This window comes from Tachyglossus aculeatus, chromosome 8 (genome assembly GCF_015852505.1).
Source record: "Tachyglossus aculeatus isolate mTacAcu1 chromosome 8, mTacAcu1.pri, whole genome shotgun sequence".
Lineage (NCBI taxonomy): Eukaryota > Metazoa > Chordata > Mammalia > Monotremata > Tachyglossidae > Tachyglossus > Tachyglossus aculeatus.
The window spans coordinates 2,352,175-2,595,967 of NC_052073.1; the positions used below are offsets into that span (position 1 = coordinate 2,352,175).

A 243,793-nucleotide genomic window follows, 5' to 3' on the forward strand; every position below is an offset into this window, starting at 1 on the left:
CCCCATCTTCCAGATGAGGGAACTGAGGCCCGGAGGAGTGAAGTGACTTGTCCTGCTGTGGGGCGTCGGGGCGGGCGGGCGGGCGGGCAGAGGTTAAGGGGATGGGGTGTGAGTGTGTGTGTGAGAGAGAGAGAGAGAGAGAGAGAGAGAGAGAGAGAGAGAGAGAGTGTGTGTGTGTGTGTGTGTGTGTGTGTGTGTGTGTGAGCCCCCCGGGAGCGGGGGGAGCGTTGGGGGCGGGGACTCCGCCCCCCCACCCCCACCCCCCGGCCCGGGCTTTAAAGGAGATCCGCATCCCGCTCCCCATCCATCCCCATCCCGCTCCCCATCCCCATCCCCATCCCGCTCCCCATCCATCCCGCTCCCGCTCCCCATCCATCCCGCTCCCGGTCCCGGTGGGTCCCGGTGGGTCCCGGTCCCGGTCCCGGTGGGTCGGGGGCTGATGGCCCCCCGAGGTCCGGTGGGGCCCCGCCCGAGCCGCCCGCCGCCCGCGGTCCTCGGCGTGGCGGCCGGCGCCGCCCTCCTCCTCCTGGCCGCCCTCCGGGCCGAGGCGGCGCCCGCCGCCCCGGGGCCCCCCCCCACGCCACCGAGGAGCCCCCCACATCACCCTACAGACCCGAGGAAACCTCTGGGCCACAGGTAGCCCCCCGGGGACCCCCCACCCCCGCCCCCCCCGCCTCGCTCCCCTGCCCCTGCCCGGGCTCCCCCTCACCCTCCCTCTGCTCCCCCAACCCCAGCTGGGCTCCCCCTGCCCTTGGCTGGGCTCCCCCGACCCTGCCTGTGCTCCCCCCGCCCCTCCCTATGCTCCCCCTGCCCTTGGCTGTGCTCCCCCAACCCCAGCTCTGCTCCCCCTGGCCTTGGCTGTGCTCCCCCTGCCCCTCCCTGTGCTCCCCCGACCCCAGCCGGGCTCCCCCTGAACCTCCCTGGGCTCCCCTAACCCCAGCCGGGCTCCCCCTGACCCCGCCCGTGCTCCCCCGACCCCGCCTGTGTGCCCCCTGCCCCTCGCCGGACTCCCCCTGACCCTCCCTGTGCTCCCCGCCCCCAGCTGTGCTCCCCCTGACTCCCCTCCCTGTGCTCCCCCTACCCCCGTCTGAGCTCCCCCGGACCTCCTCTGCGCTCCCCTGGCCCCAGTTCCGTCCCCTCCGACCCTGCCTGCTCTCCCCTGCCTCTGTCTGTGCTCCCCCGGACCCTGGCCGTGCTCCCCCAACCCTTCCTGTGCTCCCCGGACTCTGCCTGTGCTCCCCCTGCCTCCAGCTCTGTTCCTCCGACCCTGCCTGTCTCCCCCTGCCCCTCTCTGGGCTCCCCCTGCCCCTCCCTGGGCTCCCCCGATCCCAGCTGGGCGTCCCCTGACCCTGCCTGTGCTCCTCCGACCCCGCCTGTGCTCCTCCTGACCCCGCCTGTGCTCCCTCGACCCCAGCTGGGCTCCCCCTGACTCTCCCTATGCTCCCCCCATGCTCCCCCTGCCCCAGTCTGTGCTCCCCCTGCCCTTCTCTGTGCTCCCCCGACCCTGCCTGGGCTCCCCCTGCCCCTCCTTCTCTGTGCTCCCCCGACCCTGCCTGGGCTCCCCCTGCCCCTCCCTCTCTGTGCTCCCCCGACCCTGCCTGTGCTCCCCCTGCCCCTCCCTGGGCTCCCCCGGACCCTCGCTGTGCTCCCCCAACCCCTCCTGTGCTCCTTCTGACCCTGCCAGTGCTCCCCCGACCCTGCCTGTGCTCCTCCTGACGCTGTCTGTGCTCCCCCTGCCCCTCCCTGTGCTCCCCCAACCCCAGCTGGGCTCCCCCTGCCCCTCCCTGTGCTCCCCTGGACCCTTACTGTGCTCCCCCGACCCCACCTGTGCTCCTCCTGACCCTACCTCTGCTCCCCCGACCCCAGCTGTGCTCCCCCTGCCCCTCTCTGTGTTCCCCCAACCCCAGCTGGGCTCCCCCTGAACCTCCCTGTGTTCCCCCTGAACCTCCCTGGGCTCCCCCTGCCCCTCTCTGTGCTCCCCCGGACCCTCGCTGTGCTCCCCCGACCCCGCCTGTGCTCCCCCTGCCCCTCCCTGTGCTCCCCCGACCCCAGCTGGGCTCCCCCTGACCCTGCCCGTGTTCCCCGAGCTAGATTTCTCCCCCTCGTCCCCCTCTCCATCCCCCCACCCGCCTTACCTCCTTCCCTTCCCCACAGCACCTGTATAGATGTATATATGTTTGTACGGATTTATTACTCTATTTATTTTACTTGTACATATTCTATTTATTTCATTTTGTTAATATGTTTTGTTTTGTTGTCCGTCTCCCCCTTCTAGACTGTGAGCCCGCTGTTGGGTAGGGACCAGCTCTAGATGTTGCCAACTTGGACTTCCCAAGCGCTTAGTCCGGTGCTCTGCACACCGTAAGCGCTCGATAAAGCGGGGGAGCAGCGTGGCTCAGTGGAAAAGAGCCCGGGCTTTGGAGTCGGAGGTCGTGGGTTCAAATCCCGGCTCCGCCAATTATCAGCTGTGTGACCTTGGGCAAGTCACTTCACTTCTCTGGGCCCCAGTTCCCTCATCTGTAAAATGGGGATGAAGACTGTGAGCCCCTGGTGGGACAACCTGATCATCTTGTAACCTCCCCAGCGCTTAGAACAGTGCTTTGCACATAGTAAGCGCTTAATAAATGCCATTATTATTATTATTAGAAATACGATTGAATGAATTTAAGCCATGCTCCCCGCGACCCCAGCTGTGCTTCTCCCGACAGATCTCAGCAATGCTCTTCCTGCCCCCGCCCAGGGTCCCCGCTCCAAACCTCAGCCATGCTCCTCCTGACTCTGGTGGCATTCCCTCCGATCCTGGCAATGCCCTCCATGCCCACCCCACAATATGGTAGTCCCCTGGCCCCCTGATCCCAGGCTCACGGAGCCTGGGGCCTGGCCAGGGGGCAGGGGGTAGGACCCATCTTGCCCTGCTCCTCTCTCTCCAGAATAATGGTGACCCTTCTTTTAAAAAAGAAAATCAATCAATCAATCAATCGTATTTATTGAGCGCTTACTGTGTGCAGAGCACTGTACTAAGCGCTTGGGAAGTACAAGTTGGCAACATATAGAGACGGTCCCTACCCACCAGTGGGCTCAATTACTTGCAAAGCGCTGACTTTGTGCCAAGCCCTGTTCAGATTGGACACAGTGCCTGTCTCACTGTGTCCCTTTTAGACTCCTGTCTCCCTTTTAGACTGTGAGCCCACTGTTGGGTAGGGACTGTCTCCATATGTTGCCAACTTGTACTTCCCAAGCGCTTAGTACAGTGCTCTGCACACAGTAAGTGCTCAATAAATATGATTGATTGATTGATTGATTGTCTCACACGGGACTCACACTCTAAGGAGGAGGGAGTAGGATTTAACCCCCATTTCACAGATGAGGTACGGAGAAGTAAAGTGACTTGCCCAAGGTTGTACAGCGGGCTCTTCCCACTGGTCCACGCTGCTCCCTAATCCTTTTTTTTTAATGGCATTTATTCAGCGCTTACTACGTGCCAAGCACTGTTCTAAGCGCTGGGGAGGTTACAAGGTGATCAGGTTGTCCCACGGGGGGCTCACAGCCTTAATCCCCATTTTACAGATGAGGGAACTGAGGCCCAGAGAAGTGATTTGCCCAAAGTCACACAGCTGACAATTGGCGGAGCCGGGATTTGAGCATTTATTAAGCGCTTACTCTGTGCCAAGCACTGTTCTAAGCGCTGGGGAGGTTACAAAGTGATCAGGTTGTCCCACGGGGGGCTCACAGTCAATCCCCATTTTACAAATGAGGAGCTGAGGCCCAGAGAAATGACTTGCCCAAAGTCACACAGCTGACAATTGGCGGAGCCGGAATTTGAACCCATAATAATAATGATGGCATTCATTCATTCATAGTATTTATTGAGCGCTTACTGTGCGCAGAGCACTGTACTAAGCGCTTGGGAAGTCCAAGTTGGCTACACATAGAGACGGTCCCTACCCAACAATGGGATTAAGCGCTTACTCTGTGCCAAGCACTGTTCTAAGCGCTGGGGAGGTTACAAAGTGATGAGGTTGTCCCACGGGGGGCTCACGGTCTTCATCCCCATTTTACAGATGAGGGAACTGAGGCCCAGAGAAGTCACAATTTGAAGCCGTGACCTCCGACTCCAAAGCCCGGGCTCTTTCCACGGAGCCACGCCGCTTCTCCTCCTCCCCGCCGCCCGGCTCCTCACCTCCTCTGCTTCTCTTCCAGGCCACTTCATGGGAAAGAAGAGCTTGGCGTCTCCGGGCCTCGTTGTCCCGGGCCCGGCCGCCGCCTCCGAGCCGGCCTCCGCGCCCTCGATGCCCGCTCCCCGGCTCCTGGCCGCCTTGGGGGAGGCGAGGGGGCAGCCGGGCCGCGATTCGGGTAAGAGCCGGCTGCCGGGGAGAGGTCAGAGCCCGGGCCGAGGGGTGAGGACCCCAGCCCCGGGGCGGGCCTGTGCCGTCCTCGAGGCCCAAGCAAAGCGGCTGCTCTTCGCCCGCTTGGTCCAGCCCCCGGCCTGGGGTCGGGGAGCACGTGGAGGGCCCTGACCCCTCAGCCCGCAGCTTGGCCGGAGGTTCGTCCGGCCCCCCGTCTGCCCACCGTGACCCCTGACCCCAGAAACCGGCCCTTCCTGATGGCGACGCTTCCCCCGGCAGGACCCCCGGCCCCGGGCCCCGCGGCGGCGGGCGAGGACGCCGGGCAGACACATCTAGGGGGCCGCCGGGACCGGCCTGCCCTCGGGGAGGCCGAACGGCGGGCAGAGCAGGCCCGGGGCCCGAGGCCGGCCGCGGACGGGAGGGGAGAGCGGACCGGTGCTGTGGCTCTACCCGTCTTTCGATGATCCGTCCCCCGTCACCGTGCGGGCACCGCTGGCACGCCAGTGACCCGCTGCCAGAGAAAGCCCCTGCCCCCCACGCTCTCCCCGGCCTGTACAGTGCCCCGTTTTCCTGCCTCTGAGAATAAACCTTCCTGTTTGCACAAATTTGTCTCTCCTTCCGTGGGGCGGGGTGGGGAGGCGGGAGACGGGACGGGTCATCCCGATTTGGGGGGGGCACAGGGGTGGATGAAGGTCAGGGCGAACGGGTCACAGACGCCAACTTGGGGGGCGTTCCAGCCCCGTTCAGGTCTGGGTGGAGACGGTGACGATGATAATAATAATTTTGGTATTTGTTAAGCGCTTCCTATGTGCCAAGCACTGTTCTAAGCGGCGTGGAGACTGGGGGGTGAGTGAGGCCGGGCCTCCAGCTCAGAGGTGGTGATGATGATAATAATAATTTTGGTATTTGTTAAGCGCTTACTATGTGCCAAGCACTGTTCTAAGCGGGGTGGAGACCTGAGGTGAGTGAGGCTGGGCCTCCAGCTCAGACGGTGGTGACGATGATAATAATAATTTTGGTATTTGTTAAGCGCTTACTATGTGCCAAGCACTGTTCTAAGCAGGGTGGTGAGTGAGGCTGGGCCTCCAGCTCAGACGGTGGTGATGATGATGATAATAATTTAGGTATTTGTTAAGCGCTTACTATGTGCCAAGCACTGTTCTAAGTGGGGTGGAGACCGGGGGTGAGTGAGGCTGGGCCTCCAGCTCAGACGGTGGTGATGATGATGATAATAATTTAGGTATTTGTTAAGCGCTTACTATGTGCCAAGCACTGTTCTAAGCAGGGTGGTGAGTGAGGCTGGGCCTCCAGCTCAGACGGTGGTGATGATGATGATAATAATTTAGGTATTTGTTAAGCGCTTACTATGTGCCAAGCACTGTTCTAAGCGGGGTGGAGACTGGGGGTGAGTGAGGCCGGGTCCCCAGCTCAGACGTGGTGACGATGATAATAATAATTTTGGTATTTGTTAAGCGCTTACTATGTGCCAAGCACTGTTCTAAGCGGGGTGGAGACCGGGGGTGAGTGAGGCCGGGCCTCCAGCTCAGACAGTGGCGACGATGATAATAATAATGTTGGTATTTGTTAAGCGCTTACTATGTGCCAAGCACTGTTCTAAGCAGGGTGGTGAGTGAGGCTGGGCCTCCAGCTCAGATGGTGGTGACGATGATAATAATAATTTTGGTATTTGTTAAGCGCTTACTATGTGCCAAGCACTGTTCTAAGCAAGGTGGAGACCGGGGGTGAGTGAGGCTGGGGCTCCAGCTCAGACGGTGGCGATGATGATAATAATTTAGGTATTTGTTAAGCGCTTACTATGTGCCAAGCACTGTTCTAAGTGGGGTGGAGACTGGGGGTGAGTGAGGCCGGGTCCCCAGCTCAGACGTGGTGACGATGATAATAATAATTTAGGTATTTGTTAAGCGCTTACTATGTGCCAAGCACTGTTCTAAGCGGGGTGGAGACCGGAGGTGAGTGAGGCCCGGCTTCCAGCTCAGAGGTGGTGATGATGATAATAATAATTTTGGTATTTGTTAAGCGCTTACTATGTGCCAAGCACTGTTCTAAGCGGGGTGGAGACCTGAGGTGAGTGAGGCCGGGCCTCCAGCTCAGACGGTGGTGACGATGATAATAATAATTTAGGTATTTGTTAAGCGCTTACTATGTGCCAAGCACTGTTCTAAGCAGGGTGGTGAGTGAGGCTGGGCCTCCAGCTCAGACGGTGGTGATGATGATGATAATAATTTAGGTATTTGTTAAGCGCTTGCTATGTGCCAAGCACTGTTCTAAGCGCGGTGGAGACCGGGGGTGAGTGAGGCTGGGCCTCCAGCTCAGACGGTGGTGACGATGATAATAATAATGTTGGTATTTAAGACTGTGAGCCCACTGTTGGGTAGGGACTGTCTCTAGATGTTGCCAATTTGTACTTCCCAAGCGCTTAGTCCAGTGCTCTGCACATAGTAAGCGCTCAATAAATACGACTGATTGATTGATTGATTAAGCACTTACTATGTGCCAAGCACTGTTCTAAGCGGGGTGGAGACCGGGGGTGAGTGAGGCCGGGTCCCCAGCTCAGACGTGGTGATGATGATAATAATAATTTTGGTATTTGTTAAGCGCTTACTATGTGCCAAGCACTGTTCTAAGCGGGGTGGAGACCTGAGGTGAGTGAGGCCGGGCCTCCAGTTCAGACGGTGGTGACGATGATAATAATAATTTTGGTATTTGTTAAGCGCTTACTATGTGCCAAGCACTGTTTTAAGCAGGGTGGTGAGTGAGGCTGGGCCTCCAGCTCAGACGGTGGTGATGATGATGATAATAATTTAGGTATTTGTTAAGCGCTTGCTATGTGCCAAGCACTGTTCTAAGCGCGGTGGAGACCGGGGGTGAGTGAGGCTGGGGCTCCAGCTCAGACGGTGGTGATGATGATGATAATAATTTAGGTATTTGTTAAGCGCTTACTATGTGCCAAGCACTGTTCTAAGCAGGGTGGAGACCCGGGGGTGAGTGAGGCTGGGCCTCCAGCTCAGACGGTGGTGACGATGATAATAATAATGTTGGTATTTGAGACTGTGAGCCCACTGTTGGGTAGGGACTGTCTCTAGATGTTGCCAATTTGTACTTCCCAAGCGCTTAGTCCAGTGCTCTGCACATAGTAAGCGCTCAATAAATACGACTGATTGATTGATTGATTAAGCACTTACTATGTGCCAAGCACTGTTCTAAGCGGGGTGGAGACCGGGGGTGAGTGAGGCCGGGCCTCCAGCTCAGACGGTGGTGACGATGATGATAATAATTTTGGTATTTGTGAAGCGCTTACTATGTGCCAAGCACTGTTCTAAGCCCCTCCCCCACAGAAAACAAGCCCCGCCCCCAGAAAACAAGCCCCTCCCTCCAGAAAACAAGCCCCTCCCCCACAGAAAAACAGCCCCCCCGCAGAGAACAAGCCCCACCCCCACAGAAAAACAAGACCCTTTCCCGGAAAACAAGCCCCCCCACCCCGAGAACAAGCCCCGCCCTCACAGAAAACAAGCCCCGCCCTCACAGAAAAACAGGCCCCCCCCACTGAGGACAAGCCCCTCCCCCGAGAACAAGCCCCTCCCCCACTGAGGACAAGCCCCTCCCCCGAGAACGAACCCCGCCCTCACAGAAAACAAGCCCCGCCCCAAGAAAACAAGCCCCTCCCCCACAGAAAACAAGCCCCTCCTCCAGAAAACAAGCCCCTCCCTCCAGAAAACAAGCCCCTCCCCCGCAGAAAAACAGCCCCCTCAGAGAACAAGCCCCGCCCCCACAGAAGAAAACAAGCCCTCCCTCCAGAAAACAAGCCCCTCCCCCGAGAACAAGCCCCGCCCTCACAGAAAACAAGCCCCTTCCTCAGAAAACAAGCCCCTCCCCCACAGAACAACAAGCCCCCCCGAGAACAAGCCCCTCCCCCACTGAGGACAAGCCCCTCCCCCGAGAACGAGCCCCACCCTCACAGAAAACAAGCCCCGCCCCAAGAAAACAAGCCCCTCCCCCACAGAAAAACAAGCCTCCCCAGAGAACAAGCCCCTCCCCCACAGAAAACAAGCCCCGCCCCCAGAAAACAAGCCCCGCCCCGAGAACAAAGCCCCGCTCCTCCAGAAAACAAGCCCCTCCCTCCAGAAAACAAGTCCCTCCCCGACAGAAAAACAGCCCCCCCTGCAGAGAACAAGCCCCGCCCCCACAGGAAAACAAGACCTTCCCCAGAGAACAAGCCCCGCCCTCACAGAAAACAAGCCCCGCCCCCACAGAAGAACAAGCCCCCCAGAAAACAAGCCACGCCCCCACAGAGGACAAGCCCCTCCCCCGAGAACGAGCCCCGCCCTCACAGAAAACAAGCCCCTTCCTCAGAAAACAAGCCCCTCCCCCACAGAAAAACAAGCCTCCCAGAGAACAAGCCCCTCCCCCACAGAAAACAAGCCCCGCCCCCCAGAAAACAAGCCCCGCCCCCGAGAACAAAGCCCCGCTCCTCCAGAAAACAAGCCCCTCCCTCCAGAAAACAAGCCCCGCCCCCACAGAAAAACATCCCCCCCGTAGAGAACAAGCCCCGCCCCCACAGAAAAACAAGACCTTCCCCGGAAAACAAGCCCCCCCCCCGAGAACAAGCCCCGCCCTCACAGAAAACAAGCCCCGCCCCCACAGAAAAACAAGCCCCAGAAAACAAGCCACGCCCCCACAGAGGACAAGCCCCTCCCCCGAGAACGAGCCCCGCCCTCACAGAAAACAAGCCCCTTCCTCAGAAAACAAGCCCCGCCCCCACAGAAAAACAAGCCTCCCCAGAGAACAAGCCCCTCCCCCACAGAAAACAAGCCCCTCCCCCAGAAAACAAGCCCCGCCCTGAGAACAAAGCCCCGCTCCTCCAGAAAACAAGCCCCTCCCTCCAGAAAACAAGCCCCGCCCCCACAGAAAAACATCCCCCCCGTAGAGAACAAGCCCCGCCCCCACAGAAAAACAAGACCTTCCCCGGAAAACAAGCCCCCCCCCGAGAACAAGCCCCGCCCTCACAGAAAACAAGCCCCGCCCCCACAGAAAAACAAGCCCCAGAAAACAAGCCACGCCCCCACAGAGGACAAGCCCCTCCCCCGAGAACGAGCCCCGCCCTCACAGAAAACAAGCCCCTTCCTCAGAAAACAAGCCCCGCCCCCACAGAAAAACAAGCCTCCCCAGAGAACAAGCCCCTCCCTCAGAAAAACAAGCCCCTTCCCCAGAAAACAAGCCCCGCCCTGAGAACAAAGCCCCGCTCCTCCAGAAAACAAGCCCCTCCCTCCAGAAAACAAGCCCCGCCCCCACAGAAAAACAGCCCCCCCCCGCAGAGAACAAGCCCCGCCCCCACAGGAAAACAAGACCCTTCCCCGGAAAACAAGCCCCCCCTCCGAGAACAAGCCCCGCCCTCACAGAAAACAAGCCCCGCCCCCACAGAAAAACAAGCCCCCCAGAAAACAAGCCACGCCCCCACAGAGGACAAGCCCCTCCCCCGAGAACGAGCCCCGCCCTCACAGAAAACAAGCCCCTTCCTCAGAAAACAAGCCCCGCCCCCACAGAAAAACAAGCCTCCCCAGAGAACAAGCCCCTCCCCCACAGAAAACAAGCCCCTCCCCCAGAAAACAAGCCCCGCCCTGAGAACAAAGCCCCGCTCCTCCAGAAAACAAGCCCCTCCCTCCAGAAAACAAGCCCCGCCCCCACAGAAAAACAGCCCCCCCCGCAGAGAACAAGCCCCGCCCCCACAGGAAAACAAGACCCTTCCCCGGAAAACAAGCCCCCCCTCCGAGAACAAGCCCCGCCCTCACAGAAAACAAGCCCCGCCCCCACAGAAAAACAAGCCCCCCAGAAAACAAGCCACGCCCCCACAGAGGACAAGCCCCTCCCCCGAGAACGAGCCCTGCCCTCACAGAAAACAAGCCCCTTCCTCAGAAAACAAGCCCCTCCCCCACAGAAGAACAAGCCTCCCCAGAGAACAAGCCCCTCCCCCACAGAAAACAAGCCCCCCCCGAAAACAGGCCCGCCCCACAGAAAACAAGCCCCGCCCCCCAAAAACAAGCCCCGCCCCCACAGAAAACAGGCCCCGCCCCACAGAAAACAAGCCCTTCCCCCAAAAAACAAGCCTCGCCCTCACAGAAAAACAAGCCCCAGAGAACAAAGCCTCGCCCCCAGAAAACAAGCCCCTCCCCCACAGAAAACAAGCCCCCAGAAAGCAAGCCCCACCCTCAGAAAAACAAGCCCCTTCCCCAGAAAACAAGCCCCTCCCCCGAGAACAAGCCCCGCCCGCACAGAAAAGAAGCCCCGCCCCCACAGAAAAACAGGCCCCCTGCAGAGAACAAACCCCTCCCCCACAGAAAAACAAGCCCTTCCCCAGAAAGCAAGCCCCTCCCCCGAGAACAAGCCCCGCCCCACAGAAAACAAGCCCCTCCCTCCAGAACACAGGCCCCTCCTCCGAGAACAAGCCCCGCCCCCACAGAAAACAAGCCCCTCCCCCGAGAACAAGCCCCGCCCTCACAGAAAACAAGCCCCTTCCTCAGAAAACAAGCCCCTCCCCCACAGAACAACAAGCCCCCCCCCGAGAACAAGCCCCTCCCCCACTGAGGACAAGCCCCTCCCCCGAGAACGAGCCCCACCCTCACAGAAAACAAGCCCCGCCCCAAGAAAACAAGCCCCTCCCCCACAGAAAACAAGCCCCTCCCCCAGAAAACAAGCCCCTCCCTCCAGAAAACAAGCCCCTCCCCCACAGAAAGACAGCCCCCCCCGCAGAGAACAAGCCCCGCCCCCACAGAAAAACAAGCCCCCCCGGAAAACAAGCCCCTCCCCCGAGAACAAGCCCCTCCCCCGAGAACAAGCCCCTCCCCCCAGAAAACAAGCCCCTCCTCCACAGAAAACAAGCCCCGCCTCCACAGAGAACAAGCCCCTCCCCCACAGAAAACAGGCCCGCCCCACAGAAAACAAGCCCCTCCCCAAAAAACAAGCCCCGCCCCCACAGAAAAACAAGCCCAGAGCAAAGCCCCGCCCCCAGAGATCAAGTCCCGCCCCCACAGAAAACAAGCCCCGCCCCCAGAAAACAAGCCCCTCCCTCCAGAAAGCAAGCCCCTCCCCCACAGAAAACAAGCCCCGCCCCCGAGAACAAAGCCTCGCCCCTCCAGAAAACAAGCCCCTCCCTCCGGAAAACAAGCCCCTCCCCCAAAGAAAACAAGCCCCGCCCCTCCAGAAAACAAGCCCCGCCCCCACAGAAAAACAAGCCCCTCCCCGGAAAACAAGCCCCTCCCCCGAGAACAAGCCCCATCCTCACAGGAAACAAGCCCCTCCCCCCAGAAAACAAGCCCCTCCCACACAGAAAAACAAGCCCCCAGAGAAAACAAGCCCCTCCCCCCACGGAAGACAAGCCCCTCCTCCAGAGAACAAGCCCCGCCCCTAGAGAACAAGCCCCTTCCCCAGAAAACAAGCCCCTCCCCACAGAAAAAGCCCCCAGAGAACAAGCCACGCCCCCAGAGAACAAGCCACGCCCCCAGAGAACAAGCCACGCCCCATAAAACAAGCCCCTCCCCAGAGAACAAGCCCCTCCCCCAGAGAGCAAGCCCTGCCTCCTCAGAAAGCAAGCCCCTCCCCCACAGAAAAACAGGCCCCCCCTCACAGAGAACAAGCCTCGTCCCCACAGAAAAACAAGCCCCTTCCCCAGAAAACAAGCCCCTCCCCCGAGAACAAGCCCCGCCCGCACAGAAAAGAAGCCCCTCCCCCACAGAAAAACAGGCCCCCTGCAGAGAACAAAGCCCTCCCCCACAGAAAAACAAGCCCTTCCCCAGAAAACAAGCCCCTCCCCCGAGAACAAGCCCCGCCCCACAGAAAACAAGCCCCTCCCCCGAGAGCAAGCCCCGCCCCCACAGAAAACAAGCCCCTCCTCCAGGAAACAAGCCCCTCCCCCGAGAACAAGCCCCGCCCCCACAGAAAACAAGCCCCTCCCCTAGAGAACAAGCCCCTTCCCCAGAAAACAAGCCCCTCCCCCGAGAACAAGCCCCGCCTTCACAGAAAACAAGCCCCGCCCCCACAGAAGAACAAGCCCCCCCCCCGAGAACAAGCCCCTCACCATAGAAAAAGCCCCTCCCCCACAGAAAAAAAAGCCCCTCCCCCAGAGAACAAGCCCCGTCCCTAGAGAACAAGCCCCTTCCTTCCCCCAAAAGCAAGCCCCGCCCCAGAAAACAAGCCCCTCCCCCACAGAAAACAAGCCCCCCCCACAAACAAGCCCCTTCCTCAGAGAACAAGCCCCGCCCCCAGAAACACAAGCCCCGCCCACAGACATGCAAGCCCCGCCCCCGGAAACAAGCCCCGCCCCCAACAAGCGGACTCCGGGGGAGGGGGCCGAGCGGAGGCTTCGGTGCGCAGGCGCGGTTCCTCCCAGCCCGCCCGCAGGGCCTCCCTCTCGCGCCCCCTCCCGGCGAAGGGAGGGGAAGGCCTGCTGGGAACGGAAGTGACGTAGCGGAAGTCCGCTCTCCGGGCGGAAGCGGCGGGCGCCATGGAGATGGAGGAGGAGGCGGCGGCGGAGGACTGGCTGGTGGAGTCGCTGAGGCTGTGAGTCCTCAGCCTCTGCCCAAAGACAATTCATAATCAAAACCACCTCGTTTTGTGTTTTTAATGGTATTTACTAAGCGCTTACTACGTGCCAAGCACTGTTCTAAGCGCTTTGGGGGATACAAGGTGACCAGGTGGTCCCACGTGGGTCTCACAGTCTTCATCCCCATTTTACAGATGAGGGAACTGAGGCACAGAGAAGTCAAGTGACTTGCCCAAAGACATAATAGTAATGGCATTTGTTAAGCGCTTAGTATGTGCCAAGCACTGTTCTAAGCGCCGGGGAGGTTACAGGGTGATGAGGTTGTCCCACGTGGGGCTCACAGTCTTCATCCCCATTCTACAGATGAGGGCACTGAGGCACAGAGAAGTCAAGTGACTTGCCCAAAGATAGAATAATAATGACTTTTATTAAGCGCTTACAATGTTCCAAGCACTGTTCTGAGCGCTGATCAGGTTGTCCCGCGGGGGGCTCACAGTCTTCACCCCCATTTTACAGATGAGGGAACTGAGGCACAGAGAAGTCAAGTAGCTTCCCCAAAGATGTAATTATAATGGCATTTATTAAGCGCTTACTATGTGCCAAGCACTGTTCTAAGCGCTAGGGAGGTTACAAGGTGATCCGGTTGTCCCACGGGGGGCTCACAGCCTTCATCCCCATTCTACAGATGAGGGAACTGAGGCACAGAGAAGTCAAGTGACTTGCCCAAAGATAGAATAATAATGGTATTTTTTAAGCGATTATTACGTGCGAAGCACTGTTCTAAGCGCTGGGGAGGTTACCTGGTGATCAGTTTGGCCCATGGGGGGCTCACAGTCTTCATCCCCATTTTACAGATGAGGTTACTGAGGCACAGAGAAGTCAAGTAACTTGCCCAAAGATGTAATAATAACGGCATTTATTAAGCGCTTACTATGTGCCAAGCACTGTTCTAAGCGCTGGGGAGGTTACAAGATGATCTGGTTGTCAATCAGTCGTATTTATTGAGCGCTTACTGTGTGCAGAGCACTGGACTAAGCGCTTGGGAAGGACAAGTTGGCAACATCTAGAGACGGTCCCTACCCAACAGTGGGCTCACAGTCTAGAAGGGGGGCCTCCCAGTCTTCCCCCCCATTTTCCAGATGCGGGAACTGAGGCCCAGAGAAGTCGTGACTTGCCCACGGTCACACAGCAGATAAGTGGCGGAGTCGGGATTAGAAAGCTAGATGCTCATCTAGCTTTGTTTGTTCTGACGACTTGACACCCGTCCACATATTTTGCTCATTCATTCATTCAATCGTATTTATTGAGCGCTTACTGTGTGCAGAGCACTGTACTAAGCGCTTGGGAAGTCCAAGTTGGCAACATATTGAGACGGTCCCTACCCAACAGTGGGCTCACAGTCTAGAAGGGGGAGGCAGAGAACAAAACCAAACATACGAACAAAATAAAATAAATAGAATAGATATGTACAAGTAAAATAAATAAATAAATAGAGTAATAAATACGTACAAACATATATACAGGTGGTGTGGGGAGGGGAAGGAGGAAAGGCGAGGGGGATGGGGAGGGGGCTCGACTGTGAGGCCGGGGGACGGGAGCTTTGGGCTCTTGGGAAAACAGAGGAGCGGTGTGGCCTAGTGGATAGAGCACGCGCCTGGGATATAGAAGGACCCGACTTCTAATTCCCGCTTTGCCACTTCCCTGTTTGTACCTATTTATTACTCTATTTATTTTATTTGTACCTATTTATTCTATTTATTTTATTTTGTTAATATGTTTTGTTGCCTGTCTCCCCCCTTCTAGACTGTGAGCCCGCTGTTGGGTAGGGACCGTCTCTATAAGTTGCCAACTTGTCCTTCAATCAATCAATCAATCAATCAATCGTATTTATTGAGCGCTTACTGTGTGCAGAGCACTGGACTAAGCGCTTGGGAAGTCCAAGTCGGCAACATATAGAGACAGTCCCTACCCAACAGTGGGCTCACAGTCTAAAAGGGGGAGGCAGAGAACAAAACCAAACATACTAACAAAGTAAAATAAGGAGAATAGATATGTATAAGCAAAATAAATAAATAGAGTAATAAATATGTACATACACATATACAGGTGCTGTGGGGAAGGGAAGGAGGTAAGATGAGGGGGGTGGAGAGGGGGACAGTGCTCTGCACACAGTAAGTGCTCAATAAATACGATTGAATGAATGAATGAATGAATTCCCCCGCAGGTACAAGGATCTCCACGCCTTCGAGCTGCAAGGCCCCACGCGAGTTATCGAGTGGACGGGAGACAAGAGTAATTCTCCGCCCTCGGCCCAAATCAGGCCTCCGACCACCCGCGGGAACGGGATCCGCGGCCCGGCCCCCGACCCGGGCACCTCTTTTCACCAACGCTCCCCGAGGGTGGGAATAAAATGGGAGTCCCCGGGGCCGCCCGCAGTGGGAGCGACCTGGGGCCCAGCCCGGATGCTACTTCCTCTTTCCAGGTGTCTGTGTCGCGGGGTGCGAGCACCAGGAAAAGAATGAAATTCTCCAGCTCCTTCTCCCGCCGAAACTCTGTGCTCAGGAGAAGCAGGTACAGGGAGAAGAGGCCCCAGGGGGGCTTGGGGGGAATCCCGGCTTCGAACCCTACAGAAGGAAGGGTCTGTGAGGGGGAGAATTGGGCCGGATCGGTGTCAGGGTGACCCGGGCCAAGGGGCCTGAACGATGAATGAGCTCGTTCATTCATTCGGTCGCATTTATTGAGCACTTGCTGTGTACAAGGCCTTCTCAGACTGCTCCATTGCCACCAACCTCTTCACTGGGCCTCGTTCTCGCCCGTCCCGCCATCGACCCCCGGCCCACGTCCTCGCCCCGGCCCGGAATGCCCCCAATCCCTCTGCCCATCCGCCAAGCTCGCTCTCTTCCTCCCTTCAAAGCCCTACTGAGAGCTCACCTCCTCCAGGAGGCCTTCCCACACTGAGCCCCCTTTTCCCTCTCCTCCTCCTCATCCCCCCCGCCCTACCTCCTTCGCCTCCCCACAGCACTTGTATATATTTATACAGATTTATTACTCTATTTTCCTCTCTTCCTGCCCTCCCTGGGGGTTTGGGCTGGTTCCTTTTGGGGAGCCCCCGGGGAGGTGGTGGAGGACATGGTAAGCGCTTAACAAATGCCGTCATTATCGTTATTACTTGAAGACAGGCACAGCTGAGCACCTTTTGATTTCCTTTAGAGCTTGTGCCCAGACCGAGACTTCAGGGTGGAGCGTGGAGGTTTCTCGGGCCGGCCCGTGTATAACCTGAAACGTGTACCGGACACCAGGTACGCCGGGCCGGGCACCTCTTGAGCTTTTTCGGTTAGAGAGCCGGGTACCCTTCACAGGTGACGGTCCCCGGTATCTGGGGTGTCCCAGGGAAGGGGGGGACGAGACCAGGGAAAAGAGGTGAGTGAGGGAGTCATGGGGGGAGAGTTGGGGTGTTGGATGGCCTTTGCTGGGTCGCTGGGGAAGGTCAGGGAGGGCGAGGGGAGAGTTAGGGGTGTTAGATGGTCCGTGTGGGTCACTGGGGGAGAGTCGGGGGTGTTGGATGGTCCTTGTGGGTCACTGGGGGAGAGTCAGGGGCGTTGGGTGGTCCGGCCCTAATCGTGAGGGCGGCCGTCCAGGAGGATGACCAGCACACGGGCCCGCCAGGTATCCTGGGGGCCCTGTCGGAGTGGGATGGGCCGAGGGGCCGCCCCAGGGTGGCCTCGCTCAGGGTCTTCCCGCCCTCCCCCGGCCCAGGTTGCTGGTTACGAGCGGCCCCCCAGGTGATGCCCTGCACGTGTGGGAAATGGCGGAGGACAGTGGTGAGTTTGTCCGCATCTTGGTCCCCCGTCCCGAGCAGCCCTGGGAGGGTGGGGACACTGGGGGCCGGAAGGCAGGGGCTGTCCGGGCCGCCCAGCCCCCGCGGCTGCCGCCCTCCCCGGGGGGCTGCTCAGGGAGGACGGGTGGTCCGGCGGCCTCTGTGTCCGTCGTGGCCTTGGAGCTGCCTGGAAGCTGGGTGGGTGGGGTGGGCGCGGCTCCTGCGGGCCTCCTTCCTTGAAGGACTCCCCCCCCGCCTCACGGGATCCCGCTCCCCTCCCCCAAGACATCATCCGAGCCGTGGGCGCCATCGGCACCGGGGCGGGCGCCGAGGGCCCGTGGCCCAGGATTGCAGCCACGGTCGGCCGGCCCCCCGGGGTGGTCCACGGGGCCAGACTCGGCGACGTGCGGATCACCGAGGTGGAGTCGCGGGCGGTCGTCTTCAGGGCAGGTACTGGCGTGGCGCGGCTCACGGACCCCCTCCGCTCCTCCCCGCCTCCCGCCCCCATTGATCCCACTTCTGCGGGACCGCGGTGAGCCCCCACCTCCCTCACCTGCGGCTTTCCAGGGCTGAGCGGCGACGACGAAGTGAGCAGTCTCCAGGTCCTGGACGCGGACACCTTCCTCCTCTGCTGTGCGTCGGGGAAGCTCGGCCTGCTGGACATCCGCCAGGCCCCGGGGACCCCGGTGACCCTGGGCCCCATCCCCGGGCCCGCCGGGGAGCGATGGTGTGCCGGAGCCCGGGACCGGGCCGGGGCGGACCCCGCCGTGGCCAGCCTCTCTTCGGGAGGGCAGCTGCGGCTCACCGACCTGCGGAACCCGCGGCGGCCCACGTGGCGGGCCCGCTGCCCGCCGACCACCGGGCCCAGCGCGGACGGGGAGCTGCTGCGGGTGACCTGGGCTCCGGCCCTGGACGGCTGCCTGGCCGTTTCAGGTAGGGTCAAGCCGGGCGCCGGGGCGTCCCCACCCTCCCCTCACGGGCGGCCTGGAACCTCCAGCTGCCAACGTATCAATCAATCAATCGTATGTATTGAGCGCTTACTGTGTGCAGAGCACCGGACTAAGCGCTTGGGAAGTCCAAGATGGCAACATATGGAGACGGTCCCTACCCAACAGCGGGCTCACAGTCTAGAAGGGGGAGACAGAGAACAAAACCAAACATACTAACAAGATAAAATAAGTAGAATAGATTTGTACAAGTGAAATAAATATAGTAAGTCCGTACAAACATATATACATATATACAGGTGCTGTGGGAAGGGAAAGGAGGTAAGGCGGGGGGGATGGAGAGGGGGACCAGGGGGCTCAGTCTGGGAAGGCCTCCTGGAGGAGGTGAGAACGTAGTCCTTTCCAGGCTCAGCGTGCCCCTCACCCCTCAGTCTGGTCTTGGCCTCCCCCCTGGGGCCGGGGCCAGTTTGAGGCCAAGATGACCCCTGCTGCCTCCCAGCAGGCATTCATTCATTCAATCGCATTTATTGAGCGCTTACTGTGTGCAGAGCACTGTACTGAGCGCTTCGGAAGTCCCAAGTTGGCAACATAGAGAGACGGTCCCTACCCAACAGCGGGCTCACAGTCTAGAAGACGGTCCCTACCCAACAGCGGGCTCACAGTCTAGAAGGGGGAGACAGACAACAAGACAAAACATATTAACAAAATAAAATAAATAGAATCAATCTGTACAAGTAAAATAGAGTAATAAATAAATAAATAGTGTACACTGTGTACGTGAGAAGCAGCGTGGCTTAGTAGAAAGAGCACAGGCTTGGGAGTCAGAGGTCATGGGTCCTAATCCCAACTCTTCATTCATTCAATTGCATTTATTGAGCGCTTACTGTGTGCAGAGCACTGTACTAAGCGCTTGGGAAGTCCAAGTTGGCAACACCTAGAGACGGTCCCTACCCAACAACGGGTTCACAGTCTAGAAGGGGGAGACAGACAACAAAATAAAGCATGTAGACAGGTGACAAAACAAAACATGTAGGCTGTGCCACTTGTCCGCTGTGTGACTTTGGGCAAGTCACTTCACTTCTCTGGGCCTCAGTTCCCTCGTCTGGAAAATGGGGATGAAGACTATGAGCCCCACGTGGGACAACCTGATCACCTTGTATCTACCCTAGCGCTTAGAACAGTGCTTGGCACCAAGTAAGCGCTTAACAAATACCAGCATTATTATTATCATTACCAGGCACTGTTCCAAGTGCGGGGGTAAATACGAGGTAATCAGAATGGATACAATCCCGGTCATTCATTGTTGTATTTATTGAGCGCTTTAGAGCACTGTACTAAGCGCTAAGTGGTCTGGCTTGGGGCTCACAGTGTTAATCCCCGTTTTACAGATGAGGTAACTGAGGCCCAGAGAAGTGAAGTGGCTTTCCCGAGCACCCAGCGGGGAAGTGACGGAGCGGGGATTAGAAGCCAGGTCCTTCTAACTCCCAGGCGCGTGCGCTATCCACTAGGCCACACCGCTCCTCTGTTTTCCCAAGAGCCCAAAGCTCCCATCCCCCGGCCTGATTGTCCACAACTCCGATTTCCAGGCTCGGTCCCCATAATAATAATAATAATGATAGCATTTATTAAGCGCTTACTATGTGCAAAGCACCGTTCTAAGCGCTGGGGAGGTTACAAGGGGATCAGGTTGTCCCACAGGGGGGCTCATAGTCTTTATCCCCATTTTATTACATATTTATTTATTACTCTATTTTACTTGTACATATCTATTTATTTTATTTTGTTAGTACGTTTGGTTTCGTTCTCTGTCTCCCCCTTCTAGACTGTGAGCCCGCTGCTGGGTAGGGACTGTCTCTAGATGTTGCCAACTTGTACTTCCCAAGTGCTTAGTCCAGTGCTCTGCACACAGTAAGCACTCAATAAATACGATTGATTGATTTTAAAGTTGAGGGAACCGAGGCCCAGAGAAGCGAAGTGACTGGCCCAGAGTCACCCAGCTGACAAGCGGCGGAGCCGGGATTCGAACCCGTGACCTCTGACTCCAAAGCCCGGGCCCCTTCCGCCGAGCCACGCTGCTTCTCTGGTTCCGACGCCCGGAGCCTCGCTCCCAACGGCCTGTCCTCCTCTCCAGGGCTCGACGGCGCCGTGAGAGTCTACGACAGCACAAGCGCCCCGGGGGACGGAGCGGAGCCGCTCTTTGTCCACAAGGGTCACCTCTTCACGGGCCCCGGGGAGACCCCTCCGCCGGTCACCGCCCACGCCTGGCACCCCTGGCGCCCAAGGACGCTGCTGTCGGCCGCCACCGACGGCTCCCTGCACGTGTGGGACTGGGCGGACCCTGGGGCTGCCCGCTGACGTCGGCGGGAGGGAGGGCGGAAGGAGCCGGGCCTCCTTCCCGACAGGGCGGGCGTCGTCCTTCCTCCAGCCCGCGAGTCCCATCCCCGTCCCCTGCCTCCGTCCCGGGACCTGAAATGCAGCCGAAGGTCGGGGTCCCCGCTCCGAATCCCCGTTTTTGGGGAGCGGGTGGGTCGGGCCCCAGGGGCAGCCTCCGCCCTGGCAGCGATGGCGACTGAGCACCCTCGAGGAGCCCGTCGTGGAGGCTGCCTGCCTCGGGCAGCAACCGCGGCACAGTCTCCCAGCACCGCCAGTCCTCGGCTTGGAGAGCGAGGTTGGTCAAGGGGTGTCGCTGGACGAGGGATCCCCCCACGGGACAACACGATCACCTTGTAATTAAAAAAAAAAAAAAAATCCCGACCCCGCCACGGCTGCTGTGTGACCTCGGGCAAATCACTTCACTTCTCTGGGCCTCAGTTACCTCATCTGGAAAACGGGGATTAAGACTGTGAGCCCCGCGTGGGACAACTTGATCACCCTGTATCCCCCCCAGCGCTTAGAACAGTGCTCTGTACATAGTAAGCGCTTAACAAATGCCATTATTATTATTGTAACCTCCCCAGCGCTTAGAAGTGCTCTGTACATAGTAAGCACTTAACAAATGCCATCATTATTATTATTGTAACCTCCCCAGCGCTTAGAACAGTGCTCTGCACATAGTAAGCGCTTAACAAATGCCGTCATTATTATTATTGCAACCTCCCCAGCGCTTAGAACAGTGCTCTGCACTTAGTAAGCGTTTAATAAATGCCATCATTATTATTATTACTGTAACCTCCCCAGCGCTTAGAACAGTACTTTGCACTTAGTAAGCGTTTAATAAATGCCATCGTTATTATTATTGTAACCTCCCCAGCGCTTAGAACAGTGCTCTGCACATAGTAAGCGCTTAACAAATGCCATCATTATTATTATTATCGTAACCTCCCCAGCACTTAGAACAGTACTTTGCACTTAGTAAGCATTTAATAAATGCCATCATTATTATTATTATTGTAACCTCCCCAGCGCTTAGAACAGTGCTCTGCACATAGTAAGCGCTTAATAAATGCCATCATTATTATTATCTAACTCATGTGGCAGAAGAGCAGCTTAAAAGTTGCAGAAGGGGGGGGGGGTCACATCCGATGACTGAGCTCTCTGGTCGGAGTTGCCCTCAGGTGGTCCATTCATTCATTCATTCAATCGTATTTATTGAGCGCTTACTGCGTGCAGAGCACTGTACTAAGCGCTTGGGAAGTACAAGTTGGCAAAATTTAGAGACGGTCCCTACCCAACAGCAGGGTACAGTCATGCCACTGTTGGATTCACCGGTCTCATCACTACACCTGTCACCTGAGTATTTTTATTCTTTTGAGCGTGTCTATTTGCACTTATCCCGCCTCCCACCGGGACCGCGAGCTTCTGAAGGCCACGGATCGAGCCTTGTTTTGTTCCCCTTTATGAACCATCGGGTTTCAGTCAATCAGTGATATTTATTGAGCACACACTGCGTACAGGGCACTGTACCAAGCACTTGGGAGAGTACAACAGAAAAGTCAGAAACGCCTCCTGCCCTCAAAGGACTTGCAGTCCAGCGTAATAGGAAGCGGCGTCATACAGGGCGGTCCTTCAAGTTTGAGGACACTTCAAGGGAGATTTCAGCCACGGACGTAGGGGTTTCCGAAAAGAAAACCTCCTTCTAATGCCGCTCATTTTGTCGTTGCGTTTGTTCGACGGCTGGCGTTTTCAGGGTGGCCCAGTGACGAGGGCAAGGAACCAGCTGGGAATCAGGAGACCTGCTTCTCATCACAGTTGTGCTCGGAGACCTCAAGCGAGTCACTTGAAACTCTCTGGGCCTCAGTTTCCTCAACTGTAAAACGGAGCTGAGATCCCTGCTCTCCGACGACGAGTCTGCGGCCGGTCCCTGCCTCGCTCCCCTCCCTTTCTGTCTTGTTTTTACACGAATCCCCTCCTTCCGTCTTGCATTGACGGGAGGGTTTAATCAACGTCATCCTTCTTCAAATGCCGTGGGGCCGTTTCCGACCCGTAGCGACTCTGTGGACACACCCTCCGCAGAACGTCCCATCTCCCGTTCTAAAGCACACTTTGGGTGTGTGTCCGTAGAGTTTAATCGCTGTCATCATCGATCGTATTTATTGAGCGCTTACTATGTGCAGAGCTGTCGTTACCTTTGCAAAAATCCTGCCTCTGTTGAACGAGCAGCGGGTTAATTTTCCAAGATCCTTAGAGGTTCTACCCTCTGCCAGTTACCAGCGGGGTAAAGCGTATAAATCCACCGATAGGCAATATCTACGTGGGCTAGTTCTAATGACCCCCCCAAAGTCAGGCTCTGGCCCGGAGGAAGAGCGGTGCTTATCTCACACGGGATGTTCAGGAGTTTGGGATCGATTAATGTGCAGTTTGCGCCCGCCCCGACCCCCATCCCGGTTTCCATCGCCGTTTCGCAGCCGGGTTTCAGGCTTTATCCCCTTCGGAGGGCGGGGGGCCGTGAGGGTGTCGGAGACCCGAGTCCGGCCGGGGCCGAGCCGGCCGCCACGTGAGACCCTTTAATACAAGAGCGGGGCGGGACGGGCGGGCGCCGTCCCCCGATGACACGTGCGCCTCCCCGCCCGGCGGACTCGGGCCGTGCCCCCCGAACCCGTCCCGGGGCAGGCCGGGGGTCCTCGGCCCGCGTGGGTCGTTCTCGGAGACGAGGTTCGAGAGAGCGTCGCTGGGGGAAGAGGGAGAAGGTCTAAATGTGGGGAGGGAGGGACCGGGCCCGGCCGCGGGACCCCCGTCCCAGCCCCCGAGGATGGAGAGGCCGGGCCGCGGCGAGCGGGCGAATGCTTCCGGCGCGGAGCCCGGGCCGGCCGGTGCCACGGGCGAGGGGGAGGAGGAGGGAGGAAGGGCTCCGGTCCCCGGGGCGTCTCTCCCCGTCCCGCGGGGGCCCCCCCCTGCGCCCCCTCAGCCGAGCTCGGCCCGTGGGTGGGTCCGGCGGTGGCTGACGAAGTCGGAGCTGTCGCTGAAGGCCTCGGCGCGGTCGGGGCCGCGGTAGGGCCGCTCGCCGGCGTGGACGCGCCGGTGGACGACGAGGACGGAGTTCCAGCTGAAGCCCTCGCCGCAGTCGGGGCAGCGGTAGGGCTTGTCCCCGCGGTGGGCCCGCCGGTGCACGAGCAGGACGGAGCGGCGGCTGAAGCTCTCGCCGCAGAGCGGGCAGCGGTGGGGCTTCTCGGCGGCCAGCCGGGCGCGCCGGCCCAAGGCCCGGCCGCAGTCGGGGCAGCGGCGGGGCCGGTCGGCGGCGGGGCCGCGCTGGTGCTCCGGCGGGTCGGCGCTCCGGCCGAAGGTCCGGCCGCAGGTGGGGCAGGCGTGGGGCCGGCGGCCCGGGTGGGCGGCCTGGTGGGCCAGCGGGCCGGAGCTCCGCGAGAAGCCCTCGCCGCACTGGGCGCGCTTGTAGGGCTTCTCGGCCAGGTGCGTGCGGCGGTGGGTGGCCAGGTTGGAGCTGCGGCCGAAGGCCTTGCCGCACTGGGCGCAGCGGTAGGGCCGCTCGCCCGTGTGCGTGCGCCGGTGGCCGACCAGGGCCGAGCTCTGGCTGAAGCGCCGGCCGCAGTCGGGGCAGCGGTAGGGCTTCTCGCCCGTGTGGACCCGCTGGTGGCGGATGAGGTTGGAGTTGTAGCTGAAGCTGTCGCCGCAGGTGGGGCAGGCGTAGGGCTTGGCGCCCGTGTGGGCGCCCTGGTGCGTGTTGAGGCTGGAGCGGTTGCCGAAGCGCTTGCCGCAGGCGGCGCAGGCGAAGGGCTTCTCGCCCGTGTGCGTGCGCCGGTGGGCCACCAGGTTGGGGCCGCGGCTGAAGCTCTTGCCGCAGTCCGGGCAGCGGTAGGGCTTCTCGCCCGTGTGGACGCGCCGGTGGCTGGCCAGGTTGGCGCTGCGGCTGAAGGTGCGGCCGCAGTCGCCGCAGGCGTACGGCCTCTCGCCCGTGTGCGTCGTCTGGTGCCGGCTGAAGTTGGAGCCGTCGCTGAAGCTCTTGCCGCAGTCGGGGCACTCGTAGCGCTTCTCGCCCGTGTGGGTCCGCTCGTGGGTGGCCAGGTGGGACTTGCGGCTGAAGCCCTTGCCGCACCGCGGGCACTCGTACGGCTTCTCGCCCACGTAGGTGCCCCGGGGCCCGATGAACCGGCCCGGCTCCCGGGAGGGGCCCGCCGCCCCGGCTCCGGCCGCCTCCGCGCCTGAGTGGGGGCGGACGGGGGAAGCGGCGCGGTTCAGTGGAAGGAGCCCGGGCTTGGGGGGTCGGAGGTCATCGGCTCAAACCCCGGCTCCGCCGCTCGTCAGCCGGGTGACTCGGGGCCGGTCACTTCACTTTCTCAGTCTCTTTTGCAGGCTCCTCCTCCCCCTCCCATCCTCTTACTGTGGGGGTTCCCCAAGGTTCGGTGCTTGGTCCCCTTCTGTTCTCAATCTACACTCACTCCCTTGGTGACCTCATTCGCTCCCACGGCTTCAACTATCACCTCTACGCTGATGACACCCAGATCTCCCTCTCTGCCCCTGCTCTCTCCCCATCCCTCCAGGCTCGCATCTCCTCCTGCCTTCAGGACATCTCCATCTGGATGTCCGCCCGCCACCTAAAGCTCAACATGTCGAAGACTGAGCTCCTTGTCTTCCCTCCCAAACCTTGTCCTCTCCCTGACTTTCCCATCTCTGTTGACGGCACTACCACCCTTCCCGTCTCGCAAGCCCGCAACCTTGGTGTCATCCTCGACTCCGCTCTCTCGTTCACCCCTCACATCCAAGCCGTCACCAAAACCTGCCGGTCTCAGCTCCGCAACATCGCCAAGATCCGCCCTTTCCTCTCCATCCAAACCGCTACCCTGCTCATTCAAGCTCTCATCCTATCCCGTCTGGACTACTGCACTAGCCTTCTCTCTGATCTCCCATCCTCGTGTCTCTCTCCACTTCAATCCATACTTCATGCTGCTGCCCGGATTATCTTTGTCCAGAAACACTCTGGACATATTACTCCCCTCCTCAAAAACCTCCAATGGCTACCGATCAGTCTGCGCATCAGGCAGAAACTCCTCACCCTGGGCTTCCAGGCTGTCCATCCATCCCCTCGCCCCCTCCTACCTCCCCTCCCTTCTCTCCTTCTACTGCCCAGCCCGCACCCTCCGCTCCTCCACCACTAATCTCCTCACCGTACCTCGCTCTCGCCTGTCCCGCCATCGACCCCCGGCCCACGTCCTCCCCTGGGCCCGGAATGCCCTCCCTCTGCCCATCCGCCAAGCTAGCTCTCTTCCTCCCTTCAAGGCCCTGCTGAGAGCTCACCTCCTCCAGGAGGCCTTCCCAGACTGAGCCCCTTCTTTCCTCTCCCCCTCGTCCCCCTCTCCATCCTCCCGTCTTACCTCCTTCCCTTCCCCACAGCACCTGTATATATGTATATATGGTTGTACATATTTATTACTCTATTTATTTATTTATTTATTTATTTATTTTGCCTGTACATTTCTACCCTACTTATTTTATTTTGTTGGTATGTTTGGTTCTGTTCTCTGTCTCCCCCTTTTAGACTGTGAGCCCACTGTTGGGTAGGGACTGTCTCTATGTGATGCCAATTTGTACTTCCCAAGCGCTTAGTACAGTGCTCTGCACATAGTAAGCGCTCAATAAATACGATCGATTGATTGATTGATTGATTCTCTGGGCCTCGGTTCCCTCATCTGGAAAACGGGGCTAATGATAATACCGACGGCATTTACGAAGCGCTCACGACGCGCAGAGCGCCGTTCTAAGCGCCGGGGAGGTGACAGGGTGATCGGTTGTCCCACGGGGGGCTCACGGTCTTCATCCCCGTTTTCCAGACGAGGGAACTGAGGCCCAGAGACGTGAAGTGACTTGCCCGAAGTCACCCAGCTGACAGTTGGCGGAGCCGGGATTTGAACCCGTGACCTCTGACTCCAAAGCCCCGGCTCTTTCCCCTGAGCCACGCTGCTTCGCTAAGACTGAAGACTGTGAGCCCCACATGGGACAACCTGATCACCTTGTAAACTCCCCAGCGCTTAGAACGGTGCTTTGCACATAGTAAGCGCTTAATAAATGCCATCGTTATTATTATTATTATTATTATTATTATTATTATTATTATTATTATTATTATTATTAGTGACGCCCCGCGAGGGACCCCCAGAGAGAGGGGAATGGCCGGGGAGAAGATACAAGCAGATCGGGTTAGACACAGTCCCTGCCCCACATAGGGTTCACAGTCTTAGCCCCCATTTTACAGGTGAGGTAACTGAGGTGCTTAGTACAGTGCTCTGCACACAGTAAGCGCTCAATAAATACGATTGATGATGAGGCACAGAGAAATAATAATAATAATAATAATAATAATAATAATAATAATAATGATGATGATGCTATTTGAGCGCTTACTATGTGCAAAGCACCGTTCTAAGCACTGGGGAGGTTGCAAGGTGATCAGGTTGTCCCACGGGGGGCTCACAGTCTCCATCCCCATTTTACAGATGAGGTGACTGAGGCCTAGAGAAGTGAAGTGACTTGCCCAAAGTCACCCAGCTGACAGTTGGTGGAGGCGGGATTTGAACCCGTGACCTCTGACTCCAAAGCCCGGGCTCTTTCCCCTGAGCCACGCTGCTTCGCTAAGACTGAAGACTGCGAGCCCCACGTGGGACAACCCGATCACCTTGTAAACTCCCCAGCGCTGAGAACGGTGCTTTGCACATAGTAAGCGCTTAATAAATGCCATCGTTATTATTATTATTGTTAGTGACGCCCCGCGAGGGACCCCCGGAGAGAGGAGAACGGCCGGGGAGAAGATACAAGCAGATCGGGTTAGACACAGTCCCTGTCCCACACAGCGTTCACAGTCTTAACCCCCATTTTACAGATGAGGTAACTGACGCACAGAGAAATAATAATAATTAATAATAATAATAATGATGATGGTATTTGTTGAGCGCTTACTATGTGCAAAGAACTGTTCTAAGCGCTGGGGAGGTTGCAAGGTGATCAGGTTGTCCCATGGGGGGCTCACAGTCTTCATCCCAATTTTACAGATGAGGGAACTGAGGTACCGAGAAATAATAATAATAATAAAGATGATGATGGTATTTGTTGAGCGTTTACTATGTGCAAAGCACTGCTCTAAGTGCTGGGGAGGTTGCAAGGTGATCAGGTTGTCCCACGGGGGGCTCACAGTCTCCATCCCCATTTTACAGATGAGGGAACTGAGGCACAGAGAAATAATAACAATAATAATAATAATAATAATAATAATGATGATGGTATTTCTTGAGCGCTTACTATATGCAAAGCACCGTTCTAAGCGCTGGGGAGGTTGCAGGGTGATCAGGTTGTCCCACGGGGGGCTCACAGTCTCCATCCCCATTTTACAGATGAGGTGACTGAGGCCTAGAGAAGTGAAGTGACTTGCCCAAAGTCACCCAGCTGACAGTTGGCGGAGCCGGGATTTGAACCCATGACCTCTGGCTCCAAAGCCCGGGCTCTTGAAATAGAGATGCAGCATGGCTCAGTGGAAAGAGCCCGGGAACAGCCGCGGATGCGAGCACCGTCCGAGCCGGGCACGAAGCCCTGGGCCCACCGGGAGCCGGGCGGGCAGGCTCGGACCGTCCCGGGGCCCGGCGGCCTCCCTTGGGCCGTCGTTAGTAATAATAATAATAATAATAATGATAGCATTTATTAAGCGCTTACTATGTGCAAAGCACTGTTCTAAGCGCCGGGGAGGTTACAAGGTGATCAGGTTGTCCCACGGGGGGCTCACAGTCTTAATATTATTATTATTATTATTATCCCCATTTTCCAGATGAGGGAACAGAGGCGCAGAGAAGTGACTCGCCCAAAGTCACCCAGCTGACAATTGGCGGAGCCGGGATTTGAACTCCTAACTTCCGACTCCAAAGCCCGGGCTCTTCTAATGATAGCATTTATTAAGCGCTTACTACGTGCAAAGCACTCTTCTAAGCGCCGGGGAGGTTACAAGGTGATCAGGTTGTCCCACGGAGGGCTCACAGTCTCCATCCCCATTTTCCAGATGAGGGAACTGAGGCCCAGAGAAGTGACTTGCCCAGTCACCCAGCTGACAATTGGCGGAGCCGCGATTTGAACTCCTAACCTCTGACTCCAAAGCCCGGGCTCTTCTAATGATAGCATTTATTAAGCGCTTACTGTGTGCAAAGCACTCTTCTAAGCGCCGGGGAGGTTACAAGGTGATCAGGTTGTCCCACGGGGGGCTCACAGTCTCCATCCCCATTTTCCAGATGAGGGCACTGAGGCCCAGAGAAGTGACTTGCCCAAAGTCACCCAGCTGACAATTGGCGGAGCCGGGATTTGAACTCCTAACCTCTGACTCCAAAGCCCGGGCTCTTATAATGATAGCATTTATTAAGCGCTTACTGTGTGCAAAGCACAATAATAATGGCATTTATTCTGTCGTTCTCGGCATGCACTGCCGTGATGAGTTATTCCCCGCCCCAGGGGAGCAAAATAGCATAACGAGAATAATAATTACGGTATCCGTTAGGCACTCACTACGTGCCGGGCTGGGGTAGATACGAACTAATCGGGTTGGACACGGTCCCTGTCCCTCATGGGACTTGCAGTCTTAATCTCCATTTTACAGATGAGGAAACGGAGGCCCGGGGAACTGAAGTGACTCGCCCAAGGTCACCTGGCAGACGAGTGGCAGGTATTTCAGCAGGAGGTCGTGGGTTCTGGCTCAGTGGAGAAGAGCCCGGGCTTTGGAGTCAGAGGTCATGGGTTCGAGTCCCGGCTCCTCCACACGTCTGCTGTGTGACCTTGGGCAAGTCACTTCGCTTCTCTGGGCCTCAGTTCCCTCATCTGTAAAATGGGGATTAAGACTGTGAGCCCCACGTGGGACAACCTGATCAGCCTGTATCCTCCCCAGCGCTTAGAACTGTGCTTTGCACATAGTAAGCGCTTAACAAATGCCTATTATTATTATTATTATTATTAACCCCAGCTCCGCCACTCGTCTGCCGGGTGACCTTGGGCGAGTCACTTGGGTTCCCCGGGCCTCCGATGGAGATTAAGACTGTGAGTCTTAGACTGTGAGCCCACTGTTGGGTAGGGACTGTCTCTAGATGTTGCCAACTTGTACTTCCCAAGCGCTTAGTACAGTGCTCTGCACACAGTAAGCGCTCAATAAATACGATTGATTGATTGAGTCCCAAGTGGGGCGTGGACGGAATAAAGCTCTTGGTAAAGAATGGCTACCTATTGGCCCCGCCAAATGTTAATTTACCAGTAAGGATCCATTCTAACGGGCCAAGAACTGCAGTCAGCAATAAAGAAAACATCGCTCTGTTTGTGGAAGCTGCTTTTGTGAAGATCTAATGCATTTCCGGACAACGTAAATATTAAAAACCTGTCCTGAGCTCCAAAAAGTAAATAGAGAAAACGTTACAACCCGGGGTTCCTTCTTTCTCACCCTACGCTATCAGGAGGCCTTGCCAAAACACTAACAAAATAAGGAAAATTCATTGTGGAATGAGTTTACAGGTCAAGTTGAAAATGAATCGTTGTCAGTAGAGATTACCCTACTACATACTAATACTTCCCCGACAGATGGGTCTGGGGGAGAAAAAGAGAAAAGAGAACTCCACAAAACACAAGAAACCCAAAGTGTGTTATTAACGATGCTGGAGCCCCTAGAGCCACTGTTGCCCAAATGTAAACCAAGATGTATATATGTTTGTACATATTTATTACTCTATTTCTTTTACTTGTACATATCTATTCTATTTATTTTATTTTGTTAGTATGTTTGGTTTTGTTCTCTGTCTCCCCCTTTTAGACTGTGCCCACTGTTGGGTAGGGACTGTCTCTATATGTTGCCAACTTGGACTTCCCAAGCGCTTAGTACAGTGCTCTGCACACAGTAAGCGCTCAATAAATACAATTGATTGATTGAGTCCCATGTGGGGCGTGGACGGAATAAAGCTCTTGGTAAAGAATGGCTCCCTACTGGCCCCTCCAAATGTTAATTTACCAGTAAATATCCATTCTAACGGGCCAAGAACTGCAGTCAGCAATAAAGAAAACATTGCTCTGTTTATGGAAGCTGCTTTTGTGAAGATCTAATGCGTTTCCGGACAACGTGAATATTAAAAACCTGTCCTGAGCTCCAAAAAGTAGATAAAATGTTACAACCAGGGGTTCCTTCTTACTCACCCTAGGCTATCATCGATCGTATTTATCAATCGTATTTATTGAGCGCTTACTATGTGCAGAGCACTGGACTAAGTGCTTGGGAAGTACAAATTGGCAACATACAGAGACAGTCCCTACCCAACAGTGGGCTCACAGGCTAAAAGGGGGAGACGGAGAACAAAACCAAACATACTAACAAAATAAAACATCTAGAGACAGTCCCTACCCAACGGTGGGCTCACAGGCTAAAAGGGGAAGACGGAGAACAAAACCAAACATACTAACAAAATAAAATAGATATGTACAAGTAAAATAAATAGAGTAATAAATATGTACAAACATATATACAGGTGCTGTGGAGAAGGGAGGGAGGTAAGATGGGGGGATGGAAAGGGGGACGAGGGGGAGAGGAAGGAAGGGGCTCAGTCTGGGAAGGCCTCCTGGAGGAGGTCGAACTCGGTCGAACCTTCATGAGGGCAGGAGGCGATCCTTACCTAGCGCGTCCCGGCCGCCGCCGCCGCAATTCCCGGCCGGGGCGTCCCCGTGGGCGTCTTCCCGCGTGGGGTCCGGGCGCCCCCGCTCCTCCCACGAGAGGCAATCGCCGCCGTCCCTAAGTGCCGCCGGCCCCTGAAACGGCCCAAGACCACCCCTCAGCGCTGCGGGCCTCGGGGGCGGCCGGAACAACGGGGAGACGGAGGGACCCCCCGTCATGGGAGAAGGGGCGAGGAACGCCACGCAAGGGCGTTCGGGAATCCCGGAGAAAACCACAGCTCACCGGAGACCGGGCCACGGGGCACGGTGTCGCCGCCGCCGCCGCCGCTCGGTCTTCACTTTCCTCTCGGGCGGGCCGGGCCGGGCGCCGGGCGACTGACAGGGCTGCGGGGGGAGAAATTGCAACGATAGTAACGATGGTGGCATCTGTTAAGCGCTCACTATGTGCAAAGCACCGTTCTAAGCGCTGGGGAGGTTACACGGTGAACAGGTTGTCCCACGGGGGGGCTCACGGTCTTCATCCCCAGTTTCCAGATGAGGTAACTGAGGCCCAGAGAAGTGAAGTGACTCGCCCCAAGTCACCCAGCTGACAGTTGGTGGAGCCGGGATTCGAACCCAGGACCTCTGACTCCAAAGCCCGGGCTCTTTCCACTGAGCCACGCTGCTTCTCGATAATCGATATCATTATCAATAATCAGTACTTATTATTGATTACTTATTATTATTATTGATTATCGCTGCTTAGAGAAGCAGCGTGGCTCAGTGGAAAGAGCCTGGGCTTTGGAGTCAGAGGTCATGGGTTCAAATTCCGGCTCCACCAATTGTCAGCTTTGTGACTTGGGGCAAGTCACTTCACTTCTCTGTGCCTCAGTTCCCTCATCTGTAAAATGGGGCTGAAGACTGTGAGCCCCCCGGGGGATAACCTGATCACCTTGTAACCTCCCCAGTGCTTAGAACAGTGCTTTGCACATAGTAAGCGCTTAATAAATGCCATTGTTATTATTATTATTACTGTGGTATTTGTTAAGCACTTCCTATGTACCAAGCGCCACTCTAAGTCGTGGGGTAGATTCACTCATTCATTCAATCGTATTTATTGAGCGCTTACTGTGTGCAGAGCATTGGACTAAGCGCTTGGGTAGACGTACGGTAGTCTGGCTGGGGACAGTCCCTGTCTCACACAGGGCTCCCGGTCTTAATCCCCGTTTTACAGATGAGGTAACTGAGGCCGAGACGTGACTCATCCACGGTCACGCGGCAGACACGGAATTGGCGGCGGAATTAGAACCTGCGTCCTCCCAGGCCCGGGGTCTTTCTGCCAGAACCCTCGAGGGGCCGCTCCCCCACCGGCCCCGTCACCGAGCGGAGGCCAAGAGTCCCCCATCGCCAAGCCAGGACCGATCCGGCTCTCGCCCGGGCCACGTTCAGATTTCCCGGCAGCCCAAAGCCGCTCCCAATATTTGGCTTCCCGAAGCTTGAGATCCCCAAGCTGGAGATTCCCAAAGCTTGAGATCCCCAAGCCGGAGATTCCCAAAGCTTGAGATCCCCAAGCTGGAGATTCCCAAAGCTTGAGATCCCCAAGCCGGAGATTCCCAAAGCTTGAGATCCCCAGCTGACCCTCTGAGGAGGTGCAGGGAATCTGGGAAAGTGAGGAGCGATGGCTGGAATCCCGGGAGAGATGCCCGGGTGAGGACGGGCATCTGTATACACGTATATATTACCTGTATATATGTATACCTGTATATATGTTTGTACATATTTATTACTCTATTTATTTATTTATTTTGCCTGTACATATCTATTCTATTTATTTTATTTTGTTAATATGTTTGGTTTTGTTCTCTGTCTCTCCCTTCTAGACTGTGAGCCCGCTGTTGGGTAGGGACCATCTCTAGATGTTGCCAACTTGGACTTCCCAAGCGCTTAGTCCAGCACAGTAAGCGCTCAATAAATACGACTGATGAAATACGATTGATGACGACGGGGAATCTGCCTTCGGAAACATCTTCTCCGTGTTGTGCTGGAGATAGCCCACGTGATTTTAGAGGCTAAGCGTCACGGTCAACAGTCAGACCACCCCCTGCTCTCTGCCGGGTCTCCAGGGTGGCTGTTCCTGGGATTTAGTAGGATCCCGATGGAGAGGGAACCCTGGAACCCTCTCCTACGAAACCCGAGGGAGGAGGAGAACGGTGAAACTCCCGGGCTATAAATAAAAACAGTTCGATCGCCGATCTCGTTATATTGCCGATCGCGGGGTCGTCGAGGGTAAAGAGGGCAGACCCGGGTGAAACCCGGCAGTCCTCTGCCCCCAGTCATCATCATCATCATCGATCGTATTTATTGAGCGCTTACTATGTGCAGAGCACTGTACTAAGCTCTTGGGAAGTCCAAGTTGGCAACATATAGAGACAGTCCCTACCCAACAGTGGGCTCACAGTCTAAAAGGGGGAGACGGAGAACAAAACCAAACATACAAACAAAATAAAATAAATAGAATAGATATGTACAAGTCAAATAAATAAATAAATAAATAAATAAGTCCAGCGGCCACGGACCCCCAGAGGGGCATGGAAAAGGGGCAGGGCTCCGGCTGCTCTCCCGGGACCTGGGTGCCCCTGCTGCCCCTTGGGTCCCCTCCCGGTTTGCAAATAATAATAATCATGGCATTTGTTAAGCACTTACTATGTGCGAAGCACTGTTCTACGCGCTGGGGGGATACAAGGTGATCAGGCTGTCCCACGAAGGGCTCACGGTCTTAATCCCCATTTTCCAGATGAGGGAACTGAGGCCCAGAGAAGTGACTGGCCCAAAGTCACACACGGCTGACAACTGGAAGAGCTGGGATTTGAACCCATGACCTCTGACTCCAAAGCCCGGGCTCTTTCCACTGAGCCACGCTGCTTCTCGTGGCCGCCCCCTCAGTCTGCCTCGCTTTCCTCACGTGGGACAACCTGGTCACCTTGGAAATTCCCCAGCGCTTAGAACAGTGCTCTGCACATAGTAAGCGCTTAATAAATGCCATCATTATTATTATTATTTCAAAGTCAGTCTCCAAAAATCACCACCTCTCGGAGGCCTTCCCTGATTAGGCCCCATCACGCCCGCTCCACTGTCTTTCTGATCGTGCTATCCCATGAGCCATTCCAGCATTCGTGGATTTATCCATGTGTCTGTCTTTATTCTATTAGCGCTTAGAACAGTGCTTTGCACATAGTAAGCGCTTAATAAATGCCATCATTATTATTATTATTATTATTATTTCAAAGTCAGTCTCCAAAAACCACCACCTCTCGGAGGCCTTCCCTGATTAGGCCCCATCATGCCCGCTCCACTGTCTTTCTGATCGTGCTATCCCATCAGCAATTCCAGCGTTCGCGGATTTATCCATGTGTCTGTCTTTATTCTATTAGCGCTTAGTACAGTGCTCTGCACACAGTAAGCGCTCAATACGATTGAATGAGTGAATCAGTTCTTCACTGCTGTTACGTCTACCAATTTCGAGTCTCGTAACTCTGCTGTTTTTCAATTTACGCCCTTCGTCCCCCGCTAGACAGAAAGCTCCCTGAAGGCACGGATCACGTCCCTTCCTTCTTCCGTGCGCTCCCGGGTACCCGGAACAGCGTGGAGAAGCAGCGTGGCTCCGTGGAAAGAGCCCGGGCTTTGGAGTCAGAGATCGTGGGTTCAAATCCCGGCTCCGCCAACTGTCAGCTGTGTGACTTTGGGCAAGTCATGCCACTGCTCTGCGCCTCAGTGAAATGGGGATTAAAACTGAGACGACTTGATCACCTTGTAATCTCCCCCAGTGCTTAGAACGGTGCCTGGCACATAGTAAGCGCTTAACTAATGCCATCATCATCATCATCAACAGGGTCTTCCCACAAGAAGAAAATTCAGCAGGCACCAGTGGTACCCGTGGACTCGACACCGTGGGGCAGACTCTGCGGGCAATCTCGTCCCGCCGGCGGGTGCCTTCTCTCTGATCTCCCATCCTCGTGTCTCTCTCCACTTCAATCCACACTTCATGCTGCTGCCCGGATTATCTTTGTCCAGAAACGCTCTGGGCATATCACTCCCCTCCTCAAAAATCTCCAGTGGCTACCGATCAATCTGCGCATCAGGCAGAAACTCCTCACCCTGGGCTTCAAGGCTGTCCATCCCCTCGCCCCCTCCTACCTCACCTCCCTTCTGTCCTTCTCCAGCCCAGCCCGCACCCTCCGCTCCTCCACCGCTGATCTCCTCACCGTACCTCGCTCTCGCCTGTCCCGCCATCGACCCCCGGCCCACGTCCTCCCCCGGGCCTGGAATGCCCCCAATCCCTCTGCCCCTCCGCCAAGCTCGCTCTCTTCCTCCCTTCAAGGCCCTGCTGAGAGCTCACCTCCTCCAGGAGGCCTTCCCAGACTGAGCTCCTTCCTTCCTCTCCCCCTCGTCCCCCTCTCCATCCCCCCCATCTTACCTCCTTCCCTTCCCCACAGCACCTGTATAGATGTTTGTACATATTTTTTACTCTATTTTATTTGTACATATCTATTCTATTTATTTTATCTTGTTAGTATGTTTGGTTTTGTTCTCTGTCTCCCCTTTTAGACCGTGAGCCCACTGTTGGATGGGGACTGTCTCTATATGTTGCCAATTTGTACTTCCCAAGCGCTTAGTACAGTGCTCTGCACACAGTAAGCGCTCAATAAATACGATCGATGATGATGATGATGACGGGGCTGGAGATGGAGCCAACCCGGAGCCGCGGCCATCCCTCTCCTAAGGGATCTCGGCCCTCACCGCTCTCCCGGAGGGCCTGGGTCAAATCCTCCACCAGAGCGACGGCCTCCTGGCTGCTCTCCGGGCGATGTTCCTGCAGCCAGGCCTGAATCTCCCCGGGAAGGGCCGTCAGGATCTGCTCCTTGGAGCTCCCCTCGGAGCTCAGCCAGAGGCGGCACAGCTCCCGGAGGCGGCCGAGGGATTCGCGGGGCCTGACGCTCCGTCTGGGGGGATCCCCGCGCTCGTCCGCTTCCTGCTCCCAGGAGTTCTCCTCGAGGGTCCCGGCTGAGACCTCCTCCACCTCCTCTTCGTCCACCTCTTCGTCCACCTCCTCTTCCACCTCCTCATCCACCTCCTCCTGCGGGGCCAGAGGGCTCAGGGCCGCAGCCCCTCCCAGGGCCTCGGCGGCCATCGTCCGGCTCGGTGGGGTCTTCGCTGCGCGTCTCACTTTGGTCTTTCCTCGCCACTCCGGCCGGACAACCGGTCCGGGCTTGCTGAAGGGAGAAACACGAGACAGTCAGGGTCAGCGATGCTGAAGGGAGAAACACAAGACAGGGTCAGCGATGTCTCCGGGTACGGTGATGGAGCGCCGTGGGGTGCTGCTGGTCTGTCCCTGAGCCCCTGCTGGGATCACGTATGGGTGTATATTCATTCAATCGTATTTATTGAGCGCTTACTGTGTGCAGAGCACTGTACTAAGCGCTTGGGAAGTACAAGTTGGCAACATCTAGATATGGTCCCCTACCCAACAGCGGGCTCACAGTCTAGAAGGGGGAGACAGACAACAAAACATATTAACAAGATAAAATAAACAGAGAAGTAAATTCAGTCATTCATTCAATCGTATTTATTGAGCGCTTCCTGTGTGCAGAGCACTGGACTAAGCGCTTGGGAAGTCCAAGTTGGCAACATCTAGAGACGGTCCCCTACCCAACAGCGGGCTCACAGTCTAGAAGGGGGAGACAGGCAACAAGCACTTAAACACACACACAAAAATCCAACATGTATCTACCCCAGTGCTTAATACACATAGTAACCTCTCCAGCACCAAAAAAACCCTCAATTGTTATGTACCCCAATGCTTAATACAGTGCCTGGCACATAGTAAGCACTTAAACACGCATAAAAAAAATCCAATTTGTATCTACCCCAGTGCTTAATACACACTGAACACCAAAAAAAATGCAACTTGTATTTCCTCCAGTGCTTAATAGGGTGCCTGGCACATAGTAAGCGCTTAAACACACATAAAAAAAATCCAATTTGTATCTACCCCAGTGGTTAATACACATTGAACACCAAAAAAAATGCAACTTGCATTTCCTCCAGTGCTTAATAGTGTGCTTGGCATATAGTAAGCGCTTAAACACACACACAAAAATCGCAACTTGTATCTACCCCAGTGCTTCATACACATAGCAACCTCTTCAACACCAAAAAACCCCTCAACTTTTATGCACCCCAATACTTAACACGGTGCCTGGCACATAGTAAGCACTTAAACACACATAAAAAAAATCCAATTTGTATCTACCCCAGTGCTTAATACACATTGAACACCAAGAAAAAATGCAACTTGTATTTCCTCCAGTGCTTAATAGGGTGCCTGGCATGTAGTAAGCGCTTAAAAACACATTAAAAAATCCAATTTGTATCTACCCCAGTGCTTAATACACACTGAACACCAAAACAAATACAACTTGTATTTCCTCCCGTGCTTAATAGGGTGCCTGGCAAATAGTAAGCGCTTAAACACACACACACACACGAAAAAAAATCACAACTTGTATCTACCCCAGTGCTTCATACACATAGCAACCTCTTCAACACCAAAAAACCCCCAAGGGATGCATCAGATCCCACCTGCCCAGGGACTCCCCCTCATCCCGCCCCCCCGAAAAGAGGCTTGTTCGGCTGGGCCCGACCCACTGGAGAGTGAGCCGAAGGTGAGAAACTGCAGCGATGAAGTGAAATCCCAAGGATTATCCTCCTTGAAATCTGAAACGGGTGCACCCGCTGGCTGGGAACTGGAGCCGGAGAGGGCGGAGGGGAAACCAGCAGCCCCTTCACGGGCTCAACCCCTTTAAGGTGGGGGGGAGAGGGGGTGCTCACTGCCTGCTTTGGGGGAAGGGCCGGCTCCCCTTGGGCTGCAGCTCCTCGACCCCTCGGTCCCTGAGTGGGTCTTGGAGGGAGGAGGCTGGGGAGGAGGCTGGAAAGGAGAGAGAAGGCTGGAAAGGAGGGATAAGGCTGGGCAGGAGGCTGGCTCAAAGGGGAGAGGAGGCTGAAAAGGATGGAGAAGGCTGGGAAGGAGGCTGGAAAGGAGGGAGAAGGCTGGGCAGGGGGCTGGAAAGGAGGGAGAAGGCTGGGTAGGGGGTTGGAAAGGGAAGAGAAGGCTGGGCAGGGGCTGGAAAGGGGGGAGAAGGCTGGGCAGGGGGCTGGAAAGGAGGGAGAAGGCTGGGTAGGGGGTTGGAAAGGGAAGAGAAGGCTGGGCAGGGGCTGGAAAGGGGGGAGAAGGCTGGGCAGGGGGCTGGAAAGGAGGGAGAGAAGGCTGGGCAGGGGGCTGGAAAGGAGGGAGAGAAGGCTGGGCAGGGGGCTGGAAAGGAGGGAGAGAAGGCTGGGCAGGAGGCTGGAAAGAAGGGAGAGAAGGCTGGGCAGGAGGATGGAAAGGAGGGAGAGAAGGCTGGGCAGGGGGCTGGAAAGGAGGGAGAGAAGGCTGGGCAGGGGGCTGGAAAGGAGGGAGAGAAGGCCGGGCAGGAGGCTGGAAAGGAGGGAGAGAAGGCTGGGCGGGGGCTGGAAAGGGGAGAGAAGGCTGGGCAGGAGGATGGAAAGGAGAGGAGAGAAGACTGGGCAGGAGGATGGAAAGGAGAGGAGAGAAGACTGGGCGGGAGGATGGAAAGGAGGGAGAAGGCCGGGCAGGAGGATGGAAAGGAGGGAGAAGATGGGGGAAAAGGCGGAAGAGAGAAAGCTGGGCAGGAGGATGGAAAGGAGGGAAAAGACTGGGCAGGAGGCTGAAAAGGAGGGAGAAGGCTGGGCAGGAGGATGGAAAAGAGGGAGAAGGTTGGGCAGGAGGATGGAAAGGAGAGGAGAGGAGAGAAGACTGGGCAGGAGGCTGAAAAGGAAGGAGAAGGCTGGGCAGAAGGATGGAAAAGAGGGAGAAGGTTGGGCAGGAGGATGGAAAGGAGAGGAGAGGAGAGCAGACTGGGCAGGAGGCTGAAAAGGAAGGAGAAGGCTGGGCAGAAGGATGGAAAAGAGGGAGAAGGTTGGGCAGGAGGATGGAAAGGAGAGGAGAGAAGACTGGGCAGGAGGCTGGAAAGGAGGGAGGAGGCTGAAAACAGAAGCCTGGGGAGGAGGCTGGAAAGAAGGGAGAAGGTTGGAAAGGAGAAAGAAGGCGGGGCAGGAGGCTGGAAAGGGGACGAGGGGAAGGGGGAGGCTGGGCCGCAGTGCAGCAGACAGACCCCCCCACTCCACCCCACCCCCCCCAGCCATCCTCCCCAGCTCACCGGGCCGGGGGCCGACGGGGACCGACGGGGACCGACGGGGACCGAGCGGGCCGCTCGGAGCCCGAGAACAATGGGCCGGAAGCGCCCGCCCCGCGCCGCACGCGATTGGCGCGCCGGGACCGCCCCCCCGCGGGCTCTGCGCTCCCATTGGCTGCCGCCGGTGACGGGCGGGGCGGGCGGCCAACCCGGCTCGGGATCGGCGCGGGGGACGCTGGGACTTGGAGTCCCGCCCGGGCGCCCCGCCGAGGCCGCAGGCGGGCCTGCTCGGCGCGGAGGAGGAGGCCGGGAGGCGCCTCGGGGGCTGGGGGTGGGGGGGCCCATCCGTTTCCAAAGCTTGGGGCCCGTCGAGGTGTATATATGTTTGTACATATTTGTTCCTCTATTTATTTATTTATTTTACTTGTACATATCTATTCTATTTATTTTATTTGGCTAGTGTGTTTGGTTTTGTTCTCTTTCTCCCCCTTTTAGACTGTGAGCCCACTGTTGGGTAGGGACTGTCTCGAGATGTTGCCAACTTGGACTTCCCAAGCGCTTAGTACAGTGCTGTGCACACAGTAAGCGCTCAATAAATGCGATTGATTGATGATTGATTGATTGACACACCCCCCCCCCCCAACCAAACCCCGGAGACCTCAAACCGGCCGGAAGTTGCCCCTCAATCGCCTCAGCCCCCCTCCATCACCCCCTCAACCCTTCCTTTTCCTCTCCCCCCCTCAACCCGCCTCAGGCCCCGAAAATGGAGCCTGGGCCTGAGGCCTGCTCCCTGCTGCCCTGGCATTCATTCATTCAATCATATTTATTGAGCACTTACTGTGTGCAGAGCACTGGACTAAGCACTTGGGAAGTACATTCATTCATTCAGTCGTATTTACTGAGCGCTTACTGTGTGCAGAGCACTGGACTATGCTCTTGGGAAGTACATTCATTCAGTCGTATTTACTGAGCGCTTACTGTGTGCAGAGCACTGGACTATGCTCTTGGGAAGTACATTCATTCAGTCGTATTTACTGAGCGCTTACTGTGTGCAGAGCACTGGATTAAGCACTTGGGAAGTCCTAGTTGGCAACATCTAGAGACAGTCCCTACCCAACAGTGCGCTCACAGTCTAGAAGGGGGTGACATGTCCACATTCATTCATTCAATCGTATTTATTGAGCACTTACTGTGTGCAGAGCACTGGACTAAGCACTTGGGAAGTACATTCATTCATTCAGTCGTATTTACTGAGTGCTTACTGTGTGCAGAGCACTGGACTAAGCACTTGGGAAACACAAGTTGGCAACATATAGAGACGGTCCCAACCCAACAGTGGGCTCACAGTCTAGAAGGGGGAGGCGTGCCCACATTCATTCATTCAATCGTATTTATTGAGCGCTTCCTGTGTGCAGAGCACTGTACTAAGCGCCTGGGAAGTACAAGTTGGTGACATATAGAGACAGTCCCTACCCAACAGTGGGCTCACAGTCTAGAAGGGGTGACTGACAACAAAACCGAACATGTGGACAGGTGTCAAGTCATCAGAATAAATAGAATAATAATAATAATAATAATGTTGGTGTTTGTTAAGTGCTTACTATGTGCCAAGCACTGTTTTAAGCACTGGGGTAAATACAAGGTCATCATGGTCTCCCACGTGGGGCTCACAGTCTTAGTCCCCCATTTTACAGATGGGGTGACTGAGGCCCAGAGAAGTTAAGTAACTTGCCCAAAGTCACACAGCTGACAATTGGCAGAGCCGGGTTTTGAACCCACGACCTCTGACTCCAAAGCCCAGGCTCTTTCCACTGAGCCACGCTGCTTCTCAAAAGTAAAGCCAGACGCACATCGTTAACAAAATAAACGGAATAGTAAATATGGACGAGTAAAATAAACAGAGTGATAAATCTGTACAAACGTATATACAGGTGCTGTGGGGAGGGGAAGGAGGTGAGGGAAAAGGGGGCTGAGCGTGGGAAGGCCTCCTGGAGGAGGTGAGCTCTCAGTAGGGCTATGATGGGAGGAAGAGAGCCAGCTTGGCAGATGGGCAGAGGGAGGGCATTTCGGGCCGGGGGGAGGACGTGGGCCGGGGGTCGATGGCGGGACGGGTGAGAACGAGGCCCAGTGAGGAGGTGAACGGCGGCAGAGGAGCGGAGGGTGCGGGCTGGGCTGGAGAAGTACACACCAAACACAACCTGCCAGCTACATAACATTTGTCCCCCTCTCCATCCCCCCCATCTTACCTCCTTCCCTTCCCCACAGCACCTGTATATATGTATTTATGTTTGTACATATTTATTACTCTATTTATTTATTTATTTTACTTGTACATATCTATTCTATTTTATTTTGTTAGTATGTTTGGTTTTGTTCTCCCTCTCCCCCTTTTAGACTGTGAGCCCACTGTTGGGTAGGGACTGTCTCTCTATGTTGCCAGCTTGGACTTCCCAAGCGCTTAGTCCAGTGCTCTGCACACAGTAAGCGCTCAATAAATATGATTGGTGATGATGATGATAAATGCCATCGCTATTATTATTATTCTAAGTGCTGGGGGGATACAAGGTGATTTATTCTATTTATTTTATTTTGTGAATATGTTTGGTTTTGTTCTCTGTCTCCCCCTTCTAGACTGTGAGCCCACTGTTGGGTAAGGACTGTCTCTATATGTTGCCAACTTGTACTTCCCAAGCACTTAGTCCAGTGCTCTGCACACAGTAAGCGCTCAATAAATACGATTGAATGAATGAATGAATGAATGATTCAGGTTGTCCCACATGGGGCTCACAGTCTTCATCCCCATTTGACAGATCAATCAATCAATCGTATTTACTGAGCACTTACTGTGTGCAGGCCCCCACACCTCCACTCCAGCGGCTCCCAGTTCCCCTAACTTTTCATTCATTCATTCAATCGTATTTATTGAGCGCTTACTGTGTGCAGAGCACTGGACTAAGCGCTTGGGAAGTACAAGTTGGCAACATATAGAGACGGTCCCTACCCAACAGTGGGCTCACAGTCTAGAAGACAGATGACAGATGAGGTCACTGAGCCACAGAGAAGTGAAGTGACTTCCCCAAGGTCACACAGGAGGCAAGTGGAGGAGCTAGGATAGGCACCGGATCTGGGATCAGCAGGGCGGTCGTCTCTCGAACCCTGATCCCCGAGTTTGGGGTCCTGAGCCACTTCCTGGGATGGAGGGCATCCAGCCTCTAGAGCCCCATTCTCTGGAGAGGCTCTCTGCCCTTCTGACCCCTTCGCCTCTGACACGTGGATGCTGATGGGGGGGATGGAGGAGACCTCCTTCCTTCCTCCCTGCCTTCTCCCGGGACCTCCCAGCAGATCCTGAGTGTCCAGGGGGTCTCCATGGTTACCGCTGAAGCTCCTGTCGCCACGGCAACCCTATCAACAGGCCCTCCGAGACCCGGGCCCGGGTCAGAGGAGATGGAGTGGGGTCAGGTGAGGCCGGCGGGGAAAGGGGAGGTCGAGGGCAGGCCGCAGAGGACCGGTGGGCGTGGGGGAGTCATCTGAAGGTTGATGTGGCTTCTCTCTCCCACGGGACGACAGAGTTTGGGTGCGAGTTTTGCCGTGGGGGTCGCCGTTGCCGTCGTCTTCTATTTCCACGAGGTAAGGGAGGCGCGGAGACCCGCGTTTGGGTGCCCTGATGGCGGGTTCCCGGCCCACCACCGGGGTCAGGGCAGCCAGGGACGTGGGGCGATTAACGGGGAGGCCTGGGGTGGTGATCGTGGGGATTGGGGAGGCGGTTATGGATGTGGGGCAGGGGAGGGAGAAGGAAACTCCCCCGGAAACCTTAGGGTGGGTAGATGGGGTCGTCGGAGGCTCCTTCCCTGGAGTCCGCCCTGACCTCGGTCTCTTCTTCCCCGCCCAGGATTTGAGCGTCATCCTCGCTGTTGTGTTAATGGTGGCGGCTTATTTCTTCCTCCCGAGGTGGGTGTGGGAGCTGAGGAGAGGCCGAAGCCCAGCTCGGAAGGGGCCCGTTTTAGCATTTGGTTTCCTCATGGGCTCCTCTCTCGGTGGGGGCAGGGGCACCGGTTGGGGCTGCTGTCAACCGGCCAGGAGCCCCACTTTGGGATGGCTGGAGCCCCAGCGGGGCGTCCTGGCTATCCCCAGGACCCCAGCCCTCACGGACCCCTCCTCCCGGGCCCACCCGGCTTCCCTGGGTGCGGAAGGGGATGACTTCCCGGGCTGGGGCCTGGACCGCAACCTGGGATGAGCCCTCCCCGCCCCCAGTTTTCCTCCTCCCTCTGCCCTGAGCTTCTTCCCTCTCCCAGGTTACGGGATGACGAGTGACCGGAGCTGGCGGCCCAGCGAAGACATCGGCCCCCGACCCTCCGCCCCCCTGGACCCGGCCTCCCCGTGATTTCGCTCAATACAGGTGGTCCGGAATGGGAGGGAAGCTCGCGGCGCTCCAGTGTCTGTCTTCCTCTGCTCCTACTTTGCAAGAGTCCCCGGGCTGAGGCAGCACGTCTCTCAGAGGGGCCTCTGAAAGGGCCTTTATGCAAGCCGGTTCCTGGTCACTGGTCTGGTCCTCCCAGGGGCTTGGGTTTAGAGCGGACGGGCATCCGGTTTTAAATTAAGTAGTTCAGTTTTCAGCCGGCCCGTCCCCTATCTCGTCCTGGGTGTGTTGGCCGGTGGGGGCTGGTCAAAGGAGTGTCCGGTACCCTTGAGCACCAAGCCACAGCGCCCCGGCCCAGGCCAGCGGCCCCCGCCCCGAAATTCATTCATTCAATCATATCCATCGAGCGCTTACTGTGTGCGGAGCACTGTACTGAGCGCTTGGAAAGTTTATAGAGAAGCGGCGTGGCTCAGTGGAAAGAGCCCGGACTTGGGAGGCAGAGGTCATGGGTTCGAATTCCGCCTCTGCTGTTTGTTAGCTGTGCGACCATGGGCAAGTCACCTAACTTCTCTGTGCCTCAGTTTCCTCATCTGCAAAATGGGGATTAAGATTGTGAGTCCCACGTGGGACAACCTGATCACCTTGGATCCCCCCAGCGCTTAGAACAGTGCTTTGCACATAGTAAGCGCTTAACAAATACCAACATTATTATTATTATAAAGTACATCCTCTGCTCCAAAGCACATCCTTTTCCTCCTCTGAAGTGCTTCAAAAATCTCTCCTCCTTCCCGAGGCCAGTCCGGATTAAGGGTCTCTTAGCACCTTTGGAAACACAGTGGTTGGTGTTTCTGCAGTTTGGGTTCATTCATTCATTCATTCGATCGTATTTATTGAGCGCTTACTGCGTGCAGAGCACTGTACTAAGCGCTGGGGTTCTCGTGTGCCTCTTTGAAGGCTTAAAGTGAGACGAGGTGGGCGAGGGGGCTTCTCTCGTTTGCATGACCCTGATTCCCCCATTTGCTTCTGTTTCTAGGGGAGGGAATGTCTCCCCTTTCTTCTGTTACCAGGGCCGGACCGACTCTTCCGTGGGCTCGGGGCTCCTGGATTTGGTAGGGTCCTCGTACACCAGTGTTTTTCCCAACAAAGCGACATCATCATAATTGCGACATTACCCTCAACGTTTCTCTGATTTGACCCGTAAATTCGATCTGTCGTGGAATCCTTCCCGTTCTACCTTCACAGCGTCGCTAGAATCCTTCCTCTCCATTCAAACTGCTGCCACCCTGATCCGAGCACGTCACGCGTGAGCGGACAGATCCCGGGCCTTGGAAGGTCGTGGGTTCTAATCCCGGCTCCCCCATTTGCCTGCAGTGTGACCTTGGGCGAGCCATTTCACTTCACCGTGCCTCAGTTACCTCAGCTGTAAAAAGGGGATTGAGACTGAGCCGCACGTGGGACAGGGACTGCTGTCCAACCCAGTTTGCTCGTATCCACCCCAGCGCTTAGTACAGTGCCTGGCCCACAGAAAGCACTTAAGAAATACCACAATTATTATTTCCCATCCTCACTGCTGCATGAGCCTCCTCAGTGACCTCCCTGCCTCCCGTCTCTCTCCTCTCCGGTCCTTGCGTCACTCTGCCTCCCGGCTCATTTGTCCGGAGAAACATTCAGTCTTCATTCATATCTTCTCCACCCCTCAAGAGCCTCCCGTTGGCTCCCCATCCACCGCCTCATCAAACAGAAATTCCTGACCAAAGGCTTTAAGGCACGCAATCTCTAACACCGATTTCTTTTGTGCCTCAGTCTCATCTATTTTGCCCCCGACCCCTTGTGCGCATTCTCCCTTGGGCCCGGAATTTCCTCCTGCTTCACATCTGACAGTCCACTACTCTCTCCCCACCTTCAAAACCCTCCTAAAATCACATCTCCTCCAAGAATCGCTCTCGGGGAAGAGCTCAGAGCTCCCAAGGGAGACTGATTCATTCATTCATTCATTCAATCGTATTTATTGAGCGCTTACTGTGTGCAGAGCACTGGACTAAGCGCTTGGGAAGTCCAAGTTGGCAACGTATAGAGACGGTCCCTACCCAACAGGGGGCTCACAGTCGAAAAGGGGGACAACGAAACAAAGCATATTAACAAGATAAAATAAATAGAATAAATAGGTACAAGTAAAATAAATAGAGTAATAGTAAAATGAATAGAGTAATAAATAGAGTAATAAACTGATGCCTGGTCCGGGGTCATGTGGGGTTCAGGCCTGGGCCATGGGCCCCGGTCATCATCATCATCAATCGTATTTATTGAGCGCTTACTATGTGCAGAGCACTGGACTAAGCGCTTGGGAAGTACAAATTGGCAACATATAGAGACAGTCCCTACCCAACAGTGGGCTCACAGTCTAAAAGACACCGGGCCCTGCAAGCTCACACGTCTTCCAAATGGCAGACGGAGACGTCGTAGACGTCGCTGCTCCCGGGGGTCCTTTCCAGCGTGACTGGGATCCGGAAGGGCCAGTCTCTGTTCCGGATCAGATCTGCACACAGTAAGCGCTCAATAAATACGAATGAATGAATGAATGAATCCCCCCCGCCCTACCTCCTTCCCCTCCCCACAGCACCTGTATATATGTTTGTACGTACTTATTACTCTATTCATTTTTATTATTATTCTATTATTCATTTATCCAGCGTGGCTCAGTGGAAAAGAGCATGAGCTTTGGAGTCATGGGTTCAAATCCCGGCTCCACCGATTGTCAGCTGTGTGACTTTGGGCAACTCCCTTAACTTCTCTGGGCCTCAGTTCCCTCATCTGTAAAATGGGGATGAAGACTGTGAGCCCCACGTGGGACAACCTGATTACCTTGTTTCTACCCCAGCGCTTAGAACGGTGCTTTGCACATAGTAAGCGCTTAATAAATACCAACATTATTATTATTATTATTATTTATCCAGCGTGGCTCAGTGGAAAAGAGCATGAGCTTTGGAGTCAGAGGTCATGGGTTCAAATCCCGGCTCCACCGATTGTCAGCTGTGGGACTTTGGGCAAGTCACTTCACTTCTCTGGGCCTCAGTTGCCTCATCTGTAAAATGGGGATGAAGACTGTGAGCCCCACATGGGACAACCTGATTACCTTGTTTCTACCCCAGCGCTTAGAACGGTGCTTTGCACATAGTAAGCGCTTAATAAATACCAACATTATTATTATTATTATTATTTATCCAGCGTGGCTCAGTGGAAAAGAGCATGAGCTTTGGAGTGAGAGGTCATGGGTTCAAATCCCGGCTCCACCGATTGTCAGCTGTGGGACTTTGGGCAAGTCACTTCACTTCTCTGGGCCTCAGTTGCCTCATCTGTAAAATGGGGATGAAGACTTTCTCCCCCTTCTAGACTGTGAGCCCGCTGTTGGGTAGGGACTGTCTCTATGTGTTGCCCACTTGGACTTCCCAAGCGCTTAGTACAGTGCTCTGCACATAGTAAGTGCTCAATAAATATGATTGATTGATTTTATTTGTACATATTTACCATTCTATTTCAATCAATCGTATTTATCGAGTGCTAGGCGTGGCTAGGAGGGGCAGGGGCAGGGGAGTGACCAGAGTGGGCGTGGCTAGGAGGGGCGCAGAAGGGGGAGAGAACTGAGAGGGCGTGGCTAGGGGGCGTGGTCAGGGGCTGGTGGGCGTGGCTAGGAGGGGCACGGGCAGGGGAGGGACCAGAGTGGGCGTGGTTAGGAGGGGCGCAGAAGGGGAGAGGCAAGAGTGGGCGTGGCTAGGGGGCGTGGCCAGGACTGGTGGGCGTGGCTAGGAGGGGCACAGGCAGGGGGTGACCGGAGTGGGCGTGGCTAGAAGGGGCACGTGCAGGGGGAGTGACCAGAGTGGGCGTGGCTAAGATGGGGTTAGGGGCGGGACCGATGATCCTGGGGGCGTGGCCACAGGCGCGATCCGATGCGGATGGGCGTGTCCAGGAGGGGCGGGTCCTTACGGGGCGGGCCCAGACTCATGGGGGCGTGGCCCCAGCCAGGGCGTGTCCTCATTGGGCGGGGCCGGGAGCCCGTGGGCGGGGCTTAAGGGGGCGGGGTCAGGGGCGCTGCACGACACGCGTGGCCCCACGCGGGGGGGGGGGGCGCCCTCAGGGAGCTTGATTTTAGGGGCGTGGCCTTATAAGGCACGTCCGGGGGCGTGGCCAAAGGGCGGGATCCGGCGCGCGGGGCGCCACCGGATGAGGCGCCATCTTAGGGGATCCGGCGCGCGGACAATAATCCGAATGATGGCATGTAGTAAGCGCTTGCTATGTGCAAAGCACTGTTCTAAGCGCTGGGGAGGTTACAAGGTGATCAGGTTGTCCCACTGGGGGGCTCACAGTCTCAATCCCCATTTTGCAGATGAGGGAACTGAGGCCCAGAGAAGTGAAGTGACTTGCCCAAAGTCACACAGCTGACAAAAGCGTTTACTATGTGCCAAGCTACAGATGAGGGAACTGAGGCCCAGAGAATAATAATAATGATGATGATGATGATGATGGCATTTATTAAGCACTTACTATGTGCCAAGCACATTGGAGGCCTTCCCAGACTGAGCCCCTTCCTTCCTCTCCCCCTCGTCCCCCTCTCCATCCCCCCCGTCTTACCTCCTTCCCTTCCCCACAGCACCAGTGTATATGTTTGTACATATTTATTACTCTATTTATCTTGTACATATCTATTCTATTTATTTTATTTTGTTAGTACGTTTGGTTTTGTTCTGTCTCCCCCTTTTAGACTGTGAGCCCACTGTTGGGTAGGGACTGACTCTAGATGTTGCCAATTTGTACTTCCCAAGCGCTTAGTACAGTGCTCTGCACATAGTAAGCGCTCAATAAATACGATTGATGATGATGAAGCACTGTTCTATAAGCACTGTGGAGGTTACAAGGTGATCAGGTGGTCCCACAGGGGGGCTCACAGTCTTCATCCCCATTTTACAGATGAGGGAACTGAGGCCCAGAGAATAATAATAGTAATATTCATTCATTCAATCAATCCTATTTATTGAGCGCTTACTGTTTGCAGAGCACTGTACTAAGCGTTTGGGAAGTCCAAGTTGGCAACGTATAGAGACGGGCCCTACCCAACAGTGGGCTCACAGTCTAGAAGGGGGATGGATGCTATCACATCTATCAATGAGCAATGTCCCTTGTCCACAGTTAAAGACTGCTCACTGTTGCCCAATTCTTAAGTAAGGCACCCTTCGAGTTTATAATAATGATGGCATTTATTAAGCGCTTACTATGTGTCAAGCACTGTTCTAAACACTGGGGAGGTTACAAGGTGATCAGGTGGTCCCACGGGGGGCTCACAGTCTTAATCCCCATTTTACAGATGAAGGAACTGAGGCCCAGGGAATAATAATAATGATGGTGGCATTTATTAAGCGCTTACAATGTGTCAAGCACTGTTCTAAGCGTTGGGGAGGTTACAAGGTGATCAGGTTGTCCCACGGCGGGGCTCGCAGTCTTAATCCCCATTTTACAGATGAGGGAACTGAGGCCCAGAGAATAATAATAATAATAATAATGGAATTTATTAAGCACTTACACTGTGTCAAGCACTGTTCTAAGCGCTGGGGAGGTTACAAGGTGATCAGGTTGTCCCACGGGGGGCTCGCAGTCTTAATCCCCATTTTACAGGTGAGGGAACTGAGGCCCAATCAATCAATCAATCAATCGTATTTATTGAGCGCTTACTATGTGCAGAGCACTGTACTAAGCGCTTGGGAAGTACAAATTGGCATCACATAGAGACAGTCCCTACCCAACAGTGGGCTCACAGTCTAAAAGGCCCAGAGAATAATAATAATAATAATAATGATGATGGCATTTATTAAGTGCTTACTATGTGTCAAGCACTGTCCTAAGTGCTGGGGAGGTTACAAGGTGATCAGGTTGTCCCACGGGGGGGCTCGCAGTCTTGATCCCCATTTTACAGATGAGGGAACTGAGGCTCAGAGAATAATAATAATAATAATGATGATGATGGCATTTATTAAGCACTTACTATGTGCAAAGCACTGTTCTACGCGCTGGGGAGGTTACAAGATGATCAGGTTGTCCCACGGTGGGGGGGGGGGGGGCGCTCGCAGTCTTAATCCCCATTTTACAGATGAGGGAACTGAGGCCCAGAGAACAATAATAATAAGGATGATGGCATTTATTAATTGCTTACTATGTGCCAAGCACTGTTCTAAGCGCTGGGGAGGTTACAAGATGATCAGGTTGTCCCACGGGGGGAGGGAGGGGCTCGCAATCTTAATCCCCATTTTACAGGTGAGGGAACTGAGGCCCAGAGAAGTGAAGTGGCTGGCCCAAAGTCACACAGCTGACAACTGGCGGAGGCGGGATTCGAACCCAGGACCTCTGACTCCAAAGCCCGGGCTCTTTCCACTGAGCCACGCTGCTTCTCCTGGCCGATGGTCTTGGGGGCGGGGCCACAGACGGGACGTGGCCTGGAGCCCGGGGGTGTGTCTTCATTCATTCATTCATTCATATTTATTGAGCGCTTACTGTGTGCAGAGCACTGTACTAAGCGCTTGGGAAGTCCAAATTGGCAACATCTAGAGACGGCCCCTACCCAACAGCGGGCTCCCAATCTAGAAGGGGGGAGACAGACAACAAAACAAAACATAGTAACAAAATAAAATAAATAGACTAAATAGGTACAAGTGAAATAGAATAATCAATACGTACAGACATATACACAGGTGCTGTGGGGAGGGGAAGGAGGTAAGGCCGGGGGCCGATGGTCTTGGGGGCGTGGCCACAGACACCATTCATTCATTCATCCATTCGTTCAATCGTATTTATTGAGCACTTACTGTGTGCAGAGCACTGGACTAAGTGCTTGGGAAGTCCAAGTTGGCAACATCTAGAGACAGCCACTACCCAACAGCGGGCTCCCAGTCTAGAAGGGGGGAGACAGACAACAAAACAAAACAGAGAAACCAAATAAAATAGATGGAATAAATATGTACAGGTAAAATAAATAGAGTAATAAATACTTACAAACATATATACATATATACAGGTGCTGTTACTCTAATTATTTTATTTTGTTAATGTGTATTGTTTTGTTCTCTGGCTCACCGTCTAGAAGGGGGAGACAGAGAACACCACCAAACAGATTAACAAAATACAATAAATAGAATAGATATGTACAAGTAAAATAAATAAATAAATAGAGTAAGAAATACAAACATCTATACATATATACAGGTGCGGTTACTCTATTTATTGTATTTTGTTAATGTGTCTTGTTTTGTTCTCTGTCTCCCCCTTCTAGATTGTGAGCCCGCTGCTGGGTGGGGACCGTCTCTATATGTTGCCAACTTGGACTTCCCAAGCGCTTAGTCCAGTGCTCTGCACATAGTAAGCTCTCAATAAGAACGATTGAATGAATGAATGAATGAGGTGGGACTGTCTCTATATGTTGCCAGCTTGATACTTCCCAAGCGCTTAGTAATAATAATAATAATAGTATTTGTTAAGCGCTTACTATGTGCCAAGCACTGTTCTAAGCGCTGGGGGGATACAAGGTGATCAGGTTGTTCCACTTGGGGCTCACAGTCTTAATCCCCATTTTACAGATGAGGGAACTGAGGCCCAGAGAAGTGAAGTGACTTGCCCAAAATTACACAGCTGACAATTGGCAGAGCGGGTATTTGAACCCATGACCTCCGACTTCAAAGCCCGGGCTCTTTCCACTGAGCCACGCTGCTTCTCTATGCCAGGCACTCTACTAACACCATTAAAAAAACAACCACCAGTACAGTGCTCTGCACACAGTAAGCGCTCAATAAATACGATTGATTGATTGATTGGGTAGGGACCGTCTCTATATGTTGCCAACTTGTACTTCCCAAGCGCTTAGTAGAGTGTTCTGCACATAGTAAGCGCTCAATAAGTGCGATTGAATGAATGAGGTAAGGCGGGGGGCCGATGGTCTTGGGGGCGTGGCCAAGGGCACGATTCATTCATTCATTCGTTCAATCGTCTTTATTGAGCGCTTACTGTGTGCAGAGCACTGGACTAAACGCTTGGGAAGTACAAGGCGGCAACATATTCATTCATTCATTCAATCGTATTTATTGAGCGCTTACTGTGTGCAGAGCACTGGACTAAGCGCTTGGGAAGTCCAAGTTGGCAACATATAGAGACGGTCCCTCCCCAACAGCGGGCTCACAGGCTAGAAGATTCGACGCGCATGGGCGTGTCCAGGAGGGGTGTGACCCGGCGCCCGGGGGGGCATCTAGCTTGCTGTGCATCTAGCTTTATTTCTATTTATTCTGACGACTTGACACCAGTCCGCATGTTTGGTTTTGTTGTCTGCCTCCCCCTTCTAGACTGTGAGCCCGCTGTTGGGTAGGGACCGTCTCTCTATGTTGCCAACTTGGACTTCCCAAGCGCTTAGTACAGTGCTCTGCACACAGTAGGCGCTCAATAAATACGATTAAATGAAAGAATGGGGCGTGTCCGGGTGCGTGTCGTCAGTGGGCGGGGCTTCAGGGGGCGTCGCCGAAGGGGGCGTACCCTGATTGGGCGGGACAGTGGGCGGGGCTTCGGGGAGCGTGGCCGAGGAGGGCCGCCAGGCGGCGCGCGGGGGCCTGGACTCATTTGGCGGGCCCGTGGGCGGGGCTTTTGGGGGCGTGGCCCGGGGGGCGCATCCTCATTGGGCGAGTCCGAGGGCGTGGCTTTGGGTGGCGTGGCCAAGGAGGGGCGAGAGGCGACGCGTGGGGCGTGCCCTCTTTGGGCGGGGCCGTGGGCGGGGCTTCAGGGGCGTGGCCCGAGCGACACGTCCCCATTGGGCGGGCAGTGGGCGGGGCTTCAGGGGGCGTGACCGAGGGGAGTGTCCTTATTGGGAGGGGCCGTGCCCTCAGTGGGCGGGTCCAGGGCAGGGCCTCAGGGGGCGTGGTCCGAGGGGCGTGTCCTCATCGGGCGGGGCTAGAGGCGGTGTGCGGGGGCGTGCCCTCATCGGGCGAGTCCGTGGGCGGGGCGTAGGGGGGCGGGGCCGAGGAGCGGCGCGAAGCAATAGGCGGGGAAGTGGCCCGAGGGGTGTGCCCTCATTGGGCGGGGCCGTGGTCCGAGGGGGCGTGCCCTCATTGGGTGGGTCCAGGGCGGAGCTTCAGGGGGCGTGGCCCGGGAACGACGCCCTCATTGGGCGGGGCGCCGAGGGGCGTGGCCGAGGAGGGGCGTGTCCTCGTTGGGCGGGTCCGTGGGAGGGGCTTCACGGGGCGTGGCCGAGGAGGGGCGCGAGGCGATACTCAGGGGCGAGACCCCATCGGGCGGGCCAGTGGGCGGGACTTCAGGGGGCGTGGCCCGAGGGGGCGTGCACTCACTGGGCGGGACCGTGTGCGGGGCTTCAAGGCGGTGTGGCCGAGGAGGGGCAAGAGGGCGTGTCCTCAATGGGCGGGGCGGCGTGCGGGGGCGTGACCTCATCGCGCGGGCCAGTGGGCGGGGCTTTAGGGGGCGTCACCCGAGGGGCGTGCCCTCATTGAGCGAGTCCGAGGGCGTGGCTTTCGGGGGCGTGACCGTGATGGGGCGAGAGGGGACGCGCGCGGGGGCGTGTCCTCTTTGGGCGGGTTTGTGGGCGGGGCTTTAGGGGCGGGGCCGAAGAGGGGCGCGAGGCGATACTTGGGGGCGGGCCCGAGGGGCGTGTCCTCATTGGGCGGGCCTTTAGTGGACGTGGCCCGAGCGACGCACCCTCCTTGGGCGGGGCGGGGCTTCAGGGGGCGGGGCCGAGGAGGGGCGCGAGGCGTTGCGCGGGGGCGGGCCCTCATTGGGCGGGTCCGGGGCGGGGCTTTGGGGGGCGTGGCCCGAGGGCTGTGTCCCCATTGGACTGTGAGCCCACTGTCGGGTAGGGACCGTCTCTCTATGTTGCCAATTTGTACTTCCCAAGCGCTTAGTCCAGTGCTCTGCACACAGTAAGCGCTCAATAAATGCGATTGACGGTGATGATGATGGGCGGGGCTCCGAGGGGCGTGGCCGCGGAGGGGCTTGTCCTCATGGGGCGGGCCCGTGGGAGGGACTGAAGGGGGCGGGGCCGAGGGGGGGCGTGTCCTCGTCGGGCGGGTCAGTGGGAGGGGCTGTAGGGGGCGGGGCCGAGGCGGGGCGCGAGGCGGCACGCGGGGGCGTGGCCGAGGAGGGGGCGTGTCGCGATTGGGCGGGGCTTCGGGGGCGTGGCCGAGGCGGGGCGCGGGGGCGTGTTCTCATTGGGCGGGGATCCCCGCCCCGCCCCGCCCGGCCCCGCCCCGAGCAGTCCGCGCCGCCGCCGCCGCCGCCGCCGCCACCGCCCTCGCCCTCGGCGCGCCCGCTCACACGGTCTTCTTCGCCTCTTCCTCCTCCTCCTCCTCCCCCTCCTCCTCCTCTTCGGCCGCCGCCATGTCCGCGCTGGAAGAAAGCGACGGCCCGGGCGTGGTCCGGCCCCACTACGGCTGTGAGTCCGGGAGGGCGGGAGGGAGGGGAGGGGCAGGGGGACCGGGGGGGGAGGGGGTCGTCTCCCCTGAAAGCCCTCGGGGCGCGCGGGTGTCTGTGTGTGTGTGTGTGTGTGGGTGTGTGGGTGTGTGTGACTGTGTTCGTCTGTGTAACTGCGTGCGTGTGTGTGTGTGTGTGTGACTGTGTGTGTTTGTGTGAGACTGTGTGCGTGACTGTGTGTCTGTGTGTGTGTGTGACCGTGTGCCTGTGGGTCTGAGACTGTGTGTGCCTGTGTGAGGCTGTGTGTGTGCGCGTCTGTGTGTGACGCGTCTGTGTGTGACTCTGTGTGTGCGTGACTGTGTGTGACTGTGTGTGTGTGGCTGTGCGTCTGTGAGGCCGTGCGTGTGTGTGACTGTGTGTGTGAGGCTGTGTGCGTGTGTGACTGTGCGGCTTTGTGGGTGTGGCTGTGAGGCTGTGTGTGGCTGTGCTTCTGTGTGTGTGACTGTGCGTCGGCGTGTGATTGTGTGTCACACTGTGTGTGTGTGTGTGACTGTGTGTGTGTGTGTGTGACTGTGTAACTGCGTGTGTGTCTGTGTAACTGCGTGAGTGTGTGGCTTGTGTGTGTGTGTGTGTGTCTGTGTATCCCCCGTCCTCCCCTCCCCGCCCCCGTGAGCCGCCCCAGTCTCCCCATCCTGAGCGCCTGCTATTCATCCATTCATCCATTCATCCATCCATCCATCCATCCATTCATTCATTCATCCATTCATTCATCCATCCATCCATCCATTCATTCATCCATTCACTCAGTGGTCTTTCCCGAGCGGTTCCCTTGCCCGGGCAGGACAAGCCCCGAGCCGACGACGGGCTCCCGGGCTCCAAGGGGGAGGTCACCGGGGCCCGGAGAAGTGGGGCCACTTGCCCAGAGTCACACAGCTGACAAGTGGCAGAGGCGGGATTCGAACCCAGGACCTCCGACTCCCCAGGCCGGGAAGTTTCCCCGTTGCTGCTGCTGCTGCTGCTTCTTCTCATCAATCAATCAATCAATCGTATTTATCGAGCGCTTACTGTGTGCAGAGCACTGTACTAAGCGCTTGGGAAGTACAAGTTGGCAACATGTGGAGACGGTCCCTACCCAACAGTGGGCTTACAATCTAGAAGTAAGCGCTTAACCGATACCATCCTTATTATTGTTATTCTCTGTGCCTCAGTTACCTCACTTGTAAAATGGGGATGAAGACTGCAAGCCCCACGTGGGACAACCTCATTACTTTGTACCCCCCCCAGCACTGAGAACAGTGCTTTGCACGTAGTAAGCGCTTAACGGATACCATTATTATTATTCTCTGTGCCTCGGCTTCCTCATCTGTAAAATGGGGATAAAGACTATGAGCCCCACGTGGGACAACCTGACTACCTTGTATCCCCCCCCAGTGCTTAGAACAGTGCTTCGCACGTAGTAAGCGCTTAACGGAGACCATTATTATTCTTCTCTGTGCCTCGGTTTCCTCATCTGTAAAATGGGGATGAAGACTGGGAGCCCCACGTGGGACAACCTCATTACCTTGCATCCCCCTACTTCTTAGAACAGTGCTTGGCACCTAGTAAGTGCTTAACAAATGCCATTATTATTATTATTATTATTATTAATAAGCCCAGGCTTGGGAGTCAGAAGTCATTGGTTCAAATCCCTGCTCCTCCAATTGTCAGCTGGGTGGCCTTGGGCAAGCCACTTAACTTCTCTGGGCCTCAGTTGCCTTATCTGTAAAATGGGGATTAATACTGTGAGCCAATCGTGGGACAGCCTGATCACCTTGTTAACTTCCCCAGCGCTTAGAACGGTGCTTTGCACATAGTAAGCGCTTAATAAATACCATCGTTATTATTATTATTATTATTATTACTGCTATTATCCCGGCTCCGCCACTTGCCCGCTTCTTGTGACCTTGGGCCAGTCACTCCTCCGGGCCTCAGGGTGGAAAATGGGGTTGAAGCCCGTGAGCCCCACCCCGGGACAGGAACCCCGTCCGACCCGGTTTCCCTGTGTCCGCCCCATCGCTCAGGACAGTGCCCGGCACCTAGTAAGCGCTCAACAAACGCCACACTTAAATACCACCGACGAGGAGGGAGTCTAATCCCGGCCACGCCGCTGGTCTGCCGTGTGACCTTGGACAAGTCGCTTCATGTCTCAGTGACCTCATCCGTGAAATGGGGATGGGACTGTGAGCCCCACGTGGGACGGGGACTGCGTCCAACCTCATTTGCTTATATCCACCCCAGCGCTTAGCACAGTGCCTGGCATGTAGTAAGTGCTTAAGAAATACCGCCGTTAATGTCATTATTAGTGGGACAGGGACTGCGTTCAATCCCATTTGCTTGTATCCACCCCAGCGCTTAGCACAGTGCCTGGCACCTAGTAAGTGCTTAAGAAATACTGCAATTATTTTTGTTATTATTAGTGGGACGGAGTCTACGTCCAACCTTATTTGCTTGCATCCACCCCAGCGCTTAGTACAGTGCCTGGCACATAGTAAACACTTTTAAGAAATACCGCATTTATTCTTGGTATTATTAGTGGGACGGGCAGGGACTGCGTCCAACCTCATTTGCTTGCATCCACCCCAGCGCTTAGTACAGTGCCTGGCATGTAGTAAGCGCTTACGAAGTACCACAGTTATTATTAGTGACGGGGACTGCGTTCAACCCCATTGGCTTGCATCCACCCCAGCGCTTAGTACAGTGCCTGGCACGTAGTAAGCGCTTACGAAATACCACAGTTACTATTAGTGACGGGGACTGCATTCAACCCCATTTGCTTGTATCCACCCCAGCGCTTAGTACAGTGCCTGGCACCTAATAAGCGTTTACGAAATACCACAGTTACTATTAGTGATGGGGACTGCGTTCAACCCCATTTGCTTGTATCCACCCCAGCGCTTAGTACAGTGCCTGGCACCTAGTAAGCGCTTACGAAATACCACAGTTACTATTAGTGATGGGGACTGCGTTCAACCCCATTTGCTTGCATCCACCCAAGCGCTTAGTACAGTGCCTAGCACATAGTAAGCACTTTGAAGAAATACCGCAGTTATTCTCGGTATTATTAGTGGGACGGGCAGGGACTGCGTCCAACCTTATTTGCTGGCATCCACCCCAGCGCTTAGTACAGTGCCTGGCACGTAGTAAGCTCTTACAAAATACCACAGTTATTATTAGTGACGGGGACTGCGTTCAACCCCATTTGCTTGTATCCACCCCAGCGCTTAGTACAGTGCCTGGCACGTAGTAAGCTCTTACAAAATACCACAGTTATTATTAGTGACAGGGACTGCGTTCAACCTCATTTTCTTGTATCCACCCCAGCGCTTAGTACAGTGCCTGGCCCCATAGTAAGCACTTTGAAGAAATACCGCAGTTATTCTCGGTATTATCAGTGGGACGGGCAGGGACTGCGTCCAACCTTATTTGCTGGCATCCACCCCAGCGCTTAGTACGGTGCCTGGCACGTAGTAAGCGCCTACGAAATGCCGCAGTTATTATTAGCGAGGAGACGAACCTTGACGTTCAGTCCGGTTTCCTCCCCTGGCCCGCTAGACCAGGTGCGGAAGGGGGCCTGCCCCCTCACTAGGAAAAAGACCCCCAAATTCCCCTTCCCCGGCCCAGCCCCAATCAGGCCACCGACCCCGGGAGAGCGTCCTCTCTCCCCGGCGCCTACTACAGTCCCCTAGGCCGTCAACTGGTGATGGGAACGCAGCCCCCAACTCCGCCGTGTCGCGCCTCCTGAGCGCCCAGTACAGTGCTGCGCCCACGGTAAGCGCTCAGGCGACGCGCCGGGTGGACGGCTCTGCCCGCGGGAAGCGCTTAATACAGAGCACTGATTGATCGAGGCCCAGGGGCGGGCAGTTGAGATGGTGGGCTGCCCCTTGGGCGTGCCCCACTTCCCCCGTGGAGGCTGACGGCGGCGTGTGGTTTTCAATTTCTATACTGGACACACAGTTTCCAAACCCTAGATACATTTCTGATAATCATAATAATGGTATTTGTTAAGCGCTTACTATGTGCAAAGCACTGTTCTAAGCGCTGGGGAGGTTACAAGGTGATCAGGTTGTCCAACGGGGGGCTCACAGTCTTAATTCCCATTTTACAGATGAGGTAACTGAGGCGCAGAGAAGTGAAGTGACTTGCCCAAAGTCACACAGCTGACAGTTGGCGGAGTCGGGATTTGAACCCATGACCTCTGACTCCAAAGCCCGGGCTCTTTCCACTGAGCCACATGTTTGGCTCAGTTCTAGACCGTGAGCCCGTTGTCAGGCAGGGACCGTCTCTGTGTGTTGCCGACTTGCACTTCCCAAGCGCTTAGTACAGTGCTCTGCACACGGGCAGCGCTCAATAAATACGCTTGAATGAATGAATTTCTAGACCGTGAGCCCGCTGTCGGGCAGGGACCGTCTCTGTGTGGTGCCGACTTGCACTTCCCAAGCGCTTAGTACAGTGCTCTGCACACGGGCAGCGTTCAATAAATACGCTTGAATGAATGAATTTCTAGACCGTGAGCCCGCTGTCGGGCAGGGACCGTCCCTGTGTGGTGCCGACTTGCACTTCCCAAGCGCTTAGTACAGTGCTCTGCACACGGGCAGCGCTCAATAAATACGCTTGAATGAATGAATTTCTAGACCGTGAGCCCGCTGTCGGGCAGGGACCGTCTCTGTGTGGTGCCGACTTGCACTTCCCAAGCGCTTAGTACAGTGCTCTGCACACGGGCAGCGCTCAATAAATACGCTTGAATGAATGAATTTCTAGACCGTGAGCCCGCTGTCGGGCAGGGACCGTCCCTGTGTGGTGCCGACTTGCACTTCCCAAGCGCTTAGTACAGTGCCCTGCACACAGGCAGTGCTCAATAAATACGCTTGAATGAATGAATTTCTAGACTGTGAGCCCGTTGTCAGGCAGGGACCGTCTCTGTGCGTTGCCGACTTGCACTTCCCAAGCGCTTAGTACAGTGCTCTGCACACAGGCAGCGCTCAATAAATACGCTTGAATGAATGAATTTCTAGGCCGTGAGCCCGTTGTCGGGCAGGGACCGTCCCTGTGTGGTGCCGACTTGCACTTCCCAAGCGCTTAGTACAGTGCTGTGCACACAGGCAGCGCTCAATAAATACGCTTGAATGAATGAATTTCTAGACTGTGAGCCCGTTGTTGGGTAGGGGCCGTCTCTGTATGCTGCCAACTTGTACTCCCCAAGCGCTTAGTACAGTGCTTCGCACACAGGAAGCGCTCAGTAAGTACGCTCGATTGAATGAATTTGGGCTAAATGTGTCCCTCCTCTGCGGCAGGAGTCAAGACCTCCTTATGTTACGGTATTTCGGGCAAGTCACTTAACTTCTCTGTGCCTCAGTCACCTCATCTGTAAAGTGGGGTTGACTGTGAGCCCCACGTGAGACAACCTGATCACCTTGCAACCTCCCCAGCGCTTAGAACAGCGCTTTGCACATAGTAAGCGCTTAATAAATGCCGTCATTATTATTATTATTATTTCCGAAAGAAAAAGGCTTACGTTTCCAGCGCCCCAAGTCCGCCCTTGGCTGTGGTCCTTGTGCTTGGATTTGCTCCCACTATTCAGTCGATCGTATTTATTGATCGCCTACTGTGTGCCAAGCGCTGTACTGAGCGGCTCTGCCCCGTTTGCTGGGTGACCTTGGGCGAGTCACTTCTCTGAGCCTCAGTTCCCTCATCTGTAAAATGGGGATTAAGATTGTGAGCCCCAAGTGGGACAACCTGATCACCTTGTATCCTCCCAGCGCTTAGAACAGTGCTTGGCACATAGTAAGCGCTTAACAGGTGCCATTATTATTATTATTATTATTATTATTACAGGGCAACAACAGACACATAATAATAATAACTATGGCGTTTGTTAAGCGCTTACTATGTGCCAAGCACTGTTCTGAGCTCTAGGGTCGATGCTTCCGAAGCGCTTAGTCCAGTGCGCTGCACATGGTAAGCGCTCCATAAATGCAATTGAATGAATGAATAATTTATAGTAGTGTCTGTCCCCTCTATAGACGGTCAGCTTGTTGTGAGCAGGGATTGTGGCTACCAACTCTGTTCTGCTGTTGTCTGCGAGGCGCTTAGTACAGTGCTCTGCACACGGCACTTAATAAAGACTACTAATTGGTCACCCTGGCCGATCGCCAGGCTCCCCTGCCGCCCGGGACCGGGGACGAGGGCGGCTCATCTCGGAGACACGCCGCGTCCTGTTGTCGGTCATTCGTGTTTATTGAGCGCTTACTGTGTGCCGAGCACTGTACTAAGCGCTTGGGAGAGGATGCTAAGCGGATGCATTCCCTGCCCACAACGAGCTGACAGTCTAGAGAACTGGTGAGGGCATTTATCCCTATTTATCTCCTAGACTGCGAGCCCACTGTTGGGTAGGGACCGTCTCTATATGTCGCCAACTTGGACTCCCCAAGCGCTTAGTACAGTGCCCTGCACACGGTAAGCGCTCAATAAATCCAATTGATTGATTGATTATCCCTTCCTGCCAGCGAAGGACTGTAATCCTCCCCATCCCCGCCCGTGAGCGCGTCGCGGGCGGAGGACGAGTGTGTGCCTGTTCCTTGTTATATTGTACTCTCCCAAGCGCTTAGCACAGTGCTCTGCGCACGGTAAGCGCTCAGTAAATGCGATGGGGTGGCTGAGTCGGTGCCTCCTGTCGTTTTTGCAGCCGTCTTGGATAATGAGAGGCTCACGGCGGAGGAGATGGACGAGCGAAGACGACAGAACGTGGCCTACGAGTACTTGTGTCACCTGGAAGAGGCCAAGAGGTAAGAGGCGGACGGCGGCGAGGGCGTGGGTGCGAAACGGGCCACGTTCCCGGCGGGGATGGGGGAGACGGCGAAGCTAAAGGACGGTGGGGGAAAGGTTTGAATTTAGTAAGCAAACTCCTCCGCTTCTGTCTTCCTCCGACTGGAGCGTTTCCCACCGTCCCGCGGAAGGAGTCGGTCGTCTTTTCGGGCAATCAATCGTCTTTATTGAGCGCCTACCGTGTGCAGAGCACTGTACTGAGCGCTTGGGAACCTCTGGCTCCCCAGTCTGTGTTCTTTCCACTTAGCCCCGCTGTTTCTCTTATGTACAGATACGTGCATAAGAGCTGTGGGGCTGGGTGGGGGAAGAAAAAAGGGAAGTCGGGGCAATCCAGAAGGGAGTGGGAAAAGAGGAAAGGGGGCTTAGTCTGGGAAGGCCTCTTGGAGCAGGTGTGCTTTCAATAAGGCTTTGAAGTGGGGAAAAGTAATTGTCTGTTGGATTTGAGGAGGTGTGGGAATTCCAGGCCAGAGGCGGGATGTGGGCTAGGGGTCATTGGCGAGATAGGCAAGAGAGAGGCACAGTAAGAAAATTAATATTAGAGGAGTGAAGTACCACAGATTGATTGATCAATAGGGACCTCTCCCCCTCATCCCCCTCTCTATCCCCCCCTTCTTACCTCCTGCCCTTCCCCACAGCACCTGTATATATGTATATATGGTTGTACATATTTATTACTCTATTTATTTTACTTGTACAAATCTATTCTATTTATTTTATTTTGTTAGTACGTTTGGTTTTGTCCTCTGTCTCCCCCTTTAAGACTGTGAGCCCACTGTTGGGTAGGGACTGTCCCTATATGTTGCCAATTTGGACTTCCCAAGCGCTTAGTCCAGTGCTCTGCACATAGTAAGCGCTCAATAAATATGATTGATTGATTCTCTGTCTCCCCCTTTTAGACTGTGAGCCCACTGTTGGGTAGGGACTGTGTCTATATGTTGCCAATTTGTACTTCCCAAGCGCTTAGTCCGGTGCTCTGCACATAGTAAGCGCTCAATAAATGCGATTGATGGTGATGATGGGAAGTCCAGGTTGGCATCATCTGGAGACGGTCCCTACCCAACAGCGGGCTCACAGTGTAGAAGGGGGAGACGGAGAAGAAAATGAAACATATTCACGAACATATTAACCGAGGCTCGTAGCGTTTGGCGCCGGAGCGCCGAGGGACGTCGGCCCCCCCGGGCTTCCAGCTCTCCCGTCGGACGACATGTTGAAATGGGCACGTCGTCGAAATGGATGCGCGGAAGGTGGGAGGGGTCGAAGGTGTGGTTTCGTTCAAATAAAGCGGGGTGGAAGGTCGGGATTTCGGGGGGGAGCGTCGTTCGGGGAAGAGCGATGCCGCAGCTGCGGAGGCGGCTCAGTTTCCTTCCCTTTTCAGAGGCCGCCTTAGCTGGCCCGCTCGCTCTGCCGCTTCCAGGGATCCTCGCCCTCTGGCCCCTTTCCCGTTCTGGGCAAAATGCCCGGGAAGGGCCAAGTTAGAATCGACTGTGTAATCCATCAGTCGGTGGTATTTACTGAGCGCTTATTACCGGGGGCGGTGCGTCAGACTGAGCGTTCATTCATGGGCAGCGTGGGTCAGTGGAAAGAGCCCGGGCTTTGGAGTCAGAGGTCATGGGTTCGAATCTTGCCTCCGCCGCATGTCTGCTGTGTGACCTGGGGCAAGTCACTTCTCTGCGCCTCAGTTACCTCATCTGTAAAAGGGGGATTAAAACTGTGAGCCCCATGTGGGACAGCCTCATCGCCTTGTATCTCCCCAGCGCTTAGAACAGTGCTTTGCACCTAGTAAGCGCTTAACAAATGCCATCATTATTATTATTATTATTCTCTGGGCCTCAGTTACCGCATCTGTCAAATGGGGATGAAGACTGTGAGCCCCCCGTGGGACAGCCTGATCGCCTTGTAACCTCCCCAGTGCTTACAGCAGTGCTTTGCGCATAGTAAGCGCTTAATAAATGCCGTTATTATTTTTAGGGGAAGCAGCGTGGCTCAGTGGAAAGCGCGCGGGCTTTGGAGTCGGATGTCATGGGTTCAAATCCCGACTCCGCCAGTTGTCAGCTGTGTGACTCTGGGCAAGTCACTTCACTTCTCTGGGCCTCAGTTACCTCATCTGTCAAATGGGGATGAAGACTGTGAGCCCCCCGTGGGACAACCTGATCGCCTTGTAACCTCCCCAGCGCTTAGAACAGTGCTTTGCACATAGTAAGCGCTTAATAAATGCCGTTATTATTATTCGGAGAAGCAGCGTGGCTCAGTGGAAAGAGCGCAGACTGGAAGCCCCATGTGGGACGGGGACCGTATCCTACCTGATTACCTCGTACCTACCCAGAGCTTAGAACGGTGTTTGGCACGTAGTAAGCGCTTAACAAATGCCACAATTATTAATATTATTAATAAATGCCATTGACTTGTTCCTTCCAGTTTGAAGTTGCTGTTCCCAGCCAGGTGACTCAACAGGAGAGCTTAGTTTCCGAACCCTTTTCCATGAGGTTCTCCAGTAGCTCCCACCTGATCGCTGTGTCCCCTCCCCAGCGCTTAGAGCAGTGCTTTGCACGTAGTAAGCACTTAATAAATATCATCACCAATCAGTGCGTCTTCCAAGGTGCTCACAGCCCATTTTGTGGAATGCCTGGGCCTTTCCATGATGGAAAATGCAGCTTTTATTTTCTCATGCGACCAAAAAGACTTTCTTTCCTCTCTCTTTCTCTCTCCTTTGATCCCTCCCACTTACTGGAGTGTTCACAGTTGGGAGCGAGAGTTTTAACTTAAGTAAGCGGGTGGGGAGAGGGCAGCGGGTAAAAGTTGCAAAAGAAAAATTGTCCCTGCTCGGCTTCTCTCAATGGACTAGGCTTACCGCTTTAGTAGCCGTAGCAGTTGTGGTATTTTGTGAGCGCCCTTGGGGTGCGGTGCACTCTCCTGAGAGCTTGGGAGGTGTCACCGAAGCCTGAGATATGAGGATGATGCTATCTATTAGGTGCTTCCAGTGGTCCAAACACTATGCAAAGTCCAGGGATGAAGGCAAGACGATCAGATCGGGTACAATTAAAGAGCAAGCGCTTAGGACAGTGCTCTGCACACAGGAAGCGCTCAATAAATACGATTGAGTGAATTCTATTTATTTATGTTAATGCCTGTGTACTCGTTTTGATGTGTACATATCTGTAATTCTGTTTGTTTATATCGATGCTATCGATGCCTGTGTATGTGTTTTGATGTCTGTCTCCCCCCTTCTAGACCGTGAGCCCGTTGTGGGCAGGGTTGCCTCTCTCTGTTTCCGAATTGTACTTGCCAAGCGCTTAGTACAGTGCTCTGCACACAGTAAGCGCTCAATAAATATGATTGAGTGAGTGAGCAAGGGAGAGGCACACGATACCTCTCCTACTCGGGGCTCACAGTTAAAGAGGGAAGACGAGCAGGTAGTTTTTTCTTCCCCCCACTTGGCAGATGAGGAAACCGAGGCCAGAGCAATTGACTGACTGGCCCAGGCCAACCAGCAGTCCCGTGGCAGACTAGACCTTCCTGACTCCCACTTCCTCACTCTTTCCCACAGGGACCTTCCACTCTAAGTAATAATAATAATAATAATAATAATGAGGCATTTGATAAGCACTTACTATGTGCAAAGCACTGTTCAGAGCGCTGGGGTGGATACAAGGCGATCCCGCGTGGGGCTCACATTTGACAGAGTGGGTAACTGAGGCCCAGAGAAGTGAAGTGACTTGCCCAAAGTCACACAGCCGACAAGCGACGGAGCCGGGATTAGAACCCATGACCTCCGACTCCCAAGCCCGGGCTCTTTCCACTGAGCCACGCCGCTTCTCCAAGTGTATTGTCGTGCCTACCAAGATGGAAGCTCTTTAGGTTGGATTATCCATTCCCCTTGTTTCTTAAAACAACTGAACGCCCTTGAATTATGGCCCGGTTGAAGATAAGCACCATGCCGAAAATACTGAGTATCTGAGCTCCTTTTAGCGGAGTTTCCCCCATTAATAATCATGGAGCTGTGTGACCTTGGGCAAGTCACTTAGCTTCTCTGGGCCTCAGTTCCCTCATCTGTAAAATGGGGATTAAGACTGTGAGCCCCCGTGGGACAACCTGATCACCTTGTAACCTCTCCAGCGCTTAGAACGGTGCTTTGCACATAGTAAGCACTTAATAAATGCCAATATTATTATTATTCGTTAATCAATCAATCGTATTTATTGAGCGCTTACCGTGTGCAGAGCACTGTACTAAGCGCTTGGGAATTACAAGTTGGCAATGTATAGAGACGGTCCCTACCCAACAGTGGGCTCACAGTCTAGAAGTTAAGCGCTTAGTCTACGCTAAGCACCTCACTAAGCGCTGGGAAAATGCAAGTTAATCAGGTCCCACATGGGGCTCGCAATATAGGAGGGAAACCAGGCATTGAATCCCCGTTTTGCCAATGAGAAACTTGACGCCCCGATAAGGTAAGTGACTCGGCCGAGGGCACACGGCAGGCCAGTGACTGGCTGTTAGACTGTGAGCCCACTGTTGGGTAGGGACTGTCTCTCTATGTTGCCATCTTGTACTTCCCAAGCGCTTAGTACAGTGCTCTGCACACAGTAAGCGCTCAATAAATACGATTGATTGACAGAGCCAGGTTGAGAACCCAGGTCCTCTAACGCCCAGGCCCGTCCTCTTTCCACTAAGGTCAGGCTGCTGCTTAGGGGGAGATGCGCCCGACTGTAGGGCGATTGATTGATTAGGGCGGGCGAGTTGTCGATATGTACGGAAGGATCGGGGTGGAGGGGTTGGGGGGCCACTAGTCACCCTTAGTACCTTGGGCACGTTGAGATTCTCCAAGGTTGCCAAGTGGGTGACCTCTTGAACGCATAGTAAGCGCTCAATAAATAGGATTGATGATGACCTGAGTCAGAGAGCGCCCAGGCACGGCGGCCTCTCCCTCTCCCCTTTAAGAATAATAGTAATAATGACTGTGGTATTTCTTATTTCTTAAGCATTTACCCTGTGCCAAGCACAGGGTAAATGCAAGATGACTACATATCAATCAATCAATCGTGTTTATTGAGCGCTTACTGTGTGCAGAGCACTGGACTAAGCGCTTGGGAAGTCCAAGTTGGCAACATATAGAGGCAGTCATCATCATCAATCGTATTTATTGAGCGCTTACCGTGTGCAGAGCACTGGACTAAGCACTTGGGAAGTCCAAGTTGGCAACATAGAGAGACGGTCCCTACCCAACAGTGGGCTCACAGTCTACAAGGGGGAGACGGAGAACAAAACCAAACATACTGACAAAATAAAATAAATAGAATAGGTATGTACAAGTAAAATAAATAAATAGAGTAATAAATATGTACAAACATATATACAGGTGCTGTGGGGAAGGGAAGGAGGTAAGATGGGGGGGATGGAGGGGGGACGAGGGGGAGAGGAAGGAAGGGGCTCAGTCTGGGAAGACTACATATCTGTAAATATGGGAAAGGAGTCCGAGAGGAAGAACAGACACTGAATCCCCATTTTAGAGATGAGGAAACTGGGGCACGGGGGAGTTAAGTAACTTGCCCAAGGTTCATTCATTCATTTCATTCAATTGTATTTCCTCTCTTTTCCCCTCCCACCCTCCCTCGGTGGGGTCGGATGCTGGGGGGCAGGAACCAGGAGGCCCAGCCGGAGGAAGTGGGAAGGTCTGACTGCTGCCAGTCAATCAATCAATCAGTTGTATTTATTGAGCGCTTACTGTGTGCAGAGCACTGGACTAAGCGCTTGGGAAGTCCAAGTTGGCAACGTATAGAGGCGGTCCCTACCGAACAGCGGGCTCACAGTCTAGAAGGGGGAGACCGACAACAAAACAAAACATATTAACAAGATAAAATAAATAGAATAAATATGTACAAATAAAATAAAGAGTAATAAATAGGTACAAACATATATACATTCATTCATTTCATTCAATTGTATTTATTGAGCGCTTACTGTGTGCAGAGCACTGGACTAAGAGCTTGGGAAGTCCAAGTTGGCAACCTATAGAGACGGTCCCTACCCAACAGCGGGCTCGCAGTCTAGCAGGGGGAGACAGAGAACAAAACAAAACATATTAACAAAATAAAATAAATAGAATAAATATGTACAAATAAAATAAAGAGTAATAAATAGGTGCAAACATATATACATTCATTCATTTCATTCAGTTGTATTTATTGAGCGCTTACTGTGTGCAGAGCACTGGACTAAGCGCTTGGGAAGTCCAAGTTGGCAATATCTAGAGACGGTCCCTACCCAACAGCGGGCTCACAGTCTAGAAGGGGGAGACAGAGAACAAAACAAAACATATCAACAAAATAAAATAAATAGAATAAATATGTACAAGTAAAATAAATAAAGAGTAATAAATAGGTACAAACATATATACATTCATTCATTTCATTCAATTGTATTTATTGAGCGCTTACTGTGTGCAGAGCACTGGACTAAGCGCTTGGGAAGTCCAAGTTGGCAACATATAGAGACGGTCCCTACAGTGGGCTCACAGTCTAGAAGGGGGAGACAGAGAACAAAACAAAATATATCAACAAAATAAATAGAATAAACATGTACAAATAAAATACAAATAAAATAAGAACACATATATACAGGTGCTGTGGGGAGGGGAAGGAGGTAAGGCGGGGGGATGGGGAGGGGGAGGAGGGGGAGAGGAAGGAAGGCAAGGAGAAGCAGCGTGGCTCAGTGGAAAGAGCACAGGCTTTAGAGTCAGAGATCACAGGTTCGAATCCCGGCTCCGCCACGTGTCTGCTGTGTGACCTTGGGTAAGTCACTTAACTTCTCTGAGCCTCAGTTACCTCATCTGTAAAATGTGGATTAAGACTGTGAGCCCCACGTGGGACAACCTCATTACCTTGTTTCCCCTCCTCAGTGCTTAGAACAGTGCTTTGCACATAGTAAGTGCTTAACAAATGCCATTATTATTATTATTATTATTATTATTATTATTATTATTATTATTATTATTATTATGAAGTGGCGGAGCCAGGATTAGATACCCAGCTCCCCCAACTCCCAGGCCCAGGCTGTTTCCACTGGGCCGCGCCACTCGCCTGTGCTCTCGGCCTCTCATCCGGTCCTTCGGCTCTCACCAGGGGAGGAAACCTTCCTTTTCCAGGGATAATTATGGATTAGGAGTGAGCTCATTTTCCCCATAACGGTCCGAGGCAGCGGCTTTCTGTCTCGCATCAGGTTTTTTTTGGAACTCCTTTCAGGGTTTCCCGCTAGGAGTAATTCTCAGAGTTGCATTTTGTTTCAGATGGAACAAATGCACCTTCTCCGTTGAAAGCAGGCTGTAAAATACCAAACTCAAGTCGCTCGAATCGTGATCCATTTCACTACCCTCCTTCGTTGTTTAATGCGGGGCGTTCATCCTCTTTCTCCCCCGAAGGATGAAATTACGAAGGCTGTTCTTACTCCCTAGATCTCTTGATTTTTGTCCTTTTGCTTCTCGTGTATTTGGCCCTCAGTTGTAACCATGACGATACGATGCCTTGGTGTCTTTCTTTTTTCAGTTACCCAATTTCCTTTTTCACCATCAGACCCATAAGCAGTTCGCTCCTTGAGGCGTCACATGCTCGGTGAAGGCCAGGGCTGCAGCAGTGGGCCTTGGTCGAACCTCTCCTGAGCAGAGAGAAACCTTCCTTTCCCTACGGTTTGGGAGACAATAATAATTGTTATTATGGTGTTTAAGTGCTTACTGTGTGCCGGGCACCGTACTAATCTGTATATATGTTTGTACATATTTGTTACTCTATTTATTTATTTATTTTACCTGTACATATCTATCCTATTTATTTTATTTTGTTAGTATGTTTGGTTTTGTTCTCCGTCTCCCCCTTTTAGACCGTGAGCCCACTGTTGGGTAGGGACCGTCTCTATATGTTGCCAACTTGGACTTCCCAAGCGCTTAGTCCAGTGCTCTGCACACAGTAAGCGCTCAATAAATACGATTGATGATGATGGGGTGGAAATGAGCAAAATAGGGTTGGCCACGGTCTCTGTCCCACGTGGGCCTTTCAGTCTCACACTCCGTTTTGCAGATGAGGTAACTGAGGCACAGAGAAGTGAAGCGCCTTATCTGCGGTCACACAGCAGACAAGCGGTGGAGCCGAGGGTAGAAACCAGGTTCTTTTGACGCCCGGGCCCAGGCTGTAGCCACTACTTCGGTGTTTTGTGGCTGCTTGACCCTCCTCCCCAGTGGACTGAACTCTCTGAGCGCTGAGGCGTCTCTACCAAAATGGACCCCGAGCACCGATATCCGCCGACGCCCCTAAAAAGGCGAGTCCTCCCTCTCTGCCGTGGACAGCACGCCGGTGGGGAGAGGAGACTGTGAGCCCACTGTTGGGTAGGGACCGTCTCTCTATGTACTTCCCAAGTGCTTAGTACAGCGCCCTGCACACAGTAAGCGCTCAATAAATCAATAAATACGATCGATCGAGAGGAGGGACGTTATCCCGCCTTGGCCCGCACGCGAGGAGGAGTCCGTAGAAACGGTTGGCCGTGGCACCTGCGCGGGCACCGTCGGGAAGGAAATCGGCACGTTGCGGCAGCCTTCCGGGGCCGGCCCCCTCCCCAGAGCCAAATCCGAAGCTTCGAGGGACGGACACGGGGGCTTCCTGACTCCGGTGCCCGAGGTCCCGGCTCCGGGGAGCCGCAGGCCCGCTTCCTGGAGGAAGAGGCCCAGATCCTCAGCCCGTGTGGCCCGCCCCACCAGTTTCTCGGGGTGGCGGGTGGTGTGGACGATCGGGCCGGGCGGGAAGGGGATTAGTGGGACCCGGATGTGTCCCTTGCCCCTGGGCAGGGTGCCGGGGACTCCTGCTCGTTCAGACACCCCGTAGGGGCGTCTTGGAGGGCCACAGCTGCCCCTCCCGGGGTCCCCCGGCTTGGGGCTCCGAAATGGAGCCCCTGCCCCCGGAAGGGCTCTGCGCAAGAGTGGCGGTGAGCGCGGAGGAAAGCAAAATCAGGAAGTGAGTCATGGTGGTTTCTCTGTGTTTTCCCCAACTCCCGTTGCCTAGAGAACCTCTCCGGGGCAAGCTGTTGTGGAGGAGGAGAAGGCGGAAAGCAGACGAGGAGGGAGAAGCGAAGGGGGATGCTTGACCTGATTAGGTTCCCTCACTTACAGTTTCCCTTTGATACAAGGCCTTGGGAGGGGCTGCCCAGCTCCCCGGGGTTCGGTGACACCGAGATTCGGAAACATTCAACCTCCCTCCCTGGAGCTTGGCGAGCGGTTGCTTTTGAAGAAAGAAAGATGTGATTCCTTTGGGTCCCGGGGCTTTGAGGATCAACGAAATGCCTTCCCGCAGCTTGGGAAATGACTGAACCGGCCTAACGTTAGGACGCTTATCGACGTTGCGATTGCGTGTGCGCGTAAAATAGAATTCTAAAATTGCCGAAGTGCAATGAAAAATGAAAAAATCCGTCTGCCTCCAGAGTTCGTTTTTGCCCCCTGCCCTGAAGGTCAGCGATTGTAGATGCGGTGAATGAATTTAGGGCCGGGTTAAACTTCAGCCGCATGGGCTCATTTGCCACAGCGATGGAGTCAGTCGATCGGTGGGATTTATCGAGGGCTTATTGTGTAACGAAGCGCCCGGGAGAGTGCAATTTAGGATGATTTAGGGCCAGGTCAAGATCAGGGCGAGTGGAGTAGCCGTAATTCCGGGATCTCCAAGCCACAAGGATCCTTTTTTCTGTCCACCCATGGGGGCCCTGCCTGTGGTTTTGCTGTTGCTGTTTTGCTGTTTTGCAATTTTGCTGTTGCCCCGAGGTGGATGGAAGAAGCAGAGTGGCCTAGTGGATAGGAATCCAGTGTTTGAATCCCTGCTCTGCCACTTGTCAGCTGTGTGACCTTGGGCAAGCCACTTAACTTCTCTGAGCCTCAGTTCCCTCATCTGTAAAATGGGAATTAAGACTGTGAGCCCCAAGTGGGACAACCTGATTACCTTGTATCCCCCAAGTTCTTAGTGCTTTGCACATAGTAAGCGCTTAACAAAGGTCATCATCATCATTATTATTAAGGACCTAGGTTCTAATCCGCGCTCCAGCACTTATCTGCTCTATGACCTTGGGCAAGTCACTTCACTTCTCTGTGCCTCAGTTCCCTCATGTGTAAAATGGGGATTAAAACTGTGAGTCCCCCCTGGGGCAACCTGATCACCTTGTAACCTCCCCAGTGCTTAGAACAGTGGTTTGCACATAGTAAGCGCTTAATAAATGCTATCATTATTATTATTACCATGGGGATTAAGACTGTGAGCCCCACAAGGGACAACCTGATTACCTTGTATCCCCCAAGTGCTTAGAACAGTGCTTTGCACATAGTAAGCGCTTAACAAAGGTCATCAGTGCCTCAGTTCCCTCATCTGTAAAATGGGGATTAAGCCTGTGAGCCCCACATGGGACAACCTCATCTCCTTGTGTTCCCCCCAGTGCTTAGAACAGTGCTTTGCACATAGTAAGCGCTCAACAAATACCAACATTATTATTATTATTAAGGACCTAGGTTCTAATCCTCGCTGCACCACTTATCTGCTCTATGACCTTGGGCAAGTCACTTCACTTCTCTGTGCCTCAGTTCCCTCATGTGTAAAATGGGGATTAAAACTGCGAGTCCCCCCCTGAGGCAACTTGATCACCTTGTAACCTCCCCAGTGCTTAGAACGGTGCTTTGCACATAGTAAGCACTTAATAATAATAATAATAATGGCATTTGTTAAGCGCTTACTATGTGCAAAGCACTGTTCTAAGCGCTGGGATGGTAATAATAATAAATATTAATAATAATAAAACAGCTTAATAAATGCTACCATTATTATTATTATTATTATTATTACCATGGGGATTAAGACTGAGCCTTCGGTGGGACAGGGCCTGCGTCCAACCCGATTATCTTGTATCTACCGTAGCTCTTAGAACAGTGCCTGGCATATAGTAAGTGCTCAACAAATACCATTATTATTATGACTAAGGCCGTTGAAAGGAGGAGCTACCCCTTGTGAGCGTGTCAGAGGGGGTGGCTTTCTGGTTTCCTGTCTGAAGGAGCTCTTGAACAAGAGAGAAGCAGCGTGGCTCAGTGGAAAGAGCCCGGGCTTTGGAGTCAGAGTTCATGGGTTCAAATCCCGGCTCTGCCAATTGTCAGCTGGGCGACTTTAGGCAAGTCACTCCACTTCTCTGTGCCTCAGTTACCTCATATGGAAAACGGGGATTAATCAATCAATCGTATTTATTGAGCGCTTACTATGTGCAGAGCACTGTACTAAGCGCTTGGGAAGTACAAACTGGCAACACATAGAGACAGTCCCTACCCAACAGTGGGCTCACAGTCTAAAAGGGGGAGACAGAGAACAGAACCAAACATACCAACAAAATAAAATAAGTAGGATAGAAATGTACAAGCAAAATAAATAAATAAATAAATAAATAGAGTAATAAATATGTAATAAATATGATTAAGACTGTGAGCCCCCCGTGGGACAACCTGATCACCTTGTAACCTCCCCAGAGCTTAGAACGGAGCTTGGCACAGAGTAGGTGTTTAATAAGTGCCATCGTTATTATTAAGAGAGGACCAAGTTTTCCACGCGGGGCTCTTCATCCGGACGTTTGGAAGCAGCGACCCAGTCTGGGAAGAGTGGGATCCCGAGCCAGCCGTCCACCTCCTGTGGGTCCGGTGGGCGCCTCTCTTGCAACGGGCCCTCGAGTGGGTCGGAGGGGTTTCTGGTGGCTCTCGGCAGCGGCCCCCCGCTCGTTTTCCTCGTTTCCGTCCCTGTCGGCCCCCGTTTAGGCCTTAGCAGAGCGATTCTCCCCCACTTCCCCCAGCTTCTTGCTCCATCGAACCGATGACCTCAGCCAGATGGGAGGGTCACATCGGTTTGGAAACCGTCTGGGATCATGTGGTGGTTGGAGCTCAATCCCTCTGAGCCATGGGTGGAGTGGGGAGGCCGAGTTGGTCAGGGGCGGGAGGGTGGAGGAGGAGAAAAAGAGCCCACTCTTTCCCCCCTTCTCGCCCGAATACCTTCCCGTTGACTCACTGGAAAGAGTTATGGAAAGCAGAGGGAGGCTTGGAGAGGCGCAGCTGCTCGAGGGGTTTGGGCGTCTAGCCAAGCGTCTGGTTGCTCCGGGACACCGGGTTCTGTTTGAAGAACCGTGGGACCGGGCCGGGCATGGAAAGAAGTGGGCTTTGTGGGGTTGGTTGAGCCTCCTGGCCTGGAATCAATCAATCAATCAATCGTATTTATTGAGCGCTTACTGTGTGCAGAGCACTGGACTAAGCACTTGGGAAGTACAAGTTGGCAACATATACAGTCCCTACCCAGTCAATCAATCAATCGTATTTATTGAGCACTTACTGTGTGCAGAGCACTGGACTAAGCACTTGGGAAGTACAAGTTGGCAACATATACAGTCCCTACCCAGTCAATCAATCGTATTTATTGAGCGCTTACTGTGTGCAGAGCACTGGACTAAGCACTTGGGAAGTACAAGTTGGCAACATATACAGTCCCTACCCAGTCAATCAATCAATCGTATTTATTGAGCGCTTACTGTGTGCAGAGCACCGGACTAAGCGCTTGGGAAGTCCAAGTTGGCAACATATAGAGACAGTCCCTACCCAATCAATCAATCAATCGTATTTATTGAGCACTTACTGTGTGCAGAGCACCGGACTAAGCGCTTGGGAAGTACAAGTTGGCAACATATAGAGACAGTCCCTACCCAATCAATCAATCAATCGTATTTATTGAGCGCTTACTGTGTGCAGAGCACCAGACTAAGTGCTTGGGAAGTACAAGTTGGCAACATATAGAGACAGTCCCTACCCAGTCAATCAATCAATCGTATTTATTGAGCGCTTACTGTGTGCAGAGCACTGGACTAAGCGCTTGGGAAGTCCAAGTTGGCAACATATAGAGACAGTCCCTACCCAACAGTGGGCTCACAGTCTAAAAGGGGGAGACGGAGAACAAAACCAAACATACTAACAAAATGAAATAAATGGAATAGATATGTACAAGTAAAATAAATAAATAAATAGAGTAATAAATATGTACAAACGTATATACAGGATGGCGGGAAAGGATTGAGACTGTCAGCTCCTTGTGGGCAGGGAATGTGACTGCTTATTGTTGGACTGTACTCTTCCTGGCGCTTAGTACAGTGCTCTGCACACCGTTGACACTCAATAAATACAAATACGACTGATTGAGGGAAGGCAGAATCAATCAATCAATCAATCGTATTTATTGAGCGCTTACTGTGTGCAGAGCACTGTACTAAGCGCTTGGGAAGTACAAGTTGGCAACATATAGAGGGGATATATAGAGCAGAGACCTGGAAGGGGGTCTCTGCTCATTCATTCGTTCATTCAGTCGTATTTATTGAGCGCTTACTGTGTGCAGAGCACTGGACTTGGCGCTTGGGAAGTACACGCATTGGTAACGTATAGAGACGGTCCCGTTGGTGAGAAGGACGGGGTGCCCAGCGACTGAAAGCACCCTTCTGGACGAGCCACGGTTAATAACTATAATTATGGTATTTGTTCTAGACTGTGAGCCCACTGTTGGGTAGGGACCGTCTCTATATGTTGCCAACTTGGACTTCCCAAGCGCTTAGGACAGTGCTCTGCACACAGTAAGCGCTCAATAAATACGATTGATTGATTGATTTGTTAAGCACTTACTATATGCCAGGTATTGTTCTTCGCAGTGGCAAACAGACAAAGCGGGTTGGACACGGTCCCTGTCCCATTCATTCATTCATTCATTCATTCATTCAATCGTATTTATTGAGCGCTTACTGTGTGCAGAGCACTGGACTAAGCGCTTGGGAAGTCCAAGTTGGCAACAGATAGAGACGGTCTCTACCCACCAGCGGGCTCATGGCCTAGAAGGGCGAGACAGACAACAAAACAAAACATATTAACCAAATAAAATAAGTAGAATAAATATGTACAAATAAAATAAATAGAGTGATAAGTCCATACAAACATATATACGTATATACAGGTGTTGTGGGGAGGGGAAGGAGGTAAGGCGGGGTGGGGTTCAGTCTCATTCCCCGTTTTATAGATGAGGTAATCATTCAATCAATCGTATTTATTGAGCGCTTACTGTGTGCAGAGCACTGGACTAAGCGCTTGGGAAGTACAAGTTGGCAACATATAGAGATGGTCTCTACCCACCAGTGGGCTCACAGTCTAGAAGGGGAAGACAGACAACAAAACAAAACATATTAACAAAATAAAATAAATAGAATAAATATGTACAAATAAAATAAGATAGAGTAATAAGTCCGTACAAACATATATACATATATACAGGTGTTGTGGGGAGGTGAAGGAGGTAAGGTGGGGTGGGGTTCAGTCTCATTCCCCATTTTATAGATGAGGTAATCAATCAATCGTATTTATTGAGCGCTTACTGTGTGCAGAGCACTGGACTAAGCGCTTGGGAAGTCCAAGTTGTCAACCTATAGAGACGGTCCCTACCCAACAGTGGGCTCACAGTCTAGAAGGGGGAGACAGAGAACAAAACAAACCATATTAACAAAATAAAAAAAAAAAATAACTGAAGCCCAGAGAACTGAAGTGACTTGCCTCAAGTCACACAGCAGCCAAGTGGTAGAGCCAGGATTAGAACCCTTGACCTTCTGATTTCCAGGCCCAGGATCTTTCCCCTGCATCATGCTGCTTCCCGTGGGCCGGAGAGGACCCCCGTCCTTCCAGGGAAGGGTCTGCCCCCGGCCTCCTCTATCCTGTCACATAATGATAATAATAATGATAGCATTTATTAAGTGCTTACTATGTGCAAAGCACTGTTCTAAGCGCCGGAGAGGTTACAAGGTGATCAGGTTGTCCCACAGGGGGCTCACAGTCTTCATCCCCATTTTCCAGATGAGGGAACTGAGGCCCGGAGAAGTGAAGCGACTTGCCCCAAGTCACACAGCTGACATTCATTCATTCAATCGTATTTATTGAGCGCTTACCGTGTGCAGAGCACTGTACTAAGCGCTTGGTAAGTACAAATCGGCAACATATAGAGACAGTCCCTACCCAACAGTGGGTTCAGAGTCTAGAAGGGGGAGACAGACAACAAAACAAAACATATTAACAAAATAAAATAAATAGAATAAACATGTACAAATAAAATGAGTAAATAAAGAGTAATATAAGATAAATAAACAAATAAATAGAGTAATACACATGGTAAGAGCCCGCTGCGGGACAAGGCCTGCGTCCAACCCGATCTCCTTGGGAGCTACCCCAGCATTCATTCATTCATTCAACTGTATTTATTGAGCGCTGACTGTGTGCAGAGCACTGTACTAAGCGCTTGGGAAGTCCAAGTTGGCAACATATAGAGATGGTATCTACCCAACAGTGGGCTCACAGTCTAAAAGGGGGAGACAGAGAACAAAACTATACTAACAAAATAAAATAAATAGAATAGATATGTACAAGAAAAATAAATAAATAAATAGAGTAATAAATATGTACAAACATATACAGGTGCTGTGGGGAAGGGAAGGAGGTAAGACGGGGGGGATGGAGAGGGGGATGAGGGGGAGAGGAAGGAAGGGGCTCAGTCTGGGAAGGCCTCCTGGAGGAGGTGAGCTCTCAGTAGGGCCTTGAAGGGAGGAAGAGACAGTTGGCGGAGCCGGGATTTGAACCCATGACCTCTGACTCCAAAGCCCGGGCTCTTTCCACTGAGCCACACTGCTTCCCCATGCTCTCCGGATCCGGAAAGTCAGTTTTCAGAAGCCTCCGGGGAATCTAAACTACCATCTCCTGCTATCTGAAGTGAGCAGGGACAGGTCAGTCAACAGTGCTCAGCGCATAATAAGCGCTTAACGAATACCATAAAAAAAAATCGTATTTATTGAGTGTTTACTGTGTGCAGAGCACTGTACGAAACACTTGGGCGAATACAGTATCATAATAAACAGACATTCCCTGCCCACAACAATCATACAGGTTAGAGGTCAGTCAGTCGTATTTACTGAGTGCTTACTATGAGGGCGGCACTGTACTAAGCTCTTTGGAAGAGTACAATATAACAATAGACAGACACATTCCCTTCCCGTAATGAGCTTAGAGTTTACAAATCAGTCGTATTGTGTGCAGAGCACCGTCCTAAGAAGCAGCGGGGCTCAGTGGAAAGAGCCCGGGCTTTGGAGTAGGAGGTCATGGGTTCAAATCCTGGCTCTGCTAGTTGTCAGCTGTGTGACTTTGGGCAAGTCACTTCACTTCTCTGGGCCTCAGTCACCTCATCTGTAAAATGGGGATTAAGACTTTGAGCCCCCCGGTGGGACAACCTGATCACCTTGTAACCGCCCCAGTGCTTAGAAAAGTGCTTTGCACATAGTAAGCGCTTAACAAATACCATCATCATTATTATTCATTATTATTGTTGGGAGAGTACAATATAACAGAGATAGTCCCTGCCCATAAGGAGCTTACAGTGCAGAGGGCCAGCTGTCAGCTGTGTGACTTTGGGCAAGTCACTTAACTTCTCTGTGCCTCAGTTACCTCATCTGTAAAATGGGGATTAAAACTGTGAGCCCCCGCTGGGACAACCTGATCACCTTGTAACCTCCCCAGCGCTTAGAACAGTGCTTTGCACATAGTAAGTGCTTAACAAATACCATCATTATTATTATTATTATTGTTGGGAGAGTATAATATAACAGAGATAGTCCCTGCCCATAAGGAGCTTACAGTGCAGAGGGCCAGCTGTCAGCTGTGTGACTTTGGGCAAGTCACTTAACTTCTCTGTGCCTCAGTTACCTCATCTGTAAAATGGGGATTAAAACTGTGAGCCCCCGCTGGGACAACCTGATCACCTTGTAACCTCCCCAGCGCTTAGAACAGTGCTTTGCACATAGTAAGCGCTTAACAAATACCATCATTATTATTATTATTATTGTTGGGAGAGTATAATATAACAGAGATAGTCCCTGCCCATAAGGAGCTTACAGTGCAGAGGGCCAGCTGTCAGCTGTGTGACTTTGGGCAAGTCACTTAACTTCTCTGTGCCTCAGTTACCTCATCTGTAAAATGGGGATTAAAACTGTGAGCCCCCGCTGGGACAACCTGATCACCTTGTAACCTCCCCAGCGCTTAGAACAGTGCTTTGCACATAGTAAGTGCTTAACAAGTGCCATCATTATTATTATTATTATTGTTGGGAGAGTACAATATAACAGAGATAGTCCCTGCCCATAAAGAGCTTACAGTGCAGAGGGCCAGCTGTCAGCTGTGTGACTTTGGGCAAGTCACTTAACTTCTCTGTGCCTCAGTTACCTCATCTGTAAAATGGGGATTAAAACTGTGATCACCTTGTAACCTCCCCAGTGCTTAGAAAAGTGCTTTGCACGTAGTAAGCGCTTAACAAATACCATCATTATTATTATTATTATTGTTGGGAGAGTACAATATAACAGAGATAGTCCCTGCCCATAAGGAGCTTACAGTGCAGAGGGCCAACTTTGGGCAAGTCTCTTAACTTCTCTATGCCTCAGTTACCTCATCTGTAAAATGGGGATTAAAACTGTGAGCCCCCGCTGGGACAACCTGATCACCTTGTAAGCTCCCCAGTGCTTAGAAAAGTGCTTTGCACATAGTAAGCGCTTAACAAATACCATCATTATTAGTATTATTATTGTTGGGAGAGTACAATATAACAGAGATAGTCCCTGCCCATTAGGAGCTTACAGTGCAGAGGGCCAACTGTCAGCTCTGCATACAGTAAGCGCTCAAAAAATACAGCTGATTGACTGATTGATTGGTTGATACTAGTAGCATTAGTGCCAATTTGTACTTCCCAAGCGCTTAGTACAGTGCTCTGCACATAGTAAGTGCTCAATAAATTTGATTGATTGATTGATTAGTGGTAATGGCATTCACAGAGCACCTTCTGGGTGCAGGGAACCTTACTAAGTGCTTGGACAAATACAGAATGAAGAAGCAGAATGGCCCAGGGGCAAGGACGTAAATTCTAATCCCGGCTCCACTACTTACCTGCCTTGGGCAAGTCACGCAGTTTCTCTGTGCCTCAGTTACCTCGTTTGTAAAATGGGGATTAAGACTGTGAGCCCCATGTGGGACAGGGACTGTGTCCACCCTCACTGGCCTGCATCTACCCCAGTGCTTAGAACAGTGCTTGGCACATAGTAAGGGCTTAATAGTAAGCACTTAACAAATGCTAGAATAATAATAATAATAATAATAATGGCATTTATTAAGCGCTTACTATGTGCCAAGCACTGTTCTAAGCGCTGTGGCTTAGAAGCCACTAGAAGCTACTAGAAGCAGCGTGGTTCAGTGGAAAGAGCGCGGGCTTTGGAGTCAGAGGCCATGGGTTCAAATCCCAGCCCTGCCAGTTGTCAGCTGTGTGACTTTGGGCAAGTCACTTCTCTTCTCTGGGCCTCTCAGTTCCCTCATCTGGAAAATGGGGATTAAGACTGTGAGCCCCCCGTGGGGCAAGCTGATCACCTTGTAACCTCCCCAGCGCTTAGAACAGTGCTGTGCACATAGTAAGTGTTTAGTAAATGCCATCATTGTTATTATTAATCAATCAATCAATTGTATTTATTGAGCGCTTACTGTGTGCAGAGCACTGTACTAAGCGCTTGGGAAGTACAAGTTGGCAACATATAGAGACAGTCCCTACCCAACAGTGGGCGCACAGTCTAAAAGATTATTATTACTATTAATATTACATTATTAATATTAATCACACTACATTAATTATATAAATTATAATATAATCAATATAATTAATTATATTATAATATTAATTGTTATTAATGTTATGATTATTGTTTCCTGCTCACTGGGAGCTTACACTCTTACAGGGGAGACAGGCAAAAATATTTACAACCAGAGTGACCATGGCGAAGGACTGAATTCCCAACTGAATAATTCCTCAGTACAAACAAATACCTCAATTTATGAGTATTATTATTAGTATTATTACAAATGGTCAGAGTGACCATGGCGAATGACTGAATTCCCAACTGAATAGTTCCTCAGTACAAACAAATACCTCAATTTATTAGTATTATTATTAGTATTATTACAAATGGTCAGAGTGACCATGGCGAATGACTGAATTCCCAACTGAATAGTTCCTCAGTACAAATACCTCAATTATTAGTATTATTATTAGTATTATTGCAAATGGTCAGAGTGACCATGGCGAATGACTGAATTCCCAACTGAATAATTCCTCAGTACAAACAAATACCTCAATTTTATTAGTATTATTATTAGTATTATTACAAATGGTCAGAGTGACCATGGCGAATGACTGAATTCCCAACTGAATAATTCCTCAGTACAAACAAATACCTCAATTTATTAGTATTATTATTAGTATAATTACAAATGGTCAGAGTGACCATGGCGAATGACTGAATTCCCAATTGAATAGTTCCTCAGTACAAATACCTCAATTTCTGAGTATTATTCTTAGTATTATTACAAATGGTCAGAGTGACCATGGCGAATGACTGAATTCCCAACTGAATAATTCCTCAGTACAAACAAATACCTCAATTTATGAGTATTATTATTAGTATTATTACAAATGGTCAGAGTGACCATGGCGAATGACTGAATTCCCAACTGAATAATTCCTCAGTACAAATACCTCAATTTATGAGTATTATTCGTAGTATTACTACAAATGGTCAGAGTGACCATGGCGAATGACTGAATTCCCAATTGAATAATTCCTCAGTACAAACAAATACCTCAATTTATGAGTATTATTCTTAGTATTATTACAAATGGTCAGAGTGACCATGGCGAATGACTGAATTCCCAATTGAATAGTTCCTCAGTACAAACAAATACCTCAATTATTAGTATTATTATTAGTATTATTGCAAATGGTCAGAGTGACCGTGGCGAATGACTGAATTCCCAACTGAATAATTCCTCAGTACAAATACCTCAATTTATGAGTATTGTTATTAGTATTATTACAAATGGTCAGAGTGACCATGGCGAATGACTGAATTCCCAACTGAATAATTCCTCAGTACAAACAAATACCTCAATTTATGAGTATTATTATTAGTAGTATTATTACAAATGGTCAGAATCTGTGTACTGCACTGCTAGGCTGACTCAGTCCATGGTGTTTATTGGGAGCATGCTGCAGAGCACTGTACTAAGCACCTAGAAAAGATTGCTGAAACAGAATTGATAGGCACATCCCGGCCAACGACGAGCTTGCCGGAAACCGTATGGTCATCGATCATTTCTCCTGGGGACCTGCTGGCTAGAATTCCCAGTTCACACCAGTTTGTGGGATAGACCGAGTGGAAAGGGCACGGGCTTGGGTTCAGGTCCCGCCTCCGCACTTGTCAGCTGCGTGACCTTGGGCGAGTCACTTATCTAGAAGTCTAGAAGGGGGAGACAGGCAACAAAACCAAACGTATTGACAAAATAAAATAAATAGAATAACTATGTACAAATAAAATAAACAAATAGATCGAATGAATGAATGAGAGAAGCAGTGTGGCTCAGTGGGAAGAGCCCGGGCTTTGGAGTCGGAGGTCATGGGTTCCAATCCCGGCTCCGTCAATTGTCAGCTGCGTAACCTTGGGCAAGTCACTTATCTAGAAGTCTAGAAGGGGGATACAGGCAACAAAACCAAACGTATTGACAAAATAAAATAAATAGAATAACTATGTACAGATAAAATAAACAAATAGATCGAATAAATGAATGAGAGAAGCAGCGTGGCTCAGTGGAAAGAGCCCGGGCTTTGGAGTCAGAGGTCATGGGTTCAAATCCCGGCTCCGTCAGTTGTCAGCTGCGTGACCTTGGGCGAGTCACTTATCTAGAAGTCTTGAAGGGGGAGACAGGCAACAAAACAAAATGTATTGACAAAATAGACAACCAAACATATCAACAAAACAAAATAAATAGCATAACTATGTACAAATAAAATAAATAAATAGATCGAATGAATGAATAAGAGGGAGAAGTCAAGGTTAACACCAAGGTTATGGGCTTGTGAGACAGGAAGGATGTTAGTGCCTTCTGCAGTGAAAAAATACGATTCTAATCTAGTTTTCTAGACTGTGAGCCCACTGTTGGGTAGGGACTGTCTCTATATGTTGCCAATTTGTACTTCCCAAGCGCTTAGTACAGTGCTCTGCACACAGTAAGCGCTCAATAAATACGATTGATTGATTGATTGATTGTTGGGCAGGGACCGTCTCTATATCAATCAATCAATCATATTTATTGAGCGCTTACTGTGTGCAGAGCACCGTACTAAGCGCTTGGGAAGTCCAAGTTGGCAACATATAGAGACAGTCCCTACCCAACAGTGGGCTGTTGCCAACTTGTTCTTCCCAAGCGCTTAGTCCGGTGCTCTGCACACAGTAAGCGCTCAATAAATACGATTGAGTGAATACCATAATCAGTTAGTAGGAAGAGGAGTAAGTGCCTTGAGAAGCTTACAATCCGACAGGGGAGGTGGACGCCAAAATTATTTCTATTTAAGGAGGAAGGAGAGTGGCTACTTAGGGGAGTGAGTGCTTAAGGAATAGTTGCACTTTAAGCATAATTCCAGCCCGGGACTTCCTGAACAGTCACTCATTGCTTAAGAAAGGGGTAGCATGAGTGTCTTAGTAATGATGGTATTTACCAAAGTCGGGGGAGAGGGGAAGAGAGAAAGAGAGACACGAATACGTGCTCTCTGTCGGGATTCATTCATTCATTCAATCGTATTTATTGAGCCCTTACTGTGTGCAGAGCACTGGACTAAGCGCTTGGAAAGTCCAAGTTGGCAACATATAGGGACGGTCCCTACCCAACAGTGGGCTCACAGTCTAGAAGGGGGAGACAGAGAACAAAACCAAACATATTAACAAAATAAAATAAATAGAATAAATATGTACAAATAAAATAGAGTAATAACTCCGTAGAAACATATATACAGGGATAAGAAAGCTCCTTTTTGCTGCGGCAAGAGAGTCGGAGGAGGAGTGGAGAAGCCAAGGCCCCTACTAGTCTGAGTTTGTCTGGTCTTGCTTGACTTCAAAAGAACCCTCCAAAATGCCGAGTGCCTTAGTAATAATGATGATGGCATTTGTTAAGCACTTACTATGGGCCAAGCACCGTTCTAAGCGCTGGGGAAGGTGATCAGGTTGTCCCACGTGGGGCTCACAGTCTTAATTCCCATTTTACAGATGAGGTAAGTGCCCTGTGGCCTTCGCTGTTTTGTTTTGTTTTTTTTTTTTTTAATGCTTTTGTTAAGCTCTTACTACGGGCCTGGCACTGTTCTAAGCGCTGGGACAGATTTAAACCCTTGTGGCCGTCACTTTTTTTTTTCCTCCCTAAAAAGTGCTTACCATGTGCCTGTTAACTGCACTAAGAGCTGCAGTGGGGCCCAGCTAATCAAGTTGGAGACGATCCCTGATCACGTGGATCTTTTGTTAAAAGATGAGTGCACGATGTACATAGCGTAGTAACATTAACTTTTTATGGTAAAAATACCCAGAAGGTAGTTTATTTAGAATTTCAGCTCTGGGAGTTGATGGTAGGGTTCAAACCCTCTTTCTGAGGCCTTAGGAGGAAGTCTCATCCTCATGTTTGGCTTACAAGACCAAAATTTACTTCATCCCCAATTTACTGAGGCCCAGAGAAGTGAAGTGAGTTACCCACGGTCACACAGCAGTCAAGTGTGGGGACTAGGATTACCGTGTAGGTCCTCCGACTCCCAAGCTGGGGTTCTTTCCGCAAGGCCTCCCTGCCTCTCCCCCTCCCCATCCTCCCCGCCTTACCTCCTTCCCCTCCCCACAGCACATGTATATATGTTTGTACGTATTTATTACTCTATTATTTTATTGGTACATATTTATTCTGTTTATTCTATTTTGTTAATATTCATTCAGTCGTATTTACTGAGCGCTTACTGTGTGCAGAGCACTGTACTAAGCGCTTGGGAAGTTAATATGTTTTGTTCCTCCTTCCTTCCTTCTTCAGCGCTTAGAACAGTGCTTTGCACATAGTAAGCGCTTAACAAATGCCAATTAGTATTACTACTTCCCCTCCTTCCTCTCCCCGTCGTCTCCCTCTCCATCCCCCCTGTCTTATCTCCTTCCCTTCCCCACAGCACCTGTATAGATGTATATATGTTTGTACATATTTATTACTCTATTTATTTTACTTGTACATATCTATTCTATTTATTTTATTTTATTAGTATGTTTGGTTTTGTTCTCTGTCTCCCCATTCTAGACTGTGAGCCCACTGTTGGGTAGGGACTGTCTCTCTATGTTGCCAACTTGGACTTCCCAGGCGCTTAGTCCAGTGCTCTGCACACAGGAAGCGCTCAATAAATATGATTGATTGTTTTGTTGTCCGTCTCCCCCTTCTAGACTGTGAGCCCGCTGTTGGGTAGGGCCCGCTTCTATATGTTGCCAACTTGGACTTCCCAAGGCGCTTAGTCCAGTGCTCTGCACACGGTAAGCACTCAATAAATACGATTGATTGATTGATTGATTGACTGTGCGCTCTACTTGCCTTCTGGTGTCCGAGTTCACATTTTTCAGTCCAGATTACGCCCGTCTCCCGCGGTGGGGCCATTTCAGCCTTTCTGCTCTGGTTGAGCACTTGAACCCTCCCCGTCACGTATTTATATACATCTTTTTCAACCCTGTTGCTCCTCTTTCTCTGGCCTGTCTCCCCCGCTACCCTGCCAGCTTCTGGAGCACAGACTTCACGTCGACTACCTCTGCTGAGCACAGTAAGCGCTCGGTTGGTACCGTCGATGGATTGTTTGTGATGAAACAGTCCGCGCTTTGATGCCAAATGATAGGAGGAGGGGGTGGCAGGAGTTTCACTCAGTCACCTTGCCCGCTCCTACCTCCCTTCTCCTATTTCTACTCAGCACGCACACTTCAGTCCTCTAATGCTAATCAATCAATCAATCAATCGTATTTATTGAGCGCTTACTGTGTGCAGAGCACGGCCCAGAGAAGTGACTTGCCCGAGGTAACACAGCAGGCAAGTGGTGGAGCCGGGAATTAGAATCCAGGTCCTTCCGAATCCTAGGCCCGGGCTCTAACCCCCAGGCCGTGCTGCTTCTCAGTCGGTAGCATCTTTTCCTCCCAAAGCTGTTTGAGGCCGACGTCGAAACCCCATCCGGTGTCCCCGGCACCAGGAAATGGTTTGTGTGTCGAGCTCACTGACGTGTCAGTGGTGGCAGAGCCGTTCATTCATTCATTCAGTCATATTTATTGAGCGCTTACTGTGTGCGGAGCACTGGACTAAGCACTTGAGAAGTACAAGCTGGAAACATATAGAGACGGTCCCTACCCAACAACGAGCTCACGGTCTAGAGGGGGAGACAGACATTAATACAAATAGATAAAACAATCAATTACAGATATATACAGATAGATCCATATGTGCTGTGGGGAGTCATTCATTCAGTCGTATTTATTGAGCACTTACTGTGTGCGGAGCACTGGACTAAGCACTTGGGAAGTACAAGCTGGAAACATATAGAGACGGTCCCTACCCAACAACGAGCTCACGGTCTAGAGGGGGAGGCAGACATTAATACAAATAGATAAAACGATCAATTACAGATATCTACAGATAGATACATATGTGCTGTGGGGAGTTATTCATTCAGTCGTATTTATTGAGCACTTACTGTGTGCGGAGCACTGGACTAAGCGCTTGGGAAGTACAAGTTGGCAACATATAGAGACGGTCCCTACCCAACAACGAGCTCACGGTCTAGAGGGGGAGACAGACATTAATACAAATAGATAAAACAATCAATTACAAATAGCTACAGATAGATACATATATGCTGTGGGGAGTCATTCATTCAATCGTAATTATTGAGCGCTTACTGTGTGCGGAGCACTGGACTAAGCGCTTGGGAAGTACAAGTTGGCAACATCTAGAGATGGTCCCTACCCAACAACGAGCTCACGGTCTAGAGGGGGAGACAGACATTAATACAAATAGATAAAACAATCAATTACAGATAGCTACAGATAGATACATATATGCTGTGGGGAGTCATTCATTCAATCGTATTTACTGAGCGCTTACTGTGTGCGGAGCACTGGACTAAGCGCTTGGGAAGGACAATTTGGCAACGCATGGATACGGCCCCTACCCAACAAGGGGCTCACATTCTTCATCCCCATTTGACAGATGAGGTCACTGAGTCATAGAGAAGTTAGCCCACTGTTGGGTAGGGAGCGTCTCTATATGTTGCCAACTTGTCCTTCCCAAGTGCTTAGTACAGTGCTCTGCACACAGTAAGTGCTCAATAAATACAATTAAGTGTCTTGCCCAAGGTCACACAGCTGACAAATGGTGGTTTTAAGCATAGTGGTTAGAAGCAGCGTGGCTCAGCGGCAAGAGCCCGGGCTTGGGACTCAGAGGTCATGGGTTCTAATCCCGGCTCCGCCACAGGTCTGCTGTGTGACCTTGGGCAAGTCACTTCACTTCTCTGGGCCTCAGTGACCTCATCTGGAAAATGGGGAGGAAGACTGTGAGCCCCACGTGGGACTATCTGATCACCTTGTATTCCCCCCCCAGCGCTTAGAGCAGTGCTTCACACATAGTAAGTGCTTAGCAAATGCTATTATTATTATTATTATTATTATTATTATTATTATTATTATTATTTGAGGTTTCCCCATTGCGTGGGAAATTTGAGCTGCTGTTGGGCTCAGCCCTCCCCGAGAAGCTCCTGCCCTCCCGCTTCCCCGCCCCCGCTGCCACACTTGTCTGCTGTGGGACCCTGGGCAAGTCACTTCACTTCCCTGGGCCTCAGTGACCTCATCTGGAAAATGGGGATGAAGACTGTGAGCCCCACGTGGGACTATCTGATCACCTTGTATTCCCCCACAGCGCTTAGAACAGGGCTTCACACATAGTAAGTGCTTAGCAAATGCCATTATTATTATTATTATTTGAGGTTTCCCCGTTGCGTGGGAAATTTGAGCTACTGTTGGGCTCAGCCCTTCCTGAGAAGCTCCTGCCCTCCTGCACCGCCCCCGCCGCCGCACTTGTCTGCTGTGGGACCCTGGCCAAGTCACTTCACTTCTCTGGGCCTCAGTGACCTCATCTGTAAAATGGGGAGGAAGACTGTGAAAGCGAGAGCAGTGCACCGTGCAGAGAAGCAGCGTGGCGTAGCACAGGCCTGGGGGTCACAAGGTCCTGGGTTCTAATCCCGGCTCCACCGCTTGTCTGCTGTGTGGCCCTGGGCTAGTCACTTCCTTTCTCTGGGCCTCAGTTACCTCACCTGGAAAATGGGGATTGAGATTGTGACTCCTCCTGGAGGAGAGAGCTGCTGACCACCCCCAAGCTTCATTCATTCAATCGTATTTATTGAGCGCTTACTGTGTGTGCGGAGCACTGTACTAAGCGCTTGGAAAGTACAAGTGGGCAACATATAGAGACGGGCCCTACCCAACAGCGGGCTCACAGTCTAGAAGGGGGAAATAAAACAAAACAAGTAGACAGGTGATGATGATGATGATGGCATTTGTTAAGCGCTTACTATGTGCCAAGCACTGTTCTAAGCACTGGGGAGGTTACAAGGTGATCAGGTTGTCCCACAGGGGGCTCACATTAATCCCCATTTTCCAGATGAGGTAACTGAGGCACAGAGAAGTTAGGTGACTTGCCCAAGGTCACATAGCTGACAATTGGTGGAGTGGGATTTGAACCCATGACCACTGACTCCAAAGCCCGGGCTCTTTCCACTGAGCCATGCTGCTTCTCTAGTGTCAATACTGTCAGAATAAATAGACTTATAGCTATATTCATTCATGCATTCAATCGTATTTATTGAGCGCTTACTTTGTGCAGAGCACTGTACTAAGCGCTTGGGAAGTCCAAGTTGGCACCATATAGAGACGGTCCCTACCCAACAGTGGGCTCACAGTCTAGAAGGACTCACAGTCTAGCTGTATACACATCATTAATAAAATAAATAGAATAGTAAATATGTACAGTCTTTTAGACTTTGAGCCCACTGTTGGGTAGGGACCATCTCTAGATGTTGCCAACTTGGACTTCCCAAGCACTTAGTACAGTGCTCTGTACACAGTAAGCGCTCAATAAATACGTTTGATTGATTGATTGATGTACAAGCAAAATAAGTAGAGCAATAAATCTGCAGAAACAAGCTTCCTTCCACTACAGTCAGTCAGGAGACCCAGGTTCCAGTTCTGGCTCCACCACGGGGCTGCTGTGTGGCCTTGGGCCACTCAGGTAACCTCTCTGGCCTCAGTCTCCTCATCTGTAAACTGGGAATAAAATAACGTCCATCTCTCTCCCTTTCTCCCTCTCCCTTTAATAATAACAATGGAATTTATTAAGCGCTTACTAGGTGCGAAGCACTGTTCTAAGCGCTGAGGAGGTTACAAGGTGATCAGATTGTCCCACGGGGGGCTCACAGTTTTCATCCCCATTTTCCAGATGAGGGAACCGAGGCCCAGAGAAGTGAAGTGACTGGCCCAAGGTCACTCAGCTGACAAGTGGAGGAGCCGGGATTCGAACCCATGGCCTCGGACTCCAGAGCCCAGGCTCTTTCCACTGAGCCACGCTGCTTCCCTTTCTCCCTCCCTTTCTCCCTCTCCCTTTCTCCCACTCCCTTTCCCTCTCTCCCCACCCCTTGGATCACGATCCCTAGGAGGAATGGGTACAGCTCTCCCTTGCAGGACGTCCCCGGCAGGATTTCGGTGGTCTTGGATCGCTCCGAGCCGGTCAATCTTTGGCATTCCCGCCCGGAAAAGTCAAGGGCCGGGACCGGGGGCAGGTGGTTCCCGTTTCCTCCCCAGGCACACTCCTGACGGGATTTGGAGCCAGCCCTCGGCACTTTAAAAAATAAAAATAAAAATTGTTAGGCGCTTCCTATGTGCCAGGCACTGTATTAAGCACTGGGCTAGGTCATCATCAATCGTATTTATTGAGCGCTTACTGTGTGCAGAGCACTGTACTAAGCGCTTGGGAAGTACAAATTGGCAACATATAGAGACAGTCCCTACCCAACAGTGGGCTCACAGTCTAAAAGGCCACGTATAAGGTGATCGACCATGTTGGACACCGTCAGTGTCCCACGAGGGACTCGTCGTCTTAATCCCCATTTTACAGTTGAGGTAACTGAGGCCCAGAGAAGTGACCTGCCCGAGGTCACGCAGCAGCAGCAAAGTTGCGGAGCCGGGATTAGAACCCAGGTCCTTCGGACTCCCAAGCCCACGCTCTATCCGTTAGGCCGCGCTTTCATTCATTCAGTCGTATTTATTGAGCGCTTACTGTGTGCAGAGCACTGTACTAAGCGCTTGGAAGTCGGCAACAGAGACGGTCCCTACCCACCAACGGGCTCACGGTCTAGAAAGGGGAGACAGACAACAAAACAAAACGTGGAGACGGGCGTCAAAATCGTCGGAACAAATAGAAATAAAGCTAGATGTACATCGTTAACAAAATAAATAGTAAATCCGTACCAGAGAAGCAGCGTGGCTCAGTGGAAAGAGTCCGGGATTTGGAGTCAGAGGTCATGGGTTCAAATCCCGGCTCCGCCGATGGTCAGCTGGGTGACTTTGGGCAATAATAATAATAATGATGATGATGGCATTTGTTAAGCGCTTACTATGTGCAAAGCACTGTTCTAAGCGCTGGGGAGCCCACTGTTGGGTAGGGACCGTCTCTATATGTTGCCAACTTGGACTTCCCAAGCGCTTAGTACAGTGCTCTGCACACAATAAGCGCTCAATAAATATGATTGATTGATTGGGGAGGTTACAAGGTGATCAGGCTGTCCCACGGGGGACTCACAGTCTTAGTCCCCATTTGACAGATGAGGTAACTGAGGCCCAGAGAAGTTAAGTGACTTGCCCAAAGTCACACAGCTAAGTGGCAGAGGCGGGATTTGAACCCATGACCTGTGACTCCGAAGCCCGGGCTCTTTCCACTGAGCCACGCTGCTTCCCTGAGCAAGTCACTTACCTTCTCTGGGCCTCAGTTACCTCATCTGTAAAATGGGGATTAAGCCTGTGAGCCCCACGTGGGACAACATGATCACCCTGTATCCCCTCCAGCGCTTAGAACAGTGCTTCGCACATAGTAAGCTCTTAATGAATGTCATTATTATTATTATTATTATTATTAAGTAAAATAGAGTGATACATCTATACAAATATATATATATATATATATATATATATATATATATATATATATATACACGGCTCCTTGATTAACCTCCCCAGCGCTTAGAACAGTGCTTTGCACATAGTAAGTGCTTAACAAATGCCATCATTATTATTATTACCTGTAAAATGGGGATTAAGCCTGTGAGCCCCACGTGGGACAACCTGATCACCCTGTATCTCCTCTGGCGCTTAGAACAGTGCTTAGCACATAGCTCTTAATGAATGCCATCATTATTATTATTATTATTAAGTAAAATAGAGTGATACATCTGTACAAATACATAGTAAAATAGAGTAATACATCTGTACAAATATATATATATATATATATATATGTGTATATATATACACGGCTCCTTGATTAACCTCCCCAGCGCTTAGAACAGTGCTTTGCACATAGTAAGCGCTTAACAAATGCCATTATTATTATTATTATTACCTGTAAAATGGGGATTAAGCCTGTGAGCTCCACGTGGGACAACCTGATCACTGTGTATCAGTGCTTCGCATGTAGTAAGCTCTTAATGAATGCCATCATTATTATTATTATTATTAAGTAAAATAGAGTGATACATCTGTACAAATATATATATATATATATATATACATATATATACACGGCTCCTTGATTAACCTCCCCAGCGCTTAGAACAGTGCTTTGCACATAGTAAGCACTTAACAAATGCCATTATTATTATTATTACCTGTAAAATGGGGAATAAGCCTGTGAGCCCCACGTGGGACAACCTGATCACTGTGTATCAGTGCTTCGCATGTAATAAGCTCTTAATGAATGCCATCATTATTATTATTATTATTAAGTAAAATAGAGTGATACATCTGTACAAATATATGTACATCCACGGCTCCTTGATTAACCTCCCTAGCGCTTAGAACAGTGCTTTGCCCATAGTAAGCACTGAATAAATGCCATGGTTATTATTATTTATTGGGTCCTCGGGGGCGTCCTGCCCATTTTCCAGTGTGCCCTTTAATGGCCTCTCCCCCGCTAAGGGGACGGACGCGCCAACTGGTCTTACTGGTTCGAGGCCGAAGTTGGCGATTGACCTTGGAGGAAGCCGGAGGGGGAGGCTCAGATAGCAGCCAAGGAAGTAAAAAGACCGAAACGGAAGAACTAGAGGAGTAATTAAGGGGGCGAAGGGACACAGTGCTCCTAACCTGACTGCCGGTGCGTGCTTACGCACGCCTGTGTGGCCTTTTGTGGGTTGTGTAGCCGTGGGGTGGGTGCGTGTGGAAGAAGGGGCCCCCGTGTGCCGTTCACATCGTCCTTCCGCTCCCCCTGGCCCCGTCTTCCAAGCAAATTCCTGGGAAAATGCCGTGTGCGAAACTCGCCTCCGTTTGGATCTGCCCAGTTAATAATAATGACAATGATTAATAATAATAATAATAATGATGGCATTTGTTAAGCGCTTACTATGTGCAAAGCTCTCCCTCCTGAGAGCTCACCTCCTCCAGGAGGCCTTCCCAGACTCTCCTTCCTCTTCCCCTCATCCCCCTCTCCATCCCCCCCATCTTACCTCCTTCCCTTCCCCACAGCACCTGTATATATGGATATATGTTTGTACATATTTATTACTCTATTTATTTATTTTACTTGTACATATCTATCCTATTTATTTTGTTAGTATGTTTAGTTTTGTTCTCTGTCTCCCCCTTTTAGACTGTGAGCCCACTGTTGGGTAGGGACTGTCTCTATATGTTGCCAAGTTGTACTTCCCAAGCGCTTAGTACAGTGCTCTGCACATAGTAAGCACTCAATAAATACGATTGATGATGATGATGATGATGCAAAGCACTGTTCTAAGCGCTGGGGGGATACAAAGTTGTCCCACGTGGGGCTCACAGTCTTCATCCCCGTTTCACAGATGAGGGAACTGAGGCTCAGAGAAGTGAAGTGAGCCCGCTGTTGGGTAGGGACCGTCTCTCTGTGTTGCCAACTTGGACTTCCCAAGCGCTTAGTACAGTGCTCTGCACACAGCGCTCAACAAATACGATTAATCAATCAATCAATCGTATTTATTGAGCGCTTACTGTGCGCAGAGCACTGGACTAAGCGCCTGGGAAGTACAATTGATTGATTGATTGAAGTAACTTGCCCAAAGTCACACAGCTGACAGTTGGCAGAGCCAGGATTTGAACCCATGACCTCTGACTCCAAAGCCCGGGCTCTTTCCACTGAGCCATGCTGCTTCTCGACTTATAATAATAATAATAATAATAATAATAATAATAATAATAATAATGGCATTTGTTAAGCACTTACTATGTGCAAAGAAGCACTGTTCTAAGTGCTGATTGTGGTATTTGTTAAGCGCTTTTCCCGGGCCACGCACCGTATTAGACTGTGAGCCAGCTGTTGGGTAGGGACCGTCTCTACATGTTGCCGACTTGTACTTCCCAAGCGCTTAGTACAGTGCTCTGCACACAGTAAGCGCTCAATAAATGCGATTGATTGATTGGAGTAGATATGATATAAGCAGGTTGGACATAGTTCCGCCACTTGTCTCCTGTGGGACCCTGGGCAAGTCGCTTCACTTCTCTGGGCCTCAGTGACCTCATCTGTAAAATGGGGAGTAAGACTGTGAACACCATAATAATAATAGTAATAATGTTGGCGTTTGTTAAGCGCTTACTATGTGCAAAGCACTGTTCTAAGCTCTGGGGGGGGGTACAAAGTGATCAGGTTGTCCCACGTCGGGTTCACAGTCTTAATCCCCATTTTACAGATGAGGTAACTGAGGTTCGGAGAAGTTAAGTAACTTGCCCAAGGTCACACAGCAGACATGTGGCAGAGCCGGGATTCGAACCCATGACCTCTGACTCCAAAGCCCGGGCTCTTTCCACTGAGCCACGCCGCTTCTCCGTGGAACACCATGTGGGACGGGGACTGTGTCCAACTTGATTAGATTGAGAAGCAGCCTGGCTCAGTGGAAAAGAGCCGGGGCTTTGGAGTCAGAGGTCATGGGTTCAAATCCCGGCTCCGCCGATTGTCAGCTGTGTGACTTTGGGCAAGTCACCTAACTTCTCTGGGCCTCAGTTGCCTCATCTGTCAAATGGGGACTAAGACTGTGAGCCCCCCGTGGGACAGCCGGATCACCTTGTAACCTCCCCAGTCAATCAATCAATCGTATTTATTGAGCGCTTACTGTGTGCAGAGCATTGTACTAAGCGCTTGGGAAGTACAAGTTGGCAACGTATAGAGACGGTCCCTACCCAACAGTGGGCTCCCCAGCGCTTAGAACAGTGCTTTGCACATAGTAAGCGCTTAATAAATGCCATTGTTATTATTATTAGCCTTGCATCTACCCCAGGGCTCGGTGCAGTGTCCAGCGCAAAGTAAGCGCTTAGCAAATACCGTTTTTTTTTATTTTAAAGTGGGAGGCAGCTGTTGGCTGTGGGTTCTGGCTTCATCCCCAGGGCTTCCGCTCTGTAAATCATCATCATCATCATCAATTGTATTTATTGAGCGCTTACTGTGTGCAGAGCACTGTACTAAGCGCTTGGGAAGTACAAGCTGGCAACATATAGAGACAGTCCCTACCCAACAGTGGGCTCACAGTCTAAAAGGGGGAGACAGAGAACAAAACCAAACATACTAACAAAATAAAATAAGTAGAATAGATATGTACAAGTAAAATAAATAAATAGAGTAATAAATATGTACAAACATCTATACATATATACAGGTGCTGTGGGGAAGGGAAGGAGGTAAGATGGGGGGATGAAGAGGGGGGCGAGGGGGAGAGGAAGGAAGGGGCGCAGTCTGGGAAGGCCTCCTGGAGGAGGTGAGCTCGGGGGTGGTCGCATAAATCCCACTTCACTTCACCAGAGGAGGAGGAGGAGCCACAGCCCAGGAGGCCCAAACAGCATATGGATGGAGGGAAGAGGAAGCCTTTTAACAAATCAATCGATCAATCAATCGTATTTATTGAGCGCTTACTGTGTGCAGAGCACTGGACTAAGCCCTTGGGAAGTCCAAGTCGGCAACATAGAGAGACGGTCCCTACCCAACAGTGGGCTCACAGTCTAGAACAAAGCAGCGTGGCTCAGTGGAAAGAGCCAGGGCTTTGGAGTCAGAGGTCATGGGTTCAAATCCCCGCCGCTCCACCAAGTGACTTTGGGCAAGTCACTTCACTTCTCTGTGCCTCAGTTACCTCAACTGGAAAATGGGGATTAAGACTGTGAGCCCCCCGGGGGACAACCTGATCACCTTGTAACCTCCCCAGCGCTTAGAACAGTGCTTTGCACAGAGTAAGCGCTTAATAAATGCTATTATTATTATTATTATTATTATTATTATTATTATTATTATTATTATTATTATTAAAGGCTCAGACGGTGCTGTAAGCCAGTTGAAAACCGAGTCTCTTGCTGAGCACAGACTTGTCTGGAGCACTGCCATCCGTAAGGGAGTGGCTCTTTTGGAACGAAAACTTTGTAGGGAAAGAGAGAGGAGGAGGCAGAAGAGAAAACAGCACCAAGCACTACAAACATAAATGCAACGACACAACAAGCGCTTAGTACAGTGCTCTGCACACAGTAAGCGCTCAATAAATACGATTGAATGAATGAGTGAGGGACCTTTTTATTTTATGGTGATCGTTAAGCCCGTACTAGGTTGCGGGAACTGTTCTAAGCTCTGGGGTAGATACAGGGTAATAATAATAATAATAATGTTGGCATTTGTTAAGCGCTTACTCTGTGCAAAGCACTGTTCTAAGCGCTTGGGGGGGATACAAAGTGATCAGGTTGTCCCACGTGGGGCTCACAGTCTTAATCCCCATTTTACAGATGAGGTAACTGAGGCTCAGAGAAGTTAAGTGACTTGCCCAAGGTCACACAGCAGACATGTGGCGGAGCCGGGATTCGAACCCATGAACCCTGACTCCAAAGCCCGGGCTCTTTCCACTGAGCCACGCTGCTTCTCATAATCAAGTTGTCCCACGTGGAGCTCCCAGTCTTAATCCCCATTTTACAGATGAGGCAGCTGAGGCCCGGAGAAGTCAAGTGACTGGCCCAAGGTCACACAGAGAAGTGGTGGAGCCCGGGTTAGAACTCAGCTCGTCCTAAATCCCGGGCCTGTAGTCTCAGCGTGGCCCAGTGGAAGGAGCCTGGGCTTTGGAGTCAGAGGTCATGGGTTCGAATCCCGCCTCGTCAGCTGTGGGACTTTGGGCAAGTCACTTCACTTCTCTGGGCCTCAGTCCCCTCGTCTGGAAAATGGGGATGAAGGCCGTAAGCCCCCGCGTGGGACAACCCGATCACCCTGTAACCTCCCCAGCGCTTAGAGCCGTGCTTTCCACATAGTAAGCACTTACTAAATACCATTATTATAATTATTATAATATATTATAACATAATATATTTGCACATAGTATTATAATTATTATAATACAATATATTATAATATAATATATTTGCGCATAGTAAGCACTTACTAAATACCATTATTATAATTATTATAATATAATCTATTATAATATAATATATCTGCACATAGTAAGCACTTACTAAATACCATTATTATAATTATTATAATATATTATAGCATAATATATTTGCACATAGTATTATAATTATTATAATACAATATATTATAATATAATATATTTGCGCATAGTAAGCACTTACTAAATACCATTATTATAATTATTATAATATAATCTATTATAATATAATATATCTGCACATAGTAAGCACTTACTAACTACCATTATTATAATTATTATAATATATTATAGCATAATATATTTGCACATAGTATTATAATTATTATAATACAATATATTATAATATAATATATTTGCACATAGTAAGCACTTACTAAATACCATTATTATAATTATTATAATATAATCTATTATAATATAATATATTTGCACATAGTAAGCACTTACTAAATACCATTGTTATAATTATTATAATATATTATAACATAATATATTTGCACATAGTATTATAATTATTATAATACAATATATTATAATATAATATATTTGCACATAGTAAGCACTTACTAAATACCATTATTATAATTATTATAATATATTATAACATAACATATTTGCACATAGTATTATAATTATTATAATACAATATATTATAATATAATATATTTGCACATAGTAAGCACTTACTAAATACCATTATTATAATTATCATAATATAATCTATTATAATATAATATATTTGCACATAGTAAGCACTTACTAAATACCATTATTATAATTATTATAATATATTATAACATAATATATTTGCACATAGTATTAGAATTATTATAATACAAGATATTATAATATAATATATTTGCACATAGTAAGCACTTACTAAATACCATTATTATAATATAATCTATTATAATATAATATATTTGCACATAGTAAGCACTTACTAAATACCATTATTATAATTATTATAATATATCATAACATAATATATTTGCACATAGTATTATAATTATTGTAATACAATATATTATAATACAATATATTTGCACATAGTAAGCACTTACTAAATACCATTATTATAATTATTATAATATAATCTATTATAATATAATATATTTGCACATAGTAAGCACTCAATAATACCATAATAATAATAATAATAATAACAATATATTATTATTATTATTATTATTATTATTATTATTATTATTATTATTATCCAGTAGGCCATGCTGTTTCCCCTGGGTGCCCAACACATAGATTCAGCAGTGACGCGCGCTCTCGTAGGTGAACTTCACCGTCGATGGGGGGTCTTCTTCGAATACGAAGGCCGACCAGATATATTTGTGATTTCCCCGCCAGCCCTGAAACCTGGGGATATTTGGGGTCCAACCCCGAAAATGCTAGCGGCTCTCTCCCCCGGGCTTGTGTCCATTACACCGGGCTCGCGGTATTCTGGCCCAAGTGTGGGAAAATGGGAAAACAGACACTTTCATTTTGACCTTCTGGGGCAACGGACTGTGTCGGCGGACTGGACGCGTGCCAGAGAAATCTCTCCCCAGCTCTCTCGGTCGTATTTATTTGAGCTCTTACTGTGCGCAGAGCTCTGTACTGAGCTCTTGGGAGAGCACAATACAACAACAAACAGTTCCGAAGTGGCGGATTTGGAGGAAAGCCTCCTTCCTTTGAGGCCGAGGGTGAGGCCCAGCGTGTTAGAAGGGAAACTGGAACCATCTTTCTTCTGGAAAAGCCAGAGGAGAGGGTTTGTGACTGTGAGCCCACTGTTGGGTAGGGACCGTCTCTCTATGTTGCCAACTTGGACTTCCCAAGCGCTTAGGACAGCGCTCCGCACACAGTAAGCGCTCAGTAAATACGATTGATTGATTGATTTGTGCCTCGGTGGTACTGTGACAATCCCGGAGGCCTCCTCCGGAAGGGCGCTTCCTTCCACGACGCAGTGGCGGATGCCTTCTGGATCAATCAATCGTATTTATTGAGCGCATACTATGTGCAGAGCACTGTACTAAGCGCTTGGGAAGTACAAATTGGCAACACATAGAGACAGTCCCCACCCAACAGTGGGCTCACAGTCTAAAAGGGGGAGACAGAGAACAGAACCAAACATACCAACAAAATAAAATAAATAGGATAGAAATGTACAAGTAAAATAAATAAATAAATAAATAGAGTAATAAATATGTACAACCATATATACATATATACAGGTGCTGTGGGGAAGGGATGAGCAAGACCCGCTCAAGTCAAGCCGTGCCCTGATGGGAAAAGCTTCCCGGCTTGCTCTATTACTCTATTTATTTATTTGTTTTACTTCATTCATTCCTTCAGTCGTCTTTATTGAGCGCTTACTGTGTGCGGAGCACTGTACTAAGCGCTTGGGAAGTCCAAGTTGGCAACATAGAGAGGCGGTCCCTACCCAACAACGAGCTCACGGTCTACTTGTACCTATCTATTCTATTTATTTTATTTTGTTAACAGGTTTGGTTTTGTTCTCTGTCTCCGCCTTCTAGACTGTGAGCCCGCTGTTGGGTAGGGACCGTCTCTAGACGTTGCCAAGTTGGACTTCCCAAGCGCTTAGTACAGTGCTCTGCACACAGTCAGCGCTCAGTAAATACGATTGATTGATTGATTGATTGCTGGAACCGTAACGCGTTGTTCTGGAGCCGAGGATCGCGTCCCCGGAAGGACCAAGATGGGTTTCTGGGAGGCGGAGGGGGGCCGGTGGTTTTTGATTTTTGGATTGGGGAGGGATCCCGGCTCCGCCACACGTCTGCTGTGTGACCTTGGGCAAGTCACTTAACTTCTCTGAGCCTCAGTTCCCTCATCTGTAAAATGGGGATTAAGACTGTGAGCCCCACGTGGGACAACTTGATCACCTTGTATCCCCCCCAGCGCTTAGAACAGTGCTCTGCACATAGTAAGCGCTTAACAAATGGCATCATTATTATTATTATTATGCTCTATTTGGCTTAGGCCAGCCGCTCTCCCTCCCCATTGTGGTGGGAAGCCAAGGCCGGGCTCGCCTTCACGGCCGATGGATTGTCTCTTTCCAGGGGAATTGGGCAGGGGCCGGAGGCCAGTCGGCCAGGGAGCGCGGAGGGCCTTTGTGGTCGGGCCCCGGTGCCGTTTCCCGCGGGAAACGGCCACCGGAGCTACTACTTGATCCCTCTTCCTGCGAGGAGATGATTTGGCAGCGGCGGCCCGTTAAAGAGGATGTCGCGCCCAGAGAAGGCTTCCCGAGCGAGAGCCTGATCGGAATGACCGGGGCCTGGAAATCCCAGATCGGGCCCCGTTGTCCTGGCAAGTGTGAAAAATGCTCAGATGTCACGCTACCCGGTCATCTAGAGCCACTAAATTCATGGAGTCATCATCATCATCATCAATCGTATTTATTGAGCGCTTACTGTGTGCAGAGCACTGGACTAAGCGCTTGGGAAGTACAAGTTGGTAACATATAGAGACAGTCCCTACGCAGCAGTGGGCTCACAGTCTAAAAGGGGAAGACAGAGAACAAAACCAAACATACTAACAAAATAAAATAAATAGAATAGATATGTACAAGTAAAATAAATAAATAAATGATGGTATGCCCTCCCTTGTCATAATACAGCACTTGGCCCATAGTGAGCACTTAACAATATTATTATTATTATTATTATTTACTCTCCCACTTTTTGAAGACTTACTGAAGGCCCATCTCCTCCAAGAGGCCTTCCCTGACTTAGCCCTCCTTTCCTCTTTTCCCATTCCCTTCAGCGTCGCCCTGACTTGCTCCCTTTATTCACCACCCCCGCACCCAGCCCCATAATCAATCAATCGTATTTATTGAGCGCTTACTGTGTGCAGAGCACTGTACTAAGCGCTTGGGAAGTACAAGTTGGCAACATATAGAGACGGTCCCTACCCAACAGTGGGCTCACAGTCTAAAAGTCCTCCTGTGAGCCTCTAAAAGGCTCACAGTCCTCCCCCTCGTCCCCCTCTCCATCCCCCCGTCTTACCTCCTTCCCTTCCCCACAGCACCTGTATATATGTATATATGTTTGTACATATTTATCACCCTATTTATTTATTTATTTATTTATTTATTTATTACCCTATCTATCTATCTATCTATCTATCTATTTATTTATTTATTTATTTATTTTACTTGTACATATCTATTCTATTTATTTTATTTTGTTAGTATGTTTGGTTTTGTTCTCTGTCTCCCCTTTAAGACTGTGAGCCCACTGTTGGGTAGGGACCGTCTCTATATGTTGCCAACTTGTACTTCCCAAGCGCTTAGGACAGTGCTCTGCACACAGTAAGCGCTCAATAAATACGACTGATTGATTGATTGTTGGGTAGGGACTGTCTCTATATGTTGCCAACTTGTACTTCCCAAGCGCTTAGGACAGTGCCCTGCACACAGTAAGCGCTCAATAAATACGATTGATTGATTGATTGATTAAAAGGGGGAGACAGAGAACAAAACCAAACATGCTAACAAAATGAAATAAATAGAATAGATATGTAAAGTAAAATAAATAAATAAATAGAGTAATAAATATGTACAAACATATATATATAGGTAAGACCCCCCGCTGCCTCTCTGAGGGCAGGCCCAAACTTCCTGCTGCCTTTGCACTTTCCCTTTTTGTTTTTTTTCTGTAAATACTTCCCCAATCGCATCCGTCCGGTTGTCATTTGGCAACGATTCAGGAAGTGGGGAATGGCCTATAGAATATCCTCTGGGTGAGGGGGGTCGGACACTGACCGCTGCGATGGCTTTCTGCTTCCTCCCCTACAGCTGGGGGTGGCACTTTGGGGTCTTCTCGGGAGAAGGAAGGCCCCCGTTTTGGGGGGTCGCTTCGCGTGGCTCAGTGGAAAGAGCCCGGGCTTGGGAGCCAGAGGTCATGGGTTCTAATCCCGGCCCCGCCACTTGTCAGCTGTGTGACTTTGGACGAGTCACTTAGCTTCTCTGGGCCTCAGTTACCTCTTCTGCAAAATATCATCATCAATCGTATTTATTGAGCGCTTACTGTGTGCAGAGCACTGGACTAAGTGCTTAATATGTTGGCAAAATATGTTGCCAACTTGTACTTCCCAAGCGCTTAGTCCGGTGCTCTGCACACAGTAAGCGCTCCATAAATACGATTGAATGAATGAATGAATAAAACGGGGACTAAAACTGTGAGCCCCACGTGGGACCACCTGATCACCTTGTATCCCCCGGAGCGCTTAGAACAGTGCTTCGCACATAGTAAGCGCTTAACAAATGCCATTATTATTATTATTATCTGACCCTGTTAAAAACCCCAAACTACCAAAATCCCCAGGCTAGGCGTCGAGAGGAATCTGGGGCTAAAGATTCAAGCTTGGGGCCGCTGGAGGAATTTTTTAAAAAAATTTTATGATATTTGTTAAGCACTTACTATGTGCCAGACATCTTGCTTAGCGCTGGAGTAGATACACGCTCATTCGTTCATTCATTCAATTGTATAATAAAATGCCATTTATTAAGCGCTTACTATGTGCAAAGCACTGTTCTATGCGCTGGGGAGGTTACAAGGTGATCAGGTTGTCCCACGGGGGGCTCACAGTCTTCATCCCCATTTTCCAGACGAGGGAACTGAGGCCCAGAGAAGTGAAGTGACTTGCCCAAAGTCACACAGCTGACAGTTGGCGGAGCTGGGATTTGAACCCTTGACCTATGACTCCAAAGCGCGGGCTCTTTCCACTGAGCCACGCTGAGCGCTTGCTGTGTGCAAAGCACTGTCTTAATAATAATAATAATATTAATGATGGTATTTGTTAAGCGCTGTTCTAAGCGCTGGGCAGGTTACAAGGTGATCAGGTTGTCCCACTGGGGGCTCACAGTCTTAATTCCCATTTCACAGATGAGGTAACTGAGGCCCAGAGAAGTGAAGTGACTTGCCCAAAGTCACACAGCTGACAATTGGCGGAGCGGGGCTTGGAACCCATGACCTCTGACTCCAAAGCCCGGGCTCTTTCCACTGAGCCGCGCTGTGACCTCATCTGGAAAATGGGGATTAAGACTGCGAGCCCCCTGAGGGACAACCTGATCACCTTGTAACCTCCTCAGTGCTTAGAACAGTGCTTGGCACATAGTAAGCGCTTAACAAATACCACTATCTTTTAGACTGTGAGCCCACTGTTGGGTAGGGACTGTCTCTAATATGTTGCCAAGTTGTCCTTCCCAAGTGCTTAGTACAGTGCTCTGCACACAGTAAGCGCTCAATAAATACGATTGATTGATTGATTGATTGACTTGCCCAAAGTCACACAGCTGGCAAGTGGCGGAGCCGGGATTTGAACCCATGACCTCTGACTCCAAAGCCCGGGCTCTCTCCACTGATCCACGCTGTGGCTTGCCCAAAATCACACAGCTGGCAAGTGGCGGAGTCGGGATTTGAACCCATGACCTCTGACTCCAAAGCCCGGGCTCTTCCCGCTGAGCCGCGCTGCTTCGCTGCTCCCACAAATGTCAGGGGGAACCGAAACTCAATTTCTGAACTGGTTATTGAGGGACGATGGTATTTTATTTGTTCAAGCGCTGCTGTTTGTTGTTCCAGAAGAAGTGGACGGGAATGGGATCTTAATCAGCAGAGGGGTTCTTACTCAACTCCTTTGTCGTGGCGTTCAGGACAGGCCGGCCTTCCGGACCGTAAGCTCCTCGTGGGCAGGGAACCCGTCTACCGACTCTTTTGGATCGCACTCTGTAGCACAGAGTTCTGCCCTCAGTAAAGGCTCAATCAATACGGTTGATTAATAGTTGATGATGATGGCATTTATTAAGCGCTTACTATGTGCAAAGCACCGTTCTAAGCGCCGGGGGGATACAAGGTGTTCAGGTTGTCCCACGGGGGGCTCACAATCTTAATCCCCATTTTCCAGATGAGGGAACTGAGGCCCAGAGAAGTGAAATGACTTGCCCAAAGTCACCCAGCTGACAATTGGCGGAGCCGGGATTTGAACCCGTGACCTCTGACTCCAAAGCCCGGGCTCTTTCCACTGAGCCATGCTGCTTCCCTGTGTATATATAGTTGTATATATCAAAAGTGTCCACCAATTATAATAATAATGGCATTTATTAAGCGCTTACTATGTGCAAAGCACTGTTCTAAGCGCTGGGGAGGTTACAAGGTGATCAGGTGTGTACCACGGTGGGGGCTCACAGTCTTCACCCCCATTTTACAGATGAGGCAACTGAGGCCTTGGAGAAGTGAAGTGACTTGCCCAAAGTCAAACAGCTGACAATTGGCGGAATCTGGATACGAACCCATGACCTCGGACTCCAAAGCCCGGGCTCTTTCCACTGAGCCACGCTGCTTCTCATGTTGTAATAATAATGGTATTTGTTAAGCGCTTACTATATGCAAGGCACTGTTCTAAGCGCTGGGGGGGGATACAAGGTGATCAGGTTGTCATTCATTCATTGAATCGTATTTATTGAGCGGTTGTCCCATGTGGAGCTCACAGTCTTAATCCCCATTTTCCAGATGAGGGAACTGAGGCCCAGAGAAGTGAAGTGACTTGCCCAGAGTCACACAGCTGACAATTGGCGGTGCCGGGATTTGAACCCATGACCTCTGACTCCAAATCCCAGGCTCTTTCCACTGAGCCGCACTGCTTCTCTTGCTTCTCTGAGCTTATCCGCTGCTTATGTTGTAGTGTACTCTCCCAAATGCTTAGTACAGTGCTCTGCACCCAGTAGAAGCGCTTAGTACAGTGCTCTGCGCACAGTAAGCGCTCAATAAATACGATTGATGATTGATGATGAGTACTATCGTTGATTGATTTTGATTGATTTATCCAACACCTGATTAATTACTGGTAAAGAATCCCCAGACGATAATTAGCCAGGGGATCCCTGTCGAAGAATCAAGAGGAGAGAAGGGGGCTGGAAATGGCAGCCCTCTGCTCCCACTTGCCCACTTTTTTAGAGAAGCAGCATGGCTCAGTGGAAAGAGCCCGGGCTTTGGAGTCAGAGGTCATGGGTTCAAATCCCGGCTCCGCCAACAGTCAGCTGGGTGACTTTGGGCCAGCCACTTCACTTCTCTGGGCCTCAGTTACCTCATCTGTAAAATGGGGATTAAGACTGTGAGCCCCCCGTGGGACAAGCTGATCACCTTGTAACCTCCCCAGCGCTTAGAACAGGGCTTTGCACATAGTAAGTGCTTAATAAATGCCATTAAAAAAAAAGTCACAACTTCTCTCGGCCTCAGTTAACTCATCTGTCAAATGGGGATTAAGACTGTGATCCCCCCGTGGCACAACCTGATCACCTTGTAACCTCCCCAGCGCTTAGAACAGTGCTTCGCACATAGTAAGCGCTTAACAAAATACCATCATTATAATGTACTCTACCGAGCGTCACGGCTCCGCCACTTGTCAGCTGTGAGACTTTGGGCAAGTCACTTAACTTCTCTGTGCCTCAGTTCCCTCATCTGGAAAATGGGGATTAAGACTGTGAGCCCTCTGTGAGACAACCTGATCACCTTGTAACCTCCCCAGCTCTTAGAACAGGGCTTTGCACATAAATGCTTAATAGCATTGCAATAGGGCTTTGCACAGCGCTTAATAAATGCCTTTAAAAAAAAAGTCACTTAACTTCTCTGGGCCTCAGTCACCTCATCTGTAAAATGGGGATTAAGACTGTGAGCCCTCTGAGGGACAACCTGATCACCTTGTATCCCCCCCAGCGCTTAGAACAGTGCCTTGCACATAGTAAGCGCTTAACAAATGCCATTATTATTATTATTTATTTATTTATTTTACTTGTACATATTTATTCTATTTATTTTATTTTGTGAATATATTTGGTTTTGTTGTCTGCCTCCCCCTTCTAGACTGTGAGCCCGCTGTTGGGTAGGGACCGTCTCTGTGTTGCCGACTTGTACTTCCCAAGTGTTTAGTCCAGTGCTCTGCACACAGTAAGCGCTCAATAAATACGATTGAATGAATGAATGAATGAATGGGGGGGGGGGGGCGCTTGTAGATGTGTGTGAGGAGCCCAAAGAAGGTTGTCATGCAGTCGCTTGCTAGGGCTGAACGAGTGACTCGTTCCCTTCCCTTCCCCACAGCACCTGTATATATGTATATATGTTTGTACATATTTATTACTCTATTTACTTATTTATTTATTTATCTTGCTTGTACATATCTATTCTATTTATTTTACTTTGTTAGTGTGTTTGGTTTTGTTCTCTGTCTCCCCCTTCTAGACTGTGAGCCCGCTGTTGGGTAGGGACCGTCTCTAGATGTTGCCAACTTGGACTTTCCAAGCGCTTAGTCCAGTGCTCTGCACACAGTAAGCGCTCAATAAATGCGATTGAATGAATGAATGAATGAATGGGGGGGGGGGGCGCTTGTAGATGTGTGTGAGGAGCCCAAAGAAGGTTGTCATGCAGTCGCTTGCTAGGGCTGAACGAGTGACTCGTTCCCTTCCCTTCCCCACAGCACCTGTATATATGTATATATGTTTGTACATATTTATTACTCTATTTATTTATTTATCTTGTACATATCCATTCTATTTATTTTATTTTGTTAGCATGTTTGGTTTTGTTCTCTGTCTCCCCCTTCTAGACTGTGAGCCCGCTGTTGGGTAGGGACCGTCTCTGTATGTTGCCAACTTGGACTTCCCAAGCGCTTAGTCCAGTGCTCTGCACACAGTAAGCGCTCAATCAATACGATTGATTGATTGATTGATTGACTCAGCCCACAGAGGCAGGCCCGGGGCTCGGCCCAGCTCCACCAGAGCCTCACCTGGGGATGGAGTAGACCAGCGCCGTTTTGTAACCTCCTTACCCGCTGCTTGGCAAATGAGCGGCGATTCTTGGCCCACTTCCTCCCTGTTCTTTCTTCTCTTCCCTCCCTCCCCACATCCGCCAAGCTGGCTCTCTTCCTCCCTTCAAGGCCCTACTGAGAGCTCACCTCCTCCAGGAGGCCTTCCCACACTCAGCCCCCTTTTTCCTCTCCCCCTCTCCATCCCCCCTCCCCACCTCCTTCCCTTCCCCACCGCACCTGTATATATGTTTGTACGGATTTATTACTCTATTTATTTTACTTGTACGTATCTATTCTATTTATTTTATTTGGTTAATATGTTTTGTTCTCTGTCTCCCCCTTCTATCAGTCAATCAATCAATCGTGTTTATTGAGCGCTTACTCTGTGCAGAGCACTGGACTAAGCACTTGGGAAGTACAAGTCGGTAACACATAGAGACGGTCCCTACCCAACAGTGGGCTCACAGTCTAGAAGGGGGAGACAGAGAACAAAACCAAACACACTAACAAAATAAAATAGAATAGATATGTACAAGTAAAATAAATAGAGTAATAAATATGTACAAACATATATACATATACATAGGTGCTGTGGGGAAGGGAAGGAGGTAAGATGGGGGGATGGAGAGGGGGACGAGGGGGAGAGGAAGGAAGGGGCTCAGTCTGGGAAGGCCTCCTGGAGGAGGTGAGCTCTCAGTAGGGCCTTGAAGGGAGCCCACTGTGACTAGACTGACTAGACTGTGAGCCCCACTGTTGGGTAGGGACCGTCTCTATGTGTTGCCAACTTGGACTTCCCAAGCACTTAATCCAGTGCTCTGCACACAGTAAGCGCTCGATAAATACGATTGATTGATTCTCATCAACCATTGATATTTATTGAGCACTTACTGTGTGCAGAGCACTGCCCTAAGCGCTTGGAGGAGTACCTCTTAATAATAATAATAATAATGATAGCATTTATTAAGCACTTACTATGTGCAAAGCACTGTTCTAAGCGCTGGGGAGGTTAACAAGGTGATCAGGTTGTCCCACGGCGGGGGGGGGGGGGGGGGGGGGCTCACAGTCTTCATTTCCATTTTACAGATGAGGTAACCGAGGCCCAGAGAAGTGAAGTGACTTGCCCAAAGTCACACAGCTGACAAGTGGTGGAGCCGGGATGTGAACCCATGACCTCTGACTCCAAAGCCCGGGCTCTTTCCACTGAGCCACGCTGCTTCTAATAAGCAGCACACTTGTCTGCTGTGTAACCGTGGGCAAGTCACTTGACTTCTCTGTGCCTCAGTTACCTCATCTGTAAAAGGGGGATTGAGAGTGTGAGCCCCACGTGGGACGGAGACTGCGACCAAGCCAATTTGCTTACATCTCCCCCAGCGCTTAGTACAGTGCCTGGCACATAGTAAGTGCGTAACAAATACCATAATAATTAGTATTGTTACAGTACAGCAGAGTTGGCAGGTTCCCTGCCCTCAGTGAGCTTACAATCTCGAGAGGGAGACAGATATTAATAGAAATAATTTCTAGATAAGTACCTAAGTACTGAGGGACTGAGAGTGGGGCAGAAGGGCTTAATGGAAAGAGGCTGGTAATTAAAAGGACCTGGGCTCTAATCCTGGCTCTGCCACTTGTCTGCTCTGTGACCTTGGTTAAGTCACTTTTCTTCTCTGTGCCTCAGTGACCAGATCTGCAAAATGGGAATTAAAAAACTCTGAGCCCGATGTGGACAGGGGACTGGGTCCAACCCGATTAGCTTGTATCTGCCCCAGGGCTTAGAACGCATAATAAGCGCTTAACCATTAAAAAAATATATATAATACCAAATGTCCAAAGGTCACAGATCCAAGGGCTGCCCTCATTTTATTTCCTTCTTTGCTAAAACCGCCTGGGGGCCAAGCAAAGAGGGTTCCAGAGCTTGGAAGCGTGGAGGACACAGCGTGGGCTAGTAATAATAACAATAATAATAATAATGGAATTTATTAAACACTTAATATGTGCAAAGCACTGTTCTAAGCGCTGGGGATGTTACAAGGTGATCAGTTTGTCCCACGGGGGGCTCACAGTCTTCATCCCCATTGTACAGATGAGGTAACTGAGGCCCAGAGCAGTGAAGTGACTTGCCCAAAGTCACACAGCTGACAATTGGCGGAGCCGGGGTTTGAACCCGTGACCTCTGACTCCAAAGCCCGGGCTCTTCCCACTGAGCCACGCTGCTTCTCAGCAAGTAATAATAATAAGAAGAATGATGGTATTTGTTAAGCGCTTACTATGTGCAAAGCACTGTTCTAAACGCTGGGGAGATTACAAGGTGATCAGGTTGTCCCACGGGGGGTTCACAGTTTTAATCCCCATTTTCCAGATGAGGTAACTGAGGCACAGAGAAGTGAAGTGACTTGCCCAAAGTCACACAGCTGACAATTGGCGGAACTGGGATTTAGACCCGTGACCTCAGACTCCAAAGCCCGGGCTCTTTCCACTGAGCCACGCTGCTTCTCAGCAAGTAATAATAATAATAATGATGGTATTTGTTAAGCGCTTCCTATGTGCAAAGCACTGTTCTAAGTGCTGGGGAGATGACAAGGTGATCAGGTTGTCCCACGGGGGGCTCACAGTTTTAATCCCCATTTTACAGATGAGGTAACTGAGGCACAGAGAAGTGAAATGACTTGCCCAAAGTCACACAGCTGACAGTTGGCGGAGCCGGAATTTGAACCCATGACCTCTGACTCCAAAGCCCGGGCTCTTTCCACTGAGCCACGCTGCTTCTCAGCAAGTACAGCAAGCGAGGTCTATGTTGGCAGCCCCAGGCCCCAAGCCGGGCTCTGCCATCCTCCTCTGGGGCGACATCCGGGTGTGGGCAGAGAAAGTATCTGTTAATTGTTATATTCGACTCTCCCAACCTCTTAGTACAGTGCTTTGCATACAGTAAGTGCTCAATAAATAGCATTGGCTGAATGAGGAATTCTCTCCTCTCCTCTCCTCGGTTTCCTTATCTGGAAAATGGGAGATAAGGCAGACTGCGAACCCAATGTGGGCCGGGAATTGGGGTCCGATATGATAGCCGGGTATCTACTCAATCAATCAATCAATCAATCGTATTTATTGAGCACTTACTGTGTGCAGAGCACTGGACTAAGCGCTTGGGAAGTCCAAGTTGGCAACATATAGAGACGGTCCCTACCCAACAGTGGGAAAGGCGCGTCGCGGGGCTGCAGACTGGGAGCCCAGCCTGGAGGAAGGCCAGAAGGGCCCCGGGATCTGGTCCCCAAAACCGGGCTAGGATTTTGTTACCAGGTTGGATTTGGGATTTTGTTAACAGGCTTCCCGGTTTGGAAATGTTGCCAGCTTGTACTTCCCAAGCGCTTAGTACATCATCATCACCCTCAATCGTATTTATTGAGCGCTTACTGTGTGCAGAGCACTGTACTACGCGCTTGGGAAGTACAAGTAGGCAACATCTAGAGACGGTCCCTACCCAACAGTGGGCTCACAGTCTAAAAGGGGGAGACAGAGAACAAAACCAAACATACTAACAAAATAAAATAAATAGAATAGATATGTACAAGTAAAATAAATAAATAAATAGAGTAACAAATTCATTCATTCATTCAATTGCATTTATTGAGCGCTTACTGTGTGCCGAGCACTGTAATAAGCGCTTGGGAAGTGCAAGTCGGCAACATATAGAGACGGTCCCTAACCAACAACGGGCATTTACTGAGTGCTTACTTTATGCGGAGCACTATACTAAGCGCTGGGCCAAATACAACAAATAGAATTGGCAACACAATCCCTGCCCACAAAGAGTTTAGAGTCGACCAGCTACTAATGAAGTCACTTAACTTCTCTGTACAAATATGTACAGCACTTTGCACACAGTAAGCGCTTAATAAATACGATTGATTGATTGAAATCCTTCGGGGAGGGGGGAGGAAAAGCCACCGCAGAGTGCACGTGGGAAATCGCAGTACCCGTCCGAGGCAAGGAAGCATTAAGTACCCAGAAAATCTCTTAATTGTACAGACCTGTCCGTAAATGCCAAGGAAACCTACAGAACAGTGTGTGTTTGTGCGTGTCTCTGTGTGGGGCGGGGTGGAGGAACAGGGCGGACAGACAACTAAGGTAATGGAGGAGGGAGATCAATCAATCGTATTTATTGAGCGCTTACTGTGTGCAGAGCACTGGACTAGGCGCTTGATGGGTTGAAGGGAGATGGGTTTAGGAGGTCAATCAATCAATCAATCGTATTTATTGAGCGCTTACTGTGTGCAGAGCACTGTACTAAGCACTTGGGAAGTACAAATTGGCAACACATAGAGACAGTCCCTACCCAACAGTGGGCTCACAGTCTAAAAGGGGGAGACAGAGAACAGAACCAAACATACCAACAAAATAAAATAAATAGGATAGAAATGTACTAGTAGAAGGTCAGTGGCCACAGAGACAGCAAGAAGAATTTAGAACCGAGTTTCCTCTCTCTCGGATATTATTAAAATCTTCCATGAAAAACAGCTTGTACCAACAAAGTTACATAAGAAGCAAAGTGTTCCCGTGGTTTTTTTTCCTTCTTTTCCAGTTGGCCCTGGCCCTTTTCACGGTTCCTACCTCATTCTCCATGCCTTTGTTTCCTCTATCTATAATTTATTTTTAATGTCCTTCTCCCCCTCTAAGTTTCAAGCTCCTTGTGGGCAGGGATCGGGTCTGTCGACGCTATCGTCCGGTCCCCGCCCAAGCGTAGCAGGGTGACCCCCCCCAAGAGTAAGCGCTCAATAAATATCCTTGATGGATGGTGCCTCTGGGCAGCCTCCCAAAGCCGGCCCGGCCCTCCCATAAAACGTTCCTCCCCGTGGCCGTCTTTAACAGGAATTCCCGGTGCTTAGCCGGAAAATGGACGAATGTTCTTCCCCTCCGTTAATGTAAAACCCTCAATCAGTCAGTCAGTCATTTTTATTGAGCACTTACTGTGTGCAGGGTACTAAGTAATCTATCAATCGTATTTATTGAGTGCTTACTGTGTGCAGAGCACTATACTAAGCGCTTGGGAAGTACAAGGTGGAAACATATAGAGACGGTCCCTACCCAACAACGAGCTCACGGTCTAGAGGGGGAGACAGACATTAATACAAATAGATAAAAGAATCAATTACAGATAGCTACAGATAGATCCATATGTGCTGCGGGGAGTCATTCATTCAATCGTATTTATTGAGCACTTACTGTGTGCGGAGCACTGGACTAAGCGCTTGGGAAGTACAAGTTGACAACATATAGAGGTCATGGGTTCAAATCCCAGCTCCGCCACTTGTCAGTTGTGTGTCTTTGGGCAGGTCACTTCACTTCTCTGGGCCTCAGTTCCCTCGTCTGTAAGATGGGGATGAAGACTGTGAGCCCCCCGTGGGACAACCTGATCGCCTTGTATCCCCCCCAGCGCTTAGAACAGTGCTTGGCACATTGCAAACGCTTAATAAATGCCATCATTATTACTGAGATTCCCCCATATATGAGGGTGATGCTGACTTGTACTTCCCAAGCACTTAGTCCAGTGCTCTGCACACAGTAAGCGCTCAATAAATACGATTGAATGAATATAGAGACGGTCCCTACCCAACAACGAGCTCACGGTCTAGAGGGGGAGACAGACATAATGCAAATAGATAAAACAATCAATTACAGATATCGACAGATAGATCCATATGTGCTGTGGGGAGTCATTCATTCAGTTGTATTTATTGAGCGCTTACTGTGTGCGGAGCACCGTACTAAGCGCTTGGGAAGTACAAATTGGAAACATATAGAGACGGTCCCTACCCAACAACGGGCTCACGGTCTAAAGGGGGAGACAGACATTAATGCAAATAGATAAAACCATCAATTACAGATATTGACAGATAGATACATATGTGCTATGGGGAGTCATTCATTCGGTCGTATTTATTGAGCGCTTACTGTGTGCGAAGCACTGGACTAAGCGCTTGGGAAGTACAAATTGGAAACATCTAGAGACGGTCCCTACCCAACAACAAGCTCACGGTCTAGAGGGGGGGACAGACATTAATAGAAATAAGTAAAACAAGGTGAACGGGACTAGAGGCCACGTCCTCCGATGGTGGTCCCACGCTCTTTCTACTAAAGCGCGTGTTGAGTGGGGCCCTGCTCGTTCTCTGGTTTTCAGAGAGCCGGCACTTGGGGAGGACTCCCGGGAGGAACTGATTCCCTGCGGTCTGGGGTGGCCGGTTCCAGCCCGGCCCGGTCACCCCGGGGCCCCGGAGCCGCCGGGATCGGGTGCGGTGGGTGGAACCGGCCCGGCCGGTTTTTCATCCCACATCCCAGTGCGGATTCCGTGCCCTCTCCTTGCTCACGGGGCCCGCGCGGGCCTCTGCCACACCTCTAGACCGTGAGCTCGTTGTTGGGTAGGGACCGTCTCTAGATGTTGCCAAATTGTCCTTCCCAAGCGCTTAGTCCAATGCTCCGCACACAGTAAGCGCTCAATAAATGCGACCGAATGAATGACTCCCCGCAGCACATATGGATCTATCTGTAGATATCTGTAATTGCTGGTTTTATCTATTTGTATTAATGTCTGTCTCCCCCTCTAGACCGTGAGCTCACTGTTGGGTAGGGACCGTCTCTAGATGTTGCCAATTTTCCAAGCACTTAGTCCAGTGCTCCGCCCACAGTAAGCGCTCAATAAATACGACCAAATGAATGACTCCCCACAGCACATATGGATCTATCTGTAGATATCTGTAATTTAGTGTTTCATCTATTTGTATTAATGCCCCCTCTAGACCGTGAGCTCATTGTTGGGTAGGGACCGTCTCTATATGTTGCCAACTTGGACTTCCCAAGCGCTTAGTCCAGTGCTCTGCACACAGCAAGCGCTCAATAAATACGACCGAATGAATGACTCCCCACAGCACATATGTATCTATCTGTAGATATCTGTAATTTAGTGTTTTATCTATTTGTATTAATGTCTGTCTCCCCCTCTAGACCGGGAGCTCCCTGTTGGGTAGGGACCGTCTCTATATGTTCCCAATTTCCCAAGCGCTTAGTCCAGTGCTCCGCACACAGCAAGCGCTCAATAAATACGACCGAATGAATGACTCCCCACAGCACATATGTATCTATCTGTAGATATCTGTAATTTAGTGTTTTATCTATTTGTATTAATGTCTGTCTCCCCCTCTAGACCGGGAGCTCGCTGTTGGGTAGGGACCGTCTCTAGATGTTTCCAATTTCCCAAGCGCTTAGTCCAGTGCTCCACACACAGTAAGCGCTCAATAAATATGACCGAATGAATGACTCCCCACAGCACATATGTATCTATCTGTAGATATCTGTAATTTAGTGCTTTATCTATTTGTATTAATGTCTGTCTCCCCCTCTAGACCATGAGCTCGCTGTTGGGTAGGGACCGTCTCTAGATGTTGCCAGTTTGTCCTTCCCAAGCGCTTAGTCCAGTGCTGTGCACACAGTAAGCGCTCAGTAAATATGATTGAATGAATGATGGGGAGGCTGAAAGGGGGTGGGGGACTGAGGGGGTGAGTCCAGTGCCCTTCACACAGTAAACGCTCAATAAATGCAATTGTATATATGGCTATACAATCCTGTATATATGTTTGTACATATTTATTACTCTATTTATTTGTTTTACTTGTACATATTCTGTTTCTTTTATTTGGTTTATATGTTTTGTTGTCTGCCTCCCCCTTCTAGACTGTGAGCCCTCTGTTGGGGAGGGACTGTCTCTATATGTTGCCAATTTGTCCTTCCCAAGCGCTTAGTACAGTGCTCTGCACACAGTAAGCGCTCAGTAAATATGATTGAATGAATGATTGGGAGGCTGAAAGGGGGTGGGGGACTGAGGGGGTGAGTCCAGTGCTCTGCACACAGTAAGTGCTCAATAAATGCGATTGCATATATGGCTATACAATCCTGTGTATATGTTTGTACATATTTATTATCATCAATCGTATTTATTGAGCGCTTACTGTGTGCAGAGCACTGTACTAAGCGCTTGGGAAGTACAAGTTGGCAACATATAGAGACAGTCCCTACCCAATAGTGGGCTCACAGTCTAAATATTTGTTACTCTATTTGTTTTACTTGTACATATTCTGTTTCTTTTATTTGGTTTATATGTTTTGTTTTGTTGCCTGTCTCCCCCTTCTAGACTGTGAGCCCGCTGTTGGGTAGGGACCGGCTCTATATGTTGCCAACTTGGACTTCCCAAGCGCTTAGTCCAGTGCTCTGCACACAGTAAGCGCTCAATAAATGTGATTGTATATATGGCTATACAATCCTGTATATATGTTTGTACGTATTTATTACTCTATTTGTTTTACTTGTACATATTCTGTTTCTTTTATTTGGTTTATATGTTTTGTTGTCTGCCTCCCCCTTCTATCATCATCATCAATCGTATTTATTGAGTGCTTACTGTGTGCAGAGCACTGTCCTAAGCGCTTGGGAAGTCCAAGTTGGCAACATATAGAGACAGTCCCTGCCCAACAGCGGGCTCACAGTCTAAAAGGGGGAGACAGAGAACAAAACTTCTAGCCTGTGAGCCCGCTGTTGGGTAGGGACCGGCTCTATATGTTGCCAACTTGGACTTCCCAAGCGCTTAGTCCAGTGCTCTGCACACGGTAAGCGCTCAATAAATGCGATTGTATGTATGGCTATACAATCCTGTATATATGTTTGTGCATATTTATTACTCTGTTTTACTTGTACATATTCTGTTTCTTTTATTTGGTTTATATAATAATAATAATAATAAGGACATTTATTAAGCGCTTACTATGTGCAGAACACTGTTCTAAGCGCTGGGGAATTTACAAGGTGATCAGGTTGTCCCACATGGGGCTCACAGTCTTCATCCCTATTTTACAGATGAGGGAACTGAGGCCCAGAGAAGTTAAGTGACTTGCCCAAAGTCACACAGTTGACAAGTGGTGGAGCCGGGATTTGAGCCCATGACCTCTGACTCCAAAGCCCGTGCTTTTTCCACTGAGCCACGCTGCTTCTCTGTAATAGTGGTATTTGTTAAGCGCTTACTATGTGCAGAGCACTGTTCTAAGCGCTGGATACAAGGTGATGAAGTTGCCCCACATGGGGCTCACAGTCTTAATCCCCATTTAGCAGATGAGGTAATGGAGGCTCAGAGAAGTTAAGTGAGCTGCCCAAAGTCACACAACAGATATGTGGCAGAGACAGGATTCGAACCCATGCCCTCTGACTCCAAAGCCCTTGCTCTTCTCCACTGAGCCACGCTGCTCCTCATATGTTTTATATGTGTATCCTTATATGTTTTGTTGCCTGCCTCCCCCTTCTAGACTGTGAGCCCGCTGTTGGGTAGGGACCGGCTCTAGATGTTGCCAACTTGGGCTTCCCAAGCGCTTAGTCCAGTGCTCCGCACACAGTAAGCGCTTAATAAATAGGATTGAATGAATGAATGAATGAAAGAATGAATGAATGAGAGTCACCCGTGGGTTCTTGAGAAAACCGTGGTGGGGGAAAGGAGGCCGGCGGCCGGTGGGAGGGCTGAACAGTGGCTTCCTGCGCAAGGGCCTTGGGGTTTCCCGTCCAAGACGGAGCGGATGCTCCCCGCTTCCGGGGAAGACGGGAAATGCCTCCCGTGGCCCTGGGCTGCTCCCTCGTCCACCCCCGTCCTCTCTCACGGCATCAGGACGGATTAGAAGAAAGCGTGGCCTCCGCCTGATTTCCCCGTGAGCCCCTCACGCCCACCCACCGTCCGGACGGGAGCAACATAGGCGGCCGGGAGCAGCCCGGTGACCCGCCTGGCACGGCGGATGGACGTGGATAGAGAAGCAGCGTGACTCAGTGGAAAGAGTCCGGGCTCCGGAGGTCATGGGTTCAAATCCCGGCTCCGCCACTTAGCTGGGTGACTTTGGGCAAGTCACTTAACTTCTCTGGGCCTCAGTTACCTCATCTGGAAAATGGGGATGAAGACTGTGAGCCCCCCGTGGGACAACCTGATCACCTTGTAACCTCCCCAGCGCTTAGAACAGTGCTTTGCACATAGTAAGCGCTTAATAAATGCCATCATTATTATTATTATTATTAAGTGGGGGGTTACAGCCGTGAGGCCCGTACGGGACGGGGACTGTGTCCAACCTGAGTAGCTTCTATCTAGAGAAGCAGTGTGGCTCAGTGGAAAGAGCCCGGACTTTGGAGTCAGAGGTCTTGGGTTCGAATCCTGGTCCGCCACTTGTCAGCTGCGTGACTTTGGGCCAGTCACTTCACTTCTGGGCCTCAGTTCCCTCATCTGGAAGATGGGGATTAAGTCTGTGAGCCCCACGTGGGACAACTTGATTACCTTGTATCTACCCCAGCGCTTAGAACAGTGCTTTGCACATAGTAAGCGCTTAATAAATGCCATCATCATTATTATTATTATTATTATTATTATCTACCCCAGCGTTTAATGTGGTGGCTGGCAAATAGTGAGCGCTTCCAATGGTTGGCCCGTCCACCTCCGCATCAAGCAGAAACTCCTCACCCTAGCTTTTAAAGCGCTCTCCGTCTGCAACCTTTCATCTGTAAAATGGGGATCATCTTCTATCAATCAATCAATCAATCAATCGTATTTATTGAGTGCTTGCTGTGTGCAGAGCACTGTACTGAGCGCTTGGGAAGTCCAAGTTGGTAACATGTAGAGACGGTCCCTACCCAACAGTGGGCTCGCAGTCTAAAAGAGGACAAAACATATTAACAGAATAAAATAAATAGAATAAATATGTACGAGTAAAATAAATAAATAGAGTAATAATAAATAAATAGAGCAATATTTGGCTAATGGCTATCTAGTTGGCCCGGGCGGGCTTCGGGGCGGGCAGTGCGTCCCGGGGCCGGGAAGTGGGCTGAGCGCGCTGAGGGGCTGAGGAGGGGGCAGTCCCGAAAGACGTCCTGTCCTCAACCTCCCAACTGCTGCTACATTAATAATAATAATAATAATAATAATAATAATAATAATAATGTTGGTATTTGTTAACCGCTTACTATGTGCCGGGCACTGTTCTAAGTGCTGGGGGAGATACAGGGTAATCAGGCTGTCCCACGTGGGGCTCACAGTCTTCATCCCCCTTAATTCTGATCAATCAATCAATCGTATTTATTGAGCGCTTACTGTGTGCAGAGCACTGTACTAAGCGCTTGGGAATTCCAAGTTGGCAACATATAGAGACCGTCCCTACCCAACAGTGGGCTCACAGTCTAAAAGGGGGGAAAAAGGGACCGTCTCTATATGTTGCCAACTTGGACTTCCCAAGCGCTTAGTACAGTGCTCTGCACACAGTAAGCGCTCAATAAATACGATTGAATGAATGAATGTTATATTGTACTCTCCCAAGCGCTTAGTACAGTGCTCCGTACACGGTAAGTGCTCAATATATAACACCGATTGATCGGGTGACTGTGAGTTGACTGATGGTAGGGCATGGGAGGGGAGCGGCTCGCAACCCCAGTGGAATTAAGAGTAGGGAAATTCGGAGTCTGCTGAGGGAGCAGGGAATGACTGACCGTCTGGTGAGTGTGAGCCCACTGTTGGGTAGGGGCTGTCTCTATATGTTGCCAACTTGTACTTCCCAAGCGCTTAGTACAGTGCTCTGCACACAGTAAGCACTCAATAAATACGATTGATGATGATCTGGTGGTTATGAAAACGGGCTGCTTCCCCACCTCTCTTGTCCCTGAGTTTGGAAGGCCGGGATTAGGGGTCAGAGCTCAGATGGGGTGGGGCAGAAGGGAGCAGAGGGGGGAGAGAAGCGGCGTGGCTCAGTGGGAAGAGCCCGGGCTTGGGAGTCGGAGGTCATGGGTTCAAATGCCGGCTCCGCCAATTGTCAGCTGGGTGACTTCACTTCTCTGGGCCTCAGTGGCCTCATCTGTAAAATGGGGATTAAGACTGCGAGCCCCCCCCGTGGGACAACTTGATCACCGTGTATCCTCCCCAGCGCTTAGAACAGCCCATAGTAAGCGCTTAACAAATGCCATCGTTATTATTATGGGGGACCTATCCACAGCCCCATTGAGATAAAGTTGGAAAGGGATTGGGTTTGCTGATCAATCAATCAATCAATCAATTGGATTTATTGAGCGCTTACTGTGTGCAGAGCACTGTACTAAGCGCTTGGGAAATACAAGTTGGCTACATATAGAGACAGTCATCATCATCATCATCAATCGTATTTATTGAGCGCTTACTGTGTGCAGAGCATTGTACTAAGCGCTTGGGAAGTCCAAGTTGGCAACATATAGAGACGGTCCCTACCCAACAGCGGGCTCACAGTCTAAAAGGGGGAGACAGAGAACAAAACCAAACATACTAACAAAATAAAATAAATAGACTAGATATGTACGAGTAAAATAAATAAATAGAGTAATAAATATGTACAAACATCATCATCATCATCATCATCAATCATATTTATTGAGTGCTTACTGTGTACAGAGCACTGTACTAAGTGCTTGGGAAGTACAAGTTGGCAACATATAGAGACAGTCCCTACCCAACAGTGGGCTCACAGTCTAAAAGGGGGAGACAGAGAACAAAACCAAACATACTAACAAAATAAAATAAATAGAATAGATATGTACAAGTAAAATAAATAGAGTAATAAATATGTACAAACATCTATACATATATACAGGTGCTGTGGGGAAGGGAAGGAGGCAAGATGAGGGGATGGAGAGGGGGACGAGGGGGAGAGGAAGGAAGGGGCTGAGTGTGGGAAGGCCTCCTGGAGGAGGTGAGCTCTCAGTAGGGCCTTGAAGGGAGGAAGAGAGCGAGCTTGGCGGATGGGCAGAGGGAGCAGGGCATTCCAGGCCCGGGGGAGGACGATGGCTTCCTTGGAGTGGAGGCCTCTGGTTTCTGCCAGGCTGCGGCAGGCAGCGGGGGTCTTGAGCATCATCCTCCTTGGCAGGAGAGGAATCCAGCCCCCCTCCACCCCACCGCAGAAGGGGAGGCGCGGGCGACGGGGGAAAGGGTTTCCAGCCAGGATCTTGGGAAGGCACGCGACGGCCCCAGCCGGGACCTCCCGTGCCTCTCCCGCGCTCACGGTCCATGTCCGTGTGTTTGCGTGCAGGTGGATGGAGGCCTGTCTTAATGAAGAACTCCCTCCCACCACCGAACTGGAGGAGGGGCTGAGGAATGGGGTCTACCTGGCCAAGCTGGGAAACTTCTTCTCTCCCAAAGTGGTCTCCCTGAAGAAGATCTATGATCGGGAGCAGACCAGATACAAGGTGAGTCTCCTCTCCCCCTGTTTGCCCGGTGCCTCCATTTAAAAAAAAAAAAAAAAAATTGTTATTTTATGGTATTTGTTCAGTGCTTACTATGTGCCAGTCACTAGCTCTGGGATAGATAATAGTAGCTACTCATTATTACTCTATTTATTTATTTATTTATTTTACTTGTCCGTATCTATTCTATTTATTTTATTGTGTTAGTATGTTTGGTTTTGTTCTCTGTCTCCCCCTTTTAGACTGTGAGCCCACTGTTGGGTAGGGACTGTCTCTAGATGTTGCCAATTGGTACTTCCCAAGCGCTTAGTCCAGTGCTCTGCACATAGTAAGCGCTCAATAAATGCGATTGATGATGATGATGATGATGATGCTGAAGACAAAGCACCGTACTGAATGCTTGGGAGAGTTCAACTCTGTTGTGCACGGTAAGCGCTCAATAATCACCATTGGTTAGTCGGTTGATTCTGATCCTCAGGGAGTTCACACTCTAGTGCAGGGGACCGACGACCCTTCGTCCTCTTCACCGGACCACGTTTCCCTTCCCTCCTGCCCCTTTCCCCCGGCATTCGGAGAATGCCGCCGTAGACTGGCCGAGGAGATTGAAGAGTGGATGGTGGGAAAGGGGGAATGACCCTTCCTTCCTCTCCCCCTCGTCCCCCTCTCCATCCCCCCCATCTTACCTCCTTCCCTTCCCCACAGCACCTGTATAGATGTATATATGTTTGTACATATTTATTACTCTATTTATTTATTTATTTTATGTGTACATATCTATTCTATTTATTTTATTTTGTTAGTATGTTCGGTTTTGTCTCCCCCTTTTAGACTGTGAGCCCACTGTTGGGTAGGGACTTTTTCTATATGTTGCCAATTTGTACTTCCCAAGCGCTTAGTACAGTGCTCTACACATAGTAAGCACTCAATAAATATGATTGATGATGATGATGATGACCGGTCAGTGATGAAGCTTGCCCAGGTGGAGGAGGCCAGGACGTCTGTGAAGCGCAGAGCCTTTCTTCCTGGATGTGCCCCGGGAATATGTTTCTTATACTGTGATATTGTGCTCTCCCAAACGCTTAGTACAGTGCTCTGCAAGCACTGAATATATGTATATTATATGTATAGTATATATATACCTGTATATATGTTTGTACATATTTATTACTCTATTTATTTTACTTGTACATATCTATTCTGTTTATTTTACTTTGTTAGTATGTGTGGTTTTGTTCTCCATCTCCCCCTTTTAGACTGTGAGCCCATTGTTGGGTAGGGACTGTCTCTAGATGTTGCCAATTTGTACTTCCCAAGCGCTTAGTCCAGTGCTCTGCACACAGTAAGCGCTCAATCAATACGATTGATGATGATGATGATGAATAAATACGACTGACTGGCTGACTGACTCAAAAGACCCAAAATGGCAGCCTTCCCTTCGGAGAGGTGAGCATTGTCTTCCCTGCCCTTATTCTCAGTGACTTGCCCCAGATCACAATGGAAAGAGCCTCGTCATCGTCATCAATCGTATTTATTGAGCGCTTACTATGTTCAGAGCACTGTGCTAAGCGCTTGGGAAGTACAAATTGGCAACATATAGAGACAGTCCCTACCCAACAGTGGGCTCACAGTCTAAAAGGGGGAGACAGAGAACTAAACCGAACATACTAACAAAATAAAATAAATAGAATAGATATGTACAAGTAAAATAAATAAATAGAGTAATAAATATGTACAAAGATATATACATATATACAGGTGCTGTGGGGAAGGGAAGGAGGTAAGATGTGGGGGATGGAGAGGGGGACGAGGGGGAAGAGCCTGTTTTATATATATGTATATGTATATATATGTATATGCATATATATATATATATATATATATATATATATAATGTACATTTCTCTAAGAGAAATCAAGTGACTTGCCCAAGGTCACACAGCAGAAAAGTAGAGGAAAGGGATTTGAACCCAGGTTTTCTGATTCCCAGGCTTCTGGGCTTGGGAGTCAGAGGTCGTGGGTTCTAATCCCGGCTCCACCACTTAGCAGCTGGGTGACTTGGGGCCAGTCACTTCACTTCTCTGGGCCTCAGTTTCCTCCTCTGTAAAATGGGGATTGAGACTGTGAGCTCCACAGGGGACAACCTGATTGCCTTGTATCCACCCCAGTGCTTGGAACAGGCTTGACACATAGTAGGCACTTAAGAAATGTTATTATTGCTATGATTATTATGCCTGATTGTCTTCTAGACTGTGAGCCCGCTGTTGGGTAGGGACTGTCTCTATGTGTTGCTGACTTGTACTTCCCAAGCGCTTAGTACAGTGCTCTGCACACAGTAAGCGCTCAATAAATACAATTGATTGATTGATGTGCCTCTGTCCCCAGGCCGCCCTTTTGTGCTCAGGGCTGGTGTCCCAGGGATGCGTAGACTCCTCCGACACACCTCCTCCCCTCTTGGGATTGGGCCTTTGGAAAAGAGACTGCTGCTTGAGGGGAGCCATCCTGGTTGGGGCTCAATTTTGTTGTGTTCCCCGTTGCAGGCTACTGGACTTCACTTCCGGCACACGGATAACGTCATCCAGTGGCTGAACGCCATGGCCGAAATCGGACTGCCCAAGGTAACCGCGGGGCCCCTGTCCGCACGCCCGCCCCTGGGGATCCCGGGACGTGGTGGCGGGGGTCCCCCACCCCTGGCCTGCCGCCCTGGCTGATAGCCCCGGATCACCCTCAGCCTTGGGAATGTTTTCCGAAGCAACGGCCTGGTGGTCACCGCGCCCCTGGCCTGGTCGCAGACCCCCTTCCGGCCTTGTCACTGGTCACTATTCCCTCCAGCAGCGGGGGGGATAAGGAGCTGGCTTCCCTGATCCCCCTCCCCGGCGATCCCAGCCAAAGGTGCCCATGCCTCGGTCCCTTTGTCCCCTCCACTCCGTCCTGGGCTAAAATTTGCTCCAAGAGGTTTCCCCAGACCGTGGGGAATTCCCTGGCTTCCGGCTGAAATTGGAATCCGATGTTCCCGACAGCATTAAGGTGGGGAGAAGGGAAAGGCGTTTCTCTGAACACGTCTCCTCCTGACGTAGTCGCTCCCCAGGCGTCATCTGAAGATGCTGGGTGAATGGGTAAACAGGTGGTGGATTAAAGTCCAGCCTTTGAGGGGTAGGCAACAATATGAACCTGGAGATGCCACCTGTGCCCAGGAATGTTTGGCTGGGCACGGGGAGCCTGCTGCTGCTTGTTCCAGCTGCCAGAGGGGCAGTGGGAAAGGGAAAAGGAAGGCCCTGGGCAGTGACAGGAGAGGTGAAGAAACTAGCTACAAAAGAGTGACTCCCGCCAAGCAATGCGCTCCAACAGGGGAACCAGTTTGCTTGGGAAGAACTGTCTACTGGTGATACCCACCCTCATTCATTCATTCATTCATTCAATCGTATTTATTGAGCGCTTACTGTGTGCAGAGCACTGGACTAAGTGCTTGGGAAGTCCAAGTTGGCAGCATATAGAGACGGTCCCTACCCAACAGCGGGCTCACGGTCTAGAAGGGGGAGACAGATAACAAAACAGCTTAACAAGATAAAATAAATAGAATAGTAAATATGTGCAAGGATGCCCTCTGAGCATAAATCGAGCAAAATCCAACAAAATAAAATAAATAGAATAGTAAATATATACAGAGATGCCCCCTGAGCATAAATTGAGCAAAATCCAACAGCCTCTCGGAAGGTATTTTTAATCATTTCAAATCAGGTACTTAATGACCCCAAGGAAAAAAAGCCAAAGGAGGAACAGGACATTAAGCTCCTGCTCAGTGGAAAGAGCCCGGGCTTTGGAGCCAGAGGTCATGGGTTCCAATCCTGGCTCCGTCACCTGTCAGCTGTGTGACTTTGGGCAAGTCACTTCTCTGGGCCTCAGTGACCTCATCTGGAAAATGAGGATGAAGACTGTGAGCCCCACGTGGGACAACCTGATGACCAGCACTTAGAACAGTGCTTTCATTCATTCATTCATTCATATTTATTGAGCGCTTACTGTGTGCAGAGCACTGTACTAAGCACTTGGGAAGTCCAAGTTGGCAACATCTAGAGACGGTCCCTACCCAACAGCGGGCTCACGGTCTAGAAGGGGGAGCCAGACAACAAAATAAAACAGCTTAACAAAATAAAATAAACAGAATAGTAAATATGTACAAAGATGCCCTCATAGTTAGAACCCCCTGCCCTGACTCGCCCCACCAGCCCGAGCCATCCAACACCCTGACTCTTCCCCCCTCCATCCCTGACTCTCCGTCAGTGACCCAACTCAAACCATCCAACCCCCCTGATTCTCCCCTCTCCATTCCTGATTTTCCCTCAGTGACCCTGCCCTTCCGTAATAATAATAATAATAATAATGGTATTTGTTAAGCGCTTACTATGTGCAAAGCACTGTTCTAAGCACTGGGGAGGTTACAAGGTGATCAGGTTGTCCCATGTGGGGGGGGGCCTCACAGTTTTAATCCCCATTTTCCAGATGAGGTAACTGAGGCCCAGAGAAGTGAAGTGACCTGCCCAAAGTCACACAGCTGACAGTTGGCAGAGCTGGGATTTGAACCCATGACCTCTGACTCCAAAGCCCGGGCTCTTTCCACTGAGCCACACTGCTTCCATCATCTCTGACTCTCCTTTTGGCCTGTTAAGTCCATCATGGGGGAGGGAGATGGCCCTCCCAAGGAACTGAAGATTGTATTGACGGTGCCTTCTTTCTTTCTTTCTTTCTTTCTTTCTTTCTTTCTTTCTTTCTTTCTTTCTTTCTTTCTTTCTTTCTTTCTTTCTTTCTTCCTTCCTTCCTTCCTTCCTTCCTTCCTTCCTTCCTTCCTTCCTTCCTTCCTTCCTTCCTTCCTTCCTTCCTTCCTTCCTTCCTTCCTTCCTTCCTTCCTTCCTTCCTTCCTTCCTTCCTTCCTTCCTTCCTTCCTTCCTTCCTTCCTTCCTTCCTTCCCTCCCTCCCTCCCTCCCTCCCTCCTTCCCTCCCTCCTTCCCTCCCTCCTTCCCTCCCTCCTTCCCTCCTTCCTTCCCTCCTTCCTTTCTTTCTTTTTTCCTTTCTTTCTTTCTTTCTCTCTTTCTTTCTCTCTTTCTTTCTTTCTCTCTTTCTTTCTTTCTCTCTTTCTTTCTTTCTTTCTCTCTTTCTTTCTCTCTTCCTTCCTTCCTTCCTTCCTTCCTTCCTTCCTTCCTTCCTTCCTTCCTTCCTTCCTTCCCTCCTTCCCTCCTTCCCTCCCTCCTTCCCTCCCTCCTTCCCTCCCTCCTTCCCTCCTTCCTTCCCTCCTTCCCTCCCTCCTTCCCTCCCTCCTTCCCTCCTTCCTTCCCTCCTTCCTTCCTTCCTTCCTTTCTTTCTTTTTTCCTTTCTTTCTTTCTCTCTTTCTTTCTTTCTTTCTTTCCTTCTTTCTTTCCTTCTTTCTTTCTTTCTTTCTTTCTTTCTTTCTTTCTTTCTTTCTTCATTTATTTATTTATTTATTCGCTTATTTATTTATTTATTTATTTTTCCTGTGCATATCTATTCTATTTATTTTATTTTGTTAGTATGTTTGGTTTTGTTCTCCGTCTCCCCCTTTTAGACTGTGAGCCCACTGTTGGGTAGGGACCGTCTCTAGATGTTGCCAACTTGGACTTCCCAAGCGCTTAGTCCAGTGCTCTGCACACAGTGAGCGCTCGATAAATACGACTGATGATGATGATGACGGTGGTGTGATAGGAGGGAAGCCCCAGGACGGTCAGAAAGCAGGTTTTTTAGAAGGAGTCCCCTTTTCACACCGAGCCCCGTTCTTCTGTGGAGTTGAGCACTTCTAGCCCTTCCTCCCGGGCCAGAGAGCGAAGGAGCGACCAGGTCATCTTCAGGTCTTCCCACCCTGCACACTAATGCAGAGTCAGCAAGTGGAGGCAAGGTTAGAGCGCGGGGCGGGTGTCCAATTTGGCTAATTAGCCATGCTAGTTAGCTCATTAATCCCTGGCACTGTTGCTAAGCCCTTAATCAATCAATCAATCAATCGTATTTATTGTTATTTGTTGCTAAACCCTAACTCTGCGCCAAACACTGTACTTACGCGCCGAGGTCGATACAGGATAATCGGATAGGACACTGTTCCTGTCCCACCTGGGGCTCACGGTGTCAAGTAAGAGGGAGAATAGGTACTGAATCCCCATTTTACAGATGAGGAAGCTGAGGCCTGGGGAAGTGAGGTAATAATAATAGTAATGGCATTCGTTAATCATCATCATCAGCAGCAGCAATCGTATTTATTGAGCGCTTACTATGTGCAGAGCACTTTACCACGCGCTTGGGAAGTACAAATTGGCAACATATAGAGACAGTCATCATCATCGATCGTATTTATTGAGCGCTTACTATGTGCAGAGCACTGTACTAAGCACTTGGGAAGTACAAATTGGCAACATATAGAGACAGTCATCATCATCAATCGTATTTGAGCGCTTACTATGTGCAGAGCACTGTACTAAGCGCTTGGGAAGTACAAATTGGCAACATATAGAGACAGTCCCTACCCAACAGTGGGCTCACAGTCTAAAAGGGGGAGACAGAGAACAAAACCAAACATACTAACGAAATAAAATAAATAAGAGATGTACAAGTAAAATAAATAGAGTAATAAATATGTACATACATCTATACAGGTGCTGTGGGGAAGGGAAGGAGGTAAGACGGGGGGATGGAGAGGGGGACGAGGCCGGAGTGGAGTGGCCCCGGGGAGGGGGCGGGTTCTGACTGCGCCGATTCCTGGGCCCGGGGCCATCTGGTTTTGGATCATCGCTGGGACGGGTTGTCCGTGCCCCTTCCCCTCGTTCTGCTCCGAAACCGATCGTCTTCTTTCTGCGCAGATTTTCTACCCAGAAACCACCGACATCTACGACCGGAAGAACATGCCCCGTTGCATCTACTGCATCCACGCCCTCAGGTAACCGTGGAGGATTTATCTATCTGTATTAATGTCTGTCTCCCCCTCTAGACGGTGAGCTCGTTGTTGGGTAGAGACCGTCTCTATGTGTTTCCAACTTGTACTTCCCAAGCGCTTAGTACAGTGCTCCGCACACAGTAAGCGCTCAATAAATGCGACTGAATGAGTGAATGAATAATAATAATAATGGCATTTATTAAGCGCTTACTATGTGCAAAGCACCGTTCTAAGCGCTGGGGAGGTTACAAGGTGATGAGGTTGTCCCACGGGAGGCTCACAGTCTTCATCCCCATTTGACAGATGAGGTAACTGAGGCCCAGAGAAGTTAAGTCACTTGGCCAAAGTCACACAGCGGACAATTGGCGGAGCCGGGATTTGAACCCATGACCTCTGACTCCAAAGCCTGGGCTCTTTCCACTGAGCCACGCTGCTTCTCAATGAATGAATGAATGAATGAATGGAGGAAGTCCCCGCTCTGGGAAGGCTTCTGCCGGAAGCCAAGCAACCTTGTGGTTATTTTTGTTTTGTTTTTTATAATATTTGTTAGGCGCTTACTATGTGCCGGGCACTGTATTTAGCACTGGAGTAGACTGTGAGCCCACTGTTGGGTAGGGACCGTCTCTATATGTTGCCAACTTGTACTTCCCAAGCTCTTAGTACAGTGCTCCGCACACAGTAAGCGCTCAGTAAATACGACTGAATGAATGAATGAATGAATGGAGGAACTCCCCGCTCTGGGAAGGCTTCTGCCGGAAGCCAAGCAACCCTGTGGTTATTTTTGTTTTGTTTTTTATAATATTTGTTAGGCGCTTACTATGTGCCGGGCACTGTATTTAGCACTGGAGTAGACTGTGAGCCCACTGTTGGGTAGGGACCGTCTCTATATGTTGCCAACTTGTACTTCCCAAGCGCTTAGTACAGTGCTCCGCACACAGTAAGCGCTCAATAAATACGACTGAATGAATGAATGAATGAATGGAGGAACTCCCCGCTCTGGGAAGGCTTCTGCCGGAAGCCAAGCAACCTTGTGGTTTTTTTTGTTTTGTTTTTTATAATATTTGTTAGACGCTTACTATGTGCCAGGCACTGTATTAAGCACTGGAGCAGACTGTGAGCCCACTGTTGGGTAGGGACCGTCCCTATATGTTGCCAACTTGTACTTCCCAAGCGCTTGGTACAGTGCTCCGCACACAGTGAGCGCTCAATAAATACGATTGAATGAATGAATAAGCTAATCGGGTTGGACGCAGTCCATGTCCCGCATGGGGCTCACGGTTTTAATCCCCATTTTACAGATGAGGTTACTGAGGCACAGAGAAGTGGAGTGGCTCGCCCAAATTCACACGGCAGGCGAGTGGCAGAGCCGGAATTAGAACTCAGAGCCATCCGATTCCTAGGCCTGTGCTCAGTCTGCTAGGCCATGCTGCTGTTGTGCGGACTCATTTATTCAGTCAGTCGTATTAATTGAGTGTTTACTGTGTGCCGAGCAATCAATCAATCGTATTTATTGAGCGCGTACTGTGTGCAGAGCACTGTACTAAGCGCTTGGGAAGTCCAAGTTGGCAACATATAGAGACAGTCCATACCCAACAGTGGGCTCACAGTCTAGAAGGGGGAGACAGACAACAAAACAAAACATCATCATCAATCGTATTTATTGAGCGCTTACTATGTGCAGAGCACTGTACTAAGCGCTTGGGAAGTACAAATTGGCAACACATAGAGACAGTCCCTACCCAACAGTGGGCTCACAGTCTAAAAGGGGGAGACAGAGAACAAAACCAAACATACCAACAAAATAAAATAAATAGGATAGATATGTACAAGTAAAATAAATAAATAAATAGAGTAATAAATATGTACAACCATATATACATATATACAGGTGCTGTGGGGAAGGGAAGAAGGTAAGATGGGGGGATGGAGGGGGGACGAGGGGGAGAGGAAGGAAGGGGCTCAGTCTGGAAAGGCCTCCTAACAAAACATATTAACAAAATAGAATAGAATACTGTACTAAGCGCTTGGGAAAGGACAATGCACCAATAAACAGACACACTGCCTGCCCACAGCGAGCTCACAGTCTAGTGGCTCGGGGAGATGGGCACAGATTACCCTCAGCTCGTTCGGTGCCGGGCTTCCACTGATACGGGGGGAATCCATCTGTCAGTGAACAGTGGCTTTTGAATACCTTCTGTGTGTCGAGTGATGTACTAAACACCTGGGAGAATACGATACAATCGATTTGGTAGCCACGATCCCCGCCCTCAAGGAGCTTATGTTCTAAAAAAAGAAAAAAAAGATGGCATTTATTAAGCGCTTACTACGTGCAAAGCACTGTTCTAAGCGCTTCTCAATCAGTCGTATTTATTGAGCGCTTACTGTGTGCAGAGCACTGTACTAAGCGCTTGGGAAGTACAAGTACAGAGTACAACAGAGTTCAGAGTGCGACTCTGATGTGGTTCTATTATTTTTACCAAATCCGTTCTTTATAAAAAGATCCCAGGGTGCACCTGGGGAAGACTGAATTAGCGCCTTCTTAAGGGATGTGATGGGGATCAATCAATCAATCAATCGTATTTATTGAGCGCTTACTGTGTGCAGAGCACTGTACTAAGCGCTTGGGAAGTACAAGTACAGAGTACAGCAGAGTACAGAGTACGACTCTGATGTGGTTCTATTATTTTTACCAAATCTGTTCTTTATAAAATGATTCCAGGGTGCACCTGGGGAAGACTGAATTAGCGCCTTCTTAAGGGATGTGATGGGGATCAATCAATCAATCGATCGTATTTATTGAGCGCTTACTGTGTGCAGAGCACTGTACTAAGCGCTTGGGAAGTACAAGTACAGAGTACAGCAGAGTACAGAGTACGACTCTGATGTGGTTCTATTATTTTTACCAAATCTGTTCTTTATAAAATGATTCCAGGGTGCACCTGGGGACGACTGAATTAGCGCCTTCTTAAGGGATGTGATGGGGATCAATCAATCAATCAATCGTATTTATTGAGTGCTTATGGTGTGCAGAGCACTGTACTAAGCGCTTGGGAAGGACAAGTTGGCAACATATAGAGACAGTCCCTACCCAACAGGATGTTCGGTCATTCGGTGGGTATTTATCGGGCTCTTACTGGGTACAAGAGCGCTATTCTGAGCGCTTGGGAGAATCCAACGTAACAGAGTCGGTAGACCCGTAGGGATGTTCGGCTTGTTTCCCGGGTCTTCCTGCCCGTTCGTTCCCGGCCCCCCTGAATCTGGCCTTTGTTATCGACAATTAGGGTGCAATATAGGTTAACACGGTGTAAATCGGCCGCAGGGTTCTTGTACCCAGGGTGGAGACGCAGAGAGGAAAAATGACTCGGAGACAGGACTTCAGATAGAGCAGGAAAGAAGGAAAGTGGCCGTTCACCTCCCGGGAGAGGTACGAGTGACAAGCAGCCCCGATCCCAATATCACTGTGTCTTTTATTGAGTTACAGCAACATGGGAATGGGGCATTTGGAAATTTCAGGAATTTCAGGAATTGGGACTGGCAGGATGTTGCAAATTATCTTTGTTCTCCGTTCCCACCCTTGCATAGATAGGTCATCATCATCAATCGTATTTATTGAGCGCTTACTATGTGCAGAGCACTGGACTAAGCGCTTGGGAAGGACAAATTGGCAACATATAGAGACAGTCGCTACCCAACAGTGGGCTCACAGTCTAAAAGGGGGAGACAGAGAACAAAACCAAACATACTAACAAAATAAAATAAATAGGATAGATAGGTACAAGTAAAATAAATAAATAAATAAATAGGGTAATAAATATGTACAAACATATATACATATATACAGGTGCTGTGGGGAAGGGAAGGAGGTAAGATGGGGGGGATGGAGAGGGGGACGAGGGGGAGAGGAAGGAAGGGGCTCAGTGTGGGAAGGCCTCCTGGAGGAGGTGAGCTCTCAGCAGGGCCTTGAAGGGAGGAAGAGAGCGAGCTTGGTGGATGGGCAGAGGGAGGGCATTCCAGGCCCGGGGGATGACGTGGGCCGCGGGTCGATGGCGGGACAGGCGAGAACGAGGTACGGTGAGGAGATTAGCGGCGGAGGTATAGGTAATAGGGATGTAAATTCTTGGGCCCTATGGCCTTGCATAGATAGCTAATAGGGATGAAATTCTCTTCGGATGGGGGTTACTTGTTGATGGCCTTGAAGGCATCTTTTACAGACTTGTTCTCTCAGCCTGCAGAAGTAGAGGGTTACTGTCAGCATACACAAAATGGAGTCAGTCATGTCAAGTCCGCTGCGGACCACACCTTGGAGCCCTGACCCTTGTTGCCCTTTTGATCTTCCAGCCTGTACCTGTTCAAGCTGGGCCTGGCGCCTCAGATCCAAGACCTGTATGGCAAGGTGGACTTCACAGGTGAGTCGCTCCCTTTTCCTTCTCCAGCGGTTTGGCGGGGAGGGGGGGCGGCCCACGTGGGAGAGGGGGGCTCCGGGGGCCCGGCAGTCGGCCCGGCGCCTGGGTACGTCCTTGGGGTCCGAAAGAAATTATGGCCGCCGTCCCGCAGGAAATGAATTATGATCTGCCAGGTCTTCCTGTTCCTGGTTTGCCTGGGTTTCTTGGGAATACGCCCTTATAAGGGAAGACTCTGGAAGGTCCTCGTGGCTAATGGAAGCTGGCAGCAGGAAGAGGTGTAGGGATGGGTGGGCGGGACTGGGAAGAAGGAGACTCAGCCAGGGTTGAATGTGGGTGGGGCTGATGTCTCCCCCTTTTAGACTGTGAGCCCACTGTTGGGTAGGGACTGTCTCTAGATGTTGCCAGCTTGGACTTCCCAAGCGCTCAGTACAGTGCTCTGCACACAGTAAGCGCTCAATCAATACGAGTGATTGATTGATTGATGTCCCGGTGGCAGAATGGTGCCATTCGGGAGCCCTGAGAATAGCCTCAACCTATCTGTAGGACTGCTGGAGGGGATTCCTGCCCCTCTGACCCCTTCACTCTTTCATTCCTTCATTCATTGTCGTCTTTATTGAGCGCTTACTGTGTGCAGAGCACTGTACTAAGCGCTTGGGAACATAACATAACACACTCTTTCCCTCCTCCCTCTCCTTTCCTCCCTTCTGTCTCCCTTTTCCCTCTCCATTCATTCATTCAATCGTATTTATTGAGCGCTTACTGTGTGCAGAGCACTGTACTAAGCGCTTGGGAACATAACATAACACACTCTTGCCCTCCTCCCTCTCCTTTCCTCCCTTCTGTCCCCCTTTTCCCTCATTCATTCAATCGTATTTATTGAGCGCTTACTGTGTGCAGAGCACTGTACTAAGCGCTTGGGAACATAACATAACACACTCTTGCCCTCCTCCCTCTCCTTTCCTCCCTTCTGACCCCCTTTTCCCTCTCCATTCATTCATTCAATCGTATTTATTGAGCGCTTACTGTGTGCAGAGCACCGTACTAAGCACTTGGGAACATAACATAACACACTCTTGCCCTCCTCCCTCTCCTTTCCTCCCTTCTGTCCCCCTTTTCCCTCTCCATTCATTCATTCAATTGTATTTATTGAGCGCTTACTGTGTGCAGAGCACTGTACTAAGCGCTTGGGAACATAACATAACACACTCTTGCCCTCCTCCCTCTCCTTTCCTCCCTTCTGTCCCCCTTTTCCCTGTCCATTCATTTATTCAATTGTATTTATTGAGCGCTTACTGTGTGCAGAGCACTGGACTAAGCGCTTGGGAACATAACATAACACACTCTTTCCCTCCTCCCTCTCCTTTCCTCCCTTCTGTCCCCCTTTTCCCTCTCCATTCATTCATTCAATTGTATTTATTGAGAGCTTACTGTGTGCAGAGCACTGTACTAAGCACTTGGGAACATAACATAACACACTCTTGCCCTCCTCCCTCTCCTTTCCTCCCTTCTGTCCCCCTTTTCCCTCTCCATTCATTCATTCAATCGTATTTATTGAGCGCTTACTGTGTGCAGAGCACTGTACTAAGCACTTGGGAACATAACATAACACACTCTTGCCCTCCTCCCTCTCCTTTCCTCCCTTCTGTCCCCCTTTTCCCTCTCCATTCATTCATTCAATCGTATTTATTGAGAGCTTACTGTGTGCAGAGCACTGGACTAAGTGCTTGGAAACATAACACACTCTTGCCCTCCTCCCTCTCCTTTCCTCCCTTCTGTCCCCCTTTTCCCTCTCCATTCACTCATTCAATTGTATTTATTGAGCGCTTACTGTGTGCAGAGCACTGGACTAAGCGCTTGGGAACATAACATAACACACTCTTTCCCTCCTCCCTCTCCTTTCCTCCCTTCTGTCCCCCTTTGGGAACATAACACACTCTTTCCCTCCTCCCTCTCCTTTCCTCCCTTCTGTCCCCCTTTTCCCTCTCCATTCATTCATTCAATCGTATTTATTGAGAGCTTACTGTGTGCAGAGCACTGTACTAAGCGCTTGGGAACATAACATAACACACTCTTGCCCTCCTCCCTCTCCTTTCCTCCCTTCTGTCCCCTTTTTCCCTCTCCATTCATTCATTCAATCGTATTTATTGAGCGCTTACTGTGTGCAGAGCACTGGACTAAGTGCTTGGAAACATAACACACTCTTGCCCTCCTCCCTCTCCTTTCCTCCCTTCTGTCCCCCTTTTCCCTCTCCATTCATTCATTCAATCGTATTTATTGAGAGCTTACTGTGTGCAGAGCACTGGACTAAGTGCTTGGGAACATAACATAACACACTCTTGCCCTCCTCCCTCTCCTTTCCTCCCTTCTGTCCCCCTTTTCCCTCTCCATTCATTCATTCAATTGTATTTATTGAGCGCTTACTGTGTGCAGAGCACTGGACTAAGCGCTTGGGAACATAACATAACACACTCTTGCCCTCCTCCCTCTCCTTTCCTCCCTTCTGTCCCCCTTTTCCCTCTCCATTCGTTCATTCATTCAATCGTATTTATTGAGCGCTTACTGTGTGCTTACTAAGCGCTTGGGAAGTACAAGTTGGCAACATCCAGAGACGGTCCCTACCCAACAGTGGGCTCATTCCACCCCTTTCCCCTGCCCCACTGCCCTGCGGGGATGGAGGGTGGAAGGGGTGGACTCTCTGAGAGAGAGAGAGAGGGAGAGGTCAGAGGCCTGGCCCAGTTAAGGAGAACCGCGGGCTTGGGGGACGGCGGGGAGACCTTCCTTTCCCCCAACTCCATCTGTCCGCCTGGCTTTGATGGTGGCAGTCACAAGTGGCCTTTTCCCAATCTCTGTCCCTTCTGTCGGCTCTCACGGCCGGTACGGGGGGCCGTGGGAGGAGGCGGCGGCGGCGGGGCTTGTCCTTGAAGGCCCAGGCACCGTCACCCTTCCGTTACAGACTCCGCTTACTGAGCCCGCCCTGCTCATCGGACAGACATCCCTATAATGCGGCTTCTGTGGGTAGAGAGTCGCGTTTCCTTAAACGGTCCATTTCTGATCGGCTTACGCCGTCCAAATCCAACACCGATGTCAGGAAAAACCCAACTGAGGCCGACTTAATTGAAATGGGTGAAAACTGCCCCGAAAACAAAAAAGCGTTTCCGGAGAGACCCGTGGTCTGGAGAGAGTCACAGACTCACATTTTGTGCTTGGCCTGCCTTCCTCCTTTCTTATTGTCCCATTGCAAAAAGAAGAAAGCTCCCGTTCATTCATTCATTCAGTCGTATTTGTTGAGTGCTTCTGTGTGCAGAGCACTGGACTAAGCGCTTGGGAAGTCCAGGTTGGCAACGGATCATCATCATCAGTCGTATTTATTGAGCGCTTACTGTGTGCAGAGCACTGGACTAAGCGCTTGGGAAGTCCAAGGTGGCAACATATAGAGACGGTACCAACCCAACAGTGGGCTCACAGTCTAGACGGGGGAGACAGAGGTCAGCAAATGCTTGGGACTACTGCCATTAAAGAAGAAGTCACAGAGAAGTGGGTAAAAAAGGGTCCCAGCAAATATATGTCTCTGTCCCAATGTATTTGACACGCCGACAATCAATTATTGGTATCTACTGAGCGCTCACTAGGTGCAGAGCACTGTACTAGGCGCTTGGGAGAGGACGATACGATAGAGTTGGTAGGCATCATCCCTGCCCTCAAGAAGCTGACTGAATCATCAGTCAGCCCCATCAATCAATCAATCAATCAATCATATTTCTTGAGCGCTTACTATGTGCAGAGCACTGGACTAAGCGCTTGGGAAGTACAAATTGGCAACACATAGAGACAGTCCCTACCCAACAGTGGGCTCACAGTCTAAAAGGGGGAGACAGAGAACAGAACCAAACATACCAACAGAATAAAATAAATAGGATAGAAATGTACAAGTAAAATAAATAAATAAATAAATAAATAGAGTAATAAATATGTACAACCATATATACATATATACAGGTGCTGTGGGGAAGGGAAGGAGGTAAGATGGGGGGATGGAGAGGGGGACGAGGGGGAGAGGAAGGAAGGGGCTCAGTCTGCCCCATCAGAAGCCTGATGTGGGTGACTGGGGCGTCCATGTTCTGGCATCATTCAGTCCTTCGGCTCAGATAGACCCCACTCGTGCCCCGGGTGGACTCTCCCTCCGTCAACCATGGCCCTCAAATTCCCGTTTTCCCCGAGGCCAGGCAGGCCGTGGAAAAAGGCTATAAGTTGTTGGAAGACTGACTGGCTCCCGTGAGGTGGGAGGGACCGGGGCTCTGGGGCTGCTTCTTCCAGAGTCGGCCCAGGCGGGTCCTGACTGGCTCTCGCGTCCTCCCTTGCAGAGGAAGAAATCAGCAACATGAGGAGCGAGTTGGAGAAGTACGGGATCCAGATGCCAGCCTTCAGCAAGATCGGGGGCATCCTGGCCAACGAGCTCTCGGTGGACGAAGCCGCATGTGAGGATGGAGGGGCTCGCGCCCCCGCGTTCAGTCGGTTCATTTTGAGGACCTGGGGCCGCCGGGGACTGAGCCATCGGGCCCTGTCCGGCAGTGGTGGGGGAGGAAGGGAAGGAAGGAGGAAGGGGAGAGAGAGTCCCGGGGCCCTGGGCCTTGTCTATTGCTTCTTTTATCGTGGAGTCCCTGGGCAGGGTCCCTCGCCACCGTGGGGGAGAGAAAGAGAAATGTTCTCCCTGGCCATCATGGGAGATGGGCGATTCTTTCCCGTGGAGGAAGGTGCGGAGGTGGGCCGCGGTCCCCTGAGGGAAATTTAGACCCCAAGATGGGCCTACATTCTGTGGGCCCCAGGCTGGGAGAAATCAGGGGGAGATTTCTAGCTGGATCCGAGTAACCGGAAATGGTGGTGGTCGGAAAAGGATTCTGGCACCGGGCAGTCGTGGACTACGTTGGTCCCCTCCTCCCCAGTCTGTCTGTTTCCTCCCCCTGCCAACCACCAGTTCTGTCCCTGAAATTCTCCCACTGAATCAATCAATCAATCGTATTTGAGCGCCTACTGTGTGCAGAGCACTGTACTAAGCGCTTGGGAAGTACAAGTTGGCAACATATAGAGACAGTCCCTACCCAACAGTGGGCTCACAGTCTAAACGTAGACTACGTTGGTCTAGAAGGGGCTCCCCTCCTCCCCAGTCTGTCCGTTTCCTCCCCCCGCCAACCACCAGTTCTGTCCCTGAAATTCTCCCACTGAATCAATCAGTCAATCGTATTTACTGAGCGCTTACTGTGTGCAGAGCACTGTACTAAGCGCTTGGGAAGTACAAGTTGGCAACAACTGAATCAGCCGGTGTAAGCCTCCATTCCCGCCTCACTCCCCTTCGTTCTTCATCCGGGGTGGCCGGGGGTGTCTCCCCGTTTCCATTGAGCCCTCGGACCTCCTTGGGGAGATTCCCCGAGGAGGCCGGCTCCCGCCCTGGGGCTCCACCTCCCCGGAAGCGGGAACCATGGCTTCCTCCTCTGGAGCGACTCCGGCCCCATGCCCTTCCATCCCATCTCTAAACGCCACATCCCGTGCCGGCCTTTCCCAGTGCACGCGGCCGTGATCGCCATCAACGAAGCCATCGACCGCAGAGTTCCCGCGGACACCTTCGCGGCCCTGAGAAACCCCAATGCCATGCTGGTCAACCTTGAAGAGCCCCTGGCCTCCACGTACCAGGACACGCTGTACCAGGCCAAACACAACAAGATGACGAATGCGAAGAACAGAGTAAGGAGCGGACGGCCTTCCTGCAGGCCTCCTCCCATTTGGGCGCCGGGGGTCCGGACCCCCTTGGCTCCTGTGGCTCTTCCCGCCCGGTGAGAGTGGATTCAGGGTGGATCTGCCCTAGGCCCCTCAAGAAGGGAGCTGGCAGAGGAGGGGCCCCGTGAAATCCTTTGACACCCGGGCACGTGTCAGACATTCAACCCCAAGGCGGTGGCCGCCTCGAGCCCTCCGGTTCCCGGCGAGCCGTGACCCTGCCTTGGTTTCCCCAGTCGGCAAGCCGTGCCCCTGCCTTGTTTTCCCCAGACGGAGAACCCCGAGAGGGAGAGGGACGTGTACGAAGAGCTGCTGACGCAGGCTGAGATCCAGGGCAACGTCAACAAAGTGAACGGTGAGCCCATCCCCTCCCTGGGCCGGACGAGCAACGGGCTTGTAGGGCCAGAGTGGAGGAGGCTCCTTTGGTTTTTGTTTAATTTAGGTTTTTTTTAGGTGTGCTTTTTTAAGTGGTATTTATTAGTAATAACGATGGCATTTATTAAGCGCTTAATAATGATAATAATGGCATTTACTAAGCGCTTACTGTGTGCAAAGCACTGTTCTAAGCGCCGGGGAGGTTACAAGGTGATCAGGTTGCGTCACAAGGGGCTCACAGTCTTCATCCTCATTTGACAGATGAGGGAACTGAGGCACAGAGAATCAATCAATCGTATTTATTGAGCGCTTACTGTGTGCAGAGTGTGCTCAGGGTCTGGGGTGTGGGGTCTTTTGTTAGTATGTTTGGTTTTGTCCTCCGTCTCCCCCTTTTAGACTGTGAGCCCACTGTTGGGTAGGGACTGTCTCTCTATGTTGCCAGCTTGGACTTCCCAAGCGCTTAGTACAATGCTCTGCACAAAGTAAGCGCTCAATAAATACGATTGATTGATTGATTGATTGATTAAAATGGGGATGAAGACTGTGAGCCCCACGTGGGACAATTTGATCACCTTGTACTCCCCCCCCCCCCACAGCGCTTAGAACAGTGCTCTGCATATAGTAAGCGCTTAATAAATGCCATCATTATTATTTTTATCAGAGGATGCGAGACTGTAAGAATAGACTAGATTAGAGCAGACAAGTAGTTCGAGCCCAGGTCCTCCGACTCCCAGGCTATTTATCATCATCATCAATCGTATTTATTGAGCGCTTACTGTGTGCAGAGCACTGGACTAAGCGCTTGGGAAGTACAAATTGGCAACATATAGAGACAGTCCCTACCCAACAGTGGGCTCACAGTCTGAAAGGGGGTTTAGACATTAGTGGTTAATGTCTATAGTGGGGAGGGATGTGAGCTCTTAGTGCTAAAAAAAAAAAAAGCGCGGATGGGGGAGCATCTGGGCGGTCAGACTGTGAGCCCCAGTGCTTAGTACATTGCCTGATACATAGTAGATGCTGAACAGCGTGGCTCAGTGGAAAGAGCCGGGGTTGGGAGTCAGAGGTCATGGGTTCTAATCCCGGCTCCGCCACGTGTCTGCCGTGTGACCTTGGGCGAGTCACTTCACTTCTCTGAGCCTCAGTGACCACATCTGTAAAATGGGGATTAAGACTGTGAGCCCCACGTGGGACAACCTGATCACTTTGTACCCTCCCAGCGCTTAGAACAGTGCTTTGCACATCGTAAGTGCTTAAGAAATGCCAACATTATTATTATTATTCTCTGAGCCTTAGTTACCACATCTGTAAAATGGGGATTAAGACTGTGAGCCCCACGTGGGGCCACCTGATTGCCCAGCGCTTAGAACAGTGCTTCGCACATAGTAAGTGCTTAACAAATGCCATCATTATTAACAGTACCATAATAATAACAGTGAGAAGCAGCGTGGCTCAGTGGAAAGAGCCCGGGCTTTGGAGTCAGAGGTCATGGGTTCAAATCCCGGCTCTGCCAGTTATCAGCTGTGTGACTTTGGGCAAGTCACTTAACTTCTCTGGGCCTCAGTTCCCTCATCTGTAAAATGGGAATTAAGACTGTGAGCCCCCTGTGGGACAACCTGATCACCTTGTTACCTCCCCAGCGCTTAGGACAGCGCTTTGCACATAGTAAGCGCTTAAAAATGCCATTATTGTTATTATTATTATTATTATTATTATTATTAGAAATTGTTTGGGGAAGACTTGAAAAGGTGGAGGGGGAGTTGCAACCCGTCTTAAGCGCTTACCGGATAGCCTTGCTGGTTTGATTGGTTACAAAGGGGGAGGACATGAGCCAGAAGTCGGGGGCAGGAGAGCTGTGGAGACGAGGCCTCCTCCTAATAATAATAATAATGATGGCATTTATTAAGCGCTTACTATGTGCAGAGCACTGTTCTAAGCGCTGGGGAGGTTACAAGGTGATCAGGTTGTCCCACGGGAGGGGGCTCACAGTTTTCATCCCCATTTTCCAGAAAAGGTCACTGAGGCCCAGAGAAGTGAAGTCACCCAGCTGACAGTTGGCGGAGCTGGGATTTGAACTCCTGATCTCGAACTCCAAAGCCTGGGCGCTTTTTTTTTTTTATTTGATGGTATTTGTTAAGCGCTTACTATGCGCAAAGCACTGTTCTAAGCGCCGGGGGGATACAAGGCGATCAGGTTGTCCCACGTGGGGCTCACAGTCTTCATCCCATTTTCCAGATGAGGTAACTGAGGCACAGAGAAGTTAAGTGACTTGCCCAAAGTCACACAGCTGACAGTTGGTGGAGCTTTCCCCCGATCCACGCTGCTTCCCTGTTCCCGTTGCTTCTCCTGTCCTCACTCACCCTCCTTCCCACAGCGCATTCCTCCCTATCCAAGATCAACCTGGCCCTGGAACGGGGAGACCCGCTGGCCCTGTTTGAGGCCCTGCAGTCGCCGGCCCTGGGCCTGCGAGGGCTCCTGAGGGAAAACCGCGACTGGTACTTCAAGCAGCTCCTGAGCCAGAAGCAGCAGAAGAAGCAGGTGAATCGATCAATCCGTGGTATTTATTGAGCGCTTACTGTGTGCAGAGCACTGGACTAAGCTCTTGGGATAGGGCATATGACATATGGCAATAGGTGAAGTCTGGACGCGGGTTGCCCGTGTCCCCCCGACATGAGGAGGGTGGGAGAAGCGCTCTGGTTCGGGTTTGGGCACCACCGAATCCGCTTCCGGGACCCTCGCGCCGCTGCGGGCAGAGGGATCCGGGGAAGATCCGGGCTGCTGTCGTTCCTTCGGAAACTTTTGCTGCTTCGTTCTGGAATCGGCACCTCAAAACCACACCCTTTCAGTTCCCTGGTCAATCAGTCGTATTGATTGAGCGCTTACTGTGTGCAGAGCACTGGACTAAGCGCTTGGGAAGTACAAGTTGGCAACGTATGGCAACAGGTGAAGACTGGACGCGGGTTGCCCGTGTCCCCCCAACACGAGGAGGGTGGGAGAAGCGCTCTGTGTCGGGTTTGGGGGGCGGTGGGCACCACCCAATCCGCTTCCGGGACCCTCGCGCCGCTGTGGGCAGAGTGGTCCGGGGAAGATCCGGGCTGCTGTTGTTCCTTCGGAAACTTTTGCTGCTTCGTTCTGGAATCGGCGCCTCAAAACCACACCCTTTCAGTTCCCTGGTCAATAAGTCGTATTGATTGAGCGCTTACTGTGTGCAGGGCACTGGACTAAGCGCTTGGGAAGTACAAGTTGGCAACATATGGCAACAGGTGAAGACTGGACGCGGGTTGCCCGTGTCCCTCCGACACGAGGAGGGTGGGAGAAGCTCTCTGTGTCAGGTTTGGGGGGCGGTGGGCACCACCCAATCCGCTTCCGGGACCCTCGCGCCGCTGTGGGCAGAGGGATCCGGGGAAGATCCGGGCTGCTGTTGTTCCTTCGGAAACTTTTGCTGCTTCGTTCTGGAATCGGCACCTCAAAACTACACCCTTTCAGTTCCCTGGTCAATCAGTCAATCAATCAGTCATATTTATTGAGCGCTTACTGTGTGCAGAGCACTGTACTAAGCGCTTGAGAAGTACAAGTTGGCAACGTATAGAGATGTTCCCTACCCAACAGTGGGCTGGTCATCGGAGAGATGCCTGATGACCTTAAATAAGCTTTAGGAGAACACCCGGAAATGCTAAGAGATGTCCCTCCACCGGCGGTCCGTGGCCCTGAGCGGAACTTTATGCAGTTGATACGAGCATAATAATAATAATAATAATGATGATGATTATTATTATAATGATAGCATTTCTTAAGCGCTTACTCTGTGCAAAGCACTGTTCTCATCAATCAATCGTATTTATTGAGCGCTTACTGTGTGCAGAGCACTGTACTAAGCGCTTGGGAAGTACAAGTTGGCAACATATGGAGACGGTCCCTACCCAACAGTGGGCTCGCAGTCTAGAAACAGTGGCACTGTTCTAAGCGCTGGGGAGGCTATAAGGTGATCAGGTTGTCCCCCGGGGGGCTCACAGTCTTAATCCCCATTTTCCAGATGAGGGAACTGAGGCCCAGAGAAGTGAAGTGACTTGCTCCAAGTTACACAGCGGACAATTGGCAGCTCCGGGATTTGAACCCATGACCTCTGACTCCAAAGCCCGGGCTCTTTCCACTGAGCCACGGTCTCACATCCAGCCTGGCCAAGGCCCTGTAAATCCCCGTCTAATGCTGGCCAGAAGGCAGAGCCCCCGCACCTCAGGGGCTCAACGAATTGCCCAGTCAAGGAGGCCTTTTCGAAAATATTTATTTTCTGTATAGTAGTCTCTAGGTCGTCATCCTCGCTTCAGTCCAACCAGGCCCCCTGCCCATTTCATTCGTTCATTCAGTCGTATCTCTCCCCCTTTAAGACTGTGAACACGTTGTCGGGTAGGGACCGTCTCTAGATGTTACCAACTTGGACTTCCCAAGCGCTTAGTCCAGTGCTCTGCACACAGTAAGCGCTCAATAAATACGATTGATGATGATTTATTGAGCGCTTACTGTGTGCAGAGCACTGTGCTAGACGCTTGGAAAGTACAATGCAGCAATAAAGAGAGACAGTCCTTGCCCATAAAGGGCTTACAGTCTGGTGGGGGTCGAGGACAGGCATCAGTAGTCCTGGCGTTCATCACACACCCGCCGTGGGGCACGCTAAGTGCTTGGGAAAATCAAACCAACCCGAGTCACGTCCTCTACTCACAAGGAGCTTCTAGACTCTACCTTCTAGACTCTAGCTTCTACCTCCTTTTAGACTGTGAGCCCACTGTTGGGTAGGGACCGTCTCTATACGTTGCCAACTTGGACTTCCCAAGCGCTTAGTCCAGTGCTCTGCACACAGTAAGCGCTCAATAAATACGATTGATTGATTGATTGATTCTACTCTAGTGGCAGCACGGCAACAGCTGGGGCCGCGGGGGTCCCGGCGGCCGGTCCCCGGGTCCCCGAGTTTCCTGCCGCGGGTGAGGGCCGGGGTGACCACGAGGGTGTTTTGCTTTGTCCAGGCCGGCCTGACGGGACCGCTGCAGAAAGAGGAGCTGCAGGCCGGAGTGGACGCGGCCAACGGCGACGCGCAGCAATACCAGCGAAGTAAGAAGCCAGGACAAATCGGGGTGACCGGAAGGAGGTCTGGGAACTGGGGAAGGCCCAGGAGGGGAGATTCATTCATTCAGTCACTCAATCGTATTTATTGAGCTCTTTCTGTGCGCAGAGCACTGGACTAAGCGCTGGGGAAGTTGGCAACATAGAGAGACGGTCCCTACCCAACAGCGGGCTCACAGTCTAGAAGGGGGAGACAGACAACGCAACAAAACATATTCACAAAATAAAATAAATAGAATAAATATGTACAAGTAAAATGAATAAATAAATAGAGTAATTAATATGTACAAACAGATACACAGGTGCTGTGGGAGGTCGGGTGGAAGAGTAATAATAATAATAGTCATTCATTCAATCGTATTTGTTGAGCGCTTACTGTGAGGAGAGCACTGGACTAAGCGCTTGGGAAGCACAAGTTGGCAACATATAGAGACGGTCCCTGCCCAACAACGAGCTCACGGTCTAGAGGGGGAGACAGACATTAATACAAATAGATAAAACACTAAATTACAGATATCTACAGATAGATCCATATGTGCTGTGGGGAGTCATTCATTCAGTCGTATTTATTGAGCGCTTACTGTGTGCGGAGCACTGCACTAAGCGCTTGGGAAGCACAAGTTGGCAACATCTAGAGACGGTCCCTGCCCAACAACGAGCTCACGGTCTTGAGGGGGAGACAGACATTAATACAAACAGATAAGACAATCAATTACAGATATCTACAGATAGATCCACATGTGCTGTGGGGAGTCATTCATTCAGTTGTATTTATTGAGCGCTTACTGTGTGCGGAGCACTGGACTAAGCGCTTGGGAAGCACAAGTTGGCAACATCTAGAGACGGTCCCTACCCAACAACGAGCTCACGGTCTAGAGGGGGAGACCGACATTAATACAAATAGATAAAACAATCAATTGCAGATACCTACAGATAGATCCATATGTGCTGTGGGGAGTCATTCATTCAGTCGTATTTATTGAGCGCTTACTGTGTGCGGAGCACTGCACTAAGCGCTTGGGAAGCACAAGTTGGCTATTGAGCGCTTACTGTGTGTGGAGCACTGGACTAAGCGCTTGGGAAGCACAAGCTGGCAACACATAGAGACGGGCCCGGCGCCTTAGGTGTCTGTTGTGGGTGCGAGGGTCCATCCTCCAAGAGACCAAACCCCTTCACGTCCCCAGGGCTGGCTGCGGTCACCAGGATCAACGCCGCCATCTGCCAGGGCGTGGCCCAGGACACGGTGGCGGAGCTGATGAACCCCGAGGCCCAGCTGCCGCAGGTGTATCTGTTTGCCGCCGACCTCTACCAGAAGGAGCTGGTCACCCTGCAGCAGCAGAGCCCAGAGGTGAGGAAGCCCGCTCCCCGTCCCGCCTCGGGGTCCGGGGGCCCCCGGGGCCAGTCCGGCCGTCCAAAGCAGGGGCTCTGGAGGAGGAGCGGAGGCAGTTGGGGCGGGCGGTCGCCCCTCCCTCTGCGGGCTGAGGGATAATAACGGTAGCATTTACTAAGCTGTGTGCAAAGCACTGGGGAGGTTACAGGGTGCTCAGGTTGTCCCACGGGGGGCTCACAGTCCTCATCCCCATTTTCCGGATGAGGCCACTGAGGCCCAGAGAAGTGAAGCGACTTGCCCAAGAGCCCGTGGCTCTTTCCACTGAGCCGCGCTGCTCCTCTGGGATAGTTGCCAACTTAGATCGCTCCTCCAGCCCCTTCCGCCACCCTCCCGGCCTTCCTCAGGCTGGGCCGCTTCCCCTCTCCCAAATTCCCAAGCTGCAGCGAGAGCTGGGCCTGAAAGGAGACGTGAGATTCCCGCCACCCGCCCTTTCCTCCGCCCCCGTCGTCTCCCCCTGTGCCCGGGCGGGCCGGGTGGCGGGCGCCCCTCGCTCCTCACTGCCCGCCCGTCCCCTGTGTGCGCAGCACAACCTCAACCACCCCGAGCTCTCCGTGGCCGTGGAGATGCTGTCGTCGGTGGCCCTCATCAACCGGGCCCTGGAGTCTGGAGACGGGAACACCGTCTGGAAGCAGCTGAGCAGCCCGGTCACCGGCCTTACCAGCATCGAGGAAGAGAACAGCCAGAGGTGGGTCCCGTGGGGGATCGGCCCCATCCCGTCCCTCTAGTCCCCATTCTCCGGAGCCCCGCCTTCCCTCCCGGCCCCTGATGCCGACGTTCGTTCACTCATTCAGTCGTATTTATTGAGCGCTTACTGTGTGCAGAGCGCGTGGGAGAGTACAGTATAACAACAGACACATTCCTGCCCACAATGAGCTCACAGTCTAGATGGGAAGACATTCATTCATTCATTCATTCATTCATTTGATCGTATTTATTGAGTGCGTACAGTTTGCAGAGCACATGGGAGAGTACAGTATAACAATAGACACATTCCTGCCCACAATGAGCTCACAGTCTAGATGGGAAGACATTCATTCGTTCATTCATTCATTCATTTGATCGTATTTATTGAGTGCGTACAGTTTGCAGAGCACTCCTAAGTGCATGGGAAGTACAAGTCAGCAACGTATAGAGACGGTCCCTACCCGACAATGGGCTCACAGTCTAGAAGGGGGAGACGGACAACAAAATAAAACATGTGGACAGGTGTCAAGTCATCAGAATATATAGAAATAAAGCTAGATGCGCATCATTAACAAAATAAATAGAATAGTAAATATGTACAAGTACCGCTCTCCTCTTCCTCCCCTTCCTCCCACTCTCCTCCTCCTCGGTGTTGGCAGTAACAGACAGAGCAGTTTCCCTCCTCCCCCATCCCTTCTTCCCCTGCTAGTAATCATTATGGTATTTGTTAAGCGCGTAATGTGTGCTAGGCACTGTTCTAAGCTTAATAATAATAATAATGTTGGTATTTGTTAAGTGCTTACTATGTGCCAAGCACTATTCTAAGCACTGGGGTAGATACAAGGTGATCAGGTTGTCCCACATGGGGCTCACAGTCTTCATCCGCATTTTTCAGATGAGGGAACTGAGGCAAGCTAATGGGGTTGGGACCGCATGCTGTATCCAGAGTCCAACTAAAGACTGAACCGACCCCCACCCCTCCTCCCTGCCCCAAGCTAGGATAATAAATGCCATTATTATTATTACAAATACTCACACATGCCCAAATTTACATGCATATGCTCTTACATACACACGTTGTCCCACATAAATAAAATAATGGCATTTGTTAAGCGCTTACTATGTACCAAGCACTGTTCTAAGCGCTGGGGGCATACAAGGTGATCAGGTTGTCCCACGTGGGGCTCACAGTCTTCATCCCCATTGTACAGATGAGGGAAATGAGGCCCAGAGAAGTGAATTGACTTGCCCAAGGCCAGAGAAGTGGCGGAGCCGGGGTTTGAACCCAGATCCTCCTGACTCCCGGGCCCACCAGGCCACACTGCTTTCGTTGGGTGCCCTCCCGCTCCGCCAGGGATGAGGGGGCGTCTCCCACACTGGCGCCCGCAGCCTCCTGGGCGTCCTGTGGTCCAGTCCCAAGTCCCGGGTCCCTGCGGCAGGATCAGTCATCGCCGCGTCAGCAGCCCCTGGGCCCCGGAGGGTGATTCTCGGCCTCCCCGTCGCCTGGTTCCCGGCAGCTCGTGGGGACTCACCCTCTCTGGTGTGTCTGGAACAGGTACGTGGATGTCCTGATGAAGCTGAAAGCCCAGTCCTACTCCCAGAGCAGCGAGTTTCTCACCTGGAACGACATCCAGGCGTCCGTGGACCGGGTGAACCAGCTGGTGCTTGAGGAGCACGAGAGTAAGTGTGTCTGTTCCCCGGGGCTGCCCTCCCTCCCTTCCTCCCTCCTTCCCACCCTCCTGGCCACCCGCCCTCCCCGGGCAATCAATCAATCAATCAGTCGTATTTATTGAGGGCTTACTGTGTGCAGAGCAATCAATCAATCAATCAATCATATTTATTGAGCGCTTACTATGTGCACAGCACTGTACTAAGCGCTTGGGAAGTACAAGTTGGCAACATACAGAGACAGTCCCTACCCAACAATGGGCTCACAGTGTAAACTCCGAAGGCCCGGCGGGCCCGGATATGGAGATGATCCGGGGGGACTGCGAAATCCTGGGGCTGGCGTTCCCTCCGGCGAGCCGAGGCCAGAAACCCTGGCTCTCCTGAGTGGAACGTGGCCCCAGCAAAGCCACTGTTATTTTGAATCATCATCATCATCATCATCAATCGTATTTATTGAGCGCTTACTATGTGCAGAGCACTGTACTAAGCGCTTGGGAAGTACAAATTGGCAACATCTAGAGACAGTCCCTACCCAACAGTGGGCTCACAGTCTAAAAGGGGGAGACAGAGAACAAAACCAAACATACTAACAAAATAAAATAAATAGAATACATATGTACACGTAAAATAAATAAATAAATAAATAGAGTAATAAATATGTACAAACATATATACAGGTGCTGTGGGGAAGGGAAGGAGGTAAGATGTGGGGGACGGAGAGGGGGACGAAGGGGAGAGGAAGGAAGGGGCTCAGTCTGGGAAGGCCTCCTGGAGGAGGTGAGCTCTCAGTGGGGCCTTGAAGGGAGGAAGAGAGCTAGCTTGGCGGATGGGCAGACGGTAGACATTCCAGGCCCGGGGGAGGACGCAGGTGGGAGTAGCAGGCTCCCACTGTTCGGTTGGCAAGTAGGAAGTGGACTGAGCCGGGGGGCCTGACTAGAGAGAGAGAGATCAAGGAGCCGCCCGGGCAGTGGTGGCGGTGATAGTATCTGTTGAGCGACCGGGGGTTGCGAGGCACGGGACCAGATGCTTTGGAAACTGCAGAAATGCCCCGTAACAAAACCCTGGGACGGGGCAGCTCTCAGTACTGTTGCCCCACAGTCAATCAACGTCATTGAGCGCTTGCTTACTCTGGACAGGGCCCTGTACTAAGCACTTGGGAGAGTCCAAAATAATAGAGTTGGTGGACACAATCCTTGCCCACGAGGGACTGCCAGTCTGGAGAGAAGCTTCCATTACCAGCCACTTGTCAGCTGTGTGACGTTGGGCAAGTCACTTCACTTCTCGGGGCCTCAGTTCCCTCATCTGTAAAATGGGGATGAAGACTGTGAGCCCCTCGTGGGACAACCTGATTACCTTGTACCTACCCCAGCACTTAGAACGGTGCTTTGCACGTAGTAAGCGCTTAACAAATACCAACATTATTATTATTATTATTACGTCCTCTTGGGCACTCTTGCACTCTTAGGAATGCTGGGATGGGGGAGTGGAGGGGAAGCCGAGGCTGCCTGAAAGAGAGGAGGCAGCCAGACCTGCCTGTTGTAACAGGCTGCTTATCTAAGAGTTGGGGGTGAGATGAGGGAAAGTTATGGGATTTACAGACACTTCCCAGGGAAGAGGGAATCGGCGATGTCGGATGGTCCGTGTTGGGTCACTGGGGGAGAGTTGGGAGATTGGATCATCCGTGCTGGGTCAGTGGAGCAGAGTCCAGGGTGTTGGATGGTCCGTTCATTCATTCATTCATTCATTCATTCAGTTGTATTTATTGAGCGCTTACTGTGTGCAGAGCACCGTACTAAGCGCTTGGGAAGTCCAAGTTGGCAACATAGAGAGACGGTTCCGACCCAACAGTGGGCTCACAGTCTAGAAGGGGAGAGGGGAGAGTCAGTCGTGATGGGTGGTTTGTGCTGAGCCACTGGGGAAGAGTTAGGGATGGGGAGGGGAGTAAGGGCTGTCGGAAGGTCCATCCGAAACCGTGAGGGGGAGCGTCCGGGGGAGTCAACCGTCCCCAGTTCCTTCAAGCGTCTCGGTGCCGCTGGGGAATGCGGAGTCCAGTGAGTTTTCAGCAAGACCCTTTTCCTCCCCACGTGAGCGAGAGAATGCAAAGTAAGCAAGCTATCCGTTTCTCCCAACTGGCTATGGAGGCAGCGGACGGAAGTCGATCCCATTGGAGATCTGGGTCCCCTTTGGCCACGAGGCGGTGAGCGGGGTCAATCAATCAATCAATCAATCGTATTTATTGAGCGCTTACTGTGTGCAGAGCAATGTACTAAGCGCTTGGGAAGTCCAAGTTGGCAACATATAGAGACAGTCCCTACCCAACAGTGGGCTCACAGTCTAGAAGTCCTTCCCGGGCCAGCCCTGCAGCCTCCATCCTGAGCCATGAAGCCCTCGGGGAGCCGAAGGGGCAACTCCCCAATGGAGCAAGGGGATTTCCAACTCTTGCGGCGTGGCTGCCTCGGTTCTTGGCTTCCCGCGCTTACCCCCGGCCCTTCCGTTGCAGGGATTTTAGCGATCGGCCTGATCAACGAAGCCCTGGACGAGGGAGACTCCCAGAAGACCCTGAAAGCTTTACAGATCCCCGCGGCCAAGCTGGAGGGGGTGCACGCCAAGGTGGCCCAGCACTACCAGGACACCCTGATCCGAGCCAAGAGAGAGAAGGCCCAGGTGAGGAGCGCTGCAGCTGGGCCTCTCCTGCTGGCTCACTTGGAGTTCGGGGGGCGTGTGGGTTTGTGTGTGCGCGTACACGTATGTGAGAGCCTTGAACCTAGGCCTCTCTCATCCACTCATCTAGAGTGCAGGTAGATTGCGTGTGTACGTGTGTCTGCACACATGGGCGTGAGTGTGAACAGGTATCAGCTGGGTGACTTTGGGCAAGTCACTTAATTAATTAATTAACTAATAATGGCATTTGTTAAGCGCTTACTATGTGCAGAGCACTGTTCTAAGCGCTGGGGGGGATACAAGGTGATCAAGTTGTCCCGCGTCTTAATCCCCATTTTACAGGTGAGGTAACTGAGGCTCAGAGAAGTTGTGACTTGCCTAAGGTCACACAGCAGACATGTGGCGGAGCTGGGATTCGAACCCATGACCTCTGACTCCAAAGCCCGGGCTCTTTCCACTGAGCCATGCTGCTTCTCTGAATGATATGTGCGGAGCACTGTTCTAAGCGCTGGATACAAGGTGATCAAGTTGTCCCACATGGGGCTCACAGCCTTAATCCCCATTTTACGGGTGAGGGAACTGAGGCTCAGAGAAGTTAAGTGACTTGCCCAAGGTCACACAGCAGACATGTGGCAGAGGCGGGATTCGAACCCATGACCTCTGACTCCAAACGCTGGTCCTCTAAGGTAATCAGGTTGTCCCACAGGGGGGCTCATTCTCTGAGCCTTATTTTGTTAGTATGTTTGGCTTTGTTCTCTGTCTCCCCGTTTTAGACGGTGAGCCCACTGTTGGGTGGGGACTGTCTCTATATGTTGCCAACTTGGACTTCCCAAGCGCTTAGTACAGTGCTCTGCACACAGTAAGCGCTCAATAAATGCGATTGATTGATTGATTGATTGGGCCTCAGTTCCCTCATCTGAAGACTGTGAGCCCCATGTGGGACAACCTTGATTACCTTGTATCCACCCCAGAGCATAGAACAGTGCTTGGCACATAGTAAGCGCTTAACAAATCCCATCATTATTATTATTATTATCATCATCATTATTATTATTATTGTTATTATTGTTATTTTATTACGTTCGTCTAGGCTCAAGGCCGGGTCAGCCCTTAGCTGCACTCTGGGTGCAGTGTTGTTCTGCATATGTGTGGATGTGTAGAAGCAGCGTGGCTCAGAGGAAAGAGCCCGGGCTTGGGAGTCAAAAGTCATGGGTTCTAATCCCGTCTCCGCCACTTGTCAGCTGCGTGACTTTGGCCAAGTCACTCCACTTCTCTGGGCCTCAGTTCCCTCATCTGGAAAATGGGGCTGAAGACCGTGAGCCCCACGTGGAACGACCTGATTACCTTGTATCCCCCCCAGCGCTTAGAACAGTGCTTTGCGCATAGTAAGCGCTTAACAAATACCAAAATTATTATTATTATTATTATTATTGTATCCCCCCAGTGCTTAGAACAGTGCTTGGCACATAGTAAGCGCTTAACAAATACCAAAATTATTATTATTATTGTTATTGTATCCCCCCAGTGCTTAGAACAGTGCTTGGTACATAGTAAGTGCCAAACAAATGCCATTATTTTATTTATGTGGGACAACGTGTGTGTGTAAGAGCATATGCATGTAAATTTGAGCATGTGTGAGTGCTTATAATAATAATAATAATAATAATAATAATGGCATTTATTATCCTAGCTTGGGGCAGGGAGGAGGGGTGGGGGGTTGGTTCAGTCTTTAGTGGGACTCTGGATATAGCATGTGGCCCCTCGGGGAATAGAGGGAGGTGCCCGCTCCCTCCTGAACAGTGGCTTCTGGCTGCCATCTCTTTCCCAGATTGCGGTTCTCCCACCCCTGGGGCCCGGGGTCTTCACGACGCCCCAAACCGAGGTGGGGAGGGAATGGGCGGTCTGCCGCTCCGTACCTTGGCTCGACTGATCCCCGCCATTCCTTACTTCGGGTGGGACCGAAGCCACCTGAGCAGCTGGGAAAATCAGAAACTCGCAGGCGGTGGCCCCATCATCATCGTTGGGGCGTCTCCCGGGCGCCAAGCTGCCTCGGGCCCTGGTTTGGGGCTGGCTTCCCGGATTAGGGGAAGGAGCTGTAGTTGGCCGGAAGAAGCAAGACAAACTCTGCCGCGGGGCAGCCTTGTCTCCTTCACCTGCTGTACGCAGCCCAAGCTGGCCACCGCATAAGCCGACGCAGAGTCCCGCGGTTCATTCATTCAATCGTATTGATTGAGCGCTTACTGTGTGCACAGCACTGTAGTAAGCGCTTGGGAAGTACAAGTTGGCACCCCCTGGTTGGGGTGGAATGGGGAGTGCCAGCGTCCCCGGCACCATCACTGCCCTTGGGTGGTCCCCGGGGCCAGGCCCGCCTCGTTCCCAGGCCCTGGGAGCCGACTCCGGTCCTCACCCCCTCGTTGGGGAGCACACAGTGGCCCCCGGGTCTTGCTTAGGGCCTCGCTTCCGGGGAGAGTGTCCCATCCTCGTGTCTCTCTCCACTTCAATCCATACGTCATGCTGCTGCCCGGATTATCTTTGTCCAGAAACGCTCTGGGCATATCACTCCCCTCCTCAGAAATCTCCAGTGGCTACCAATCAATCTGCGCATCAGGCAGAAACTCCTCACCCTGGGCTTCCAGGCTGTCCATCCATCCCCTCGCCCCCTCCTACCTCACCTCCCTTCTGTCCTTCTCCAGCCCAGCCCGCACCCTCCGCTCCTCCGCCGCTAATCTCCTCACCGTACCTCACTCTCGCCTGTCCTGCCATCGACCCCCGGCCCACATCCTCCCCAGGGCCTGGAATGCCCCCAATCCCTCTGCCCATCCACCAAGCTAGCTCTCTTCCTCCCTTCAAGGCCCTGCTGAGAGCTCACCTCCTCCAGGAGGCCTTCCCAGACTGAGCCCCTTCCTTCCTCTCCCCCTTGTCCCCCTCTCCATCCCCCCCATCTTACCTCCTTCCCTTCCCCACAGCACCTGTATATATGTATATATGTTTGTACATATTTATTACTCTATTTATTTTATTTGTACATATCTATTCTATTTATTTTATTTTGTTAGTATGTTTGGTTTTGTTCTCTGTCTCCCCCTTTTAGACTGTGAGCCCGCTGTTGGGTAGGGACTGTCTCTATATGTTGCCAATTTGTTTCCCAAGCGCTTAGTACAGTGCTCTGCACATAGTAAGCGCTCAATAAATATGATTGATGATGATGATGAGAGTGAGCGTGTCGGGAGACGTGGTGGGTTGGGGCAGTCTCCTGCCGGGGAACCCCGATTTGGCGGTCCGAAGGGGAGAAGGAGGGGCCCAGATTGAATGTGTGACGGGCGGTCAGCTGGGGCTCGGGCCCCGGGAGCCAAAGTGGAGCCAGGGCGGGGCCGCCAATCATCTGCTGACCGAGCCGCCTTGCTGCCTCCCTGCTGGGGCTGCGCAGGGTTAAAACTTTTCAGGAATTGGTTTGGGTCTGGAGCATTTCCTCTCGGCCTCCGAGTCAGTGTGAGATAATGAGCCCTTCTCCGACGTGGGGGTGGCCGGTTGGGGGGAGAGGGCAGAACGTGCCAGGCGGCGCTGACGGGCCACGGAGGCCATGAAATTGCCTTTTTTAGGCATCGGCTGGGGATCTGGACCCCTCCCGACCTCCTCTGCTGTCATTTTAGAAATCTCAGCCGGGGACCGATACCAAATTTAGTTGGGAAAATGTCCCCGGGCGCGTTTCCTTCCGGTCTGTTGGCCTCGGGGCTGCTGGAGGCCGGGACGGTGGTCCAGCGTTTCATGACAGGGTCCCGACCCCCTCCCAGCAAGAGCTGAAATTTCTGTGGGTGAGGGCACGGGGGGCTCTCTCCAATTCCCACACTTCCCAGATTAATGCCGCTTCGGGGCTCCCTTATCTCGGGCTGCAGTATATTCCCAAAGACTTCCCACACACCGAGCACGTAGGCTTCTCCCGGCATCCTCAGGGGTGCTCGGACCATTCATTCAGTCAGTCATATTTATTGAGCGCTTACTGTGTGCAGAGCACTGGACCAGACGTGGCCTCCCCTGCACCCGACTTGCGGTGGGCTTTCAGAAAGACGCTGTGAGGGAGAAATTCGGAGCAGCCTCTCTTCTGATGGGCTACAGGCCTGGTGGGCCAGAGTCAGTCAGTCAATCATATTTATTGAGCGCTTTTCTTTTTTAATGGTATTTGTTAAGCGCTTACTGTGTGCCAGGCACTGTAATCAATCAATCAATCGTATTTATTGAGTGCTTACTGTGTGCAGAGCACTGTACTAAGCACTTGGGAAGTGCAAGTTGGCAACCTATAGAGACAGTCCCTACCCAACAGTGGGCTCACAGTCTAGAAGGGGGAGACAGAGAACAAAACCAAACAAATTAACAAAATAAAATAAATAGAATAGATATGTACAAGTAAAATAAATAAATAGAGTAATAAATATGTACAAACTTATATACGTATATACAGGTGCTGTGGGGAAGGGAAGGAGGTAAGACTGAGGGGGGTGGAGAGGGAGAGGAGGGGGAGAGGGTAAGCACTGGGGGAGGTACCAGCTTGGACACGGTCCGTGTCCCACATGGGGTTCACAGTCTTCATCCCCATTTTACAGAGGAGGGAACTGAGGCCCAGAGAAGTGAAGTGACTTGCCCAAAGGCACACAGCAGACAAGTGGCAGAGCTGGGATTAGAACTCAGGTCCTTCTGACACCCAAGACCGTGCTCTGTCCACTAGGCACAGGAATCCACGACTGTGTGCAGGGCACTGTACTAAGCACTTGGGAGAGTGCAATTTGGCAATAAAATGGACACATTCTGTGCCCACAGGCCAGAACGTTCATCCACTGGCCCATGGATCCGAACGGCCCCAGGCTGGAGAGGAGCCTTCTGGCCTTTCTGCCCTCCCGAGGGGAGCAGAGGGAAGCGGGGGGTGCCTGACCTCAGGTCCCTGCATACCTGGGTATTGACCTCTTCGGTGCTTTTAGACTGTGAGCCCACTGTTGGGCAGGGACTGTCTCTATATGTTGCCAATTTGTACTTCCCAAGCGCTTAGTACAGTGCTCTGCACACAGTGAGTGCTCAATAAATACGATTGATGATGATCTCCGCGGCCTGGACCGGGCAAGCCTGGGCAGGGGATGGCCGGTGGCAGGCTGGTGGGCTGTAGAGTGGCCGTGCTTACCCTGGAAGGAGAGGCCCCGGGGAGAATGGGGGTCCCACAAGAAGGTGGAAGGATTTCCCTGGCTATGCTGTCCTCCACCCTGATTTGAAGAAGATTTCTGGTTGAGAGGGCGGGCCATGCCGTCCGTCAAGGGGATGGGCTCAGGTCCACAGTTTACAGGGGCTCTGGGGTCCTTGGTGGAGAATGGACACCTGTGTATGCCAGTGCACACGTGCGCACTCGCTCTCTCCCCCTCCTCCTCACCCCCCTGCCCTCCCTGAGGGTCCTCGTTTCAGCTCCAGGCTTGGGGTCTGCCCCTGCCGCCTCTCCACAGCCTGGGGTCCAGGCTCTGGCCGCCCTCTTGCTGAGTTTGGCTTTGCCCCAGGCGGGTGGAGGGGTTTGCTGTTGGTGTTTTTCTGGTTTCCAAAATTAGCGACAGGAAGTGAACGTTGGGCGGGGAAGGGAGCCGCAGGCCGGTTTGTTCTTGGCATTCGGGGCCGGGCTTTGTGAGGCCTCTTCGGAGGGCCGGCCCCAGAACAAAGGACGGTGGGAGGGACGGGGAAACTCCAGAAGGGGCTGGAGGAAGCGCAGGAGGAGTCGAACCTGGAGACAGAATTGCGCGTGGGAGCCCGAGAAGGGACTGGGGTGGAAGCAGGGCGAGAGGAGAGGATGGCGGGGTCCTGGGACTTCCACCTCCCTGGTTCTGGGGCCTTGGCTGGGGTTGGCAACAGTGGCCCTGTGCAGGGGATTGGCCATGAGCCCACAGTCTCTCTCAGGGGCTTAACCGTTCACCAAGAAGCTCCAAGGGGCGACTGTTTCTGATTCCCAGGAGTGGCTCGCACGAGGAAAGTTTGAAAGGGGAGTGCGGAGAAAGAGGTGTTAAGTGTGTGGCTGATTGCTGAGAATGTGTGTATGTGTGCACACGCACGTACACACGTGTGTACTTCAGGGCTCTAAAAGGTGACCCACCCTAGACCTTCTGAATCTGCAGCAAGGGAAGGAGAGTCTGAGGGCGGGGGGAGGGAGGAGCGAGGGCAGAGGGTTGAGGATCTGTGAGCATCTGGCCGTTGCGTTCTCCCCGGAAGGTCACACTCTATTCTCCCGGAGCCCGGGGCTGCGCTCTTCAGGTCCCCACAGCGAGGACACACAGCCCACGTCCACCGCCCACGGGCCGCTTCTTCCGACTCCACGGGGCCGGGAGCCCGGGCGGATGCGCTTTGCGGGACCGCGGCCCGAAGGAACGTTCCCTAGTTCTGCCACGGCCCCGTTTTAGCTCAGGGGCGTGACAAAAGCACACACTTTCCTTCCTCCCTTGTTCAAATAGTAGGAATAGTAGTATTTATTAAGTGCTTACTGTGTGCGGGGAGAGGATAAACAGGTGGGGATTGGACGCGGTCCCCGACCTTGGCAGGGGGTTCAACAATCTAAAAATATAAATGGGGAGAAGGGACTGGAGACAGGCACGCCAGGAGTGATCAATCTTGTAACATTTCTATTAATGTCTGTCTCCCTTTCTAGACTGTAAGCTAGTTGTGGGCAGGGAATGTGGCTTTTATGCTGTTACATTTTATTCTCCCCAGCACTTAGTCCAGTGCTCTGCACACAGTAAGCGCTCAATAAGTACGATTGAATGAATGAGTGAATTGTGTTTATTGAGCGCTTTGTGCAGAGCACTGGACTGGATTGAGGTACAGTGAGTAGGTTAGCATCAGAGGAGCGATGTGTGCGGGCTGGGTAGTAGTGGGAGAATAGAACAGTGCTTAGAACACTTAGAACCAGCACTTTAGTGCTGTGCACATAGTAAGCGCTTAACAAATGCCATCATTATTATTATTATTATTAATAGTGAGATGAGGTAGGAGGGGGTAAGAGGATTGAGTAAGAGATTGCTGGGGGTTCTTGAGGACCGGGGAAACACGGACTGAACGTTTTTGTAGAAAAAGGATTTGAGCAGCAGGGTGAAGTATGGACCAGAGTGGGGAGAGACGGGAGGAAGGGAGGTCAGTAAAGGAGGACGATAGAGGTGGGATAAGATAAGTGCTCAGATTGATATGGTAGCGGTTTGGCTGGAGAGTAATGCCATGCCAAGGTTGAACCAAAAGGATTCCGAGATAGACTGAATATGTGGTTTGAAATGAGACAGAGGAGTCAGGGATACGGTTATGGGCGTGTGAGATAGGAAGGATGGTGGTGGTGGTGTCTGCAGTGATGGGAAAGTCAGGAGGAGGGCAGGGCTTGGGCGGGAAGATAAGGAGTTCCGTTTTGGACATGTTAAATTTGAGGTGACGGTAGGACATCCAAGTGGAGATTTCTTGCAGCAGGAGGAAATGTGAGACTGTAGAGAGGGAGAGCGATCAGGGCTGGAGATGGAGATTTAGGAATCATCCTCTCGGGTGGTAGTGGAAGCCATGTGAGGGAATGAGTTCTCCAGTGGGGTGGGTGTAGATGGAGAGTAGAAGGGGACCCAAAACTGAACCTTGAGGGACACCCACAGTTAGGAGATGGGAGGCAGAGTATTCTCTCAAGCGCTTAGTGCAGTGCTCAATACATACAAGTGAATGATCGAATGAATGAATGAAGGGAGAAGCCCACGAAAAAGACTGAGAACGAGTGGTCAGAGAGATGGGAGGAGAACCAGGAGAGGATAGTCAGTGAAGCCGAGGTTGGATATGTTTTCCAGAAGGGCACGGTCGACCCTATCGAAGGCAGCTGAGAGGTCGAGGACTAGGATGGAGTAGAGGCCGTTGGATTGGGGAAGAAGTAGATCATCGGTGATCTTTGAGAGGGTTTCTGTGGAGTGAAGGGGATGGAAGCCAGATTGGAGGAGGTCAAGGAGAGAATTGGAGGGAAGGAACTTGAGACAGTGGGTGTAGACAGCTCGCTCAAGGAGTTTGGAGAGGAATGGTAGGAGGGAGATGGGGTGATAACTGGAGGGAGCCTTGGGATCGAGGATAGAGGAGACATGGGCATGTTTGAAAGCAGTGGGGAAGAAGCCATCGGAGAGCGAACAGGTGAAGGTGGCAGTCAGGGAGGCCAGAAGTGAAGTGCCTTGACAAGGTGGGAAGGGATGGGGTTGGATGTGCAGGTGGAGGGGTGGATTTTGAGAGAAGGCCGGAAATCCGATAAAACATTCAAACCCTAAATCGTAAAGCACAAGGACAAATACACAAAGAAAATGAAAATTAGGAGGGTGCCGTGGCTAGAGGAGAAGAATTTCAGGCTCCTTGTGGCTCAGAACCCAAGATGCCCCACAACCACCGTGACCTCCCGAAACCACATGTGTTTTAGAGGCTGGCCAGGGGGCTGACCAGCATGGGAGTTGGCCCGAGTCGCCCCACCGGCCGGCCAGGAGGCCGGGAGAACGGAGCCCGGTACTGGCCCGAGAGGAGTCCCCTGGGGCCTCCTGGATTTGGGGATGCTTAGAGGGAAGGCTGTGGGCGACGTGAAGGTTGAACCAACACATCCGCCCGCCGAGTGGTCCGCTGGAGTAGATGCATAACCCTGAACGTGCTTCCCCTCCCTGCCTCCCACGTGATACGCGCCTCTTGGTCGGAGCCTCTCAGACCCACCGGCTGGCCCGTGGCCCTTCCTCAGAGTCCCGCGTTGGCTCCCAGCCTGGAACACAGAAGCAGGGTGGCTCAGTGGAAAAGAGCTGGGGCTTTGGAGTCAGAGGTCACGGGTTCAAATCCAGGCTCCGCCACTTCATCATCATCATCAATCGTATTTATTGAGTGCCTACTGTGTGCAGAGCACTATACTAAGCGCTTGGGAAGTATAAATTGGCAACATATAGAGACAGTCCCTACCCAACAGTGGGCTCACAGTCTAAAAGCCACTTATCAGCTGTGTGACTTTGGGCAAGTCACTTGACTCGTCTGGGCCTCAGTGACCTCATCTGTAAACTGGGGATTAAGACTGTGAGCCCCAAGTGGGACAACCCGATCACCTTGTGATCTCCCCAGGGCTTCGAACAGTGCTTTGCGCATAGTAAGCGCTTAATAAATGCCGTTATTATCTTCTAGACTGTGAGCCCACTGTTGGGTAGGGACTGTCTCTACGTGTTGCCAACTTGGACTTCCCAAGTGCTTAGTCCAGTGCTCTGCACACAGTAAGCGCTCAATAAATGCGATTGATTGATTGATTGATTGACCCGTTGACCTCACCCAGATGGAGCGGTGGCGGCGACCGCGCTAGGAGGACGCCGTGTCCGGTCGGGGCCCATCGGTCCGGCCCCGTTCCACCTCCCTAGGTGCCCTCCATCTACTCCCAGTTGGCCATGGGCACTGCTGCACCTAACCGACTCGGGGACCCCGAAATGCGGGCAGAGGCGGGCTTGGGGTAGGGGATTCCAACCCCCTTCCCCTCCCCCTGGAGTGTTTGCTTGTTTGTTTTTTTACACTGGTACGTGCAATTCAATATTTGTTACCCATTGACTAGGTAGAGGTTATCTGTCTACAAGACTTCCTCCAAACAATGAAATTCTCCAATGCCCTGCTATGGGACAAGGAAGCTTCAGACGCTGGTGGTATCAGATATTTCTTTCTGCGTCAGATATTTAAGAGCCATCTATAAGACTGTGTTGAAAGTACAAGTGAGACTTTTTCCTCTTGGCTGGAAATAGGTTAGGAAATATTTGGACTGTGGTAACAGCCATTGGAAAACGCTTAGTACATATTTACTATTCTTTTTATTTTGTTAACCATGTGCGTATAGCTTTAATTCATCATCATCATCAGTCATATTTATTGAGCGCTTACTGTGTGCAGAGCACTGTACTAAGCGCTTGGGAAGTACAAGTTGGCAACGTATAGAGACAGTCCCTACCCAACAGTGGGCTCACAGTCTAAAAGGGGGAGACAGTGAACTAAACCAAACATACTAACAAAATAAAATAGACTAGATATGTACAAGTAAAATAAATAGAGTAATAAAGATGTACAAACATATATACATATATACAGGTGCTGTGGGGAAGGGAAGGAGGTAAGATGGGGGGGATGGAGAGGAGGACGAGGGGGAGAGGAAGGAAGGGGCTCAGTCTGGGAAGGCCTCCTGGAGGAGGTGAGCTTTCATTAGGGGAGATTCTATTTGTTCTGACGATTTTGACACCTGTCTACATGTTTTGTTTTGTTGTCTGTCTCCCCCTTCTAGACTGTGAGCCCGTTGTTGGGTAGGGACCGTCTCTATATGTTGCCGACTTGTACTTCCCAAGCGCTTAGTGCAGTGCTCTGCACACAGTAAGCGCTCAATAAGTACGATTGAGTGAATGAATGAATGAATGAAGAGCAACAGGGCCACCCCGGCTGTTCTGGGGACCAACGTGGATCTGCTTCTCCCCGCAGGAAACTCAGGATGAGTCGGCGGTGCTTTGGCTGGACGAAATTCAGGGAGGGATCTGGCAGTCCAACAAGGACACCGAGGAAGCCCAGAAGTGTATGTACCTCCTCTCCCGTGAGGTCGTTCTTGGCTGTGCGTGAACGTGTTGGGGGTGGGAGAGGTGGGGGGTGTCTGGCTTGTTTTCTTTTGAGAGGGATCGGAGCAGAAATAGCTTCCAACCCAGGCCTGGGGCAGGCGGGGCCGGGGCCAACGATCAATCTCGACTGATTGATTGGCCTGAACACCTACTGGGTGTGGGGCGTTGTACTTAGCGGTTGGGAGAGCACAGTGGATGGAGGAGACTGGACCCCTGCCCTCAACTAGCTTGTGGTGTAGCAGAGGAGACGGGCACCGGAGTGATTTGCAGGCGGCAAGACCGTGGAGGGCGGGGGGCAGCTGTCTCTGAGCGAAGGCCGTCTGGCATGGGGGTGAGCCACCCTGAAGGGCCTTACCCAGCGATGACGATCCCTCCTTCCCGTGCACCAGTTGCCTTAGGGATCCTGGCTATCAACGAGGCCGTGGATCGGGGCGACGTCGGCCAGACCCTCGGCGCCCTGCGCTCCCCCGACGTCGGACTCTACGGGGTCACCCCGGAATGCGACAAGACCTATCAGAGAGACCTCGCCGAGGCCAAAAAGAAGAAGCAGGCGGCCGGTGAGCCGGCAGGACGGGCGGAGGGTGGGGCACGTGGCGAGGGAGCAAACCCGGACAGCCGGGATGGCACGGCCTGAGCTGAAGGGGATCAAAGGCCACCGGGGTCATCCCCCGGAGCGGCGCCCAGCGAGCAAAGCCTGGGCATAGGATTGGGGGCAAAGGTGGTGAGGAAGGGTAAGCTGGTTTTAATAATAATAATAATAAGTGTGGTTATTTAAGCGTTTACTATGTGCCCGGCACCTTTCTAAGCACCGGGGTAGATAGAAGATAATCGGATTGGGTACAGTCCCCGTCCCACGTGGGGCTCACAGTCTTAATCCCCGTTTGACAGATGAGGGAACTGAGGCACGGAGAAGGGAAGTAACTTGCCCAAGGTCACACAGGAGACAAGTGGGGGAACTGGGATTAGAACCCAGGTCCTCGGACTCTCAGGCCCATGGTCTTTCCACTAGGCCTTGCTGCTTCCCGTCTGTTTACAGTGGATCACCACAGACAGACACCCCCGTTTCCCCCCAGGGTCCTGGGGACAGAAGAGGCGGCCTCCAGTCTCTTTTCACCATCAATTGTAAAATGGGGATTAAGACTGTGAGCCCCCCCTCCCCATGGGGACAACCTGATCACCTTGTCACCTCCCCAGCGCTTAGAACAGTGCTTTGAACATAGTAAGCGCTTAACGAATGCCATTATTATTATTGTTATTATTAATCAATTAATATATGGTATTTATTGAGGGCTTACTGTGTGCCGAGCACTGGCCTAACGCTTGGGCGAGCATTCATTTCATTCAGTCGTATTTATTGAGCGCTTACTGTGTGCCGAGCACTGGCCTAACGCTTGGGCGAGCATTCATTTCATTTAGTCGTATTTATTGAGCGCTTACTGTGTGCAGAGCACTGTACTAAGCGCTTGGGAAGGACAAGTTGGCAACAGATAGAGACGGTCCTTACCCAACAGTGGGCTCACAGTCTAGAAGAGTATGATACAACAAAGTTGGTAGACACATTCCCTGCTCACAGTCTAGAGGGGGAGACAGACGTTAATATAAATAATGTTTTATGATTTACAGGTAGGAACATAAGTGCTCTGGGGCTGAGAGTGGGCAAGTAAATGCCCAAATTGCCCAAAGGTCACATAGACGATACCGAAGGGAGAGGGAGCCAGGGAAAAGCGAGCTTAATTGGGGTAGGGAGGAGATGTGATAAGGCTTTGGAAGTGGAGAGAGTGGTGGTCTGGCTTATAGGGAAGGGTGAGGGTGGGCAAGTGGTTTGGCAGAGCGATAGATGAGATTAAGCGCTTAGTACAGTGCTCTGCACACAGTAAGCACTCAATAAATACGATTGATTGATTGATTGATTGGGGCACAGTGAGCCAGCTGCCAGGCAACAGAGGAGCCAGTTGTGTGGGCCGGGCTGGAGTAAGAAATCAGTGAGATGAGAGAGGAGCGGGTGAGCTGCTTTAAAGCCGACAGTAAGAGGTGTCTGTTTGACGTGGAGGTGTACTAAGCACTTGGGAGAGTAATAATCATAATAATGATGGTATTTAATAAGCGCTTACTACATGCAAAGCACTGTTCTAAGTTCCTGGGGGGATACAAGGTGATCAGGTTGTCCCTCGTGGGGCTCACAGTCTTCATCCCCGTTTTCCAGAAGAGGTAACTGAGGCCCAGAGAAGTGAAGTGACTCGCCCATAGTCACACAGCTGACAAGTGGCGGAGTCGGGATTTGAACCCATGACCTCCAACTCCAAAGTCCGTGCTCTTTTCCACTGCGCCACGCTGCTTCTCTAAGCAGTAGTAGTGTTTAATAGGGCTGGTAGACACAATCCCTGCCCACAAGTTAACCAGACAGTTGGTCATTTTTATTAAGCGCTTGCTGTGTGCAGAGCACTGTACTGAGCGCTCGGGAGGGTACAAGATAACAATAAACAGACACAGTCACGGCCCACAACGAGGTTACAGTCCAGAGAAGGCTCCAGGGGGTGACAGACATTCAAATAAATTGCCCATGGGGGAAACAGTAGAGTGTAAGGACACGTAGGTGTGAGGAGGAAGAGGAGGAGGAGGAGAAAGGGAAGGAGAAGGGGGAAGAGGAGGAGGAGGCGGCAGCTTTGGGAGTCTCCTGTTGGGAAGAAGAGCCTGCTGTGGCATTGGACCACCTGGGGCAGACCAGCGGTTGGGCGGGTGGAGTCGATGGGGGCGGGAGGCCGTGGATTTCACCCGTCCTTTCTTTGCGGCCAGGCGACAACGGCAGCGTATGGGTGAAGCACTGGGTGAAAGGCGGGTACCACTATTACCACAACCTCCAGAGCCAGGAAGGAGGCTGGGACGAGCCCAAAGCCTTCGTGCCAAACAACACCCAGCTGTCCCGGGAGGAGATCCAGGTAGGCTGCCCGGCGGGGGCACCGAAACGAGCGGGAGCCGCCCCGATAGTGACGCCAACGGCTCCACAGCGGGGGCTGCGCCACGGATTTGGGGTCCCGGGGTCCGGTCTGTGGTTCCTCTCATCGGACTCTTTGAGATCTGGGCGGGTGATGCCCCCCCCCCGGTCTTTGCCTCAGTTTCCCCACGTAATTCCCAAGGATGGCAGGAGGAGGAAGTATCTGCGTTAGGGTGGAACGGGAGAGCGGCCTGGGACCCATCTGGGCTAGGTGGGGAAATGGGCCGCTTTCCTCCTAAGGGGTTGCCCCGCATGTGTGCCTGGGACTTGGTAGCCCCAGAGGCCCTCTAGTACTAAAACACCTTGCTCAAAAGCATCCCACCAGCCCAGTCAGTGGTATTTATTGAGCGCTTACTGTATGCAAAACACCGTACTAAGCTTTCGGGAGAGTAATAATGGTCATAATAATTGTGGTATTTGTTAAGCACTTGCTAGGTGCCAGGCACAGTCCTAAGCACCGGGGTGGATGCAAGCGAATCAGGCTGGGAAGAGTCCCTGTCCCACATGGGGCTCACAGTCATAATCCCCATTTTACAGGTGAGGGAATTGAGGCCCAGCGAAGTGAAGTGACTTGTCCAAGGACACCCAGAAGACACATAGCGGAGCTCAGATTAGAACCCAGGCCCGTGTTCCCTCCACTAGCCCCCGCCGCTTCTCAGTGGGCCACATTCCATCTCCATTTGTTCCCCGGTGGGAAGCAAAATTGATTATAAAGTCAATCTGCTCCTCTTCCCTTCCCCCATCCCTTCAGGTCCCTTCTCTCTGCAAGAGCCACGCTGAACCCCAATCTTCAGGGTGAACCTGTAGGTGGGAAGATCTTACTACGCGTAAGGCATTGTACTAAGCGCCGGGGGCGATAACACATAATTGGGGGTGACCACAGTCCCTGTCCCACGGGGAAAATTGTAAGGCTTCCCTGACAGTGATCTGATCCTATCCTCACCACTTCCCTGTGGGGTAGAGAGAGGCAGAGAATGCTCTCCCCCATTCTACAGATGAGGAAACTGAGGCACAGAGGAGTTAAGCGACTTGGCTAAGCTCACACAGCAGGTCAGCGACAGAGGCGCAACTAGAACCCGCGTCTCCCGGTCCCGGCCCCCTTAACGCCCGTGTCCGTTCTTCCATTCCTCCCTTTCGTGGCGACGTGCCCCCCGCCTCTCCCCTGTCTCCCCGCGGTTCAGACCTCCATCTCCGGGGTGACCGCCGCCTACAACCGGGAGCAGCTGTGGCTGGCCAACGAGACCCTCATCACCAAGCTGCAGGCCTGCTGCCGCGGCTACCTCGTCCGCCAGGAATTTAGGTCCAGGATGAATTTCCTGAAGAAGCAGCTCCCCGCCATCACTTGCATCCAGGTACTCCCGTGGTCCCGCTGCGGGGGCTTCTTCGGAGGGACCAAGCCGAAGGAGAAGCGAGCCTGGGGGCCGCCTGCCCCGGGGCCCGCGGCGGGACGCGGGCTGGGGCGTTGGGCGAGCGGCGGGTCCCTCCCCGGCTGACGCCGGCATCTGGATCCGCTCTCAGGCTCAGTGGCGGGGGTACAAGCAGAAGAAAGCCTACCAGGATCGCCTCGGGTATCTGCGCGCTCACAAGGAGGAAGTTGTAAAGGTAGGGCACCCCGATTGGCGGCGGGGAATGGGGAACGGGGAGCGGGATGGCCTTTCTGATAGCTTCGCCGCCCACCGCTTCACAGATTCAGTCAATGGCGAGGATGCATCAGGCCAGGAAGCGCTACAGAATCCGCCTGCAGTACTTCCAGGACCACGTAAGCGTCCCGCTGTCCGGTGGAGACGGGGCTCGTTGGCGGGGGAGGGTGCTGATGGCAGCCCCTCTCCCTCCTGTTTTCCCCAGATAAACGACATTGTCAAAATCCAGGCCTTTATTCGGGCAAACAAAGCTCGGGACGACTACAAGACCCTCAGTGAGTGACAGCGGAGAGCCAAGGCGCCGTGGCTGGGATTTGGGCCGGGCCCTCCCCCCCGCCGGGGCCGTCTAAACCAGTCCCAGGAGCAGCGGGGCTCTGCTCGGGGCGCGTTGGGGCTCGGGGCCCCAAAATGGCCATCGGGCTCTGTCGTGGGGGCGGTGGGACCGCCCCGTTGTGGCCGTGGTCTCGGCGGCTTGCGGCAATTCGACTTCGCTCTTCGGGGCGGCGGGAAGCCCCGGGGTCGGGGGCCTGGTGTGGCCACTTCCGCGGCCCCGCCAGAAGCACTGCTGCTAAAAGCCCCGGGCCTGAGGTGGTTTCTCCCTCCCCTGCCCCGCAGTCAACGCGGCGGACCCCCCCATGGCCGTGGTCCGGAAATTCGTCCATCTGCTGGACCAGAGCGACCAAGATTTCCAGGAGGAACTGGAGCTCATGAAGATGCGGGAGGAGGTCGTGACCCTAATCCGCTCCAACCAGCAGCTGGAGAACGACCTTAACCTCATGGACATCAAGATCGGGCTTCTGGTGAAGAATAAAATCACCTTGCAGGTACGGGGCCGGCCCGCCCGCCGGCAGGGCACAGACCTCCCGGGGCATTGGGTGGGCCTGGCCTCTCAACCAGTGCTGCTCCCCCTTGGCCGCCCGCTCCATCCCACCCCACCCAGGGGCTGCCCACCCCTCAGCTCCTGGCTTCCTCCTCCAGGGTCTGGGCAGTTTCTGTCTGGTCCCTCCCAGGGCCTCTATCAATCAGTGGAATTGGCTGAATGCTTGCTATGTGCAGAGCTCTCTACTAAGTGCTTGGGAGAATAATAATAAGAATGGTATTTGTTAAGCACCTCCCACTCTACCCAGGGGCTGCCCACCCCTCAGCTCCTGGCTTTCTCCTCCAGGGTCTGGGCAGTTTCTGTCTGGTCCCTCCCAGGGCCTCTATCAATCAGTGGAATTGGCTGAATGCTTACTATGTGCAGAGCTCTGTATTAAGCACTTGGGGGAATAATAATAATAATAATAATAATAATAATAATAATAATAATAGTATTTGTTAAGCACTTCCCACTCCATCCAGGGGCTGCCCATCCCTCAGCTCTTGGCTTCCTCCTCCTGGGTCTGCTCAGTTTCTGTCTGGTCCCTCCCAGGGCCTCTAGCAATCAGTGGAATTGGCTGAATGCTTACTATGTGCAGAGCTCTGTACTAAGCGCTTGGGAGAGTAATAATAATAATAATAATAATAATAATAATAATAATAATAATAATGGTATTAAGCACTTCCCACCCCACTCAGGGGCTGCCCACCCCTCAGCTCCTGGCTTCCTCCTCCAGGGTCTGGGCAGTTTCTGTCTGGTCCCTCCCAGGGCCTCTATCAATCAGTGGAATTGGCTGAATGCTTACTATGTGCAGAGCTGTACTAAGCCCTTGGGAGAGTAACAATAGTAATAATAATAATAATAATAATAATAATCATATTAAGCACTTCCCACCCCACTCAGGGGCTGCCCACCCCTCAGCTCCTGGCTTCCTCCTCCAGGGCCTGGGCAGTTTCTGTTTGGTCCCTCCCAGGGCCTCCATCAATCAGTGGAATTGGCTGAATGCTTACTATGTGCAGAGCTCTGTACTAAGTGCTTGGGAGAGTAATAATAATAATAATAATGGTATTTGTTAAGCACTTCCCACCCCACCCAGGGGCTGCCCACCCCTCAGCTCCTGGCTTCCTCCTCCAGGGTCTGGGCAGTTTCTGTCTGGTCCCTCCCAGGGCCTCTATCAATCAGTGGAATTGGCTGAATGCTTACTATGTGCAGAGCTCTGTATTAAGCGCTTGGGAGAGTAATAATAATAATAATAACAATGATGGTATTTGTTAAGCGCTTCCCACCCCACCCAGGGGCTGCCCACCCCTCAGCTCCTGGCTTTCTCCTCCAAGGTCTGGGTAGTTTCTGTCTGGTCCCTCCCAGGGTCTCTATCAATCAGTGGAATTGGTTGAATTCTTACTATGTGCAGAGCTCTGTACTAAGCGCTTGGGAGAGTAATAATAATAATAATAATAACAATAATGGTATTGTATTTGTTAAGCGCTTCCCACCCCACCCAGGCACTGCCCACCCCTCAGCTCCTGGCTTCCTCCTCCAGGGTCTGGGCAGTTTCTGTCTGGTCCCTCCCAGGGCCTCTATCAGTCAGTGGAATTGGCTGAATGCTTACTATGTGCAGAGCTCTGTACTAAGCGCTTGGGAGCGTAATAATGATAACAGTAATGACGGTATTTGTTAAGCGCTTACTATGTGCAAAACACTGTTCTAAGCACTGGGGAGGTTACAAAGCAATCAGGTTGTCCCACGGGGGGCTCACAGTTTCAATCCCCATTTTACAGATGAGGCAGCTGAGGCCCAGAGAAGCTAAGTGACTTGCCCAAAGTCACACAGCTGACAGTTGGCGGAGCTGGGATTTGAACCCATGACCTCTGACTTCAAAGCCCGGGCTCTTTCCACTGAGCCACGCTGCTTCTGCTGTATAATATGCAGTATAATAGATGTGGTAGACATATTCTCTGCCCACAAGGAGCTTACAGTCTAGCTCTTCCCAAGCGACTCTCCCTGAGGCTGTGGATTCAGGGGAGGGGCGGCAATGGATTTCCCTCTCTGGAATGATTCCGGACTCTGTGGCAGATGATCCCGGGGGGGATGGCGGGAAGTTGGGGGGGATGGGGAGCCTCTTGGTGCCCTCGGGAGTGTGAGGGGCTTTGAAGGGAGACCACGATTCTGGGATGGAACCCCTGGAGGCTCCTGACGGCGGGTCCCTGACTGGAAGCCCACTGTGGGCAGGGAACGGGTCCACACCGTAAGTGCTCAAGAAATTCCAATCAATCAATCAATCAATCGTATTTATTGAGCGCTTACTATGTGCAGAGCACTGTACTAAGCGCTTGGGAAGTACAAATTGGCATCACATAGAGACAGTCCCTACCCAACAGTGGGCTCACAGTCTAAAAGGGGGAGACAGAGAACAGAACCAAACATACCAACAAAATAAAATAAGTAGGATAGAAATGTACAAGTAAAATAAATAAATAAATAAATAAATAGAGTAATAAATATGTACAACCATATATTCCACCGATCGATCGTTGGCTCGTTAAGGGCAGGGAAAGCGTCTGCTGATTCTGTGGCCTTGTACTCTCCCGGGCGCTCAGCGCAGTGCCCCACGCGTTGTAAGTGCTCGATAACTCGCATTGACTGATTGACTGGGCTCGCAGGACGTCGTCTCTCACAGCAAAAAGCTGACCAAGAAGAACAAGGAGCAGCTGTCCGACATGATGATGCTCAATAAACAGAGGGGCGGCCTGAAGGCTCTGAGCAAGGAGAAGAGGGAGAAGCTGGAAGCCTATCAGCACCTCTTCTATCTGCTGCAGGTAAGGACAACCGTGGAGGCGAGGCTGGGGCCGGCGTCCCGGGCCAGCATCCCGGGCTGTCCCGCCAACGCCCCCTCGTCCCGTTCCAGACCAACCCCACCTACCTGGCCAAGCTGATCTTCCAGATGCCCCAGAATAAATCCACCAAGTTCATGGACTCGGTGATCTTCACGCTGTACAACTATGCCTCCAACCAGCGGGAAGAGTACCTGCTGCTGCGGCTTTTCAAGACGGCCCTCCAGGAGGAGATCAAGTGAGGGCCGGTTCTCCCGCCCGTCCCAGCGGGAAGGGGGTCGGGGCCCCGCGGAGCCCCACGTCAGCCTCGGGTGCGCTGACTTTGACTCCCCCCACTGTGTTCCCCTGGGCAGAGCCCAACCCTGAGTACCCGAGATGAGGAAGAAGCCTCAGACTGAATGATCGGGCAAGGAGATGGGACGGGTTTGCCACCTGAGCTTAGTTTTAGCAAGACGAGACAGAAACGGGCCCTGGTTAATAATAATAATAATAATAACGGCATTTATTAAGCGCTTACTATGTGCAAAGCACCGTTCTAAGCGCTGGGGAGGTTACAAGGCGATCAGGTTGTCTCCCGGGGGGCTCACAGTCTTCACCCCCATTTTACTGATGAGGGAATTGAGGCCCAGAGAAGTGAAGTGACTTGCCCAAAGTCACACAGCTGATAAGTGGCCGAGTCGGGACTTGAACCCGTGACCTCTGACTCCAAGGCCCGGGCTCTTTCCATTGAGCCACGCTGCTTCCCCACGCTGGTTCTCCCAGAGCACGGGAGCGGCGGCTCGCGGAGCCCCATGGGAAGGGATCAGTCAATCAATCGTATTTATTGAGCGCTTACTGTGTGCAGAGCACTGTACTAAGCGTGTCCTCTTCACCCTTCGTTTGGCGCCGCACATGGGCCGAATGTTTCTCCCGGTGCCGCCGCCTCCAGGCGGACCCGCACCACGGGAAGAACCTCTCCCGTCGCCCCAGAACCGCCACGAATGCGGCGGGAAAACCCTGGAAGAACGAAGGGTTTCGATCGGTCAGCGCCAAGTCCCCATTTCCTCCTCATCATCAATCGTATTTATTGAGCTCTTACTGTGTGCAGAGCACTGTACTAAGCGCTTGGGAAGTCCAAGTTGGCAACATATAGAGACGGTCCCTACCCAGCAGTGGGCTCACAGTCGAAAAGTCTGAGAGGGAGTCCGAAGTAGGAGGCCGGGTGGAAGGGGAGGCTCTGGGGCCTGGGACGAGCTGCAGCCGGTGGCCCCTCCACATGGAGGAGGATGGGGGAGACGCCCCGGTCGCGACTCCGAGCCCTTCAGTCCTCCCCCGTGACCCGTCTCCTCCAGGTCAAAGGTCGATCAGATCCAGGAGATTGTGACGGGGAACCCCACGGTCATTAAGATGGTCGTGAGTTTCAACCGGGGGGCCCGGGGGCAGAACGCCCTGCGGCAGATCCTGGCGCCGGTGGTCAAGGAGATCATGGATGACAAGTCGCTCAACATCAAGACGGACCCAGTGGACATTTACAAGTCCTGGGTGAACCAGATGGAGTCCCAGACGGGAGAGGCCAGGTAAGGTCACGCTGGTGCCCAGGGCTCACCCATTGCCTTTCCCCATCCTTGACGTATGTACTGATAAACAATAATAATGATAGCATGTATTAAGCGCTCCCTATGTGCAAAGCACTGTTCTAAGCGCTGGGGAGGTTACACGGTGATCAGGTCGTCCCACGGGGGGCTCACAGTCTTCATCCGCATTTGACAGATGAGGTCACTGAGGCGCGGAGACGTGAGTGACTTGCCCAAAGTCACACAGCTGACAAGTGGCAGAGCCGGGATTTGAACCCACGACCTCCGACTCCAAAGCCCGGGCTCTGTCCACTGAGCCACGCTGCTTCTCTAACAGTGATGATAATAATTTGGGCATTGTAAGCGTTCACTACGTACCCAGAACTGTACTAAGCGCTGGCGGCGATACAAGAAAATCGGATGTCACCCAATCCCTGTCCCAAACGTGAGGCTCACGATCCAAGGGGGAGGGAGGACAGGTATTTGGGGAAACTGTACTTCCCACGCGCTTAGTACAGTGCTCTGCACATAGTAAGTGCTCAATAAATACGATTGATGATGATGAAACTGAGGCACAGAGCTGCAAAGTAGCTTGTCCAAAGTCACACAATAAGCAGAAGGGGAGATTAGAAGTCGGGTCTGCTGGTCCCAGCAGCCCACGCTGCTTCCTCTGGTCCTCCTCTTCTGGTACCCCAATGGGCAAGCGCCAGTGCAGGGCAGATCCGAGCAGGGGGCCCCCCCAAAAGCTGCACCTCCCACCCTGAGCGTGGGTTCGGGGACTCCTGGAAGGAAAAACCACCTCGCCCGCTGCGCGTTGCGGCCGAGGAGAGGGGAGAAAGGGGTGAGGCCCCCGGCCAGAGAACGGAGGAAACCCGGATGGCGGTTTGGCCTCGGGCTGAGCCGGGCTGCCGTGAGCCACGGGATGTGGCGGAGGCAGTAGCAGGCGTGTGGCGGAGGCGGGGGGTCCCGGCTCCCACCGCTCTCACCTGCCCTGACGGGGCCCCGGGCGGCTTCTGCTCCAAACAGCAAACTGCCCTACGACGTGACCCCCGAGCAGGCCCTGGCGCACGAAGAGGTGAAGACCCGCCTGGACTCCTCCATCAGGAACATGCGGGCCGTCACCGACAAGTTCCTGTCGGCCATCATCAGCTCCGTGGACAAAATCCCGTGAGTGCCAGGCGCCCCCGGGCCCCGAAGCGTCCCCCGCCCCGCCGGCTGTTCGGCCGCTCACTGGCTCTCGCCCTCCCCCAGGTACGGGATGCGCTTTATCGCCAAGGTCCTGAAGGATTCGCTGCATGAGAAGTTCCCCGACGCCGGCGAGGATGAGCTGTTGAAGGTGAGCCCCTTCTTCCCACCTCCTCCCCGTTAACCGCCGCCCCGCGGGAAAGAGGCGGCCACCCTCAGTCGGGCCGGCAGTCGGGGGCTGAACCCCGGGCCCTGCGTGCTGCTCTGTGGGGCTGCTGAAGTCGGACCTGCCGGCGGGCACGTTTTGGTCTCCATTCATTCAATCGTATTTATCGAGCACTTCCATTCATTCATTCATTCATTCAGTCGTATTTATTGAGCGCTTACTGTGTGCGGAGCACTGTACTTAGCGCTTGGGAAGTACAAGTTGGAAACATCTAGAGACGGTCCCTACCCAACAACGAGCTCACGGTCTAGAGGGGGAGACAGACATTAATACAAATAGATAATCAATTACAGATATCTACAGATAGATCCATACGTGCTGTGGGGAGTCATTCATTCAATCGTATTTATTGAGCGCTTACTGTGTGCGGAGCACTGTACTTAGCGCTTGGGAAGTACAAGTTGGAAACATCTAGAGACGGTCCCTACCCAACAACGAGCTCACGGTCTAGAGGGGGAGACAGACATTAATACAAATAGATAATCAATTACAGATATCTACAGATAGATCCATATGTGCTGTGGGGAGTCATTCATTCAATCGTATTTATTGAGCGCTTACTGTGTGCGGAGCACTGTACTTAGCGCTTGGGAATTACAAGTTGGAAACATCTAGAGACGGTCCCTACCCAACAACGAGCTCACGGTCTAGAGGGGGAGACAGACATTAATACAAATAGATAATCAATTACAGATATCTACAGATAGATCCATATGTGCTGTGGGGAGTCATTCATTCAATCGTATTTATTGAGCGCTTACTGTGTTTCGGAGCACTGGACTAAGCGCTTGGGAAGTACAAGTTGGAAACATCTAGAGACGGTCCCTACCCAACAACGAGCTCACGGTCTAGAGGGGGGGACGGTTATTAATACAAATAGATAAAACAATCAATTACAGATAGCTACAGATAGATCCATATGTGCTATGGGGAGTCATTCATTCAGTTGTATTTATTGAGCACTTACTGTATGCGGAGCACTGGACTAAGCGCTTGGGAAGGACAAGTTGGAAACATAGAGACCCAACAACGAGCTCACGGTCTAGAGGGGGGACAGACATTAATACAAATAGATAAAACAATCAATTACAGATAGCTACCTGTATATATGTATATATGTTCGTACATATTTATTACTCTATTTATTTTACTTGTACATATCTATTCTATTTATTTTATTTTGTTAGTATGTTTGGTTTTGTTCTCTGTCTCCCCCTTTTAGACTGTGAGCCCACTGTTGGGTAGGGACCGTCTCTCTATGTTGCCAACTTGTACTTCCCAAGTGCTTAGTACAGTGCTCTGTACACAGTAAGCGCTCAATAAATACGATTGATTGATTGATCTACAGATAGATACATATGTGCTGTGGGGAGCCATTCATTCAATCATATTTATTGAGCGCTTACTGTGTGCAGAGCACTGGACTAAGCGCTGGGGAAGTCCAAGTTGGCTGTTGAAGCCAGAACTGGAGTCGGGGGAGATTGAAGAAGGGCAGGGAAGCTTGTTCCTGTAGCGCTCGCTCTCTCTCTCTCCTGGAGTATCATTTGCCAAGATCCAGAAGGACTACACTTCCCATTATCCCTTTGGGAGATGGGGACAGCTCACGGACAAACCGGGAGAAGCAGCGTGGCTCAGTGGAAAGAGCCCGGGCTTTGGAGTCAGAGGTCATGGGTTCAAATCCCGGCTCTGCCCCTTGTCAGCTGGGTGACTTTGGGCCAGCCACTTCACTTCTCTAGGCCTCAGTTCCCTCATCTGGAAAACGGGGATGAAGACTGTGAGCCCCCCGTGGGACAACCTGATCACTTTGTAACCTCCCCGGCGCTTCGAACAGTGCTTTGTACAGAGTAAGCGCTTAACAAATGCCATTATTGTTATTAAACCCGGCAGAGCTTCCAAATTCCCGCGAGGCTGGGCTTTCGATTTGCTCTTTTCTAGCTTTCCCACAGCAGCGGGGTGGGTCCTTCTTCCCTCCGTGTAGGGAACCACTACCATTGTTCGAACCGAGAACACAGTGGGAGGAGCGGTCAGCCAATCACATGTCTGCTGTGTGACCTTGGGCAAGTTACTTAACTCCTCTGAGCCTCAGTTACCTCATCTGTAAAATGGGGATTAAGACTGTGAGCCCCACGGGGGACAACTTGACCACCTTGCACCCCCCCCCACCAGCGCTCCGAACAGTGCTCTGCACATAGTAAGCGCTTAATGATGATGATGTTGGCATTTGTTAAGCGCTTACTATGTGCAAAGCACTGTTCTAAACAAATGCCATCATTCATTCATTCATTCAATCGTTTTTATTGAGCGCTTACTGTGTGCAGAGCACTGTACTAAACGCTTGGGAGAATATAACAATAAATAGACACATTCCCTGCCCACAGCGAGCTTACAGTCTAGAAGGGGGAGACAGACAACAAAACATATTAACAAAATAAAATAAATAGAATAAATAGAGTAATAAATACGTACAAACGTATATACATATATACGTTTATTATTATTATTACGGAGCAATGTACTAAGGCCTGTGGGAGTACAATACAGCAGCACCGAAAGCAAGCGAGTGCACACTACCTCCTCGCCCTTTCCAAACTCCAAATTGATGTGCTGGGAAAGGGCTACCCCCTCTAGACTGTAAGCTCGTTGTGAGCAGGGAATGTGTCTATTTATTGTTATATTCTCCCAAGCGTTTAGTACAGTGCTCTTCTCACAGTAAGTGCTCGATAAATATGATTGACTGAGGGAGGGCTGCAACAATAAGCTAAGCACTCCTCACCCCGGGCGCCCCCAATTTTAGTTTCACCCTCAGGGGGCAAGTCCTGCCAGCCCCCCGGGCGGTCTGAATTTTATGGAGGGACCACCTGAAGTCCCTGGGGCGTCTAGCTGGGGGGGGGGGTCAATGCATCAACCAATCACATGTCTGCTGTGTGACCTTGGGCAAGTCTTTTTTTAAGTTTTAAGTTTTTTTAAGTCAAATTTTACAGAAGAGGAGAAGTGGCTTCAGAGGAGCCGGATTTAGAATGTCCGCTGGGCGACCTTGAGCAAGCCAGCGAACGTCTCTGTGCCTCAAGTTCCCTCCTCTGTAGGAGGGAGAAGCGGCGTGGCTCAGTGGAAAGAGCCCGGGCTTTGGAGTCGGAGGTCGTGGGTTCAAATCCTGGCTCTGCCAGTTGTCAGCTGTGTGACTTTGGGCAAGGTGGGGAAGCAGCGTGGCTCAGTGGAAAGAGCCCGGGCTTTGGAGTCCGAGGTCATTCAATCAATCAATCAATCAATCAATCGTATTTATTGAGCACTTACTGTGTGCAGAGCACTGTACTAAGCGCTTGGGAAGTACAAGTTGGCAACATATAGAGATGGTCCCTACCCAACAATGGGCTCACAGTCTAGAAGGGGGAGAATCATGTGTTCAAATGCCGGCTCTGCCATTTATCAGCTGTGTGACTTTGGGCAAGTCACTTCACTTCTCTGGGCCTCAGTTCCCTCATCTGGAAAATGGGGACGAAGACTGTGAGCCCCCCGTGGGACAACCTGATCACCTTGTAACCTCCCCGGTGCTTAGAACAGTGCTTTGCACATGGTAAGCGCTTAATAAATGCCATTATTATTATTATTATCTGTAAAATGGGGGTTAAGACTGTGAGCCCCACGTGGGACATGGGCCGTGGCCAACCTGATTATTCATTCATTCATTCATTCATTCATTCAGTCGTATTTATTGAGTGCTCACTGTGTGCAGAGCACTGGACTAAGCGCTTGGGAAGTCCAAGTTGGCAACATATAGAGATGGCCCCTACCCAACAGCGGGCTCACAGTCTAGAAGGGGGAGACAGAGAACAAAACCAAACATATTAACAAAATAAAATAAATAGAATAGATATGTACAAATAAAGTAAATAGAGTAGTAAATACATGCAAACATATATACATATGTTGTCAGCTGTGTGACCTTGGGCAAGCCACTTAACTTCTCTGTGCCTCAGTTACCTCATCTCTAAAATGGGGATTAAAACTGTGAGCCCCATGTGGGACAATCTCATCACCTTGTAACCTCCCCCAGCGCTTAGAACAGTGCTTTGCACATAGTAAGCGCTTAACAAATACCATTGTTATTATTATTATTATTATATACAGGTGCTGTGGGGAGGGGAAGGAGGTAAGGCAGGGGAGAGGAAGGAGGGAGCTCAGTCTGGGACTTCACTTCTCTGGACCTCAGTTCCCTCATCTGTAAAATGGGGATGAAGAAGCAGCGTGGCTCAGTGGAAAGAGCCCGGGCTTTGGAGTCAGAGGTCATGGGTTCAAATCCCGGCTCTGCCAATTGTCAGCTGTGTGACTTTGGGCAAGTCACTTAACTTTTCTGTGCCTCAGTGACCTCATCTGTAAAATGGGGATTAAGACTGTGAGCCCCCCGTGGGACAATCTGATCACCTTGTAACCTCCCCGGCACTTAGAACAGTGCTTTGCATGTAGTAAGCACTTAATAAATGCCATTATTATTATTATTATGAAGACTGTTAGCCCCCCCATGGAACAACCTGATCACCTTGTAACCTCCCCGGCGCTTAGAACAGTGCTTTGCATGTAGTAAGCGCTTAATAAAAGCTATTATTATTATTATTATTATTATTATTATTATGAAGACTGTGAGCATCCCCATGGGACAACCTGATCACCTTGTAACCTCCCCAGCGCTTAGAACAGTGCTTTGCATGTAGTAAGCGCTTAATAAATGCCATTATTATTATTATTATGAAGACTGTTAGCCCCACCGTGGGACAACCTGATCACCTTGTAACCTCCCCTGCGCTTAGAACAGTGCTTTGCATGTAGTAAGCACTTAATTAAATCCATTATTATTATTATTATTATTATTATGAAGACTGTGAGCCCCCCGTGGGACAACCTGATCACCTTGTAACCTCCCCAGCGCTTAGAACAGTGCTTTGCACGTAGTAAATGCTTAATAAATGCCATGATTATTATTATTATTATGAAGACTGTTAACCCCCCCGTGGGACAACCTGATCACCTTGTAACCTCCCCGGTGCTTAGAACAGTGCTTTGCACGTAGTGAGTGCTTAATAAATGCCATTATTATTATTACTATCTGTAAAATGGGGGTTAATCAATCAATTGTATTTATTGAGCACTTACTGGGTGCAGAGCACTGTACTAAGCACTTGGGAAGCCCCACGTTGGCAACACACGGAGACGGTCCCTACCCAACAGTGGGCTCACAGTCTAGAAGGGGTGAAGACCGCGAACCCCACGGGGGACATAGGCCGTGACCATCCCGATTAGAGTGTATCAATCAATCAATCAATCGTATTTATTGAGCGCTTACTGTGTGCAGAGCACTGCACTAAGCGCTTGGGAAGTCCAAGTTAGCAGCATATAGAGACAGTCCCTACCCAACAGCGGGCTCACAGTCTAAACAAGGTAGTGTATCTACCCTAGCGTGAAGTAGAGTGCCTGGCCCAGAGTAAGCGTTCAAAAAATAGCGTAGAAAGCCACCAAAAAAACCAGAATTTCCATTTAAATACCCCAGACTTGTCTCTTGTCTCTCTCCTCTATCTCGCCTCGTCTCTGTCTCTTCTCCGCAGCGCCCTGACCCCCGTCCGGGGTCTCTCGAACTGCTGTTGCCCTTCCTTTTTTTCCCCCCCCCTTTTTTTATATCTGAATGCTGTTTTCTTCTCTCTCCTAGTTCTGTGCTTTCCTCCCGTGAGGCATCGATTCTAGACTTTCTGTGCAGGTGAATTAACGTTGCCTCTCCTTCGGACGAACTCCAGGAGGTAGCCGAGACTCTCCTTCGAGTCCCCCCCCCGCCGTGGGACTCAGATAAAAACGTTCATTGATTCACTCAATCGTATTTATCGAGCGCTTACTGTGTGCAGAGCACTGGGTTAAGCGCTTGGGAAGTACAGGTTGGCAACAGATAGAGACGGTCCCTACCCAACGATTGCAAAGCACTCAATAAATACGATTGATTGATTGATTGATTGGGGCGAAGGGCCAGTCCGGAGGGGGACTCCCGCGGGCGAGCCCTGGGCCTCCTTTCTCTGGCACGGAGGGGCTCAATCAATCAATCGATCGTATTTATTGAGCGCTTACTGTGTGCAGAGCACTGGACTAAGCGCTTGGGAAGTACAAGTTGGCAACAGATAGAGACGGTCCCTACCCAACGATTGCAAAGCGCTCAATAAATACGATTGATTGATTGATTGATTGGGGCGAAGGGCCGGTCTTGGGGGGGGACTCCCGCGGGTGAGCCCTGGGCCTCCTTTCTCTGGCACGGAGGGGCTCAATCAATCAATCAGTCGTATTTATTGTGCGCTTACTGTGTGCAGAGCACTGGACTAAGCGCTTGGGAAGTACAAGTTGGCAACATAATGGGTCATTTGGGCTCGGCGGGTGTGGGCCTCCTTTCTTTCTGAGTGGGATGAGGTGACTTTGACTCCAAATCTGCCACTTTTGCCCTCCAAGTCTGCTCCATCGCCAAGTCCTGGTATCTCTCTTCACTCCGCCTCTCTCGCCTTCCTTATGTCCGGCAGAATGGCCGGCCATCTGGCCAGTGTAGCTAGTGGTCTGAGCTCCAGCGATGGGAAAATAGAAAGAGTCGGGACGGGGGCTCGGCCAGGAGCTGCCCCCTGATAGGAAAACCGGGCGGGTAAAGGATTGATTGGCAGAGTCGCGGGCGGTTGGGTGTGGAGGGGAGGGCGGAGGCGGCGTCCTGACCCGCGTCCCCCCCGTTCGCAGATCATCGGCAACCTCCTCTACTACCGCTACATGAACCCGGCCATCGTTGCCCCGGACGCCTTCGACATCATCGACCTCTCGGCGGGCGGGCAGCTCACCACGGACCAGCGCCGCAACCTCGGCTCCATCGCCAAAATGCTTCAGCACGCGGCCTCCAACAAGATGTTCCTGGGAGACAACGCTCACCTGAGCATCATCAACGAGTACCTCTCGCAGTCCTATCAGAAATTCAGGTAGGCGGGTGGGGAGAGGAGAGAGGGGGGACTCAGTCCTTCGGAGGCTGTGTGGGCTGGCTTCTCTTCTGGGTGGCGGGTGGGGGGAGAGGGAATGACAAGATCCTGCAAAGATAGGAGGGAAAGAGCGGGGGGTCGGCTTCCCCGGCCGACAGCGGCGTTGGGCTTGTGGCCAGGGGGGTTTGAAGTCCCGGAAGAGCCAGTCACGGTGGCCCCCCGAAGTGGACAATTAATACCGAGGGTGGCTAGGATGGCTTGAACTTCTAGGCGGTTCTTACCGTCAATCAGTCAATCGATGGTATTTATTTAGCCCTTTTTTTTTTGATGGCATTTATTAAGCGCTTACTCTGTGCAAAGCACTGTTCTAAGCGCTGGGGAAGTTACAAGGCGATCAGGTTGTCCCTCAGGGGGCTCACAGTCTTAATCCCCATTTTACAGATGAGGTAACTGAGGCACAGAGAAATGAAGTGACTTGCCCAAAGTCCCACAGCTGACAATTGGCAGAGCCGGGATTTGAACCCATGACCTCTGACTCCAAAGCCCGGGCTCTTTCCACTGAGCCACGCTGGCGGTGCACTGTACTAAGCATCTGGGAGGGTGCGATACAACAGAGGCGACAGACGTGTTCCCTGCCCACAGTGAGCTCACGGTCCAGAGCGGTGACTCAGGAACAGGCCCGTCTTTTCTCAAACCTTTCGGCTCAGGGCCCTCCTCCCCGTGGAGTGCGCCAAAGGAATCAATTGGTCCATGGTATTAAGCGCTTACTATGTGCAGAGCACTGTACTAAACATTTGGGAGAGTACAATGGAAAGAGCCTGGGCTTTGGAGTCAGAGGTCATGGGCTCAAATCCCGGCTCTGCCACTTGTCAGCCGTGTGACTTTGGGCAAATCACTTAACTTCTTTGTGCCTCAGTTATCTCATCTGTAAAATGGGGATTAAGACTGTGAGTCCCACGGGGGACAACCTCATCACCTTGTAACCTCCCCCAGCGCTTAGAACAGTGCTTTGCACATAGTAAGCGCTTAACAAATGCCATTGTTATTATTATTATTACAGTGCAACATAGTAGGCATGTTCCATGTCCATAACGAGCTCACAGTCTAGGGGGGAGACGGACATGAATATAAATAATTGATAATATATACTTTATAGATACATACATAAATGTTGTGGGGTTGAAGGTGGGATGAATATCAGATGCCCAAAGGTGACTGATCCAAGTACATAGACGAGTCCAGCCAACTGCCCGTTTCCAAGGGCTCCGATTCCTCGGGGCTCTTGGCCGGGATAGGGTCGGGAGGAGGGGGTCGCCCCCACGCTCTCTGCTCCCGTGTTTATACCATTTTGGTGAGACGGCGGCGTGGGGTGTCCTCAGGCGCTTTTTTCAAGCGGCTTGTGAAGTCCCGGAACTGCAGGATAAGTTCAACGTGGACGAGTACTCCGACTTGGTGACGCTCACGAAACCCATCATCTACATTTCCATCGGCGAAATCATCAACACACACACTGTGAGTGCCCGGCCCAACCCAGCCTGCCACGTTGGCTCGGTCCCCTCTCCTCCCTCCCCGAGAATTCCCCGGCAGTCCCCCATCTCCGCGAGGAGCACCCGCTCCCTCCTCTCTCTCTCTCTCCTCCATCCCTCCCCTCCTCACCATCATCTCCCCAACTGCCCCTTTTCTCTTCTCCCCCATTTTCAGTCCCACTCTTCGTCGTTGCTGACCGAACTCAAGGTCCAAACGGCTTTTCCGTTCCCTCCTGTTTTTGCCCTCCGTGTGTGTGTGGGTGTGTATTTGTGCCAAGCACTGTACCTAACTCTGGGGTAGATGCCAACTAATCAGGTTGGACACAGTTTATGTCCCATGCGGGGCTCACAGTCTAATTCCCCATTTTACAGATGAGGTTACTGAGGCCCAGAGAAGTGAAGTGACTTACCTGAGGTCACACAGCAGACAAGTGGAGGAGCCAGAGTTAGAACCCAGATCCTTCTGACACCCAGGCTTGGGCTCTTTCCCCTAGGCCATGCTGCTTCTCCTTGCTTCTCCTCGCTTCTCCTCTACCTGTCCACCCGAACTTCTCTCCTCCTCCTCTCTCTCCTCCCCTCCTAACCTCAATTCCCCCACAACCCTGAGAGTCTCGTCATCGGCAGGTGGAGGAGAAATGAAGTGACACTGCCAGTGAGGCCTCTCCCAGTGTCCCGGGACTCTGGTCTCTGCTGTGCACACAGTAAGCGCTCAATAAATACGATTGAATGAATGAACGGATTGGTAGCAGAGCGCAGAAGCGGACACGTAGAGAGCATCAGGGTTAGGAATTGCCCTGTGAATCCATCAGTCACTGGTATTTATAGAGTGCTTACTGTGTGCAGAGCACTGTACTAAGCACTTGGGAGAGTCTTATACAACAGAATTGGTAGAGAAGATCCCTGCCCACAGTGAACTTACAGTCTAGTGGAACAGATCGTTGTATTGGCCTGTCTTTTTCAGGTTTCCCTCTCTTGACTTCTGCTGGCGCTACCTGCCTTGGGGCTGCATTTAGCGGTGTCCCTCCTGCCAGGGAGGGTCTGAGAGGCTCCCTCCCTCTCTAAGCTCGTTGTGGGCAGGGAATGTCACCGTTTATTGTTGTATTGTACTTTCCCAAGCACTTGGTACAGTGCTCTGCACACGGTAAGCGTTCCATAAATACAATTGAACGAATGACTGAACGAGAGCCGCTTTTCTGCTTCTGTCCTCCTCCCTCTTCTGTCTTCTTTCTTCTCTCCCTCCCTCCCTCGCCCCCAGGGGCTCGCCCACCCCCCCGCCCCAACCCACCCACCTCTCTGTCGGACGGACTGACGTGTTGATATTTGTCCCAGCTGCTGCTGGACCACCAGGACGCCATCGCTCCTGAGCATAACGATCCGATCCATGAGCTGTTGGACGACCTTGGCGAGGTGCCCACCATCGAGTCCCTGATAGGTGAGGGTCTGCCCGAGGGCAAGGGGAATGGGTAATAAGATGCTCAGTCTGCTACCTCTCCCTCCTAGACGGTGAGCCCCAGGTCGAGAAGGGACTTGGGCTCATTTTCTCCCCCCTCGTGCGTAGCAAAGTGCTTGGCGCTTAGAGCTTAATAAATATCTTCCGTATTATTATGATGATTAGGTGCCATCTACGTCCTGCTCAGTCTTCTAACCAATCAAGCAAGCGGTGGTACTTACTGAGTGCTGTCTGCACAGTACGGCACTAGGAGCCTGGAAGAGTGCGCTAGAATTGACAATAGACTTAATCCCTGCCCTCAAGGAGTCTTACAGTTTACACTCCGTGTGGAGGCAGGGGCAGAGAGGGTCAGCCCAAACCCCACCCCCAGTCGACTCTGACCACAGATCGGGTGGCATTAAAATCACCTTGGACTGCGGCGTTAAAATAACAAGTATTATTTTCCTTAATTAATTAAATGACAGTCATTTTTAAGCGCTTACCATGTCCCAAGCACTCCCCCAGACCTCTTCATCCATTTAATCGTATTTAGAGGGAAGCCTCTTCCCTCTGGCTTGCCCAAAGCTGGGTGGTCCATGCCACTTAGGTGCGGGGCACCAGTAGTGCCTTGTTTCATTCATTCAGTCGTATTTTAGACTGTGAGCCCACTGTTGGGTAGGGACTGTCTCTATATGTTGCCAATTTGTACTTCCCAAGCGCTTAGTACAGTGCTCTGCACATAGTAAGCGCTCAATAAATACGATTGATGATTTATTGAGCACTTACTGTGTGCAGAGCACTGGCTGTACTAAGCGCTTGGGAAGTACAAATACAGGTAATTACCACATCCAGGATGCTCTCTGAAAGCCCCTCTTCGCATGGACCTCAAGATCTGGGGTACCCAGACACCCTCAGCTCAAGCTGTTTTTCAAAAAAAAGATGCCCCCCAAATCGCGGGGTGACAGGCAACCCGTTAGTCGGGGAGCCCCGGGCGGTTTCATCACGTGGAGGTTGTGACAAAGCTGTTTGGGGCCACCGCTTCCTCTTCCTCCTCCGCCACTCCCCTCCCCGCTCCCGGCACAGGGGAAGGCTCCGGCTGCATCAACGACCCCAACAAGGAGATGCTGGCGAAAACCGAAGTGTCCCTCACCCTGACCAACAAGTTCGACGTGCCCGGGGGTGAAAATGCCGAAATGGACGCCAGGACCATCTTGTTGAAGTGAGTGAGGGGCAGGGGCCAATGCTGGCCGTTCCAGCGGTCTGGCTAGCAGTACTGATGTCTAGTAAGCTCCTACTGTGTGCAGAGCACTGTGCCAAGTGCCGGAAAGGAATGCAGAGAGGCAGCGTGGCTCAGTGGAAAGAGCCCGGGCTTTGGAGTCAGAGGTCATGGGTTCAAATCCCGGCTCCGCCAACTGTCAGCTGTGTGACTTTGGGCAAGGCACTTCACTTCTCTGGGCCTCATTTCCTCATCTGTAAAATGGGGATTAAGACTGTGAGCCCCACCGTGGGACAACCTGATCACTTTGGAACCTCCCCAGCACTTAGAACAGTGCTTTGCACATAGTAAGTGCTTAATAAATACTATTATTATTATTATTATTATTATTATTATTATTATTATTATTATTACAGGAGCAGCGTGACCTAATGGATAGAACACGGTCTTGGGAGTCGGAAGGACCTAGGTTCTTATCCTGGCCCCGCCACTTGTCTGCTGTGTCTCAGTTCATTCATTCATTCATTCATTCATTCATTCATTCATTCAATCGTATTTATTGAGCGCTTACTGTGTGCAGAGCACTGTACTAAGCGCTTGGGAAGTACAAGTTGGCAACATAGAGAGACAGTCCCTACCCAACAGTGGGCTCACAGTCTAGAAGGGGGAGACAGAGAACAAAACAAAACATAGAAACAAAATAAAATAGGTAGAATAAATATGTGCAAGTAAAATAAATAAATAAATAGGGTAATAAATACGTACAAACATATATACATATATACAGGTGCTGTGGGGAGGGGAAGGAGGTAAGGCGGGGGGGGGGATGGAGAGGGGGAGGATGAGTTACCTCATCTGTATAGCGGGGAGTACAGTTGTGAGCCCCATGTGGGACATGGACTGTATCCAACCTGATTAGCTTATATCTACCCTAACGCTTAGTACAGTTTCTGGCACGTAGTAAGCGCTTCACGAATACTATTCAAAAAGGGTGGTGGGGGCAGACCAGGGTAGCAACTGTTCTGCAGGTTTCCCTGAGAAGTCAGTCAGTCAGTCAACCAAGCAGTTGTTTTATCGGGCACAGCACCAGGAGGAATGGTAGGGAGGGGGCCCCAGAAATAATAATAATAATAATAATAATGATGGCATTTATTGATTGCTTACTATCAATCAATCAATCATATTTATTGAGCACTTACTGTGTGCAGAGCACTGTACTAAGCGCTTGGGAAGTACAAGTTGGCAGCATATAGAGACATTCCCTACCCAACAGTGGGTTCACAGTCTAGAAGGGCAAAGAACTGTGCAAAGCACTGTTCTAAGCGCTGGGGGGTTACAAGGTGATCAGGTTGTCCCACGGGGGGCTCACAGTCTTCATCCCCATTTTCCAGATGAGGTCACTGAGGCCCGGAGAAGTGAAGTGACTTGCCCAAAGTCACACAGCCGACAATTGGCGGAGCTGGGATTTGAACCCACGACCTCCTACTCCAAAGCCCGAGCTCTTTTCACTGAGCCACGCTGTCCCTGACTTCAAAGAAATTTCAGTCTAAGGGAAAGAGCCTGTATCGTTCATCCTTTCAAGGCCCTACTGAGAGCTCACCTCCTCCAGGAGGCCTTCCCAGACTGAGCCCCTTCCTTCCTCTCCCCCTCGTCCCCCTCTCCATCCCCCCATCTTACCTCCTTCCCTTCCCCACAGCACCTGTATAGATGTATATATGTTTGTACATATTTATTACTCTATTTATTCATTTTACTTGTACCTATCTATTCTATTTATTTTATTTTGTTAGTATATTTGGTTTTGTTCACTGTCTCCCCCTTTTAGACTGTGAGCCCACTGTTGGGTAGGGACTGTCTCTATATGTTGCCAACTTGTACTTCCCAAGCGCTTAGTCCAGTGCTCTGCACACAGTAAGTGCTCAATAAATGCGATCGATTGATTGATTGATTGATTGATCTAAGGGCCATGGGAGAGGGAGTGATCTCTGAAGTTTCCTTTTCCTTTATCCCTCCAGCACAAAGCGTTTAATTGTAGACATGATCCGGTTCCAGCCCGGGGAGACGCTGACGGAGATTTTGGAAACCCCAGCCACCAGCGAGCAGGTAGGGGGCCAGAGCTGCCCTCCCTTCTCGCTCCCTCTCCCCTCCTACCGCCCCCCGCACCTCCATCGGTTGATTGTGGGGAGAAGGTGGGGGCCACGGTTCGGGGCCACGTGGGTGGGAACTCCTGTCGGGGAGGGTACCCATCCCCGGGGTCACTGGGGCGGTATCATAGTCTAGAAGGGGGAGACAGACAACAAAACAAAACATGTGAACAGGTGTCAAGTCGTCAGAACAAATAGAAATGAAGCTAGATTCATTCATTCATTCATTGTCGTATTTATTGAGCGCTTACTGTGTGCAGAGCACTGTTCTAAGCGCTTGGGAAGTACAAGTTGGCAACATATAGAGACAGTCCCTACCCAACAGTGGGCTCACAGTCTAGAAGGGGGAGACAGAGAACAAAACCAAACATATTAACAAAATAAAATAAATATAATTAATATGTACAAATCAAATAGAGTAATAAATGCGTGCAAACATATATACAGGTGCTGTGGGGAGGGGAAGGAGGTAAGGTGGGGGGGATGGAGAGGGGGACGAGGGTGAGAGGAAGGAGGGGGCTCAGACTGGGAAGGCCTCCGGGAGGAGGTGAGCTCCCAGTAGGGCCTTGAAGGGAGTAGGGCCTTGAAGGGAATGATGCGCATCATTAACTAAATAAATAGAATAGTAAATATGTACAAGTAAAATAAATACAGTAATAAATTTGTACAAACATATATACAGGTGCTGTGGGGAGGGGAAGGAGGTAAGGTGGGGGGGATGGAGAGGGGGAGGAGGGGGAGAGGAAGGAGGGGGCTCAGTCTGGGAAGGCCTCCTGGAGGAGGTGAGCTCTCGGGAGTAGGGCCTTGAAGGGAATGATGCACATCATTAACTAAATAAATAGAATAGTAAATATGTGCAAGTAAAATAAATACAGTAATAAAGTTGTACAAACATATGTACAGGTGCTGTGGGGAGGGGAAGGAGGTAGGGCCGGTGGGGGGCGGATGGGGAGGAGGAGAGGAAGAAAAGGGGGCTCAGTCTGGGGCGGCCTCTTGGAGGAGGTGAGCTCTCAGTAGGGCTTTGAAGGGAGGAAGAGAGCGAGCTTGGCGGATGTGTGGAGGGATTGGGGGCATTCCGGGCCAGGGGGTGGATGTGGGCCGGGGGTCGACGGCTGGACAGGCGAGAACAAGGTACAGTGAGGAGCCCGTGGTTGGGTAGGGACCGTCTCTATATGTTGCCAACATGTACTTCCCAAGCGCTTCGTACAGTGCTCTGCACACAGTAAGCGCTCAATAAATACGATTGAATGAATGAATAGACAGGGCGGGCGCCAGCCCTCCTGGGAGGGCGTCAGTGCCTTCGTCCAGGCCCGGGAGGGGATGAGCCAGGGCGTGATGCAGGGGCGGGGTTTGCCTGGCCCCATGGGCCGGTGTCACGAGGGATGATGTGGGAGTGCTCGTCTTCCCGGGTAGACCGATTCCCAGGCCTCAGGGCAGCTTTCAGCCTGGCCAGGACTAGGACGGCTGGCGGGATTAGCCTGAGCATAACGGGAGGCGGGGATGGGCAGACCGCTCTCTGGAACGGCTGCTTCCGTTCCAAACCGAGTTGGTGGAAAATGGGGCACCAGCGTGGGCTCGCTGCCACGGGAGGAGAGCTCCCAAGGGGGGCCTGCCGCATCTGGCTGTAAGCCCCCTTCTAGACTGTGAGCCCGCTGTTGGGAAGGGACCGTCTCTATATGTTGCCAACATGTACTTCCCAAGCGCTTAGTACAGTGCCGTGCACACAGTAAGCGCTCAATAAATACTATGGAATGAATCTGGCCCTTCCCTGCCGGGGAGCCGGAAAGGCTTCTGGGAGAAAAGGCTCTGGAAGGAACAGGCCACGGTTTCCGATTCCCGATCCGCCACTGATCGTGAGGCTTTGAGCGAGTCCCTAGCCCTGGTGGTGCTGCCCTCAGTTATCCCCTCTGGGAAATGGGCAGGAGTCCAGAAGCCTCACCCTCACTGATCCCTGCCTCCTCGGGACAAAGCGCAAGAAGGGCTTAGAGCAACTGTGGGAGAAAGGGGGGGCCGGGGTGGGTCGGTCGGCAGCGGGTCCTGCCTTTCTCAATCAATCAATCAATCAATCGTATTTATTGAGCGCTTACCGTGTGCAGAGCACTGTACTAAGCGCTTGGGAAGTACAAGTTGGCAACATATAGAGACAGTCCCTACCCAACAGTGGGCTCACGGTCCAGAATGGGCTCGCCCACTCCTTCCCTCTGCCTTTCTCCCGCCGCCCACTCCCCACTCCTTCCCTCCTCATTCCCCGCCGCCCACAGGAATCAGAGCACCAGCGGGCCATGCAGAGACGCGCCATTCGCGATGCCAAAACCCCCGACAAGATGAAGAAGTCCAAGTCCGTCCATGAGGACAGCAGCCTGAGCCTCCAGGAGAAGAAGGAGAAGATCCACCTGGGCTTGAAGAAGCTGACGGAGCTGGGGAGCGTGAACCCCAAGAACAAATACCAGGAGCTGATCAACGACATCGCCAAGGTACCGCCCCGGGGGGCCGGAAGCTGCGATGGGGGTGGGCACGCCAGTGGCGGTTTCCTTCTTGGATTTGGGAGAGCTCATTGTGTCTGGCGGGGCAGCTGTATCCTACCAGGTGGAGGAGAAGAAATCCCTGAATATTCCTCTTTCTCACCCGGCTTTCAGTCGATCTCCTGGCCTTCCTCCCGCGTGGGAAGACTTGCCTTTGGCGGACGTGCGGAGGGAGGCCATTCCGGGCCAGGGGGAGGATGTGGGCCGGGGGTCGACGACGGGACAGGCGAGAATGAGGTACAGTGAGGAGCCCGTTGTTGGGTTGGGACCATCTCTATATCGATCAATCAATCAATCAGTCGTATTTATTAAGCGCTTACTGTGTGCAGAGCACTGTACTAGGCGCTTGGGAAGTCCAAGTTGGCAACATATAGAGACAGTCCCTACCCAACCGTGGGCTCACAGTCTAGAAGGGGGAGATGTTGCCAGCGTTTACTTCCCAAGCGCTTAGTCCAGTGCTCTGCACGCAGTAAGCGCTCAATAAATACGATTGACTGAATGAATGAATGGACAGGGTGATAAGGTTATCCCACGGGGGGCTCACAGTCTTAATCCCCATTTTAGAGATGAGGTAACTGAGCCAAAGAGAAGTTAAGTGACTTGTCCAAAGTCACCCAGCTGACAATTGCCGGAGCTGGGATTTGAACCCATGACCTCTGACTCCCAAGCCCGGGCTCTTCGGGTTCCCCTCTGACTCTGTGGGTTCACGCCTCTCCGGGCTCCACCTTTCATTCATTCATTCATTCATTCGTTCAATTCAATCGTATTTATTGAGCACTTACTTTGTGCAGAGCACTCTACTAAGCACTTGGGAAAGGACAATACAACAATAGCAGTGACCATTCCCTGCCCTCAACGAGCTCACAGTCGAGAGTGGGGACGTTCTTCTGTACGTTCAACCTGAAACAGGGGAGGGGAGGGGAGGCCCCGTGCGGGCAGGGTCTGCTCGCCCTCCCGGCTCTCCAAACCCTAGCCCGGGTGCCCCCTGTGCTGTCCTTCGGTGCCTTGCTCCTCGGTTTTCTCCCTCTCCCAACCGAGAGTGAGGGAAAAGTCAGTCCGGCCGGACGGGGAACTGGGAAACGCACCCCCAGCTCTCCCGACGTGATCCCAAGCTGCCTGCCATCCCCAGCTCGGCATTCCAGGCCCCGGGTCATCATCATCAATCGTATTTATTGAGCGCTTACTGTGTGCAGAGCACTGTACTAAGCACTTGGGTAGTACAAGTTGGCAACATATAGAGACAGTCCCTACCCAACAGTGGGCTCACAGTCTAAAAGGGGGAGACAGAGAACAAAACCAAACATACTAACAAAATAAAATAAATGGAATAGATATGTACAAGTAAAATAAATAAATGGAGTAATAAATATGTACAAACATATATACATATATACAGGTGCTGTGTGAAAGGGAAGGAGGTAAGATGGGGGGGATGGAGAGGGGGACGAGGGGGAGAGGAAGGAAGGGGCTCAGTCTGGGAAGGCCACCTGGAGGAGGTGAGCTCTCAGTAGGGCCTTGAAGGGAGGAAGAGAGCCAGCTTGGCGGATGGGCAGAGGGAGGGCATTCCGGGCCCGGGGTCGATGGCGAGACAGGCGAGAACGAGGCCTAACGGTGAGGAGATTAGCGGCAGAGGAGTGGAGGGTGCGGGCTGGGCTATAGAAGGAGAGAAGGGAGGTGAGGTAGGAGGGGGCGAGGGGATGGACAGCCTGGAAGCCCAGGGTGAGGAGTTTCTGCCTGATGTGCAGATTGATTGGTAGCCACTGGAGATTTCTGAGGAGGGGAGTAACATGCCCAGAGCGTTTCTGGACAAAGACAATCCGGGCAGCGGCATGAAGTATGGATTGAAGTGGGGAGAGACACGAGGATGGGAGATCAGAGAGAAGGCTGGTGCAGTAGTCCAGACGGGATAGGATGAGAGCTTGAACGAGCAGGGGAGCGGTTTGGATGGAGAGGAAAGGGAGGATCTTGGCAATGTTGCGGAGCTGAGACCGGCAGGTTTCGGTGACGGCTTGGATGTGAGGGGTGAACGAGAGAGCAGAGTCGAGGATGACACCAAGGTTGCGGGCTTGTGAGACGGGAAGGATGGTAGTGCCATCAACAGTTATGGGAAAGTCAGGGAGAGGGCAGGGTTTGGGAGGGAAGACAAGGAGTTCCCATCCCCCTGATCCCGCGGTGGCCCTAGGATATCCGGAACCAGCGGCGTTACCGGCAGAGGAGGAAGGCTGAACTGGTGAAGCTGCAGCAGACATTCAGTGCCCTAAACTCCAAGGCCACATTCTACGGGGAGCAGGTGGATTACTATAAAAGCTACATCAAAACCTGCCTGGACAACCTGGCCAGCAAGGGAAAGTGAGTGCCTCGGCCGGGGGCGGGGGTGAGCCTCAGGGAGGGCACCGGGGCCGAGTCAGGGTGGACGCTCGGGCAGGACGCCCCAGCCGCTGGGCAACTGGAAGAGTTTCAAGTCCGTCCCGACTCCGGTCCCTCGGAGGAGGGTTCCCTGCGTGAGGCTGGAAGCTGGCGGCCGCTGATAAGTGGCTGGGGTCGTGTGGTTTCCGCAGGGTCTCCAAAAAGCCCCGGGAGATGAAAGGGAAGAAGAGCAAGAAGATCTCCCTGAAGTATACGGCTGCGCGGCTGCACGAGAAGGGAGTCCTGCTGGAGATTGAGGACCTGCAGACCAATCAGTGAGTGGCCAGGGCATCTTTTGTTTCCAGCGGAACTTACTGGCCTAAAGTGTGTCAACTTGGTCACATTCTGTTCCTCCTGCCCTTCCCACTTAATAATAATAATGATGATGGCATTTATTAAGCACTTACTATGTGCCAAGCACTGTTCTAAGCGCTGGGGAGGTTACAAGGCGATCAGGTTGTCCCACCGGGGGCTCACAGTCTTCACCCCCTTTTTTCCAAATGAGGGAACTGAGGCCCAGAGAATGATGATGGCATTTATTAAGCACTTACTATGTGCCAAGCACTGTTCTAAGCGCTGGGGAGGTTACAAGGCGATCAGGTTGTCCCACCGGGGGCTCACAGTCTTCACTCCCTTTTTTCCAAATGAGGGAACTGAGGCCCAGAGAAGTGACTTGCCCAAAGTCATACAGCTGACAATTGGCAGAGCGGGATTTGAACCCATGACCTCCGACTCCAAAGCCCGAGCTATTTCCACTGAGCCACGCTGCTTCTCTAAGACTCGGGTGGGACAAGGATTGTGCCTGACCTGATTATTCTTGAATCTACCTTAGTGCCCAGTACAGTGCTTGTCACTGAATACCCTTTCTTAAAAAAAGCTTTTTTGTTTTTTGTTTTAAAAAGGTGATTTGGGGATCTCTAAAAATCACCCGCTTCTCCTAATTATTTTTTTAATGGTATTTCTTATGAGGTTGCTAAGCACTGTTTACTAATAATAATGGCATTTATTAAGTGCTTACTATGTGCAAAGCACTGTTCTAAGCCCTGGGGAGGTTACAAGGCGATCAGGTTGTCCCACCGGGGGCTCACAGTCTTCATCCCCATTTTTCCAGATGAGGTAACTGAGGCCCAGAGAAGTGAAGTGACTTTCCCAAAGTCACACAGCTGACAATTGGTGGAGCCGGGATTTGAACCCGTGACCTCCTACTCCAAAGCCCGGGCTATTTCCACTGAGCCACGCTGCTTCTCTAAGACTCAGGTGGGACAAGGATTGTGCCTGACCTGATTATTCTTGAAGCTACTTTAGTGCCCAGTACAGTGCTCGACACTGAATACCTTTTCTTAAAAAAAAAAACTTTTTTTTTTTTAAAAAAAGGTGATTTGGGGAGCTCTAAAAGTCACCTGCTTCTCCTAATTATTTTCTTAATGGTATTTCTTATGAGGTTGCTAAGCACTGTTTAATAATAATAATAGTAATAATAATAATGGCATTTATTAAGTGCTTACTATGTGCAAAGCACTGTTCTAAGCGCTGGGGAGGTTACAAGGTGATCAGGTTGTCCCACAGGGGGTTCACACTCTTCATCCCCATTTTACAGATGAGGGAGCTGAGACCCAGAGAAGTGAAGTGACTTGCCCAAAGTCACACAGCTGACAAGTGGCGGAGCCGGGATTTGAACCCATGACCTCTGACTCCAAAGCCCGGGCTTTTTCCACTAGAGCCACGCTGCTTCCTCATGTTTGAAGCTTTGGGGTAGCTGCAAGATAATCAGAAGATAATGAGAAGCAGCGTGGCTCAGTGGAAAGAGCCTGGGCTTGGGGGTCAGAGGTCATGGGTTCAAATCCCGGTTCCGGCAATTGTCAGCTGTGTGACTTTGGGCAAGTCACTTAACTTCTCTTTGCCTCAGTTACCTCATCTGTAAAATGGGGATGAAGACTGTGAGCCCCCCGGGAGACAACCTGATCACCTTGTAACCTCCCCAGCACTTAGAACGGTGTTTTGCACATAGTAAGCGCTTAATAAATGCCATCATTATTATTATTATTATAATCAGGTCGGATACGGTCCCTGTCCCACCTGGGGCTCACCGTCTTCATCCCCATTTTACAGATGAGGTCACTGAGGCCCAGTGAAGTGCCTTGCCCAGTTCCACAGGGCAGACAGTGACAGAACCGGGATTAGAACCCAGGTCCTTCTGACTCCCAGTCATGTTCTTTCCACTAGGCCGCACCGCTTCCTAATGCCTTGTTTTCCTGCCAGGTTTAAAAATGTCATCTTTGAAATCTCTCCGACCGAGGAAGTTGGAGACTTCGAGGTGAAAGCAAAATTCATGGGAGTCCAGATGGAAACATTCATGTTGCATTATCAGGTGAGTCCTTATTTCAATCAATCAATCGTATTTATTGAGCGCTTACTGTGTGCAGAGCACTGTACTAAGCGCTTGGGAAGTACAAGTTGGCAACTTGTACTTTCTTCCTTTCTTCCTTTCTCCCCCCCGGGCATATCCTCAAACCCTCCCCCATCTGACATACACCCAACCACGTGGGCAGCCGGGGCAGTCATGTTCGGATAAAACTTTCCAGGGAGAGGGAGGAAGTGGGGGTGACTTCCAGTCATCGATTCATTGATTCATCCATTAAATTGTACTTATCAAGTGCTTACTGTGTGCAGAGCCCTGTACTAAGCGCTTGGGAAAGTACAAAGAAGCAGCGTGGTTCAGTGGAAACAGCGCAGGCTTTGGAGTCAGAGGTCGCGGGTTCGAATCCCAGCTCCGCCGCATGCCTGCTGCGTGACCTCGGGCCAGTCACTTCACTTCTCTGAGCCTCGGTTCCCTCATCTGTAAAATGGGGATTAAGACTGTGAGCCCCGTGTGGGACAACCTGATCACCTTGTATCCCCCCAGCGCTTAGAACAGTGCTTTGCACGTAGTAAGCGCTTAATAAATGCCATTATTATTATTATTATTATTTGGAGTCAGAGGTCGCAGGTTCGAATCCCTGCTCCGCCACATGCCTGCTGCGTGACCTCGGGCCAGTCACTTCACTTCTCTGAGCCTCAGTTCCCTCATCTGTAAAATGGGGATTAAGACTGTGAGCCCCGTGTGGGACAACCTGATCACCTTGTATCCCCCCAGCGCTTAGAACAGTGCTTTGCACATAGTAAGCGCTTAACCAATGCCATCATTATTATTATTACAATGCAACAATAAAGAGTGACAGTCCCGGCCCACAGCGAGCTCACAGTCTTGACCAGTCCTTTCAGAATTCTTCAAGTGCCCTGTACTAAGCGCTTGGGAAAGTACAAGGCAATGATAAAGAGTGACAGTCCCGGCCCGCAACAAGCTCACAGTCTTGCCCAGTCCTTTCAAAATTCTTCAAGTGCCCTGTACTAAGCGCTTGGGAAAGTACAATGCAGCAATAAAGAGTGACAGTCCCTGCCCGCAACAAGCTCACAGTCTTGCCCAGTCCTTTCAAAATTCTTCAAGTGCCCAGTGTTTCCTCAACCATCCTGTGCCCTCTGGGCTTTTAACTGCCTTCCCTGGGCCTGTGAGGTGTGAGTTGGCAGAGGGGAGGGGACAGGTGGTCCTTGCACCTCGGCACGGTGATGGACCCCAGACCCTGAGGTGGCTTTAGCAAACGGCCGATTCAAAAAAAGGAAAGCAAACCAGTGTCTCCTTACTTTAAGCCCCTCCTGCCTTTCTTTAAAAAGCTCCAGAGTAGAATAATAATAACAATAATGATGGCATTTATTAAGCGCTTACTATGTGCAAACCACCCTTCTAAGTGCTGGGGGGGTTACAAGGTGATCAGGTTGTCCCACGGGGGGCTCACAGTCTTCATCCCCATTTTACAGATGAGGGAACTGAAGCACAGAGAAGTGAAGTGACTTGCCCAAAGTCACCCAGCTGACAAGTGGCGGAGCCGGGACTTGAACCCATGACCTCGGACTCCAAAGCCCGGGCTCTTTCCCACTGAGCCACGCTGCTTCTCTAACAGTAGAACTCCCGAAGCTAAATGTACTGCGAGCATAGCACTGCAACAAGCCGCTAGATTGTAAGCTTCGTGAGGGCAGCGACCCTGTCTTCTAGCAGTGAAAGCATTTATTAAGCGCTTACTATGTATCGAGTCCCAGAGGAGAATCCGGGGCGGGAGCGCAAACCCAATCACAGCCCCATTGTACAGGTGAGGAAAGTGAAGGCCAGAGAGCGACTTGCCCATGGTCCAGACACAGAGCTGGGACTAGGACCCCCAGTCTCCTGGTTCCCAGCCCCGCAGTGGGACTCCCGTCATCATCAATCGTATTTATTGAGCGCTTACTGTGTGCAGAGCACTGGACTAAGACTCTCTTCTCACTAAACCACCGGGTCTCTTTTTACGCATCCGTTTAAGTGCTCAGTCCCGGGCCCTGCTCCCAGCTGGTGCCCAGTCAGCCCCGTCGATCCGTCGATCGATCGATTGATTGCCTTGGAATGCAAATCTTGATTTGTGTCGTCCCTGGCTCTGTTGTCCTGAATTGAAAATTAGCCCTTGGGGAAGCCAAGCCGGGTGACCGTCTGCCCTGGGGCTCCACGGACTATCCGTCCGGTAGTTGCGTCCAGCAGCCCACCAGCCTGGCCTGCCGGTGGCCCGGACCGGGCACGGTGGGAGGTGGCCAGGGTGGCCCCGGCCAGAAGGAAACTCACTTCGGGGGCCTTTGGAGCCCAAACTGGAGGCCGTCGACGCCCGCAAAGAGGTATAAGACGGGAAGGGAGGGAGGGAGGAGACCTGTCCACGTGTTTTGTTGTGTCGTCTGTCTCCCCCTTCTAGACGGTCAGCCCGCTGTTGGGTAGGGACCGTCTCTCTATGTTGCCAACTTGGACTTCCCAAGCGCTTAGTACAGTGCTCTGCACACAGAAAGTGCTCAATAAATACGATTGAATGAATGAATAAATGAGAGGAGAGGAGCGGAGCTGGGCTGAAAGAGAAATTGGTTTCCCTTCAAGCCGTGTCCTGCCAACTCCACTTCAACTGGGAGACTGCTCCCCTGGCCCCCCAACTCTTCCCTACTCCCCACCCCCTCATTCCCTCCTTTTGATCCCACATTTTGCTCACCGTGCCCACACGTAGCACCAGTGTGCCTATCAACTTCTACGCACTACTGCTTAAAACACATCTTCATCCGCATATCCATCTTTCCATTCTCTCCTTCCTCCAGTCAGTAACTTTCTTTGATGTCCTGTCTCCCCCGCTCAATTGATACCTCGAGGGCAGAGATCAATCAGTAGTATTTATTGAGCACCTACTGTGTAGTTGTGCTTCAGGGAGTACACTGTAACAGTCGGTAGACACGTTCCCTGTCCACAACGTGCTTACGGTCTAGACATTAATAATAATCTGGGATCTGTTAAGCTCTTACGGTGTGCCAAGCGCTGTTCTAGGCGCTGGGGGAGATGAGATACAAGGTAATCAGGTTGTCCCACATGGGGCTCACAGTCTTCATCCCCATTTTACAGGTGAGGTAACTGAGGCTCAGAGAAGTTAAGCGACTCACCCAAAGTCACCCAGCTGACAAGTGGTGGAGCCGGGATTAGAACCCATGACCTCTGACTCCCAAGCCTGGGCTCTTTCCACCGAGCCACGCTGCTTCTCAAAATAAATTACTCCTCGACGAGGCCTTCCCCGACTAAGCCCTCCTTTCCTCTTCTCCCGCTCCCTTCCGCGTCATCCCGACGTGCTCCTTTTATTCATCCCCCCGTCCCCGCCCCACACCACCTCTGTCCACCTCCGTCATTTCTTGATTTCTGTTAGTGTCTGGCTCCCCCTCTAGACTGTAAGCTCACTGTGGACAGGGAATGAGTCCGTTTATTGTTCCGTTGTCCTCTCCCAAGCGCTTAGTACAGTGCACAGTAAGCGTTCATTAAATATGATTTTCCTGACTGACTGTCCTTCTTCCCCTCCCCAATCTCCATCTTCCCCTGTGCCCGTACCCACACAGGCACACATGCGTGCACACCCTCCTCCTGTCCAGAGCCCGTCCCGCTCCCCCTTCTAGACTGTGAGCCCACTGTTGGGTAGGGACCACCTTTATATGTTGCCAACTTGTACTTCCCAAGCGCTTAGTACAGTGCTCTGCACACAGTAAGCGCTCAATAAATACGATTGAATGAATGAATGAATATGTACATTAGTGCTGTAGGGCTGAGGGAAGGGTGATTAAGGGGGCAAATCCAAATGCAAGGGTGTCACAGAAGGGAGTGGGAAGAGCGGAAACGAGGGCTTAGTCGGAGAAGGCTTCTCGGAGGAACTGTGCTTCTAATAAGGCTTTGAAGGCGGGAAGGGGGATCTACTATCGTCATCCCGAGGGCACACAGTAATAATAATAATAATAATAAAGGCATTTATTAAGCGCTTACTATGTGCAAAGCACTGTTCTAAGCACTGGGGAGGTTACAAGGTGATCAGGTTGTCCCCTGGGGGGCTCACAGTCTTAATCCCCATTTTACAGATGAGGGAACTGAGGCACACAGAGAAGTTAAGTGACTTGCCCAAAGTCACACAGCTGACAGTTGGCAGAGCCGGGATTTGAACCCCTGATCTCTGACTCCGAAGCCCGGGCTCTTTCCACTGAGCCACGCTGCTTCTCTAGACAGTAGGCGCTTAGTAAATGCTGTCGGTCGACTGGAGTGGGTCTGCCTGCCATGGATGTCTCGGGGACTCAGCTGACCAGCCTCCCCCTCTCTCCACCCTTCCCGCCCTCTCCCCTTATCCCGGACTTCACTAACGTTGGCGGTGTCCCCTTTGGGCAGGATCTCCTGCAGCTACAGTACGAGGGGGTGGCTGTCATGAAACTGTTTGACCGAGCCAAAGTCAACGTCAACCTCCTCATCTTCCTCCTCAACAAGAAGTTCTACGGGAAGTAGCGGATGGTGTGCCGGAGACTCCGAGGGGACCCGGCCGGCGGAAAGAGGAAGGGAATTCTCCTTCCGCGGACTCTTGCTCCCCCCCCCCCCTTCTCGCCTCCCTCCTCTGAAGTCAGGCTCCCGGGCGTCCGTGCCTCCTCTAAGTGCTACACCTTCAATGCCAAAATGCAGGTCACCCCACTTTGTGAAGGAACCTGGGGTCCCTGTCGCTCCCTTCCCTCCCTCCCCACCGTGAGCTGGCCGCTCAAACCCAGTCTCCCTTTTATTGTTCCTTCATTTCCTTCTCCCTGACCCCGGAGACCTTGAGCAGGGAGGAAAAGAATGGAAACTCAGTTCCTAAACCCGTTTCCCCTGTGCCACCTTGGGGCTTTCTGCTTTCCCAGAAACCGGGATGGTAAGTCCTGCAGGCTAGCGACTTCCGGGTGGCCGATGTTGGAATACTGTAAAACAGAAACAAACGAAAAAAGTGGGTGAATCTTGCTGTTCCTGCCTCAGAATGTGCACGTTGTGGGCAGTTCTCACGGGAGGCCCATTTTCCAGCTGCAGTCGTGGGCCGGGGGGGGCCTAATTTGTACAGGCATTGACGTTTGTCTCCCGTGGAGAGGATTCGGGGTTCAGGGTAGCACTCGATCCTCTCCAGCGGCAATGCCCTTTGTGGAGGGAGTCACCGTCGGTCAACATTTGGCTAGCAGGGACTGTCGGAGGGCAAATAGACGAGGGAGCCGTCCTTAGATTTCAGTAGCCGTTTTTGCCCCTGAAGTCTGGATCCAACGCTGTTGGGCAGTGATGGGAAGGGGGCCGAGCTGAAGTCTCGGGCCCTCCACCGCTCCTGGAGAACGCAAAATAACCCCAAACCCTAACTCTTTTAGCGGAGTTTCGTGGTCCAAAACCCCTCTGGAACACGGCCGCCCTCTTCAAATCTACTTGTCCTCTCCAGAGGAGGAGGCTTTTAAAAAATCAATGCTTAAGTTTGCTTAATACCTTACAGGTGATCATTTTCTTTCCTATCTCTTGATCAAATCCTGGAGACTGGCTTGGGTGGGGGGAAATAGGGTATTTTATCAAGGTGGTTATAGAGTGCTTTACAAGGCTTTTGTGTACTTCGTGGAAAGGGAGGTTTTGTTTTTAAATTAGCCTATCTGTATATCTGAATTCTTCAAACTCCATCTGCGGCTGCCAAACACTAGGGCTGCCTGCGGAGATGCAGAGAGATTATCGCGCCTTAGACAGGCTGGATTAAATCATGTATAAACAGAATTTAACCTATCTGCTTCCCGTTTCCTGTTATCAGTTTCTCTCTGGACTATCCGTCTCCTCGGTGTCGAAGCCCCTCTCTGTAGCCGCACGCAGCCTGCGGGGATCGATAGCTCCGTCTTAAAATCGGGGTCTATGTTATTTTTTTAAAAGTTCATATTTTCCCGTCGGTGCATTCGCCGCAAGCAAGCCGTGTTTTTATGCTCGTCTTAAAGCGCCGAGCGGAATCCGTTCCCAGGCCGCCCCCGTTCCCTGATGGGGTTGGGGGTCCTTCGGGTGGGATCAGAGGCCGGAGCCTCAATCGGAACAGCACCGGGAAACTGAGATCGCCCGTGATTTCCAGTTGGCCGCTGGGCCCCTGGAGCGAGACCATTCCAGCTTGGCTCCCCTTCGTTGTCGGGAAGGGAAGCAAAAGTGAGAAAACAGCAGGGTGGGGAGCCACTTCTCTTCGTGAGGCCTTACGGAGAGGAAAGTCACGAATGGCCTAGGATATGGGGAAACGCTCACAAACACACTCGGCCGAGAATTCCCTAGATGGGGTTTGGGGGGAGGACTGGAGAAAGGGGGTCGGGGATCAGCCCTTCATCTCTCTCCTTGACACGGCCCCTTCGGGATAACTGCTTCTTTTGGTGAGTACATTCCTTTTTTAAAAAAAAATTTCCTTCTCTCCAGCATGGAAAATATTTTCAAGCAGACAAAGCAGCAATCTGCCACTGAGGGGACCGCAGGGATTCAACTCAGTGCTTTATTAAAGGGGTGTGCTCTCCTCCAGAGGCCCTGCTGCCGTAACCCCGCCCAGGCCCTGCCACAGAACATCTAGTTTTCCAGGTCCCACGGGAGGCAGAAGGGGTTTGGGAACTCCAATGCCGGAGCCCTTTACCACCGACTCCCACGAGCAAACTCGGAGCTAAAGTACTTTTATTTAAAAAAAAAAAATACAACAAAAAAAATGTAGAATAAATTTTTTTATATATAGGAGAAAACTCCAACGGAAAATTCTCAAGTCTCAGCACTGAAAGGTCGTAGCTTTTATGATGATTTTATTTATTAGCGATAGGGCTCTCCTGTCTCCTCTCTTCCCGCCTCCCCGGTTGGTACGGTGTGGCCCGCCTGGGTTTCCTCCCTGAACGTTGGGCTTCTTGTCCTGTTGTTGGCTTAGCCGATCGGCCTGTGTATCGCAACTAAATAAAAGGTCATTGGTTCACGTTGGTGTTTTGCTCGCGGTTGCAATGTAATCAGTTTCTAATCACTCCCATGTGCACTTGCAAAAGAGGAGATTACAACAGGGCAAGTGGGAGGATGAATAACGCAAAATCAAAACAGGAAGCAGCCCGCTCTGTAAGCGGCGGGGAGGGAAACGGGAAGCCTCCCTCCGCGCCCGCGCGGCATCCCCGGAAAAGTGGCCTCACGGCCCGTGTGAACGGGAGCCGAACGGAGGGTCTGGGGTGAAGTTCTCGAGGAAGAAGTTGGTAATGGGGCCCGAGTTGGGAGTCCAAATTGTCAGGGACTGGAGGCGAAAGATGGTATCCGCATTCGTTACCGCTCGAGGTACCCGGGCAGAATGTCGAGGAGTTGGACAGAGGCCTGCCCAGTGGGGTGGTAAATGGGCACTAGACTCAACACAGTCACGGGGTAAGGAGGGAAAACCTGTTTTGGGAAGTGTAAGTGACAACGGAGTCCAGGGGCAACTTCCTGCCAAAATCAATCAATCAATCAATCGTATTTATTGAGCGCTTACTGTGTGCAGAGCACTTTACAAAGCGCTTGGGAAGTGCAAGTTGGCAACATATAGGGACGGTCCCTACCCAACAGTGGGCTCACAGTCTAAAACGGCGCCCTCACCAAAATCACTAAAAGTCCAGGGCTAACTTCCTTCCAAAATGGGACGCTTACCAAAGTCGGTAATAATAATAATGACGGCATTTATTAAGCGCTTACTATGTGCAAAGCACTGTTCTAAGTGCTGGGGGGATACATCATCATCATCATCAATAATCGGATTTATTGAGCGCTTACTGTGTGCAGAGCACTGGACTAAGTGCTTGGGAAGTACAAATTGGCAACATATAGAGACAGTCCCTACCCAACAGCGGGCTCACAGTCTAGAAGGGGGAGACAGAGAACAAAAGCGAACATACTAACAAAATAAGATAGAATAGATATGTACAAGTAAAATAAATAAGTAGAGTAATAAATATGTACAAACATATATACAAGGTGATCAGGTTGTCCCAAGGTGGGGGGGGCTTACAGTCAATCCCCGTTTTACAGTTGAGGTAACTGAGGCACAGAGAAGTTTTGTGACTTGCCCAAAGTCACACAGCTGACAATTGGCGGAGCTGGGATTTGAACCCATTCTAGACTGTGAGCCTGTTGTTGGGTAGGGACCGTCTCTATGTGTTGCCAACTTGTACTTCCCAAGCGCTTAGTACAGTGCTCTGCACACAGTAAGCGCTCGCTCAATAAATACGATTGAATGAATAATAATAATGATGGCATTTAAGCGCTTGCTATGTGCAAAGCACTGTTCTAAGCGCTGGGGGGGATACAAGGTGATCAGGTTGTCCCACGGGGGGGCTCACAGTCTTCATCCCCATTTTACAGATGAGGGAACTGAGGCCCCGAGTAGTGAAGTGACTTGCCCAAGGTCACACAGCAGATATGTGGCGGAGCTGGGATTCGAACCCATGACCTCTGACTCCAAAGCCCGGGCCCTTTCCACTGAGCCACGCTGCTTCTCAGTGAGTCCCGGGGAGGTGGTTTCCTTTTTATATTTTTTTATGGTATTTGTTAAGCGCTTACTATGTGCCAGGCACCATTTTAAAAACGGGGGTAGATACAAGGCAGTCGGGTTGGACACAGTCCCTGTTCCCCATGTGGGGCTCACGGTCTTAATCCCCATTGTGCAGATGAGGTAACTGAGGCACAGAGAAGTGAAGCGACTTGCCCAGGGTCACACAGCAGACTAGCTCCGTGCTCTGTCCATTTAGGCCGGCCTGCTTCTGGGGTGATGTGATTGGCGAGGGGCTGGCATGGTGGAGTGGATAGAGCACGCGCTTGAAAGTTAGAAGGTCATGGGTTCTAATTCTGCCTCTGCCACTTGTCTTCTGTGTGACCTCGGGCAAATCACTTCATTTTTCTGAGCCTCGGTTCCCTCATAATAATGGCGTTTATTAAGTTCTTACTATGTGCAAAGCACCGTTCTAAGCGCTGGGGAGGTTACAAAGTGATCAGGTTGTCCCACGGGGGGGCTCACAGTCTTCAACCCCATTTTACAGATGAGGGAGCTGAGGCCCAGAGAAGTGAAGTGACTCGCCCACAGTCACACAGCTGATAAGTGGTGGAGCTGGGATTTGAACCCATGACCTCTGACTCCAAAGCCCGGGCTCTTTCCACTGAGCCAGGCTGCTCCTCATCTGTAAAATGGGGATGACGACTGTGAGCCCCATGTGGGACGGGGACTGTTTCCAACCCAGTTAGCTTGCATCCACCTCAGTGCTTAATAACAATAATAATGTTGGCATTTGTTAAGCGCTTACTACGCGCCAAGCACTGTTCTAAGCGCTGGGGTAGATACAAGGTCATCAGGTTGTCCCACGTGGGGCTCACAGTCTTCATCCCCATTTTACAGATGAGGTAACTGAGGCCCCGAGAAGTGAAGTGACTTGCCCAAGGTCACACAGCAGATATGTGGCGGAGCTGGGATTTGAACCCATGACCTCTGACTCCAAAGCCCGGGCTCTTTCCACTGAGCCACGCTGCTTCTCAGTGATTCCCGGGGAGGTGGTTTCTTTTTTATATTTTTTTTTGGTATTTGTTAAGCGCTTACTATGTGCTAGGCACCATTTTAAGAACCGGGGTAGATACGAGGCAGTCGGGTTGGACACAGTCCCTGTTCCCCATGTGGGGCTCACGGTCTTAATCCCCATTGTGCAGATGAGGTAACTGAGGCACAGAGAAGTGAAGCGACTTGCCCGGGGTCACACAGCAGACCAGCTCCGTGCTCTGTCCACTTAGGCCGGCCTGCTTCTGGGGCGATGTGATTGGCGAGGGGCCGGCATGGTGGAGTGGATAGAGCACGCGCTTGAAAGTTAGAGGGTCATGGGTTCTAATTCTGCCTCTGCCACTTGTCTTCTGTGTGACCTCGGGCAAATCACTTCATTTTTCTGAGCCTCGGTTCCCTCATAATAATGGCATTTATTAAGTTCTTACTATGTGCAAAGCACCGTTCTAAGCGCTGGGAAGGTTACAAGGTGATCAGGTTGTCCCACGGGGGGGCTCACAGTCTTCAACCCCATTTTACAGATGAGGGAGCTGAGTCCCAGAGAAGTGAAGTGACTCGCCCACAGTCACACAGCTGATAAGTGGTGGAGCCGGAATTTGAACCCATGACCTCTGACTCCAAAGCCCGGGCTCTTTCCACTGAGCCACGCTGCTCCTCATCTGTAAAATGGGGATGACGACTGTGAGCCTCATGTGGGACGGGGACTGTTTCCAACCCAGTTTGCTTGTACCCACCTCAGTGCTTAATAACAATAATAATGTTGGCATTTGTTAAGCGCTTACTATGTGCCAAGCACTGTTCTAAGCGCTGGGGTAGATACAAGGTCATCAGGTTGTCCCACGTGGGGCTCGCCGTCTTAATCTCCATTTTGCAGATGAGGTCACTGAGGGCCAGAGAAGAAGAATAATAATGATGGCATTTATTAAGCGCTTACTATGTGCAAAGCACTGTTCTAAGCGCTGGGGAGGTTACAAGGTGATCAGGTTGTCCCACGGGGGGCTCACAGTCTTAATCCCCATTTTACAGATGAGGGAACTGAGGCCCAGAGAAGAATAATAATAATGATAGCATTTATTAAGCGCTTACTATGTGCAAAGCACTGTTCTAAACGCTGGGGAGGTTACAAGGTGATCAGGTTGTCCCATGGGGGGCTCACAGTCTTAATCCCCATTTTACAGATAAGGTAACTGAGGCCCAGAGAAGTTAAGTGACTTCCCCAAAGTCACACAGCTGGCTATTGGTAGAGCCGGGATTTGAACCCACGACCTCTGACTCCAAAGCCCGGGCTCTTTCCACTGAACCACGCTGCTTCTCTAGAGAAGTGAAGTGACTTGCCCAAAGTCACACAGCTGACAAGTGGCGGAGCGGAATTAGAACTCATGACCTTTGGCTCCCAAGCCCGGGCTCAGTGTGGCTCAGTGGAAAGAGCCCGGGCTTAGGAGTCAGAGGTCATGGGTTTGAATCCCAGCTCTGCCACTTGTCAGCTGTGTGACCTTGGGAAAGCCACTTAACTTCTCTGGGCCTCAGTTACCTCACCTGTAAAATGGGGATTAAGACTGTGAGCCCCAAGTGGGACAACCTCATCACCTTGTATCCCCCCAGCACTTAGAACAGTGCTTTGCACATAGTAAGTGCTTAACAAATACCATTATTATTATTATTATTATTTCCACTAAGCCACGCTGCTTAGAAGAGTGCCTGGCACATAGTGAGCCCACTGTTGGGTAGGGACCGTCTCTATATGTTGCCAGCTTGGACTTCCCAAGTGCTTAGTACAGTGCTCTGCACACAGTAAGCGCTCAATAAATACGATTGAGTGAACGAATGAATAGTGCTTAACCATCTTGTCTTACGGCCTAGCGATGCCACGGACACATCTCTCCCGGAACGCCCCGCTCTCCATCTTCACTCGTTCCGGTAGTGTATCCATGGAGTTTTCTTGGTAAAAACACGGAAGCGGTTTACCTCTGCCGACTTCCGCACGGTAATAATAATTACTTTTATTATTATTAAAGTTTTATTTCTAGTGGGAAGCAATATCAAAAATACCAAGGGGAGTCGCCCGCGGGGAGCTGGGCGTAAGACGAGAACGGGAATCGGAATCCCTTCTTTTCATCATCATCATCAATTGTATTTATTGAGCGCTTACTATGTGCAGAGCACTGTACTAAGCGCTTGGGAAGTACAATTTTCAGGCAAAAGCAGCTTAAGAGACTCGTCAAAAAAAAATCCGACGCGGAGCACTCCCACCCTGGGGAAAAGGAGTTGGGAATGTTGAATAGTCCAAATCTCCATGGTGATGCAAATAATATTAATTCATTCATACATTCAATCGTATTTATTGAGCGCTTACTGTGTGCAGAGCACTGTACTAAGCGCTTGGGAAGTCCAAGTTGGCAACATATAGCGATGGTCCCTTCCCAACAACGGGCTCACAGTCTAGAAGGGGGAGACAGACAACAAAACAAAACATTCATTCATTCATTCAATCGTATTTATTGAGCGCTTACTGTGTGCAGAGCACTGTACTAAGCGCTTGGGAAGTACAAGTTGGCAACATACAGAAACGGTCCCTACCCAACGGGGGTTCACAGTCTAGAAGGGGGAGACGGACAACAAAATAAAACATTCATTCATTCATTCGTATTTATTTTCATTCATTCATTCAATCATATTTATTGAGCGCTTACTGTGTGCAGAGCACTGTGCTAAGCTGAAATCACCCCTGGGCGAGGAGGTCGTGTCATCTTGGGATACTTGGTTTACAATGCAGAGGTTGGTCAAAACTGAATCACCGCCCTAATCAATCAATCGTATTTATTGAGCACTTACTGTGTGCAGAGCACTGGACTAAGCGCTTGGGAAGTACAAGCTGGCAACATATAGAGATGGTCCCTACCCAACAGTGGGCTCACAGTCACGGTCTAATAATTGCGGTAATTGTTGTTACTCTGTGCCAAGCACTGTTCTGAGCACTGGGGCAGGTACAAGGTAGGTTGGACACAGTCCCTGTCCCACGTGGGGCTCACAGTCTTCATCTTCATCCCCGTTTTCCAGATGAGGGAACTGAGGCACAGAGAAGTTGAGTGACTTGCCCAAAGTCACACAGCTGACAGTTGGCTGAGCCGGGATTTGAACCCATGACCTCTGGCTCCAGAGCCCGGGCTCTTTCCACTGAGCCACGCTGCTTCTTTAGGCACTTAATATTCACCTCACCCTCCCACTTACTTTAATTCTATTTGCTCTGTCGACTTGACACCTATCCACATGTTTTGTTTTGTTGTCTGTCTCCCCCCTCTAGAGTGTGAGCCCACTGTTGGGTAGGGACAGTCTCTGTATGTTGCCAACTTGGACTTCCCAAGCGCTTAGTCCAGTGCTCTGCACACAGGAAGAGCTCAATAAATACGATTGAATGAATGAATGAATGAATACAAGGTAGGTTGGACACAGTCCCTTTCCCAAGTGGGGCTCACAGTCTTCATCTTCATCCCCATTTTCCAGATGAGGAAACTGAGGCACAGAGAAGTTGAGTGACTTGCCCAAAGTCACACAGCTGACAGTTGGTGGAGCCGGGATTTGAACCCATGACCTCTGACTCCAGAGCTCGGGCTCTTTCCACTGCTTCTTTAGGCACTTAATATTCACCTCACCCTCCCACTTTAATTGTATTTGCTCTGACGACTTGACACCTGTCCACATGTTTTGTTTTGTTGTCTGTCTCCCCCCTCTAGAGTGTGAGCCCACTGTTGGGTAGGGACAGTCTCTGTATGTTGCCAACTTGGACTTCCCAAGCGCTTAGTACAGTGCTCTGCACACAGGAAGCGCTCAATAAATACGATTGAATGAATGAATGAATGAATGAATGAATGAATACAAGGTAGGTTGGACACAGTCCCTTTCCCATGTGGGGCTCACAGTCTTCATCTTCATCCCCGTTTTCCAGATGAGGGAACTGAGGCACAGAGAAGTTGAGTGACTTGCCCAAAGTCACACAGCTGACAGTTGGCGGAGCCGGGATTTGAACCCAGGACCTCTGACTCCAGAGCCCGGGCTCTTTCCACTGAGCCACGCTGCTTCTTTAGGCACTTAATATTCACCTCACCCTCCCACTTACTTTAATTCTGTTTGCTCTGACGACTTGACACCCGTCTACATGTTTTGTTTTGTTGTCTGCCTCCCCCTTCTAGACTGGAAGCCCGTTGGTGGGTAGGGACCGTCTCTGTAAGAGACGGTGAGATCTTGTTAAGAGCGCTTAATACAGTGCTCTGCACACAGTAAGCGCTCAATAAATACGATTGAATGAATGAATACCAACTTTTTTTTACTAAGCTCTTGGGAGAGTACCATAGAACGATAAACAGATTACTTGCCCACAGCAAGCTTACAGTCTAGCGGGAGACACAGTAACTGCCCCATGTGGGGCTCATGTTCCAAGTAGGAATAGTAATTATAATTGTGGCATTTATTTAGTGCTTACTATATAATAATGATAGCATTTATTAAGCACTTAAAATGTGCAAGGCACTGTTCTAAGCTCTAGGGAGGTTACAAGGTGATGAGGTTGTCCCACGGGGGGCTCACAGTCTTCATCCCCATTTGACAGATGAGGTCACTGAGGCCCGGAGAAGTGAAGTGACTTGCCCCAAATCACCCAGCTGACAAGTGGCAGAGCCGGAATTAGAACCCATGATCTCTGACTCCAAAGCCCCGGCTCTTTCCACTGAGCCACGCTGCTTTTCCGATCGACTGACTGGGTCTGACTTTAACATCAATCGTATTTATTGAGTGCTTACTGTGTGCACAGCACTGTACTAAGCGCTTGGGAAGTACAAGTTGGCAACATCTAGAGACAGTCCCTACCCAACAGTGGGCTCACAGTCTAAAAGGGGGAAGTCTGACTTGATTCTCTTGTAACCACCCGGGTGCTTAGTACAGTGGCATGGCACGTGGTAAGTGCTGAAAAAATACCACTTACGTTATTATCAGTGCTCAGCGCTTAGAACAGTGCTTTGCACATAGTAAGCGCTTAATAAATGCTATTATTATTATTATTGTTATGCCAAAGGTAACCCCCAAAATGAAAGGCACAAACTCTGTGGGCACAGCCGAGCCAATCTTCAGGAGGGGAGGGGGTCCCCCTTCTAGACAGTGAGCCCACTGTTGGGTAGGGACCATCTATATGTTGCCAACTTGGACTTCCCAAGCGCTTAGTACAGTGCTCCTCACACAGTAAGCGCTCAATAAATACGACTGAATGAATGACTCCCCACAGCACATATGTATCTATCTGTAGATATCTGTAATTGATTGTTTTATTCATTCATTCATTCAATTGTATTTATTGAGCGCTTACTGTGTGCAGAGCACTGGACTAAGCGCTTGAGACGTACAATTTGGCAACATATAGAAACGGTCCCTACCCAACAGCGGGCTCACAGTCTAGAAGGGGGAGACAGAGAACAAAACAAAACGTATTAACAAAATAAAATAAATAGAATATGTACAAGTAAAATAAATAAATAAATACGGTAATAAATACGAATGTCTGTCTCCCCCTCTAGACCGTGAGCTCGTTGTTGGGTAGGGCCTGTCTCTATATGTTGCCAACTTGTCCTTCCCAAGCGCTTAGTCCAGTGCTCCGCACACAGTAAGCGCTCAATAAAGACGACTGAATGAATGACTCCCCACAGCGCATATGGATCTATCTGTAGCTATCTGTAGTTGATTGTTTTATCTATTTGTATTAATGTCTGTCCCCCCCTCCAGACCGTGAGCTCGTTGTTGGGTAGGGACCGTCTCTAGATGTTGCCAACTTGGACTTCCCAAGCGCTTAGTCCAGTGCTCCGCACACAGTAAGCGCTCAATAAATACGATTGAATGAATGAATAAATAAATACGATTGAATGAATGAGTGAGTGTCTTCGCCCTGGGGGTCGGGCTGAGTGATGAGGGATCTTCCAGACTGTGAGCCCGCTATTGGGTAGGGACCGTCTCTTTATGTTACCAACTTGGACTTCCCAAGCGCTTAGTGCAGTGCTCTGCACACAGTAGGCGCTCAATAAATACGATTGAATGAATGAATAAAGGAAGGAAGGAAGCGGGGGTCGGGGTCGGGGACCGCCTATGTTGCCAATCAATCAATCAATCAATCAATCGTATTTATTGAGCGCTTATTGTGTGCAGAGCACTGGACTAAGCGCTTGGGAAGTCCAAGTTGGCAACACATAGAGACGGTCCCTACCCAACAGTGGGCTCACAGTCTAGAAGGGGGAGACAGAGAACGAAACTAAACATATTAACAAAATAAAATCAATAGAGTAGATATGTACAAGTAAAATAAATCAATAGAGTAATAAATCCGTACAAACACATATACATCTATACAGGTGCTGTGGGGAAGGGAAGGAGGTAAGGCGGGGGGGATGCGGAGGGGGAGGAGGGGGAGAGGAAGGAGGGGGCTCAGTGTGGGAAGGCCTCCTGGAGGAGGTGAGCTCTCAGTAGGGCCTTGACTTTTAGACTGTGAACCCGTTGTTGGGTAGGGACCGTCTCTAGATGTTGCCGACTTGTCCTTCCCAAGCGCTTAGTCCAGTGCTCTGCACGCAGTAAGCGCTCAATAAATACGACTGAATGAATGAATAAAGGAAGGAAGGAAGTGGGGGTCGGGGACCGCCTATGTTGCCAATATAGATGTATATACTGTAAGCGCTCAGTAAATACGATTCCCCCTCTCCATCCCCCCATCTTACCTCCTTCCCTTCCCCACAGCACCTGTATATATGGATATATGTTTGTACAGATTTATTACTCTATTTATTTATTTATCTTGTACATAGCTATTCTATTTATTTTATTTTGTTAGTATGTTTGGTTTTGTTCTCTGTCTCCCCCTTTTAGACTGCGAGCCCGCTGCTGGGTAGGGACCGACTCTATACGTTGCCAACTTGGACTTCCCAAGCGCTTAGTCCAGTGCTCTGCACACAGTAAGCGCTCAATAAATACGATTGATGGATTGATTGATTGAATGAATGAAAGACTACTGAATGAATGAATGCGGGCGCGGCCGGTCCTCGGGCGGGCGTGGTGCGGCCTCCGACCGGCGGGGGGGCGCCGCTGGGCGCTCTGCAGCGGGCGGGGCCGAGAGGAGCCGAGTGGAGAGTCGGGCGCGGCCTGCTGCGGCGGGAGCGCGCGCGCGTGCGTGCCGGGGGGGGGGGTCCCGCGCGCGTGCGCGTGAGCGCCTGCGCGCCTGCGCGCGCGCGCCGGCGGGTCGGGTGGTGGGCCATGGCGGCCCCGGGCGGCGCCAACCCGCGCAAGTTCAGCGAGAAGATCGCGCTGCACACGCAGCGCCAGGCCGAGGAGACCCGCGCCTTCGAGCAGCTCATGACCGACCTCACCGTGTCCCGGGTGAGGACCCGGTCCTTGTGCATCCGTTCAGTGATTATTGATTGATTGATTGATTGATTGACCGACCGAGGGCGCGGGGGCGGGGGGGGGGACACCCGCGGAGGAGGGCGGCCCGGGCACCCGCACCCTCTCTGCGCCTGCGCGGGCCTGCCCGTCCGTCTGTGTGTGCGTGTGTGTCTGTGTGGGCCTGGGCTGTGGGTCTTCTGTCGGCCGCCCACTTGGGCTTCCCCGGCGCTTAGTACGCTGCCCTCAGCACGGGAGGCGCCCAGTAAGGACGATGGATGGATGAATGAATGAATGTGCGTGTGGCTCTGGGCCCCTTGGAGGGGGTTGTGTGTGTGTGTGTGTGTGTGTGTGTGTCTGGGCCCCAGTGTGTGCGTGCCCCAATGTGTCTGGGCCCCTGTGTGTGTGTGTGTGTGTGTATGTGGGTCTGGGCCCCAGTGTGTCTGGGCCCGTGTGTGTGTGTGTATGTGTGTCTGGGCCCCAGTGTGTCTGGGCCCCTGTGTGTGTGTATGTGTCTGGGCCCGTGTGTCTGTTCCCCTGTGTGTGTGTGTGTGTATGTGGGTCTGGGCCCCAGTGTGTCTGGGCCCGTGTGTCTGTTCCCCTGTGTGTGTGTGTGTGTGTGGGGGGGGGGGGGGGGGTCTGGGCCCCAGTGTGTCTGGGCCTGTGTGTCTGTTCCCCTGTGTGTGTGTGTCTGTGCCCCAGTGTGTCCGTGCCCGTGTGTGTATGTCTGTGCCCCTGTGTGTATGTGTGCGTCCGTGCCCCTGCGTGTGTGCCCGTGTGTGCCCGGGCCCGTGTGTGTGTCCGTGCCCCTGTGTGTCAGTGCCCGTGTGGGTGTGTGTGTGTGTGTGTATTTGTCTCCCCGGGCCCGTGTGTGTGTGTGTGTGTGTGTCCCGGTGTCTGGGCCCCTGGTGTGTGTGTGTCTGGGCCCCAGTGTGCCCGTGTGTGTGTGTGTCTGGGCCCCAGTGTGCCCGTGTGTGTGTGTGTGTGTGTCTGGGCCCCAGTGTGTCCGTGCCCCAGTGTGTCTGGGCCCCTGTGCGTGTGTGTATGTGTCTGGGCCCCAGTGTGTCTGGGCCCCTGTGTGTGTGTGTGTGTGTGTGTGTGTGTGTGTGCGTGTTTGTGCGCGCCTGTGCCCATGTGTGTGTCTGGGCCCCAGTGTGTCTGTGCCCGTGTGTGTATGCCTGGGCCCCTGTGTGAGTGTGTGTGTGTGTGTGTGTGCCCGTGTGTGTCCGGGCCCGTGTGTGTGTGTGTGTGTGTCCGTGCCCCTGTGTGTCTGTGTGTGTGTGTGTGTGTTTGTCTCCCCGGGCCCGTGTGTGTGTGTCTCCCCGGGCCCGTGTGTGCCCGTGTGTGTGTGTGTGTGTGTGTCTCCCTGGGCCCGTGTGTGCCTTTGTGCCTGTGTGTGTGTGTGCCCGTGTGTGTGTGTGTGTGTCTGTGCGTGTGCTTGTGTGTGTGTGTCCGTCCGTGTCCCCGTGTCCCCTCTGCGGCCAGCCCGGGCTCCTCACCCGCCCGGGATGGAGGAGGAAGCCAGGCCGGGCCCCCGTCCCTCCGTCCGTCCGTCCGCCCGTCCCTCCGCCCGCCCGTCCGTCCGTCCGTCCGTCCGTCCGTCCGTCCGTCCGTCCGGGCCCCGGCCCCGGCCCCCCGGGGGAACGCCCCGGAAACCCCGCCGGAGGGCGGTGGGGGGGGAACCCAGTGCCCCGGCCCCACGAGAAACAGGACAATCCCCAAGAAATAGCCGGGGACGGGAAACAAAGGCAGGCCGAAGGAGCCAGGGGGGCCTGGAAGCGGCCAGCCGGGACCCCGAGCCTCCGGAGCAACCAAACGGCCGCCGGCCCCTCCTCCGCTCCTTTACGGCGAAAGCTAAAAGCTGCCGAAGCCACCGAGGGAACCGAGGCCAGGAATTCCAGGAACCGGGATCCGGGCCCGGAGGGGGCCGCCCCTTTTGGGGGGCGTCCGAACGGTAGGGTCCTACTTGCCACCCGCTCCCGGGGCCCACTCAAGAAGCGCCAGCCGGAGCCCCGGCCACGGTGAGACGTCCAAAAAGTCGGATGTGCCCTTTCCAAATATAGGACCGGGCCCGACGTCGCCGCCGAGCCGGAAAAAGCCCCCCCGGTTCCCCGCCCCCGCCTCCCCGGAAGCCCGAAGGTGGCGGCCTTCCTCCGGACCCGCGTCGCGGGGCAGAAATGGAAACTCCGGCTTTGGCCGTTGAGCGGGAAAGCCCGAGCCGGAGGCGTCTCCGTGGGCGCTGCCCACGGGGGGCCCTCCTGGCGTCTCTTCTTCTTCTTCATCTCCATCCCTTTCCAGGTCCAGTTCCAGAAGCTCCAGCAGCTGCGCCTCACCCAGACGCGGAACCAGTACCACGGGGGGTCTCTGCCCAACGTCAACCAGCTGGGCGGCGGCGGCGGTGGCAGCACGGCCGACTTTCAGGTACCCACCTTGGCAGCCCCGTTTCCCGCCCAGGGGACGGGGCGGCCGTTTCCCTCCAGGTTTTGTCGGCCGGACCGGCACACGGCGACCGCTTCCCTCGAACTCATTTGCCCTCGTCGTCCCCGAGGGGCCGGGGCGGGGAGGTTGTTCCCCCGCCGAACGCGTCGAGGGCGTTTTCCCCTCGTTCTGCCAAGCGGACCAGGGCAGGGAGACTGTTCCTCTTCAACGTGCCGTCCCGTGTCCTGCTTTCCGCCGTCTCCCCTTCACGGGTTTGCCCGGGTTCTGCCGAGGGGACGGTTGCCGTCGCCCTGAATTTAGCGCCTGTGCCCAGGGCGGGCAGGCCCGTGTCTGACGGACTTTGAGTCCGAGAGGGCGTGTGCCCTCCCGGGGTCGCGGCCGTCCGGGAAACTGAAACTTGGAGATGTCTCCTCGGCCCGGACTCTGGCCGAGAGGCCAGACGCTCGGTGTTGGGTTTCGTCGAGGCCGGGCAGTTGCCCCGTTCAGAGGAGAGGAGGAGGAGCTGTTGGATTTGGCACGTGGCTAGGGTTCCGGGCAGCTTCGGGATCTCCTGGGGGACCGGCGGCCGGGTGCCTTTAGGACTCGGTGTGCGTAGCGTGAAATCGCCCCGGAACCGACGGGGAAGCAGCGTGGCTCAGTGGAAAGAGCCCGGGCTTTGGAGTCGAAGGTCATCAGTTCAAATTTTGCTTAGTCCGGTGCTCTGCACACGGTAAGCGCTCAGTAAATACGATTGAATGAATGAACGAATCCCGGCTCCACCACTTGTCAGCTGTGTGACTTCGAGCAAGTCACTTCACTTTTAGACTGTGAGCCCACTGTCGGGTAGGGACTGTCTCTATATGTTGCCAACTTGTACTTCCCAAGCGCTTAGTACAGTGCTCTGCACACAGTAAGCGCTCAATAAATATGATTGATTGATTGATTCACTTATCAGTTCCCTCATCTGGAAAATGGGGATGAAGACTGGGAGCCCCCCCATGGGACAGCCTGATCACCTTGGAAACTCCCCGGCGCTTAGAACTGTGCTTTGCACATAGTAAGCGCTTAATAAATGCCATCATTATTATTATTATTATTATTTCCGTATGGGAACCGTGGAGGGGCGTTTACCCGCCCGGGAGACGGGCCCTCGACTCTCCCCGCCATTTAAAGGGGAATTTGTCGGCGGCCTCTGTTTCGAATAATAGTCATAATAACGATAGCATTTATTCAGCGCTTACTATGTGCAAAGCACCGTTCTAAGTGCTGGGGAGGTTACGAGATCAGGTGGTTCCCACGGGGCCTCACAGTCTTAATCCCCATTTTACAGATGAGGTCACTGAGGCCCAGAGAATAATAATAATGATAGCATTTATTAAGCGCTTACTATGTGTAAAGCACCATTCTAAGCACTGAGGAGGGTACAAGATCAGGTGGTCCCACGGGGCCTCACAGTCTTAATCTCCATTTTACAGATGAGGTCACTGAGGCCCAGAGAATAATAATAATGGTAGCATTTATTAAGCGCTTACTCTGTGTAAAGCACCGTTCTAAGCGCTGAGGAAGTTACAAGATCAGGTGGTCCCACGAGGCCTCACAGTCTTAATCTCCATTTTACAGATGAGGTCACTGAGGCCCAGAGAATAATAATAATGATAGCATTTATTAAGCGCTTACTATGTGTAAAGCACCGTTCTAAGCGCTGAGGAAGTTACAAGATCAGGTGGTCCCACGAGGCCTCACAGTCTTAATCCCCATTTTACGGATGAGGTCACTGAGGCCCAGAGAATAATAATAATGATAGCATCTATTCAGCGCTTGCTATGTGCAAAGCACCGTTCTAAGCGCTGGGGAGGTTACAAGATTAGGTGGTCCCAAGGGGCTTCACAGTCTTAATCCCCATTTTACAGATGAGCTCACTGAGGCCCAGAGAATAATAATAGTGATAGCATTTATTAAGCACTTACTATGTGCAAGGCACTGTTCTAAGCGCTGGGGAGGTTACGAGATCAGGTGGTCCCATGGGGCCTCACAGTCTTAATCCCCATTTTACAGATGAGGTCACCGAGGCCCAGAGAATAATAATAATAATAACGATAGCATCTATTAAGTGCTTACTATGTGCAAAGCACCGTTCTAAGCACTGGGGAGGTTACAAGGTGATCAGGTTGTCCCTCGGGGGGGCTCACAGTCTTAATCCCCATTTTCCAGATGAGGTCACCGAGGCCCAGAGAATAATAATAATAATAACGATAGCATCTATTAAGCGCTTACTATGTGCAAAGCACCGTTCTAAGCGCTGGGGAGGTTACAAGATCAGATGGTCCCACGGGGCCTCACAGTCTTAATCCCCATTTTCCAGATGAGGTCACCGAGGCCCAGAGAAGCGAAGTGACTTGCCCAGAGTCACCCAGCCGGCAATGGGTGGAGCCGGGATTTGAATCCATGGCCTCTGGCTCCAAAGCCCGGGCCCTTTCCACTGAGCCACGCTGCTTCTCCGAGGAAGGTGAAGGCAGTTTGAAGGTGGCGGCGGAGAGAACGGGGGCTCCCTTCCTCCCTGCCTGGCATCTTGCAGCTGTTTTTGTAAGGCGGTAGGGTGGGTAGGGGAACGAGAGAGACGGGACGGGAGGAAGAGAAAGCGGCCGGCCCGGTGGCTGAGCTGGAGTCCTCCATCCTGCCATCCCTCCCCCAGAATGTCCGTTTGGGAGGCGATCGGATCTAAAACGGTCCACGGGCGGGACGGCTACCGGGACCCGGGCCGTTCCCGTTCCCACGCTGGGCCTCCTGGCTCCCCCGGCCCCGCCACCCAAGCGGAGGCAGGGAGGGCCGGGGAAAGGAAGGGCAAAGCCCAATCCGAGAGTCATTCATTCAGTCGTATTTATTGAGCGCTTACTGTGTGCGGAGCACTGTACTAAGCGCTTGGGAAGTCCAAGTTGGCAACACATAGAGACAGTCCCCACCCAACAGTGGGCTCGCAGTCTAGAAGTCGAGAGTCTCGGGACCGATCACGACCACGGCGCCCGGGTCGCCCTCCAGCCCAATGCGGCTTTTTCTCCAGGCGCCCATCACAGGTCACGCTTGACTCGATCGGTTTGGAACGAATTTAGTTCGCCCCCCCGTCTCCGACCCGTGCTGACCCCGAGCGGGCCGGACCGCCCTCCCACTCCAGGCCGGCTCCGGGTCGACCTCATCCGCTTGACATCTACGGAGCTCGGTTCCCAACGGACGGTGAAAGTCTGAGCGCGCTGTACGGTCGCTCCCGGGCACCCAGAGCAGTGCTCTGGACGGGTCCCGGGGGGATTCGGGGGGTCAGTCAAACAGCCCTCTGGAATTGGCTGAACGCCCGGCGTAGGCCCCTGAAAGGACCCCCTCCCGCCCCCATACAACTAGAAGACACGAGCCCCTCTGTTGGATCAGAAGCTCCTCAGAGATGGGGATCGCGTCTCCCAACTGTATAATAATAATAAGGGTATTGGTTAAGTGCTTACTGTGGGCCAGGCGCTGTACTAAGCGCTGGAGTGGATACAATCAAATCGGGTGGGACACAGCCCCTTGTCCCACGTGGGGCTCACAGTGTCAATCCCCAGTTTACAGATGAGGTCACAGAGACGCTAAGCGGCTTGCCCAGGTTCACACAGCAGACAAATCCCGGTGGAGCCAGGATTAGAACCCATGACCTTCTGAATCCCGGGCTTGTGCTCTGTCCGCTACGCCAGGCTGCTTCGTACTCTCCCGAGCACTCAGTGTGGTACTCTGCACGCAGCAGCATGGCTTGGGAGATAGAAACCTGGGAGTCGAAAGGACCCGGCTTCTGATCCCGTCTCTGCCGCTCGCCTTGGGGAAGTCACTTCACTCCCCTGGGCCTCCGTGACCTCATCTGGAAAACGGGGATGAAGACTGCGAGCCCTAAGGGGGCCAGGGCTGTGTCCAACCCAATTACCTTGATTCATTCGTTCAGTCGTATTTATTGAGCGCTTACTGCGTGCAAGCGCACTGGACTAAACGCTTGGGACGGACAGGTCGGCGACACGTAGAGGCGGTCCCCACCCAACGACGGGCTCACGGTCTAGAAGGGGGAGACGGACAACAAAACGAAACGTGGAGACGGGTCGGAGTCGTCAGAACCAATCGCTTAGCGCAGTGCCTGGCACGTAGTAAGCGCTTAACAAATACCGTGGTTATTATTATTAGTATTTGCTCAATCAGGCCCGTTAATGGATCGATCGGTGGAGTCTGGGTCAGAGTCCCGCCGAATTGGAGTTTTATTCCCCGGCTTCTAAGACCTTCCACCGGAATCCCCTTTCCGGGGCTCGAATCGTCGGGGCTGCTTTTTTTTGCGCTTTATCTCCGTTCCAAACCGATAAAATCAAGCGTGACCCGTGATGGGCGCCTGGAGAAAAAGCCGCGTTTGGCTGGAAGGCGCCGGCGAGCCTCTTCCGTGATGAGTAAGAGGAATCATCATCATCATCATCAATCGTATTTATTGAGGGCTTACTGTGTGCAGAGCACTGTACTAAGCGCTTGGGAAGTACAAATTGGCAACATATAGAGACAGTCCTTGCCCAACAGTAGGCTCACAGTCTAAAAGGGGGAGACAGAGAACAAAACCAAACATACTAACAAAATAAAGTAAATAGAATAGATATGTACAAGTAAAATAAATAAATAAATAAATAGAGTAATAAATATGTACAGACATATATACAGGTGCTGTGGGGAAGGGAAGGAGGTAAGACGGGGGGGGATGGAGAGGGGGACGAGGGGGAGAGGAGGGAAGGGGCTCAGTCTGGGAAGGCCTCCTGGAGGAGGTGAGCTCTCAGTAGGGCCTTGAAGGGAGGAAGAGAGCTAGCTTGGCGGATGGGCAGAGGGATTGGGGGCATTCCAGGCCCGGGGGATGACATGGGCCGCGTCCGCGGGTTTCCGCGGAGCGCGCCGGAGGAGCCGGGAGTCCTTGCATCTGGACATCCATCTTGAACTTCATTTGGCTTTAAGAGTTGTTTCTGGAAACGCTTCGCGGCACCTGGCAGCGAATCGCCTGAGGCCCGGGCTTTCGCTGACATCAGTGGGAATCCACAGCGCCGATGTTGATTCAAAATCCATCACGCTCAAAAGACAACAACAAAAAAAATCGGGTTTACTAGAAGCGGACGGCGGCCCGGCGGGAGTGGGAGGGGCTGCTAGGGAGTCAGCGCGGGGGTGAACGAGGGGCGGGGGGGACGGGGGGGACCGTCTAGTTTGGCCAACGGGGCGGGGAGAGAGGGGCGGACCACCCGTGAGCCCCCTGCCCGGTCACGGGCGCCGGGGAGGGGCCCCGTGCTTGGAGCCAGAAGTGGGGCTCGGGCTGCCCGGCGGTTTGCGCGCCGGCGGGACAGAAGGCCTGAAATCAATCAATCAATCAATCGTATTTATTGAGCGCTTACTGTGTGCAGAGCACTGTACTAAGCGCTTGGGAAGTACAAGTTGGCAACATATAGAGACAGTCCCTACCCAACAGTGGGCTCACAGTCTAAAACCACCGAGATCAGGCCGCCCGGCCCCCCGAGGGCTCCGTCCTCCGCTCAGCCCGCTGCAGCCGGATTCGGGGCTCGGAGAGAGGAGCGGCGTGACCCCATTCATTCATTCATTCATTCAATTGTATTTATTGAGCGCTTACTGTGTGCGGAGCACTGGACTAAGCTCTTGGGAAGTACAAGTTGGCAACATATAGAGACGGTCCCTACCCAACAACGAGCTCGCGGTCTAGAGGGGGAGACAGACATTAATACAAATAGATAAAACAATCAATTACAGATAGCTACAGATAGATCCATATGTGCTGTGGGGAGTCATTCATTCAATCGTATTTATTGAGCGCTTACTGTGTGCGGAGCACTGGACTAAGTGCTTGGGAAGCACAAGTTGGGAACATATAGAAACGGTCCCTACCCAACAACGAGCTCACGGTCTAGAGGGGGAGACAGACATTAATAAAAATAGATAAAACCATCAATTAGGGATATCTACAGATAGATACATATATGCTGTGGGGAGTCATTCATTCAATCATATTTATTGAGTGCTTACTGTGTGCGGAGCACTGGACTAAGCGCTTGGGAAGTACAAGTGGGCAACGTACAGAGACGGTCCCTACCCAACAACGAGCTCACGGTCTAGAGGGGGAAACAGACATTAATACAAATAGATAAAACGATCAATTACAGATATCTACAGATACATATGTGCTGTGGGGAGTCATTCATTCAGTTGTATTTATTGAGCGCTTACTGTGTGCGGAGCACTGGACTAAGCGCTTGGGAAGTACAAGTTGGCAACATCTAGAGACGGCCCCTACCCAACAACGAGCTCACGGTCTAGAGGGGGAGACAGACATTAATACAGATAGATAAAACAATCAATTACAGATATCTACAGATAGATCCATATGTGCTGTGGGGAGTCATTCATTCAGTCGTATTTATTGAGCTCTTACTGTGTGCAGAGCACTGTACAAAGCACTTGGGAAGTACAATTTGGCAGCGCATAGAGACGGTCCCTACCCAACAACGGGCTCACAGTCTAGGAGACGGGACCATCTAGGGACAATCTCTATATGTTGCCAACTTGGACTTCCCAAGCGCTTAGTACAGTGCTCTGCGCACAGTAAGCGCTCAATAAATACAATTGAATGAATGAATGAATTGGCAGAGCCAGAATTTGAATCCCTGACCTCTGACTCCCAAGCCCGGGCTCTTTCTATTCATTCATTCATTCATTCACTCAATCGTATTTATTGAGCACTTGCTGTTTCCATTGAGCCATGCTGCTTCACTGTACTGAGCGTTGAGGCAGATACAAGGTAATCAGGTGGGAAACAGTCCCTGTCCCCCATGGGGCTCACAGTCTTAATCCCCGCCAGGTCCCCGCAGGGTCGTGGGACCCCGCGCCCAAGGTCACGTAGCTGACAAGTGGCCAAGCCGGAATTAGAACCCAGATCCCCCGACTTGCAGGCCCGGGCTCCCCGGTTTCATGGCACTGGGGTGCCACTGACTTGGTGGTGGGGCCCGCTTCTCCCCGCCCCAACGCCCAACGCTGTGACAGCGGGGCCGAGGGCCGGCGGAATAGGCCGGCCTGGGTGGGCACTGTTGGGGGCTGAGGTTCCCCTCGCTGGCAGAGCTGTTTGGCCGCCCGGGACTGTGCCCCTCGGAAACACAGTAAGCGCTCAGTACGAGTAATCTAGTGGATGGAGTGTGGGCCTGCTCTATTCATCCTCCCTCCCGTCTCCTAGACTGTGAGCCCCTTGTTGGGTAGGGACCGTCCCTATATGTTGCCAACTTGTCCTTCCCAAGCGCTTAGTCCAGTGCTCCGCACACAGTAAGCGCTCAGTAAATACGACTGAATGAATGACTCCCCACAGCACATATGGATCTATCTGTAGCTATCTGTAATTGATTGTTTTATCTATTTGTATTAATGTCTGTCTCCTCCTCTAGACCGTGAGCTTGTTGTTGGGTAGGGACCGTCTCTATATGTTTCCAACTTGTACTTCCCAAGCGCTCAGTACAGTGCTCCGCACACAGTAAGCGCTCAATAAATACGACTGAATGAATGACTCCCCACAGCACATATGGATCTATCTTTATCTGTAAATGATTGTTTTATCTATTTGTATTAATGTCTGTCTCCCCCGCACGTATGTATCTATCTGTATGTATCTGTAATTGATTGCTTTATCTATTTGTATTAATGTCTGCCTCTCCCTCTAGACTGTGAGCTCGTTGTTGGGTAGGGGCCGTCTCCGTGTGTTGCCAACTTGTACTTCCCAAGCACTTAGTCCAGTGCTCCGCACACAGTAAGCGCTCAGTAAATACGATTGAATGAATGACTCCCCACAGCACATATGGATCTATCTGTAGATATCTGTAATTGATTGTTTTATCTATTTGTATTAATGTCTGTCTCCCCCTCTAGTTAGTCCGTGAGCTCGTTGTTGGGTAGGGACTGTCTCTATATGTTTCCAACTTGTACTTCCCAAGGGCTTAGTCCAGTGCTCCGCACACAGTAAGCGCTCAGTAAATACGATTGAATGAATGACTCCCCACAGCACATATGGATCTATCTGTAGATATCTGTAATTGATTGTTTTATCTATTTGTATTAATGTCTGTCTCCCTCTCTAGACTGTGAGCTCGTTGTTGGGTAGTTACCGTCTCTATATGTTTCCAGCTTGTACTTCCCAAGCGCTTAGTCCAGTGCTCTGCACACAGTAAGCGCTCAATAAATACGATTGAATGAATGAATGAATGAATGAATGGGCCGGGCCCAGGGGCATCAGTGAGAAGCAGCATGGCCTAGCGGGCCTGGGAACACAGACCTGAGGGTCGGAAGGTCGTGGGCTCCAATCCCGGCTCCACCACTCGTCCGCTGGGTGACCTTGGGCAAGTCGCTTCACTTCTCTGGGCCTCAGTTCCCTCATCTGGAAAATGAGGATTGAGACCGTGAGCCCCACGGGGGACGGGGACTGTGCCCAACCAGGTGACCTCGTATCTACCCCGGCGCTTCGGACGGTGGTTGACGCATAGTGAGCGCCTAACAGATGCCGTCATTGTTACGGTTGTTATTATCAATGCCCGGAGCCGGGAGTGACTCCCGGCCCCTTTAAGAGCTGGGCCACGGGCAGCTCAAGGGCGGCATCGGAAGGCCCGGGCAGTCTGGGTTCAGTCCAAGGTCTTCCCCCGGCTAGGTGAGGTCAGGTTTCCCCCACCTCAGTAATAATAATAATAATAATAATAATAATGGTATTTGTTAAGCGCTTACTATGCGCAAAGCACTGTTCTAGGCACTGGGGCGATACAAGGTGATCAGATTGTCCCACATGGGGCTCACAGTCTTAATCCCCATTTTTACAGACGGGGTAACTGAGGCCCAGAGAAGTGAAGTGACTTGCCCAAAGTCACCCAGCTGACAGTTGGCGGAGCCGGGATTTGAACCCATGACCTCTGACTCCAAAGCCCGGGCTCTTTCCACTGAGCCACGCTGCCGCTCAGTAGCCCTCCCTCCCTCCCCCTTCGGCCAGCGTGGCTCAGTGGACAGAGCCCGGGCTTTGGAGTCAAAGGCCGGCTCCGCCAGTTGTCGGCTGTGTGACTTTGGGCAAGTCACTTGGCTTCTCTGTGCCTCAGTTACCTCACCTGTAAAAATGGGGATGAAGACTGTGAGCCCCCCGTGGGATGACCTGATCACCTCGTGACCTCCCCGGCGCTTAGAACGGTGCTTTGCACATAGTAAGCGCTTAATAAATGCCATTATTATTATTATTATTCTCACAGGACTCACAGCCCCCCGCCCACACCCAACATCAACCCCCGCTCTTGTCGTGGGGGCGAGGATACCTTCGCCCAGCAGGCCCTGGGCTACTGCAGTTGGGGTCAATCAATCGTATTTATAATAATAGTGGCATTTGTTAAGCGCTTACTATGTACAAAGCACTGTTCTAAGCGCTGGGGAGGTTACAAGGTGATCAGGTCGTCCCACGGGGGGCTCGCAATCCCCATTTTCCAGAGGAGGGAACTGAGGCCCCGAGAAGTGACTTGCCCAAAGTCACACAGCAGACAATTGGCAGAGCCGGGACTCGAACCCATGACCTCCGACTCCAAAGCCTGGGCCCTTTCCACTGAGCCACGCTGCTTCTCATAATAATAATGACGGCATTTGTTAAGCGCTTACTATGTGCAGAGCACTGTTCTAAGTGCTGGGGAGGGGGGATACAAGGTGATCAAGTTGCCCCACGTGGGGCTCCCACTCAATCCCCGTTTTACAGATGAGTCAACTGAGGCTCAGAGAAGTTAAGTGACTTGCTCAAGGTCACACAAGCCGTCGTGTGGTGGAGCCGGGATTCGAACCCGTGACCTCCGACTCCAAAGCCCGGGCTCTTTTCACTGAACCGCGCTGCTGCTGTATTTATTGAGCGCTGCACTCGTCCAACTCGCCGCCCCAGACTCCGGCCCGTCCCCGTCCCTCGTCCGCGGAGCGAGGAACGGTCCCTTTTTCAGTGTCAGACGGAAACTGTCAACCGGCCAAAACCCACACCCCTGCGTGGTCCCGTCCCAAAATATTTAGTTACCGTACCGGGGAAGTATTTGTTTTGACTGCCTGTCAGGTGGTTGCAATCACCTTTCCTCCCAATCCACAGACTCGTTTGCCGGGAATTAGTCAGGGGAAACAAACCGGCGGTTCATTCCTTTCTCGCTCACCGCCGCCGCCGGGAAAACCTATTCGTCGCGGCGAACCGGTCGTGAGGTGACACCGTCCCGCCCTCTCCGCGGCGAAGGATTTGGAGTTCCCTGAGGGGACAGGCGGGAATCACGCCGTCTGCCTAATGATCATAATTATGGCACTCGCTAAGCGCTTGCTATAATAATAATAATAATAATGGCATTTATTAAGCGCTTACTATGTGCAAAGCACCATCCTAAGCGCTGGGGAGGTTGCAAGGTGATCAGGTTGTCCCACGGGGGGCTCCCAGTCTTCATCCCTCTCCCCCTTTTAGACTGTGAGCCCACTGTTGGGTAGGGACTGTCTCTATATGTTGCCAATTTGTACTTCCCAAGCGCTTAGTACAGTGCTCTGCACATAGTAAGCGCTCAATAAATGCGATTGATGATGATGATGATGACAGGTGAGGGAACTGAGGCCCAGAGAAGTGATTTATTTTATTTTGTTAATATGTTTGGTGGTGTTCTCTGTCTCCCCCTTCTAGACTGTGAGCCCACTGTTGGGTAGGGACCGTCTCTATATGTTGCCAACTTGTACTTCCCAAGCGCTTAGTCCAGTGCTCTGCACACAGTAAGCGCTCAATAAATAGGATTGAATGAATGAATGAATGACGTGACTTGCCCAAAGTCACCCAGCTGGCAAGTGGCGGAGCCGGGATTTGAACCCGTGACCTCTGACTCCAAAGCCCGGGCTTTTCCCACGGAGCCACGCTGCCTTCTCTTGCTATGTGCTAAGCACCGGAGCAGATGCAAATGAATCAGGTTCCTGTCTCACGTGGGGCTCACACTCTTGATCCCCATTTTCCAGATGAGGTCACTGAGGTCCAGGGAAGTGAAGCGACTTGCCCAGGGTCGCACAGCAGACGAGCGGCGGAGCCGGGATTTGAACCCATGACCTCTGACTCCAAAGCCCGGGCTCTTTCCCACTGAGCCACACTGCATAATAATAATAATAATGGCATTTTTTAAGTGCTTACTATGTGCAAAGCACCGTTCTAAGCGCTGGGGAGGTTACAAGGTAATCAGGTTGTCCCATGGGGGGCTCTCAGTCTTCATCCCCATTTTACAGATGAGATAACTGAGGCCCAGAGAAGTGAAGGGACTTGCCCAAAGTCACCCAGCTGACAATTGGCGGAGCCGGGATTTGAACCCATGACCTCTGACTCCAAAGCCCGGGCTCTTTCCCACTGAGCCACACTGCATAATAATAATAATAATGGCATTTTTTAAGTGCTTACTATGTGCAAAGCACCGTTCTAAGCGCTGGGGAGGTTACAAGGTAATCAGGTTGTCCCATGGGGGGCTCTCAGTCTTCATCCCCATTTTACAGATGAGATAACTGAGGCCCAGAGAAGTGAAGGGACTTGCCCAAAGTCACCCAGCTGACAATTGGCGGAGCCGGGATTTGAACCCATGACCTCTGACTCCAAAGCCCGGGCTCTTTCCCACTGAGCCACGCTGCTTAAGACTGCGAGCCCCACGTGGGACAGGGACGGGGTCCAACCCAATTTGCTCGTATCCTCCCCAGCGCTTAGTCCAGAGTCTGGCACATAGTAAGCGCTTATTGAAGACCATTGTGAAAAAAAAAAAGAAAAGATTCCACCGTAGCTGGGGGGAATAGCCAGAAACAGAACGAATACAACGGACACTCGCTGGGATTCATTCAATCGTATTTATTGAGCGCTTACTGTGTGCAGAGCACTGTACTAAGCGCTTGGGAAGTCCAAGTTGGCAACATATAGAGACGGTCCCTACCCAGCAGCGGGCTCACAGTCTAAAAGGGGGAGACAGAGAACAAAACCAAACATATTAACAAAATGAAATAAATAGAATAAATATGTACAAATAAAATAGAGTAATAAATCTGTACAAACCTATATACAGGTGCTGTGGGGAGGGGAAGGAAGTAAGGCGGGGGAGAGTTTAGAGAGGTTTGGGTTTAGAGAAGCAGCGTGGCTCAGTGGAAAGAGCCCGGGCTTTGGAGTCGGAGGCCATGGGTTCAAATCCCGGCTCGGCCATTTGTCAGCTGGGTGACTTTGGTCAAGTCGCTTCACTTCTCCGGGCCTCAGTTCCCTCATCTGTCAAATGGGGATGAAGACTGTGAGCCCCCCCCGTGGGACCACCTGATCACCTTGTAACCTCCCCAGCGCTTAGAGCAGTGCCTTGCACATAGTAAGCGCTTAATAAATGCCATCATTATTATTATTATTGCTGAGGGTCCGACGGGGAAGGCTCGAGGTTGCCAGTTGAGTCGGGCAGCTGGCCAGGCGGAGCTGGCTGTCGGCTCTTTTTCCCAGGCTGGACCGGAGCAGTTGGGATTGAAGCTGTAAACGTCCGGTGTGGAGAAGCCGAGGCGGCACCCAATAATAATAATAATAATAATAATGATAATAATAATAATAATGGCATTTGTTAAGCGCTTACTATGTGCAGACCCAAGTCGGACGTTTCCGCTGGGCCTCGCGGGGAACTGGGGAGACGCCCCTTGAGAAGCAGCGTGGCTCAGTGGGAAAGAGCCCAGGCTTTGGAGTCAGAGGTCATGGGTTCAAATCCCAGCTCCACCAATTGTCAGCTGTGTGACTTTGGGCAAGTCACTTAACTTCTCCGGGCCTCAGTTCCCTCATCTGTGAAATGGGGATTAAATCTGTGAGCCCCACGAGGGACAGTCTGATCACCTTGTAACCTCCCCAGCGCTTAGAACAGTGCTTTGCACATAGTAAGCGCTTAATAAATGCCATCATCATTATTATTATTATTATTATTCTCCCACCTGGTCCCCTGCTTCCAGGACTGTGGCCGCGGGGCCGCCCTGGGAAATCCGCCGCCTCAGAGAAGCAGCGCGGTCTGTTGGATAGAGCCTGGTCGGGCGTGGGAGGCTGAAGACTTGGGTTCTAATCCCGGCTCCACCACTTGTCAGCTGGGTGACCTTGGGCGAATCACTTCTCTGCGCCTCAGTTCCCTCATCTGGAAAATGGGGATGAAGACTGTGAGCCCCCCGTGGGACAACCTGATCACCTTGTAACCTCCCCTGCGCTTAGAAGAGTGGTTTGTACATAGTAAGCGCTTAGTAAATGCTATCATTATAAGAGCCTGGGCTTTGGAGTCAGAGGTTAGGAGTTCAAATCCCGGCTCCGCCAATTGTCAGCTGGATGAATTTGGGCGAGTCACTTCTCTGCGCCTCAGTTCCCTCATCTGGAAAATGGGGATGAAGACTGTGAGCCCCCCGTGGGACAACCTGATCACCTTGTAACCTCCCCGGCGCTTAGAAGAATGCTTTGTACATAGTAAGCGCTTAATAAATGCTATCATTATAAGAGCCCGGGCTTTGGAGTCAGAGGTTAGGAGTTCAGATCCCGGCTCCGCCAATTGTCAGCTGGGTGACTTTGGGCGAGTCTCTTCTCTGGGCCTCAGTGCCCTCATCTGGAAAATGGGGATGAAGACTGTGAGCCCCCCGCGGGACAACCTGATCACCTTGTAACCTCCTCAGCGCTTAGAACAGTGCTTTGCACATAGTAAGCGCTTAATAAATGCTATCATTATTATTATCATTATTATCATTATTAACTTGTACTTCCCAAGCGCTTACTACAGTGCTCTGCACACAGTAAGTGCTCAATAAATATGATTGATTGATTGATTATTATCCCAGCTCCACCTTGTACCTGCTGTGTGGTCTTGGACGAGTCACTTCTCTGTGCCTCAGTTACGTCATCTGTGAAATGGGGATTAAGACCGTAAGCCCTACGTGGGTCAGGGATTGTGTCCAACCCGATTTGTCCGTGTTCACCCCGCCGCTTAGTACTGGTGCCTGGCACGTGGTAAGCGCTTAGCACGTACCACAGTTATTAACGTTAGCTCCAGGGCGGCACAAAAATCCCTTCGTAGCAGGGACGGTCGAGGGTGAGGAGGAATTAACTCTAGACCGTGAGCCCACCGTTGGGTAGGGACCGTCTCTATATGTTGCCACCTTGGACTTCCCAAGCGCTTAGTACAGTGCTCTGCGCTCAGTAAGTGCTCAATAAATACGATTGAATGCATGACTCCCCACAGCACATCTGTAGCTATCTGTAATTGATTGTTTTATCTGTTTGTGTTAATGTCTGTCTCCCCCTCTAGACCGTGAACTCGTTGTTGGGACTCTATATGTTGCCAACTTGTACTTCCCAAGCGCTTAGTCCAGTGCTCCGCACACAGTCAGCGCTCAATAAATACGATTGAATGAATGAATGAATAAATATGAATGAATGAATGAACGGTGACTCTGTCCGGGAGCCTCTTTCAGCTGGATCCTGGGACGAAGGACCCAATTAATTCCCAACTCCGGCCCGCGACGACCGTCGCACTTGCATCTTTCCTGTACCCATTGTCTTCAGCACGCATGAGCAGTTTTTTGGGGTTTTTTTTGGTATTTGTTAAGCGCTTACTATGTGCAAAGCACTGTTCTAAGCGCTGGGGAGGATACAAAGTGCAGAGCAGTTGCATTTCCTCGTGTGTTCACATGTTTGTCCCTTTAATTACACGCGTTCAGCTCTCCCGTCCCGACATATTCAAACGAATTCCTGCTCTATCCCCTTCCCGCTCCCGCTATTTCTAAACTATTCGGCGTCCCCCCTTTAAAACTTCCACCCCCCGAGGACCGAGAACGTGTGCCTTTGTTTCCTTTGTGCTTTGCCGAGCACTTGGGCCAGACCCGCGTCCTCAAGAGGCGCCCAGTAAATAGGGCCGGCGGATCGAGTCCGCGGGAAACGTTTTCTTCCCGTTGGGATCCAGCTGGCTAACTGTCGCGGTCGCAGTCTTCCGGACAGGAAGGAGAGGAGGAAGGAGGGAGAGCAGGCGGGCGGGCTGGCGGCTAATCTTCACGTTTCACTTTCTCCGGTTCCAGTCGGTCGGTTGATGGTATTTTTATGGCATCTGTCGCATGCTCACTCTGCGCCGGACTCCGTACTAAGCGCCGGAGTAGATACAGGCTGCTAGATAAGAAGCAGCGTGGCTCAGTGGAAAGAGCCCGGGCTCTGGAGTCAGAGGTCCTGGGTTCAAATCCCGGCTCCGCCGATTGTCAGCTGTGTGACTTGGGGCTAGTCACCTCACTTCTCTGGGCCTCAGTTACCTCATCTGGAAAATGGGGATTAAGACTGTGAGCCCCACAAGGGACCACCTGATCACCTTGTAACCTCCCCAGCGCTTAGTGCTTTGCACATAGTAAGCGCTTAATAAATGCCATCATTATTATTAGTACAAGCTAATCAGGTTGGACCCAGTCCCTGTCCCATATGGAGCTCACAGTCTTAACCGCTGTTTTACAGATGAGGGAACTGAGGCACCGAGAAGTTAACTGGCTTGCCCAAGGTCACACAGCAGACCGGCGGTATTCATTCATTCATTCCTTCAATCGTATTTATTGAGCGCTTACCGTATGCAGAGCACCGTACTAAGCGCTGGGAAGGTTACAAGGGGCTCACAGTCTTAATCCGCAGTTTCCAGGTGAGGTAACTGAGGCCCAGAGAAGTGAAGCGACTTGCCCAAAGTCACACAGCTGACAAGTGGCAGAGCAGGGATTTGAACCCATGACCTCTGACTCCAAAGCCCGGGCTCTTTTCCACTGAGCCACGCTGCTTCTCATCACACGATGTTGACTGAACACGTACTACGTGCAGAGCGCCGTACTCTTATCTTTATCCTCTATGGCTCCCCCCCGTCCGTCTGCCTCCGCTGCTCGACTGAAAGCTCCCTGAAGTTGGGGGTCACGTCTGCCCGCTGCACGGTTCTCTCTCAAGTGCTCAGTACGGCGCCTGGCACCCAGCGGGCTGGTGGGCGGGTGGCCGGTGGGCCGCGGGGGCCCGGGGGGGGACGTCACACCGTGCCTCCATCTGTCTCCGCAGCCGTCCTTCCCCCCCGCCGACAACGTCCGTGGCACCCGGCACCACGGCTTGGTGGAGAGAGCGTCCCGCAGCCGTTTCCACCCCCTGCACCGCCGGCCCGGGGAGAAGCCGGGGCGGCAGATATCCTTTCCCGGCCTCGGAGCGACACGGCGGCGGCGACGGACGGTGAGGGGGGCGGGAGCGGGCGGGATGGCCAGCGCCAGTCTCTCTTCTCCCGTTGGCACCCCACCCCTACGCCCTCAGAGCCCCGTGTGTTCCCTGTGTGAGCGCAATCAATCAATCAATCGTATTTATTGAGCGCTTACTGTGTGCAGAGCACTGTACTAAGCGCTTGGGAAGTCCAAGCTGGCAACATAGAGAGACAGCCCCTACCCAACAGTGGGCTCACAGTCTAGAAGGGGGAGACAGAGAACAAAACTAAACATACTAACAAAATAAAATAAATAGAATAGATAGGTACAAGCAAAATAAATAAATAGAGTAATAAATATGTACAAATATATCTACATCTGTACAGGTGCTGTGGGGAAGGGAAGGAGGTAAGATGCGGGGGATGGAGAGGGGGACGAGGGGGGAGAGGGGGTCCACCTGACTACAGTGCTATGAGGTCAAGTAAGTTAAGGCCACGCTTGGCCTGAAACTTGGCCCTTGGTTTTCCCAGAGCATTTTCCCCAATTAGGATCTCAAGGTTTAGGGTCATTCATTCATTCAGTCGTATTCATTTATTCAATCGTATTTATTGAGCGCTTACTGTGTGCGGAGCACTGTACTGAGCGCTTGGGAAGTACAAGTGGGCAACATATAGAGACGGTCCCTACCCAACAACGAGCTCACGGTCTAGAGGGGGAGACGGACATTAATACAAATAGATAAAACCAGCAATTACAGATATCTACAGATAGATCCATATGTGCTGTGGGGGAGTCATTCATTCAGTCGTATTTATTGAGTGCTTACTGTGTGCAGAGCACTGGACTAAGCGCTTGGGAAGTACAAGTTGGCACCGTATAGAGATGGTCCCTACCCGACAGTGGGCTCACAGTCTAGAAGGGGGGAGACAGACAACAAAACAAAATAGTAGTAATAATAATGATGGTGTTTATTAAGCGCTTACTGTGTGCAAAGCACTGTTCTAAGTGCTGGGGAGGTTACAAGGTGATCAGGTTGTCCCACAGGGGGATCACAGTCTTAATCCCCATTTTACAGATGAGGGAGCTGAGGCACAGAGAAGTGAAGTGACTTGCCCAAAGTCACACAGCTGACAATTGGCAGAGCTGGGATTCGAACCCATGACCCCTGACTCCAAAGCCCGGGCTCTTTCCACTGAGCCACGCTGCTTCTCAAAACATGTGGACGGAGTCCATGAGCATCGCCAGACCCCCCGGCCTCCTTCTCCTTTCCAGTCTGACAGCCTCCAGCGTCACCACAGACTGCTTCTCCTCACTCAGTCAGTGGTATTTATTGAGCACTTCCTGTGTGCAGAGCAATCATCATCAATCGTATTTATTGAGCGCTTACTGTGTGCAGAGCACTGTACTAAGCGCTTGGGAAGTACAAGTTGGCAACGTATAGAGACAGTCCCTACCCAACAGTGGGCTCACAGTCTAAAAGGGGGAGACAGAGAACAAAACCAAACATACTAACAAAATAAAATAAATAGAATAGATATGTACAAGTAAAATAAATAAATAGAGTAGTAAATATGTACAAACATATATACAGAGCAATGTACTAAGCACTGGGGATCGTACAATATAACAGTACAGCAGACACATTTCCTGCCCACAGTGAGCTTAGAGTCTAGAGGGGGAGACGGACGTTAATATAGATAAATAAAATTACAGAGATGTACATTAGTGCTGTGGGGCTGGGAGCGGGATGAGTAAAGGGAATAAGTCAAGGCAGCGCAGAAGGGAGTGGGAGACGAGGAAAGGAGGGCTTAGTCAGGGAAGGCCTCTTGGAGGAGATGGGCCTTCAGTAAGACTTTAGAGGCAGGGAGAGTGATTGTCTTTCGGATGCGAAGAGGGACGGCGTTCCTGTCCCCCTAGCTTTCTCCTGTCCCCCCTGCCCCTAACCTCCGGAGAAGAATTCCGATTGGAGGCAGCCTTGGGCGTGGAGCTCGGGCCGGCCGGGAGCCTTGGCGTGTGGCGGGGCCGACGCCATCCGCGTCCCTCCCCTGGAGCTAGACACAACAGCGAGGTTCCCAGCCCCATCCTCACTCTCTCCCGCTGGGGCAGAGCCGGGACCTCCCACCCTCTTCCCGGGCCAGGGGCGAGCCTCTCTGGAGGCATCGAGTGAAGCCCCTCGAGTTCTCCCCTGTTTTGGGGAGTCTGGGCTCCCCCCCACTCCACCGGCCAGCCCGGCAGCCCTGTGGTTTGGGAGGCAAGTGGGGAGAGGGGGGAGACTAACTCTGGGGGGTTGGGGGGGTCCCAGGACCACCTGGCTACCTGGAGCCAATCATAAAGCAACCAAACATCAGGGTGGGTCGGGAGAGGTGCTAGGGACCTGGCAGGGGAAAGAGGAAGGAAGTCATTTGATGTGTTAGGTAAGCCGATGGGGGGGGGGCGGGTGTTGCCCGCCGTGGTGGTCCACTTCATTAACGTGGTCCATCGACGAGGCATCCTTTCAGCTGGCCGGCACCCCCCCAGGGGTACCCATCTCTCCCAGCCAGGCGAGCAGTTGTCCCGGAGTCCGGGCGTCGGGCTGCTGGGGCCGGTGTCCTTGAGTCAGAACAGGGAGATAGTGGCCAGGACCGCCCCGCCCCAGCCCTGGGTCTTCCCCAGCCATTCTCAGGGCCGGTGGCCTTCTCGGGCAGAAGAGGAAGCCGTTTCCAGGGTGTCCTCCCACCGGCCGCTCGCTCGACGCCCCTCAGGGCAGCCGTCTGTCCCCGCCCGTTGGGCCGCTCGCCTCACCCGGGTGGGTCCGGTGCCAGCCAACCCCTCCTGCCGGGTCCGGGTGGCAGCCGGCCAGCTGGCCGCGGGGAGACTGGGCCGAGGTTGCTCTCCCATTCATTCAGTCGTATTTACTGAGCACTTACTGTGTGCAGAGCACTGTACTAAGCGCTTGGGAAGTACAAGTTGGCAACATAGGCTTTCCTCAGCCCCTAGTATGCTGAATGCTGTTCTGAGCACTGCCCAGCTCCAGGACGGGTCCCGGAGACTCAGGGTTCTAGGTCTGAGGAGTGGGAATCGCTCTGTTCCCTTCTCTCTCTCTCCTCCCCAAGGAGCTTCTTTCCTGGCACATCCGTAAACCAAGCCCTTGTTTGGTTTGAGGAACGGTTTTGGGGAAGATTGCGGAGTTTGTTTTACAGGGGGTCTCAAATTCCAACCAGGGTGGGGGTGTCAGTGGCGTTCTCTCGCTTCCGACCCAGAGCAGCTTGTGGGTCGGAGATGGTCAGTGATGGTTAGGGGCAGCCTCTCGTCAGGGGGCAACTCCCATCCTCTGCGTGTAAGGCGGGCTGGCCCGGGGGCTACTTGCAATATCTTGGTCACCGAAACCCTCCTGGCCCCTGGTTCCGGCTCCCTTCCCGGAAAGGGGCTTCAGTGGCGTGGCTGAGGAAGACTCCTCCCGGCACCCCCTTGGCGACACCCCTCCCTAACCTCTGAGAGGTGGCCCTGTCCCCTGGTGAATTGTTCCGCCAGCGGGGTTGGGGACGGTTAATCTCCAGGGGCTGGGACCTCGTGGGGGGCCAGCCCTGTGGGCCGTCCCCCTATTGTGCCCAACTGGCCCAGACCGGCTGGTGAAGGAGTCTGAACTTGCAGCTTCTGGGCTGGGGGCCGGCCAGCTCGATCCCTGAGGGGCCCCCGGGGTTGGGATCGTCCAGCCCTGAGGGGCCCCCGGGGTGGCATTGGGATCGAGCGCTGGCGAATTTCCCAGCTGAGCCAGCCCTGGGCAAGGGGAGGCATTATAATAATAATAATAATAATGGCATTTATTAAGCGCTTACTATGTGCAAAGCACTGTTCTAAGCGCAAGGCATTGCACTGTTCTAAGGCATTGCCCCCTGCCCCTTGAGCTGCGTGGGAACCCTGGGCGCAGGAGGTGGGAGAGGGGTTCCCGAGCAACGCTATGACTCGGGGAGGGGCCCGTATGAAAACTAAACCCCAGGCCCAGTTTGGGGAGGCTGGGGTCTTTGTCCTTGCCAGGACAGGAGGAGAAGTGAAGGAAGAAGAGGGGAAGGTTTGGCTGGAGGAGGCTGAGGAGGAAGTAAAAATAAGCAGGAGGGCAGGGGCCGGGGGGAAACAAAGGGCTGGACAGAGAGGCAGGTCAAGGTAGACGCAAAGACCCTCTCCAAAAAGCAGACCGTTCAGCCCCTGGTTGGGAAGTGTTCCCTTGCTCAGCCTCAGGGGATTCCCTTTCTTCCCCCTCGTTCGGGGTCCGTTGCTCAGCCACCGGAGGGAGGGGGTCCTTTGTTCGATTCGCGCCCCCGGACCTCCCTTTTTCCTTAACCTCCGATGCCACTTTGATGGAATCACCTATGGAGCCGGCTACCCCTCCTCCCAGCCGCTGGACGAGGGCTGGACGAGGTAAGCGGGGTCGGGGGCGGTCGGGGCCAACTTACCTCTGCCCGATATCTGCCACCCACGCCGGAGCCCCCACCCACACCGGGTTCCAGGCTGGTGGAGGAGGGGCTTCGGATTTCCAAGCATAATTGTGTGAAGGGAATTCCTGACCATCCATCCTCTGCCTCCTCCCCTCGTTCGTTCATTCATTGTCATATTTATTAAACACTTACTGTGTGCAGAGCACTGTACTGAGAGCTTCGGAAAGTACAACAACAGACTGTGGCATTCCTTGCCCACAATGAGCTCCCAGTTTAGAGCGAGGAGACGGACAGCAGTACAAATAAATAAAATGGAAGATAGGTAACGTAAGTGGTGTGGGGCTGAGGCTGGGGGGAAGAGCAAAGGGAGTAAGGGGGATGCAGAAGGGAGTGGGGGATGAGGAAAAGCGGGGCTTAGTCTGGGAAGGCTTCCAGAAGGCCCTCGCCCCCTGCCCAGGTCAGGAACCGTTTGGCCGGAGGAGGTTCCCAAAACAGCAAGCAGCAGCTGGGGAGCACAGGGAATGAGGAGTGGCAGGGCAATTGGGGAGGGAGGTCCGAATCCAGCTTCCTTCGGCAGATTTGCAGAGAAAGGCAGACCAGTGCAGACCTCCAGTATCCACGGTAGCCTTTAAAAATCCCCCAAACGTCACTCGGGCGATTCAGCTTTTCATTAATTCACAGTTGACTGCCCCCTCCTCCCTCTCAGTACCAGTGAGAGCATTTAATGGAGTTTTGGTTCTGTGAGTGGAGGAGCCAAGAAATTAGCAGTGGTCCCCAGATCAAAAGGCCAATGATGTCTCCAAAGAGAGGCCTTGCATCAGAGCCCTGCCCTGGCAAGAATCCCGGGGCCCAGTCTGAGCCAGGCGGTGAGCAGGCAGACTGAGACACCCATCCCGTGAGCCCAACTCCCCTCTGGCCAGAGGGGCGGGTGTAGTGGGAGTTAGCCCACTCCCCTATTCCTTGGCCCTGGCCGGGCCGGTCCCCTCCTTGCCCAGCATCCTGAATTTGGGGTCGTCTCCAGGGTCCTACTGAGTCATTCCCAGCCAGCGGCTGGTATGGCCGGAAGGTTCTTGGTGCCAGTGAGGTTTCTGGAGCCCTGGGGTTTTTACCAGTTGCCCCCCGCCCAGCCCTGGCTTCTCCGTCCAGAGTGGGCCTCCCCCCTTCAAGCCGCTTGCCTGCTCCCGCCACGGGAGGAGGTCGGGCAGATTGGAAGAGGAAGGGAGGACGTGACAGCAGTCACTCGCTGGCCCGGGTTCACCGGGGGGCCGGGGTTAGGGGGACCGCAGCCGAGGCGGTGGGGCCTGCCGGAACGGGGCTCCTCGAGGAGCCTTGGAGGCCTCGCCCCAGAGCCCCAGCTTATGGACCCGTCTGTCTGCCCGTCTGCCCATCCGTCCCCCAAGGCAGCCACCGCCGTGGAAGGAAGACAAGCCGCCGGGATTCCGGTTGATGTCGGCGCTGAACAGGTGAGCAGGTTCGACCCGGGAAAGCCACGCCCAGCTGGGGCCTGTTCCTCGGCCAGTTCACCCGTCCGTATCGAATGGGGCCGGCGGGCCAGGCTGGGCACCGGGGGCTTCGTTGCCGTGGCCCTGCTGGCCGGGGAAGGGGGGGGACCGACCGGCCTTCGTGCGGCCCCGCTGCGGGGCCGGGTGGGTTGGGCTGGCCTGGAGTGGTTCCCAGGTGGCCAAGTCATGGGACTGGGTTGGTTGCAGGCCTCGGGCCTCTCTTCCCTCCCCTCCCCTCCCCGATCTCACCAGCAAAATATAATAATAATGATGGCATTTGTTAAGCACTTATAATGTGCCAAGCTCTGTTCTAAGAGCTGGGGGGATACAAGGTGATCAGGTTGTCCCACTTGAGGCTCACAGTCTTCATCCCCATTTGACAGATGAGGGAACTGAGGCCCAGAGAAGTTATTTGACTTGCCCAAAGTAACACAGCAGACAAGTGGCGGAGTCGGGATTAGAACCCACAACCTCTGACTCCCAAGCCCGGGCTCTTTCCTCCGAGCCACGCTGCTTCCCGGTCCTTGTGGGCACCAGGCCGGGGCCCGGGACTGAGGCTGGAAATCGATTCTCAGGCCTGACCTCGCTGGGAAGGGGTGCCTGTTGGCGACTGAAAAGAACTTGATTGAGCCGGGGGGGTTCGAGAGAGAAAGGAGAACCAGGAGGAGGTGGAGAGGAGGGCACAAAAATATTGGCGGCTCCGGGGCTCTGGGATTGCCTGGGGAAGCCCTCCAGGTGAGGGTGTGGGGAGGTCGGGCCTGGGGCCGGTGTTGTCACCTCCAAACGCTGGGGACCCTTTGGCCAGCGAGCCTGTTGCTGCACCCCGATAATAATAATGATAACAATAATTGTGGTATTAGGTGTGTCAGGAATTGTACTAAGCACTGAGGTGGCTACAAACAAATCAGGTTGGACAGAGTCCCTGTCCCATGTGGGCTCAAAGTCTACAGATGAGGAAACTGAGGCACAGAGAAGCAAAGCCACTTGCCCAGGGTCACACAGCAGACAAGGGGCGGAGCCGTGATTAGAACACACGGCCTTCCGACTCCCAGGCCATGCTGCTTCGGGGAAGGAGAACCACCAGCCTAACTCCCCGCCCTACTCCCCATCCGCCACTGCCCTTTGGGGAGCCCGCGTTGGTCGGGGGGCTGCACCGGGGGACTCACCCCCGCCCTTCTCCCCCGCAGGACCAACTCCGACTCGGCCCTCCACACCAGCGCGCTGAGCGCCAAGCCGCAGGCCCCTTACGGCGGGACGGACCAGGCGGCCTGGCCTCCCGCCCAGTGCATGGGTAAGGCAGGTGGCGTCTCCCCTCCACGGCTCCTTGGACCGGCGGGGTGGGCATCGGTCGCCCGGACGTTCGGACCGGCGGCCGGGGCGGCCCGCTGTAGCGCTCGGACGAGTTTGAACTATACTACGTTGGCTTCCCCGAGGTCTCATCCAGCTGCGTCTACACCGGGGCCACCCGGAAGGCGAAGGAAGGGGGACCGTTCTCCTTGAGGGCCCGGGGGAGAGACTGGGGAAATGTAGTTTTCCGGGAGGGTCTACACATTGAGTGTGAGTAAACGCAGGGGCTGGGGGCATCTGGAAAGAGACCCCGATGTCGCAGGAACCCCGGTGTGTGGTAGTGTTTGCCGTAGGCTAATGCCCACGCTCCCGAGCTCACCTCCATGGGAGGCGGACGCGCGGTTGGATAAGGTGGTGGGCACGCAGAGAGCCCGGGAAGGCCGATCGGATGGGAGTCGTTGGCTCTCCCTGCTCTGGGAGTGGGAGGAGGCCAGGAGGAAGACGGCCAAAAGGGCGGAGGGGGCCCTCAGGGTCAGAGACGGGGACGGTGGAGCCTGCCAGGGAACCCCGGAACCCAGAGGGAGGCAGCCGGAGGGGCACCCGGGGCTCCGGCCGGCTCTGCGCCCCAGGCATCGTGGAGCAGCGGAAAAGGCCGAGCGAGGAGGGAGGGAGGCTGGGTGGGGCTCGGCCGGGGGAGAGGAGCGCCAAGCTGTCGAAACCAGCCGGCGGCTCCAGGAAGCTACAGGGAGCCAGACGAAAAGCAGAAGCAAGGACGACACGGGAGGCCGTGGGGGGGGAAGGAGCCGGAGAAAGCGTGAGACTGAGGCCTCCCGGAGCGGGAGAGAGAGGGAGGCAGGCGGGGAAGGAGGGGCCCCGGAGATTGTACAGTCGCGGCCCCCGTTCGGAAGGAGCAGAGATCTGGAACTGGGCTGTTTCCCTGAAATAGCCGTCTCCGGCCTCCCCCGCCCAGCAGCGGGCAGCGGGGGAGGCCTCGGGGCGGTCGGGTCTGACAGTCGGAATCGGCTCTCCGGGCCCGCCTCTGCCGGGAGCCGGCCGAAAGCAGCCCAAGGCTCCCAGATCTTTGGGTTCAGAGGCTCAGGTCCCCAGGGGGAGGACTATTTCTGGACACTGGCTGCTGGGAGCTATTTCCAACAGCAGCGTGTAGGTCCCTCTGCCTCTCCCCTCATCCCCCCCCCGCCCCATATCCCCCAACCCCGGGTTCATTAATGCATTTCCCTCTCCTTTTCCCGTTTAAAAATATCAGCCGACTTGGCCAAGCAGCGATATCCAGCCGTGGGTCTGACCATATAAAGTCAAGATGGCAAGGTGACGGGACAGCGGCCGGGGGCAGGAGCAGCCGCTGGTCCGCCAGGGCTCGCCGTCGCAGGCCTTCGGTGGCCGTGATGGTTGTTGGAGGCCCGAGTGACCGTGGCAGCCCAGGTGGCCACGGCGATCTCGGTGCCGTGACGGTCGTGGTGGCAGCCCGGCTGATTCTGGTGGCCCTGGTAGCGGTGCCAGCCTTGACTATGGTGGCCGTGGTGACCGTAGTATTTGTGGAAGCTCAGGTGACTCTGGCAACCGAGGGGTCATAAGGGCTCCTGTGATAGCCGTATTGTCCACGGTCGTGGTGGCCTTAGTAGTCCCGATGGCCCCAGTAACTGGTGAACGTTACAGTTGTAGTGGCCGTAATAATAATAATAATGATGGCATTTATTAAGCGCTTACTATGTGCAAAGCACCGTTCTAAGAGCTGGGGAGGTTACAAGATGATCAGGTTGTCCCATGTGGGGCTCACAGTCTTAATCCCCATTTTACAGATGAGGCAACTGAGGCGCGGAGAAGTTAAGTGATTTGCCCAAAGTCCCCCAGCTGACAAGCGGCGGAGCCGGGATTTGAACCCATGACTCCTGACTCCAAAGCCCGGGCTCTTTCCACTGAGACACGCCGCTTCTAGGGTGATCACAGGGGCCACTGTGGTTTTGGCAGCCCTAGGGATCGTGGTAGTCATGATGTCTGTGGCAGTGCGTGATGGCCCCTGTGGTGACCATGGTGGTCGGGGCGACTGGGTGGGGGTAGACCACTTGACCGAGGAGAGTCGAGTTGGCGTCAAGTGCCAAAGCCATCTTGGCAGTGGTCCAGGGCCGCCCGGCCTCCGGCTGAGCTCCCACCGCCTGCCAGCGCAACGAGTCAGATCCTCCTGGCCCCCCAGGGCCGTTTGGGCAGGGCTCGGGGTCAAAGCCACTGGCAGCCCCGGGGGCATCTCTGCACGAGGCGGGCAGCGCCCCGCACACTACAGCCCCGGGCCGAGCGCTCCGGCTCCAGGTGTGAACCCCGAAGCGTTTCCAAGTCATCGCGAGATTAGGAAATCCCAGAGAGCTATTTTCGGGGGCTCATCTCCTCTGACACCTCAGCAGTGGGCAGACACAAAGGGACCTTCTTCCCGGGCAGAGACCGGGAAGCTCTACACTCATGGGGGTGCAGGAAATCTACCCGGCTTGGGCCTGCAGGGAGAAGAGGGTAACGTTCAGGCCAGTGACACAGCAGGATTAGAACCCAGGGCCTCGTCCCTGGATGGGTGGCAGGCGGATGGCTTCCAATCTGGAGGCCGGCGAGGGTCTGGCGGTCTCACGCCGACTTTGCTGTCTTGTCTTGCAGTGGGTTTGTGCGACGGCGAGAGCGATGGCTACAGGGAAGGTAAGATTCGGTCTTCCTCCTGCGGGCCTGGTTGTCCCATCTGTCCGGCCCCAAGCCCTGCCCTCTGAGGGAGGCCCCTGGCCCGGCCCTACCCGGGACAAGTTGGACAAGAGGCCCCACTTTGGGGTGGTGGGGCCGGCCCCTCGCCGGAGTTTCAGGATTGAGCCCTGGGGCCGCCAAGATCCGGGGCTTTGTCAGGAACCAGATGCGCCGCGATCCGATCCAGCCTGGCCCCTGCGCACCATGGGGCTTGCAGTCCGAGGGAGGGATAGCCGGGATCTTTTATCCATTGTATAGGGGAGGGATCGAAGGCCCAGAAAGGCAGAGGGACTTGCCCAAATTCGTACAGCAGCCAGGATCAGAGCAGGGATTAGGTGTTAGCTCTGGACCAAACCCCTCTGCTTCCCCGTGGGGACCCGTCCCAGCAGGGGTGAGGCGGCGTGCCGGGACAGACCCCATGTCCAGCGAACGGCGGTGCCGCGGTCCGATAGGAGACAGAAGCAGGCGCCCCAACCCCAGGCCCCCGCCTCCCCGAGTGACCGTTCGGAGGCGGCTGGCAGCCGACCGGCCACGTGCCAACGCCATGAATGCGCTTTTGTCCCTCAGCCGCTTCCTTCCCCGGCCCCCTGAGAGAGGACGGTCTGCTGAACGCTCCCAAGCCGTTGCCCAAGCAGCTGTGGGACGCCAAGAAGGTGGGGGCCCGTGCCGTGGGGGGGCTCGGGACCCCCAGGAGTCGGCGGGGGAGGAGGTTGTCCGGAGTGGGGCCTCGCGTCGCTCGTGGGCTGGGGACTGAGCCACGCCGAGAGGGATGGCATTGACCGATTGCAGGAAATCCCTTCTGCCGTTTCGGCCCATGGTCAGGCCCGGGGGCGGTGGCCGGGTTTTTGTTGGGCCTCTGCTGGGGATGGTGCGCCTGGGGCCCGCCCACGCCTAGGGCCCCAAAGGCCGCCCCGCGGGCAGCTAGCCCAGCTCCGCGACTTCTCTCCTTCCAGGTCCAGTCTCTGGCTGTTCGTCCGAGGTCCTGCGACATGGGGGGCGTCAAGTAAGGCCCCGGGGGTCGGGGGTGGGGATACCCACAGGGAAACCCGGTCGATACGCTGGGTCGTCAGGTCCGTGCCCACCCTGGGGGAGGGGGGGCAAGGGCCTGTCATTGCCGGCACACATCAGTTAGGCCGGCGCTCACAACCGTGAAGGCCAGGTGCCCAGGCAGACTAGACAAGGGGTGATGGGGAGGACCAGGGGAGCCAGCGGGGAAGGCGGGGGGGGGGGGGGGACCGGAGGGTGGGATATGGGGCGACCGCTGGCGGAAGCCTCGTCGAGTCCCCGCACCTGGTTCTCCCCAGCTCCCTGCCCCCGGCCGGGGACCCACGACTACCTTCCTCCGGTGCCGGCCCCGGCCCGAGCTCAGGGCTCTCGCCCTTCCTGGGGATCCCGAACACCGGCGGGTCCCTGCCTGACCTGACCAACCTGCACTTCTCGCCGCTGCCCGCATCCCTGGAGCCCGGCGGGGTCGGGCTCGGGGGCATCGGGGCGGGGCACAGCGTGGGCAACCTGCCAGCCGCCACGACTCACCTGGGGCTCCGGAGCTCTCCAGGTACGGGACCCGGATTCACCCCCACCCGCCTCTACCTACCCTGGGCCCAGCTCAGGCGGGGGACTTGGGTGAGCTGCGTGCCGAGGGTGGCGATTGGCCCCGTAGTGCCCATTCTCCTCTCTGACGGGCCAGAAATCCTAGGCCTTTGGCAAGAGCTCACCAGCAAGATCCCCTTTACCTGGGGTGCCTGGCGCATCGCCACGTGATGTCCTGCGGCCACTCTTAGCCCTGTCGTACCAAGGCCAAGGGAAGTTGAGTGACTGGCCCGTGGACACGCCGGTGGTAGAGTGGGGATTGGAACCCAGGCCTCAGGGCTCCCTGCCCTGCGGTCTCTCCGCCGGGCCGCACTTCCCCTTGGGAACAGCTCTCGCGGACGGGAGGGCGGCCGCCGGCCGGACCGGGCCGGCGGTGACGGGCTTCACGGTCGCTCCTAGGTCTGCAGAGTTCCCGGAGTAACCCGTCCATCCAGGCCACCCTGAGCAAGGCCGCCCTGTCGTCCTCCCTCAGCAGCTGCCCGCAGCCGGCCGCCCCCCAGGCCTCCGCCCTGCACCCCTCGCTCCGCCTGTTCTCCCTCAGCAACCCGTCCCTTCCCACTTCGGGCGGCAGCGGCCCCGCACGGCGGCGCCAGCCCCCCGTCAGCCCGCTCACCCTCTCCCCGGGCCCCGACTCGCACCGCGGATTCACCAGGCAGTTCTCGGCCTCCGCCAGCCCTCTGCACCCGCTCCCCGGCCCCCAGGTACGTCTCCTGGAGCGGGGGGACCGCGGCCGGGAAAGGTCGCGGGGTCCGGCCGTTCGCCAGCCGCCAGCCCTCGGGCCGCCGCGCGTGACCAAGGGGCAGGAGAGGCGCTGACTCGGTTTTCCGTTTGCTTTCCAGGTTTTTCCCTCTGACAGAAGCCCCCTTTCCTTCCTCCCCCCAGAAGCCCACGCCCCACCCCCCCCTTATCCTCTGGGCCAGGAGTTCTCCCCGCATCCCCTGCAGCAGGCCCCACCCTCTTCCCCGCTGCCCCACTCGGACTTCGAGCTCCTCTCTCCCCCTGTGAGTGGGCGCCGGGCGGGATGGAGGGGCTGGGGACGGGAACGGGGAGGAGGAGAAGGCCGGGGGCTGCGGGTCGGAGCCTCGGCCTGGTCCTGATCAGCTCTCCCGCTCCTTCAAGGGCGCCTCACTCAGCAGCTTCTTCCCCGACGTGGGCTACGACCAGCAACAGGAGCAGCCCGGAAGAATGGGGCCGGCGTTCTCGCAGCAGGTGAGTTCCAGAAAGTTGGCACCCCGGCCCGCGTCCCCCCGCTGCCCTGCATCCCCGTGCCGCCCGTGGGGTAGCCGGCTCTTTCCCGTCACTCCCGGGAAGTGAGAGGCCCTGGCCAGGGGAGCCAGTTGGCCCGCGGTGCCCTGTGGGTGCCAACTCTTCGCCGGGCCTGGGGCCTGGACCAGTGGGGCTTGGAGCCAGTCTCTCTCGGCCACCACCCCATCCCTTCCTAACAATCAATCAATCAGTCGTATTTATTGAGCGCTTACTGTGTGCAGAGCACTGTACTAAGCGCTTGGGAAGTACAAGTTGGCAACAGATAGAGGCGGTCCCTACCCAGCAGCGGGCTCACAGTCTAGAAGGGGGAGACAGAGAACAAAACCAAACATACTAACAAAATAAAATAAATAGAATAGATATGTACAAGTAAAATAGAGTAACAAATATGTACAAACATATATCCATATATACAGGTGCTGTGGGGAAGGGAAGGAGGTAAGATGGGGGGATGGAGAGGGGGGCGAGGGGGAGAAGAAGGAAGGGGCTCAGTCTGGGAAGGCTTCCTGGAGGAGGTGAGCTCTCAGTAGGGCTTTGAAGGGAGGAAGAGAGCGAGCTTGGCGGATGGGCAGAGGGATTGGGGGCATTCCAGGCCCAGGGGATGACGTGGGCCGGTCACTAACAGTGCTTTGCATGTAGTAAGCGCTTAATAAATGCCATTATTATTATTATTACTAGCTCCTCTGCCACCGTGGTGGCTGTGGGTTGGATTGCACATAGTGCCCATATTCCCCACAGGAGCTGAAGGGGCACCGGGAGGAGGCCCGGTAATAACTGTGGCATTCGTTTACGTGCTGACTACATGCCGGGCACTGTACTAAGCACGGGGGTGGATACCCCAGAAGCAGCGTGGCTCAGTGGGAAGAGCACAGGCTTTGGAGTCAGAGGTCACAGGTTCACATTCCGGCTCCGCCGACTGTCAGCTGTGTGACTTTGGGCAAGTCACTTCACTTCTCTGGGCCTTGGTTACCTCATCTGTAAAATGAGGATGAAGACTGTGAGCCCCCCGTGGGACAACCTGATCACCTTGTAACCTCCCCAGCGCTTAGAGCAATGCTCTGCACATAGTAAGTGCTTAATAAATGCCATTATTACTATTGTCATTATACGAGCAAATTGTGTTGGACACCGTCCCTGTCCCATCTGGGGCTCGGTGGCAAGATCACGGGCTTGAGAGTCAGAGGATGTAGGTTCTACCCCTGGCTCCGCCACTTATCTGCTCTGTGACCTTGGGCAAGTCACTTCACTTCTCTTTGTCTCGGTGACCTCGTCGGTAAAATGGGGATTAAGACTGTGAGCCCCTGGTGGGACAGGGACTGTGTCCAACCTGATTACCTTTTACTAATAATAATTCATTCATTCAATTGTATTTACTGAGCGCTTACTGTGTGTAGAGTACTGTACTAAGCGCTTGGGAAGTACACGGCAGCATATAATAATAATAATGATGGCATTTATTAAGCGCTTACTGTGTGCAAAGCACTGTTCTAAGCACTGATCAGGTTGTCCCACAGGGAGGCTCACAGTCTTAATCCCCATTCTACAGATGAGGTAACTGAGGCACAGAGAAGTGAAGTGACTTGCCCAAAGTCACGCAGCCGACAATTGGCAGAGCCGGGATTTGAACCCATGACCTCTGACTCCAAAGCCCATGCTCTTTGAACTGAGCCACGCTGCATATAGAGACGGTCCCTACCCAACAGTGGCCTCACAGTCTAGAAATAATAATAATGATTACAGTATTTGTTAATCGCCTACTCCGCGCCAGGCACTTCAGTGATAATAATAATAATAATGATGATGGTATTTGTTAAGCACTTATTATGGGCCAAGTGCTGCTCTAAGGTCATCAGGCTGACCCACGTGGGGCTCCTCAGTCTTAATCCCCGTTTTACTGATGAGGTGACCGAGGCCCAGAGAAGTGACGTGATTCGCCCAAGGTCATACAGCAGACAAGTGATGGAGCTGGGATTAGAATCTGGGTCCTTCCGATTCCCATGCCCGTGCTCTACCCACTGGGCCACGCTGCGCCTTCTGTGCCAGGCTACCGGGGCTGCAGATTTCCTCACCCGACCCTTTCGGGCTGCACAAATCGCCCTGGGCCAGTAGCACCTTGGCCCTCGGCTTCCCACCCCTCCCCAGGCCTGGTCTCTCCGGCCCCCAGCGTATACTCTGTTAGTCCGTCAGTCGTATTTAGTGAGCGCCTACCGTGTGCCGAGCACCGTACTAAGCACCTGGGAGAGTGCGGCATAACAGTAAACAGATCCTTTCCCCACAAAGCGCTTACAGTCTAGAGGGGGAGACAGACGTTAATATAAATGTGATATACTCCGCGACAGACACTCTGTCCGTCCCCCGGGGCAGCTCGGGGGGCGGCCCTGCCGGGAACCGTTCGGTGGGAGCCCGGAAGCCGAGGAGAGAGCTGCCAGCTGGGCTCCTCGCCCGCGGCTGGCAGGGCTCTGGTGCGGGGAAGGGGACTCCCAGCCGTCCTGGGGGGTTTTGGTCACCGCTGGCCTGAAGCCGGGCCCCGGCCCCGGTGGTTCCCGCGGGGCCTCGTCCACCTCCGGGCTGTGGTTGGGGCCGGTCGCTCGGCTCTGGGGCCGGCGGCTTGGGAGTCCACATGGGTCCCGGGGCCACCGCCCACCCTGACGCCGAGCCCCCGGCCCTCACAGGGCGCCCTGATGGAGCAGGGGGGGAGTTCCGGAGCGCCGCAGGACTCATTCCAGCTGCGACCAAACTTCCTGTATTCCAGCTGTGGGAATTTCCCCCACACCATCCTCCCAGGTGGGTCCTGGGCACCGCCGCCGGCAACGTGGCTTAATGGTAAACACGCTTTTCTGACCTCCGACCTCCGTTCCGTCCCCCCTGCTCCCAGCCTCTGACCCCGAGACTCTGACCTCTAACCACCCCCTGCGCCCAACCTCTCCCCCGAATTCTTCGCTAACCCCGACCTCCGCTCCCCGTGCTCCCGACCTCCATCTTCCCGGTGGACAACCTCCACCGTCTTCGTGCTCCGGATTTTAGGAACTCCTCCCTTACCGCGGACCCAGCCCTCCCTAACCTCTAACGTTCGGAAACTGGCCTTCTTCCTCTGACGCCAACCTCCACTCTGGCTCCTGCTCTCTCCCACTGTCCATCTTGCCCCGGCTGCATCCCTGCCCCGCATCTCTGTCCCTCCGCTTCCTCGGCCCTCCATCCCCTAGCCCATCCCTCCCCGGCCCCGGGGTCATCACAGATGGCTCTCGGCCTGTCCGCCGGAGGGGAGCCCCTTCCCGCCGTGGCTCTGCCACTGCCGCCCTCGAACTCAGGGTTCTCATCTCTCGTCCCCTTAGAAGACGCAAGCACCAGCCTGTTCAAAGACCTCAGCTGTGCCCTGGCGGGGGTGCCCGCGTCCACCTTTGCCCCGGACAGTCCATTTCCCCTGGACGAGGGGCTCCAGATTGAGCCCCTGAGCTTGGACGGACTCAGCATGCTAAGTGACCCCGACATGGGGCTGCCCGACCCCTCGGTGGAAGAGACGTTCCGCTCCGACCGCCTGTGACCGGAGCTCTGGCCGGGGGCCGCGGCCGCCCGGACCCGGGGGGGTGGGGGTTCGCCCTCGCTTCGAGGATGGATAGAATCTCGTCCCTGAGCCTCCGGAACAGTTGGCTGTGAAAGCAAGCGAGCGGCCCGGTGCCGCCCAGCGGCTCCCGCGGCCCCATCGTCGGCCCCACCGAAGTCACCTGGGGAGCGCCGACGACCACTGACCGTGCAAACCGCCAGCGTGGGGGCTCGGGCCGGGGACGACAGCCCAGGGGGGCGGTGGGGGCTCCGCTCTGGTACCCGGAGCCCGAGACTTCTCCGCCCCATCGGGCCCCGTCGGTGGAATGCCGCTCTGGGCTCCGCCGATGGGCCGCTCCTGTGGTACTGGAGCCCGGGGCTCCGCCGGTAGGATGCCACTCCGGTGCCCGGAGCCCTGCTGGTTCCCACCGCGCCGGAGGCCCGGACCCTGCCGGTGGGACGTCGTCCTGTTCCCCAGAACTGGCGGGGGACGTGGAGGGGGCGGCGGGTGAGGGGCCCTGAGCCTAAGCTGAAGCAGGGCTTCCGGCCTGGCAGCCAGGGGCCCCCCAGTTCTCTTCTGGCCCCACCGAGCCGGGCACTAGGAGCATCCTGGGTCCCTGGAGAGGAGGGGGTGGCAACTTTCCTTTCGGCTGGGTAGGGCTAGACAGGGCGGGAGGGAGGGCACCTGGGCCCTCTCCCAGTTCCCTCTTCTCTGCCCTGGACCTCCGCTGGCTGGGAGGGGCAGCTCCACACCTCCAGTGGCACGGCACCCCTGGGGTCCGGTGGCTTACCCCCTCCGCCCCCTTCTTTCCCTCCCCCCGCTCTTCTAGCCTTCGCAGCACTTTCAGCCCGTCGGTAAGTGGCACTTTACCCTCGAGTCCTGGGGTGCCAGGTGGTCAGATTCTGGCTCGGGTTTGCCCCGGGGCCCGCGGGCCCATGTCCAGCACAAATCCTGGGAGGACCGTTTCCTCCCTCCCCCCCCCCCGCCCACCCAAAGTGCCTCAACCACCCCGAGTGGGAAGTGCCTGTGGCTGAGGACGCCGGGAGAGATTGAACCAGTCGTGGGCAGCGCAAGGGCCCCCGGCCGTAGCGCGCCACCACCCCTCGGACCCCCAAAGATGTTTTTAATCCTAGAATCTGTGAACCGGCCAGGCCCGTCCATCCCTCCCTCCCTCCCTCGGGGCCACCCCTCCAGGTCCACCCTGGCCAGGCGGTGGCCCCTCGAAGGAAGCTTTTCCCTCGCCCACCCACCTCGCATCCAGCTGAGCTGGCTCCCTCCGGCGCCTCGGGTGAGGCCGTAGCCGGTTCACACTCCGCGGCAGAGCCGGTGCTTCTTCCGTCCTCCTCGGCCGGCCGCCGTGCGGTCCTAGCCGGAATCAATCAAGTGCCTTGAAGGGGGTCAGCTCCCCCGGCGTCGGTTTGGGCCTGGGCTGCCCATCGCCCCGGGTGAGAGGGGTCACCGGCCCACTCCGATGGGCTCTTTGGGCCGGAAAGCAGAGAGGGCAGTGCCCGGCGTCCTTCTGCCCCCGAACGCCCCTCTTCCCCACAGGCTCATGCCTGCGGCCTGGTGGGCGGGGGGCAACGTGGGGTCAGAAAGGCGGCCCCCCACCACCAGACCTGAGACCTGAGCTCAGCACTGAACTTCCCTCCCCCGAGGTGCCCCCCACCGCTTTTCTGGGAGAGTTTTGGGCATTGGAAACCCACCTCCGGCTCGATCCCCGCCCGGCCTTGCTCTCTGCCCACAGAGACCCCACCGACACTACGCGCTGCCGTCCGGCCCCCTCCCCTGCGCGTCCGAAGTGGGCCCCCGCTGCCCGCGCCCCGTGGTGTGAAAAGCAGTCATGTATCCTGCCCCTCCCAACTAGCACTTCCAGTGTGGAACTAAAATGCCCATTTGTTTGCCTCCCTCCTTCCTTCCGCTCCCGAGGCCGCGGCGGGCAGGACACGCGGCGTCGGC

At 52.5% G+C, this 243,793-nt stretch overlaps 5 protein-coding genes and 1 long non-coding RNA gene across 6 annotated transcripts; 4 read left to right on the forward strand and 2 right to left on the reverse strand.

Annotated features, from left to right (window-relative positions):
- The first annotated feature begins 12,646 nt into the window (after positions 1–12,646).
- On the forward strand, positions 12,647–20,412 carry WDR73 (WD repeat domain 73). Its single transcript, XM_038750685.1, has 9 exons — positions 12,647–12,731; positions 12,851–12,917; positions 15,125–15,192; positions 15,383–15,471; positions 16,111–16,199; positions 16,657–16,721; positions 17,003–17,167; positions 17,285–17,650; positions 19,796–20,412. Exons 1-9 carry the CDS (start codon positions 12,647–12,649, stop codon positions 20,017–20,019), a joined length of 1,218 nt encoding a protein of 405 aa, XP_038606613.1. The 3' UTR covers positions 20,020–20,412.
- A 2,562-nt stretch (positions 20,413–22,974) lies between these two features.
- ZSCAN2 (zinc finger and SCAN domain containing 2) lies at positions 22,975–39,007 on the reverse strand. The gene is made up of 6 exons (XM_038750686.1): positions 38,979–39,007; positions 35,500–35,972; positions 31,007–31,107; positions 30,726–30,858; positions 30,091–30,158; positions 22,975–24,330 (listed from the first exon to the last, which is right to left on the reverse strand). Exons 2-6 carry the CDS (start codon positions 35,888–35,890, stop codon positions 23,005–23,007), a joined length of 2,019 nt encoding a protein of 672 aa, XP_038606614.1. The 5' UTR covers positions 35,891–35,972; positions 38,979–39,007; the 3' UTR covers positions 22,975–23,004.
- Positions 39,008–42,452: 3,445 nt separating this feature from the next.
- Positions 42,453–44,503, forward strand: LOC119931849. The gene is made up of 4 exons (XR_005452159.1): positions 42,453–42,581; positions 42,844–42,902; positions 43,247–43,350; positions 44,345–44,503. It is a non-coding gene; the product is annotated as an uncharacterized LOC119931849 (long non-coding RNA).
- Positions 44,504–45,737: 1,234 nt separating this feature from the next.
- LOC119931787 (vegetative cell wall protein gp1-like) lies at positions 45,738–52,142 on the reverse strand. The gene is made up of 5 exons (XM_038750687.1): positions 52,082–52,142; positions 51,871–51,975; positions 47,293–47,467; positions 47,166–47,227; positions 45,738–45,808 (listed from the first exon to the last, which is right to left on the reverse strand). The coding sequence occupies exons 1-5, from the start codon at positions 52,140–52,142 to the stop codon at positions 45,738–45,740; spliced, it is 474 nt and encodes a 157-aa protein (XP_038606615.1).
- A 1,537-nt stretch (positions 52,143–53,679) lies between these two features.
- IQGAP1 (IQ motif containing GTPase activating protein 1) lies at positions 53,680–196,847 on the forward strand. The gene is made up of 38 exons (XM_038749914.1): positions 53,680–53,773; positions 60,473–60,572; positions 118,226–118,382; positions 120,917–120,994; positions 125,234–125,310; positions 129,646–129,713; positions 134,072–134,185; positions 135,268–135,446; positions 135,747–135,831; positions 138,223–138,386; positions 140,867–140,951; positions 142,148–142,311; positions 142,878–143,038; positions 144,593–144,717; positions 147,206–147,369; positions 157,855–157,945; positions 158,375–158,542; positions 160,779–160,921; positions 162,159–162,329; positions 162,496–162,579; positions 162,665–162,736; positions 162,823–162,892; positions 163,233–163,441; positions 166,137–166,292; positions 166,382–166,545; positions 167,639–167,863; positions 168,887–169,027; positions 169,112–169,196; positions 176,019–176,251; positions 177,628–177,760; positions 179,104–179,206; positions 180,287–180,422; positions 182,435–182,522; positions 184,825–185,037; positions 187,268–187,434; positions 187,644–187,766; positions 189,751–189,859; positions 194,276–196,847. Exons 1-38 carry the CDS (start codon positions 53,719–53,721, stop codon positions 194,387–194,389), a joined length of 4,974 nt encoding a protein of 1,657 aa, XP_038605842.1. The 5' UTR covers positions 53,680–53,718; the 3' UTR covers positions 194,390–196,847.
- A 9,858-nt stretch (positions 196,848–206,705) lies between these two features.
- CRTC3 (CREB regulated transcription coactivator 3) lies at positions 206,706–242,500 on the forward strand. The gene is made up of 15 exons (XM_038750688.1): positions 206,706–206,828; positions 209,130–209,252; positions 225,376–225,495; positions 229,837–229,901; positions 231,319–231,381; positions 232,608–232,711; positions 235,363–235,401; positions 236,008–236,093; positions 236,394–236,443; positions 236,745–236,995; positions 237,430–237,731; positions 237,870–238,031; positions 238,150–238,239; positions 240,969–241,080; positions 241,629–242,500. The coding sequence occupies exons 1-15, from the start codon at positions 206,706–206,708 to the stop codon at positions 241,835–241,837; spliced, it is 1,899 nt and encodes a 632-aa protein (XP_038606616.1). The 3' UTR covers positions 241,838–242,500.
- The last annotated feature ends 1,293 nt before the right edge of the window (positions 242,501–243,793 follow it).

Bases quoted from the DNA above. Each gene is read 5' to 3' on its own strand.
- LOC119931787 (XM_038750687.1), bottom strand. From the start codon at position 52,142: ATGGGGACGTGTCGCTCGGGCCACGCCCCTGAAGCCCCGCCCACGGCC. The intron at 47,228-47,292 runs GTAAGGACCCGC...CCACGCCCCCAG, and splicing joins CATGAGTCTGGGCCCGCCCC to GATCATCGGTCCCGCCCCTA. The intron at 45,809-47,165 runs GTGCCCCTTCTA...TCCGGATCCCAG, and splicing joins TCTGGTCACTCCCCCTGCAC to TCACGCTGGAAAGGACCCCC.
- WDR73 (XM_038750685.1), top strand. From the start codon at position 12,647: ATGCAAGCCCCGCCCCCGGAAACAAGCCCCGCCCCCAACAAGCGGACT. The intron at 12,918-15,124 runs GTGAGTCCTCAG...ATTCCCCCGCAG, and splicing joins CTGGTGGAGTCGCTGAGGCT to GTACAAGGATCTCCACGCCT. The intron at 17,651-19,795 runs GTAGGGTCAAGC...CCTCCTCTCCAG, and splicing joins CGGCTGCCTGGCCGTTTCAG to GGCTCGACGGCGCCGTGAGA.
- IQGAP1 (XM_038749914.1), top strand. From the start codon at position 53,719: ATGTCCGCGCTGGAAGAAAGCGACGGCCCGGGCGTGGTCCGGCCCCAC. The intron at 134,186-135,267 runs GTGAGGATGGAG...GGCCTTTCCCAG, and splicing joins CTCGGTGGACGAAGCCGCAT to TGCACGCGGCCGTGATCGCC. The intron at 143,039-144,592 runs GTGGGTCCCGTG...TGTCTGGAACAG, and splicing joins GAGGAAGAGAACAGCCAGAG to GTACGTGGATGTCCTGATGA.
- ZSCAN2 (XM_038750686.1), bottom strand. From the start codon at position 35,890: ATGGCCGCCGAGGCCCTGGGAGGGGCTGCGGCCCTGAGCCCTCTGGCC. The intron at 31,108-35,499 runs GTGAGGGCCGAG...CTCCCCCCGCAG, and splicing joins CCAGGCCCTCCGGGAGAGCG to CCCTGTCAGTCGCCCGGCGC. The intron at 24,331-30,090 runs GTTAGAATGGAT...GGGGTTTGAGCC, and splicing joins CTGACTGCAGTTCTTGGCCC to GATGACCTCCGACCCCCCAA.
- CRTC3 (XM_038750688.1), top strand. From the start codon at position 206,706: ATGGCGGCCCCGGGCGGCGCCAACCCGCGCAAGTTCAGCGAGAAGATC. The intron at 235,402-236,007 runs GTAAGATTCGGT...TTTGTCCCTCAG, and splicing joins GAGCGATGGCTACAGGGAAG to CCGCTTCCTTCCCCGGCCCC. The intron at 241,081-241,628 runs GTGGGTCCTGGG...TCGTCCCCTTAG, and splicing joins CCCCCACACCATCCTCCCAG to AAGACGCAAGCACCAGCCTG.